At 47.6% G+C, this 258,898-nt stretch overlaps 1 protein-coding gene and 1 pseudogene across 8 annotated transcripts; one reads left to right on the forward strand and one right to left on the reverse strand.

Moving 5' to 3' along the window:
* Positions 1-26,995: 26,995 nt before the first annotated feature.
* Positions 26,996-194,057, reverse strand: ESRRB (estrogen related receptor beta). 8 transcript variants are annotated; one of them, XM_019733676.2, is made up of 7 exons: positions 193,912-194,057; positions 82,579-82,988; positions 66,431-66,547; positions 45,131-45,241; positions 44,460-44,621; positions 35,899-36,168; positions 26,996-30,710 (listed from the first exon to the last, which is right to left on the reverse strand). In XM_019733676.2, coding segments are annotated over exons 1-7 (1,317 nt in total). In that variant the 5' UTR covers positions 193,914-194,057; the 3' UTR covers positions 26,996-30,465. The 8 variants fall into 8 exon arrangements, with proteins under 8 accessions (XP_019589235.1, XP_074183279.1, XP_019589237.1 ...); XM_074327178.1 differs by lacking the exon at positions 193,912-194,057 and adding an exon at positions 193,627-193,760 and having other exon boundaries at positions 30,233-30,710; XM_019733678.2 differs by lacking the exon at positions 193,912-194,057 and adding an exon at positions 136,520-136,777 and having other exon boundaries at positions 30,233-30,710.
* A 51,802-nt stretch (positions 194,058-245,859) lies between these two features.
* On the forward strand, positions 245,860-246,334 carry LOC141570816 (small ribosomal subunit protein eS25 pseudogene; annotated as a pseudogene).
* Positions 246,335-258,898: the final 12,564 nt, after the last annotated feature.

Genomic DNA, 258,898 nt, shown 5'->3' on the forward strand with positions numbered 1-258,898 from the left:
TAATTTTTAAGCACTAAAGCTCTTTCAACCAGCTTTCATTTCATTAGAAGCACCTTTCTGTAGCATGCTTGGAGGGGGGTGTGGCAGACACTAATAGCTGTCCATCTGGCATCTAGTCTTCATTTCTTCCTGACTAATAGAAGCTTGATTTTATTTAGGACCGCGACTTATCCCATTAAAAATACACATTTTCCCAGACTCCTTTGCAGCTAGAGTCATCATGTGACCTGGTTCCAAGTAATGAGAAATAAGCTACAGTATAGGTCTCCAGGAAGACTATTTCTATCCAGGAAGACTTCCAGAGAGAGTCAGCTGGTACAAGCCTTTCTCCCTTGTTTTTCTCTCATTCTTTATGCCTGGCGCATGGTAGACACATCTGGAGGTACAGCAGCTGTCTTACAACCATGCGGATGAAAGTCACATGCTCAGGGAGTGAGAAAGAGCCTGGGGTTTGATGACTTCCTTGAGTAGTTGTGCCAGTCAAGGACTACACTCCTCTGCACGTCTTGTTACAAGAGGGAAATAAAACTCTAGTTGGTTAAGTGACTGCATTTGGGCTTCTATTACATGCAGACAAACATCATACCTAATACACAAAGGGGAGATGCGTCCTTAAAGACTTACCTTAATGGTCAGTTATAACAGTTCACCATCACCAACAGCAGTGTCCTCAAACGGGGCAAGTGTGCGTCACAATCAGCGTGCGCGCTTGTCCAAACATGGTTGTTGGTCCCCACCCTGAGAGTTTCTGATGCTGTAGGACTGGTATGGGGCCTGAGAACTTGTATTTGCCTGTCAATATGCTCCCAGGTGACGCTGATACTGCAGGTGTAGCCACCGCACCGTGAGAACCACTACCCTGCAGAATGGGGCTCCAACTACTACTTTCGGGCCCCAGACATTCTGACCCCAACTGGTCTTCCAGCCCTGTCCCTGGCTCCCCATCCCCCAGTCCCCCAACCACCCAATTCTCCAGCCACACGAAACTAGAGAATTCTCCAAACACCCCACACATGCTGACACCTCCAAGCCTTTTCCCAGGCTGGTCCCTCATCTTGCAATGCCCTTTCTTTTTGTTCTTCTGCAACCAAACTTCCCCTTGTCTTTAAAAGCTCAGCCTTGGGGCAGCCATATGGCTCAGTTGGTTAGAGTGCGAGCTCTGAACAACAGGGTTGCCTGTTCAATTCCCACATGGAACAGTGAGCTGCACCCTCCACAACTAGATTGAAGACAACAAGCTGCCGCTGAGCTTCTGGAGGGGCGGCCAGATGGCTCAGTTGGTTAGAGCGCAAGCTCTCAACAAAGTTGCTGGTTCAATTCCCACATAGGATGGTGGCTGCACCCCCTGCAACTAAAGATTGAAAACAGCAACTGGACTTGGAGCTGAGCTGCGCCCTCCACAACTAGATTGACGGAAAATGACTTAGAGCTGATGGGCCCTGGAGAAACACACTGTTCCCCAACAAAATGAAAAAATAATAATAATTAAAAAAAAAAGCTCAACATTTTTCTCCCTGACCTGTGCTCCATCTCCTCCTGAGAGTGAAAGATTCTTTCCTCTGAGTTCCCCAGAACTTTGCTTTTTATCTGTTCGGGCATTTCTTTCATTCTGCCTGAAATCATAGGCAGCTGCTTGCCTGGTTGTCTCTCATTAGGACAGAGTGCCATGGGGCAAGTACCACATAATAATATTCAGCTCTATAACCATCTCCTCTTCAAACTGGCTCAAAGTTGTAAACATAGAAGGTGTTCAGAGAAGAATGAATTACATGAGGACACTTGGATGGAGAAGTCTCTCCCCAAAAGCACACTTAGTGTTTCCGAAGCACTTGTTATGTGCCGGGCCTAGTCTGCTTGCACTGTCTCGCTGAGTCCCACCATGGGGTTTTAGAGTAGGTTCTATTATCACCCTTCTGTAGATGAGGGAACTAAGGCACAGGGAGATGAAGTAACATCATGCAACTAAAAAGTGGTGGAGGCAGGACTTGAACCGGAGCCAGTGCATTTCCCTAGGCATTTACCTACCTCTTGAGTACAAACTCCAGACCTGTCAGGTCAGGGACAAAGAAATATTAGCAAGAAGGGTGATCCATTCCTGAATGACTAGGAGGTGAATGAAATTAATCAGGGTCCTTAAGTGGCTGAGAAATGAACTACCTATTAAAACCTGTCTTTAATAAGAAAAATAAAGTTAGGAAATGGGTGCAATTAGTAATTCATAATAAAAAACAGGTAAAGGGTCACTTAGAAAATTAAATGCTATGGAGCTACATAAATCAGGGGGTCCCATGGCATGCAAACTGAAAGAGTCTGGCCAGAATTAGCTAATGAACTTAAGGAACTCTTGACATCTACTTTCAAAAAGTGAGGGTGAACCATGGGAGATGGCGTAGAGGGAAAAAAACGTGGGACTGGACTTGAAAAACAGGAAGAAACCGATTCCAGCAATTTTTCCCCAGGGAAGCCATAAGTTCCGTTTGCAGGCAAGCCATAGAACAAATTTTATGATTAAAAATTTACGATAAATTTTATGAGTAGAAAATCCAGTAAGCAGCTGGAGGGTAACAGAGGCCTGAGCCATAAACTGAACTGGCAGGTTTACGCAGAAGTCATGCCGGGAAACCATAACGCTTTTTTATTCTAACTAATTTGTAATATTAGTGGGAAGAGGGTCCACTGAAGATTGAGTGCTTTTTGATTTTTAGAAAAGCCTTTGATTCAGTGTGTCATGAAATCTGACTGGCAAAATTAATTTAAATTGGCATGGACAGGGACTGGCTCAGGGATGGAGCTCAGCTGAAAAGCTATAAACAAAGGTATGATGGATGGGAGTCGCCAACTAGAGGGGTGAAGGGGGCGGGTCCGGGCTGCTGCGCTCAGAGGTGAGTTGAGCAGAAGCAGGTACCTGATCACATCAACTGTCTCCATGGAGGTGAGGTTAACGACTGGTCAATTAAATCTACATGTGTAATTTAGCCAGAGTGACACAAGCGGGGGTTTGGGGAAGTAGCAAACCTGAGAGACATAAAAAGGACAGAATTATTCCCAGGAAACAGTGTGTGCTGTGTAGCAGGTACCTGAGACCGGAAGAACCAAGGTCCACCTGTCAGGAAAAATCTGAGTCCAGTTAAGTGTCTAGCAAGATCCCCAAGGGATGGGGACATATACAGGTGGTCAGAGCGGGAAGGGGATGCAAGTAAGAGAAAAGCTGCCTTAAACACCAAAGAAACATCTCACATGAGGGAATTACATAGGTAGGGCTAACTCCAGACATGCACTGATCAACACTCTGGCTTAGTTCCTTTGCCATGTGTTGGCTCTGCCCTCTCCCACGTGTTAGTGTTGTCTTCAGGCTGGCTTGTCTCAAGATTGCTAGATGGCTGTAGTGGAGTGAATGGTGGCTCCAAAAACAGATATCCATGCCCTGGAACCTATGAACACGACCTTATTTGCACAAAGGGTCTTTTCAGATGTCATTAAGTTAAGGTTCTTGAGATGAGATTATCCTGGATTGGCTGGGTGGTCCTTAACCCTAATGACAAGTGTTCTTATAAGAGACAGAAGAAGAAAAGACATAGGCATAGAGGAGGAGCCCATGTGAAGACAGAGGCAGAGGCCAGAGTGATGCAGCCACAAGCCCACAAGTACCCCGAACCACCAGAAGATGGAAGAGGCAAGGAAGGCTTCTCCCCTGGAGCCTTCGGAGAGAAGGCCTTGATTTCAGACGGTTGGCCTTCAGACTGTAAGAGAATATATTTCTGTTCTTTTAAACCACCAGTTGGTGGTAACTTGTTACAGAAGCCTCAGGAAACGAACACAATGCCTGTTGGGAAGCGGTGTGCGTCCTTGCTGTGGAGCAGACTAGCTTTGTGTGGCTCTCTGGTGAGAATGAAGAAGCTGCTGTCCCATAAGCCCCCAGAGAGCCTCTCTTCACATCCCGTTGGCTAACATTAGCCCAGGCTTCCTGTCCCTGAGCCAGTCATGGAGAGGGGGCTGGGACCATATTGCATGGCTTCCACTCATCACCTGGGTGGAACGGGTGACAACCAAGGCTACCTTCCTGATAGTGGAGCCTTGCAGCCTGTGTCTCCTCTCAGGGGGAGGTAGAGCAGAGACCTCCATGACGGACATGCAGTGTGAGTGAGAAAGGACCCTTTCCTTTGCACCTGAGTGCTACTCGTTACTGAGGCCTACCTGACTAATACAGAGGGCATGATCCTGGAAGCCACCTGGAAGAACTGGCAGGATTTTGACAGGAAGACACGTGAGAGAGTCCAGACAGGCAGAACTGCATGAGCAAGAGACACGGGGACGTTATATTTAGGGAAAGGCGGTGGCTGCTAATAAGGAAACCAATGCTAGACCAGAAGAATGGGGCTCAGCAATGAAGGGACAAAGGCTCCCCTGGACAGAGTTTGGATGTAAGGAGAAGAATACAGGTGACAAGATTGATGTAGGAAGCTATTGCTGAAATCCAAGTAAGAGTGATGAGGACCTGAGCCAAGGAGGAATGGTGGAAATAACGATAGTCGTAGCAGCAATAGTAAGTAGTACTATAGCTACCACTTATTAAAGCCTCATATGTGCCAGGAACTGTGCTGAGAGCTCTGTCTTCAAATCCTAGTGGAAAGGAGGGTGACGGCTAAGGTAGAGGGGACCACGGCAGATGTCCTGAAAAGCCAGGCCCAGTGCCCTGGTTGGAGCACCTCTGCTTGCCTCCGTAGAGCTCCCATGGCAAGCCGAGGCCTGCAGAGGAGAGTTGCCATGAACTCTGGGAGCATGTTCTCTAGGCTGGTGACCCACTGACGGGGAGGTGGGTCCGGGGGCAGCAAGCCCATGGCCACAGGATCACAACCCAGGGAGGTCAGACCCCTGTGTCCTGATAGGAGCTGGACAGCTCAGAGGGGAGGAGGACGAGAGAGCTTCTGGCTCACAGGGCCTGGTGAGCCGCTTGTGGGTTTTGTGTACTAAGCCACCTTGGAAGCAGCAGACCTGGTGAGATAGTACAAGAAGAGCCTGGGTATCCTCCACAGGACTTCCATTGGGGTGGCAATGTATGGTTCCGATGAGAGACACAAAGTTGTAAGCAAACTAAGGGCTTTATCGGTTCATGTTATTAAAAGGTTCATTGGTAGGTGTGGCACAGCTTGAGTCAGGTGCCCACCTCAGGGCTGGAGGTAAGATCAGCTTCACCTACAGTATGTGACCTAAGAATGGTGAGAGGGTGGTATCTTGGCTAAGTTCTCCCAAAGACAGACCCCGAGACAAAGATTTGAGCGCAAGTAGTTTTGGGGAAGGTGATCCCAGAAATCATCATTGGAGACATAGGGAAGTGAGACGGAAGGGAAGAAATAACGAAGCGTGTCTTCACGAGCAGGTTACATTGTGGGCAACTGGGGCTCAAGTCCACCCAGGCCCTCTGGGAGACTGTAGGAGCAGCCTGGGGTGTCCCGCCCGAGACCATGGAAGGGAGACATTACTCCACCAACGCACAATTTATTTTTGGTGGAGGGCTGCTCCTGGGGCCATTGACTCCCCAGCATGTCTTACCTGCTCCACGCATGTGGGCTGAGCATGCTTCTGTGGCCAGAGAGCCCTCCGGCAGGGGATCATAGCGAGAAATCACCAGCGTGTTCAGAAAGTGTGAGTGCTGAGGGAAAATGGGCAGGCCATTGACATTCTGCTATAGACGGTCCCCAAGGGAAAATAAAAAGCTATTAGCAAAAGCAGGAGACGGGAATACAGGGCAGGCATAAATTGCACTTGTCTACTGTAGCCAAGCTCCTGACAGAATGCACCCTGGATAAGACAGGGAAGCTGATTTTTGACACTCACCCCCTCTCTCCCCGCATGTGTGCATGTTTCTGAAAAGAACATCTAGAGATTTCATCAGACTCTCAAACAAGGTCTGATGTTAATTCCAGCGGTATTAAGAATCATTTGTCTAAGGGATGAGCTGATAAAACTGAAGGTGTCATCCCTCCCGACGGATTCATACTAATAAAGGACGATGACAGACCCAAACAAGTAGATCACTAATGGTTGAGTTTCAGGTTCCACAAGAGTTGTTGGCAGGGGAGGGATTCTCGGGAAGAGGGACCGTCACTAGCATTGATAGCCCACAGGGAGTCATCCTCTATGACTGATATACGATGATAAGACTACAGCTAGTAATAATCATTACTCATCTTATTTTATCTTCTCGTAATCTGTGAGGCAGGAAGAGTAAGCATTATCCCACTTTAGAGAAGAGAAAACTAAGGCTCAAAGAGGTCACACAGCAGAGCAAGATTCTATCTAACCTGACTTATCTAACTCCAGTCAGAGTCCCCTGCTACTGTCCCACAGGTGACAAAAGGCACTGGCAGGAAAGTTCTTGCTTGTGGGACATTATCCCTCCAACGAGGAGCACATTCCTTGAAGACGTTCCCTATGGTCCTAAGCCTTCCCCCATATCGAGACCCTACACGTAAGGGGCTGCTGTCAGAACAGCAAGGGGCAGAGTGGGAGGAAAGCCTGAGGCCTCCAGGAGCCGAGTGCAGAAGACTCAAAGAACCCTATATAATAATCATGGCAGCCCAGTCACTAGGGAGGCAGGAGAGCAAATGCCTCACAGAGTCTCTAAACGCGTCCAATTATTGATTTTGTAGTCATTTGCTTGAGTATTTCTGCCCTCTGTGCCCTCTTCTATATGCACAAGATAAAGTTCCCACATGCCCCAGAAAACAGGATCTTTCTTGGTAACAGCTGCACCTCTGGGCATTCATGCCAGCACACCCGATCCCGTACCACCTAAATAGTTCAGTCAATTCTCCAACGTTAGTACTCAGATTTTAGATGCACCTCAGTTAGAGAAAACAGAAAACAAACCCTAACATACTTGTATATGCTCGTAAGGGTTTGCAGTTGTCTTGTGTGTGTTTGAGTGCTGTAGTGGAGAGCCGGTAAACGTGGTTCTGCAGCCGGACTATCTGAGTATGAATTATGACCCTGGCTCTTCCAAGTTATAGAATCTGGGGCACGATTCTTAACCTCCCTATGACGTTGTCTCCTTTTCTGTAAAAAGCAAATAATAACAGTATCTACCTCTTTGATCGTTTTGAGGATTAAATGAATGAGTACATATAAAGTGCTTAAAAGTACACATAGGACATATTCGATAAATGTTAGCCATTTGGATTCGTAATAAGTGAATGAGTATGTGAAAGGTGCCTGTCTCTACAAGAGAGCTGCTCTTTGCAGGAAGCGTGTCTCAGGAGGGTCCCTTAAGACTTCTCAGTTGTTTTCATTCCTGCACCATCTACATGGTGAGCTGGCTGCCGTGAAGCATCATTTCACTGCAGTTTTCCTGCCTGGTTGTGGCTCAGAGACGACAGACTGTGGAGTGTCTTGGGTAGAGTTTAGATCTGTTTAAATTTCACTCCTAAAAGGAAAGAGGGTGGGCAGCCGCCTTTACGCCTTTAGCCTTTAGTAGTGCAGCTGGGATCATTACAAGACAATGGCCAGCTGCTCCTCGTTAAGAGGAAACTGCCCTGGGCTGAGGTCAGGACTTAGGTCAGGAATGTGTTGAGGTCTCCTTCCTGGAGAGTCTTGAAGAGGAGCCTGGAGGCCATGGCTCTGCCCAGGGACATAGGCCGGTATTGCTGGGATCACCGCCCTTCCTAACTCTACACATCCTGTTTTCTTTCAGGGCAGAAGAAGAATTTCACTATTTTATTTGATCTTCACACTAGACCTCAGGAGGTAGGGACGATTTTGTCTCTTTTCTAGAGTTAAAGAAACAGAAGCACAGAGAAGTTAAGTAACTTGCCCAAGGTCACACAGCTATTAAGTAGAAAAGTCAGGCTGCAAACCCGGCTCTGTGCATGTGACTCCAGAACCCCTGCTCTGAACTACTGCTAACCAGTAGCCAAAGAGCAGAATGTTGACAACTCCCTTGGCAGCCTACGGTGACCTGCCCACCAGCAATCAGACCACGAGCAGCCTCATTTAGATACCTAACTCTTGGCTGCTCTGATTCTGCCCTCGCGTGGATTGCTATGCGGTACAACGTCCTGGGAGAGCGGGAGCTCCAAGGTTCCTGAGTTCTGTTAATGAGAGAAGAGATCAAAGGGGTTCCCCAAAGCATTCCCAGTTGGGTGACCCAGAGATGGTGGCGATGCCATGGAGGAGGGAATCAAATGCAGAAAGGCGAAGCCAGGGCAAGAAAAGCAAACTTCCCACAAACTCTCCGCTTGCCAAAGACTGGCTGCGCCTGGCACCGTCCTTCCTTCCCAGACCCCCTTCCCCAGCCACTCCAGCCCCCAGCCTTGATCAGGATGCAGCATCACAATGGGCTGTTTTTAATCCTTGCTGGATCTCTTTTATTTTTTTTCCCCTTTTGCTGGGCTTCCTGGGCTGTAATTTTTCCCTATGTGTCATCCATCACAGACACAACGTCGCTTGTGCAAATTAAAATGCACCTCAGAATAATAAAAAAGGGGCCTTCTTTCCTCCCCTCCCTTTCCTTCCCAGCAGCAACTCCTCAACACAAAACATTTGTCTCTGGGCAGGAACATTAACCCTGCGTGTGCCATCACCAGGGCCATGTGGTCCCTGCAGCCACGTGCAGCCAGTGGGCAGGGCTGAGGGCCGCTGGAGTCCAACAGAGAAATGAGCCTGGAAGGAGCCTGGATCTCTCTGTGTGCTGATTGTGTGCCAGACACTTCCTAGTACGTTGCCTCTTCAGTCATCCCTGCACCCTGACGGGGCAGGAGCTGTTGTCTTCATTTTATAATTGCAGAGCCCGGGAGGGGTTAGATGACGTGCCCAGTTAGTCGGAGCTGGGATTTGAATGCTGTCTCACTCCAGCGTCCGTACCTGATCCTTGCTACTCAAAATGTGGTCCGTGGACCAGGGGCATCACAAGTATCACCTGGGAGCTTGGGAGCTTGTTGGAAATGCAGAGTCTTGGGCTCTCCTCAGAGCTACTGAGTCAGAATCTGCATTAAAAAAATTTTTTTTTTATTGGGTAACAGTGTTTTTTTTCAGGACCCATCAGCTCCAAGTCAAGTCATCGTCCTTCAATCTAGTTGTGGAGGGCGCAGCTCCCTGGCCCATGTGGGAATCGAACCGGCGACCTTGTTGTTAAGAGCACATGCGCTAACCAGTTGAGCTGACCGGCCACCCCCAGAATCTGCGTTTTAACAAGATTCCTAGGGGACTCGTGTGCACATTACAGTTTAAGTATTGTTGCTCTAAACCACCAGTGAGAGCCACTCTCTTCTACTCCTCACTCCTGCCATCTTGATGTCCCTTTCTTGACCTGCCAGAAAAGGGCATTTTCTGGGGGTGGGTTAGGAACTCCAGCAGGCCCAGCTCAAGCATCTCCTGCTCTGTGAAGCCGCACCCCAGTAGGACCTGACCAAGCCTTTTTACCTGGGCCTGTTTCCATCGCAACAAGCATAACACATAAAATAAGTATAATTGCACTTATTTGCCGGTGTGTCGGCTTCACTTCTGCCTGCTGCGCTCCTTAAGGCTGCAGCTGTGCCTTATTTTATTGTGTCCCTGAAGTGCCCGGACAGTGCTTGGCATCGTCCCAAAGACGACAATGAGCCACCATGTGCCCGGATCTTAATGTTCCCAAACACACACACACACACACACACACACACACACACACACTCACACTCACAATTTTTTCTTATTATAAAAGTTATACAGTAGGACTTCTGCTTCTGGGAAAATGGAACAGACATACATTTCCCTGTTCCACTAAGTGTAACTAAGTATAACCACGGTCATCACATATGAAACATAAAAAGACTGGAAAGTGGGGAGAAGAAGGCAGGCCAGCTGGTGATGTCAAGAGCCATAGAATGACATAGTGGTGACTTCAGCATGTTTTCTTTCTGCCTCATATCCCCCAGTCTTGACGCTGAAGCAGCTGGTAACATGGAAACACAAATAAGCACAGATTTTTAAAAGCCCAAACATACACCTAAAATTTATGTAACGTTCTTAACCAATGTTATCTCAATAAATTTATTACAAAATAAAAGTCTGAAAAACTCGCTCTCTCCAGTCAAAGGATCAGGAAAGGGGTAGCAAGGTAGAAAGCTTTTAGACTGGAGTACTCAACTCCTGCCAAATACCACAGAAAACACTGAGCCTACACCCCCAAGCAGCAGAGACCAAGTAGGGAGCCTAGACTTCTATTCTTGCCAGGCTGTGGTGAGGCACCCTAACCCCTCTACCAGGGTGTCAGAGGAGACTCATCCTCATCAGTCGGTAATGAGACCCCCTGACTCCGTAGGGTGGGTGGAGGATAGTGGAGAGCTGTAATGAGGCCCTCATCCCCCTCCCAATCAGGTGGTGTCAGTGGAGGCCAAATGGGATGCCACGCTTCCATTCCCAGTTGGAAGTAGAACAGAGCACGGTCTTCCTCCCACACCTGGCAGTATAAGGCAGCATCCCCTGCTCCCCTGACAGAGAGGCGTCAGAAAAAACTAGCTGAAAGAGAAGGTTAAATAAGATCCAGAGTCTCATAATATAACACCAACAAGGTCCAGGTTTCAGTAAAAAGTTATCATTCCAAAATCCAGGAAGATTTCAAACTGAATGGAAAAAGACAAAAAATAGATGCCAATACCAAAATGACAGAGCTGTTCGAATTAGCTGACACAGATTTTAAAGGAGCCATCATAAAAAAACGCTTCATCAAGCAACTAACACGCTTGGAACAAATGAAAAGGAAAGGGAAGAAGGAAGGAAGGGGAGGAAGGGAGGGAATGAAGGAGGGAGGGAAAAAGGAAAGGTCGGAGAAAAGGAAGTCTAGCAAAGTAATAGGGCTCTGACATATGACTTTGGGGGTGGTGGGACACAAATACTCAGTCCATAGCACCAACTATATGCCATCTACAAGAAATTCACTTTATATATAACAATATAGCTAAGTTAAAAGTAAAAAGATGGAAAAATATGTCTTGCAAATACTAATATGGAGAAAACATATGTGTCTGTATTAATATCAGATAAAGTAATTTCAGAGCAAAGAAAATTACCAGACACAGAGGTACATTATATCATGATACAAGGGTCAGTCCACCAAGAAGACATAGCAATCCTAAACGTATATGTACCAAACAATAAAACTGTAAAATAAAGCAAAAGCTGATAAAACTGAAAGGAGGAATAGGGAAATCCATAATTATGGTTGGAGACTTCAATACCTCTCTCTCAATAATTAATAGAACTCAACAGAAAACCAACAAGGATATAAAAGAACTCAACACCATAAACGAACAGAATCTAATCAGCTTTTATAGAACACTCCAGAAAGCAGAATACACATTCTTTTCAAGTGCCCATGGAATATATACTCAGACAGACCATATTCTGGGCCATAAAATAAATTTCAACAAATTGAAAAGAGTTGGAATCATTCAGAGTGTGTTATCTGACAAAAAAATTGAATCAAACTAGAAATCAATACTAGAAATATAACAGGAAAATCTTCAACTATTTGGAAGCTAAATGACTACTTAATCCATGAGTCAAAGAAGAAAGTCTCAAGGGAAATAAATCAAACTGAATGAAAATGAAAGTACAGCATATTAAAATCTTTGGTTTTGTAGCTAAAGCCATTCTGAGAGGGAAATTTGTAGCATTAAATGCTTTCTCAGAAAAGAGGAAAAGTCTTAAATCAATAATATAAGTTGCCACCTCAAGGATCTTAGAAAAATAAGAATAAATGCAAAACAAGCAGAAAGAAGGAAATAAGAAAGATAAGAACAGAAATCAGTGAAATTAAAAATGAAAAAAAATGTTAAATCAATGGGAAAAACACTGGTTCTTTGAAAATATCAATAAAATACACAAGCCTCTAGCAAGACTGACAAAGTAAAAAAGGGAAAATGCAAATTACCAATATCAGGAATGAAACAAGAGATATCACTATAGATGCTGCAAATATCATAAGAACAATAAGAGAATACTACAAACAATTCTGCACATATAAATTTGACAGCTTAGATGAAATGAACCCATTCCTCAAAAAACATCAACTAGCACAACTCACCCAACAAAAAATGATAATTTGAATAGCCTGTAACTTTTGAAGAAATTAAATTTATTAACTTAAAAACTCCCCAAATAGAAATCTCCATGTCCAGATAGTTTCACTAGGGAATTCTACCAAATGTTTAAAGAAGAATTACCACCAATTCTGCTAATCAAAACTGTGTGAAATTAGCAGATGAATAGACACACAGATCAATAGAACAGAATTAAAAACAAACAAACAAAAAAACAAACAAAAAACAGAAACAGAAACAGACCTCCCATAAACATGCCCAAACTAAATTCCCCATTGTTATGTAACCTAAAACTTTCCAGGCTCCAAGAATTAAGACATGGACTATTATTCTGCCTACCACAAATATATGTAAAGAAATAAGATTTTAAAATAAGAACAAGCGGGCCGGCCGGGTGGCTCAGGCAGTTAGAGCTCCATGCTCCTAACTCCGAAGGCTGCTGGTTCGATTCCCACATGGGCCAGTGGGCTCTCAACCACAAGGTTGTCAGTTCAATTCCTCGACTCCCGCAAGGGATGGTGGGCTCTGCCCCCTGCAACTAAGATTGAACATGGCACCTTGAGCTGAGCTGCCGCTGAGCTCCCAGATGGCTCAGTTGGTTGGAGCGCATCCTCTCAACCACAAGGTTGCCGGTTCAATTCCTCAAGTCCCGCAAGGGATGGTGGGCAGCACCCCCTGCAACTAGCAATGGCAACTGGACTTGGAGCTGAACGGCACCCTCCACAACTAAGATTGAAAGGACAACAACTTGAAGCTGAACGGCACCCTCCACAACTAAGATTGAAAGGACAACAACTTGACTTGGAAAAAAGTCCTGGGAGTACACATTGTTCCCCAATAAAGTCCTGTTCCCCTTCCCTCTCCCCCCCAAAAAATTAGAACAAGGAACATGAGTATAAATAACTTAAAAGATGGAAATAAAACAAATAGAACTTACAGAAATGGGGAACATAATAATTAAAGTTTAAGTCTCAATGGAAGGATTAAATAGAAGATTAGACAGAAGTGAAGAGAAAGATACTAATGTTATATGAAAAATAGAGTTAAACATTTTCCAGAATTTAGCTCAAAGAGACAAAGACATAGAAAATATAAAAGAGATGTTAAAGAGGCATGTAGGATAGAGTGAGAAAGTCTACGAGAAGCCTAATTGGAGTCCCAAAAGGAGAGACAGAGAATGGAGGCGAGCCAATATTTGAAGCGATCATGCCTAAGGATTTCCCAGACATCAGCCTTTACATCCTGGGTGTCCAACTAATTTTAAGTATAATAAACTAAAGGAAGTTCATTTCAAACACATCCATTAAAATTGCAAACCATCAAAGAAAAAGAGATTTTTAAAACAGCCCAAGAGAAAAGACAGATCGCTTAAACAAACAAACAAAAAACAGAAACAGACCTCCCATAAACATGCCCAACCTAAATTCCCCATTGTTACGCAACCCAAAACTTTCCAGGCTCCAAGAATTAAGACATGGACTATTATTATGCCTACCACAAATATACGTAAAGAAATAAGATTTTAAAATAAGAACAAGAGGCCGGCCTGGTGGCTCAGGCAGTTAGAGCTCCATGCTCCTAACTCCGAAGGCTGCTGGTTCGATTCCCACATGGGCCAGTGGGCTCTCAACCATAAGGTTGCCGGTTCAATTCCTCGAGTCCCGCAAGGGATGGTGGGCTGTGCCCCCTGCAACTAGTAATGGCAACTGGACCTGGAGCTGAGCTGCACCCTCCACAACTAAGACTGAAAGGACAACAACTTGAAGCTGAACGGCACCCTCCACAACTAAGATTGAAAGGACAACAACTTGACTTGGAAAAAAGTCCTGGGAGTACACATTGTTCCCCAATAAAGTTCTGTTCCCTTCCATCTCCCCCCCAAAAAAATTAGAACAAGGAACATGAGTATAAATAACATAAAAGATGGAAATAAAACAAATAGAACTTACAGAAATGGGGAACATAATAATTAAAGTTTAAGTCTCAATGGAAGGATTAAATAGAAGATTAGACAGAAGTGAAGAGAAAGATACTAATGTTATATGAAAAATAGAGTTAAACATTTTCCAGAATTTAGCTCAAAGAGACAAAGACATAGAAAATATAAAAGAGATGTTAAAGAGGCATGTAGGATAGAGTGAGAAAGTCTATGAGAAGCCTAATTGGAGTCCCAAAAGGAGGACAGAGAATGGAGGCGAGCCAATGTTTGAAGCGATCATGCCTAAGGATTTCCCAGACATCAGCCTGCACATCCTGGGTGTCCAACAAATTTTAAGTATAATAAACTAAAGGAAGTTCATTTCAAACACATCCAGTAAAATTGCAAACCATCAAAGAAAAAGAGATTTTTAAAACAGCCCAAGAGAAAAGACAGATCGCTTAAACAAACAAACAAACACAAAAAAGGAAAACAAAAAATCAGCATTGGGTGATGGCTCACTTATCAGTAGTGATAAGGGAAACTAGAAGACAGTGATGGTATTATCTTCAATATGTGAACCTAAAATCTATACCCAAAGAAAGTATCTTTTAAGATCTAAAGTTAAGTAAAATACAGTTTCATATGACTAAAGAATGAGTTTATTTCCCACTGATATTTTATTAAGTGGCTACTACCGTGTTTCCCCCAAAAATAAGACCTAGCTGGACAATCAACTCTAATGCGTCTTTTGGAGCAAAAATTAATATAAGACCGGGTCTTATATAATTAATATATAATATAATATAATATAATATAATATAATATAATATAATATAATATAATACCAGGTCTTATATTAATCTTTGCGCCAAAAGATGCATTAGAGCTGATTGTCTGGCTGGGTCTTATTTTCGGGGAAACAGGGTATGTGCTAGGTACTCTATATGAACCATTGCAGTCTGATGAGGTCAGCATGATAATTCCCATTTTATATGTGGAAACTGAGACTCAAAGAGGCTGTGAGACTTGTACAGATCCTTCTGATCCCACAGTCCTTGCTCTTAACCTGCACCTAGGAGGTGCATCTTAGATTGACAGTGGACTTTGCAGGATCCTTCTATTTCAAAACTGGAGTCAGGAAGGGTGTTTTGAAGACAGGAAACTACCTATTTGAGGAGAGGGAGCTTCAAACTCCCAGATCTTAAGCATTTATCACTTCTACCCAGCAATTCTGGGCAAGTCTGTGCAAACAAGTGATCAGGGCTTGGGAGGAAGAACTTTCAACACATGGCGATATCCTGTGTGAAGCCATGATGAGAGGGTTCTGGGAAGAACAGTCCAGTTTCGTTCTTCTTCTCCCTTTTTTCTCCTTTGCTTTGCCCTCTCAAACCCACCTTGCACGTCCGATATTCTCTAGCTTGGACAGTCCTTCCGTGATTGTTATAGTATTATTTACCTTGCATGGTTGTCATGAAAACGGAGTGAGCAAACATCCAGGAGCGCTCCCTACAATGTGTACAAGGGTTATTCTCCTCCTCTTGGTCCTATCCCCATTCCTGTCAGCAACATTTGATACTATGTTCTGTAATTGGCACCGAGAAGCCACAGACAAAAATGTCAGAATGGGACGACCATTGCGGTCATTCCTAACCAACATCCTCCCAGTGCCCGGTGGAAGGAATCAAATAAAAAAGAAGCAAACATGTAGCTATTCTGCAGGAGAAGAGAAAAAGGAGTGGGGGGAGAGAGGGTAAGAGAAGTGGAAATCAGCATTAGTCTTAATCATTACATGGCGCATTAGAATAATATGATTATTCAGTGGCATTCTAATTAGGCTTAATGAAGAGTAATGGGTGTGAGAAGGCCTGGAACATATATAGTTTCCTATAGGGTCTGTAGCCCCTGGCAGGGAAGCGCAGGACCCCACATCAGGACCCTAGGACTTGGAGGCTAGAACAAGATCCGACGTAGGCCCGATGGTGTCCAACCACAACTCCTGCATGGGTGGTTGATACGATTGGTATCTGGGGAACCATGTTTACTCAACGTGTTAAAAACCAGACAGCCCTTGGTGGTGAGGGGTGAGGACAAGCAGAGGGACATTTTTTGAGCTGTGAGTGGTACGGACTCTTGTTGTGGAAAGAAAGCTGGTAAGTGGCACAGGTGTGACGTTGTGTGACTTGTGAGCGCCTCCCACCATGTATACCTGCCTGTGAAAGGTATCCCAGGAAGGATACATAGGAATTAGGAATGGGACAAAGGTCAGATTCATGGGAAATGCTCTGTGAGTTTTAAGGAACCCCCAACAACTAGCTACACAGAAGATGGAGAGGAAAACTACCCAGCTCTCCGTTTGCTCTCTGACCGAGGGCTTGTCTGTCTTCATGGTGGTGAACTCACCATGGACATCACAGTTCTTGAGGCCTTGTCTCCCTAGTGGCTGTTCAGCTGTATTGGGGGTTACCAGTATGATGGCCTTCCTTCCTTCCTTCCTTCCTTCCTTCCTTCCTTCCTTCCTTCCTTCCTTCCTTCCTTCCTTCTCTCCTTCCTTCCTTCTCTCCTTACCTGCTTCCTTCCTTCCTTCCTTCCTTCTTATTTCTGGGTGAGAGAAGCGGGCTGGTCAGGCTGGGGTCGGCATGGGCAATAAACAGGACCAGAGTGAGGATAGAATATAGTTTAGATTAAGTTCTTTAAGCTCTGTGGGTTATGTGGGGGTGTCAATTGGGACAGCTAGGTTATGCTGGATACAAAAAAGAAAATCAGAAGCTTACTATAACAAAGGCTTATTCTCATTTATCCTCCATGTTATTCGCAGGTCAGCTGGGGGCCCTACTTAGTGTTGTCATCACTCCAGGACCCAGACTGCTGGAGAAGCTGCTGTCTGGATTACTGCAGGTTTTAAAGCAGAGGGAACGAGAGCTCTGGCAATGAAATGCTTTAGCTTAAACACGACAGTTGTTAATTCCGCGTATAACTCATGGACCGGACTGATCATATGGTCCCCACCCAAGCACAAGGGGACCCGGGAGTGCAATCCTCCTGTGTGCCAAGAAGGTGAGAAGTTAGAAATACTTGATGAATAGCACTAATGAGTTTAAGAGGCACCATGGTCCCCAGCCCCTGTGTCATGAACTTTCCCAGGCCTGTGGCCATCAGCTACTCAAATGTCAAAGATGTGCCGAGGGCCTGCTTTCCATCCATCATTGGGCTGGATTCTGGGGATACAAAGATGAATAAGCCATGGCCCCTACCTTCAGAGACCTTAAGGACTTATGTGGCAGGCAGACAAGTAAACAAACAGCTGGTACTCATCATTGGAAGTGCTATGATAAATAAATACGGGTACTGTGGGAACATAAGAGCCAGACTGAGAGGTCCAGGTTGGCTTCCTGGAGGAGGCGATGCTTCACTGGATCCTGAGGATTAAAGAGTGAGGCAGAAGGAAAAAGGGAAGGGCATTTCAAGGAGAGGAAATGGTATGTGCAGCTGCTCTCAGGGAAAAATAAAACATGGTGGCATGTCTGGCATGGAGTACAGTTGGTAAGAGATGCTATCGGAGAGGTAGGCAGAGGCCATGTCACAAAAGGCTTACCTTGTTTGCCATTCTAAAGTCTGTGGACCTCATCCTATGAGCAGCAAGTCAAGATGCCATCAGGGGCTTGGGCTACATTTTGGGAACAATCCATTGGCTGTTGTGTGAAAAAAATCGCTTAGATGGGACAAGACCGAAGACAGAGACAGCAGTGAAGAGATGGTGGCAGACAGGATTTCAGGTGAGAGACATTGGTGATCTGGCCCAGGCAGTAGCAATGGGGCTGGATGACAACAGACAGAAGGGGGTGGTTTTAAGCTACTTATCCAGAGGACAGAAGAGGTTGACCAGTTGGACAGGGTAAGCACATTGCAGGAGGAGGACAGAACTTGTGCCATGCTTCGTTTCTGGGCAAGGCTGCTCTGTTGTCTGCTTTAATTATTTTCTAGAACAGGGCAGGGCGTAAAACCATCCTTCAGTCTGTCACTACTTCCTATTTGCTGCCTATACACTAGACACAGAGGATTCAACCTGAATGAAGCCCAGCCCACGCCTGGAGGAGCTCACAGTCTCAAGATAGGTTCTTAAAGGCACAGCTGGAGGGACCGGGCCGGCTGGCGGCGGAGGACACGGGCTCCCGACTTCTCTTACACAACTTCATTTCTTCCGGCTTCACCTTCACAAATGTACCAAGTCCGTATCCTGCTTACATTATTATCTACTCAATACCTTTCTTGAAACCCGCTCACTTGTTCAGCTTTATGTACCTACTCTATCTTCTTCCTAAGCAAAATATCTGTATACCATATATTTGGATATGTTAGTAAGATTTTCTCTAATATACATTAAAATGAACTAAAGCAACACAAAATTTAAAAATAAAATGGAAAAAATGACCAAATGCCATCAGAAAACATCTTGCCACTACACCTTGAGAAACACATTCTACAAGGAGGGATTAGGTAAGTCCAAAATTGTGTTCCTCTTCAGGTCTGCTCCCTAGTTGGCCAGATGACCTGCCTTCGTCATTTTTATACTCAAATCCATTTACCAAAGATGTAGCCCCTGACCTCCGCTTTTGCTCAAGTTCTTTTCTTTCCAGGTACCCAAAGTTTGAGACATTCAACAATACACTTGTTAAGGATTTATTAGGGGCAAGTCTTGCACTATAAGCCCATGGAAGGCATTTCCTTGCCGATTTGTTAAATGCCATTGGACAGTGTCGGGTGAAGGGCATTTGCTGAGGTTACGTGAACTGCTAATTACCTAGGCTCACCTGCTTGGATGGGAAGCGTCATTCAGGTCATAGGTGTACCCATGACCTGGAGGAATTCACTTGGTGTGAAGTGCTAAGAATCACTGACATATATGGCGTGCTCTCAGGGGGCCTCGGAGTTCTCTCAGAATTCTCTAAGGGAGCCCCCGTTGCTGGGCAGGTGCCTTTTTCTCTCAGGAAGCAGGCAGAAGCTCAGCCAAGTCACTCCCTGTTCCTCTATTAAAAGTCCCCCTAGCCAAGAGAGAGCTTCATGGACAAGCTGACCTGTGTCATCTACAATTGCTTTCTGATCCTGGATTCAGGATTCTAACAGGCTACCATCAAGGTCATTGATTGCAAGCACCAGACATCCCCTGGAGAAAAGAGGATTTTATTAGAACAACACTGGAGAGTTTGCAGACCTAAGTAGGAGGTGGACAATCCGACCTCAGAAAGGGCAGGAAACTGGCTGCCGGGTACCTGGAACCACAGCAGGTCCCTTAGGGAGCTGCCCTCATGTGGCCCTGTCCTACAGCCTGATTAACTAAGCTTAGCCCTCGGCCCTACCACTTGTTGGGGAGGGCAGTATAGTTGAAGCTTCTCTAGGACCATGTGGAAAGGGAACAGAGAAGAGGGGTGCTGTTATCATAAAGAGAGAAAGGGACGGTAGACTTGAGAAAACCAGATGTCCACTGCTGAGTTGCACGAGGAATAGCAGGGCAAGAGAAGTAAAAGATAACTTAGAGTTTATTTACTCAACCCAGCAAGTTAGGGATTAGGAAATCAAGACCTAGGGAGTTTAAGTAACTTACTTGGGGGTCCCTGGCTCTTCTGTGGCGAAGCTGGGCCCCCAATTCAGGTAGGGTCCCTGACGCTCAGAATAGGTCTTCTACTTCACACCTATCCATGGACAAAGGAAGAAAATATGTGATAGTTAAATCTGTGGGAGCTTCTCATCACTCCCAGCAGGTTTGTTTCCATTGTCTTATTCTTACAGCACTTTAATATTTTATGGAGCAGGATGAAACTCCATAAAAGAGGGTGGGACAAATGTCCTGCTACACAAATGGAAGCCAACACCATGTAGTTGACCCCAGGCATGGAAGGGACTGTAGGTCACAGGAGACCACGACTGCCCCAGGAAGGGGACAGCGAGGAACACAGCTGGCTCAAGTTGACTTTCCTCCCTCTCACCAACCCCAGGACACGTGTCTCCCCAGTTTCAGAAGACACCCCAAGGAAGACGAATTGGGCTGTTGACTGAGCAGAAGGGGACCGAGAGCCTATGCTTCTTCTGGAAGCAAGGTCCTGCCTGGTGCCCCCCCCCCCCCCCTTGGAATGTGCTGGCTTCACGGGTCTGACAGCATGAAGGATGTTTGGTTTTGTTCCCAGCGCTGTTATCATTTATCATCCTCTTGTAGAAGCTGGCACCCTCCGCCTGTTCCCTCTCCCTTCTCACTCTCTCCCAACCCCCACCTCCAATCCAACTTCCTTCTTCTACCTGTCCCCCCACCCCCACCACTGAGGGGAGCACTTCATCTTTGCCCCAGAGGGAACTCTCCCACATTGGTTCCCCAAAGTGTAAGAGACACCCCAATAGAACCCAACTCATAAACATTTGCTGAACACACCCGCTGGACAAAGTTCTGTGCTTGGGCCTTTGGGTGGTAAACATTAAGGAAGACGAGCCCCTGACTTTAAGGACCTATAAAGTCCCCGGCAGCAAAACAAGCTCACAGACCGAGGGAGAAGAACCACACTTCGGAAAGTGGGACAGGCAGCACCGATGGCCTTTGGAAGAGAGAGCAGAGGCAGTTGGGAGGCGGATGGTGAAAGACAGAAGCCACAGGTAAAGAGAGCGTGGGAAGGTGACAATGAGAGCATGAAATAGCTTCAGAAAAAAAATGGCCAAGTGCACAAAGAGATGAAGTCATGGCTGGAAGAAGAGCTATCATTTTTGAGCTGGTTTAAAGGTGAAAGAACAGCCAGAGGGAGGCGAAGGCTGAAGGTACAAGAAAGAGGAAGTAATTGCTGGAGCAAAGGCCCAAAAGGGGCTGGTGAGGCAGTCAAGGCGGGACAGGGCTGGCTGTGGGAGAAATTCAGAACTCATCTTATTTCAAGAACAAAGGAAAGGAAGAAATGGGTGGGTGACCGTGGGGAGAAACTTGGTGATAAAAAGCTGTGTTGGTTCCATTTTCTTAGTGACTCAGGAGGTGAAGTCACCTGCTAAAGATGGAATTAGCTTGGGACCTTAAGAATACTGGAAGTTGGAATATCCACTGAGGAGAAAATAAAGATATGAATTAAAATATAAAATAAAAATTCTGAGAAATAAAACAGCTGTCTAACCTTAAGACCCCTGCTGAGATTCAACCTCAACCCAGGACCTTTGCACATGCTGTTTCCTCTATCTAGAACATACTGCCACCCGATATTTGCACAGTTAGTATTTTCTCATCCTTCAGATTTGGCTTAAATGTTACTGGCTCTCTCCAGTAATCCGATCTAAAGCAGGTTCTCTTCCCATCACATGATTCTTGTTCTAACCCAGCTAGTAAGCCCCAGGAAACCAGGGACCACACATGTCTTGCTTACAACTGTATCCTATGTCTAGCTATGTGTCAGCCACATAGCAGGAACTCAACAAATACTTGTGAAGTACCGGAATGAATATTAAAGAACATGTATTTATAGTGGAGCCAACAGTCGGGCTGAGCAGTTTCCCCAGGGTTGAGGCTAAGATGGCACTGAGAGTACAAGAAGTAATTATTGGTGGTGGGAGGTAGGGGGTAACCTGTGAAAGATAAAGCGAAGGAAGCAAAATTGTTGCATGTGGCCCAGAAGGCAGACCTAGGATGGGGGTGGGGTGCGTAGAACAGAAAGAAAGATAGAGGTGGGCTCAAACCACAACTGAGTGATTACATACGTGTATGTGCAAAAAAAAAAGGAACGAATTGTCCAGGATGTAGGGTTGCCAGATTTAGCAAATAGAAATACAGGACACCGGATTAAGTTCGACTTTCAGATAACCAACAAATAATCTCATGCAATATTTGGGACATGCTTATACTAAAACATTATTCCTTATTTATCTGAAATTCAAATTTAACTGGGCATCTTGGATTTTATCTGGAAATCCTATCCGGACGATAAGTTTTTGTCAGTGAAGCCAAGTCTGGAACACCACGTGGAGAGCTATGGAACAGTGACTAAGATATCAGGCAACTGGCTGGAGTTTAAGAGCCCCCCCGTACCCCCAATCAGGCATTCAGTTTCCCCAGTTTCCGTGGAGCAGTGTTCAGGCAAGGGGCATCCTGCCTGCTCCCCAGAAGGGCTTAATTCACTGTCCATGAGCACAACAGCGGCAGCTCCTTGTTTAGAGCTGTTCTTAATGGCCTGCAGCAGCAGCCCACACCCTGCAGCCCACGTCCAAGACCAACTAGCCTGGAAAGGGTAGGGAGTGCAGGGGGCTGAGCCCATCCCCACTTCTGGCACAGATGTGGACCCACCAACCCCCTCCCCCCCCTGCCCCAGGGCTGGCTCCCTCCCCCACCGCCCCTGATCAAGCCCCTCTTCTGGGTAGCAAGCTGTCACCACCCCTGCACTGCTCCCTGCCCTGCCATCACCACACACACAGTCGATTAGGGGATCTGAGTGACTTTCAGGGGCTGCTCTTCCCCAGAGTCGGCATTTGCATAGGGTGATGGATGCAGAGATGTCATCTAAACACATCTGCACTTTGCATTTTAAACAAAGCAATTTCCAGAGGAAGCTGGGGGAGCTTTGTCTCCTTCCTGGAACATTTCCTCCGAGTCAAATCCTCTTTCTTTCTGGCCAGCACTTGCTGGGTCATCTGTCCCAGGTCTCTCTTCTCTACCAGCCTCCTGCTACCCCCACCCCTGACCCCACCCTAGTGAGGAGCAGGGCATTCCATGAAGAGGAAGGACACAGGTCCTTGGCCAGGGCTACATAGCCCCTCTTCTGTGCCTGACACGGGTACCCCTCCCTCTCCACCCTGCAGGAGACCTGTGACTAAGACAGGAACCTTATCCAGGACATGGTTTGAGGGACACAAAATACCTGCTGCAGACTTCCTCGTCCCCCTCCCCCTCCCAAGACGCAAGCCAAGGGCTGCCGGAAAGGTCCTCCATGTTTCGTCCGGACATAGGATTCCTTCTGTCTAAGCTAAACCTCTGATATCGTACAGCTGAGACTTTTGCTCTTAATGAGTCTAAGTCTTCCCCCCAGGGACCTTTTGGATGATGATAAAAATGTCACCGTAATATTGGTCCATAATGGTAAGGTGATTTTTTTTTCCTCCAGAGGCAATTGGGAAGGAATAATGTAGGAAGTCCCCGGAATGTTGTCCTCAGTATGTGATCGAAGGCCAGCAGCGTCATCCCAGCTCAGTTACTTACAAGAGGCAGGACTTGGGGTAAAATCACTTAACCACCAAACTGAAATAGCAGTTCTGCCTCCAGAGGCCCACTGATGTAACCTGTTAGCATCTCTACAGGGTGTGATTAGCTTCACTGCACAAACGGGGAGGGATGTGCCTGTATGTGGCCGCATCATAGGTAAGGTCAGAGCAGGGATCCTGAGCTCAGGCCAGTCGGAACCCAAGCTCATGCCTCGCTCTGGTGGTCAGTCCATGGAGAGCAGAAAGCTTGACCCACTGTCTCTAGGTGGGAGAGGCGGGTCCAACCATGTCCCTCTCCTGCTTAAAACTCGGTAAGCGTCCTCAACAAGGCTGACCAAGCCCTGTGCCATCTGGCCCCTCTGACTTCCGGGCTCTTCTCTTCTTCCCCTGTGCCAGCAACCAACCAATCATGATCTTCCAGTTTCTTTCGCAAGCCTGGAGCTCATCAGCCTACCTCTCTGTCTCTTCTCTCTTCCCCAACAGCTCTCTCTCTTCCTGAAACGCCCTCCCCCAGCCTCACCTGGCTTCCTCCACTCCTACAAGTCTCAGCCTCCATCTGCTTCAGGGTGGTTTCCTTGCACAACCCTTTCCTATGTAAAGGCCAGATTGGTTCCCCTGTTACACACTCTCATTTGTTGCTGAAAGTCTCCTGTTTAAGATACCCCCATAAACCACTAGTTTGCTATCTATCTTCTCTGCTAAATCAGGAGCCCCCAGCACACCCCCAAATCTCGCCTCATCCTGGATCAGAAAAGATTTGCTTTTCCGGGTGTTTTCTGAAATAAGACTTGAAACAACTGCCAGCCTTTGACCTGGAGGTAGGTCCCCAGAAAGGCACGTCCTGGTTCTGTGAAACTACAGTCCCTTGGCATGGCAAAGCCTCAGGCCAGGTAAGGGGCAGCTCTCTGGGATTCCAGGTGGTATCTGTTCTTTGGGGGCAAAGAAAATTTACAACACAAGCAAAATAAAATATATGTGTTGGTGAGGTTTCTTCCACTGCCCCGCCCCACTCCCTCTGCTAAAGAAGAGATTTTGCTTACTGGTTCAGCTTCTGGCTCTTTAGTTTGTGCAGAAAAGTAGAAAGAAGCTGAGAGGCTGAGTTGATCGAGATAACGAAGGGCTGAATCCAGGCGAATAAGACTGGGAAAGGGCGCCCAAGGAGGCTGCCTTAGGGAGAGCTGGGGGTGATACGAGATGCCCAGGGAAAGTTTTCAGGAGCAGCTGCTGTGTGGAAAAAAGGGATGATGGAGAAAGAGGTTTCTGATGAAGTGTTGCTGTGCATTCATAATTTAACATGCCCCTGGCGATACTGACAATGCTAAGGGTAAAGACTTGGGTCACTTTTATTTCTTTTGTGGTTTGCGGGACTCTTTGTTGTTTCTTTGGAAGTGACTGGCTGGGCATTGAATGTGGCATTGGGGCTTCATCCAGGACGTGTATGTAATGAGGGGCCTTGAGAATGGGCCCAGGTGGAAGTAGTCATGTAGCCCGTGGGTCATTCTTGAGTCTTCCTGGGCCAGCTGAGGAGCCTGGCTGGCCCCCCTTGTTTATTTGAGCCCCTGTCTTCGCCTTGAGGCAAGCTTGCTCGTGGGGGGTTGTCACGACAGGAGGCTCTGGTTGTCCCTCTTCTCCACAAGGGAAGTGAGAGAGACTCTTCAGGACCCAAGTGAGAGCCCCAGTGTCCTAGCTCTGCCTTGTGACAGCTGCCAAAGGGACCTTTGCACAGATGGGCTGCGCGTTTGGGCTGGCAAGAGCAGACTGTCTGCAGAAGTGAGACCAATTTTCTGGAAAAGTAAGTAAGAAAAACAGTCTCTAAAGACTCAACCTGCCACCCCCTCCGCCATGTCCTACACAGAAGAAGGCAGGTTTCTAACCATCAGACACTGGGGTTTGAAGGGCTAAGCCCAGGTTCCCTTGCTTATCCCAGGCTAGGGAGGGAAGTAATGAGGGAAAACCCACAGAGCAGAAATCATGTGAGTTACCTTTGCTCTTAGCTCCCTTAAACAAGGAGCACATAGGTCTGCTGAGGTGTCCCTAATTCCTCCAGACAGGAAGCCACCGGTGCTGTCTTCCTTCTTCAAACCAAAAGTTTACATGTGAAAGACCAGGTTTTGGCCTGACCACAGGGGGCGGCAGGCCTGAGCACTTTCTCCTCAATGGCAAGGTTGAGTCTGAACAGGAACCAACTGTGCAGAGAATGGGGTGTTTGCCCTGGATGATTGGTCAGGGTCACAGCTAGACCAGGGGAGGTAGAGGTAGCACCTAGTAGTGGGAAGGGCTTGGTAATATGAGTTTCACACCCCTAAGTGTGGTTCCCTGGAACTCTGAGTGTTTTTTTCGTGCTAACGCCCAGAGTATGTGTAAATCAGGGTTTCTCACCTTCAGCACTGTTGACATTTTTGGTCTTTTGTTGTAGGGACTGTCCTATGAACTGTCTTATATGCTAGTAGCACTCCCAGTATGACAAAACATATGCCAGACAGTACCAAATGCGCCCTTGGGGCCACACCACCCCCATTGGAGAACTACTAGTTTAAATCAGGTCAGGCAGCTGTGCACTTCCCAGACCAACATCCCACACTGTTTCTGAGATTCAAGGGTGAGCTTATAGATTAGGCTCATTTCTCTATTCAATAATGACATAAAAAGGTGATTGCTAAGCCCCTTCTGCTCCCAAAACTGTGTTTCTAAGATGCATTTTACTTCACTGCCTTCGAGGCCAGCTAGAGAGCAATGGAAGGTGTTGGCTGTGTGGGAGCCGGAATGGGAGAGCTCACAGCTGGTGAGGATGGTCGCTGCCGACATCTATTGTGGAGGGAAGCTCATTCCCGTTCCTTATTTAGCTGACCCTCTGGCCTGCTGCCTTCTGGGCGTCCCCCGCCTGGACATTCAATGCCATCCCTATGCTTCTATTTGCTGGGGCCAAAACCAGGCTTCAGGAAACGTACAAACAGCTCATGAAAAGTTGACCTGGCCTTGAGCCCTCCAGGTGTGTTGATTTTGTGGGCATTGTGGTTGGCCGGTTGTCTCCCAGCCTTCCAACCTAACCCTTTTTGTGTAGCAGCTCGACTGTTGAGTGGCGCTGGTCCCTTCTCCAAGCTGGTCACAGTGATTCGTGAAGGGATAGACACAAAACCACTGGGGTTCAGAATGAAGCACAGATGTTTTCCATGCTTGTAGGAAGAGATTTCCACTCTCTCCCCGTGAGGTGAAACAAAAAGGTGGCAGCCTGCTTGCTACCGTGAAAGAATCTAGCTTGAGGACAAAGCAAACAGGCAGAAGAGGGCACAACTGAGAGAATCAGAGTAGAGCCTTAGCCCTGTTGCCTTTGTGAGCTTCTGGATCAAACCCTGCCTGATGTCTGTACCACATCTGGATTTCACATCTATCCCAGGCAATAAATCCAGTAAGGCAGTATAAGCTGGGGTGTTGTTTACTTGCAACAAAAGACAACCTGCATTTCAGTGTCCTATGGCAAGGAAGTTCTTAGTTCACATACATCCGATTCCATTTCTCTCACATCAATGAAAATAAGCGTGTCTCACCATTAATATCAGAAGCATAAAAAGCAGTAGAAGGGTTCCTCAGAACTGTATCATACTTCTCAAGCTGCATTTCTGTGTTGCTGCTGAACGCACTTTAATGCCCATTTGAATGCCCAGAGAACTCTGAGGCTGAGCTGGTTCTCCTGACGGCCTCTCCAAGCATCAGCCTGAGACCTAAGGGCAGTGCTGTCCAGCAGACAGCCAGCCTGAAAGCAGCTCGTCATGTGTGAAGAAACTCTCCAATAGGCTGTTCCTTATTTATTAGATTCCAGATACATGGGACCAGGACGGGAGAATCCTAGGGTGTTTAATTTACATGGGGGGGGGGGTTGTCTTTGGGAGAACACATACAGAGGTGGAAATATGTACAGGTGGGTGATGCGATGAGGACTGCCATTTTAAAAAATATATACATCTTAAGAAGCCGTTCCAGCCACATTATTATTAGAAAATAAAACAATCTTTCCATAGTGCTTTTCTTTGGTGCTCTTCCGTGGGTAAGGGCCCTTCTGTCTTGTTACAAGTTTGTCACTTCCCCAGGCACCTTCCTCCAGCCCCCCCGCCCCCATCTGTGGGGGGGTGGGCAGAGCAGAGCCTGGTGGGAAGGGTGGCTGCTGACAAGGGAGCACGCAGATTCTGGCTCCTCTAAAGCCTTCTCATGCCTCCCAACCCACACCCCACTCTGGTTTTGAGAGCTTCCTATTTGGTTCTTAAATTGTGCCCTAGGAAATAACTGGTTTCCTGTATGTAAGAACCAGGGGCCACTATCAAGGTTCATATGTGACAAAACCAAGATGGAAGCTTCAGAAAGTGGGAACACAGGGACCAAACAAAACCCAGCCAATACCACCTTCTCCATGGTTGGATTTTTACATTTTATTTCTTGGTTCATTTCAATGACCTGTACCATGAGAATACAACTGAGAAGGGCTATTTCCTCTTTACAGATTTTCCAGGAACAGCAGATTTGGGGGTAAACTTGAGTTGTGTCCTGTTTGGGGGGCAGGGTGTCCTAAATTCTCCTCACTTCACCATCCCCCACTAAGCCAGGGCCACCCTCTTCCCAGGAAGGTCCCCAAGCTGGCGAGACTTCCAGCTAAGAAGTTGGCCCCTAAACTTGTCCTGTGAAGGTCAACAGACCCGACAAGTACACACCAGGGTCTCTCCCATTGAAAGGAGTTCCCACTGTGACCGATACATTTCCTGTCACTCTAAGAGTTAAGTGTAAAAGCAGCAGCGGTGCCCACCACACTGTCACCAAGCCATCAGCACCACCGCCCCCTCCCTCTCTGCTAGACAGGGGCTCTAATGCCAGGACATTGCAGAAGCGCTCAGCCCAGCGAGGCAAGGCTGCCTTGTGTACAGAACACCCACCCGTCCCAAACCAGTTGTTGCCCGGTTAGCCCCAGATGCTTTTCCTAGAAAAGATGGGCTGCCGGCACCCGTTGTGCACAAGCCGTGCTGGATAGCCCGGGTCCTCATGCTTGAGCAGGAGGTGGCACTACATAGAACGGGGCGCCCAGGTGACAAGATGCCACCCTCTGACCCACCTCCCAAGCACACAGCACAGTGAGAGGCTAGAGGAGGCCCCCACGGAGCAGACCCCAAGTTCTCTTGCTGGGAGGTCTCTCCAGTTCAGACCTCAGGACACAGCCCCTGGTGGTTAAGCTAGACTTGGGCTTTGGCCCTCGTTCCTTGATGAGGCGCCTACGCATACCCCCAGTCAGGGACATCGGGGATGGAGCATCTTGAATTGTAATTCCAATGCTACCTGTCAAGTGACTGTGGCCTTGGATTCCCCACAGCCAGAGAGGTGGGGAGGGGAGCACATGTCACTGGTCTGTGCCGTCTCTTAGAACCCTGGGCATTTCCTACGTGAGGACATCAGCCACTCTGCAGCCACTGGGTTTTAGGAGCCCTCGTGCATGGAGGAGTGATGTCTGGGAGTGGAGAGACAGGAAAGTGGAACCAGCAATAGCTGCTTCCTTTAGAAAAACCATGAGGCTGTGGAAAAGGATATCTGGCCTCCTCGTGTCCTAATGAGGAGCAGGTGGGATCCGCCTGCCTCTCCAGGTGATGGGAGATTGGGTTAGAATGAGTGTGGATTCTCCAGAAAAAAGTCCCAGGTGAAATTGGCTCTGATGCCTGCTTTAGAAGGCAGCTGCTTGGGAGGACATCTCCCATCAAGCCTCGTGCCCTTCCTTCCTTGGAGACCCACTCAGTGGCCCTCAGCAACCTGTGTGCACCAGACAGGGTGTTCAGGGCTGCACCCCAACCCTCAGATGGGCTATAACGGGCTTTCACAGCCACTCACAGAAATCAGGGGACCAACTCCCCATTCGCCCAGACTGAGGGGTTTCCTGGAACACAGGACTTTCAGTGCTAAAACCAGGAACATCCTGGGCAAACTGGGGTAGTTGGTCACCCCACACAGCAGCGAGGAGGACTGAGGTGGTTCCACCAGAAAGCTGGGGCCCCTCAGTGTACCCAAGGAGTATGCCACACCTCCTTAGTCAAAGGGTGGCAGGAACACCCCTCCTGTGGCACTGATTCACCCAGCCCTTGACATTGCAGGGAGGGGGTGTGCTGGTGTCCCCTGCTTTGGTAACCAGGAAGGATCAGGGAGGCTGGTGACCTCCCCTGAGCTCCCTGTCTTCAGGGTTCCCCCACCTGCTTATCTCTTCTTCTGGGCCTTTCTGTGCTCAGTGAAGGTTGGTTTGGGCCTCTCCGCATTCTGCCTCCATCCTCCAGTTTAGAATTGGAGTGCCCAGGGTGCCCTCAGGGGGGCTAGGCCACAGTACATCACCCACTTCCCAAAGACCACCTGCTCTGGACCTACCTTGAAGGTTGACAGAGATAGGGGGCAAAGCAAGGAGGAAGTGGGGTCTGAGGAGCTCGCTATGAGCCAGCACTTTTCCAGCTACGGGCCCTGAAGTCACGTTGGCCGGCTGAAGCATTTCTGAGCGAGCTCTGAGGTAGGGGCAGAAAGAAGCAGGGAGGACTCCTGGGGGAGGAGAGGAGGGTGGGAACAGGGAGGCGGGAGGGCACCTAGGGCTGGGGTGCCCCGGAACATGTGTGACGTCTCACAGCTACTCCCCTGATGCTGAGTCCCCGCTGGGAGCTGGGTGTGTGCCCCGCTGACAGGCAGGATGGAGGGAGGGAGCCCTCTGGCCTGTGGAAGGGGTGGGGGCTCTTGAGGGGCCCCAGAGAACCTCAGAGTAGGCAGGGCCTCTGGAAGAAAGTGCCGGCCCTCTGGGAAAGGAACACCTCTGGGTGGTACACAGCCTGTGTGTCCTGAGGCCTAGCACTGCCAACCCGAGCCAGGGGTTGGGGAGCACGGGGTGGGGGTGGGGCCAGGAAATGTCCGAGCTGCCTCTTGGTGGTTTGGTGGGGAGAGGGGGCCCTTCCTCGGTGGTCTCCAGTCTCAGGGGAGTCAGCCCTGGCCCAGGCCTCAGCACTGCCCATGGAGAAGGAAAAACATACCAAAGAAAAAGCCAGTTACAGATGAGCCCCACACCCTGCCCTCCCATCCCTGTTCCCCCGCCCCACGGCACCCAGGACTCTGCACACAGCCGGGAGGCAAGAAGCCTCTTCCTCTGGGACTGCTCATGGCCATGACACAGGGCTTGAAGGTCGAGGCTAGTGGCTGTGGAGGTCTCTGCATCGGGCCGTCCGTTTGTCTATCCACAGGCGGGAGTCAGTGTGTGCCGGGCCATCAGACCTTGGCCTCCAGCATCTCCAGGAAGAGTTTGTGCATGGGCACCTTGCCCTGCAGTTTGACGCTGTAGAAGTGCTGCACCGCCTTGGCGGCCGTCTGCCGCAGCAGGGGCAGCGTGAGCAGCAGCTTGCCCGTCCTCCGAGGCTCTTCGTGGCGCTGGCTCAGCTCGTAGTCCTGCAGCGCCTCATGCAGCAGGTCCTGCAGCTTCTGGACGGCCTCCAGATCCTCGATGTACATGGAATCTGTGGGCACAAAGGTGAACGTCAGGGGGCCTCAGTGGAGAGCGCCGCCCTGAGGGGTGGGGGCCACCACAGGGCCCTCATTGCAGAGAGAGGGAAAGCAAGGCTCAGAGAGGTTAAGCTGCCAGTCTGAGGTCTCAGAGACCAATGGCAGAGCTGGGGCTTGGACCCAGGGAGAGATCTCTGTCTATGGAGGATGTTTCTTGAGAAACCACCAAGTGATGGAAGCAGAGGCCCTGAGGGGCTTGAACGTGAGCATATCTGTCATTGCACTGCAGGTGTCAGTGGCCTCTGGAGCCAGACTGATGGAAGTGGAATCCTGCATCCCTCAATTGCTAGCTGTGTGGCTTTGGGCCAGTTATTTCACTTCTCTGTGACTCATTTTCCTCATTTGTGAAATGAGATAATAGTCATACTTACCTCAAGAGGTTAATACAGGTCAAGGGCTTAAAACAGTACAAACTACCCAGCTGGTGGTATCATGACCATCACCATCATTGTTGTCATCACCACCACCATCACCACCATCACCACTATCACCACTATCACCACCATCACCACCATCACCACCATCACCACCATCACCACTATCACCACCATCACCACCATCACCACCATCACCACCATCACCACCATCACCATCGTCACCACCGTCACCACCATCATCATCATTACTACTAATATTGTGGCTGCAGCTGCCAGGTACCAGCTCAAGTCTTCAGTGCAATCAACACCTTACAAAATGCTGGTTACAGAATACAGACACAGATAAAGGGCTGAGCTCTGTGTCTGGGTGCCCTGTGGTGGGGGGGGGGAAGAGGGGGAACTGAGATAGCATGGCTGGACGCATGGGGAACGGTGATGGAGGAAGCTGGTGGGAGGGGCCCTTGCAATCTAAAATTCTGGGGAGGGTTTTGGATTCATGCCATGAATTGGGGGTTCAAATGAAATTTCCCTAAATCCTAGCAAGGCAGGGAGGTGTCCGCTGACAGCTGGGTTACAGTTGGGTCTGAGCTGAAGCAATAAGAATTTCCTGGAACCCATTCCCTGGCCTCTGGGAAAATAACCAGTCTTCTTCTGCCATTCCTTAAAGATCCTGGACCATTACCCTGAACTGCAGTGCCCAATGCCTGCCAAACGTGGGAGGGCGAAGCTCTGGGTAGGTCTCCAAGGAAGACTGGGCAAGCTATTGGAGTTCCTCAAAAGAGCTGGATGACTCTTGCATGTTGTGTTGGTTTAGATACCAGACTGCCAAGGGCAGCTGCACCAACAGGCTGACAGCAGTGACCACCCCGTGACCCTCTGGGTCCACAATCAGCTGTGTCTTCAAGGGTCCTGCCTCTTTCTCTTGGGAAGACAGCAGTAGAATGAGGTGGATAAGACTCCGGAGTCTTAAATGCTGTGTGACTTTGGCGAAGTTCCTTAGGCTCTCTGAGATCATTTCCTTGTCTGTCAAATGGAGCAAAGAAGAGTCCATACCTCACAGGGTGGTGGTGAGGGGTTAAATGAAATAGCACATTACCAGGCACTTAGTAAGCACCTGAGTGTTATTATTAATATTATTGTGAGGACTCAGGCCGGGGAGAGTGCCCTTGCAGGGCTGGGGCGTTACTGGCCCCATACCCAAGATGCCTCCACATTTTTCTGCTCCTTGTTACCAAGGTAATGAGGACTCCTTCTCTGCCAGTTGGTGAGGAGGATTGCTTCATTCCCAGTCTCCCAGCTGTTTACAGAGCATGCACTTAAGATATGCTGGTCCCTGCAAGGCTGGGACCTGGCCATCCAGACTCCCTGCCTCCTGCCAGCTTCTTCTCCCCATCCCCCCACCCTCCCCAAGGAGGCCAAAATTGGCAGCTGCCTTCGACCAAAAATGAAATAAAATAACATTGCAAGATTAATTTCTTTGCAATCCATCAGCGCGTCTATATCGATGGCATTGATAAACTGTTAATTACAAAATCAATGTCTATGATTTTTTCTGCTGTCAGGGAGCCTTGGAGAGGGCCAGGAAGCAGGGAGAAAGACGGCCAGCAAGCTCCTGAGGGGCCATGGTTTGGGGCCACAGCCTGTCCCTGATGTGCTTCACTATTCTGCCCAGCATCAGGCCCCTGTCTGGTCCACACAACCTCAGCAGTGGCACAGACAGTGGTCCTTGGGGCTGCCACCAGGACCACTGCAGTGATCTCCTGGCCTCTGTCTCTCCTCTAGCTAACACACTCTGGCTGCCTGGGTTACTTTCCTGCCTTGCAGCTGGGGACAGGCCACTCCCTGCTACCTTGCCGGGCTCCCTATACTGACTGACCGATTGCAACCCAATCCCTTCATAGCCTGAGGTCTGACCTCAGACTGCTTTTCTAGTCGAATCCCCAAATCGGCCATTCTTTCCTTCCTGCCTGCTCTATTTTTTGATTGCTCTATTATGCAGGCAGGGTTCTGAGTGTCAGAATCCTTCTCTCCACCCTGAGTTTCTTGTAACTGCACATAAGCTACAGGATGGCGTGGTAGATGCCACTGGGGCAAGGAGTCCAGGTTCCTGGAACTTCATTCCACACGACAAACTGTGTATTTAGGCAAAGTTTGATGCTAGCTGAAGCTCCTATGGGATCACAAGTGTGTGTGTATTTGTGTGTATGCATGTGTGAATATCGGTATGTGTGCATGCTGTCTGCATGTGTCTGTATGTGTTGAGCTCAAGGCAAGAGCAGTGAGCTGGGCTGAAGAGCCTTCTGGGAGCCCTTGCAGCATGGTATTGAGGCGCGGGATGGAGGCGACCGTTCAGTGGCCTCCCACCTCTTCACTCTCCCCTCGCGGCCTGGGTAAGCTTGAGCTCTAAGTCTGGTGTGACATGATCAGTAGGGTCCAAAATTGAGGACGTGCTTTCCAAGGCCTGCCAGCCTTCCTGTGTCTTGCTGTGGTCACCCTATGTCCTTTGCTTTCACTGTGTCCCCTCTCCTCCCGTGCCCATCCAAACTCCCAGCCTCTCTGCAAGGCTGCTAAAGATGCTGCCCTCGGAAAAGGCGAGCACAGGGGACTGTGAGGGTGGTGAAACTACTCTGATGTGTATTGATGGAGATCTGTCAGAACCTATGGAACCATATAACACCAAGAGTAAACCCTGATGGCAACTATGGTTAATAAAAATGTATCAATATTGGCTCATTAACTATAACAAGTTACCACATTAATCCAAGATGTTAATAATAGGGAAACTGTATACAGGGGGTGGGATGGTAGATGGAAATCTGTATACCATCCACTTCATTATTCTGTCAATCTCAAGCTATACTAAAAAACCCCAACAGCATTAGCATTCTCCAACAAAATATACATTACAGTTCTGGAATATTAAGGTATAAATGGTCTCTATAGAAGCATGGAAAATTTTAATTCTTAGTTTATTAATAAAAGGAATTTGAACTAAAAAACAAACAAGCATGCTTTCCTCTCTGTATTAGGTCAGGTTCCCCAGAAGCAGAGCCTGAGATGGGTTTGGGCGCATGGGATGTATGGAGGATGTGCTTTTAGGACACAGAGAGGGGGACAGGACAGGGTGGGGCCTACAAGGTAAGGACACGTGGCCTCAGCTCCTGCCTGATCCCACCTTGCCAGGAGTCCAGCCCTTTGTTCCCTGTATGGGTTCCCCCATTGGCTGAGGGTGCCAGGGGGTGGGTGGTGGGTGGTATAGATAACCATCCTGGCAAAGCAGGTGAAGGTAAGTCTCTGTGAAGGGGGCGGCTGTGAGCTGTTAGCAGTCAAACTCAGCAGACCCAGGAAAGGAGGTCTGACGGGCCATCAGCAGCGTCCCCTGTCTTCTCTATGAAGCCATTCGTTAGGGGCACCAACTGACCCAGTTAGCCAAGCACTGAGGTTTCCTGGGATGTGGGACTTTCAGGAAAAGTGCGACAGTATCAAGCAAACCAGTTGGTTGCCCTATTTGTACTCTCTCAGTCTGGGACCCAGCTCTCCCTTTTCTGCATGCTGATACTTTGTTTCCTCTAATATAAATAATAATGGTAATTAATATTTATCGAACATATCCTCCAGGCCAGGCACTGGGCTAAGTACTTTATCTTCAGTTGATCATTTCCTACAAAAGTACTTAGAGGAGGTGCAGGGATATCCCCATTTTACATACAAGGACAGAGCTAAGGAAGGCTGCCAACTTGTCCAAGGTCACACTGCCACCAAGCATCAGAGCTAGAATTTGAACTTGGGTCCTCCTGACACAGACTTGAGCAGTTAACTCTACCACACACCACCTTGCAGCAGAATTACATGTGTGTGGGCTGACACACTCTCTCTTTAGGACGGGCCATGCCTTCTCTTCCTTCTGCCCCCCAGCACTGGCATGGTACCCTGTGTAGGGTGGACACCAAGTGTGGACACAGATTACATGTGAGCTCCCTCACAGGCACTCCCCTAAGCCAGCCCCTAAGGTCCAGCAGAAGCTGGTAGGAGCTAAAGAGATGGAGTGAGGCCTCTTTTTTAATACCAGACTAAACACCTCAGTTGGGAAGTCTTTCTGTCTTGTGCCTGAGCATTTGATGGCGAGATTCAAGGAACGGGCATAAGCTCAGGTTGATTGTGGACTCAGAGGACCTGGGTTTGACTCCCAGCTGTGTGTGACCCTGGGCGATTTCCTTCACCTTTCTAAGCTCCAGTTTCCACATCTGTTGTAAAATGGGGTTAAAATAATGCTCATAGGGTTTGTAAGAACGAAGTAAGTCCATAGCTAATTTATTTAACAGGTGGGGCACCTATGAGCCAGATATATTGTAAGCGTAACATAATTATGTACAAACAAATCCCTTCCACAATCTTCTGGGGTAGGGACTGCTTATTGTTCCCATTTTACTGATGGAGAAACTGAAACACAGAGTGAAGCGACCTGCCCAAGTGGCAGAAGCAGGATGTGACTTACTAATCTGGCTCCAGAATCTGTGTCCTTAACCAGGGTGCTGGCTTGGAGCTCAAGGACCCAGCACAGTGCCCTGCAAACCAAGGGCTGAGGAAATCCTCGACCAATGCCTTCATCACCATCCTTTGAACCCCAGGCCACCCCTTGCACCATCTTTTGGAACAAAGAGCTCCGGCATCTTCACGCCATCCCTGCCGCTTGCAGCAGAGCGGTGCTTCCCAGGCCTGAGAAGACCTCTGCCAGCTGCCCCGTGGGCCCCACCACTGCCCTTACCTGAGTTGGCCAGGGCCAGGGCTTTGAGCGTCACAAACTCCTCCTTTTCCACCTTGAGCTTCTTGTACCTGCGCACCAGCTGCAGGATGGCCCGGTACAGCTCCAGCAGCCCCGCGAGGCGGGACTGCTCCTCGTCCATGATGTAGTCCTCCGCGTACACGAGCTTGTCGTCGTAGGGCAGCGAGCGGTACACGATTCCCAGGATGAGGATCTCCATCCAGGCGCTCTGCAGCAGGCTCATCTGGTCCCCCAGGGAGAGGTTCGAGAAGCCTGCGGGAAGAGGGGGCAAGGAGGGCAGCACGTGGTCACGTGGGCGGCTGGGGCCTCCCGGGGCTGGCTGGACAGAGGGAAGGCGCAGGGGTCCAGGCACCCCCAGATCCTGCCCTGCCCTCTGTACCAGTGGGACTCACTGTCCCTCCCTTGGTGAATGAGTCAGACATGGAATTCCTGGAAAAGACTTACATAACAAGAGCTCAGTCAATGTTGACACTTGTTATTACCATTATTATTGCTATTCTTGGGTATTTTTCATACATCTGGAGAGGCTCTTTGATTCACTGAATGCATTTGTAATTTAAGGAGATAGCGAATTCATGGTGGAATCGGGACATGGCAGCGCAGGGTCCCCTCCAGTCTGGGGAGTCTTCAGGCCCTCCTCTCTGCTCAAACCCGGTAGGTTTGGGTGTTTTAAAGTGACATCTTTGGTGCAGTCTCAGCTGTGCAGAGACCCAGGGGCCTAACCAGGAAAGGACTCAGCTGTTCCCGGCCAGTGACCTCCAGTGACCGCAGCCTGGGGCTGCAAAGAGTTCAGGAGCCTTCAGGGTCAGGGAGCATTTTGTCACAAGGCAGCCTGTCCTGCTAGGGGTCAGACCCCTGCTGCCCCGGCCATCACGCTCCACCTAAGGATGGTCCAGCAGTTCTATATCCTCTTTCTGAGCCTGGAATCATGGGAGTTCCCCCTCCCTCGTAGCACTGAGGCTGACTGCAGAGTAAAAGAAGGCTGGGGGTGGGGATGGCTCCAGAATTGTGACACTGTCTTGTCCTGTCCCATGTGTTCTGGAGATTGCCTGGGCTTGAGTCCTGACTCCCCATTACTAGCTGTAGGCTGACTTTGGGAAAGCCATGCAACTTCTCCAAACCTCAGCTTTCTCATCTGTGAAATGGATACAATAAGTGCCTGCTTCAGAGAGTCACTGTGAGGTCTAAATGAGACAACAGTTATAGAATATACAACATAGTTACAGAGCTCTTACCATTATTATTAATGAGGAGATAAAAGTCTTTGCAAAATGGGAATAATATACTGGAATTGCATTATATGTGCTGAACTTGTGCAAAGTCAATTAACATCTTGATTTATAAGAAAGAGAGAGAGAGGGAGGGAAAGAAGGAGGGAAGAAATTCATTTTCAAACAGCTGGCCACTAAACACAGGCAGTAACTTCAACTAGAAATTCAGTGATTGGTTCCAACACTGACCAAGCCAGATTTATTGAAAGAAGGAAAAGTATCCATAAAGCCATTTGTACCATTTGTCATGGTAACTGAAATTCAGGGATTTCCAGGGGTAATTTTGCTTATGTAGGACTTGTCACTTCATTTGCTGACCTAGAAGCTAACCCCGCCTGGATGCATCGGGTGCTGTGAGGATGAAAAAGACGGTGCATGGAAAGCACTGAGCATCACTCCCCACACCCAGTCAGTGCTCGGCAAACCTGAGCACGATGGTGATGGTTGTAGCTGTTGCTACTATTACTGTTGTTCTTGCTGTTGTTAACATTCTATTGGCACGAGTCTCTTCTCCCCTTTGGACTGGAGGCCTGGGGTGGTCCCGAGCTTTGCACTGGCCCATTGCTGTGGGTTTCCATGGAGTCTATTTCACCCTCATCTGCTGTCCTCTGTCTCTAAATACTATCCCTCCCGTTTTCCAACCAGTGCATGCATGTACATCTGTAGGTGGCACTCCTGGGGCAGGGGCCCCCTTCGCGTGGCAGGCCACCCTCTTAGTCCAATCACTGAGGCTCCCTAGCCAGATGTGCACAGCCCGGGCACTGGATCACCACCTGGCTGCTGGCATCCGTGAGTGGCCGACAAAAGAGCCAGAGCAATTACACTGACGACGCGGGGTGAGCCTGGATTGATGGGCCTTCTCAGGGGAGAGGCTGTGGCATAGAGGGGTCAGGACCGTGTGTGTTGTTGGGATCCCAGCGTGGGAGATGGTGTGTGGCTGCCTGTGTTGGCAGGGAGAGCCAGGAGGTAATAAAAGATAGATAGAAATGGACATCCAATTTCTCTTATCAGACTTCTGAGCAAAAGAGGCCTTGGGCGACATTAATTAACAGATACCAATCAGCCAGCCCATGAGGGTGTGTGTATGCAGGGAAGTGTGGGACTGCACTGCGGGGGAGGGGGGCCTGAAAGCAGACAGAAGGGGAGGAAAGATGTAGAAAGTAAATGGGGTGAAATTAACAGACAATTGAATTGGAAGGTGGCAGAGAGGGAGGGTGAGGTAAGAGCTAGGCTTCTGGAAAGGAAGGAGGAAAGACCCCTGTGAGGCTAATCACGTAGGTACAATCACTAGAAGAATGCTTCTGCCCCTTCATTCATTCAACAAATATTTATTGAGCACCTACTAAGTGCCAGGCCCTGTGCAAGGCACTGGGGACAGAATGGAGAGCTCAAACCAAAATTGGTCCCTGCCTTCAGGAGCTCGCAGTCAAGAGGGAAAGATACACCTCAAGTACCACATGTCACCACAAAGTTATGACTTCAGAAGAGCTATGGCAAGATGGAGGGTTCTGAGAACACACAACTGAGGAATTTGGCCCAAATGAGAGATTCCGGGGAGGCTCTGCAGAAGAGGAGACTTGGGGGCTGAGCTCTGAAGGGTGAGGTAGAGCTCTGAAGGGGTGGCGAGGTCACCTCTGACACGCCTGCTGTAGTGTCTGCATGAGCTGCTGCCATGCTCTGTGCCAAGCTCCCGGGGGCACCAGTGCCAGGCTGCTCATCTTCCCACTTTCACTTCAGGCTCCTGTCCTGGTACAAAGAAGTTGCCTGACAAACGTTCAAGGTACGGAGGAGAGAATGGGCAAATGCCACTGGGCCTTGACTCCTAGGTGGCAATGTGCAAAAGAACTTGGTTAGCCCTTAGTCCTTCAGACAGAGCGTGGATTTCACTGCCTTTTAAGTCAAAGACAGGCCTGCCCTCTGGGAAGAGGGGCAGGGCAGGTGGCGGGAGGGAGGCAGGGAGACAGAGCCTTGGAGAGTTTTGTGCCCCCCTTGGAGGTTATATCTGTGAGGCCTGTGTCCAAATCTCCCTGCTAGGCTGTTCTCAGCACCCTGTTTCCCCGAAAATAAGACCTAGCCAGACAATCAGCTCTAATGAGTCTTTTGGAGCAAAAAATATAAGACCTGGTCTTTTATATTACGTTACATTACATTATATTATAAAGACCTGGTCTTATATTATAGTAAAATAAGACCAGGTCTTATATTAATTTTTGCTCCAAAAGACGCATGAGAGCTGATGGTCCAGCTTGGTCTTATTTTCGGGGAAACACAGTAGTTGACTTGGCCCCTAATTGCTCTCTTCTCCTTCAGCATCTTCAAAAGGAGCTGAAAATAGCTTTGGAAATCCAAAGTGCTGGAGAGCATATATGTGCCGCTCCATTTTGTGCAAGGAAGTGGGGAAACATTTAATCTTTTCTAATATTTGAGAAAGTTCAAATATCTTCTAATATTTGAAAAAAAGAAACACTAAAAGGAAAAAATGAGAAATAAAAACCTCTGGGAGGAAGGAGGGGGAGGGGACAGAGATGGCGATGAGATTTTCATGCATCCATTTTTTTGTTTTGTTTTGGCTTTTGAATCTGTCCATGTTTAAGATGTCCAAAAATAAACTTAAAATTAAATCACAAAATAAAAGGCATGCTCCCTTTAACCCAGTAATTTCACAGCTAGGAATTTCTCCTAAAAAGAAAACCATGCTTAAATATACAAAGATAAATGTGAAAAGAGAGTTTGTTAGATCAGTTTGAAATGACCCAAAGTAGGAAACAACTTAAATGTAACTAATGTAATACATACAATTATTATATAAATGTAATTATTAGTTAAATGAATGACACATTAGAAGCCACTAGAACGAGGTAGAATGTGTGTGTGGATGTGGAAAGATACCCAAGAGTGTAAGGAGGGCGTAAGTGTAAAGTGTGCAGACACCAGAGCCAGACTGTCTGTTAGAATATTAGAATATAGGTTTACTGACCATGGCTGTGACCCTGGGCAAGTCCACTCCTTTGTGTCTCAGTTTCCTCTTTTGTGAAGTGGGAATAACAATAGTATTAACCTTATGGAGTTGTTTGAATTAAATGAGCTAACATGTGAAACACTTAGAACTCTGCTTAGCACATGGCAATTGCTACTATTGTATACAATTAAATTAAAGATGCATTGTCATAGTATGATCCATGGAGTGGAGGGACACACACACACACACACACACACACACACACACACAGACAGAGCTCTCTGTACAGGAAATTCCCAGAGGGATACATAAGAAAGATGAGGGATTTAGAGCTCATAATTTCTACCCCTCTGTCACATCCAACAACTTTACTAGAAGCGCATATTCTTTCTTTTATTTAAACTCAAACAAAGGGGCTGAGCCATTCTTCCCTGCCCTTCAGCAAAGCACCTTTCACTTCTGCTTTTCTGGGCTGGGCTGGGTCTCCTCCTCCATCAGCCATCCTGGGCTGGGGCTGCTGGGAGAAGCTGGGTGTGGCCCGTGCCCGGGGAGTGCAGCGCTCTCTGCCGGGAGACGCCCACAGCACCGGCTCCTTGACCCTTGAGGTTCGGCCCTGCCCAAGCTGGCTGCCCACTGGCCCTCTCTCCCCAGGTTTTGCATGCTTCAGCTCTGCTGCCCCCAGAAAGTTGCTTTATCTGCACCAACTGATCTAATGACATTCGGGCTCTTCCCAAGCCCCCCATCCCCCAGTGATTTGACAGCACGAGCTCCTAGAATTTAAAAAAAAAAGAAAAAAAAAAAAAGAGCACATAATTTGTGGCAAGTGGAGTTCATAATCTGTTAATTTATTATCGTTTCTGTCGACCTGGAGGGCCATTAGTAGAGGTAATAAAGGGAGATGTAATTATAGGATCTGAGGCCACTCCAGACACAGCTGCTGTCACTCGGCGGCCCATATTTCATCGGCCGCTGGCATTCTTCTCTCCCCAGCGTGAGCCAGACTGTGGAGAGCTGGGAACAGGGCTGCTGAGGGACCCTCCATGAGGAGGCCTCTGGGGTCCCCTGCAGAGGCCATGCACATGTCAGCTGGGGCTGGGCAGGGCTGGTGGGGACTCCCACGGCTGGCAGAAGGTTCTCCTGGCTCTGCCTGGGCTGGGAGGAAAACCAGCTAATAACATGTGGAGGCTGCAATTCATCAAGTGATACCCCTGCCTATGCACGGCTGCTGGCTCTTCTTCTAATGTCTCACTCACGGGGAACGAGAGGTGGGCACTGTCAAGACTTGGGCTTGTCCTCTGGCCAACCCAGTACTTGGGGGAGGGCAACTTCAGACTGACTCAAGCAAAAGAGTGGCTGCTATTCTAAGCAAATCCCAATCGGCCCAAGTTCCCCACAGGACTCACCCACCGGCTCTGTCCATCCTCCCTGAAGGCCTAACTTAGGTTCTGCTCTCTCCCCTCACAGGCTATGGTGTCCCTTCTGCCTTCAAACTCCATCCTGGCATTCCTCTAACTACCTGCCTTATCAGGTATGAGGTGGGAAGTGGGTGAGTAGAGATGAAACGAGGCTGGCGGGGGTGATAACTGTTGAAGCAGGGTAATGACACATAGAAATTCATTATATTTGACCTACCATTGTTTGAAAATTTCCATGAAAACGATTTATTTGAATTATCCATCTTATTCCCAACTGGGATCCTCGGGACAGAAATTAGTCTCATCCTTTGTATCAGCCACAACTCCTATCAAGTGACCTTACATATAGTTAATGCTCAATAAATGCATGCAAATGCAACTGTGAAGCACCGTCTGTTTGCCAGGCTCTGGACTAGAGGCTAGACACCTGAGGCATGAGTTATGGTTTCCTATGCTTACAAACAGAGCTATTCCCGAGGAGTCTTAAGGAGCCAGTCCTTCTGTCTGTCCAGGAACCAAGAGGGACAGGAGCAGACACATGTCCTAGGGTGGAAGCCAGGCTTGCATCCTCCCTACTCAACCTGCTCTCTCTTTCTCTAGTGAGCAGGTCTTCCAATGAGTATTCCATCTAATCTGAGATAGGATTAAGTAGATTAGTTTAAATATATCAGGCAATCTATGTGTCATCCCCCTTAATATGAGGTTTACATGCAGTGGCAGGAGACTCTATTAATTAATTTTACCTTAAACACTAGAAGGTCAGGCCCAAATAATTCAGCATGCAGATGTATGCAAAGTAGGCAAATTAGCGTTTGAGACAGACGAAGGAGCCCCTATGTTTATTTTATTTTGAATCAAAAAGCATTCAGTTTGGGACAAGGAGAAATGATGATAGGAAAGGAAGCTTTTAACAGTCTCAGCAACAATGATGTCACAGCCTCTGCCGTTTATCCAGCACAGCACCCACTGCGTGCTGGGGCTGGGCTAAGTGCCATATCCTCCCAGCAACCCACTGAGGGGCTCTAGTATGAGTCCCATTTCACAGGTGAGGACGCAGAAGCTCAGGGAAATGAAATACCTTGCACAAGGCCACTAAGGACAGAGCTGGGATCAGAGCTCAGGTCTGCCCGAAACCAGGATCTGTGCCCTTAGGAACCATTCTGCCTTGCCCACTGCCCTCTTCCTTGGGCAGACAGGAGATGGAGCTGGGAGGTGGGAAGACACGGGGGTGGGGGGGAATGGGTACTACAGGGGAGACAGTGCCTCCTGGTTCTATTCTACCTGCTGGGAGGTGTTACAAGGGTGGGGTGGCAAGAGAGGTAAGCAGTGACCTGGGGATACCACCAGGAGCCACACCTGAGCCATTGCCAGGATGCAGTATCAGCTCAACTGGGGAGAGAGAGTGTGTGGGTGGAGAGGGGGGTGCCAGGGAGCTGTGCCCGATTTGGCCCTGGGTTAGTGGAGCAATCCAGGCTGAGGTGTCGTAAGCAGTGGCCTGACCCCACACCTGTGCTGAACCAGCACGGGGCAGATTCAGAAACTACTGAGTGTGTAATCCCAGAGGCTGAGCTCCTTAGGAAGGGCCCACATCCCCAAGGAGCCCACCCCTGAGTCAAAATGCCCAGAGGCCACCGAGGAGCCCCCGAAGACGGAACTCTAAGCTTCCCTCCAGCTAAGTGACACCAGTACCACCTCTGAGCCATGTGGGCTCTCTGCAAGCCCCGTCTGCAGGAAGGCTTCTCCCTGTAAGCTGCACAGGGACTTTCTCACGCATCCCAATCAACTGTGGGCCTTTCTCACGCATCCCAATCAACTGTGGGCCTGGCATCCAAAGCCTAGGACCCCTTTGCTACATAACCATGTATGCTGCATTCATCTTTCAGGGCCTGCAACAAACAAACAAACAAAAGGGATCTACAGACAAGAAGATAAAGTGTCCCATGTCACACAGCTAGTAAGAATCTGGGTCCATGGTGAGTCACTGCCAGAGGATAACTGGCTGTTGCCACCGAACTATGGAGCCAAGTTTGCTAGAACCTCAAAGGAATAAACTGTACAGACTTTAGAAATTCCCCCAAATATGTGTAATGTTACAATATGTGGGTACTGATGTCTACAAAAAATGAAATAAAAAATCAACTCACACTGTTTAAGAAGAAAAACTGAAAGAGCGCTTTAGGGCCACACGCAAAGAAGAAGAGTCTGTATTGTCTGAGACACATTCATTATACCTACTTTCCATGCCAGAAATGATCATAAAATCACAGAATCCACAGAAGGAGACAGGCCTCCCTTAGAGATCAGGCAAGTGGAAATAGTGAGCTCGCAACTAATGTCAGCACATGACAAATGCCCACATTTCATCCTTACGGAGCAGCCCATGAAGGAGGTTACTCCCACAGAGAGGTGGATGGACCTGGACAGGGTGACACAGCGAGTAAGTGGCAGGCCCAGAATTTGAATCCCAGTCTGATTCCCAAGACGTGTTCTTCACTGTTTACTCCCCGCCACCCGCCTCTAATCATTGGAAGCAAAGGAGCCAATCCCTCTTCTGCCATGTTTCCCAGCAGACTTCCAATCAGGTCTACAAGAAAACCCTACTTTTGGGCCTGTAAGGATTCAAGTAACTTGCTCTTTGAATACCACCTATTATAGATGCAAGCACAGCCCCATTAGAATAACTGCGTCAGCCCCCAGCAGTTCAGGACCATGATGGGACCTGCCAATCATCCCCTCCCCTCCAATCCCACAAGGAGAGAAAAGGAAAGCAGAGAAAAACGGACTTCCAAGATGCCCCAGGTTCCTGAGTGCCAGGCTCCCAGGCGTCCAAAGCACAGCCCTGGGGAGAGTGGCTGAGAGCCTCTGGCGACATGCTCTCCTTGGCCCTGTGGGACTCACCTGGGATGTGCTTGGCCCAGCCAATGATGACCACGAGCTCCCTGTCCGCCAGGTCACAGAGAGTGGTCAGGGCCTTGATGTCGCCCTCAGGCATGCCAGGGGGAGGCATGGCGTACAGCTTGTCCGGCTCCGCCACCAGCAGGTAAGAGACAATCTTGGTCACTGCAATGACCAAAGGGGAAAATAAGTGCCTGGGAAAGACAAAAGGGGCGGGGAGCCTGGGATGGGTCAGGAAGGAGAGTCAGCTCTGAGGGGCCCAGGAAGGTCTAATGTGGCTGTAACCTCCCCTCTCTTTCTGTCCACAAAGTAGCAGGCAGTGGTGACTCAGGCTACTGAGAAAGATCCCTCCAAGGGAAGCTGCCTGGTGAATTCTCCCAAGAGGAACCTGCTTCGGGTGGATGGTGAGAGAGGGGTACGTTCTGTGAGGGGGGCCCATGCCTTCTCAGGACCGTGCTTCATTTGGAACCACATTCTGTGACACCCCATGTGGGAAGGTCTTCTGGATGAAGTGTCATTCTGAAGTACCCAACACCACCAGGCCCTGATGCCACCTCCCCAAGATCCACATGGTCCTATAACCCAGCGGTGGGAAGATGGCATTGTCCCCAAGGGATGCCAGATGTCCCAGTACAGATGCTGGCAAAGGGGGCCTACACTGCCCTGGCACTCACATGGCTTTTTAGCAGGTGGGGAAATCTGCAAGCTCAGGTAGGGGCTGCTCTCCGAGTCCAGCCGCCGCTTGTATTTCTGGCGGCCTCCACGTACTCGATCAAGGCGCACACCTGTGGGGAGGAAAGGGAGAAAGTCTCAGGAGTCATTCAGCGTCACCAGGGTGTTAGCACGACTTGGGATTTCAACGCTGGCTGAGGTCTTCAGGGCCACGCTCGGATGGCCTCTTACAGCTGGCCCACGGCCAGCCTCAGGCCAGATGGTTGCACAATCCTAAAACAACTGTCGAACAGTAATGGCCCATCCCAGTTGGCCAGGGCCTGGTCCTGCCTCTCCAAATTCAGCATCCTCCTGAAACCCATCCCAAGCAACCTTCAGCTCTTGAGTCTTTCTGAAAAAGAAAGAGCAATGAAAGCACTGCTCTGAGTGTTAGGGAAAGAAGACATGTTACTTCAGACGTGCTACGGAAGTGGGCAGGGTTGAGTCAGCTTGCCAAGAGGGGAGAGGGATCCTTGCTATTGGCAGGCACCGCGAAAGAGTCACAACAAAGGTTTTCAAACTTTTCACTTAAGAAGCATCTGGGTAGGCGCTCATGGTAAATGACAGTTTCGGGATCCCACCCTCAGAGATTCTAGGGTAGGGTCCTAGACAAAGTCATCTGTACAAAGTCCCCACAGCATGGGGATGTAGGTAGCCCTGGTCACATCTGTAAAATCAGTGCCTGGAAGTATCTCAACAGCAGGTGCCACGCCACACTGACACCCATTTCCAAAAGTGAGGCCCAATCCTAGAGATCTGTATTGTCACTGGGTCCCTACTGACTTCAAGAGACTGCCCCACCCCCAACACCTGCTGTCTAGACAGACATGTGGCCACCATTTGACACCCCCACCAGCAGAGTGGACAAGACCCGGAGTGTGCTCCTCATCTAAGGGCACACAGCTCAGTCAGACTGGCCACCAACCTATCAAATTAGGTCCAAAGTATGAACTGACACAGGAAACACAACAGCTTTCCTTGTCTTGCCATGAAATGGGCTTTGACCAAAAGATGTAAGTCTGGAGACAGAGCCAGAGTCCGGAGAGGAAGAGAGGTCAGTGGTCTCCTCGGCATGGCGAGCTAAGGGCAACGTCTCTTCCTTTCCCCAAAGGGAGACACAGAGCCCCGGTCAGTTGATCTTCAGGGCCGTCTCTGCCCCCTACCCCACTTCTTCCTTCCAGCCCTGTGCTTCTTCCATCCTAGAGACAGGAGTAGTGGAAGCCAGTCCTATCAGTTGACGTCTTTCTTGGGGAGAGGGGAGAGGAAGGCAGGAATAATTGTAACTTAACAGAATGAGAATTTAGATCCTATTCAGGTCAGGGGTGATTTTCTGGCTGTTTTTAAGGATGTACAGCTACTAAATTCCCCAGGGATAGTAGAGGAAGTTTCCTAGAGTGATGAGAACAAACAGAAGTAAAATTATGGTTTACTGACTGGGCAGGGACCACCCGTTGGAATGCTCATGGCCCTAAAGGAACTTCTAATGCCAGTGCCCTGACACCATCCCCACATGCTTCCAGGCAAGGGCTCAGACAACATCCTCAGCCTGGATGGCAAGCAGGATGCTGAGCGTACCAAGCCCAGAAGACTGCCCTAGGGGACTGTCTTCTGGGGGCCAGTCACTGCTTAGCCTTTTTACCTCACAACAGGAAACAGCACAACAGCAGGACCCTTTTTACCTCACAACCTGGAAACTCCGCATCACAGCCTGCTTCCTACTCAAAGGTAAATCCCCCCATGTGGTCATCTTGTTGGGGCCAGTGCCCATCTCCCACTATGGATACCTAAGGGATCCAGGACCTCTTTTCTCCACCCTCTTGAGGTCAAAGATGGACTGGTGACATAGGCAGCGCCAAATGACTTTGAATCAGGATCAAATGGCACAAAGATGGAGGGTGAGGATTGGTGAGGGCAGCAGTGCCCTTTGCAGCAGGGGTTTGGGCAGCCCTGGGCTAGACTCCCCTGGTCACTGCATCTCCTGCACTTGAGCTCTCCCCGGCTTCCCCTGGTCCTTGTCTGGCTTCTGAATGGGTTTCTTAGGCCTCCTGAGAGGCTTCCAGTGAATTCCCCTTCTGCTTTAAGGGTCAGAGTAGGTTGCAACTGACCACACCTATAGTTAGGTTATCCGGAAGCAGACCCTGAGACCAGGAAGTGCATGCAGGCGGATTATCTGAAAGGTGATCTCAGAATGAGTGTGTTCCCGAGTAGACTACTGCTGTGGGCAACGGAGGACCCTGGGAGACAGTGTAGAACATGCTTCAGCTAACCCCCTGCAGATGAGGGCCTGGGGCATTTAGCAACCTCTCCCACGGTCACTGGCACTTCATAGGTCCAGGCTGAGCAGGTTCTAGTGGCCAGAGAAAGCCCTGGGCAGAGTTGCAGTCACAAGGTGGCAGGTCAGCGCAGCGGCACATGACCGAGTGCTGAAGAGATGTGGGCGGGGCGCCAAAGGCTGCCTTTCTTCTCAAAGTGTGGTCCAGGGCCAGCAGCATCAGCATCATCTGGGCGCTTGTTACAAATGCAGAAGTCTCAGGCCTGGCCCCCAAGGCATCAGAGTCAGCAGTTTAACAAGGTGATTCCTGCGCACACGAGAGTTTGAGAAGTGCATCCAGCATCCTAGCAGATGCGGCTGTCTAATCAACTTCATCAGTCCCTGGGACCTTGAGGGGACAGCTGAATCCCATCTGGCACCAAACCTAAGTGCATGTGCTGGTAGGACTTTGGCCCCCTCCCAGCCCCTTTAGTGAGGGCAGAAGGAGCAGGCATACAAATGCAGGGAGGACAGTTCCTCCCTCGAAGGTTTCTTGGGAGAAAGTTCCTTGTTTGGCAGAGTTTTCCTGACCCCCTCCTGTGACACAACCACAAAACACCTCCCCCTGCCCCTTACACCAGAGGGGAGCCAACCCTCCACCAAGCTCTGCTACCCTTTGGAGAGCTGGCAAGACCAAGAATGAAAATGCCAAGCTTCCTTCATGAAGGACGGTGAGGACTCCCATTTCCTGAGCACCTACTATGCACCAGGGTCTAATGTGGAGTCCAGGATAAGCTCCTTCACTGACTGTCTCTCCCAGAAGCCAATCTGCCTGAGCCCAGGCAGTTGTCAACAGGAATGGGAACCGCTCAACAAAAAATAAAAAGAGGTGCCCATCCCTTAGCAAGGCAAGAAGATGGGCCATGCCACCTGTTTCTGCCTCATCCGTTATGTTCTCTGTCCTCCAGAGAACAGCATCTAGCCCTCAGAGGATGTTCAAAAGAGTCTTGATGAATACAGCAATGGATGTGCCTCCTTCCTCCCCACCCGCATCCAGGCTGGGTACCTCCTCCAGGGCTCCAATAACACACTGGCCTTGCCCACCTGACTAAGCGCCTATCATGCTCAGGGCTGCTCAGTCCTACTCCAGGTTCTGTCATGGCACCCGACGCGCAGATGGATGCTTAGGAAACATTTCTCTTCCCCAGCCAGCACTGTGTACAACTGTCTGGGAAAATCCCATTAATAATGATAATGTGAACAGCCTAATTTACAAAGGACTTTCTGTATATATTGCCCTATTTAATCCATAGCATATAAAGCAGGTGCTATTATCCCTACTTTTTTTCAGGGAAATTTAGTCATTTTCCCAATAAGAGAACCAGCATCCGAACGCTGCCATTCCAGGGTATGACCTCCTAGGGCACAGCAAGTAGAAACTCTCCTCTAAATTTCGTCCTCCAGATCTTTACAGCACAGTGGTCAATGGCTGCAATCAATAAATGTATCAATTATCAGGGTATTCTGTTTTTTAAAAACGTAGCCTGTTGGGTTTGATTCTGCACAAATGGATGCCTGGTGTGAGACGTGTCTGCTTCCTTGCTTCCTGTCCGCTGTTCCAAGTCCTACCCTACACGCAAGCCCATAATCACTCCAGCCCGTGGGATCCAATGATCAAGGTCCCCAGCCCGTCTTGGCCCCTTGTGGGTTATGCGGCCTTGGTTTCATCGTCAGGTACAGGGGCGGAGGCAATGGTAATACAAGTCTGCTCACCGCATATGGCTTTTGTGACATTCGAACGACATCATAATGGGAACATGCTCGGTAAACTGGAAAATGGTTCCAGTAGGCTGGCTGTCACTCCCATGGCTCTGTGCTTTGGCATTCACCTGGCTCCTCCCACTTGTGACACTTCAGGTCACCTCCCTCATGTGACACTTCCTGCTTATTTCCCTCTATTCCCATCAGCTCTTCAATTCAGTGGGCCCTTACAGGACAGAGCCCAGGTATGTCCCATTGGCGGCGCTCCCCCCACCCCCACACTAGGCCAGGCAGGGTTTGCTTGTGGTCAGTTAGGGTGGAAAGGGCCTGTGGCAAACATATGCTTCCCCACCCAGCGACCCCCTTTCCATGGGCTGCGGTTGGGGCAGATGGGTCCTGACCTAAGGGACGTGGCCTTATCCTTCCTTCTCACACCACTTCCAAAGGCAATTTATGTCCTGGGTGTATATTTGAAGGCCCAGTAGAAGTCTTACTGTATCTCTACTGAGAAGGCTTTCCAGACTCCTGGCAGAGCTGGCCGTACCTTTCCTGGGCTCCCTTTGCTCATCCTGCTCCAGTAACTGCAGTCAAAGCAGCAGCTCTTCACAATACACCGTATACCCATCTCACTGGTGGACTATAGGCACCTCCTGGGCAAGGGCTTTCATCCATCTTTGTAGCCCAATCAAGTGTCTGAGTAAAATGATGTGCCCGGATAAAATGAAGCCCTTTGGACTTAGGAAACAGAGGAACGTCCAGGTCTGGTCCTTTCCCCAGCTCCTACTTATCCCTCTAGACTCCAGAAATTACTCCTTCAAGGCAGCCCATTCCCCATGGAAGTTTCCCCTTGGATTGAGCGGAATTCTGTCTCCACATCACTTCCTCTTCACCCCATCCAACAAGACCACACCCTTCCAGAAGACAACCCTTTATGGGCTTGAACGTCCTTTGGCACCCTCCTTCCATGGCCACGCACCCTTTCTTTTCTATATTTGTATAGTGGTTTCAGGCCAATCACCTCCCTACCTAGAAGGCATTGGACTTTATTGATGTGATCTTCTCTGAACTGAGAAGGGTCAGCTCCTCAACAGCAGAGACAGCAAACAGAGGTCTGAATTCCTCTGCATTCTGCCTAAACGGACATTGGTGAACTATGTTTATACGTATTATCAGCCAACGTGTCTTTATATTTTCTTGAGTATGTTGCTCACAATTTTAGTAAACAAGAAGCCCCGCCCCAAGAAGTAATGGTACAGATTGGGTTCTCATCCTGAGATCTACAGCAAGATGTTGGATAATGAATCCTTTAGAAGTGGATCCCCAAATTCTAACAGTTGGGTCTGGCAGGCATTATTAGTTGTCATTCCACTCTCCCTCTTCCATGCTAACAGAACCTGGCCTTTGTGGAGACAACGTGAGGTAGCCAGTCCCAGCAATCCTGTTCTCTACTTTCCCAGTTTCCCTGGTAACTAGGGCTGGTCATATGATCTGGTTCTGGCCAATGAGATATAAGGGGAACTCCATGGTGGGGGCTTCTGGAAATGGTTTGCTTCTCTGATAAAAGAGACAAACATGTTGATGGAATTATTTTTTGCTTTTCTCCTGCCCTGACCTGGAAGGTGAGGCCTAGAGCTGTGGCAACCACCTTGCAACCATGAGGCAGCCATGTGAGGACACCAAGGGACACCCAAGAAGAAAAAGCCTGAGCCCTTGATGCTATGGCTGAGGCCTGTGCAATGCTAGCAATTGCCCATCGCCAGACTTCTCGTTAGTGGGGAAATCAATCTCACTCACCCGTGCTTTGGCCACTACCATGTTTCCCCGAAAATGAGACCTAACTGGAAGATAAGCCATGATTTTTCAGGAGGGCATCTCCTGAACATAAGCCCTAATGCATCTTTTGAAGCAAAAATTAATGTCAGACCCAGTCTTATTTTGGGGGAAACACGGTAGCAGTCAAGGTCTCTGCAACTTGCAGCAGAAAGCAAAGTTCACTGGTGCAATGGGCAATTACTTTTACATTAGGATGCTTAAATCTTACAAACACCAAACTGAAAAAAAAAAGAAAGAGGAGATGAACTGAAAATGAGAGTTGCCTTATTATTTGTGTTCTTATATTAGCAAAATATCTAAAAACTTGACTCAGGGATCATATCAAAATACTAATTAACTTACAATCACTGTCAAGGAGCATTAGATTGTATCATCTTATTGATACTTCCTGAATTTAAACAAGCATTACTAAGACTCACGTATGACCTGTACCCGATCTCCAAATATTGTAATAAATACATATCCTTTGTGTTAACCATTGTTCAACACTGTTTAATCTCTTAACATGTGCAGGCCAAAATTTAAGTATGTATAATAAGCATGCCATGAATACAAAGAAGATTGATAATCACTGGATACATGTACCTCTGTAGACAGAGTCCTTTAGTTGAGCCCAGGACTGCATAAGGGGCTGGCCCCTTCTTGGCCAACATGATAACCCCCGAAATTTTGTAGATACAAGTATAAGCAGGACTTCACGTCTACTGACCAGCTGTTACCTGATCCTGGCTTGTGCCCTGAGCATTACATGGATATTATTTCACTGAAGGATGACAACAACCCTATGAGGGAGCTCCTATTATTATCCTATTTTACAGATGGAGAAAGTGAGGCTAAGAGAGGCTGAGTAACTTGCCAAGGCCACACAGGCAGAAATGGAGTCTGACTCCAGAGCCCAGGCTCTCCAGCACTCTGGCAGCCTCCATTTGTCAAAGTGTGCAGAGTATCCATGGTAGAAGAAAGGCTGCGGAGAGACCCTGGGCCAGGGCCGCAAAGCACACCTCCCAGAGCGCCACTCACCTAGAGTTCGGTCTGAATGGTGCTCGGGGAGATGCACCTGACAGTACACAGCAGCCTGTGTGGCCTCAGCTGAGAACAGCGTCCCTCACGGCTGGTGGGAAGATCCTGCCCAGCAGCCATTTGAGAACCACGTGTGTCTAATGCGCAGAAGACCCCTCCCGTGGGGTCCACGCTGTCAGAGCTGGTGCCAGCTCCTGGTGGCGGCCTGCCTGTGCTTCTTGGTCCCTCCTGTCCCACAGTCGGCTCTTGTCTGTTCTGCTCTGTCGTCCGAGATCCCTTATCCTCCAGCCTCCTACTAGGTGTACGCAGCAGAAGATGAGGGGGCAGGGAACTTGGGGTATTTATTCCTGACTCCCATCACTTCCATCCCTTCCTGCTGGGTGGCACTGTGGCCGAGACTTTGCCACAGTTCTCCCTGGCTTCCTGGAGCAATCCCCACCCCAATCTCTTCAGGTTGGGGGTGTTAAAGGCTCCCCACTGTTGCTAGCCCCAGGGCATGGGGTACGGGGTACGTCACCACCTCTGGCTGGCATTGCCTTGACTCCACCCCTCCCCTCTGTAAATAGTTCCTCTGTTAAATCCTCTTCGGTGACTCCGTGAGGGGACATGCGTTCCTGCTCAGCCCTGACCAAGACAGCAGGGACGTCGGATGGGTATAGGAACCCTCCTAAGGGATGGGGAAAGACAAGTAAACGGGTGGAACCACGTCCCTGCTGAGATGCTCCATCGTAATGTCTGGATGCAAACGCCCAGGGAACCTCTTGGCTATGGCTTCCCAGCTTGCCTGGTGACTCTCTTTATTTTAAGAGCAGAAACTGTGTAGAGGCCCGGAGAGGTCTGTGCCTCTAAAGCAGAACAAAAAAGCACTAGGCTCAGGGTCAGACCTGGCTACCTTTTGCTACCTGGGTGACCTGGAGCAAGTTTCTTCACTTCTCTCTGCCTCGATTTCTGCTCCTGTAAATGGGGATAATAACAGTACTTACCTTGTAGGATTGTTGTGAGGATGAAATGAGTTACCACATGTAAGCACTTAAAATTATGTAGACGGCATGAAGTAAGCGCTCAATACATGTTAGCTAATATCATTAGGACAGCTTCAGCCTTTATACAGTCCCATATCTTGACTGATATTCTGGCTGTGATATTGTACTATAGTTTGCAAGATGTCACCATTGGGAGAAACTGGCTAAAGGCCACATGGGATCTCTCTGTCTTATTTCTTACAACTACGTGTGACTCTACAATTATCTCAAAATAGAAAGGCTAATTAAAAAAATGTTTTAACTACTTGTGGAAATGTAAAACGGTGCAGCTGTTGTGGAAAACAACTTGGTGATTCCACAAAAAGCTAAACAGAATTATCATATGACCTAGCAATTCCACTTCTCGGTATATACCCCAACAGAATCGAAACCAGGATCTCAAACAGATACTTGTACGTCAATGGTCACAGCAGCATTATTGACAAATAGCCAAAAGGTGGAGGCAACCCAAGTATCTATTGACAGGTGAATGGATAAACAAAATGTGGTCCACACATACAATGGAATATTACTCAGTCATAAAAGGGAATAAAGTTCTGACACATGCTACCACAACGATGAACCTTGAAACCATTATACTAAGTGAAATAAGCTGGACACAAAAGGAAAGATATTGTATGATTTCACTTGTAAGAAACATCTAGAATAGACAAAAAGTAGATTGAAGGTTACCAAGAAGTGCGGGAAAGGGAGAATGGGGAGTTATTATTTAATGAGTAAAGAGTTTCTGTTTGGCATGATAAAAAAAAAGTTTTGGAAATAGATAGTAGTGATGGTCGCAAAACATTGTGAATGTACTTAATATCACTGAATTACACACTTAAAAATGGTTTTTAAAATGGGAATTTTGTTATATACCAGGGGTGCCCCCCAAATATATACAATGACTTGTAGTCATCTTGTTATCGGTATATACTGAGTACTACAATTTTAATACAGTTTTTCCTGTCTTAAAATGTGTATGTATTTTTTTGGCACCCTCTGTTTACTCTGCCACAATTAAAAACATTAATAATGTAATACAGTTAAACCATTGAATTGTACACTTTAAATGGGTGGATTTTATTTCAATAAAGCCATTAAAAGATTTAAAAAAAATACTTCACCTTTCTCAGGTTAGTAGAATAACATAAAATGGTGTGAACCAGCAAAATGCTTGGTACACAGTAGGCATTTAGCAGTGATTTCTTTCCTTTCATCTGCCTGTTGAAGATAGTAGGATATGACTTGAACTGCCAGCTTCCTTTTGGGGAAGAGAAACACACCCTCTTAGTTATAACTACTATGGAATCGGATGTGTTGAACAAAAATCCCCAAGAAACTAAGGTTCAGGGAGTTAAATATTGTGCCCAGGGGCACACAGCTCCAACACTCGCACTGTCCTGAACATGCCCACAGGGCCGAATGGTCGCCTGTCTCCAACACTATGACAGAGACTCTGCCCTTGGCTGTAGTCACACGGCCTCCAACCCCCACCAGTCTTATCACTGGGCTGTTGTCCCCATGTCTGTAGTGTCCAATCCTACTTCCAGTTTAGGGCACAGGAAATAGCAAAGAAGCTGCAGGACCCCTCTGGGGCAGAAACTCCTTGAGAGGAGGGGAGTGGAGCTCCCCAAACCTTTTGGGAACCCATGCCCCATCTGCTGACCTCTCCAACCTACTGCAGGCACATCAGAGCACCCAGAGCTGGCTGCTGCCCCGTCTTGGATCAAATGTCCGCTTGCTGACTTGATAAGATTGGGCTTCTGACTTTTTTCTTAATGGAAGTAAAATAATTCCCACTTCCCTCCACCCCACTCCTTTCTTCTTGGTTTCCTTCCTTAAGCTGGATGAGAGCCCAGTCTTTCGGAAGTAAAAATAGCCGAGTGTGCAGGGACAGCAGCAGCGGGGGGCAGCTTAAATTTCTCTCATTTATACCCAGGCACTAAAAATAACCAGTGAGAGCTCTGAAAAGCGCGGCCCTGCACCTGGCCCAGAGCCTGTCCCAGGCACTGCCCCTGTCACATTTCTCTTCCCACAGGAAAGGCTCAGCCGAGGCCGGAGAGGGAAAGGCCTCTGAGCCGTGTCCTTTTCCTGCCTCCTCTGCAGAGCTGCTGTCCACGTGTAAGGGCAGGGGCTCTCCTGACATTGCCAAGTTTTCATAGTCAAGAAGGCCCTTCTCTTCCCCTTATCGGGAAATCCCTCTCCCCTCCCTCAAATTCAATGTCCTTGGTTTATTAATGATGGAAGCACGTTCACATGTGTGCAAAGCTTCACAGTTTACAAAGCTATTTCCATACCTCCTCTAATCTGCATAACAATGCTGAGGGAGGCAGAATACATGATGATTATTTTCCATGTGAAAACTGACGCTCAGAAAGGCCGGGTGACGTGCTCATGGAAACACAGCCAGGAAACGTCAGAGGGAGGCTTGCAATCTTGACCTCCCAGCCCTATCTCCACTGCGCTGGACTTGAGAGCACCTGTCCTGTATGATCATAGAATATTCTGGAAAGCCTTTGAACTACACAGACGTTGAGGACTTGCCCTGTGTCAGTAGCTCTGGGGTGATGTCCAGGAATGGATGATTTTTCAAAGGTCCTCTAATGATTCTGATTCTCAGTCAGGTCTGTGCAGCACTGCACCAAACCTACTTTGTTTATTCAATACTTTCATCTGACCTGTGTTCTTCCCAAGGGCCTGGGGGGTTGACTCTTTGCCTCTAAGTTCTACCAAACTATAGCGGACCCATCTCCAGGAAGAAGAGGAAAACACCCAGGGGTGGTGTAGGTACCCAGAGTTCCCGAGGGCCACGAGGCTGTGGGTCCCGTGGGCAATCTGATGGGTGGCACAGCCCAGCAGAATGCCCACACAACTTGTCCACATCCTCGGCATATGTGGGACTGTCTTCAGCCACCTGTCCTGTGAGGATTTCTGGGGGGCAGGTGAGCTCACCTTGCTGCCTCAGAAAGGATGGTTATTTCAGTCTGCTTTTTACCCAGGTGCCATATCATCACGGTAGAGTGCTTCATGCTGGACACAATGAAAGCCAAGAGAGAGATTCCTGTGGGACGTGCCACCCAATATTCTGGGGCTTGCGGCAACTGGTGCAGGGTAGGTAAGATGGTACTGAGGGGTGAGCCCCCAGCCTCCTGCCTATTAGAGAAGCACCCATCTCATGCTGCTCTCTCCTGGGATCCTTCTCACTCAGTGTACCATATCCCCAAGAACATTTCCACAAGCCTGTGCTATGGCTGCATTCCCAGCTACCAAGAAGTCCCCAAAACTGTACACCCAGAGAGGAAAAATTTTCAGCCCAGCCTCCCTTCCTTTCCCTCCCTCTTTTTTCTCCTTGGAGGAAGGGCTATGGCCTTTGCTACTGGCCAAGCCATCTACATTGAGTTGAAACAGGCTTCTTAGAAGGAATTTTTGCATAACCAAGGAGACTAGATTCCACCCAGCTTTGTTGTTTACTAACTCTGTGGCCTTAGGCAAATTATTTAAACTCAAATGCACCAACCAGATCAGGCATGGCAAATAACTATTGGCAGTGCTACAGCCCTCATTTCCCAGTCTGTGGCTGACATTGCTAATCACTCATGACACTCTGGCCTACTGATCCCAGGCACCGCCTAAAAAGCCTTTCAATCATGCATTCTAGGCGGCCACTTCCCACCCTAGAGCTGACAGTTCAACTAAAGGCAATTTGCCATCCTGGAACCTGGATGGTTCCTCAGGTTTTTCTACCTCTAAACGTCTGATTCTGCAACAACAGGCCTTACTCTGGCTTCAGGAATCTCTTAGGTGGGCTTCACAGGTTCTGTGAAACTCCTAAGTAGTCTGCAAAATTTTATGTGTCGGTACTTGTGCATATTTTACGGTAGAGTTTAACTGGATTTTCAAAAGGATTTGTGAATCCCTAAATCAAGAATAATTGTGTTATAGGCTGTCAGAGTGAACAAGTACGCAAATAAACAAATGAATAAATAAAATAAGACTGGGAGAAACTCGAAGAGAAAGTAAACAAGGGGCTACGGTAGAAAGTAATGAAGTAAGAAGAGAGGCCTTTCTGAGATGACACTGAAGTTGAATCTGGAGGCTATGGAGCCAGTCATGGGAGGGCATCCCAGGCAGAGGAAACAGCCTGAGGAGCTTAAGGTGGGAAAGAGCCTGTCGTGCTTCAAAATCCAAAGTAAACGGTGAGGCTGGAACAGAGTGAATAGGAGTGAGGGGGTAGGAGAGGAATGGCGTGAGATGGCAGTGAATAGGCTGGGAGGGGCTACACCATGCAGGGTCTTGAAACCCAGAGCAACGTGTTTAGATTTTATTCTACGTGCAATGGAAAGTAAGAAATGACCCACGTGACTGTTTCTTTCTTTTTTTTTTTTTTTCAAGAAAATGTGAAGTGAGGTCATCAGCCAAGGAGTGGGGAGAGAGGCTATGGGAGATTCAAAACTGCCTTCTAGCTCACAGAAGACAACCAATTTTATAATATGATGAAGAGTATCGATCCCAAATCAATGACCAACATTCTGCTTTGTGGTACAGCTCTAGGGCTTTTCCCTGTAAAGTGGGAGCCAGATGAAAATGGCCACTATTATTATTCCCATTTTACAGAGGAGGAAAGGGAGGCTTAAAGAGACTTAAGTAAATTGCCCAAGGAGCTGGTAAGTGGTGACGCTGGGGTCTTACTGGGTCTGTATGACCACTGAACCCGTTATCCAATGCTTGAATCACCAGAAGCCCTGAATGAACAGTAATAAGGACTCAGCACAGATAAGATCATCTCCCATGACTTCATTCAAGCAACACTTGCCCAGTCAGAGGTCATCATGCCTCAGTGGCCCAGACGCTTCAGGCCACATGGAATGATCTTGTGAGCCATCAGATATATGTGTGTGTGTGTCTCTGTGTGCATGTAGGATAGAAAGTGGTTCAGGGGATACAAACATACATCAGAGTTCTTGGGCTCTAGTTCAAAGCTGTTCACTGAAGTGCAGGAGAGGTGGTCTGTTGCAGAACACTAATGTATTTTGGAAAAGAAAAAGAATTTTTAAAGGTAAGCCATCTCTCATCTTCTTTCTTCATTCACAGGGCCAGAAAAGTGGTATTCCTGGCATTGGATAGAGGCAGAATACTCTATAAATACAAAGCCATTAAACCCCATGCAGCGGGAACCTGATCAGGGCCTCCTTTTAATTTCCTGACATGAGCTGGCCACTAACCCAATTACCCAGAATCCCTGGAGGAGCTCTCCGCCTTCCCAACAAGCACAAAGAGAGTGAGAGCATATTGCATGGATGTCAGCCCAGCTTTCACTGAAATCAAATATCTTTCAGAAAACACTTGGGGAAAGACAGGCAGGGGCTAAGGGGAGGAGGAAATGGAGTGGGATCAGGAGACTGGTGGCTTGAGAGAGGTGAAGTGAGGTGAGGAGAAGGTGAAGTTTGCAGGGACAAGCTGTCTAGGGAGAGTTGTAGAAACCCTAGAGCTGTACTAAAGACATGGGGCGGGGGGGCCTCTGTGAAATGCAGCAAATGGTTTTCCACATTCTTCTGGCCTAGAGGCTGTCAGGCCACACCCTAGTCAGGCTGCGATTTCGAAGCTGGCCTATTAGGGGAAAGCTTCCTCCTGTCTTCCTAGGAGAACCTCTCATCCTGATTTTAAACCCCAGACCGGGGGCCAACCCAGGACTTTTGTCACCTCTAAGATCCCTACCAGCAAATCTACACAATGGGCAGGCTGCTGAAAAGTTGAGTGCAAAGGAGACTGTCTTTGAATCAAATACCATTATAACACGCCCAGAAAGCTGACATCTTAAAGCAGTCCCACAGTGGATTCCACCAGAGTTGACCCATCTGGTCCCTTCCTTGACCTGCTGATGGAGAGTTGGTTTCAACACCCCTGCTCTACAGGTGAAGAAATGGAGGCCAGAAGCATGAGAATAATATAGACAGCAAAAATACCTCAGTGCCAGGAGGTGGACATGGGCACCAACTCCTAACCCAGTGCAGAGTTTGTATTCAATTCTTTATAAAAAGAATTATCACTTTTTTCCCCCTTGAAAATACAGATGTTCATATACTGGGTTTGCTTAAAGCGAGACAGACCCTTGGACATCCCTACATTCCATAGCTGATTCCAGAACCAGCAGCAGCTTCAAGGTAGAGGCTGAGCCAAAGGAAGCCATAGGTCTGACCTCTTCCCCAGCCGTTGCTGGGCCCGTCAAATCACACAGCAGTCTCTCGGGTTATTTTACTTAAGAAAGGAAAAACTGTAAAAGACGTCCCACGCTGCTGGATAGGACAGGGGAAATAGCGTTCTGATCAGTAGGTGACATGCGGAGGAGGGGCAGGCTGGTATCCACATTCTCCCCTCCTCCAGCCTCCTGTCCCCACCAAGATCCAGGACACCAGCCCCGGGCTACCCCATGCCTGAGGCCCACTGTGGAAACTTAAAGAGGGGAGCAGCCCTGGGAAAGCTGGAGTTTGCCTTTCAGAGTCAGGTCAGAGCCAGAGGAAAGACAGAGGGAGGCAGGGAGCCCACGCTGGTCCCGGGGGCCCGGCTCCTACACATGAGGGGGGTGGACACCCAAACAAAAGCAGGAGTCAGGGCAGCTGCCAAGAGCCCCTGCCTGGCAGGGACCCAGGCTCCTCAATGAGGCACACACCTCCTAAGGGGGCTGGTCCCCATGGAGCTTCAGATCCCAGGATCTCGCCAAGGCTCCGTACTGCAGGGACGGAAACTAAATGGAGGCACTCTGCTTTGTCCACACTCGGAGCTTTTGTGTCATCCTTCCCCCTTTGGATTTAGAACTGCCAGTGCTGGGATGGGGGTCGGGGAGGGGAGTGTTATGGTGGCTGCCTCTTCCTCCTTCAGGCAGAGCTCCAGCAAGGGCCTCTCCAGGCTGGACCCCAGGAAGATTACCTCAGCACATCTGCCCACTCCTGTGGGCAGCCTCAGATGCCCCAGGCTGCTACCCTAGTTAGTGGCCTGTCCTGCATCCTACCTCCTGGGCCAACCACAGGGCTATTTACAAGAGGGGTTGGTCAAAGCTGGCGACCACCCTGCACTGCCTCTCCACCTGAGGCCGCATTTCTGTCTGGCCTGCATCCCTGCATCCCCACACCATCATCCTGGGACACACATCATCCATCTCACTTCTCTTAACTGGTTGGCCAGGTACCTGGCTGCTGCTGTCAATCAATTGTGCACTTGGCCACCTGCTTCTCTGCCATTGGTGGCTCCCCGTCTCATTCCCTTTCTGGGGGGCCACTAGGAAGTACCCCCACTGGGCAGTACCTAAAGAGATTCTTCAATGTTGCAAGATCCAGGAATTTCAAGTGGTGGTCCCCACTTTTTTCTCATCTCTCCTTCTACCTCCTCCTGCTCGTTAGCTCACAATCCTGGGGGGTGGGGCCAGGTGGCCTGGGGTTGGAAGCCTCCTTCATCCCTGATCTATGGCACAGGGAGCAGGCACAGCATGGCACATGGGGAAGCTCCTGGCTCTGGCTCCAGCTCCCCTCAAACTGGTGCATGACTAAGGGGAGAGTCATTTCACCCCAATCTCTGCAGGACTCAATTCTGTCACCCTTAAAATTCAGGGGTAGGAATCTAGTCAAGATGGTGGAGTAGGTAGATGCTGTGCTTACCTCTTCTCATGACCATTTCAAAATTACAATGTAACTACATAACAACCACTGATGAGAATCCCCTGAAGTCTAGCTGCACTGAAGCCCTACAACTAAAGACAAACAGAAGAAGCCACCTCGAGACTGGTAGGAGGGGTGAAGACACAAAACAGCATGTGACCATTAAAAATCAAAAGGGATATCTCGGCTGAAGAGGTCCCCCCTGGAGGAGAGAGGGGTCCCAGCCCTAAACCAGGCTCCCCAGCCCAGGGCTTCAGTGCTGGGGAGAGAAGTCCTCGTAACTTCTGGCTGTGAAAACCAGCAGAGATTGTGGCTGGGCAAGACAAGAGCGGCTGCAGTCCCAGGCGATCCACTTAAAGGGCCCCCGCACAAACTTATTCACTGACAGACTCACTTGCTCTGAGCTCCAGTGCTGGGGCAGCAGCTTGAAAGTCACGAGAGACATATGGGGAGGGACTGAATTGTCTGGCTTCAGCACAAGGGCTAGAGAGGAAGCTTTTCCTTGACCAAGGAGCTGGCAGAAGCCGTTGTTTCTTTGTTGAGTTTTCCCCTTCTCTGCATGGAGACACAGGTGGCTGCTATATCTCCACCAACCTGGCTAACACCGTTCATTAACCCTGATTCCCTGAGACCCCGCCCCACCTAAATTTTGGGCCCAACCAAGCTGCTTCCAGTGGCTTTTCCATATAAACAGCCTGTCTTGGCTTTGCTACGGACTTTCCTAAAATCTCTCAAAAGTTCACAAGACCCAAACAAGCAGCATCTGGCTTTGGTGAGTCCTTTACCTCTGGGTGAGCAGCCCTAAGCCCAGCACTAAGAACAGCCAGCCTTGGCTCCCTGCTTGGCCTCTCGAGGCACCTCTAAGCCCAGCATGGGTAGCGGCCATCTGCAGATTGCTTTGTAGTTCATTCTAGGTGGCCCCAGGCAGTGTGTAGGCTACAGTTGAACTTGGTCAGCTGGGAGGCTCCTCCTAGGAGACCCCAGGGCTGGTATAGATAGTGGGCAGTTTCGGACCCAGCTGGAGCATCATCCGGCTGCCTACAAGGATGACACACTCACAGGGCCAACTGGGCAGGCACCAGAGCCCCACCAAAGTGAATCCTGCTCTGTAGGGTCAGCCCCTGTACAACAGCTCCTCCACTATAGTTACAGGTAGTCCTCACAGCCAGTGAGCCCATGGGGCAGTCACATTGATATACAATTGATGTGCACATTGATGTGCAATTATCAGCCAAGTCTCAACTACAAGAGGAGGGCACACACAACCTACGCAAGGGACACACCCAGAGCAGCTAGGTCAGGTGACCAGGGAGACAGTGCCACTGACCCCACAGCACACCTACTACATAAGGCCACCCTACTAAGATAGGGAGACATAGCAGCCCTACCTAATACATAGAAAAAACACAGGGAGGCAGCCAAAATTGGGAGACAAAGAAACATGATCCAAATAAAGGAACAGAACAAAGCTGCAGAAAAAGAATTAAACAAAATGGAGATAAACAATCTACCAGATGCAGAGCTCAAAACACTGGTTTTAAGGATGCTCAGTGAACTCAGGGAGAACTTCAACAAAGAGAAAACATGAAAATGAAGGTAGAAAACATAAAAAAGAACCAGTCAGAAATAAAGAAGATAATAACTGAAATGAAGAATACATTAGAGGAAATCAACAATACAAGAGCTGAAGCAGAGGATTGAATGAGTGATTTAGAAGATAAGGTAACAGAAAACACCCAAACAGAACAGCAAAAAGAAAAAAGGAATCCAAAGAGATGAGGACAGTTTAAGGGACCTGGCACAACATCAAGCATAACAACATTTACGTCATAGGACTAGAAGGAACTAGAAACCTATTTGAAGAAATAATGATCAAAAATTTTCCTAACCTGATGAAGAAAATAAATATACAAGCCCAGGAAGCACAGAGTGCCAAATAACATGAACCCAAAGAGGTCCACACCAAGACACATCATAATTAAAATGCCAAAGGTTAAAGACAAAAAAAAAAAAAGAATCTTAAAAGCAGAAGACAAAAGCAGTTAGTTACCCACAAGGGAGGTCCCATAAAACTATCAGCTGATTTCTCAACAGAAATTTTGCAGGCCAGAAGGGACTGGCAAGAAATATTCAAAGTGATGAAAAGTGAGGACCTACAACCAAGATTACTCTACCCAGCAAAGATATCATTTAGAATTGAAGGACAGATAAAAAGCTTCCTAGACAAGAAAGAGCTAAAGAAGTTCATCACCACCAAACCAGAATTACAAGGAATCTTAGAGGGACTTCTTTAAGACAACAACAACAACAGCAGCAGCAATAATAATAATAATAATAAATATCAATAATAAAATGGCAATAACTACATATCTATCAACAATGACTTTCAATGTAAATGGATTAAGTGCTCCCATCAAAAGATAGAGTGGCTGAATGGATAAGAAAACAAGACCCTTACATATGATGCCTATAAGAGACTCACTTCAGATTGAAAGACACACACAGACTGAAAGTAAACGGATGGGAAAAGATATTTCATGAAAATGGGGGAAAAAAAAAAAAAAGCTGGGGTAGCAATACTTATACCAGACAAAATAGACTTTAAAGCAAAGTCTTTATAACAAGAAACAGAAAAGGACCCAGTAATCCCACTACAAGTTATTTATCCAAAGAAACCCAAAATGCTACTTTGAGGGGACATATGTATCCATATGTTTGTTGCAGCATTTTTACAATGACCAAGATGTGGAGGCAGCCTGGGTGTCCATCGATGGAAGAATGGATAAAAAGTAGTGTTATATACAAGTACATACAATGGAATATTGCTCGGCCAGGGAAGGGAACGTGTTCTTACCATCTGTGGCAGCATAGATGGACCTGGAGGATATTGTGCTGAGTGGAATGTCAGACAGAGAAAGACAAATGCAGTAAGATTTTTTTTATATGTGGAATCTAAAGAACAAAATAAACAAACTAACAAAACAGAAACAAACAAAACAGGAACAAACTCATAGATACAGAGAATATTTGATGGTTACCAGATGGGAAGGGGGTTGGGGATGGGTGCAAAGAGCAAAGGGATTAAGAAGCACAATTTGGTTGTTAGAAACTAGTCATGGGGATGTAGGGTATAGCATGAGGAATATAGTCAATAATACTGTGGTAACGATATATGGTGTCAGATGGGTACTAGATTTATCAAGGTGATAGATAGGACGGGGTTGGAGGACAGGGTGAAAAAGGTGAAGGGATTAAGAAATACAAATTGGTAGTTACAAATAGGGGATGTAAAGTAAAATAGGGAATATACTCAATAATATGGTAATAACTACGTATAGTGCCAGGTGTGTACTATACTAGTCAGGGGAAATCATTCTTAAATTGTAATGTCTAAGCACTATTGCTATACACCTGAAGTTAATATAAAAAAATATTGAATGCCAACTGTAATTGAAAATTTAAAAAGGGGAGGGGGAGGTGAAGGGGAATAAGAGGTTCAAATTTCCAGGCATAAAACAAGTCATGGGAATGTAATATACAGCATGGGGAATAGTGTACGGTGTCAGATGGTTGCTGGACTTATCATGGTGATCACTTCTTTAGGTACATAAATGGTAAATAAATAACTATTGTGTACACCTGAAACTAATATAATATTATATGTTGATTACATTTTAATAAAAATCTTTTTCTAAAATTCAGGAGTACATTAATAGCAACTCAGCTTCCTTCTGCTGCTCTGAGTTCCTCAGATGCTGTAAAGTAAGCAGAGAGGCCACGAGCTTCAAACAGGAAAGGCTGTTGTACAGGTGGCCCCAGCTTGACCCAGTGTCCTCACAGCCAGCTTCCCAGAACAAGGTGGCAGCCTCCATCCTCACAGGCTCAAGAGCAAATAACCTCGCTGAGGCTTAGACACCCTCAGGTTGGTTCCCAATGGCACGCAGAGGGGAAAGTCAAGAGACCAGCACTGAAGCATACTAATGAGGGCCTGTGTGCCTCAGTTTCCTCATCTGTGAGCCCCATGAAGCTCCGGAGGAGCAGACAGAGCCTGGTGTGGGAGCCAGGGGACCCAGTTCAGACACTAGCTTGGGTCACGCCCTACACAGGGGTAAGACCAAAATTGTGGAGAGTCAAAACAAACCAACACATAGTCTTTCAGCAGGTCCAAGACAGCCCATTTTTAATCTAGAAAGAAGGCTGTTTCTTCATTTGATCCCCCAAGGAAGCAGCCGGCTGGCCTTCTCCATCTCAAAAGGGTTAAAAGAAGTGACTGAGAAATGCAGTGAAAGGCCAATGTGCTAGACACTGGGGTAGTTGAGGAACTGCTTGAAGAGCTTCTGTTTTACAGCTGTAGACACTGGGCTGAGCTGAGGTGAACAGGGGGGACCTGGAATGGAAAATGGAGGGAGGGAGCCTCCAATTTCCAGGACACAAGAAGGTCCAAGTCACCTACTGACAAGGCATCTTAAATTTGGATCCGCTTCCCCAGAGGGTGCCAGGAGAGGAGGATGGGAGGGGTCCCCTCCCCTCCCTGGGCTCTTTAAGGCTGGGCTGGGCTTCCAGAAATCCCCTCCCAGAGAGGGACTGCATTCCAGTCCTGCCACTTCCTTTTCTCTCCCAGCCCCTCCCATGATCCCATCAGCAGCACACACCTCTCTTCCCGCCTCTGGAAGGATCCCAGGTCCCAGAATCACAAAGGCTGACCTGTAAGAATTTCCACCGGCTCCCCTTGAAAGTTGGAGAAGGGGAGGAACACACACGAACACACACACAATACCCATCCCCCAAAATGGTACTCATGACGCTCATCACCCTGAGAGGAGGGAGATCCAGAACTGTGCTGCTCAGCTACTGAGAACCACATGCCATGTTCAATTTCCTAGCAGCCACACTAAAGAAGGTAAAGGAAGCATGAGATATGTCATATGTTTAACCCAATACATCCGGAATACTATTATCTCAACATGCAATCATTTTTTAAAAATTATTACTACACTATTTTATACTCCTTTTAGCATCCTAGTAAGTCTTCCAAATCTGGCGTGTTTTTTACACTCAGAACCTGTGGCTCGTGCTGCCATGTTGGACGGCGCAGCTCTAGAGGAGAGAGAAAGGCAAAGGGAAGAGAAAGGAAAATGAAGTGAGAGGACGGGGAGGCGGGGAACAGGGAAGGGGGAAAACATCCTCAAGGTGACAGTGATATCCTGTCGGGAAGCAGAGGCTGGCCCTCGCAGGTGAGGAGTGCATTACGTGTCATCGGGGCCTGTCTCCGATGTTTGCACCCCCAAACTCCATGGGCTCCTGAGAGGTAAAAGAGCATTTCAAGCCTGCCCCTCCCAGGGTGGAGGGGGTTTGCCTCCAAAGGAGGGCCTTCGGCGGAGTGCGAAGCCAGCTTTCTAGGGCTCACGTGGGGTCCTTAATGGAGAACTTCCAACTCCTGCCTTCCTGACACCTCCCATCTCCTTTAGGAGTGGAGAGCTAGGCAGGAGCTGAAGGCTTCAAACCTGCTTTCAGGGTATGTGAGAGAGGAAAGATGGACACCCCAGGGGGAAGGGTCCTCATCTGGGATGCGTGGAGGGACATCTAGGGTCTGCGGACCACATGGAACCACGTGCATGTGCGCTAGTCTGTATTCTGCCCGGGGTCTGAGACTCCCAGCGAGAAGGGCCTCATCCAGGGCCCTGGCCTGGATGAAGCCAGGGCGTGGGTTGCAGGGCCTCTTACCTTCCTTCAGCATCCCCACTTTGAGGCATTTCATGAAGCGGCAGGCCTGGCAGGACTTGCGCCTCCGTTTCGTGATCTCACACTCGTTGGTGGCTGGGCAGCTGTACTCAATGTTCCCTGTAACCAGACACAGACAGTGTTGCCAAGTGCTGTCCAGGCCCCCCCCGCCCCATACAATCCAAAGGCTGGATGGGGATTCACTGGCCACCCCCAAGGTTCCCACAGGGCAGTGATTCTCAAAGTTGGTGCTCCAAGGTACTTGTCCAAATATGTCCAACTCTTAAATACAGACATCTCAGCTCTGGAGGTCTCAGGGGGCCAGGCAGCCACAGCTTTGAAGAGTGGTCACCCACTGGGCTGGAACACCAAAACTCACTGAGGGGCTGTCCTCCGGCTTCAGTGTATCTCAGTCTCCCTATGTGGCATATGGAAACCATTTACCCTGGGATGTTCTGAGAACAAGCATGGACCAGGTTCCACCACTGACAAAGTGCTTCGAAGTAACGAAAGGATTGAGTCCCAGTGACAAGGTGCCTAGTTGTATAGTGAGTACTCACAATGGCTCAGTGAGTACCCACAATGGCTCAGTGAGTACTCTTCTCCCCATTTTGTCCTGGTGAGGAAATTGAGGCTCAGAGGTTGATTTGCCCAAGGTTCCTCAGAGATGTCTCCCCCCCTTCTCTCTTTCTCTGAAGTCCAGCCAGCCTGCACATTTTCCCATCCCATTTCCTGTCAACCTCTCTGCTGAAGAATTGGAGGGGACAGGAAGGGAAGAGATAAAGATTCTGTGCGCCTCTATTACCTAACCCTAACCGTTTCTTGGGTCGCACTGGCTTATGTGGCTTCTTGGGAAAGAATGTCAATATACATAAGCACGGTAAGATGAAAAAGACAAACAGAAAGGAGGTACACTCACACACAAACTGATTCACCCAGGTCCACGCTGGCTTAGAAGGCCCTATAGGACCTGCCTCCTGCCCGACCCCTCCCGCCCCTCCGTCTCCAGCCTCAACATCCCTGTTGCTCTGCATAATTATCAGTTCCTGGACCCCCATGATCTAGGCTTCCAGGCCTTTGCTCCAGCTGCTTAGAACAAGCCCACTCTGCTCCCTGCACTTCCTCGCCTGGCCTGGCTGCATCTCCAGGTCCCCTGAGGTAGGTGTTCCTTCCCCTCCCCATCGCCTGTGGTGCCTCCTAGGCCAGCTCCTCTCTGTAGTTCAAGAGCCAGGCACAAAGTAGGTGCTCAATGCACACTGAGTGCTGACACTGACCAGTGCTTATTATGAAGCAGCTTTAGTTCTGCTTTTCATATATTGAAGCTTTCATTTTCCCAACAACCCTGGAGGTAAACATCTTTCTCTTCACTGTACATATGAGAAAGGTGAGCAGAGTCCAGGATGAGGCAGAGCAAGAACTTGAGCCCAGGTGGTCCGGCTCCTGTCTCCGCTCTGAACCCCTGCAGTGAGCTCGCAGGGTCCGCCGTGGCCCTGCATCAGCCAGCATGGTAACTCGTGCTGCCATCTGCACACTACTAACTTGTCACATGCCCTGGGCTCAGCATGGCTAGCCTGTCATCCCTTGAAGGAAGATGGGTCCCAGGTTTGTCAGGGTTGTTGCTCCAGCAGGGGGTCAATAAGTGTCTGCTGGTTGGGCACTGGGTCTTCATCAGAACAAGAGGACTGAGCGGTAATAACTCAAGCCATGATCTTGACCGTGTGTGCGTGTGCGTGTGTATGCATGTGCATGCGTAGGTGTGGGGGTTGGGGGAGGAAAGAGAGAGTTTTCTAATGTTATTTATTTATTTTTGTTCCTTTCAATTTGTTTTATGGCCCCAGCGGCTGGCTGCCAGCAAAGCCAGGCTGGTGGCCTTGTAATTTCTGTAAGTGCCTCCTTGATAAAGTGATGAGATTAATTCATCAGAATTCCTGTGGTCTCTTAAGGACAGTCTAGAGCTCAGGAGCAGGGAGAGGCATCTGTCTCACACACACACACACACACACACACACACACACACACACACACACCACTACCACCACCACCACCACCACCACCACCACCAGCACCACCACCACCACCACCACCACCACCAGCAGAGGTGTAGCAGGTTTGAGGGTGGGCTTTCATAGGAGGGGGACATGGTCAGTGAATGGCTAGCATAAATTCAGGGCTCTAACCTGGAAGTACCCAGTATAGACATATGCAGACTCCACTTCAGGCAAGTCACCTAACCTCTCTGGGCCCCAGTTTCCTCATCTGTTTAATGGGCACAGTATGTTCCCATCTCATAAAGTTGTGCATATTCGGTGACAGATGCACTGGCAAGCATGCAATCAAGGTTACTATGCTTATTTTGACATCCAGGCAGAGCTGCCAGGGTAGATGCAGCCGGAAGACTCCTAGGTAAGTCTTTCCTAGGTGTCAGACCTGAAGCTAGTCACTCATTCTGACACTCCACTTAAGAACATGAAAATGGGCCTTCCATAACTAGACCTTAGAGTTGATTGCCTGTGCACCCGTGGGAGGGAGGCAGGAATGCCAGGACTTGACATGGATTTCTGTGTAACCTTGAGGCAGAGGGGAAATCCCCATCACCAACTCTCTTTGATCCTGTGCCCCAGGAGAAGAAAAGCCCAGGGGCATCCCCATCAGCTATCTTTGAACAGTTGCAGGGACCGGGAGTCCTCTCTGGGGACTCGGGCATGAGAGCTGCTGAGCTGAGAGAAATGGCTCCCGGGGACCCAGAGGCTGCTGGCTAACATCAGAGTCTGCACAGCCGCCATTTTAAGTTGTAGGTGTGAAAGGGCTGGGCTGGTAGTCACTGGTTCCACTCCCTTATTTATCTCACTCCTGGAGGACGCAGACTACCCCTTTCATCTCTGTGTGGTCCACTGCCCTCAGCTCCCCTCCCTCCTCTCCTCCTTACCCCCCAGCTGGATGACCTCATTCCTGCCATGGGCTTCAGCAGCTATCACGGAATTGGCCAGGATGGGCGCCAGACACATTGCCTGTGCTTCACACCCTTGAATCCACCTACCAACTGGATACTCCCTTCTTGAAGTCCCCAGGGTTCCTCACACTTCCTCAGACTGCACCCGTCCTCACCCAACCTGCTTCTCTCACTGTGTCCCTGGTCTCAGCAAAGGGCCACTAAGCGACCTGCTGCCTAGATCAAAAACGGAGGTGGCATCCTGGATTCTTCCTTCTCTTTTACTCCTAAGATCCTTTTCACCGTACTTCTCTGATATTTCCTCCCTGTCACAGCTTGTTCTGACACCCATCATCTCTTGCCTCACCTGAGGGACTAGCCTCCTCCATCTCCATTTCCCCTTCAAGTCAATCTACCGTCCACCCTGCCCCTGGGGGACGTGAATAAGTTTCCTGTGCAGAATCCCTCGGTGGACCCCTAGCTCCTCATGGCACACTGAGCACATATGTCGCAGGCCTTCCCAAAAGCCCTCTAAAGGGCAGCATAGGAGAAAGAAGTGTCACAGAAGAATGGAGCAAGTAGAAACCAAAGGAGCCGAAGTGAGGGACCCAATAAGAACTAGCCCTTTGTCCTTCAGCACCTTGGAAAGCCTCAGACATTGAAGATTCCAGACTCAGCAGAAAATGGAGTTATGGAACTGGAAACGAGAATTGGCTGATAGTCTGTATTTAAGAGCATTTAGCGGCCACTCCATGTGGCCACCAAGTATCCTCCCGCAACGTGCATAAGAGAAGCCAACTTAATCTCTGGAGAATATAGGCAAATGAAGTCTGGACTCAGGAACCCCGGCTGAGGGCAAAAGGGAAGTTAAAGTTAAAAAGAGGATGACTGAATATTGCATATTGAGCAGTGCGACTGCCCATCCCAGCCCCCAAGCCCACGCCCAGAATTCTAGCGGCGAGATGTGCACTCCACACCTCCCCCCATCTGAAGATAGAAATCTGTAGGCTTCTTCTCTGAAAGAACAAACCGCATCAGAGAAAAGACCAGCAGGTAAAGATAAGCGAAGGGAAAGCTCCTTCTATGCTTTTTATCCCTGTTTGCATTTAAGATGGCCAAGGATTATCAATACATTTATGAAAAGCCTTCAATATGAAAGACTAACCAAAACAAATGGGGGAAAACATGTGGGAGGAAACCAGGACAAAGCAGGAAGCAGAAATAAGCCTCCAAAAGCAATAATCAGTATACTGTTAACCTGAGAAGAAAAAAAGATTGCATTCATGAAACAAGAACAGCATGCAATAAAAAGAAAGTATAGAATGGAGCTCATAAAAAATTTAAAATATAAAAGCCACAAAAGTGTCAAAAGAATTGCCTACGGAGCTACTCTAGAATAGAACAAAAATCAAAGAGATGGACAACAGGCTAGAAATGACATGAGACTTAGAAGATTGATCCTGGAAGCTCCATATCCAACCATTAGGAATTTTTGAAAGAGAAAACAGTGCAGAGGAAGTTATCACAAAGGGAGAAAGGAAGGGACAGAAGGAGGAGGGATGAAAATTTCTGAGACCTCAAGAATATGAATTTCTAGACCAAAAGGCTGCAAGTGCTGAGAGGCCAGAAGAATGAATGAAAGACCTGGACAAAATTACAGAGGTGGAGAACAAATTAGTGAATGCCAGAGGTTGGGGAGGGGGAAGAGAGGAAGGTGGTATTGTTATAAAACGGTAGTGCCCGGAGTCCTATGTGATGGAACTGTTCTGTATCTTGACTGTAGTGGTGGGCAGGGGAATCTACAGAGTGATAAAACTGCACAGAACTAAACATACACACACGTGTGCACAACTGGTGAAATCTGAATTAGGTGGGTGGGGTCTATCTGCCAATTTCCTGGTTGTGATATTGTGCTATGGTTATATAAGATGGGGAGACCGGGTGAAAAGCACCTCCGTACGTGGGACCTCTCTGTATTATTTCTCGTAACTACATGGGAATCTTCAATCATATCAAAACAAAAACATAAAATAATAAAAAAATATAAAGACTTGCAACACACAACACATTTTTTATCATAAAATGTCAATCAAGGGGAACAAAAAACAAAAAAGATCCTAACAACTTTCAGGGAGAGAGTAAAAAACGAGTCAAATACAAAGGACCAAGAATAAGATTGGCCACCATATCTCAAACCATGAGGGAAAACCCTTTCTGTGAACACACACACACACTCATGGACATACTCCCCTCTCTTTTTTTCTACTTAGCACTCATCAGTTGACTTCCTTTGCTTATTTTCTTTATTGTCTGCTTTGTTCAATGCAGTTTCCCAGCACCTAGAACCATGTGTGGAAAGGAGAGGCCTCAATGTATGTTTCCTAAGTGAATTAATCAAACTTCTTGATGGCAGCACGGGAAGCTAGAAGACAAAGCAGCAACAGTGTCCAAATTGTGGGGGGAAATTATTTTCAACTAGAATTTTATACCAAGCCAAAGTATGACTCTAATGTGTGAGTTGAAGGATTGAGTAAAGACCTTTCCACTCATCCAAGGTGTCAACAACTGTTACCTCTCCTGCGCCTTTCCAACATATGCCTCCCCTAAAAAGGGATGGACCAAAAAGAGGAAGAGGCAGGATCCAGAGAACAGAGGATCCAGCCCAGGAGGAAAGTCAAGGACACATCAAGGAGGAAATGGCAGTAGGCAAATAGATTTAACCAAAAATTATGAAACAACCAAATGTGGACAATGGGAAGATGAGAAATGTGTGTGTGTGTTGGGATGGGTTGTGCAATTGGCGCTAACCCTTCATCTTCCATTACAGGAAGTCAAAAACTAACTTCAAAATTGCTAAGTCGGTAAATATAGCTATAAAATAATATTAAGAACAAAGAAGATAAATGTTAGAAGATTTTTTTAAAAAATGGCTACCTCTGGATCATGGGAAAAGGGGACAGAAAGGGTAGGGCTAGGGTTATTTTTCATTATAAGATTTACATTTCCATTTACTTTTTAAAACCTCTGTGCACACAATTATTTCAATAAAAGTTAAAAATTAATTTCAAAGTTTAAGAAATTGTCCAACTGCTCCTCATTGTGTAAAGGCTGAAATCTAACCTCCAGAGCAAAGCCTACCAGACCCTTTGTGATCTGGCCACCTCTTACCAATCCGTCCTGATCTCCCCCCACCTGGGACCCCACATGTGAAGCTCCAGCTATCTCATCCCTCCCTCTACCTGAAACTCCTCCTGGCAAACTGTCACCTCCTCGGAGCCTCAGCTCTCACATGACCTTGGTGACCCCTCTTCCCGTCTGTCCCAGGTGGGCTTACTTGCTCCTTCCTGTTTTTCCCTACAGGCCTCATCCACCCCACCCACACAACCCCCCACCCCATTCCCGGCACTTAAAACAACTGGTTTTGTGCTTTATAATCAGGATTTTCTTGTTGTCCTCCCTTCTGAACTGGGTGCTTAGTGGGGATACAGGTCTTTCCTTTTTTTTACCTCGAGTGCCTGGCTCCTAAAAATACCTGTTGATCAAAGCAAATGAACTGGAAACCAGAAACCTCACCCAGAGAATCCTAGAATTCAACAGCGACCTCCCAGTTGACCAGTGCAATCCCCTCCCAGTCCTGGTCCTTCCTGAAGCCACAGACACCCCCTCACACTGCTTCATACCCCTCCTCTGTTAGATTTCATCTTCCTTCTCTCTGCAGGGACTCTTGCAACAGCTCTGACCACCTCTATATTTACTGCATCGATTCCAAGGTGCTTTCAATGGTAAGACTGCACCATTATTTTACATACCACCAAGAAAGAAAGGAGAAAAAGCTGCCAATCAAACTAGGACTGCTTCCTTGCCACTGCATTTTCATTTTTTTCTTATTAAAAGAGCTCTTTGAGATTTATTGAGATACACATTTTATCATATAGCATTCTTGTACATACACAAAAGAGAAAGTGTACGCAAAACAAATCAAAGAGATTGCTAACTCTTTTCTGAATGTGACTCTTCTGAATTATTTTTCATCAAAGTCATTGTTTTCATGCTTTTCTGCAGAATCGTCCTCTCTGCTAACAAGGGAGCTATGCTTCTTAAGAGTATCCATTGTTGTCTCAGGGGGTTCCTTCCAGATCACGGGCCCCTTTCTGCAAGCTTTACCGTGGGTGAGGGCACCCGCGTACTGCGGTCACCTAGCAGACAGTAACTAGCACACAGCCTGATGCGGAGCTGTTAACATGGGGAAAATGAGCATCTTAGAATTGATGAACATGGTACTTTTCAGTCTCCTTCAGGGCTCTCCCTCCCCTTCCTTTCACCAGGGTCCCTCCTCCTGCCCTAGCCCCACTCCTCTCCCCTCTTCTTCTGAAGAGCTTTGCCTGAAACAAGCTCTCCTGGAGGACATATTAAATCAGATCGCTGGGCCCTACCCCCCCCAGAGTGTCAGATTCAGCAGGTCTGGGGTGAGGCTGGAAATCTGCATTTCTAACAAGGTCCCAAGGGAAGGCTGTACGGTGGGTCTGGGGACCCCTGGCCTGGAAGGTTTCATTAGACCCCCAAGCCCCACTCAGAGTCCACTTGGGCTCTAGGCCCAGATCTCCAACTCTCCTGTGACCTGATCATGCTCAACATGCGCCAGACTATATCCATTATCCCAACCCCTTCCTCCCTGCCCACCCGCCTTCCACCAGCAAAATTCTTCTTGCCAGGTTTCTCCCCTGACCCATGGCCTCACCATCTCCCTAGAAGCCTAAGTTAGAAATCCAAGAGTCAGTCCCACACCCAGTCACTATTCTCTTTATACTGAATCCTCTTTCCCAAGTTTCTCGAGCTTAGCCTCCCCCTTTTGACCTTCTGCCACTGTCCTGGTTTGGATGCCTCTAAATTAACTGGATCTTGCCTTCTAACTGGTTTGCCTGGCCCTCAGCTCCCCCAGGGCGAGACCATCTTCCCCACCTCTGCCAGAATTATCTTGCTAAAAGGCGATTTGATTCATTCTCTACTCAAAAACCTTCCATGGCTTCCGTTGCCAAAGAGAATGACTATTTATTTCATGGTTATCATATATGCCAGGCACTAAGTTAAACATGCATGTCTCATTTAATTTCTGTAATCACGACGACATTGTAAAGTTGGGATTCTAAAGCAGGGGAAGCAGCCCTCAAACGGAAACGTTGCTCTGGACTCTTCCCTGCCGCAGCCTAGGGAGCCCTTTGACATCTAGTCCCACGCTGCCATGCCAGCTCATCACCTACCACCGTGTCCCCACTGTCCTTAGCATAGCACATCCATCTCCTCTGGACCCTGCTCTTGCCATTCTTTCTGCCACACATGATCACCTTTCACTCCGGCTTAAATGGCCCTTCCTCTAGGAAGCCCTCCCTGCCCCGTCTGACCTTGGTATCTCATCTGCCTTGCACCCTGGCTGTATCTCTGAAAAGAGGAACTGTGATTTGTTCATCTCCTCATACCCCCAGTGCCCTACAGACAGCAAATGGCTTGTGGGTTTGATTGACTCTGATAGATGAGGAAACTGAGGCCAGAGGACCCAAATCCCTGCCCAAGGTCAACGGGCTGGTGGGTGGCAGGTCTGGGACAGCACCCCACTCCTGACTTTCACCTATTCCTGGCTTTGTCTCTGCACCCTGCTGTCTTATGTCCCCTGGGCTCCGCCAGTCTCATTCTCCAGGACATAAGGCATGGAGGTGGTCCAAGGCAGGATAACCCATCAATCATCCCCCTGCCCCTCTCCTCGGGGAGTTTCCTTCCAAGCCTGCATCTGGGCCCCATTTGGACAGAGAAAGCACTGTGCCAGGGCCTTTCTCACTTGCTCTTATTCATCTTAAGACACAGACCCAGGAGCTGCTCGAGGAGCCTCCCAGTAACCTGCAAATTTGGTCACATGCCCTGGGAACTTAAGGAGGAGTACAGGGCAGCTTTACCCTCTGCAGAGCCCCTTGTGGCCAGGCATCGTGTGTTCACTTATTCAACAGCTTCCATTCCACCTAGAAGAAAATCCATGTGTGGCACCCACCATGGTTCCACAACTTCACCAGTCTCTCTGGCCCCATCTCCTTCCACTTTGCCCTCATTCGCTCATGCCAGCCACACTGGCTTCCCTTCTGGTCCTGAAACACACCTGCTGTTTCCTCTGCCTGAAACGCTGGTCCCACGATTCTTTTATGGGCTTCACTTACCTCGAAAGTCGCCTTCTTAGCATGTAAATTAGGCCCCCTCTCTCAGTCACCTTTGGTCTCTGGTTTTTCTCCTTCATGGCACTTCCTTCAGTTTGTCATTTTGCGTTCCTTGTTATCATATCTACTGTCTGCCACCCCCTCCCCCTCCCGGAAGACAAACCCACAAAGGGAGGGGCCAGCGCGCCATCCTCAGTTCCCAGCACAATGATTGGGACTCCATAATCGGCAAAGAACTAACAACTGCTTCCTAAGCTCTAATGTATGGCAGGAGTTTTCCCTAAACATTGTCCTCTAGAAAAAGAAGTTGCTTCACATTTGAGTCTTTATGAGATCTCGCATTAGAGGCGCTAGTCAATCACTTTATATTGACAACTACCGTTTGAGAAGACCTCAATTAATGCCAACCACCCAACTGAATCAGTAACGAAGGGCGTAAAGAAATTTTACACAAATGTCGTTATTCCTGAGAAAACGACCTCACAATTACAAATGTTGAGTGTCAAAAGCAGTATAGTACCTGACATGTTATGGAAATCATGATTGTAAACCAACACAAATAAAAACAAAACTGTTCTGATGGTCTAGAAACTGTATTTGCGGTTCAAAATACAATTTTTAGGGATAGCATCACAAACATGCTCAGAAAATCTCAAGTAACTGAAATGGAAATGATGAGACTGCTCTGCAATACTGTGTTCAATGACTCAAAAAGTGGCCCTAGGGAGGGCAAAGATTCAAGTGAAAAGTTTGATAAACCTGGCTTCACAAAACAGGAGTAGAAAAAGTTTTTCAAAAAATAATATATTGTTTTATAATACATAATGTGACTTACAATATGCAATATAACAAAAATTAACATATTGTTGTAAGTAGACATTTGACTTTTTTATCTAGATCCCTAAATATACAAACTCGCCAAACTTCTTAGATTTGTCTTCACTGGGAAAATGGGGGACCACTTTGGGGATCACCTTCTATTCAGGTACATTGAGAAGTTCCTACATGTCAGGTACTGTGGGAGGATGTGGGGCTCTGAAAAATCAAGGTATATGTAATGCTGTTCCTTAGGAGCTGACAATCTTCTTGGGGAACCAGACAAGTCATGGCAATCACGAGACGGTGTGCTGTGTTGTTGGTGTGCTGGGAGATTTACAGGAGCATCGAGGAAGGGCGCTACGTATGCCAAACGAGAGCAGGAGATTAGAGAAGGCTTACTGGAGGACGGGCCAGCTAACTTGAGACCTAATGGACAAAAGTAGGGACTGCCAGTTGGGAGGGGGAGCAGAGAGAAGACGATGTGCAAACTCTGGAAATTGAAAGTATGGTTGACAAGTTCTGGGGACTAGAAAATAGAGCAGTCAGGCTGACCTACAGCGTGCAATGGAGAATGGCACAAGATGAAGCCCCAGGGTCAGCGTGCACCAATCCCAAAGGGCACCCTCAGTTGTGTTCTGGAGCTTTGATTTTGCCCACAAGCAAAATGGGAGAGTGACTGGCCGGCCCAGTGGCTCAGGTGGTTAGAGCTCCATGCTCCTAACTCCAAAGGCTGCGGGTTCGATTCCCAAATGGGCCAGTGGGCTCTCAACCACAAGGTTGCCAGTTCAATTCCTCGAGTCCCGCAAGGGATGGTGGGCTCTGCCCCCTGCAACTAGCAACAGCAACTGGACCTGGAGCTGAGCTGTGCCCTCCACAACTAAGACTGAAAGGACAACTTGAAGCTGAACGGTACCCTCCACAACTAAGATTGAAAGGACAATAACTTGACTTGGAAAAAAAGTCCTGGAAGTACACACTGTTCCCCAATAAAGTCCTGTTCCCCTTCCCCAATAAAATCTTTAAAAAAATAAAATGGGAGAGTGACATGTTCAGTGTGGGTTCGGAAGTGTCTCTCTGGCAAGCACTGAAGTAAACAGACTGGGAAGGGGTGAGCCTGGCAGCTGGGAGACCAGTTCGGAAACTACTGCAGTCAGTGGTGGCCTGCATGAAAGCGGGGGGAACGGAGAGAAGATGTTGGGTTGGAATGGGGTGGGGGCGGGGAGGGGGGTACAGGAAGCAAAGTAAAGGCAAAGGCCCATTTCTGGCCTAAACACTAGGGGAGTGATACAGACACTGAACCGGAAATACAAGGAGAAACATTTGATGGCAGAGACATAGCTTATGCTTAGGACTTGTTGCATTTGGGGTGCTTCTGGGACATCCACGTGGCAATGCTCGTTAGATGTTACAGAGTTGGAACTCGGCGAGAAGTTGAGGGCAAGAGCTGTGGAACTGGGATTCATCCCGATTCCAGAGGCAACTGAAGCCAGGGGCAGGAGATGTTAGGTACAAAAGGTGGGTCAAGAACAGAGGAGAAAGAGAGGGGACATACTGGTAGCTGAAGTTCGAAGGAAAACTGGAGATACTAGAGGTATTTAACTGCTGATGGAAAGGACACTGTAGAGAGTGAGAAGATATAAAGACCTGAGATAATGGGTAGGAAGGTCTCTGGGAAGTAGGGAGGAGATAAATTCAAAGCCTGAGAGGGGTGAGCCTGGTGGAGGAGACATCGTCCTGCAGTGAATGGGCAGCTATCAATGACTGAAAGATACGCAGGTAACGGGAGAGAGTGAGAAGGTCTGGTGGCAACCAGCTGATGGAGTTCCCGTCTGAAGCTTCTAGTTTCTCAGTGGAATAGGAGGCAGGGTCATTGCTGAGATAAGAGTGACTGGTCAAGGAGTAGGGCTTGGAAAAGGCTCCAGTGTGGTTCCCCCAAAAATCCCTCATTACTTCAGTTCACACTGCAAAGGTTTTCACCATGTGAGGTCAGTATCACAGTCCAGAACCTGGCATCAGCCCTGTGATCCAGAAGCTCGACTCCAGCCACAGAAAGCGCCTCCATGTCTCAGCGGCAGACTCACATCGCTCACATTCAGGAACCTGATGTATAAGCCCAGAGATGCCAGCGCATTCAAGTACACGGAGAACCTGGTCAGCCTAACCAGCAAGTTCACTCCAAGCAGAAGACGTACAGGGGAACTCGCTCGTACTCAGAAAGAGGCTAATCAGATCAACCGAAGGTTTAATCCTGTCAGGCTGACTCCTAGAAGTGCCTCTGCTACAAAAGTCGGCCTTTCATTCTGTGCCTCCGGGGCTGATCAATCCTTTTGATGGGTACATTTTTTTCTTTAGATATGCTAGGAAATTCAATCAGGTTGAGGATTATCTCCTTTGGCTGATAGCCATTTAGACCCTCTTTATCTCTGAGCTCATCTACTCTGGGTGTCACAACAACCCCTGACAGCAAATTCCCTTTTATAGCATAGAATCGGGAAGGCAAAGTTGTAATAAACATTTAACATTCACTACTAGGGGTTGATTTTAAGCCCCTTGAGGGCAGGGAGACCCGCATCTACCTAGTTCTGTGCTATAGTGCAGGGTAGGGCACATTTTTTTCTGTAAAGGGCCAGATAGTAAATGTTTTAGGCTTTGTGGCTGGATAGCCACCACTCAATGCTGCTATAGGTGTGGCTGTGTCCCAATACAGCTTGATTTACCTAAGCAGGTGGCCAGCCTGCAGGCCATACTTTGCCCGCCTCTCCCATCTCCTCCCCCATTCTCCACAGGCGCTAGCACCTGGCCCAGCCAAGCACACAGTCAGTGCTCAATAAACATTTGAAGCGACCGAGGCCTATCTCCCCCAATCTATCGTGACATCCTTGTTTCTGCTATATTTCTTCCCATATTGTCAGTAGTCTTCAGTGTCACCACTGAACGGAGCAGACTGAAGCAACCCACTATCATGCGGGGTGTCATGCGAGGTCTTTAGTCCCGCTCCCCGCACAAGAACGCAGGACATGGTGTGGCCAAAAAGGAACACCCACGGAGCCATAGATAGGGGAGTCAGAGCACTATAGTCTCGCTGGAGGCTGGGTTGGAGACACAGGAAGCGGGGGCCACATAATCTGCAACCTGCCATCCGCTTCTCTGCCAACCAACCTCACCTTGCTAGCTGCAATCCGCCTTCCTAACAGCAATCCGTGCTTGCTAGCTCAGCCACCATCTTCTTGCTAGCCCCCTTTTTGCTGCTAGCATAGCCACAGCAGTTATATTAGTGGCCAATGGCTCACTGGTTATAACTGACAGTCAATTAGCCACAGCTGATGGCCATTTACTACCTGAGCCAGCACCTTTCCACATGAGGCTGAGAGCCTGGAAACTGCACTCCTGGCTCTGTCCCCACACCCACAGTAAGGAGGGAGGTGGGTGTGAGCTAGTATGATTTTTCAGAGCCTTCCAAGTGGTAACATACATTTGTGAATGGGTCATTCTATGACTAAAGGCTCTATGTCCAAGCTATCGGACTTTTAAAAATGGCCTGACTAGCCTTTGCTGTTCAATCGATGCTTAGGAAACTGCCCTGGTTTGGAGCCTAGGGCTGTGCCTGCAGATTCCCACGCTCTCCGTGTCTTCACTGCAGGCCCCACTCCTCATGCTCCCCCTGCAGCTCGTTGCTCATCTCTATGGTTATCCAATTAGAGGTCATTTTTTTCTCCCTCTTTATACTTTTCGGTTTTTTTCCCCCCAAGTTTTCTACAACTATTATGTTCAGAAACAACATTAAAATCTTTGTTAAAGTAAAACCAAAGTGTTAATAAAATAACCAGAGCAATCCATCCACCAGCCTAGAATTTACTCTTCCCTGTTTTAGATAGAAACTTGTGTCTGGTTATAAACGTGAAACTTGTCTTGTGAGAAAGAGACAGAGCAACTGATTTCACTAAAATGCTTTTGTTTGTCTTTTGACTTCTAGGAAGAGATAATTATCCTATTCGTGGTAGCAAATAATTAAAGACTATTTACAAATTCTTCATGTGGAATCCTGAGTGGCTAAGGACATTCTCAGCACCTGGACCTCTGTTGCGAGTAAAGTAGGGTTTCTGAGTTACACCAGCCTCTGCCTTCAGAACATTTGATCCAGAACCCTCCAGCTCATGTAAGGATATGGAGAGAAGAAAATGTAATTGTCTCCTAAAGAGCCATTTTTCAAAAACTGACCTCAAAGAGTCAATCTTACCAAGACCGCTTCCTAATTTGGAAAGAAAAATGCTACTTCAGTAACTTAAATTAGCTTAAACATCTCACGTTTGTTAAATAGCCTATGATATTAATTAGATATCGGACTAGAGGTTCCCAACCCTGTCTGAGGTAGGAGACTTGGAACCACCATGCAGTGCTTTTGAAATCTGGAGATCCCAAGGCCCTCTCCCTGATCCAGCAGTTCAAAGCAGGCAGGGACCAGGCTGCATTCATTCACTGCTGGAGGCTAGCACACGGCCTGATAGGAAAGTGCTCAATAAATATTTGCTGTAAGAAGATGGTATCGTGGCTCCTTCTGGGGAAGGTTCAGAGAACCCGAGTCTGGAGTTTTCAGAAAACTTCCTTTTTACTGTTTTACTCTTTTGCACTGTTTGAATTTTTGCCAGGTTTATTCTTTTCGAAGAGTTCCTTTAAAAAATAAATATTATCTCTAACTAAAGTAGCTAAAATAATTTAAATCCTGTTAAGTCACAAGAATTACTGTTTTATTTGTATGTAAGTCTCAAAGCTTGCTCTGTAAGGTAAAATTCCATGGTCTTAGTTAATAATATGTCTTAAGTGATACTGCAAAAGTGAAAATAATACTTGTAAACATTTATTTTGCACTCACTAGGTGCCAGTGAATAGTCTAAGTGTTTGATACATACGAACTCACTTAATCTTCTTTTATCAGCTCTATGTGACGTGAGGTAGGAATGATATCCTCCCTGAAGGTGAGAGAGAAACAGGCCCAGGGCACTCCGCTGTAAGGTAATGGGATGGAGCTGTCTGCCCCAGGAATCTGGGTCTAGTCACCACACCACATCGTCTCAACTACTATGCAGAATTAGAAACATGGCCAATCCTAACGCCCTCCATTGGTTTCATAAATAAACTGTCATCTGAAGAGACGTCAACAAATAAATATGTGTTGAATGAATACACTGAGAATCATCCCAGGGAATTTCAGGCTGCTTCTTTCCAAAGGGAAAGAGACCCTTGGGAGAGCCAGGCAGGCCCCGGCCGAGGGATCTGGGTCAGAGACAGGACAAGTGCCCGAGGTTTTTTCCAGTCTGGTTTGCAGCGTCTGCTCCCGTGGCATCACCTCGCCTCAGTTACCTGCATGAGCAGGACTTTGGGTCTCTCCTGTTGCCAGCACCTAGAACAGTGGCCGGCACTTCAGAAGGGCTCCGTGGATACTTGGCTGAATGCATGACGCAAGTGCTCTAGCCCTGGCTGCTGCAGTAAGAATCTCAGCTACCGGATGCCCAGCCATCTCTCCGTGGAGGTGGCTGCCTCTTTCAATGGGGACTCGAGTGAATCCTTCTGAGGAAGGTATGCAAAGCCCTGGTAGTTGCCCTCTGTAAAGTCACCTCTAGATAAATTGGGGATAATGATGGGCTGTTTTCAAGTTCAAGGCACAGGCCCAGCTGATACGCAGATGTATTGGAAAAGCCCTAGAACACAGGCCACACTGGGATCCAAAAGGGGGTGAGGGCTCAGGGAAACAGTCCTTTGCTCTGTCAACCTGAGTCTTTCACAGTGAGGAAAACAGTGTGTTTCACTTGTGTAATTAAAACAGATAAAAACAAAGTGAGACACCCTTTGTATTTTACAAGGTTTGGAATTGCGGGACCAACAATGCTATTTCCCCCCCAAAATCATCTTTTTGAGGAGCACACCTCCGACAGTGTTCCCCATCCCAGTGAGAGGCACACCCATGGTGAGGCACTTGTGTGGATTTTCTTCGGGTTTTCTGGGGCGCCATATGGGGGTACGTGCCATTTCAACAACAGTCCTTCCTGGAGTTAGAGTCCTTGGCCAGACTCCCAGCGTGAGAAACCCTGAGAGACAGAAAAGGGGGCCTACAGAAGCGCCACTGCTTGGATCATGTGGTTTCCTGTTGGCCCGCCGGCCGCGCGCCCCCACCCGCACCCCGTCCCGGGCCCTGAATGACCGCCACGCACCTTGGATGGTCCTCTTGAAGAAGGCCTTGCAGGCCTCGCAGGAAGCCACACCGTAGTGGTAGCCAGAGGCAATGTCCCCACACACGAGGCACAGGCGCTTGGGGATGGCGTTGAGCATGTACTCGCACTTAATGGCCGCGTCCTCCATGATGCCCCCGGCACAGTCCTCATAGCTCTTGCGACACGGGGTGCCTCCCAGCCCAGCGCCGGCAAACATGGGCGGCGAGTCCAGACCATTGGCGTGGGCACCCAGGGCCAGGCCAAAGCCGCCGCTGGCGTCGGACGAGCCACTGGGGCTGTGGTGGCTGAGGGCATCGATGCCCGAGGACGGGCTGGACGGCTCCGTCTTGATGAAGGAGCCACAGCTGGAGCTCAGGTGCCGATCGTCTGCGGACATTCTGTTCAGTAGCCTGTGAACACAGAGTGTGGGAGGTCAGATCTGCGGAGGCTGAGGTGTGACACCGTCCCCAGGAATTAGCTCTGGGCTCTGGGCACCAGTGGGCGGGGTGGCTGGGAGGGGCTCTATGCTAAGGCCTGGGTGAGATAAAATACTGGTCCCGAAGGTCAACTGGTCATGAAACGGCACAGTCCAGAGCAAGTTTCCGGCATTAAACCCCTCCACCTCCCAGAACCTTCTGAGTCCTCAAAGAAAAAAGCTATGAGCAATAAGCTTCAGATTAGGGACCCAGCCTTTTGCAAATTGCCGGCTTGAGGGTGACAAAAAGTGGTAACAATTCAGCCAAAATACTTGGCTGAACTTCCCACACAAGAATAAAACATGGTAGCTCCGACATCAAGTCCAGATGTGCCAGACCCTGGAACAGACACCCTTAGGGTAATGATCTGATAACCCGATTCGTTCGGTTCTGTTGGGGTTTTGGGGACGTCCAAGCTCAGACCTTCCCCCACGTGCCACCATCACTGAGATGGGGAGCAGAAATGCCAAGGCACCTGGCCAGGGCAAGAGGCCGGGCTTGGGGCAAAGGCCTCAGCCAAATTCGCTGCTTCTGGGCTTTGCCTCTGGCCCAGGGCACACCCGGAGGGTGGTTCCAGGCCCCCTCTCTCATTTCCCTCCCCTGAGCAGGCTGGCTTCCACCCAGCCCCTCATCCCCAAGAGTCTGTGCCTCCATTAGGCAGCAGGAGGGAGCCTCCCAATCCCAACTCTGTACATCCCCCAGCTGTTTCTTAAACTTAAGTTTCAACCTTTAAGCGCCCCAGCCTCACTGATAGTGTCAGAGAGGATTATTCAGGAGGCAGAATCACTAGGAAGGGTCCAGTTCCTGTAAGGAAAGCCCCTCCTCCCAGAACCTGGGCGGTGAGAAGGCAGCTGGCTGTGACCCTCCTACATCACAGCTCCCAGGTGAGGGGAGGGGCCTCTCTCCACAGGGAACAAGAAATGCAGGGAGATGAAGGTCTGTGTTTAGGGAAACCCAGCTGCAGCCCATGCTCCAGACTTCTGGAGGCCCTGTCCTGGCCCAGCCACGTGCGGTAAAGAGGAGGCCAAGGCTTATGCCTGAGGAGCAGGTCAAAGAAAAGGGGAAGATTCTGGAGATCTTCTGTCTCCAGAAAAGGGCTGGAGAGGTTGGCTGTATAGCCCCCTGGGTGGAAAGATGGCTCTGGGCTGGAGGGTCCATTGGGGGAGCAGCCACAGCCCTACCTCCAAGAAAGAGGGGCAGGAAGGGAAAGCAAGGCTCAGGGGACTGCTCACCTTGGGTGCATGAGCCGTGAGGCTGGGGGAAGAGAGTTGGGACAATTGTGGCCTGCTGTCCACTGGGAATGTTGCCCAGAGGGACCCCCTGTTTTCTGAGCAGCACACTGGGCAAAGGATTGATCACCACCTGGGGAAGGGGTTGCCTTCTGGGCGCTGGAGGTTCCAAGATAAGAGATACATATAAGGCTCCTGCTCTCAAGAAGTTTATTATTTACTGGAACGTAGTGTTTGAAGATAGAGGCTCCCCGGTCTCTTCTGTTCCAAATTGAATGTTCTGAGTCCTCCAGTCCGTGGAAGCACCTCTCCTGCAAGCCCCAAGTTTCCCTTACATTGATAGTAGGTGCCCCAGTTGAGGGTTTCCTCTGGGTCCTTTTATATCCCAAGGGCTGGTGCCCTGTCATTTCCCTGGGCTCCCCACGGCCACCTGCCTCCCCTCCACCCACCAATGGGTCCCGGTGTGTCCTCAGGAAAAGCCACTAGCAGGTAGGGCATAATCCAGGTAGAGAATCTGCCTGAGCAGGCACACACGCACCTTTGGAAGGGTTCCTTCCCACAACCCCTTGCACAGGGCAGGCAGGGAGAGCTCACCAGGTGCTCTTTCATTTCTAATCCCCTCCTGCCCGCTGCTGTAGGCTCTGCAGTTCACAGGGCCATCCCAGGCCCACTGTGACAAACACTGCTGGGCAAGGCAGCCCCCAGACCCAGCCCTCCATCCTCCCCCCGCCCCTTCAGCTTCAGAGATTACGGGAGATACACTTGACATAAACAGTCATTGTAGCAACTACTATTTAGGGAGCATGTATTATGTGCCGCCGGCTTCAGATCTGTCCCTTGGATGTACACGGAGCATGTGCCCTGAGGGAAGAAGATGGAGAGCCCTGGAGCCATTCCCAGTGCACAGCAGGCCACAGTTTTCCCAACTCTCTTCCCCCAGCCTCACGGCTCAGACACCCAGGGCGAGCCATCCCCTGAGCCTTGGTTTCCCCTCCTGCCCCTCTCTTTCTTGGTACAGAAGGACACAAAGCGTCCTGCAGTGGGCTGTGCAGCCAAGACCCGCCCTACCGAGACCCTGCCCGCAGGCCCAGGTCAAGGACGCTAGGGCTGAGAAGGAAGCAAACTTGACCAGCCAGAGTTGCCACAGAAAGCCCTGCCAATTTGGTGCATCAGTCCCAGCTGAGGTGGGAGGGGGGTAGAGGTGTGGGGTGGGGGTGGGATGTCTAATGATTTCATTCCTACAGCTTTCTCATTTCCGTGGTCATTATTTTGGCCCCACTTGCACATCTTTTCCAGGGACAGCCAACCTGTATTTTGGGCACCGCTATGTGCTAAGTGCTGGCCAGATAACAGGAACATGACAGGCACAGCCCACCATCTCAGCAGCTCTCACAGGAAAAACAGACACTAAACAAGCACAAGTGTGCAGAGCTCCAGAAAGGGTCAGGTGAATACAACACGGTGGGGGGGGGGCGGCGGCTCCCTGCTGTGCCTAGCTGGTCTTGCTTCATTCATTCAGCTATGACAACCAACACCTTCTCCAGACCTTGTCAAGTGTTCTGCAGTGGGGTGGGGGTGGGGCCAGAGAAAGAGAGAGAGAGGGAGAGGATGTATGAGGGAAGAGGGTGGGCCAGGGGCACAAGAGCTGAGGTTTGGGCAACTGAATGATGCAGTTTTGGCACAGAGGAGAGTGATGTCAGAAGAGGTGGAATTGGGAGAAAATAGAGGGGTCGAGAATATGGTGGTTTTCAGGGGCTGGAGGCTGAGGTATAGGCAGGAGGAAGGAGCGAGAAAACGGGAAGGATGGGAGATGGGGTCAGAGGTGGAGCCTTGATACCAGGTCCAGGAGAGTGTGGCCACAGGATGAGGGAGAGGCGGCTGACACTTGTGCACTGGGGAGGAGGGAGTCACATCGAGTCCATCATCTGTGGTGGCTGAGACCCAGGTCCCAACTGGGTCGATGACTATTGACTTTATGGGGAGGGGACAGATGCCACATCTAAGCAGCCTTTGAAAGAGCCGTAGTCAGGGGTCGAAGCCCCTCGAGGCATCATTTTCCCTATGATTCTTCTGGGAACGGGAGTGTAGGCAGAGCTGCCCTGGCCGCAATTTCACCACTGTCTGATGAGGCATGGCCTCCCTCCTGCCCCCACTCAGCCCTGCCCCTGGCCCTCCTGGTGTCCAGTGTGAGGCACTGCACCCCAGAGTGGCCTGAGCCCAGGGGAGCCTAGGCTGACCGGAGGGCTCTCTGCTGACATCGCTCTGCCGGACAACGGAGTGCGTTGAAGATTTTCCTGATGCAGAGACCAACAGAATCTTGGAAGTTCTGAATGAAACCCAAACTGTTGGGTTTCACGGACCTCTAGAGAAAGAGAGATTCCAGGCTGTCACCATCAATTTTTAAACTGGAATCCCAGGATCTCTGTCCCTCAAGGTGACCTGCTGGTGGGAGGCAGCAGGAGAGAAGCTTCTGGAGGAACAGAAGCTCCTGGAGGTAAGAGGGATGGACTGGCCTGATTAGCTGGGACCTGGCTGGTTTTCCTCTACAGGGTGGAGCCCACCCCACCCCATGCAGAAATCTGGGTCACACGCAGAGGGGCTGTGCTCAGAGCGCTCTTTTGGCTGTGTGCTGGAGTCACCCCTGTAAGAGCAGAAACCAGCAGCTGAGTCGCTTACTGGTTACGAGCCTGCACTCTGGCCTCAGACGAGCCAGTTCTACCACATAGTAGCTGGTGACTGTGAGTAAACAAGTTACCCTCTCTGGGCCTCAGGGTCCTCATCTGTAAAATGGGCTCAATCACAGCATCCCCTTCAAAGGATTGTTCTGGGTGAGCATGAGCTAATGCAGGCAAAACATTTAGAGCATCCTGGTGCCCAGCAAACATTCAGAGGACGTTGGCTGCTGGTGTGATTCTCCCAGAAAATCCAGCAGCTGGCAGCTTGTGGTTAAACCCAGCAAAACTCTTCCCTCAACCAAGTCCGCAGATCTAGAATTAAGGATAATTCCATAGGAACTTGTCATTTACCAGGAGGGAAAGTGGATGGTTAGGCAAATTAAGAGGATAAGCCTGAACCGGGAATCTACTCTACAGAAGAAAAAATGGTTTCTGAACACTTGAGTACACTCTTCTGTACATTTCTGTAATTAATTTGCTAAGCAGGGGCCACCTGAGCTATTCATTGAAGCCGACTCTCAGACCCTCCAACAAGGCTTTATTTGTTAGGAACCAGCCCTCAGTCACCTGAAAGTAACACAGTTAAACCTCCTTTAAAAATTATTATTAAAGAACGCAGGCGGAGACTTTAATATGGGGGGGAGGACGGGGAGGACCACGTGGCTAAATGTGAATCATTGTCAAGGTCCCAGTATTTCTGTCAGGTGATGGATACAGGGGTTCTTATTACATGGAAGGGAGGGAGGGAGGGAGGGAGAAAGGAAAGGAGGATAAGGAGGCCAATGATGAGAAGTATTGTGAACCAAGGATTATAATTAATCAAATCTGTGCATCTGAGGTCCGGTATTTACATATTTTTTTTCTTAAACTGATACTTCTTTAAATCAAATTGGCCTTCCGCCTGAGTAGCCTGAATCACCTATTTTAACAACTGGTGTTTTATCGTTACTATGTGATTGAAATCTTGCATAGTGTAGCTTTCAACAGTAGATCCATTTTTCTGGACAAACACAACCTACACAGCTGGAGTCAGTGAATTGTAAGTTCTCAGAGATTCTCCTGCCTCCTCTGGTGACTTTCAGATGAGGAACTGACGCCCCAAGTTGTGAGTGGCTCAAAGTTACTAACTAGAAAGCCAGGCTGGTTGGGGTCTGGTTGGGGGTTTAGAGACACAGTGAGCTGATGACCTACCTGGGAGAATGAGCTGACTCAAGCAGTGGCCCACCTGCCACTCTCCATGGCCACATCGTTACCACAGCGCCATTCTTTCAGTGGTTCGACATTACCTGGTCTCCTCAGTAATACCTTCCTAATACTCTCTTGTTCTTTCTCCCCTTGGGGGCCCCTTTGGGAGCCAGGACTGCAAAATGACCCAATAGCGAGCTGGCTTCAGTGAGAACCTGCCTCCCGCTGTGCAGTGGAGCTCAGGCAAAAATCTGTAATTAAGCATCTTGTCGTTAGAAGGATTAGTCAAAACCAGGCTGATCCCGGACAACTGATTGAAATCTCGTTCCACACAAATTACTGCATGGAAAATAATGATGGGTAATTAGTGCCTTTCAATCGGGGCTTTTTATCCATGATTTTCCAGGCTGCATCCATCATAATGAGAAGAGAGAGGCTGTGTCAAGGGAGTGGCTGGACAGAGAGTGGCTGCCCGAGGACAGCTGGGCTGGCCCACAGTGGACGGCCACTGCTGGCTCACACCACGGCTTGTGCAAATTAACAAAAGGGGCACCCTTCTGGGGAGACCAATTCGAAACTTCAGCCCTCACCTTGGTCCTGACAGTGGAATGCCCTTATGCGGGACCCAAAGGTACCTGGTGGGTCTTCCTTTAGCCCAATGGGCCAGCTGTGGGCTCTGGCCCCCACAAAGGGGGGTTTGGAGGAAGAACAACAGCGCACATTCAGAATATGCCCCAAACACACCTCTAGTGTTCTTCCTTTCAATAGCCAGTGGAAAGCTGACATCTGTGAATTCATCTTAACTCTTCTTGACTCTGTTTTTATTTTCACCCCATACCAAGTACTGATATGGCATAAACATCCCACCTATTGTCATTGAACATAGTCAGCAGTTTCCAGATGGCATTTAATCCTCACAGTAACCTTAAAGCTTAGTGGTTGGAGCTGGACTGCCTGAGTTTGAATTCCAGGTCTTTCCCTTACAAATTAACTTTTCTGTGCCTCAGTTTCCTCACCTGAAAACGGGGATGATAATCATCATATTCATGTCAAAGGGTGGTCTTCAGAATTACTGAATTAATACAGAAAAGAGCTTGGAATAGTGCCTGATATACAATAAGTGCTCAATAAATAAATGTTAGCAGATGTTCCTAGCACCCCTTTTTGGTAATGAAGAGATGGCTTCCATTCTCAGCCTCTGAAAAGTTCAATCCCACAGCACGCAAGACTGTCTTATTCTCTCTCTGCTTCCATCATTCATCCATCCACGCGTCTACCTCTCCACCTATTTAATCATGCATCTGCGTGCATCTCCGTGTGCTGGGACTTCCACGGAGAAAGTCCCTTTTCAGGCAAAGAGGCTCCTCATGCAGAGGAGTGCATAGAACCAATTATTAGAACGAACCTCTCTCCTGGGAGCTGACATCTAATTGCAACATTTTCTCTCTCTCTCTCTCTCTCTCTCTCTCTCTCTCACACACACACACACACACACACACACACACACACACACACACACACACGTCTCTGCAGCATTTGCCACATTCTTACAGACCTCCACCCCACTGGTCCAGCTGATTGACCCAGGGGTGTACACCGGATCCAAGCTGAGCTAAAGAGTGTCTCCCATGAGATCTGTGGTGTCAGGGCCGCCTCTCCAGGGACAGAAGCAGTAAGACAGACAGCTCAAGTGTGGGCAAGGTCAGACTTCACACCAGTGTGCAGCGAGGGAGAGGATGTGAAAGCTGGCAGCAGAGAAGGGTGCCTGCTGGGGGCAGACGCCTGGGAGTGAGCCTCAGCTGCTGTTGACAGCTGCCCACAGGCCCAGCAGCACCTCTGCTCAGGTGACTGAGCAGAGCCTGATTCCCTGACTCCATGTCGCACACAACGGGGGCTCTGACACTTAACCAAAAGGACAACTCACACACCATCTCCCTCATTCATTCCCAGTTCTCAAGTATCTACTCTGTGGCACTCGCTATTCCAGCCCTGACGATGGACTGGTACACAAAGTAGACAGGTTCCTGCCCTCAAGCAGTGACAACACCATATTTCATTGACTCTAAGCTACACAATTTTTTCACATATTAACATCTTGGCTATCAGAATGCATCTTGAATCAATGGCATGCCATGGTTTAATTTAGTTAGTGGTTCCAAAAATAATCGTGTCTTTAACAATAGATGATATCATAGATTCAATGAAATATGATAAATAAGTATAGCTGAGACTGCTATGAGTTCACCAAAAACAATTTCATTTTCTTCCTAGGCATCAGAAATACTACATCTCCCAGTCTCCCTTTCAGTTAGTTGTGGCCATTGACCAGGTCCTGGCCCATGGAATGTGAGCAAAGTGATGTAAGCCACACCCCCTCTCTGGCTCATAAAATATCTCCCATGGCACTCCCGCCTCCCATTCTCTCTCTCTCTCTCTCTCTCTCTCTCTCTCTCTCTCTCTCTCTCTTCCTTCCTCTGTCTGCAGGCCACACAGGATCTGAGCAAAAGCTCCAGAGGGTCCAGGCAGAGGACCCAGGAGATGGCCCCAAGGCCCTGGGCGATGGCAGAGCCACAAATTGGAAGGAACCTGGGCCCCTGAAAAATCTCTTGAAAGGCTGCCTGTTGAACACCCTCACCACAATGTTATGTGGGCAAGATGTAAATTTCTGTTGTTAGGTCACTGAAACACTGGGGTTGTATATAATAATAGCTAGTATAGCCCACCCTGACAACAGTAAGTAAACAACCAAATACTATAAATTCGGTTAGAGATGAGTGCTATGAAGAAAGAGCAAGGAAGGGGACAGATGGCAGATGGATCACTGTCCAGATACAGTGGCCAGAGAAGGCTTCTCTGAGAGGTGGACATTTAAGCTGAGGCCTAAAGAAAGCGAGGGAGGGAGGCATGCAGGGAAAGTGCTAGAGGAACAGCCAAGAGGCAGGCAGGGCCCTCTTCCAGCTAGTGGCACTCAAACCAGTCCAGGACCTCAAAAGGCCTCTGGTTTATCCCTGTTGCCAAGTGGCCACCTGTCTTTGTTGAAGACCCCAAAGATAGGGAGGTCATCAGTTCAGGAGGCAGTTGTTTCCATCTTTAGACCACTCCGATTATTTTAAAAAAAAAAATCTTGTCAAGAGCCAAAATATGTTTTCCCTCTGGAGCTTCTAATATAGTTTATACAACTCTCTCCCTCGGGACCTACAGAACAAGTCTAAGCCTTCCATAGACAGCAATCTAGATTGCTGAAGGCAGCTTCCTCTTCTCTAGTGAGGCCTCTACTCACCGGGATCAACATTTGCCCTCCTTTGAGAATAATCCATCTGCTCTGTCTATTCCTCCTAAAGAAGAACACGGGAACTGAGCACAGCCCTTCAGGTAAGTCCTGACCAGTTCAGAACAGGACAATACTGACACCTCCTTCATCCTAGACACTATACTCCTGTTGATGCAACCCAAGATGGAATCAGCATTTAAGGCACTTGGCTTACACTACCAACTTTCACTCTGCTCCTTATGTGATCACACAGCTGAGTCTCTTTTGTGCTGTTGGTGGGCCTCACTGCCACTTCCCCATGTGTGTCCCCGCAGGGCAGTGAGGGGGACAACACTTTCATCCACTGCCTGATAGTGACAGTGGCCCTTTCTATGTGGCCTTCTGCACACCAGGAATGACAAAGGGAGGTTGGGGATCCCAGCATCCATTTCTCTGCCTGACTCAGTTTTTCAGTCTTTATGCTAATGGACAGCCTGGGCAGATGACAAAAAGACATCTTAACTCAGGTGGATAGGTGGGACCTGGCAAAGCAGCCAACTGGGAACCCACTTCTGACCTCTATTAGGATGATGGTAGAAGGCTTACTCTATGCTGGGCATGGAACTATATGTATTAAGTCATTGATTCCTTGAGACAACCTATTGAGGTAGGTACTATCATTTCCCCCATTTTGCAGATGACAAAACTGAGGCTCAGTGGGGCTAAATATCTTGGCAGGGGTCACACGGCCAGAAAGCGCTGGAGTGAGTGACAAAGCAAAGGGGAGTAAGTCACAACACTCCTCCAAACGGCTCAAAACAGCTAGGAGCTTCCCATTGCACTCCCGGAAAGCAGGCATCCTTATTGCAGCTGGGAAGGCCCCCGAGGCCTGGCCCCACCACCTGCCTGCTCTCCCCTGTGGTCCCTTCATGCCAGTCACACAGGCCTCCAGACTATTTCTGGACTACACCGTCATGCTCCCACCTCGGGGCCTCCGTACATGAGGCCAGGGCTGTGTCTGCGTTCTTATCTGCTGGAACCGTCTAGAACACTTCCAGGCACATGATAAGTACTCAACAAATACCTGCACACGTGAACGAGGCGGTCTGAGAGTTGGGTGGGTTATGAGTCCCCAAAGCCGGCACCCCCTCAGGATGTGACATTCACGGGCCTGAGCCACAGGACAAGGCCAGAGTCAGAGCAAAGGGGACAGCCACTGCTGCTGGAGCAGAGCCCAGGGGCCCGAGGCCAACAGTCCCCAGGAAGGACCCGAAGGATCAACCTCACCACCAGTTCCCACTGAATGCCACTAATCCTGGTTTAAAGACTTTACAAATGGTGCATGGATTTTTCTCTCTGTTTTGCTTTTTGTTTTTTAAGCACCCAAAACCACGTGATATGTTTGGAAGCAACTGAGAGAGGCTCGAGTCTGAGACCCACTTATCAACGAATCTGGTTTCAAAATGTTCAAACACGTACTTTAACACAAGGATCAATGCAATGTATGAAAATCTGTGGGAAGTGGGGCTGGAAATAGCTGGCCTTGACTTCGAGCCAGAATGTTGTCTCTGTGTAAGTGAAAAGGGTCCACCACTTCTCCCTGCCCTCTAGAGAGAGGGCAGAACAGGGCCCAGGCACAAGGGTTCTAGAGCCAGGTCACCTGGGTTCGAATCCTGGCTTTGTCACTTACTGGCTGTGCAACCAGTTGCTTTACCTCCCCACAACTCAGTTTCTTCATCTGCAAAATTCATAATATCAAGTCACCAAACCTCGTAGAATTTTTCTGAGGATTAAACAACACAATAAATATAAAGCACCCACAGCACCACCTGTACATAGTGAGTGCTCCAAAAACAGGAGCTGTTAACTATTATTCCTCAGCTCTTTCGGGTATAGGGCCTTCCAGCCACAGCCAAGGAGGGTCTGAAATTTGGGGTCTCAGTCGTCTCCTCTACAAAGTGGCTATCAGAAGAAAGTAAGAAAAGGTGGGGAAGCAGAGGTGGGGTTCACTTCCAGGCTCCTTGGTCCTTCCCTGGGCTGTTGGGGGTGGGCTGCTGGATTCACCAAGCTTGTCCTTGGAAATGCTGTCACTTATCACGCTGACTTCTCCAGATGGGGCATTTTGACTATTGATCTGATAAATAAACAGCCTGCTGGCTCGATCAAAATGTTATTTTGCATTTCAATTACTGCTCACTAATGCAACCTTCATCTGGCCAAGATGCTGCTGGCAATGACACCAGCCCTGCCACTGGCTTGAGAGCTGGATCTAGCCCCCTGCCAGCACCAAACAGGATTAGGGCCCTCCCAGCCTGGGAATTCGGAGCAGGGCTTGGGGAGATAGCTGTTCTGGGGAGGTGAGAGGATGAGTTCAGAACTGGAGGGGCAGGGGCTGCTGTCATGCCTGCCAGGAAGGGCCCTGGTGGCTGCAGGTATGTCAGATTGGACACACCCAACCCAGCCAAGCGGCCCCTGGGACTTCAGAGTCTTGCCTCAGCATCCACCCTGCTTTGTTGGGTGCCCTTGGGCATACCACTACACTTCCCTGTGCCTCAGTTGCTGCATCGGCAAACTGGATCCGAGAGCTATGCTACTTCTCTGGGTTGTTTTAAGAATACAATGAGAAAGCAGACGTGAGAGCCCTTTGGAGGAAAAACATATTGATGCTGTTATATTATTTAATGGAATAACAATAACACAAAATTTCCTTTCTTGTTAAGTACTTACCATGTGCAAAGTGCTGTACACATATCAGCTTTCTAAGCCTCACAATGCCTCTGGAATTTTAGCCCTATTTTACAGATGGGAAAATCAACTGAGGCACAAAGCCGTAGCATGGACCACACAGCATCTCATCTCCAGTATGTTGAAGGGTTAAGTCTTGAACGCTAATCCATCCTGACACCCACGGGCCTGGGAGCTCTGGGGGTTTAGCCAATCTGGGGTGTTTCCCTCCACCCCAAAGAACAAGGACCATCTCTGGAGAAGCATGGTGATGCCAAACATGGTTACTTCTTCCCTCTCCAGGCCCGACTCGCCTTTCAAGGTGACAGAAGAGAAAAATAGCTTCTGTTCTCCTCCTGGGGGGTCCAGGCTGGGGGGAGGGGCAGAGGCTGCTGACAGCCAGAAAGAGGATGGCAGGTGTCTTAGACCAAATGTGTGTCCCCCCAGAATTCATATGCTGAAACCTAGGCCCCACTGTGATGGTATTAGGAGGTGGGGACTTTGGGAGGTGCTTATGTCATGAGGGTGAAGCCCTCATGAATGGGACCTATATATAAGGACCTAGATAAGGTCCTTATATATAGGGCCTTATAAGGAGAGCCCCCAGAGCTCCCTGAGCCTTCCTGCCATCTGAGGACACAGCCAGCTATGAATCTGCTTGAGCCTTAATATTGAAATTGCCCGCCTCCTGAACTGCGAGGAATAAATTGCTGTTGCTTGTAAGCCACCCAGGCTGTGGTATTTGGTGCTGGCATCCTGAAAGGACTAAGACAGCAGGCCTGAGCAGAAACTCTTCTCTGGACCACCTGGGACTGGGACCAGTGTCCCAAGGCCAGCCACCAGGACCGAAAAGACAAGGGGCGAGCGAGACTCATCCTGCTCCGTGAGACACTAGGCTCTTCAGAGATCTGAAAACATGGGTACATCTCGGTGACAGGTACAGGCAGAAGAGATGTCACCTAGCACCAGAATTGCCAGGGCCACGTCATCTGTGTGCAGGCATATGATGGGCAGAGGTAACCTGTGAGCCCCGAATGTAGAAAATTCAAAGTGGAGAAATTGGAACTCCCAATATCGAGGGCCCCTTTTGGAAAGGACTGCCTACCCCTCCAACTTCTGTGTGCCTTGGTGGGATTGAGGGTAAATTTTGGCCGTTTGCCCAAATCACTTTGTCCTTTGTCCTCATTAGGTGCGCTCACCTAATGTGCTTCTCTCTGTCTCTCTCTCTCTGTCTCTCTCTCTCACACACACACACACGTGCACTCCCAGCTCCCCTTTCAAGGGTGGAATTGAAATTTTGTAGTTTACATTGCAGGTTTAAAAAATAATAATAGACAGCACAAGGGTCTTCTGAGATCTTATTATGCCTGGTATTATAGAAAGAGCCCAGTAACTAACTGACACAGCTTCTGTCTCAGCTCCAAGGCTGTGTGTCTTTGAGACAGTCACTTGCCCTGTCTGGTCTCATTCTACTTCCCTTTCTGGAAAATGTAGACAGCCCTCAGCCATCTGCCAGAGAGGCCTAAAGACACATGACACAGGAGGTAAAACAGTAGGCCTTCTGGAACGAAGCCGCACCGTTTATCCAGAGATTTACCTGGGAAACTGGACACCAGTCACAAGCTTTTTGCTCATGCAGCTTTCACAGGTAACTCAAGGGTTAAAAATGAAATCACAGAAAGAAAAAAATCCACGTTACAAAATGAAAACACTCGCTGTAATACAATGACCTGAGATCAATACGACATGTAAAGCCTGGGAATCCATACCATCCCAGTCTCCCACCCTGATGCATCTGCCTAGCCAAACGCCAGTCGCCTGCCCCACACGACAGACTCCCCAGGGGAGCAGGGCTTCTCCACACACATCCACCCCAGAGCTGCCAGCCCCATCCACCAGCCAGCTCAGGCCGAGCTACTCTGGGGGGAGGAACCACCCAAATCTCTCCCAGTCCAGATTCAAGCCTTGGTAGGCTTCTGCCCCTTCCTTCCCCCATGACCTTCAGCAGGTTCTCGACCTTCTCTGAGCCTGTTTCTTTATCTCTAAAACAGTGATAACCCATCTTGCTACCTCATTACTGGAGTTAATGTGAGGATCAAATTAGGATATTATTTTTCAAAAGCTTTGTAAAGTGTCAGCCTCCTGCCATGTTGTCACATGCGCCCTGCCACGCTCACTTTGACATTTCACAACCCTGACTCCTGGAGAGAAAGGGAACACGGTCTTCAGGGCAATCAGTCCTACGAGGTGCCTACCCAGAAATGGAACTGAACATGAACCCCGAGTTCATCAGCACTTACACGTCCGTCCAATTAACCCTCGCTAGGCCCCGAGATAAGTGGTTTCACCCACACTGTGAAGGTGGAGCAACTGAGGGTAGAGTTTCCTTGTTCAATGTCCCTTTGCGGGTCGAGGGCAGAGTCAGGATTTGAACCCAGCCCCCTCCCCGCCACTCCTGAGTTCTGAGCTTGACCTCAATATTTCACAACCTTTCAATATCACAATTGTAAATGGAAATAGTTTAAACTGTAAAAGCAAACTACCTGGCCGGCATGCCTCAGAGCCGTCAAGGTCATGAACTAAGGAAAGTCTGAGCAACTGTCACAGACCAGAGATGAAAGAGACAGGACAACAAAATGCAGTCTGGAATTGAGCATCCTGAAAGAGAAAAAGGACATCAGTGGAACATGAATGAAATCTGAATAAAGTGCAGGGCTTAGCTAACAGAGAGACGTACCGACATGCGTTTCTGCATTGCGCCCCGGTATCGCGCTAATGTAAGAAGTTGGAGAGAGGAAAACATGGGCAGGCGTATACGGAACTGCCTGCACCATCCTGGCAACTTTTCTGTAAATCCAAAACTCTTCTAATTAAAAAATGTTTTTAAACTGGAAAAAATGAAAAAGCTCCAACTTTGCCTCATGAAGAGAACGTGAGGAGCCTCGTGACCCACATGCCGACCTGTCCTCAGGAGGCTCTGCTGTCTGACCAGCGGCTCCTCCTTCTCCTCCGGACAAGCCTTGCTCTGCCTCAGCTCTGCCTCAGCTCTGCTCATTTGCACACAAGGTGTGCTGCCTAGAATGCCCTTTCCTCTCTCCACCGGCAGTCACCGTGTGGCATGGCTGGCTAGAGCCTTACAGATGACCCAGCACTTTGAACCAGATATACTAGCAGTTTAGCCTGAGAAAGTTCATCAGAAGCAAAAAGCCATATGCTTGAAACGCGACCTGTAGAATTTACTTCAAACACACATGCATCCACACACACATGCACAAAAACTGCTCAAAACCACCGCAGTGTTGATGGATTATGCCATATCCACTGGGTCGGACTGTGGAATTGCTGAAACAGTGGGAATTAGAAGAAAATGGAGAAACATGTTGGAAATAAAATCCAGTCCCTATCGTGGTCTGCAAAGCCCTCTGTAAACAGCCCTGGCTACCTTTCCAACTTCACCTTCCTCCCTTCGCCCTATGTTCCAGCCACAACAGCCTCCCTCCTTGCTCTGTCCCAAATATGCCAAGGGCATTACTACCTCAGGGTTTTTGCAGTGGCTACATACATGTGCAATACAAAAAGAGATGTGTAGAAGATAGTGTGCAAGCCTGGAAAGAGAAGTGATATTTGGGGAATTAGCTGAACTTTCAAAAAAATCTTTCTCAAAATATTTAACATTGTAACATGGTTGGAAACTGTACAAAGAGGACATCCTTTGCTATTGTTCAGACCTCATTTTAATGTTGCTCTCTCTCCCACTCACTGGCTGTGTCACCTTAGGCAAGCCGCTTAGCCTCTCCTGAGCCGCAAGTGTTTCGTCTGTAAAATTGGTATCACATTCCCTTATTCAGAGAGTTGCTGTGAGAATTAGAAGATGAAAAGAAAATGCTTAGCACAGTACTTGGCATGTAGGGATGACCTCTGTAAAGGTCATTTCCCCACCCAGTCTGTTCAGTTTTGTTTGTATTGTTTGTTTTTATTTTGGACGAAACCCAAATGTCACTCCTTCCACAATTTTCCAAAGTCAAGGACGCCCCTTTGAAACCCTGTGGAACTTAGAACACACGTAAGTTAGAAACACCAGACTTTGCTGCTTGTCAGCCTCCTCTTGCTAGCTTCTAGAAGGCAGGGCCCTTGTCTCCCTCACATCTGGAGCCTACAAAACCTGGCTCAGTGCTGGGTGAACACAGAGTGGGCTCTGAGTGATGCTGAAAGAATGAATGATGCACAGACCAGGGCAGGGCAAGGAGAGCTTAGATAGAGAATTTGCAAAGAAGTTTGGGCGGAAAGGGATCAGAAAGCTCATTTGGTTCAATCCCCTTTTTACAGATGAAGAACCTTAGGCTCAGGGAGGATAAGACTTGCCTCAGGTCGCCAGCCAGTCAGAGCCGGACACCTGGCTCACGCACTGCACCTCTGGGGCAGAGCCCTGAGGAGGGCTGAGCCCTGGACTGGCAGTCAGCCCCAGGTGTCTCTGGGGAAGTTATGTGCTGGGGGAGGAGAGGGTTACAGAATGTCTCCTTCCAATCAGCGATTGTGCTAATCAATCAACTCAATTAAATCTAGAATGCTTAAAAAAGTAATAAACAAAAACAGCAGCAGAAAATAATGACTAATAATCAAGTAAAATTGGATTATTTCTGTGCTGACTGGTTGGGGGGGTAGGGAAGTGAGAAAGTTCACTGGAGCGAGGAAAGAGAGAAAAATAGCTGGCTCAGCAACCTGGGGACACTGGGGGCCTGGGAGGACCCACAGGGGCAGAATTCCAGGGCCCTTGAAAACAAAAATCCACCAACCAACACGGGACTATGTCCAGGCACTATTCTAAGTGCAGGATGCATATGAACTCACTTTGTCTTCACAGCAACCCTAAGAGGGCAGAACTATTATGATCCCATTTTACAGATGGGGAAACTGAGGGGCAAAGACATTTGGTCCCATAGCTGGGGTACAGCCAGTATTTATTGGATGCCTATGGTCTAACACCAGCGTTTTGCCCTAAGGAACTGCTGGATGCAGGTGGAGAGCTCTATGTGCCTGGGGAGGAAGCACATTCACCACATAGAAAAAGTGGTTACTACTTACCGTGTTTCCCCAAAAAGAAGACCTACCCCAAAAATAAACCCCAGTTAAGATCGTCAGCCAGATGGACACATGTAGTACATTATGACGATGTTCCAGAAGAAGATGACATGACTGTATTTGAATACATGTAGATTGTTGTACATGAAAAAAATAAGACATCCCCTGAAAATACGCCCTAATGTGTCTTTTGGAGCAAACATTAATATAAGACCTGGTCTTATTTTCAGGGAAATATGATATTTATTTATCTAACTTCATCAACCATACATTTACTGAGTCCAACACAACAGGGACCTTGCCCCTAAGCCCAGCAGCTCATGACAGATGCAAATAACTGAACAACGACAATGAAATGTCCAAACGTGTGGTGATAGAGCCACACATGCATATTGACCCAACTCCTAAAGCAGACAGAAGAGGGGGTCAGGAAAGGCTTTCTGGAGAAGGAGTCATGTGAACTGCCTTGAAGGACAAGTAAGGTGCTAGCCAGGCCACTAAGGCGAGGGGATGTGGAATGGCTTTCTAGGCAATGGGACCAGCACGCACCAATCACAGAGGTGGGACCAGAGTACACATCCAGGGAAGTGGCAGTACCTTGGGACTTCTGGGACAGGGGTGTGCATCAGGGGGAGGGGCCAGGTGTGAAGGCCTGGCTGGCGATAGGGATGGAGAGGTGAGTAGACGCCAGTTCCGGGAAATCCCTGGGTGCTAAATTTAGGGATTTGGAACTGGAATCTCTGCGAGGCTGTCTGCGGAGATCCTGGAGCTGTGCTGGGCTGGAAGCATCACACCGCACAGCCCACCTGATGCGTAAGGGTCCAGTAGTTAGAGCTACCACCACCTTAGATCTGTGGGGCAGCGGGTCATACCCTACGTTCACAGTGCAGTGCAGTGCAGTGCAGTGCAGTGCAGTGCAGTGCGGGGAACGCTGGGGCTGGGCAAGGCAGCCACTGCTCACTGTCATCATTAAGGAAACTGAGCCTCCAAGAGGTGAAATGACCCTCACACAGCTGGCTTATAACTTGGGCCGTCAGTTTCACAATTCTGTCCCCCAATTTTTTCCTATCCACCTTTTCTCTACAATACAAATGCATTAGCAAAGCCAGCTATTTAAAGAAACCCTGCAGCTAATCCTTGTGTAAATGGAAAATCTTTAAGCAAAGCTAATAACCTTCCTGTAATCCAGCTGTTACGTAATTCTGGGTTTTACAGTAGAGCACTGGGGCTGAGGGATTCTGGTCCCTACAAAACCTACCTTGTGGGGAGACGATGGGATTGGGATAAAGAACTGGTGAAAAAGGTGTAGCTTGTACCCAGAGGGGCAGTAGGACAGGCTACAGTCCTGGGTAGGAGGACGGAGAGGAGAAGGAAGGATGGAGGTCCCCAGATCCACAGCCTGCGTGGTCCAGCAGCCCTGTGAATGAGCCAAGCCCCAGGCCTCCAGCAGTGGTGGCAATGGGGTACAGGGTACTTGCGGGTAGAGAGAGGCCTTATTTTGCAGTACGCACAGCCACTGGCACCTCCCCAACCCTCCACCCCCCACAAGTGCCTGGTCGGGAAGTGGGCAGCAGGAAGTCACCTGCAAGATCCTGATAAAGCAGACAAGGGCTTAACTCACTCTCAAGAAGGGCTGTGGAACTGAAGGAGGCTCTAAACAAAGATGCCCCTGGAAGTTTCCATTCTGTTTTGACAATGGTTGGGTATAAGTGGACAAAATGATAGCACCTGAATGGACCCAAGAAAAGAGCTACAGAAGTAAACATTCCAAGTGTCTCTTGTTTAGCTTTGAGTGGCCCCCTCTCTTTTCAGGAAGGGCACATGATTCTGTGGAAAGACCACAGGATTTAAAGCCAGACCATTGACAATTCGGGTCCTGGCCCTGCTACCCACCAACTGGCACTTAGCAAGCTAAGCCTCAATTTCTCCATCTGTAAAATGGGACACTCAGGCTTCCCTTGGAGGTTTCTTGGAGAGATTAAGAAAGCTGTGTATGAACACACATGGAAAATCTGTGCAAAAACACAAGTCACAGAAAACTTGGGAACAGTGGTTACTTTGGGTGTCTGCCTAGGGGACTAAGGATTAGAAGAGAAAGAAACGATAATGTACCATCATTTCCTATACTTTGGTACTGTTTGACTTTTTTATTATACATGTGAATATTACTTATCTTAAAACACAAAAATGAAAAAATATATATAGGCACTCAATAAATGGCAGGCAATACAGTAGTAAATCCCCTTAAAAGTCTGCTTCATTCTCATGGACTGGGTAAAACCATCAGAAGTGTGCACCGGTGGTGATCTCAGACACAGCTTACACCCAGGACCTGCACAGAAAGCACCCCCTTCTTCACTTCCTCAGCCTTCCCACCATCTCTGGGCCCCATCCCCTGAAAACTCTCTCCTCAGAGGAGCCCCCTCAGCTTGTTTGGCTAATGTATTCGCAAACCAAATTAGGGGCCCTGGTTCCCAGGGAGGTCCCCAAGCCAGTTTCTAGATGCAGGAGATGAGATACCATCTAGTGCTCAAATCCGATTAGGTCCCACCCCCACCCCTCACCCCACATGCAAAAGCCCACTTTCTAATCAATTTTACAAAGGGCCCTCTGCAGATATACACTAATGGTATTGAGCTGAGATCTTTAAACTAAGTCTGCAAGAAGTCTGCAAAGATAAAATGCACGTACTGTATTAGGAGGACGCTTGTCGCCAGTGTCCTTCCCCTCAAAGGGAGAGGGGTGGGGGTGGAGACAAAGTGTCCGCCACAGACAAATGCCGTCTCCACCCCAGGAACACCAGCTTCCACTTCTCCTTTCAAACGGACCCCCCACCCAACTCCTTCCCCTTCAGTTTCCTTGTACTTTAACTTTTTCTGCACTAGACGCCCAACAAGTTATCCAGTGACTGGTACAGTCTTCTTTCTCCTCTAATCCTTGGTCCCCTAATCCTTGCCTCCCCAAAGGCAACCGCTGTTACCAAGTTTTCTGGGAATCGTGTAATCTTTTCACCGATTTTCCATGTGCATTCATGCATAGCTTTCTTAGAAAGCTGCCAGGGAAGCCTGAGTGTCCCATTTTACAGATGGAGCGATTGAGGCTCAGATTGGTTAACTGCCAATTGGGGTTTGAACACCTGGCTCTGCCACCTACGATCTCCATGGCCTGGAACATGAACAGAACCTCTCTGGGCCTCAGGCAAAGCAACTGTAAGACCCGGAGTGATGACAATGAGGACCCATCTCAAAGGGGTAAAGAGATGCTGTGTGGACTGTGTTCACAGCATTGCCTGGTTAGAACCAAGTGCTCTTGCCTCTCTCCAGTGCCACTCGCACCAATTATTTGTCATTCTCCAAATATTTGCTGACTTCACACCTTTTATCTGGAATGCCTTTTCCCCTTGCTTGCACTAAGAAGCCCTCCCTGGCCAGGTTTCACTCTCTCCTCCATGCTCCCCCAGCACCTTGCTCACTCGACAGAGATTAACTGAGTGTCTGCTATGTGCCAGCACCGTGCGTGGGGGGTGCTCATTGCTCTACATCCTCCTAGTGCTTTGGGGCATCATTAATCTGTTAGGTCCCTGGAGGACAGGGACCGTCTTATTCATCTTTGTGTCCTCAGAGAAGGTGCCTAATACATTTTTGTGGAATGAACAAAAGAATGAACCCATGAGTGCGGACAGTTGACCTGTAGCAACTGCAAGCCTGGTTTTTTGTACTTTTGGGACCAAGGCCTCATGGCCCCTCAAAACTGCCCGGTGCCTCAGAGTCCCGAGTCTGCTCTGAGATGTAAGACACTGCAGCCGGATCCCCTGTCCTTGCAGACTGCTGGTGCACATGTGCCCTGTACACTGGGTGCTGCTTGGTCTCTGGCAGAGGGCTGGGCAGCCAGGACCCACATTACGGCATCAACAGTCACCTCCTCAGGGGCCACACCTGAGGAATTCAGAGGTCGCTTGACATAAGTAGAGCAGGCTTGGAGGATCTGTCCCAGTTTGGGGAAATAGCAAACTAGCTGCCTCCATCCACTCGGGGCTCACTGGCTTCGGGCTGCTCAGCCTCCAATGCCAGCATCTCTGTGCCCCGTTCCAAGGTCATCAGGCAGCAATGTGGTTCCTCTGTCCTCTTGGAGGCACCCAGACCTATTCCTGCCCCCATCAATGCTCAGAAGAGGGCTTCAGGCTGAGTGTGAATCGGGCTGCATCCCTGCAGGACCCGACCTATGCACTGAGCAGACCATGTGGCCCAAAGCTCCTAAATCCTCTGGTCTAAAAGGAAGAAATGGGAAAACTAGAACTCCAGCACCAAGGGCTGCCAAAACCAGAGTCACAATGGTGGCTCTGCTCAGTGCAGGCTCCTGGGCCCTCAAACACGGAGAGGGGCAGCCCCGGGCCCCCACCCCTCCACCAACCTTAGAAACGTGGGCTCCTGGGTCACACTGCATTCCAGCTTGAGACAGCCCGTGAGCTCTAGATTGATGTCCTATCTGTAAAAGGAAGGGAAAGTTACTGGTCCTCAGTGAGGTTTATCCCAGCACAGTCTGAGGACCCGTGGCATCTGTACCACCCAGAGGGTTCATTAACTTCAGGTGCCCGGGCTCTGCCCCAGGCCCACTGAATTGGAATCTCTGGGCTTCCACCTGCACTTTAATATGCTCTCCAAGTAACTATTACTCGGATGGAAGTGTGAGAACCACAGTTCTGTGAGCCGTGTAATAAACATCTAGAAAGCCTTCTGCACGTTGATGTGTGCTGACTCCTGGGCTACTGACACCTTGCCACTTGAAGAGTGCATCTCTTCTCACCTGATTCTCCCAACAGCCACTGGAGGCAGGAGGGCAAAGATGCATTCATTCGCTCATTCATGGAGCACCAGTGCTTCCCTGTGTGGAGTTCCTCGCTGCCAGGCACTGCTGCAGGGGCTGGAGACTTTGCAATGAACAAAACCCAATCCCGGCCCTCAGGGAGCGGGTCCAGACAGAGCACATGCAAGTAAACTAACTAATATATGACAGGACACTCCCTATGCCCTTACCCTGCTTTATGTGTCTTTGTAACATGAGTGGCTTCTTGACACTACATCACACATTAGAGCAGGATGGGGCACTATTTTAGCTGAGGGGACAGTTGAGTCTTGAATGAAGAGAGGGAGGGAGCTAAATGGGTACCTGGAGAGTTAGGGGAGAACAAGGTTCAAAAGCCCTTGGACAGATTAAGTTAACTAAACATCACAGAAGAGTCCAGAACCTAGCCCAGACTGCTAGCCCAGCCCTACCTACCACTCCAGCTGGCTTCTCTCCACCTCTCCGTCTTGCTTCTCCCCCACCCTGTAACTCCCAAGGCTGGCACAAGGTTGGTTTGTCTGCTCAGCTCTCAATACACAGAGCCTCTGGCCTATGAATTTTTCCAAAGACCTTTACACGTTTGAAATATGAAAGAAAAAAAATTTAATTTCCAAACATGGAAAGGAAAAATGCAAAATCAAACAAATTTAATGTTTAATTAAATGTCCACAAAGTATAACATGATGTCAACATGTTTTGTTTATAGTGTGTTCATAAACATTTCATCACATATGAAAACAATGGGTAGGTTCGATTTTCTTAGTGAGAATTTCTGAGTTGGCTTGATGATTTCCAAGAAATCAGAGCCCATTTTCAATTCAGAGAGTTAACGCATCCAAAACAATTCCAAATAATTTTAATCCTTCCAAATAATTTTTACAATAAAAGTTATATTAATGAGGCATATACTATGTATGTTATAACATGGATCTGTGAAGCTCTTAAAACAGCCTTGGCCGGGAGCACGGATGCCTCTACGCTAAGCTAAGAGAGCAGAAGCCCCGGCAGCAGGGCCCAGTGCCCCAGGATCAGGGCTCCTGGAGCTTGAGCTGGAAGTGGCACTGCAGCCCAAGGGTCCACGCTGTGGACGGAATGAGGAGCCTGCCCAGCAAGAGGTAATCTGTGCGGCAGGGCCCAGCCATTCTGTCCCACTCCACCTATACGCCCAGGAGCAAGGCCAGCCCCTGAAGAGGCCAGTCCATCAACCAAAGGGAAGGGCCCTGCTTGCTGCTCCCCCAGGCAGGTAAGGAGCACAGGATGGATGGAATATGATGCCAACCAAGGGGCAGGGCTGAGCTTGAGCACAGAAGAGAAGAAACCAGAGCGGGGTTCCCTGCCCAGGTCCCCCAGTGACACAGTGACGTGTAGGGAAGGCTTGGCAGATGAGAATCCTAAAGGTGGTTCAGCAACCCGACCACAGCAAGCACTGGAAGATTCCAGGCTTTGTTCGTTTCCCTCTCTGATTTGTTTGCAGACATTCACCGAAGCCTCGCCCCCAGGTTCACTAGGAAAAATTGCCAGGCACACTCTACCCTCTTCTGATTGTGCCCATGAACTCAGAGACCAAGGAGAAGCTGCAAAACTACCTCACAAGGAAACCGAGAAGGTGGTTCATCCCCCCTCTGGACACTGGGCCCTCTTAAAAAGATATTAACATTATTAATATTCAAAGAAATTTGTGTGATTACTACACCTCATTTATCATCTCTGGGTTAGTGACCAACTTGGCCAACCAATCAGCTCACATGTTTGGTTCCAAACGACTTTTATCTCTTAGGGGAAAAAAGTCAAAATCATCATTAAGGATATTCAAGAGGCTGGGCTGGAGCCAGAGATAACTCCGAGCACCAGGGGTGTGGAGGGACTAGGAGTGAGCAAGGAGGGAGAGGAGGGGAGGGAGGCGGAGAGGTGGGAGGGAGACGGGAAAGAGAGCAGTGAAAGCGGGAGGGGTGGGGGGAGAGAGAGGGGAGAGGAAGAGGGCTGGAAGGAGGAGGACATGGGAGAGGGGTGGGGGGGGAGGCTGGGACAGCTAGCAGCAGTCTCCTGGGGGCTCTGCTGAAGGGGTGCAGGTCACACGAAAGTGTACATTTCAGGACATTTACTAAAAGATTATACCTAGCAGTCTGTCCATTCGTTCCTTCATTCATAATATTCGTTAAGTTCTTCCTTGTGCTGGACCCTGTCTGGCAGCGAAAATAATGTCCTTGACCTCAGGCGACTTTTATTCCAGTGGGAGAGACAGATGACTAACAAGGACATCCTATCACATCCTATCGAATTATATTGTAAGATAAATAGTTTAAAAGTACTCTGTGATGTAGGAATACACTTGCTAGTGTGGTATGCTTGTACACAAACACATACGCAGACACCTTGCTCAAGGGCGTCCCCATCTCCCTGCGCACTGGCTGCACACACACACACACACACACACACACACACACACACACACACACTCCTCTTCTCTATGGAACACCTCATGCAAAATAGGATGCAGCAACCTCGCTCACTTAGCAGGTAGGCAGACAGCACAGCAGCTATTTGAGAGCACCCAGACTTGTTCAAGTAACGCCGATTATTGGATCAGAAGTCCTGCTCCCAATTAGCAGGGTCTTGCTGCCTGTGACCACATCTGTCGGTCTGGTGCTTTCAGGGATCACCTTTGAGGGCACTGGGCCATTCGGGCACCAAGCGAAACACAGAGCTGGACAGGGTCTCTCTGTCACCGGCAAAGATGATGGCCCAGGACATGCTAAACCAGTGTTCTTCTGCCTTCCTCTCTGGAAGATGAGCAGATTTTACAAACATACAGTCTCCCTTCCCTAACTGGCATTATGCGTCCTTCCTCCATTTCCTACTCTCTCCAATTTTCCCTTTGCCATCTAAAGGCATCTTGTCAGTTAAGGACTTTCAGATAAACTGTTCGATTTCAAACTACACACCTGGTGAGGCCTCTGCTTCCTTTGCTCCTAAGGGTTTCCCGGCCACACAGTGGGAATTAGTACAGTAAAGGGCATGGTTTCGGAGCACATAGGCCTGGGTTCAAATCCTGACTTCCCACTTGCTAGAGAGTCATGGAAACTCCTTGTTCTTATTTCTGTAGAATGAGGTACCCGTTCCTAACTCAACAGATTGCTGGAAAGATGAAACGAGATCATACATATACAATGCTTAGTACTGAGCCAGCACTGAGTAAGCACCTGATAAATGCAGCCTAATCAAGAGCTCTCAGAAAGTTCCTCTCAAGTCCTTTTACTTGTGGATGCATTTTGACCATGACCGTGCATGGAAGCTTCCAGGTGCACAGTAGCCCCCATCAGGGACAGGCCACCTTCTTGCAGCTGGCAGGGCACAGCAGCGAGCAGGGAGGAGAGGCCCAGGAAGCCAAAATCAAGTATTTTCAGGGATGGAGGTTATGGCAGAGGAAGTTCTGAGGACCAGTGAGGTCTTACTTGCTGTGTCCAGGGCAGTGTTTTCCAATGTGTGCGCCACAGAACCCAGATCCATGGGATTTTAATAGGTAACTTGCCCTTTCCTAATACCCCCTCTGCAGAAAGGAAGGAAGGAAGGAAGGAAGGAAGGAAGGAAGGAAGGAAGGAAGGAAGGAAGGAAGGAAGGAAGGAAGAAAAATTGTCATTGTCAAAAACTAAGGAAAACACTTGAGTGAACAAGTCAAATAGGTTTCTTTACTGCAAAACTTTGCAGAACCTTTAATACGCTAACATGTACCTGAAAGGTTAAAGACGGGGCTATAGTATACAGAGTCCCCAAATTCATTTGACTACTGGTTAATTTTATGTGTCACTAGACTGGGCCACCAGGTGCCCAAATATTTGGTCAAACATTGTTCTGGTTGTTTCTGTGAGGGTGTTTTTGGATGAGATTAACATTTAAATTAAAAGACCTAATAAAGCCGATTGCTCTCCCTAATGTGCGTGGGCCTCGTCCAATCAGTTAAAGGTCTACATAAAACCAAAAGCTTGACCCTCTCCCCAGTAACAGAGGAGTCCTTCTGTCTGACTGCTTTCCAATTGAGACATACGTTTTTTCCCCGGCCTCTGGACTCTCGGAAACATCAGCTCTACCTGGGTCTCAAGCCTGCCGGCCTCTGGAGCAGAATTACACTACACGACTGGCCTTTCTGGTTCTCAGGCCTTTGGACTTGGGAACTTCCCCATGTAGATCTTAGGACTTGTCCACACTCCTAATTACATGAGCCAATTCCTTAAAATCTCTTTGTGCATGTTTGTGTGTACACGTACACACTCACACACCCTTTATCCACTCTGTTTCTGTGGAGAATCCGACTAATACAACCACAGAAACAGTCCCCCTCCCCCAAGAGCATCTTGCAGCCCTGAAATTCCACGAAGGCTTCAAGGAATGCTACCGTTGAGGGTCAGTGTAAGGGGTCCATGGGCTCTGGGGATACCTGCCTCCTAAACCCAGGGGTGTTCTAGGAAGGCATGTATCACTATGGTTCCCATTCATCATGGTATCTTCAATCTGAAGTCTTCCAGACTGAAAAGACGTGGGGTGGGAATTAAGAAGCCATGCACTTTCAGGAATGACAGCTCCCATTCTGTTTCCAATTTCCCTTTTTTGTTCCCTTCTTTGACACAAGGAGTTCAGTGCTTTTCTCCTGACAATCCTCCCACGTGACTATGTGGGGCTGTGCTGGTCTCCAAGGTGGCCTGGCCCTGAACTGCATTCACACAAAGGGTGACAGGAACCTTTCTTCTCAGACCCCGCAACTCCCTACAGGAGGCCAGACCTCAGAGCAGACTCCAGGGAGGGTGAGGGTGAAGGCTCTCTGAGGTTCTCACCAAAACGGACAAGAAATCTACTGTCTCTGGGACTTGGAACCAGCTGCCCTCTGAAGAGCACGGAAGAACAGAGCTGCACGGAGGAGGAGACAGAGCCCCTCTCACAGGAGTCTCCCCCTGAAGGACAGCATGTGGAAACACTTATTTGCCGCGGCTGCACTTTCTGGCCTCAGGTTGCCCACAGAGCCGCTGGTTGAGCTTGAAGGATACCTGGTTTCTGGGTTCTAGGCCGGGGGTTCCCCATCCTTCAATCTCCCAAAATAAACCCCCTCTACCCTACTACCACCAAGTCTGGGAACCAATACAAGGTTCACCATTTTGTCAAGCGAGGACACTAAAGAAAAAAAAAAAACTAGTATAGCCATTATTTCATAAAAGAAAAGCCATTTTCACACCCCAAATGAGGAAGGTCACACTCAGAAAAAAGGGCAACCTTCCGCTTGAAGCGTTTCTAGAAGGCTCACGGTACTGCTCTTACTTTTCTTGTTCTAATCTCCAACAGTCTTCAGACTGCCATGTGAGGTCCATTTGCCCCAATTCACAGTTCTCCCCAAGTGCTCTGGCTTTCTCCCCAAATTATGTTCCTGACTTGCTATTTTCTTATTCAAAACTTATTCTAAATCTCTACCATTTCCCAGAACGATTTCTCCAGAAGTGCTCCCAGAAGCAAAGTGCCAGGGGATGGCAGTGCAAGAAAGGGGGCTTATATGCTCACTTTTAGGGCTCCCACTGCCAGGTTAATTCTTAAGAGCAATTGCTGTATCAGGGATCAGGAGGGTGGGGTCATCCGTCTTCCCTTTTGCTTCCAGCGAGACTCGGGGAAGCTCCAGCTCCTTGTGCCCTCCTGGCCAAAGCAGCGTGGGTTCTGCTGGGTAATTTGCAGCTTTGGCTGGTCCAGACGAGAAAGTTATAGGCATCTTGCTGGGCCATTACTTATTCTGCACGGAGCAGGAACTGAGCCTGACCCACGGCTGCCACAGTTACCCCATCCCCCTGGATACCTGCATGAGCCCCTACTGAGTTTGCTCCACGAAGTGGTGGCAGCTGGTCAGGAGCAGCGGGGTGTGACTGTGAAGTCAGGAGACCAACTGTGACCAAATGATATTTATACACCCCGGTGAGTTCTGTCCCCTTCAGCGTGGTCACCTTGGCCATTGCTTCCCAGTTCCCGGCGATGCTGTCTTCGGTCAAAGCATTTTTTGGAGCTCCTTTTGGGAACTGCCTTTGCAGCCAGATTATCTGAGAAACAGAGTTACATCCTCACTTTTCTTTGTAATCAAAAATCGTTTGCTCAGCTTTGTCACCCAGCTAATTCCCTACATTTGCCTCCAAACGACCTTGACTGCATTAAAAATTAAATCGACCCCAAAGGAAGAAGATTTGCCACCAGTGAGCATGTGCAGAGAATGGATACGGGCTCTGACGGCCTCCCCAGGAGGAGTGATGGCACTGCTAAAACACGCCTCGCAGGAGGCCAGGTGTCACGGCTGCTGGAGACGACCGTCACATGCACCAATGAGCTGGGTGCTCTCATCCCCATTATGCAGATGAGGAAATGGAGGCTCAGAGGCTAAGTGACTCGTCTAAGATCACAGATCTACTCACGGGGCCACTGTAGGGCCTGCCTCAGACTCCTCCCCATGGAGCTTCCTATAGGATCGGTCAAAGTACTCCATCTGTTTAAATAAAAAGGTGGGCTCTGATTTAGAAAAAACATCAGCCGGCGGATGAATCATCCAGTGTCCTCCCCTCCTCCCCTTGCACCATTTCCTCCCAAATGATCAACATCTCCTCTTTGCACCCATCTGCATGTAAAGAAGGCAGACGAGCCCGGGGATACAGAGGGTCTGGTGGTGGTAACTTCCGTCTCCAACTTCTGACTTCACTCTGGGGCCTCAGGTCTCCATCAGGAAAATGAGATTAAAATAATCTCTAACCCACCTATGCAACTGCATCCTGTCTGTTCCCCCTATGTGCCCTCAATAAAAGAGCAGAGGTCGAACTGTACACAATGCCGGATGGCGGTGCTGAGATTGAGTTTCGGAGTCAGGTGGACCCTGGTTTGAATCGGACCCCACTGTCCACTAGCTGAACGACCATGCAGCCTCGCGGGGCCTCGGTTTCAGCATTTGTACCACGAGGCACAGGAGAGCTTCTGCCTCAGAGGGCCGCTGTGAGGATTCCCTATGTGCCTCTGGTGCCTGGAAAGGCTGACTATGAATGACATGGCGGACACTCGCAGTCCCTTCCCCAGATGAATGCCCGCTACTGCCCCGGGTGGTGCCTCCGGTCCCTCCCCCGCAGCCCTGCCCTCCTCCCACCCACTGGACCTGCCAAGGCAGGAAGCAGCCAAACAGAGACCACCCAGTTTCTTGACTGCCTTTGAACCCAGGTGACATAAACAGGGACAAAAAGGAGAACCAAACAATTTCCAATGAAGAGAGGACAGAATACAGGGGGAGCCATTTGTCATCCACAGGGGTGTCCAGCCTAGTGGACTCTGGAGGAGGATTTAAGTTCAAATCTCAGTTTGGCCTTTTATTAGCTCTGTGGCTTTGGCGATGCTGCTCAACCTCTCTGAGCCCCCATCTTCTCATCTGTAAAAATGAGGAAAATGTATGCGCCTACTTTGTAGTACAGTTGAGAATCAAAGAAAAAAAATAAACAAAAGCCTGCAGTGCTGTGTCTGGCACAGAGTAAACACATAGGTATGTGTTAGCTGTTAGGGTTATTGAACCAATTTTCCAACAAGGACAAGCTGACTCAGGAGTTACTGCTCCACGTTGGAAAGATCAGAAGTGAAAAAGTGAGATGTCCAGTGTGGCCCCACACAGGCCCACCAGCTGCTCCCCACTGATGTGAGAAGAGGGGATTTATTTTAAAGGGCAACATGTACAATAGAGAGCTCAGTCTCCCGCCAGATGATACATCCTCTATAACATTCCCCACAGGGGCCCTGTCCACTTCCAGCCCGCTAGCGATGCGGGACTCACTGCTAAGAAGGAAGTCAGTCCACCTGAGTACCACATGTCCAGGTTAGTCAAAGACCCTCTACTTTGCACAAAATGACTTTACCCCAAAAAATTCTATCTTGGAATTACTCTAAAACCAGGACCTCACCTTCTTAAAGAAAATATGAATCTGTGACTAAAACGGAGATTCCCAGGGCCAGCTCAAACCGTGCACATTGGCTGACACCCCAGATCAGGTACCTGGCACGTTGGTGATTTTGCGTGGGAAGAGTCAGACTGCAGGGAAGGAAACACAGAGCTGTACCACCAGGATGTTCTGCTGCCTGGCCTGGCCCTGCAGGTGGAGGGAAGAGGGTCTTGCCCTCTCCATGGTCCTGGGTTACTCTCTGCAAGCCCCGTCCCAAGGCATCTGTAGGACAGGAGGCCTCAGGCCCCACAGCAGCCTCTGGAGGCGTGAGTCTACCTGTGACCTTGAATCCAAAGGCCCTGCCAGAGAAGTAACAATGAGAAATGTCACCAGACACAGCTCTCTTTGATGTGTCCCGACCTGGGGAATGGGTGTCAGAAGACACACAAAAAAGCCAGATGGTATTTTCCAGGGTCACGGTCCACCCTGGAGAAAAGCCCAAGGCCCCTTTTCATGTCCTTCTCTGAGTCAGTCCGTGCCAGGGCGTGTGGGGTGGGAGGACAAGAAGCCGCAAGACACAAGATTAATGGCTTCCCAGGCAGGGGGGCAGCCACCCACTCGTCCAGTCACGATCCTCCAGTGACTCCCTCAGCCTGGCTCTGTGAGGCGTGAAGTGTAAAAAGAAGCTGGTGAGAGGCCAACCCTTGCCCAGCTGGGCTGCCTCATCCACTGTCAGCACTGCCACTGGAGCCCAGCCTTTGGGCTCAGCCCCGTCCAGGGCTGACTTTGTCACTGCTGCTAGCAGAGGTATGGCTGAGCTTGTTGAGAACCGCACTGCAGGGAACTGGAGGGGGGGGGGGGAGCCGGGGCAAGGACAGAACCCCGTTTCCAGAAGTGTGTCTGAAAAACTGGCTTCCAAGTTTGTAGGAGGACCCTCCTTTATTTTGATGCTTTTTTAAAGGAGAGTTTGTTAGTTCGCTTGCATGCTTTGGCTTCCTTAACTTTTAAATTAAAATTGTTTTGATGATAGAATACATACTCATACAATCAAAAGGGTAAAGTCAAAAGTAACCATCTCTCCCAATTCCTAGATTCTCAAGCAGATGCCCTAGAGGTGACTCAAATGACAGCTTTTTGTGTCTCCTTCCAGGAGTTTCCAAAGCTTTTTGCCCAGCATTTGAAACTTAAAAACCATCAGTGTGATTTTACTATATATTCTGTTCAGCCACCTGCGTTTTTCCACTTAACTCTATGTTGCTTATATTTCGGTATCGGTCCAGAGAGACCGACGAAAACCTCTTTTTAATGCCAAAATATTCTTGATTCCCCGTATCATAATCTTGGTACCTTTATTCTCCATCAGTTGAGAAAAACAAAACAAAACATAATAAACTTACCCTACAGTAATACTTAAAAATGAATTTGCAAATGACCCCAGCAATGCTTACAGAGAATGCGTGGGCACAGCTGACTCTGGAGTCCTGACAACACCCCGTGTGAGCATTTTACAAGCATTATTTTATTGAAACTTCCTATAACCTTATAAAGGAAGGACTATTATTCCCATTTTTCAGATGAGGCCAGCGTGGCACAGGGAGGTTAGGTGACTTGCCCGAGGCTACACAGCAAGGGTTGCCAGGTGAATTCGGACCTGACTGACATCAGAGATCCCACCCTCTCCACACACCACACAGGGGTTGCCTGTTCCTCCACGTCCATCTAAGTGTGAGTTATGAGTCAGGAAAGGACCCCTCTCCTTCCTCCAAGGAACCCTCCTCTAGCCTCACCAGCTGGGCCAGCTGTGTTTATATACACAGGATCATTGCCAGACCCCGCCACTGACCTCAGATCAGTTAGGTACTGACCTTGGACATGGGCTGCGATAACCAGGATGTTGCCTGGAAATACCCACAGGGCTGGCAGCAGGGCAATGCGTTCCTATTTTCGTGCCAGCCATGGGGCGAGGCAGCAGGAAGGCCAACGTGAGTCAGCGCACGTGGTCTTGGTTGTCACGCAGCTCATATCTCCCATCGTCCCCTCCACACACTCACTGGGAGAGGAGCTCCTTACTGTGTCTTCACTTTAGGCACCAGGAGCAGAGAGCAAGCTAAAGAGATGGCCCAGGGAGAGCAGCGTGAAGAGAGTCACAGGCCTGCGTCGGAGGACGATGGCAGAGGAACCATGCCGAGGAGGAGGCCACCTTGCCAAGAAGATCAGCTCATCTTTCAGCCTACCAGTTTCCATCTATTGAAACTCTTTCAATTCTTTGATTTTTTTTTTTTTTTTTTAATTGGAATTGTTTGCGTCAGTCTGTCCCGCCCTCCTCTGGTTCTGTCTGGCTCCCGCAGTCTTGTCGCCTGGCTTGGCCTGGGGCCAATGCGACAGTGGAACATGGGGTTGGGGATCTGCACTACTGAGCCTCGAGGCTCACAGTTCAAGCCCTCACAACCACAAGGCCATGTGGCCCTCACTGAAGCTGAGGGGAAACAGAATTTACATCCAGTAAGACAGGCAGTGTGCGACAAAGAGGCTGGGGCCTGGGTTTCAGTTTGCACTTGAGCTGCAGGACTGTGCAGACCAGGTCCTCAGCCACTCAGGGCCTCAGTTTTTCCATCTGTAGAATGGGGGCTCAGACGCTCATAAGCCTCGGGTCTTCCCCAGGCCCCCACATCCTGCCTTTTCCCTCTGGGAAGTAGGAACTCCACCATACCAGCCATGGAGAGTGCTTGGGGTCCCCAGGCGTGCATCTTTAGAACAGAAGGTGCAGACAGAGAGGAGGCAAAAGGTGTGAGTAGCCACAAGAAGCACTTTGCACAGTTCCTGGCTCATAGTAGGCATTCAGCAGATGTTAGCAAAGATTACTGTCAGCAGGAAGAGAAAAATACAGTGACGTAGGCCTCGGGTGACAGAGGCAGAAATATAGGGCTAGGAAACAAGTATGATGGAGAAAAAGCAAAGCGCTACAGAATCAGAGAGAAACTGATTCAGCTGGCAGTGGCCAGGTTGACCTGTCATGGCTACAATCTCTGGCCTCACCTGTGTTACCGGGAGCTGAGGCATAAACTGGCATCTCAGTGTTTCCCCTGAGAAGATGGTAGCTATGGAGACCCTGGCCTGAGCCCTTTGGACACCCCAGGTCCCCCTGCTGTCTGTGGAGAGGCCCTGATTCAGATCCTCCTGGTATCTGCTGGACGCGGACACCTGCTGCTGGCCCAGCCCTGCAGACTCACCCAGGGTAACTGCCCACACCCAGCCACACCCTTGGCATGGGCAGGGCCCAGGAGACCCACCCCCTGGCCTGACCTCCACTCTCTCTGTGGGTATGGTTTGGCTGCCAAGGGTCCCCGTTTTCCTGGACTGCCCTGATCTCATGTAACCTTTTTCTTTGCAATAAAGATACTTCATGCAACGTCGAGATGTCATAAAATGTAAAATTTTCTAGAAAAGTACATTTACAGACCTCGAAAATGATCCATTGCCAGACCACGTGTAACTGTTTTCTTATTACTATTACCATAGGAAAGTGCCTGGCAGTAAAGACTGGGGAGGTTGTGAGGGGTGGAGGGGGTGAGTAAGGCTGATGGCCACGACACATGGGGGCGTCTAGTGGAGCCACATTGGGAACACTTCCCAGGGCAAAGAGAGCCTTTTGTGCTGAGGGGTGCCTGCCCCTAGTGAGGGGAGGTCAGATCCCCTACTGTCGCCCCAAGTCAAGCCTACAGGGTCTCCTCCTGGGACTGCTCTGCTGGTCATGGGTGGAGCTGGGGGTCTCTGGGGACACAAGCGAGAGAAAACCTCAAACCCCACCCAGGCGTGCTCGATATGCGCCCAGCGGTACACAGACCAGAGCAGGCCTCTGTCGCTACTGCCTCCCGAAGGCCATGAGCACAAAGTTGACCTCCAGCACTTCCCTGCCCCACAGACCGGCACAGCGGCCCTCTGAGGAGGTGACCACAGGCACGGAGCTCCAGCTCAAACATGCCGACATCTCTCAAGCAGCTCCTGTCCACAAAGGCCAGCGCCATCCAGGGCAGCTGACCCAGGGAGCTGGGGGTCAGGGAGGGCTGTACTTCACTCCTCTTTCCTGTTTGGCAAGTGGAGGCACACCCCTCAGCCCAGCGCCGACAGGCGCTGACACCCACATTTCCAGATGCCCTGACCTTCTGCACAGCTGTCCCGGGATGAGGACCTGGTGGCAGCCTCATGAGCCACATGCCCTTCTCAGGGGCTCTGTTCCTCCTTCCTGAGCCCAGGGTCGGCTCCGGACCACATTAATGTGCCGGGAAAAGTGTCAGGAGGGTTGGTCTGGAACCACAGGATCCGTGAGAGAAATGAGGGGTTCTCCGGGCCTCTTGGTGTTCTGAGCTATTTCAGGCAGGCTTGGATTTGCATCCTGGCTCTTTAAGTGGATCCACTGTGTCATCTCAGGCAAGTCACTCAAGGCCTCTGGACCTCAGGTTCCTCGGCCGTAAAGTGGGGACAGGACCTTCTGCTTAGAAGTGTTACTGTAAAGATGAAGAGACCACGCCTGCGAACACCCAAACTCGCAGAGCTTCCCTTTCCGTCCAGCTCCCCCACTAGTTGCTAAGCTCCAGCACTCCCCAAAATCTACTCACAGAGGCCCTTAGAGCCCAGGGACCATGTGAAACTCTCCCTCCAACGTACCCCTGCCAGCCAGGGCCCCCAGCTTGCCCACACCCACACCCCGCCAGGACCTTGAGTCTGGGCACGCAGGGTCCAAGCATGGCTCTCTTCCACAGGCATCCTCAATTAGCAGCAGCAGGACCGGGTGCCCCTGCTGCTGTGCCTACTAAGAGCTCTGGGGGACCCGCTAAGAACTGCAGCAAGACAGAAGAGCAAGTCTGAAGAGTCATCAAGCTCTTCAGGCTGTAGGGATGGGGCTGGGTAGACAGAAACCCAGCAGCCTTTAGAGAACCAGGGCACATGTTAGTTGGGGGGCTGCTCCCAGTGTATGAGTCAGGGCCTCGGACCCCTCAGATCCCTCTAGGCCCTCAGCCCCTTGGATACTCACCCTCTCTCCCCACTGCCAGGTGTGCCTTAGTGTGAATTAGAAAAACTAAGTTCAGATCTCACCCACCCCATCCACCGTGCACTCTTGGTTAGTGAACAACATGGACAACGGTATAGGTGGCCCACCAGCAGTTTAGCCCAATGCACACATTTTCTCAAAATGCATCCAAGCTTTCACCTCCTATTTGCTGAAGGCTCCTCCATGGCCAGCCAGCCCTGTGCTGTATAGACTCACCATGATTCAGACCCAAGCCCTTCAGGGTAAAGGGGCGACTCTCATGGAGAGGTGGGAGGGACGGTTTAATTCTCAAGGCTGCCTCCTCCTTGGCAAGGCCATTTCCAAGAACATTTCTCTACAAGCAGGGATTCAAAGAATGAAATAAGACCCCAGCACTGAGCTGCACCTTCTGACCTGTAAAACTGGGCAGACCTAGCCATGACCCGGTGTATCTGCAAGCTTGCAGTTCGCTTACCACAGAAAGTGGGCTGGGCTGGCCAGGAGCTGAGAGTCACTGGGCTGGGACTCCTGATGCCAAAGGTCTGAGCCTGAAGCAATTTCCAGGTCGCTGCCAGTGCAAAGACCTCCTCCAGGAGCCAGAGTTAGCTGGTGCCAGAGGGACCCACGAGGAGCAGTCTAGGAGACCTCTAGCCCACTCAGGTCCTCTGTTGTCCTAGGAGCCACAGACCAGATGCTGTCAACTTCCCACTTCCCTGTGGCATCCACAGCAACTGCAGCTCAGCTTATGCAATTCCAACTCAAGCTATGTACAGCGTGTGCGCTAACTTGGGAACTGTCTGGAATATTCCCTCACCTCCCAAAGCCAGAGGGGCCCTTGCCTTCATGGACATGGCTGCACCTCACCCCGCTCCCCACCCAGTATTTTCAGGGAGAGGAGCTGCCCCCTCCCATGGTCTTAGGGACCCGCCACAGCCACCTGCAGAGCCTCCCTTCACCCTGAAGCTTGGCTGTTCTCAGCATCTGCTGTGACCTCCCCTGTGCCGGTCTCACCGGTTCTGCCCTGGAGGCAGCTGCTGTGGTCCCAGTTCCTCTCCTGGCCTGGAGGCTTGAGCATACCTCCCCACCAGGGCCTTTCCCTTTGGAAAACTAGTGCTTTCTGCTTTCTGCTTTTAGCTACTACGGTTAAACACCCCAGGCAAGAATCCAGCAGGGAAAAGTAGTAAGTTTACACTCTAGGCATAAAACTCACATTCCACTCTGGGAAGGTCATCTGTTTCGATAGAATTTGGATAGGGAGCTGCCTGGAGCCCTGAGGGAGAAATACTAAAAAGAGCCAACATTTATTGAGCACTTACTGTGTAGCAGTCTCTGCGTTAAGTGCTTTATGGTGATCAGTTTTTTAATCTTTACAGTAATGCGGGGATCACTGCTGATGAGGAATCTGAGGCACAGAGAGATGAAGTCACTTATCCAGGACCGCAGAGCTGGGCAATGGTGTGGTGCAGCCAGGCAGTACTTATTTAACAACTGACTGGAAGAGGGGTGCTGATTGGAAGAATCTGCCAATTTCCGTGGTGTAAAGACTTCTGTCTTTACACGGCCGGTTTCAAGCTACCAATGTGACATCACTGACATTGTGCTATTGAGAAGAGATGGGCAGTAATAAACCGTCATATCGTGTTTCCACCACACAGGGGTATAAGATGCAAATTGACTTCAAGAAGATAAAGCTAAAGGCAGTAAAATGTTAAGAGGTAATGAGATTTGAGTACTTACTACCTTTGTTTTTAATGCAATGTATTTAATTGTAGGTACATATCATTTCATTTTTAATAATGGTTCTGTTTAATCATCAGCTGCCCAAATTCTTGAAAACAACAATTGGCTCTCCCCAGCAAGTTTGAGCTGGTTCCAGCACACCACTGGGGCCAGGATTTAGACACAGTCAGTCTGGAGCCAGAGGTTTTGTCCTAACCACTACACTGCACTGCCCTGGAGAAGGACACGGATACTCTCTAGCCAACCAGCTCTGCCCCTGTTGATCAACAAAGCAACAGACACTGCAGAAGCAGGCCCCGCCTGAGCACTTTTTCCATGGCCTGCTACCTCCCTCTATGCGCCTGGCATTCCCCCGGACCCACTGCCCACTCCCTAGGTTAGCTCCACTAACCTACAGCCAGGACCTACTCTGTGCCAGGTAGTATGCTAGGCCTTGGAGACACAGAAATGAGCTGACACTCTCGGAGCTCATGATCTAGTGGGAAGAGATAAGCATATATTCAAATCTAACAGATTACAACCCAGTCAAGGCCAGATTGCGGCTGTAAAGAGAGAGATTAATTCCCCCTGGGATGGATCAGGGAGGGCTTCATCCAGAGGCGCACACGTGAGCAAGGTTTGAAAGGATCGATAGAAGCTCGCCAGGCTAACTGGGGACTAGGGGTTAAGCAATAGTACGAATAGGAAAGAGTAGATCTGAGGTATATACTTAGAAAAAAGTTGTCCAGACTGAGAAGGGGATTAGACAACAAAGAGAGAGAGGGAAGAACTGAAGATAGACTCCATGTCTTGGCTGGGGGCCCTGCATCAGGGGAGGAAGAGATAAGGAAGACACGGGGAGAAGCAGGCTTGGAGTCCCAGGCTCCAACTCTGTTTTGTATATGCCGGTGTGAGGTACCCTGGGGAATCTGAACCAGTCACCAGGAGGGCACTGAGATTCAGACAGAGGGGTCACTGGGGAGTGGGCAGTGAGAGAACAAAGGGAGGGCATAAGATGGGAAAAAATACAGGCTGAGAAGAGAGCGACTCGGCTTCAAAATACATTTAGGACAGACTCAGAGGGAGGCACGAAGGGCTTGGACCATCAGGAGAATTCTGGAGTTTGGAGAATGATGTCAGGAAGACCAAAAGTTTCTTTCTCCACCTTCCTCTGTGCCAATGACACAGGCTGAGGGAAGAGGAGAGGCCTAACTCACTGTGGCAATTCTTCCATCTGCCATTTCAGAAACAAGACGTAGGACCCAATTTTCCCCTCCCGCCTCCACCCCAAACTTTACCTATGTGTCTGACTCACACAGCTATAAAGGGGTGCTCTTTATACGAGAAAGCTGAAATCCCAGACACAGTGAGTGACATATACCACGGTGGTTAGGAGAGCAGACTCACAGCCAGACTTCCCCTGAGCATATCCCAGCTTTACCAGCTATGTGACCTTGGACAAGTGACTTAATGTCTCTGTACTTCAATTTCCTTACCTGCCAAATAGGTATGGTAATAGGACCTACTTTGTGGGGTTGTTGTGAGGAAGAAATGAGTTAATAGATAGAATGTTCTTAGACAAAGTCTGGTACATAGTAAGTGTTCAATAAATGTCAATGATTGCTACTATTATTATTGTTACAATTGCCCACCTCTGACACTACAGTTTATTTTTAGTTCTCTCATCTCCCCCAAAGTTTTTTTCCAGCAAACCCTAAAAATATCCCCAGGGACGTAGGTGTCTTGGAGAAGAGAATCTAAACATAAGTACTGGACTCTGAAAATGGTGCTGGCTGTGTTGCTTCTGCATATCCAGCAGCTGGAGGGCCTTCCTCAGATGGAACGAGGCCTAAGTACTTTCCAGACTGTCTGAAGGTCAGGCAAGCCACGAAGGCAGTGAGTGTGTGGTGTGCTGTGTGTGTGCGCGTGTGCGCCAAAGTGAATGGAGCCTGGCTCCGAAAGCCAGTTCCCAAACCAGACCGGCTTTCTGAAGCAGGAGTCGTGTACTCATTCCTCCAGGATCCTGCATTTGTGCAGGCTCACTCACTGGGATCCTCCACACTGCTTCCCACCCCCGGAAAGGCTCCGTGTTGGCCCATGAGGTGCAATGCCATCGAGGGCCTGTAGGGGGCTCTAGAGCTCTTCCATTTCCCATACTCTGGACTGGGAAGGTACCAGCTTAAAACAGTGGTGTTGTTTACCTCTGCTGTGCGACTTGACTGCATATAGAGGTGAGTGAAGTGAAGCTGGGGTTCTCTAGTTCCCCTTTAGTGAGCCCCAGTTCATCCATGCTCCGAACTGGCTGTTTCAGGTTTAGCCCCTTGTCCGCCTTACTCCACCACCTAACACTGATTGAGGTGGTTTCCCCACAGCCACCTAAGGGACGCCTTCCAAGGTCAGCCAGCCTCCCGTCCTTGTGCGGGAAGGCAGGGAGAGGCCACTGCTTTGGCTTCCAACGTGCAGCAAGGGCAGCTTCCAATTGCCAGAGTCTCAGGTTCTAGCAGTCCAGCCCTCAGCCAGCTTGTCAGGGAAACATCTGGCAGAGACAGCTTCCTGAAAAGACTCAGCTTACCCTGTTCCTCCCTAAGGCAAAATTCAATAGCTCTGGGTGCTATATTAGCAGACATCCTTCCACAGATTTACTTACCTAATTGCAACCCTATCAATATTCCTGGAGGACGGAAATCACTTGTACCCACTAACTTCTAAAGACATGGCCAACCTTAAAAGTTAATATTGGCAAAAAGTTAAAGATAGTCATTTAAAAAATAATTTGAAAACACTAAACACATAATCGTTCTTTTGGGCTTTGTCAAAAGCAGAAAAAATACGGGAAATATGTTTCTTAATCAGAACAACTTAAGAAAAACAACCATGGGTAGGGTTGCCAGATTTAGCAAATATCGCATGGGACATACTTATACTAAAAAAATGATTTGTTGTTTATCTAAAATTCAAATTTAACTGGGTGGCCTATATTTTATTGGGTAACTCTACTCACGGGCCTGAGGATATAGGGATTCATTCGGAGGAAAGTTCCTATTCATCAGCCCCACCCCAAATCATAATTCCTTCTCTAATCCCTTTATGTCACGTACGGAAACCCAAGTTACACTGATCGCATGAAACAATCAGTTCAAGCACCCCAATCTCACTTTTGAGGACTCTCATTGTGAGGTTATGTCAGGAAATGGAAAGTAACTTCCAAAAGATAACATCAAGAAATTAATAACATCGAACATTTAATGTACACCCACTGTGTGCCTGGCATTTGTGAATCACCTCTGTTTAATCTTCATTACAACCATGGGATATAGATACTATTAGCAGAAACTAAAAAGAATATCTACAAGTCTAATTTCTGTAGTTCTTGCAAAGGCATGTAAATTTCTAGTCAATTACTTCCGAGAGAAGGAAAGGGGAGGGAAATCAAGGGCTCCATCCCATCAACAGACTTATTCCTAGCACAAGGCCAGGTCTGTTGCTACTTCATTATGTGCCACTTACACAGGAAACTGTCTTAATTTCAATGAATCTTCACTGGTTTGGGATATGGGATTGTGGAAGAGAAGTGTGTGGGAAACCCATAACAATCTTCAGTAAGTTGTCCGAACAACTGAGGGAGATGTGTTACACCTCAGGATAATAAACAGCTCATTTGCTGGGAATAAAGGCACACTCAAACCATCCCAACACTCGGTGACAATGACACACAGATTCCAAATGTTCTCTGTAAGAAAAAACACCCTTTCTCCTAATCCTTCTTAAACTCAACAAGACTGATTGGTTTTTATTATTCATGAATTAATTTTTTACTCAGGGTCCAACAAGGGAATTGAAGCTATAACGTTTTTCACCGATTAAGGGGGGGAAAGCAGATCTCGGCCTGAGCAGGGTGGCTAGACTCTTGCTGAGATCCTTGGGGGCTGGATGTTTTGTTTGTTAAATCAGTTAGTAATCAATTAATAACCTAAAGCTTTGGGGGTTTTTTAGAGAAAAAATGAGTAAGAATACAAGTAAGAATATTAAAGTAGAAAAAAATACAGACAGTTGAGGGACCCTGGTATATTAGGTGCTTCCTATTACATTAGGCTGGTGTATTAGGCTGCCTCCTATTTCCAAGGCATGTGTATGTGTGTGTGTGTGTGTGTGTGTGTATATATATATATATATATATATATATATATATATATATATATATACCTTGGAAATAGGAGGCAGCATAATATATATATACATATATACACACATATATATACACATATATATATATTTGGCACAGAGGGTGCCAAAAAAATGTATACACATTTTAAGAAAGGAAAAAACTGTAGTAAAATTGTAATAGTCAATATATACTGATAACAAAAAATGAATACAAGTTATGTGTATACATTTTTTGGCACCCCCACTATATATATATATATATATATATATATATATATATATATATATACACACACACACACACATATAATATCTATATATCTAAAAGAGGAATGAGAAAGGAAGTAACAAAGGCAGCACCGATTTCAAAAGTAATGCGCAGATGAGCAGTCTGCAGATGAGCAGGTCCGGTCGGGGAGTCAGCATAAAGAGTCACAAGAGGGGTCACAGGGATCCAGAGGGTCAGCTCCCTGGTGCCCTCCCTCTAATGTCTGCGTCCAGAGGGCAGGTTGATGTACCCAGGAGCAGGGGACCACAGCCTCAGAGAAGCTGAATGGCCAAGAAGGCGATCAAGGGTGGCGAGGTGACTTTGCTTCTCCACACAGCTCTTTTCCCAGCTATTCACATGCGCCAAGTCATAACCACCCCCTCCCCCCTTGTCCTCTGTGTGCCTTTGGTCTGCAAATCGCTCCTGAGATCGCGGCCAGAGAAACCAAGGAACTTGAGGGGATCGAGAGGCAGAGCATGCATGGGCCTCAGAAGCTAGTGTCAGTAGGGTGAGACCTGACATAGCATCCTTTAAAAGACATATTTCTCCCTTCCTAGTTCAAAGGCAGCACACCCAGCATTTCTCAGAGGTGGGGGCATAGGGCTAATACCATATTCTCCTCTACCCTTCAGAGACCAGGCAATTCTAGCTCTCGGATTAATTTAGACATGCAAACCTGAAACCTTTGCATGTGTATGTTTGCAGAAAAACATTTATGTTCGGGGTCAAGACACAACAACCCTCATCCAGTTACTATGAGAAAACTGGTTATGAGAATTCCTTTGCGCTTGTGGGGAAGAAAAATCTGCAAGCTGTTATTAGCGTTATCGTAATGATTATAACCATCGCATGATTGCTATTATTTCTGTAAAACCGGTGTTCTTTCTGACAAAGCTTGTTAGCTTGACTGCTTAGGTAGACAATGTCAACACACCCAAGAGACAAATGACAAAGAGTGAGGTTAAAAGGAAAAGGAGAAATACTGCATTCTGCTTGTGTACTGAAGAGAGGCTTCACCATCAAAAGGGAATGTTTTCTGCTGATCGATTAGGAAGGCAAAAACAAAAGGATACATCAGCTCATTTACTTTGCATCACTAAGAGCCCAAACTAGAACTCAAAGTGCCAGGAAGTGAGATGAGAGGAGAGATTTAAAAATTGGTTTTTAATAAAGTTTAGTCCTTTCTGATACCCTCACCCACACCTCCAGTCCCTATTGCCTTCCTCCTCAGGACACAGACATAACCCACCTGGAATTTGCCTGTAAACAGGAAGCCTTTACCTTCCTTGTTCGCACCAACACATGTGAGCAGGCCACTGACAATGGATCAAGGTACTGATGGCTGAATCAGGACAGGGTGGCCAATAACAGGCATTCTGCTTGGGGACTTCCCCCGACTAATTGTGCTCAGTGCCTCACAACAGCTCGAACAAACCCACACACTCATACACGGACATGCAGACTCACACACGCTCAGGTAGACCCGTGCACAGACCCACTTCCTCCAAAAACATGTAAAATCAAAGAGGGCTAAAAGGACAAGGGCAAACTAGAGCAAGTTGGAATGAAAATAGAGGGAAAAAATAAGTGAAGACAAAGGAAAATGTTCAATTGTGAGACGAGAGAAATCGCATCTAAAACACCACCCTCCACATTCCCCCTCCCCATAGCATTTCCTTACGAATGGATTTCCTTGTTCTTTGCCCTTCGGAAATCAAGAACACACAAAAGGCCAGTGATGCTCAAAAACCATTTTCCAGGGATCTTTAAAAAAATACAAACCAGGTGAAAATACCAAAACCATAAATCCAAGTAAATATAATAAAAATTTTAAAATTCACAAGAAGAATAAAACAAAAAAAAAAGCTCATTTTTTAGCTTTTTATAAAATTAAGTGAATTCAAGCATTTTCTTGTACAGAGCCAAGTTAAAATAATATTTAGTATTTGGGGTTTTGAAACTGACGGTTTCCTAGATGGAAAAGCTTGACTCTAATTGACACCTCACATTCCTACAGTTTTAAATGTAGTCTTTCAGTAAACACCGATGGTCCGGTGTGAGGCTGACTGCTGCTATAATTGGCAGGAGAGGATCTTGATACAGTTTTAAATGAAAATTGATCACATTTGAAATCAGAAGATAAAAACAAAACCTTGTCGGAGTTTGCTTAACTGCCTTTTGACCTCTGGATGAAATGACATTGAGAAATAAAATAACATTATCCAGAAAACCATTCCCAGAAAGGGCTCAATCCCGGAGACGCTGAATGACAATATTAAATAGAATATTTTAGAGAGACGGTAAAACAAACTTCCTTGGGATTAAAATGTGTATAGGTTTAAAAGCACAGCAACATGAAGATGGGAAAAAAATGATGTCTCTAATCCCCAGGAAAACTTTGGTTTTCAGTTCATTTTAACCCACATTCAGCCAATAGTTTTGTGTTTTTTCCCCCCACTTTGTCCAATTCCGTACTGACAGTCCATCCCATGGTTAGATTAACCAGTGTGATTTTCCTTGATTTAAGAAAACGTTTGACCCTTTCAGCTATAGACAGTCGGTGGCTCTATCCAGGGAGAGAAGGGGAACACCCCCCCCCCCCCAGTTGGGAACCTAGAACAGAACTAGCCCAATGCTCCTTTGAGCGTGGCCATCTGTTATCCCAGAGAAGGGCAGGACTGTCTTCTCACCCTCTCGGGTCTGCCCAGCCCCACCCAGGCTAGAAAACTAGGGAGACTACGAAGAAAAACTGAACTCCTGTGGCTGCACGGACAGGCTGCCCTCCAGTCCCTCTGTGTTCCTTTCACACCATGGAAAAACCCCAAGTCTCCGCAGCCCCCACTGGAATGTGGCTACAGTCTGACCTCAGCCAGGCAAGGGTGCACAGGCAGCCGGGGCTGTTTAAATCGCAGAGCCGCTTGTCCTCTCCTCCCATCCTAAAGGGACTAGTCCCGTAACACACGCTCACACATGGGCCCACACGCGCACACAGACCCTCCAGGGGGAAACTCTCCTAGGAACGGAAGCGGCTTTTGATGTTTTCGGGTTCAGAGATATCCTCTGCAACAGGGGTGTTAACAGCAACAAGAAAGGGCCTGACGCTCCATGAAGCCACTGCTTACAAATAAAGGTGCTGTAAGATCCTTCCAATTCTAATCCTGATCCGTATGGAAAGGTGTTCTAGATAGCCGGATACAGGTGCACTCACAGGAGGGGGGGAAAGACTCCATGGCTCCACGGTTTCCCACTTGTCTCGGTTTTCGGGCTCATTTGTTAGATGGCTGGTTGGGGGTCTCTGCTCCCAGAGACAAATTGAACCCATGCTCACCTGTGGCCGACCTCTCCACACATCCCGAGTGGGACCCCCGTGGCTGTCCAGCTCCGTGGAACCTGGAGCAGGCAGTCTCTTGCCCCTGCCCAATGAGCCCCAGGAGTACTCTCTGGAAGTCATGTGTCCCCTTCAGAGCCCACCTTTCCCCAACAAGGCCCCTGGAGCCACAGGCCAGCATGTATCTGTCACATCTATCCAGTGTGACGGGGAAGTAAGGGAGGAAATGCCCCAGAGCAGCCTGCCACCCAGGGTCACACTGTCACAAGAGACAAGAGTCACTTGTCCAGTGGCCTTGGGAAGAAATAACCCCCTAACTACTTACCTCTCCCAGACACTACCCTGATATCCCCTCCGAGAAAGAAGTCTGGCCCCACCACCCGTTACCCAGGGCAGCTCTGCCATTATCCGTGAAAGGTCAGTGGCCTCACCACTGAAGGCCAGGGAGGGGGCAGACTGGCCCAGTGAGAGTTAATCTGCCTGGCCAGCTATCACGGGGTCACTGTGATGTGCAGAGAAGTTGAACACCCCAGTCCCTCTGTGCTGGTCTGCTAATTACATTTGCAATTACAAACACCACCACCTCCCTGCGCAGGGACCAGACCACACCAGCTGATGGGGCGACCAGGATGTAATCCCTCCCCAGGCCACTGCAGCCACGCCAGGGGACACAGGGACCAAAGAAACCTATGGGCTCCATCTCCGAGGAATGACCAAGTACATATGATGGTTCCCGAAGTGCGAGGCTGCCAGGACTGGGAAAGGGAAAACTCACCAGAGATGAAGCCCGGTCAGGGGTCAGCAGTACTTACAAAGATCTGTGATTTATCCCTAGAAATCCGTGACTGGCCTCAAGGGCAAATCGGCAGGATGTGGGCTCAGATTTGTCTGGTTCCAGCCCATCCCCAAGTTATGCCCTACATGGCTGCCTGGCATGGTCTGTGGGCCCTCTACTCCAAGCCCCCTTGTGTGCCCACATGCCCACAGCAGGAACTGCAGCACCGGCAGAGGTCATTGGAAGTTAAACACTAAGCTGTACTGGGGTCCTCATGGGAATATTCAGTCAAGGGCCGCCGGACTCCAAGACAGAAGCTCCCAGCAGAGCTGTGGGGAGTGTTGGCTAATTCCGGATAGACATCCTGGTCCAGCTGGATGAACTTGGAGAGCCACACCTTCCGGGAGGGACAGACAGAGCCCCACTACGGCCGGTAGGTGTGGGAATGTGTCACCATGGGCTGTTCAGGGTATTGGTTGGACTTCACTTTGGAGGAGTAGATTGTGGTCTAAATATCTGCTATTCCTCCCCCTTAAATTAGAACCACAAATAACTAATCATGTTGAGGAAGCCACTAAAGCATTTGGGAAGACAAGTTCTAGAGCAGGGTTCTGCAGAACTGTGGCAAAAGCATCCTGTCTCTTGTCTGTCTTCCAAACTCTCTCTCCTTCTGAGTCCTGCTCATGCACACAGCCAACTCCATGGCCCATCCCCAATGCACACACTTCTCAATATCTCTCTCTCTCTCTCTCTCTCTCTCTCTCTCTCTCTGTCTCTGTCTCTGTCTCTCGCTCGCTCGCTCGCTCGCTCTCCCTTGCACACACACACACCCTTCCTTTGGTCTCCTAGACTTGTACGGATCTTTCCAGTTCTAAGCACTCAAAAGAAACAAGGTATTTGCAGAGGACCGAGACAAACTTTTTTAGCGAGTTTAGATTATCTTTAAAAACCATTTGGCAAAATGTCCAAAAATCAGGAACACAAATCAAGCAAGCAGGACAAAGTTACAAGGGCTGGGGGCATTCTGAGAAGGCAGGGTTGTGACATGAAATCTCTATCACAGCCACTTCTTTCACAGCGCTTTCCCCGAAAGTCCCCTCCGTCCCACCTTCTTGGACTAAATGGACTATTTATTGATTACTCCAAATCAATAGAATGAAAAGGTTCCTGTTTGATGGGCCAGGTTGTTTCTTCATATATATATATATATATACACATATATATGTGTGTGTGTGTGTGTGCATATATATATATATATATATATATATATATATATATATATATATATATAATTTTTTTAAAGAAATATCTTCTCATATGTCCCAATTACTGGTAAAATAGAAGACTGTTTCTAAAATGAAGCGAGTTGTGGGAAATAATAAGCGCTGAGAGGAAATTTCCAGTTGCTTTCAGGATGTCACTGAGCTGGAAAGGCCCTTGCCAGGGACTGGGGCCCTCCTCATTGACTTACTGTTTCCTCCTAGTTTATCGCCCTCGCGCCTGAACAAGTCCAGCCTCCTCTTCCACAGCAGCCCACATCTCCAGAAAGGTGGCAGGCACATAAAGGTTTATTTCCTAGAGCCCCTCCCTCGGAAAACCAAGACTAATTCCTCACTCTGATTTATTTTTAAATGTACCATTAAAAATTAATTTCCCCCTTTGTTTTTCTCTGGGTCACTGATTCTGAATTACCATGTGGCATTTTTCCTACGTGTGAACCCACATATTTTACCTTCGGGACAATTTGTTCTTTGTTTCTTTAACAGCGGCAAAGTGGTCACTAGCAGCCCCCCTCACCCCCTGGGTTTTATGCGGAGGGTCTCCAGCTGGTCCGGTCACGGACGCATTTGTACACAGGCAAATGCAGGCCAGCACACACACACTCCCACTCCAGCTGATTATATATGTACATAAAATATTGATTAGAAATGGTAATGGAGTCACCTACAGGATTGGATACAGGAAAATGAAAATGAAGGAGAGAAAGGTTTGAAGGTGTGAGAGAGAGAGAGAGAAAGAGAGAATTTCTCACCTGGGAAAATGAGAATAACCCTAACGCATTAAAATATGCTCTCTGTATGTTAGCAGGTGAGGAGGCTGAACTGACGTCCCTGTGCCCTTGGGTTTTCTCAAGTCCGGGAATGTTGACTAAGCCACATGGGTAAAAACTATGTACGGAGCACACGAACCCACTCATGTATGTGTTCCCCAAGAAACATCAGCACTGAAATGAATGGATTAATCCATTCATTTGGTTGTTCTTCCAACAAACCAAAAACTGCAGTCCTGTTTTGCTACTTTGCTACCCGTGGCTCTAAAGTCACTTGTGATGAAACACTGGGGTTGAGGTCAGAAAGATGCGTCCCCCGATACCAGCCTTTGACCTCCACAAGTTCATCCTTGGAGATTTTGTACCCCTGCATCACAGCAGATATTAAAGCTCACCAGAAGGCACACATCTGTGCATGGGGCCAGCTCACCAATGCCCAGGGCTGCTGCCCAGCGCGTCCTGGGCTTTGAGAAATGGCATGTCACAGGGATGCTTAGTTCCTCAGTGGAAACAGTGGGTATATTTCTGGCTTTCCCTGTGCCCATAGAGTGAGAAGTTAATTCTTTGCAAAGAAACCAGGAAGGGTAGGGAATCCAAACCTCAGGTTTACTTTATAAGTGATTTCCACTTGAAACCCTTCCCAGACACTCTCAGGACCTCCTCTTCCACATTCCCTTCTGTTGCTTCCCTGACATTCCCTCTTTGCCCATATTTCTCCTCAAACTCAAGCCAGGGTTGCCATCAACTCAATGAATTACCCAGCTGCTAAATCCTCCATCCCTCCTTGCTTTCCTGGTTAACATAATCAAAGGACGTACTTCCCCCATTTGAATTTTCATATTTATTGTCTCTGACTTGAACGAGGGACAAACACATAGATATCTCAACCTCAACTAAAGAAGTCACCTCTGGAGAGAGGAAGCCTAAATAATTTAAATATCCAATATTTGCCACACTTGGTAGTTTTATGTGAGGAACTGCCCCACAAACATCAAACACTGTTCACAGCCTCGCTTACCCACGCTGAGGTTTCTGTGGTGGTTCCCACTCGCGGGTTAGGAGGGAGCGTCTTATGGCACTACCCCCCCCCCACCAGCCGTGCAAGCTGGGATCAGTGTAACCTTTAAAGAGAATGAAAAGCCACTTTTCAAGCTGATGGGAATCTGACTCCATTATAATTAAGGATGGCCTTCATCTCCCAACCCATTTGCTGCCACTGACACGGTCTAAATTCTGCACCTGAAAGACCCAGGGAACTCCTAAAACTAGAACCAAAACGGTCGGCGTGGAGGCTGGGACAGTCCCGGCACTGACGCGAGATGCTTCTGTGAGGTTGCCTCCCCTCTCCTGCGTGGTCCACCCGGGGTGGACGTAGTCTGTGCAGCGAGAGGGGGACGGTTATGAACACTTCCTGGAACCCCATATTACCCACAATATTTTAGGGGTGCTGGTGGCTCTTTGTGGGGGAGTAAAAAAATGAAAGGATGGCGGAGCGAGTACTGACTTTGGTAGTTTAGTTTGCTTCAGAAAAAAAGGGGGGAAAAGGTGGGGGGCGGAGGAAGACGAGCACGAAGTTGAGCCTGTCCTCCAGAACCTAGAGTTTTCATTTTATTATTATTTTTTAAGCGTTCCGAGGGACCACTCCGCGCATACACCCAGACGCGGTTCCACCTGCCCGGAACGGCGGGACTAGAATCCCCAGAGGGGAGACCCCAGCAGGTACCTAGGCAGGTGGGGAGTGGACAGCGGAGGGCCCTGGGAGGGAAACCGCGGGTGGCAAAAGCAGGACCCTGGAGAGCCCGGGCTGGACGTGCAAGGCAGCCCCCGCCGTTCGAGGGGATCGGTTCTCCACTTTCCCACTCTGCGCGCCCGGAGCTCTGTCCAAGCCCGGGAACCCGCGCTTCCTGCGAGTCCACTTCCGCAGCCCCGGCCGCCGCCCACGCCCACGCTTCTCCACGCCCACGCTTCTCGGACCACCCCAGGTTCCAGATAGCCGAGCGAAAAGCCGTCTGGAGCATGGAAATCGCGCTGGTCTGTTCCGCTGGGCGCAGCATCCCACAAAGCAACGGACCAACTTTTCCTGCTCTGCAGCGCCGGGCGGGTGTCCCCACTCACGGCGGGATGCGGGCTCCCTTCGCAGGGCATGCGGGACGCAGTGCGCCCTGGGCCACGCCGCCCGCACCCCTGGGGTGCCTTGGCCTCACTGTGCCGCGCGCGCCCTCGGGGCTCCCCACCGGGACCTCCGGGTTAGGCAGCGCGGGCCGCCTGCAGTTTCCAAAACCCTGCGCGGCACCTAAGATTTCACCCCCTTGCCGATCATTTTTGGTCCCCAGTATGGAAATAAATATTAAAGTCAAAGGGCTCCGTGGGGAGGCTTTATCGGACAGGACATCCTTGCGACTTTGCCGCACCTGTTCTGGGCTCGTTCCTCCTCATTCCACAGAAAGTCAAATATTTTCTCAACGCGAGAGGAAGAAAGAGTGAATGAGAAAGCACTGCTCTTACCCAAAAGTCTGGGTTTGTAAAGGGGGGCTGAGGGGAAAAGTTAAAGGCGGGTTACCCCCAGAAGGAAACCCAAGAAGTGTGTGGCTTTTCCCCTCCGACATCCCCCAAGTGCCCCGGGGTCCGGTCCGGGCCACTTGAATGCCTAGAAGAACTGCGACATCCAGGACAGAGACAGCTGGACAGGCAGAAGGACAGACCGAGAAGCAGAGCACCTACTGGTTGTGGTAGCCGAGGGGGTCCGGGATGCAGAGTTCTGACACGTCCATCAGGCCCGTTTTAGCATTCCCAGTTGGTAGAGAGAGACGACGGGAAAATCACGCGGACGAGCAAGTGAAGGGCACAGGCGAGGTGTGAGTCCCGGCCGGGGCACAGTGAGCGGGAGAAGGCAGACTGGGAGGAAGCGCCGTGACGGGGCGAGAGGGAGGCAGAGTCGTGCGCGCACAGCGCGGGGTTCCCACTCCTGCACACACTCTGAGCGGGCAGAGGGGATGGGAAGCCGTAGAGGAGGCTTGGGCACCAGAGACTTGGAGCCTACTAACCCTACTGTAGCTTTAAGACTGGGAGACTGATGTATGGTTTGGCTCCTATTGGCTATCTCTCAGGGGCTGGACTTAAAGTGACAGAATCGAGCAGGGGTGGGGGGAGGCGGGTGAGCCAGAGAGACTTCAATGGAAATCAGACGCTCAGGCGAGGTCCCCATCTCCTGAGGAGCAGGACGGCTGGGCTGTACAGCCACCAGGGCTGCCCTCTGGCCATTAAAGAAAAAAAAGAAAAAGTCCAACTGGCTGACACGACTGGGGGGTAGAAAGATTTGCTGCTTAACCTATACCCCCTGTGCCCCATCCTATCGGTTTAACTGGCAGGCCTAGCAAACTCACCTCTCAGCCTTTTGGAATGGGTCTGTTTTCCATATTAAAAATGACTCACATTTGTCCACTCACATACCAAGGAGAAGAGGCCAGCGCCTCAGAAATCCATAGCCCCAAACCCTGTGTTCAGTACACAAAAGTGCAAAGGGTCAGGCCAGCAGGTGAGGTACAGAGAGCGAGAGAGCAGGAGAGAAACAGATTCCCTGCTCTCCTCACCTGGGCCGGTTGGTTCTGAACCGCTTTCATATGGCTAGATGCATGCAGGGTGTGCATCTATAAAATGCTCTCTAGGTGTCTGAAATGACGCTCTCTTCATTGGCAACTCTCAGAAATGCACCCAGGACACAGACACGGGCAAATAAATTCCTGTCTGCTTAGGAAAACACAATGGTGGTTGAAACAACCAATGTACCTGCCACATCCACTTGGAGGCACACAAGTAGACACTTCAACATACACACCTGAATCCCCAGCTATGAACACACCTGTAGGCCTGTCTGCTGTTCCCTCCATGAACCCTAATATTATGGGCTGCCACTGTACCAAAACAAACTATAAGTCATGCCCCAATTCTTCTTCTGGGGCTTGTCATCTTTTGAGATGTGCCAGCCACAAGGATAATAATCAATTTGATGATTCAGATGAGTGTGGGGACAGAGGCAGGTGTATAATTATTTAAAGGGGGGGGAATCCTCAGGAGAGACCACCACCCTATTTTCCTATACTCTACAGAAGACAATGAGCAGTAGGGGGGGAAGACATAATTTTACCATCAAAATAATGTCTAAATGGAGTGTCACTGCAGGCGGTGTTCAAGTACTTCAGGAGTGAAAAGCAGAGAGGGTTGTGAGAAACCCCAAGAGAGACCAGCCGCTCAGGAGGGGCTGGGGACTGGGCAGCAAGACCGCAGGTGATGCTTGACTTGGATAAATGGAAGCGCGTGCAGTCTGGGAAGCAGCTGAGATTTTTCATAAGTGCTGAAGTGGAGGAAGGCGGGATTCTCTGCGTGGGGCTCAGGCAGGTATCTCGCAGAGAGATGGATGAAGATGTCTGCTCTGTCAGCAGAACCCCCAGCAGCCCGGGTTGTTTTTAATCACATAGGTACTTGGTCACATTAGAAACAGAAAGAGGGTGTAGAGACACTTTCCTTGAGCTTCTACGCAATCACCGTCTCTTGCCAAGACCTTAGTACTAGAGTCTCTGCGTCCTTTCAGGCGCCAGAAATCCCTTCTCTAAGCACACAGCAGCCCGGGGAGCGCTTTATAAAATGCACACTCGATGTACCCTTATTGCAGTTCAGAAGGAGGCCCCAGTCCTCCCGTGGCCCCATAAGGAAGGCCCCACATAACAGGCTCCTGTGTGTCTCTCTGCACCCCTCTTCAGCCCTTGTCACGCTCCCCTCAGTCTCTGCATCTGCCAGCTAGGATACCCCACCTTCCAGACCACACCAGAACCTTTTGCTGTTCAGTTTGCTTCAGGTAATTTCTCAATTATGTACACATTTATTGGTATGAATAATACCCCCCACCCGTCCCTACACACACACACACACACACACACACACACACACACACACACACACGATTGTAAGCTCCGCGAAGGCAGGGAGCATGTCTGTTCTGTTTACTGGAGAATCCCTACTGCTTAATGGTGCCTGGAACATAGCAGTTGCTTGATAAAGATTTTGCTGAATGAATTGGTAAACTGTAGCAGGTTGGGGTGGGGTGACAGAGCTTGCTGAGGAACAGGCCAACTGCCCCGGAAGGGGGTTAGGCCCTGGTAGACTGTACGGGATCAACTGGCTCCTTGCGTTGTGTGCGTGCACCATTTTTAACTGGAGACAGCACACACTCAGTGGCCCATGAAAAGAAAGACAACTTCACAGCCGGGAGCAGTGGATGCAAAGCCACTGGGGGCAAATGAGGGGAGCTAGGAGGTCTGTGTTGGTTAAAAATCTAGGCTAATGCCTGCATACAATCACTGTCTGCATCCAAGGCACAGAGATGATGGGAGCTGAGGGCCTCGCTTCTGGACACTAGCTGATTGTCCCCCAGGGCCAGAGTGAGGTCCTAGGGACCCTGTCCTCCTCAGATCGTTCTCCTCTGCTGTGTCTGTTCAGCCTCCTCACACATAGTCCTGGAACAGAGTTCTTCTCTCCACTCCTGCACCCCCAGCAAGCATGAGCCTGCAGACTCTGCTACAGGGGAGACGAGGCCCCCCCCCAGCAGGAACCCCTGGGGGTCCAGATCCAGCCTGGCAGGCCCAGGCAAACAAAGCCAGATCACATACTCTTCATGGGACCCGGCTTTCTCCTGCTCTGACCTTAGCCAGCTCACAGGAGAAAGGATTCCTTCCCAAAGCCAGGGTCAGGTTCCACGTCTCTAGCTGGAGAGACGGCAGTGTGGGAGAGGGCAGAGGACTCCTGGTTCCGGTCCTGACTACTCCGTGTGACCTTGCCAAAGTCATCTCTGTGAAAAGCAAGGTGGTGGGGGGTAGAGTGGGATGGGCAGGATGCTTGAGTTCCTTCAAACGTGAATTTCATTCAACCGTCATCACTTCATCCCTGCACTGCTCGCCTAGAGCAGGTGCTATCTGTGATCCACCTCTAGCGAGAAGCTCTAAGCCACCCTTTCACCGACTATGTCCCAATGCTGGCACACCCAAGCGGACAAGCCAGCCAAAAGGGAATGGGACAAAAGGCACTAGACACAGTAATTGTGGAGAGTATCAGGGAACAGCTCACTTTGTTTTTGTGACAAACTCCCTTAAATAGACATTTATTGCAGTCACAGAACCTTATGGGTAAGAGGGCTCAGGGAATCAGTTAGAATCATCATCAGACTTTACAATTAAGGAAATCTGTAAACTGCACTGTGTGGTGAAGTGACCTATCCAAGGTCACACAGTGAGTAACTAGCAAAGCACACCATCTGTGGATTTCTACTTATCCAGCTCTGAGGTTTTTGTACACAAGTCTCTTTACTTTCCCTCCTTGCCCAAGTTCAAGCTCTTTCCTAAGGAAGTCAGACCAGAACAGTGCCACTGGCAATGCCCTCCACAAAAGTCACCTGGGACATGGGGGGCACCCAGGCTTCTGTGTCCACTCCCTCCTCCGGATGGTTTCCTGGGTGGTGGTTTTCAGGAGGCAGATAAGTAGGTAAACATACCCAGACACATTCCTGCCCATTCTGTTCCCCAAACCTGTATTTCTCTGGGTACAAAAAGCTCTGTGTGGTAGACAGCCAGACACAGGCCCACACTAACCACCCCTCTTCCCCATCCCAGCCTGGCTAAGTCCTTAGGATGGGCTGTACTACCCCCTGCACCTGGATCTCAAGGGTTACCTGAGCGGTCCTGATCTCCGCAGCTGACCCCAGCACAGCACCCCTTGCCACAGGGCTGCTGAAAATCTCCTTAACAGCACCTCGTCTTGGTGTGTAGCTTTCCTGACTTGAGGCAGCCCCTGCCCCCCGACATCAGTCATCTCTGCACACATGAGGCAGCAGCAAGCAGAGTCTGGGGTTCTTGAATCCCCTCCCTGCGGTGTGCTGCTCACAGCCCAACCAGTGAGAGGCGGCTTTGCTCATCATTCAAGCCAGGCAGCTTAGTAAGCGCTGCTGGAGTCCGTGTGGGCCCCAGGAGGGCCGAGGACTTCATGGCTTCATCACAAAAAGACGCAACAGGAATATTTGGAGCCTGCCACATGCTCCCGAAGTCCAGTGAATGGGGGACACTAATCGTTGGGTTATGCCATCCCTGTCCCTTACCTTCACCCACGTTTCCCGAACCCAAATTTCCAGATGAGAATGACGCCTTGGGAAACACACAAGGTGAGCGGCCACTTCTTACCACCAGCCCAGGAAGGAGGGGATGCGTCCGTGACACTGTCTGAATCACACTCCAGGCTCATTTCTCTTCCACCCCAGGGCCAGCGCTGGGGGAGGCAAGTCTGGGAAGGGCATCCATTGACAATCCACGATGACTAAGGAGGGCCTGGCCTAGATGGTGAGCCTAACCTGTGCCTCTCTGGGGACACTGCCAATCCGGCTGGGGCTCCATGGCCTCCAGGCCAGGGGAAATGTCCCTGACCACACACCTCTGTGGGCCCACTCCCTTCTCACATGCTTGAATTTGGGGTGTGGAGTTATATCCCTGAGTGGTGGTCAGCAGACTGGCAGCCCATTGGCTGGCACATATCCCAAGGATCATAATTAACTGATAACACTAATACAATGTGAGTTTGTACTCCCATAATAGTCTCCTGCTGACAGATAAATGCTGCGGAAACATGATGGCTTTTCCTGAAGCTGTAATGGGCCATTATTGGGGCAAGGAGGCTCATGTCCTATTAGCGCTGCCACCACGACACCAAAGATAAAATATGAAGGGGACATCTTGAGTGGATAAATGCTTAGGTTCCCTCCCACCACCACCATCATCCATTTCATTCTCTGAAATCCCTACCAGTAGTCTTGGAAGAACTTCCGAATATTTCAAAGATCCATTATTATTATTTTTTTCTTCTGAGCCTCAAGATGCTATGCTCACCAACACAGCTGAATAGTATATTAAAGTTCTCTGTTTGCCAAAAAGACTCCTTCTTTCCCCTGCAGGTGCTATGCAAGATGGCAGCTGCCGTGAGCAGGCAGGCGTGGGGGGCAGTAAGGTGAGCTACGTCTCTCCATAGAAACAAAGGTCTCTCTTCCCTCTAATCACCAGGAGAACAGGGACACGTTATGACAGTGATAACCTTGTCTCCTGCCAAATTTCAGAGTGAGAGGGTGTGGGGGTGCGGGGTGGGGGAAGGAGGAAGAGGAGACGGAAGTTGGAGCAGGAGCGGGAGAGGAAGACTGACTATGCCCTGATAGTACCTGGTACCGCAGAGGCTTTGCACAACTGGCTATTGACTGAATGAGTGATCTGTCTAATTAAATATTTTCCATTACAGTGGATTGTGGGGTTTTCTTTCCTTACAACAAAAACTATTTGACCTTATTTTTATCTATGTCACATAGTACTGTAGCATCCAATTTCTTGTGACGTCTGCATCAATTTAAGCATAAAACATAGATGGCACATAAAACATAGTTTCAAGTAGCAGTACAATTTGTTTCTAGGACTTCACGGTTGGTAAAAAAGAAAACTTCTCTTTGTTTGAGGATGAGACAACTGTAGACATCTCATGGCCAACATGGACCACAAAGAGAAGGAAGCATTTGCTTTGCAAACTCACAGATTATACTTCCATGCACATTGCTATTCTCCAGGATAATTATCTTAGAGACACCATGAGGTACATGAAACTTTTGGAAAATTAATTCTGAAGTACCCCATTCAGGTAAAGTGGTGTTAAGAGGGAACAAAGAAACATGTCGGCCTAGACTGTCTCCCTGGCATTAATGACATAAAATTTAAAACGTGGGAACATTTGAACGTGTTTTCATTTCTTAATGGCTCAAGTAAGGTAGAACTTATTTCAATGTATTTCATTATTTTTCTTTCAGAATAAAATGCATTTTATTTTTGCTCTAATACAACATTTTAGGAAAACATTAGGAGAGGAAAAAAAAACAGCAAATGCTTTTAGGTTTTAGACAAAAATCAGATGTGTTTCATAAACTGTAAAGTGCTGTGCCTATATAAAACATGATTAAGACGATAGTTTTGGACGATGTTCTTACACGAGCAACGTGCTAGCCAACTGCTACCTTCACAAATGTATATCGTAATGAAACCTGTCACAATGGTGAACTCTGCACTACTCAGAACGATGTAATTAGGAATGGGTCGGTACCAGTTCCAGATGGAGTCTCGAGCTTTGTAGCAGGGCTATCTCTAACTTCTTTATTCTTCACAAACAATGGGGAACATGAAGCTTCAGAAGGATTCCTGACTTAAAAGGGTTTGCCTTTCCTGGAAAAACAAGACAAGGCACAAAGGGAAACGGCAGAACCAAAGACAGTTTAGAAAAATGGGTAAAAGGCAGCCAATGATACAAGATTTAATATGGATAAACACTGGTAATACACTTGTCAGCAATGGCCCTAGAAGGAGCTGGATGGTCAGAGAGCGGGTGGGAAAGCGGCGATGCAGGGAGACATCGGGGGTCAGAACAGACAGCACATTAAGCGTGGGCCTCCAGCTCAATGGCATGATAAACACTGCTTTGGGGTAATTCTACAAAACCCAGCCGAGCAAGGAGCAGCAATAATTCCTCTTTGCTCTCCCTTACTAAAGGCACAGATGGAATTTTATGCTCAGCCCTGAGGAACTTGCTTGGAAAGCAAGCTGGAAGGGTGACAGAGAAAGGATTTGAAGAGAGGTGGAGGTCTCAAAGGCTTCCTGCAGGGTGTCTGAGACCCTCTGGAGAGGGACAGAAGTGGGACAAAATGGGATGGGTCGGCCCTGTGCACAGAGGGACAAATACTTGCATCCCGACACCACGTCACACACACACTGTAGGTATCGTCTCAGGGGGCTTGACTGCCACCTTTTTCCTCCCTTTTGGTCAGCTCCCCACTCAGGCCAAGTCTCACCTCTACTTCTAGGGCATGAGATCGGGCTTATTGAGAGGCCTGGTGGTGCACCAGGAGGTGCAGGAAGGTAGCTCCCCAAATTCCTCCTTTTTTCTGCCATCTATGCACGGTTTCATGGTGATTTTTAAAAATAAATGTGCAGAAAAGACATGCATGGAGCAACCAGCTAAGTCTCTTTGGGGCTGGGTAGGACATGGTGACCAGCACAGGGGGACATGGCAGATTGCTTGGCATCTGTCCTCAGCTCAATTCCCCTCTTTTAGCACCCTGAATTCCCTCACCTTACACCTCCCAAACGAAGCATCAGCATTCTAATGCTTGCCTTAGGCTCTGTTTTCTAGAGGACCAGGGCTCATATCCAGACTGAATCAGCAAATGGCTGAGGGCCAGTGACTTACTCTCAATTTACATGATTTTATTACTCACTACCCCCATTCGTGGGTATGGGAGGGGAACACATTGAGGAGGAGGATGGATGGGTCACTGTGAGTCACTACCTGAGCTACAGACTCACTGGGTTACAAAGCCCCAGGGACCCTGTCCCACTCACCCCCTCACCCATCCACTTAGACGCTCTGCTTCTGTTGCAGTTGCCAAGAAGCTCAGGCCAATGGTGTCACCTGAGGTCAACTGACAGGACCACCTGGCCCAACATCCCTTCTCCACTCTCCTTCCTTCCGTCTCCCTCCATACCTGGGAGCTCAAGTGCATGCAGTTGACTCTTGAACAAGGGTTTGAACTTCATGGATCCACTTATACACAGAATTTTTTCCCCAATAAATACTGTAAACATATTTTCTCTTTCTTATGATTTTCTTAATATTTTCTCCAACTCACTTTATTGTAAGAATATAATATATAATACATGTAACATACAAAATATATGCTAACATTTTCTTTATGTTATATCTAAGGCTTCTGGTCAACAATAGACTATTAATAGCTAAATTTGGGGGGAGTCAAAAGTTCTACGTGGATTTTCGCCTGTGGAGGGGGACTGGCACCCCTAACCCCTGTGTTGTTCAAGGGTCAACTGTACGCCCTCTCCCTTTTCCCTGGTGTTTTCCCCACATGCACACCCACCCAACGGTAACTCTAAATTGCTGTTGGCTTCAAGCTCCAGGAAAGCACCGCAGCTTTGGAAGTCGGAGCCTATGATCTCACACAGCAGACATTCCAGTGGCAGGTAGTTCCATCTTTCTGGTCTGCCTCCTAGCATATTGGCTATCACCTTCAACTTGTCCCCCTGCGACTGAAGGATGAGGCATCACTGCCTCACCCAGCTGTGCCCAGTCCAGGAAGGGGGTGTATGTAGATATGTGTTTATATTGGGAGACATGTCACTTCTTAGGTCTCTAGTTTGTTTTTCATTTGTTCATTTTGATTTGATTTTAGTCCAGAGGAAAATCTTTCCCAGAAGTTCCCCATCCCCACCCCGGCAGGCTTATCCTCCTATCTTCTTGGCCAGAATCCAGTCTCATACTCACCCCAAACCAATCACTGCCAGAGGAGAAATGGATCGCCACGATTGGTTGGAAACATGTTTACTCTCTGAAGCTAGGGGAGAGGCCCACTGTTCCTGAGTATATTAATGTTCAATGACAAGCAAATCCACTTCTGTTAGAGGAAGAAGTGGAAATAACTGTTGGGTTAGCAACCAACAGTGTCTGCGACACCTGGTGGGGGACCACTGGCAGGGTGGTGACACCAAGGGTGCAAGCAATAAGAAGGATGTCGTCTGTGTAGACAAAAACCAATAACAAAACTAAAATGTCACCTTGCTCCAGCAAGTCAAAACAATGTCAATGATAAAATATCTTCCCTAAGAAAATCTCTTGTTGCTGTAAGTTCTACACAATTGTTGCAGTTCACTGTTGAATAATATATGGAAGCTTCAAAGTGGCATGTTCTTATTACCTATTCTTTAATACAAATTGCATTCCATGTGGAAGTTATAAAGTTAGACACACACACAAACACAAACTTAGCTACATGGTGTTTCAAGAGTAAATTCACAGCGGCGCAGAAGCATTCAAGTTCATTTAAGGCAGCTTGTGTCTCCGTAGCATGTATATTTCTGTGCTCAAATGGTAGGTTCAAAATAAACAATGAGTGCGCAGTGATTCTAAAGACAGAGAGAATTTGAGGTGCTTCAATTTTGTTCTTCTCTGTGACCACTGGGAGTTTTTATATGCATTTAAAATTTAAAACCGTGAAACAGAGCAGAACTGTGAGATGTGATATTTGTTAAGTTCAAATATTAGTTCCTACATGACAAGTTTTACTGAATTTGAATAATGTTTTAGCATAGAAATTGACGACTCATTTTGAATTGTTTATGGTTTGGTTTTAAATTAATCAACAAATCAGGAAAATAATTTTAATAATGATTTAATTTTAATAATAATTTAAAAATGATTATTAGTAATTACGACACGACTATTACTAAGGACAATTTTATATAGAGGAGGGCAGGTCCAGGTATCAAAAATTCAAAGCCTGCCCACCCCCCTTCCTGTTGCCCAGGTGTTTTCTCTTCCCACCCTGAGCTGAGCTAATGGTCCTGAGAAACACAGAAAGGGACTGTCCACGTTTCCCTAAGATATTTTCAAGGGAACTCATCTCCAAACAGGTCAATAGTAACCACCTTGAGCCCCGAAAATTTCCAGAAATGCCCGCATCATGTCTCCATCTATTCCATCTTCCTCTAACTGAGTAAGACTGCCTTTTATCAAATGCCAGCAAATACAGACAGAAACTCTGTATCTTATAACGATATGGTTCTCTGTTTTGGTCCATCACTAATATTGTAGCATTTTCATTTTCTCCTTTTTTTCATTGTCCATTGGAGAACGCCAACGCTAATATGCCTCTTCAGACTCAATGGCAGGGGATGGAGAGGGGTGGTGGGGAAGTACCCTGTGCTGAGCACCCACTCTGTGCTGGGTACCCACACTGTTCTGCCAGGTCGTCCTAACACAGGCTCATCAAGCCCACTTTCCACCTGAGGTGGCTGTCATCCTTCTCATGTTATCTATTGAGGAAAATATTGAAGCTCTGAGGGTAAGTGGCTCAAAGCCAGAAGACAATTTGAGATTTGAACCCAGTTCTAGCTCACCCCCAACCCTGTGCTCTCTGTCCATCCCACCATGACATTTTAACAGAGCCCACACCAGTGCTGTATCCTATGACTAAGGGGCTTTTGTGGACCAGCCTGGGGGCCTGTGCATAACGGAGAACTGGGAAAGCGTGTGTTGGGTCCAGTCAACTGCTCTGTAAGAGGACACTGGGAAGTCAGTGTGGACCAGACCTAGCTTCACTCTACACGTATTTAACGAGACATGTTCATTCCTAATAGAGAAGTTCTTTCATATCAGAATGAGGTGTGCTCTTACCACTGAAGGGAGAAAAGGAGTGTAACGCTGGGGAAGAAACCAACTGATTTTATGAAATAATGCCAAAGGGTAAAATTTAACTTTCTGTGACTCGGAGAAGGTGAAGGGCAACCGGAAGGAGGAGAAGGTGATGAAAAGGAAGATGATCTACTGCCAAGCAAAATTTCCCCATTAGGGCCAACTGGCTTGGTTGGAGCACATCCAAATGGGCAGCAATTATGAAAGCAGCTGGATGCGCTTGAATGATTTCTGCAAACACACCCAAGAAACGAGGAGGTCCCCTCTGGAGGTAGAATAAATTCCCTAATAAAATAAGGAGGGCTTGTTACTTCAGATTCCTTCCCCTTCCAGTTTGAAAGGCCACCAAGGGACCAAATAGGTGATTTCATTTTCCTCCTCCTTCCAGCATCAACCAATGCACAATTTCTTTTGTTCTTTGGATCCTAGCTTACCTACCCCTTCAACTAAGGAGATCCACCTCCTACCCCAGCATCAGAGGAAGGGCTAGGCAATGGGTCTACAGAGACTTAGTTCCTTAACAACTTCAATGACAGCCAATCAGTGGATCCACAGGAAAGAGACTCTCCCACAAGCAGGAATTATTTTATTTATTTATTTTTTTGCCTGTGGGATTGCAAAAGCATTACTTTAAAGCAATGGTTTTAAAATGAAAAACAAACAAACAAACAAACAAAACACCCAGAAGCGCCTTTGTTCATACATAGAATTTGTTATAGGAACAAGTAGCTATTGTGGTTTAGGCAAGTGGGTTCCACATTCATTTGTTTACCTCCATCCTTAGGCAATAACCCTAGGCCTCCCTGGAGCATGCTTTGAAAATCAAAACGGCATCTCTAAAACCACTGTTCTCTAAACAGATCAAATCAATCCATCAATCAATAAAAAGCATCGCTACTACCATGTTTCCCCAAAAATAAGACCTAGCCAGACAATCAGCTCTAATACGTCTTTTGGAGAAAAAATTAATATAATGCCTGGTCTTATATTATGTTACATTTTATTATATCATACTATATAAGACCGGGTCTTATAGTAAAATAAGGCCGGGTATATATTATATTATATTATATTATATTATATTATATTATATTATATTATATTATATTATATTATATTATAAGACCCAGTCTTATATTACAGTAAAATAAGATCGGGTCTTACATTAATTTTTGTTCCAAAAGATGCATTAGAGCTGATTGTCCAGCTAGGTCTTATTTTCGGGGAAACACGTACAAACCAGACCCATGCCTAGAACGACATCCCCTTTGGAGGCCCCCAGGCCACGTTAGAAGAGTCCACAGTTTAAAGGTCACAACCTTCCCAGACACCTTTGCTTTTTGTATCAATGCCCTTTGCCGTCCAGAATGAGGCCAACCCCATTTAGGTGGCTGGACTTGCAGCGCACTTGTAAGCAAGGACCAAAGCCATCATCGTGTGTAGTCATTGGTGATTCTCAACGAGTGGCGCTAGGTACAGGTGGATTTCAAGTCAGGTATGAAGTCAGTTACTAGGAATGTTAATATTGGTCAAGTACCAAAATTTGTGAGCACAATACTCTTTTCTCCTATGTAATTTTACTAACAATTGTCACCCCAATAAATTAAAAAAAAAAAGAGCACAGCATACACTCTCAGAAAAAACACACAATACTCTTTTCTCATTTAGTACTTACTTTATGTCACTTTCATTCACTTGCATGGGATGTGCTTTTTAAATGAGAGCATAAGAGGTGAATCAAGATACAACTAATGCTTCGTGAATTACAAGGAACACTCCGTGCACTGATGGGACAGTGTCTCCAGGTAAATGTCTCCTGTCGTATATATCTGGGGAAAGCAGTTGAGAAGTACCAGCAGAGTCAAGAAATGCATTGGTTTTGGAGTCTGGCAAACTTGAGCTCAAATCCTCACTCTGCCCTTCATTAGCTATATGACTCTGGGATGGTATGTAACCTCCCTGTCCATGTTTCTTCAATCTTTAAAATGGTCTGTTACAGGGTAGTGTGCATAAAGCACTTTGCATAGTGCCTGGCACATAGTAGGTGGTCAACAGACACTGGTTCTATTCCATCCTTCCCTAAATGGAGGTCCTGACCTCAACTCTGAGAAGGAGAGCTTGCCCCTCTCTCACAGTGATCTTCTTTCCTATAACATATCCATCGTCCATGTTACACTCAGCCCCCCAGAGTAGAATACAACGGAAACATTAGCCAGCGGCTGACTTTATTCACTGTGACACCCATATAAGTCCCAGTCACATGCTCCCCTCTCTGATCCATCTCATCTCCAGACCCCTGAGAATCTGGAGCAGCAGCTCCTCAGCTCTAACTGGAGCCTGGTTCCTCAGAGCCCAGCCACCCTCTGCCCACCTCACCATGAGTTCCCCAACCACAAAACCCAAGTAAGTGTTGAATGGCTGGCCCATCATGGTGAGCTACAGACTCTCAATCAATGTCAGGGTCAAGGCCACACAGTCTGGACCACTCATTAGAGATGAACTTGGTCCTGCTTTGAGTATTTGCTGTGATTCAAACATGGAAACTCATGCCGACCTAACACCTCACTGGGATCTGAGTCCTTCAACGGGGGTTAAATGAACTGCCGTTTCTGCAGCCTCTGAGGCTTATTCCACCCTTGGAAAACCACCTGTTAATAATACCAGGTGTTGCCCAGACAACCCTCAGAAGTGTGTATATTACTCCCATCTCTTAATCTTAGAGGAAGCAATCAATATGTAAAAGCCCAAACACTGGCCATTTCTTTTCCAAAGGATGTTTTGGAGGTGCCGTGTTTCCCTGCAAATAAGACCTAGCCGGACCATCAGCTCTAATGCATCTTTTGGAGCAAAAATTAATATAAGCCCCTATATTATATTATATTATATTATATTATATTATATTATATTATATTATATTATATTATACCCAGTCTTATATTAAAATAAGACCGGGTCTTATATTAATTTTTGCTCCAAAAGACGCATTACAGCTGATGGTCTGGCTAGGTCTTATTTTCGGGGAAACACGGTAATAGAGAGACAGGGTTATTTGATTTCCCACAGCTGAACTCACCTCACTGCTGAGGCAGAGAAGGAGCTGACTACCTTGAGGTCCCCCTCACACCTCAGACTCCCATTTGCATGGCATCAGCCCACCTTGCATGGCATCAGCCCACCTTGAATGGCATCAGCCCACCTTGAATGGCATCAGCCCACCTTGAGTGGCATCAGCCCACCTTGAATGGTATCAGACACAGCCCAGTCAGAGAGGCATGCCCCTGACCCCACCTGTCTGGCAGCCAAGTCATGTGGGATGTGTTGGGACCATCTCTAATGAAGGATGGTCTTGGCGTAATGAAAACACAGGATGGCTTCTCCAATGTGTCCTTTCATGAGTCTACGACCAACAGTGTAAGAGCCCCCTGTCCAATGTCTGCAGGAGGAGCCAGCGGCAGCGCCTCCAAGCAGGGTCCCATGTCAGAGCCCTTCCTGGGTGTTGTCTCCTGGGTCTTGTTAGCTCACAATCAGAGGCAGAGGAGTACCTCCCATCGGGCAAGGGAGAAATACAGTCAGTCCACCCCATGTGTGACGCTCCTGGGTCCCTTCTTGGTGGTGGTCGGGGGGTGGGGGATGGGTGGGAGGCTTGTGCAAAGAAAATATATTGAAGATTAATAGCACGTCCTTAGGGTTCAAGATGGAACAACCCAGAAAGGTAGGCAGGTGGTTACAGATCTGAGTGAGACCAGGAGGACAGAGCAATAGTGCATCTTTATCACCTGTTCAGTCTTGTTATGCTCCATGCTGCTACTGCAACAGAGCTACGTGATAAGGCAGCTGACTTGGTGAGGCACCCTCACGATGTGCGCCAAAGAGAAAGGGAGACTTTCAGCCCCCTCCCCACATTGCCACCTCTGCTCACAGGAAAGGAAGGAAGAGTTGTTCATCTGATTGATTAGTGCCCAGGACATTTTCTGGGCCATGTTCTCCTAGTGGCAGCACCACTTCATGTTCAAGGTTTGCACACCTGCCCAGGACTCTCTCTTGCCCACTTGACCTTCAGGGCTTGCAGCCTCTTACAGGCAAGGTGAGCTTGTCCCTCCTCTACCTCTCTCTGCTTCCAGTTCCTCTGTGCAACTGAGCAGGTGAGGGTCTGCTCCAGAGACACATGTGTCCTGAAGCCGTGAGGAGGGAGGAGGGAGCAGGAGCGGAAAGCAAGCACCTACAGGAGGAAATCCGAGGGGACTAGAAGGAGTCCTACCAACATACATGACCGTCGGGATGTACCACACAGGATGGGACTGCTACCCTCACACACCAGGCTGGACACAGAACAGAGCAAAAAGAGGTGCACCCGGGCTGCAGGCTGTGAGCAGGGCACTCACGGGCTGCCATGCCTGCCCAGGGAAGGGGGCAAGAGCAGTCCCACCGGAGGTCTCATAGCACTTCAGCAGCACCCTCAGGTGACTAAAACTAGGCCCCTGGCCACCTGACGCTAGCCACTTTTTTCTTCTTTTTCTATTATGTCCCTTGTAGAAAAGTCAGACAAAGCAATGGAGTCCTGATGGTCTGGATCCAGCCACACCTGAGGACGGGATCTGCAGGTAAGTGAGGCTCGGGGGCTTCAGCTTCTGTGAGCTGCATTTCTTTCCCTCCTAAGGGTCCTTGCAAACACAGCCCAGTTCCTTGCTTCCTGGATCTTTCTCACACACTGTTTCCCTCCTTTCTTCTCACACCTCCCTTGCCTAAGCCTATCTCCCCACCATCGCTCCCCATGAAACCCAGCCTTTCTCTGGTCTGTCCAAGCCTTAGCGTCCCTCCTCCCCTGGCCGCTTCTGCAGGTGGTTCCAAGAGGGGGTAAATGTGTGCCCATCGTCACTGCCTGGGCAGGGCCACAGGCTCTGGACCTGGTCTCCATCCTGACTCCTCTCTGTGTAAGCCGTGGGGGCTGGGCGGGCTACTCAATTCTCTGGGCCGTGGGGACGATCGTCCTGACCTCAGAAGGTGATTCCGAACTGTGACTGACAAGGGTATAAAGCTCTAGGCATAGCGCCTGGCGCAGAGCAATTGCTCAATAAATGTTTGCTGGCTTTCCCCCCAAAAAAAGGCATTCCCTTACGTTTTCACCCCTAAAAAGGCATTCCCTTCACTTGCATATTCCCCATCCGTGAATGATTGTGTCTCTGTGTCCCTCTCATACCCGGCAATGCCAGTACCCACTTTGGCTAGAGTATTGTAAAGGCATCAATAGGGCCAGTGAAAATCAATTCATTCCGCACAGAGTGTAGATCAGTAAAGGCACTTAACAACTTGAATGACAGAATTATCATCATCCAGACCTAACACCTCTTTTGGGTTTGCAGCAGGAAGACTATGCCTCAATATTCACTAGCAATGGTCCTCCCCTACCATCAGGCTTGGGATCCCAGAGGGTTATTTTAGGGCAGTGGTTCTCAAAGTGGGTTCCACAGGCTAACAGCATGGGCGTCACCTGGGAACTTGTTAGGAACGCTAGGTCTCGTCCCACCCCACCCCCACCCCCAGGCCAGGGTGGGGACCAGCAATCTGTATTCTAACAAGTGGTCAAGTCATCCAGAAGATGTGGGTACATGCTCAGGTTTGGAGGCCACTAAGTTATAGGTTTCACAAATATGATGTAAGTTCTTAAATCTATCTTCTCACAACCTATGTCTTCAGCTTCAAACAGTCCCAGAGAGAAGGACTTTTAAAAACAGCCATTATTGATTTTTAATAAGAGGACACTGTAGGGGAAAATAAACCTTACTGGTTGTGCCGTCTGTAGTTCATTGTGTGGCTCATTCAACACGAGGTGATCACCCTTTCTGTTTTCAACATCTCAGTTTTTTCTTTTCTTTTTCAACTTCTCATGGGAGTAACATAGCATGTTTCCCAGAAAACAAGACCTAGCCGGACAATCAGCTCTAATGTGTCTTTTGGAGGAAAAATTAATATAGGACTTGGTCTTATTTTACTATAAGACCAAGTCTTTCATATGATATGATAATATAATATAATATAATATAATATAATATAATATAATATAATATAATATAATATAATATAATATAATATAATATAATATAATATAATATAATATAATATAATAATATAATATAATATAATATGAAATATAATATAATACCAGGTCTTATATTATGTTATATAAGAGCAGGTCTTATATTAATTTTTGCTCAAAAGGTGCATTAGAGCTGATTGCCCAGCTAGGTCTTATTTTCGGGGAAACACGGTACATACAGATAAGTTCACATAGCTAAGTGGATGGTTCACTGAATTTTCACGAACTGAACACATTTGTGTTCCCAGCACCAGATCCAGACATCGCACACTGCCAGCACCCAAAGTCCCCCTTTCAATCACTTTCCCTGTTCCCATTCATTTTTTTAAATCGTGGGACTATTTTAAACAAGGAAAATTATTTTAAAGAAGGAAAGATATCACCCTAGTCACCTCACACTCGAATTATTTCCGTTTTGCTCGTTGCCCTCTGCACATCTCTTTTGTGTAGTTTTGTACCTTCTGTAGTTATAATGTCTGCATGTCCCCTGATATTATATCCTCCTCATAAGTATCATTTAAAAGGATCCCACATTATACCATCACATCAGAGTCTGTTTATTTCACTACGCCCCATTCTTAAGCTGTTTCTAACTTTTCGTTTCTGCAGTGAACCTCTTCGCATCTCATGCTTCCTTCTCTGGGATGATTTCCTTAGAATCAGTTCTCAGAAGTGAAATGATTTAGTGAAAGGCCCTGACATTTTATTAGGGCTCTCTTATTATTTGCACTGTTTTTTAAAATGTAAACCCTCTCTCATTTTGGTAATCCCTTGTGCATTTCTGAGCTCCTCCCAGCATCTTAAAATTCTGGATATACACTTTTCTCTCCCATCCTCCTGTGAACTAGGAAAACACTTTTGGTAGCACTGGGTGGGAGTGGGGAATGCTAGTGAATCACTCCCCACGCAGTGCATTAGATGGGCTGCAGTTTGGCTGGACAGGCCTCTCCCTGGGGTCGGGGGTGGTTCAAGGAAAGCATAAACCTTCCTGGAGCTCCCCACAGGAAACTCCTAGTGGCCACTCAAGGCCCAGCAAAGCCCTTTTGTCTCTTTAAGGGAGAGGGAAATCATGGCGGAGGTGTTGCAGTGAGAGCATAAAGTTGGACAAGAGAGTAAGATTGGGTTAAAACCCACAGAAAGAGTCCAGCCACCCAGAGCAATCACAGGGTCATGCGCTGAAGGGGCTGGACAGGAGTGGGTATTGATTCACGTGCTGCTTGTTCCCCATTCCTAGGGGACTTTGCTCTTCCCCTTGAAAGGTGGGTAGCGCTAAGAGGGTCAGATGAGTCTGGAGGGAGCTCAGAACTGGGAGGGCTGAGGAGAGAGCTCTCCCGTGGACCATGTGAGATGGGTAGGCCTGCGTGGCCATGGGCTGGAAACGCAGGCTGGGACTAGAAGAAATGAGGCTGCGGGTATTGAATTAACATGTCCGCTCTGTCGTCCTGGAGACAACATAACAGTGGTAGACAGCACAGGTTCCAGAGCTAGATTCTCTTTGTGTCCTTAATGTGTATACTGTGGGAAATATAGTATTTAGCTCATAGGGTTATTTGTGAGGATTAAATGAGTGAATATGACAAAACACTTAGGCACATCCAATTGACTTAGCCCTGCACACACGGGGTGGGGGTGGGGAGCCAATGCCTTGACTGGAAGACACAGCCAGGGGAGGAATGGTAAGAAGTCTTGCTCATGACCTTCACACCATCACTCATGAACACAAGTGCCCAGCAAGAAATCCTAGTGCTGTCCGCGACCTCTCCACCCATTCATTCATCCATCCACTTACGGTGCAGGTGGGAAGGGGCTCTGGAGCAGGTGAAGTCAAGGACACCCATGCCTGCAACTTCTACCTCGAGCTCCTCAGGGCTCCAGCTGGAGCACTGAGGAAACAGCCAAGACCCAGCCTCTGCTTTGGAACCCAGTGGGTCCCCTGCTCTTCCCCCCTAGGCCCCTGAGGTGGCTGCAGGGGGAGAGACTGCAGAGGAGAGGGGATCTGAACCTCTGAACACATCACCTGGGCCCATGGTGGAGGGAGAGAGAACTTGTGCTACTCGCCAGGGGTCATTCCGGAGCAGAACAGGACTCAGGCAGAGTGGCCTGCGTCGACGAGGAAGATGCAGAGCGAACACTGAGTGATTGCGTCCGGCTGCTGAGCCCCGTGCTAGGCAAGTGCTCTGACGTCCGGTCTCCCATGTGTGGATCTATTACCCCCGTTTCCCAAAGGCTCAGGTAAGTTCAGCAACTTGCCTCCTCTTGAGCATCTGGTAGTGCCCAGTATCATGCTGGCCACTGAGGGGGAGGCCAACAGGAGAGAAGACCAGAACCTTCTCCCTAAGAAGTGGCCACGACATAAAATGGAATATTATGCAGCCTTAAGAAAGAAGGAAATCCCATCACATCTACGATATGGATGAACCTCAAGGACATCATCCAAATGAAATAAGCAGTCAAGGACTTCTACGAGAGGACAAATACTTATGGTTCCACTCATATGAAGTGTCTAACTTAGTCAAAATCAGAGAAACAGAAAAACATTTTTCTTTTTTTTTCTATCTGTATCTGGTGATAGATGTTCACTAAACTTACTGTGGAAATCATTTCACAACATCTGTAAGTCAAATCATCAGGCTGTACACCCTAAACTTACACAGTGCTGTACGTCAATTACAACTCAATAAAACTATAAAGAAAAAGTACATAGAGAGAAGCGTCCACTACCACGGGAGAAACAGGACTGGCCAGGGAAATCCTTGCTTTGATTCACACTGACACAAACTCGAACACTCAGTGACGAGGTTCAATGGGGTGCAGTTGGGGTGCAGTGAGGGTGAGCATAGGAAACAAGTCACGAGGGCCAGAGGAGGAGCGGCCAGGCTTACACTGGGCTCGGAAGGTGGGAACAACCTGGGTGAGGAGTGGGAGCGAGGCAAGCACTGCGGTCACTACAGGGAGAAGGGGGTTAGTGAGAGCGCGCCAGGACCTTAACAGGCACACACTCTGATGTACAGGCGCCCAGCTGCCCCTGGAGAGCAGTTCTCAACAACTCCAGCTCCTACGAGGGTCTCCACTACCTCTGGCCACCTAGCCCCTGCTTCAGACTGCAAAGAAGGCTGCCTGGTAAGAAGACACAATCAGGGAGGAAGATGTACCCAAAGGATCTTTCAAGGGGACACCATGGAAAATGAACCTTTATTTCAAATTCTCCCCTCCCTGGCCTATGCAGATAAAACCCAGGACCTCCCTGCACAAACACCCCTACTCTTCCACCCCCAAGACCCCCCCACAGGTTCTTGTGGGTCAGGCGCTCACCTTATTCTTGCTCCTCGCAGGTCTCGCAAGCCCACGGAGCAAGAGTGGCTGAGCACAGACCAAAGGAACGTGGTGAGAATATCTGTTTGGTGCATTCTATGGAGTTGGCTGGATCTCTTATCCCTGTGACCTCAGCATTTCCATCTCTAAAATGGGACCAATGTACTTTTCCTCCCCCTTTCAGAGATGCGTCATTGCGCAAAGGCTGCTGTTATTTGAGCCAGCTTCATCCAGTGAGTACCTGCTGTGTGCCTGGCGCTGTGCTAGGCAGTGGGAGAGCAAGACTCTACAGCTCAGCAGCAGAAGCAAACAAGTAACTCAGGTGACAGGCACATGGAGAGATGGCAGTGGGGGTGGGGGTCGGTGCCCCAGGGGCCACAGGGAGGCAGAGAAGGACTCACAGAAGAGTTTGCCAAGCAGATGCCCTGGGGGTGAGGAACGGCATTCTAGATGGAGAGGAGGGTACACATATACAAGGGCAGGGGAGCAGGACCAACTACACAGAATTCAATAGGGGGCAGTCACACACAGTGGCCGTGACATTAGCTTGGGGCCAGATACCAGGATCTAAATCCCCGCTCTGTGTGATCTTCCACAGGTCACTAATCTTTCTGAGCCTCAATTTCCTCATAGGTGCTACTGTACCGCTAGGTCCTCCTGTTGTGTGGATAAAATGAGTTATACCCACAAAGCCTTTCGAACCCCGCCTGGCACAGGCTTGGTGCTACATAAAAGTTAGAGATGCTGCTGCTGAAATCCTGAGGTCGCAGTACCAAAATAGACTGGGTAGGAACTCAAGTGCCTTAGTCCTGGGGGTTGGAAATGGCTGGCGAGTCCAAGATATACAGGGGGAACCTTCAAACAAGCAACTTTGCAGATATTAGACCCTTTTAGCTTGTCAATAGGGTTCATCCTCGTACTAAGGAAAAAACGTCATGGGGTTGGGGGCTGTAAAGGAGCCGCTCCGCTCCTCAGCTCTGCTACCTCCGTTTGTCCAGAACCTGGAGGCCAGACCTGACGCATCCCGGATACGGAGGATGCCCTCCACCTTCCCTCTCCCCGTTCTCTCCAGGTTGGTGGGGCTCCGGGACTCTCCAGAATAGCAGCATGCGCTCGAGGGAAACCTCAGAGCAAAACAGCTTTTCCTAGAGACCCCACGCAGGGTGGAAAGCCACAGTCAAGGGTACCTTAGAATGGGAAGTGTCAGAGCCCAGAGATGTGCCCAGTAGGTGACCCTCTCCGCAGCCGGCGGGCGGGGAGCCGTAGGGGCCTCGCGCAGCCGATTTCAGCCCGAGCACCACCAGAGGGCGCGCTAGATCTCAGAGTGCGCGGAGCTGGCCCGCCGTGGGTGGGCGCGGGCACGGGTGGGCTGGTGCACACTGGTGTGTGCACTGGGAACCACGGAAAGGAGGGAGAGCCTGCGTTCCCGGAAGTCAGCCTAGAACTCAAGGGTTAGGTTTTCCAGTGATGTAGCTCGGAGTAATCAGGGCAGAGGACTTACAAACATGAGACTGATAATACTAAATTTACGTATTTCTCACTATGTGCCAGACACTGTAATACGATCCTCACTACGACCCCACAAATTAGATGCTATTATTGCCTCACCTTACAGTTGGAGAAACTGAGCCTCAGTGTGCCAGAGGCTGCACAGCTGGCGAGGGCCACAGCTGGGATCTGAGCCTCCAGGGACCAGCCCCACTGCCTGTGCTCTTAGATCACTGGTTACAGCAGCCCAACCCCTCCCTGCAGAAAAGAAGGTGTGTAGCTCCATTTCCACTCAGCAGCTTAGCATCACTCCAGCTGCCAAACTCAAAGGCCACACCAAGGCCTCCAACAGATGCTGATTTAATTAACGTTTACTGAACACTTACTATGTTCCAGGAACTGAGTTAATGCGTTTACAAAGGTTCTCACACAATACTCCTGATAATATGTGAATGATGTGTGCTCATTCTTATTTCTATTTTACATATGAGTTAATAGAGTCAGAGAGGTAAGTGATTCTAAGTCACACAGTTAAAACCTGACAGCCTCTGGAACTCCCATCACCATATTCATTCATTCATTCATTCATTCATTCATTCATTCATTCATTCATTCATTCAGCAAACTGTTATTGAGCACCTCCTCTGAGCTAGGCACTCCTGAGATGCTGGGGACCCAACACTCACCACGACAAATAAACCCCCTTGCTTTCCCGGAACTTGCATTCTTCATCAGCTATCGGGAGTCCTCCAGTGACGTTAACTGTTCTTGTTTCTAGATGGCTTATGAGAAGAGGCTGTGTGTACTGAACAGAAAGGAAAACAAGTTTTTGCACATGGTGCCATATGAGATAATATTCCTGACCTTCACCCGGAAGGTTGGGTATTGATGGTTGTTATGGGTAGAGCTGTGCCAAACGATAAGTGAAATCCTAGTCTTGGTCCCTGTGAATATGACCTCATTTGGAAATATGGTCTTTGCAGATGTAATCAAGTTAAGATGAGGTCATATTGAAGTAGAGTGGGCCCTAATCCAATGTGACTGGTGTCCTTATAAGAAGAAGAGACACACACTCACACACAAGGGAGAACGCCATCTGACAACAGCGCAGAGATTGAAGTGCTGCACCGGGAAGCCAAGCAACTCCAAGGGCTGCCAGCCAGCACCAGACGGCAGGAAGAGGCAAGCGAGGGCTCCGCTACAGGTTTCAGAGAGAGCACAGTCCACTGACACCTTGATTTCAGACTGGCAGGCTCCAGAACTGTGCGACATTTCTGTTGTTTTAAGCCAGTGTGTGGTACTGTTATGGCTGCCCTAGGAAACTACCCTACTGGTACTGGTATGAAGTTTAGCTTTGTTCTCATGAGTGGGGATGAACCTGGCTTATCTATCCAGTTTTTCTCATCCCACCCCCATGGTCGGGGGCATTTCCATGGCCTTGTACTGGTACAAAGCTCCCAAACCATGGTCTCAGCCTCGCTGTCCGCCACCTGTCCCAGCCAGCGCATGGCTCCCAGTCAGGATGACAAAGGTGTATCCAGTTGGCAGAGGCAGGGCATACAGCAGGCAGCTGTGCCTCGGCCCCCACACCTGACCTGCCAGCCTCCCTGGCGTTGCCAAAGCCCCATGTCGCTGATGTACTGCTTGTTGATTCCTGGCAAGGGGAGGGGCAAAGGGAGAGGCCAAGTCATACTCGTCCAACCAGCTGTGTCCAGGTGGCCCAGAACAGTGGCAGACAGAGGCCATCAAGGTCGTGGAGAGTCATGCATGACCCCGTCCCTCTGACTCAACAGTCACCCCACAAAGTGAATTGATACAGCTGTCATCATGCCTGTTTCATCTGAGGGCTCCAGGTTCCAGGAGGCAGAATATTGATTCACTTGACTAACTATATTCTTGGTTTGGAAATAGTCATAGTACCAAATCTAAAAAACTGTGGACTGTGGACTTCCGTTACTATGAAGCTGCAGATACCTAGGGACCTGGTGGCTTCTACTCTCCTGGAAGGTTGGGGCCCCTGCAATGCTCACTTAGACTCTCCTGGGCAGCCTCAAAGCCTCCCTTTAACCCCTTCAGCTCGCTGAATTCTGGGCATGTGGGCTTTCCTGCGCAGATGCCCTGTCTTTCTAGAAGACAGCAACGTTGGTGAGGGCAGGGGCTGTTCTGAATTGTCTGTGTCCAGCATAGTACCTGCCACGATTGAAGGAAGCTGGGCACGTGGCCCACCCTGCCCACAGCCTCGGCTAGCTCAATGGGAGACATGCTTTAGGAGATGTTCCTTCTGGCTTGTCTGGTCCAGCTTAGGAGGGAGGGGAAAAGAGCAGAGATTCCATTTAGATGTCCTGCCTCAGACTGGAGACAGCTCTCAGCTGGAAGCTCCCTTGGGGTGGATATTTCAGAAGTCCTAGCAGGGGGGTGGGCGGCAGCAAGGATGGGGAGGAGAAAAGAAACCTCTGATTCATTCACTAAGAGAGTATTTGTCTTCCCCGTGAACAAGTGCCTGAGAAACGGGGTGACAAGGAAAGAATGGTATAGAGACTAGTACTGCTCTCACCAAGCTGGCCTGGCTTTCATCAGACCCACCCCAGGTACATGGGTCCTCCCTCCTTCCCTCTTTTCCTTCTGTCCCTCCGTCTCTATGCACGTACCATTTAACATGCCTTTAACACCTTTAATGAACGTTTCTTTGAGCCAGGTATTGTTCTGGGTGCTGGGGATGGACCCAGCAGTGAGACAACAGACAAAAAGTCCTACCCGTGTGGAATTTACACTTTAGTGGATGTGTCTCTCTCTTTCCCTTGGAACAACTCATTTCTTTCCTTACCACCAAGCCGCTCTCGGTAGCTAAGATAACCTCCAGTCCAACTGAAGAGTCTAAATCTCATGCATTCATTCAGCACTGCCAGTGCAGTGCCCACAGGGGGCTGGACATCATGCTAGGCTCTGGACAGTCTGGGCATCTGTCATGAGGCTACACTTCCTGGGTGAACAGTAATCTAAGAGCATTAACCCCCACTCCCCACCCCGCCAGACCAGCCCATCCCCCTCAGCACAGAGAAGTCACAGGAAACGCTTGAGTATTTGGATATTGTGTACAGAGTCCAAAGGAAAGTGCAACAACCAATATTAAGCCAAGGTGTTTCGCTAGTTGGAGACTCACGGAGGCTTACACCTTCCCTCTTGTTTCCACCTCCCTGCCCAGACCCAGACCACCCTTTTGTGCCCATGGCCCCCTTTGCACCTTTTGGAGCCCAGCAGACCACAGCAGGAAGCCACGGCCCACGCTGGGCCCCTTTCTGAGGGGTGTCATCTCCCCTGCAGCTGCCACACGCTCCAGACTCCAGCTGCCCCTGCAGCCCTCACCGCTTTGACTCAGCCCAGATGCACTGACTCACTCGTGGGCTCTGTGACCGGCCTGGTCGCAGAGGACACCTCCTCAGACACAATTACATTTGAGGATGAAGCATTTTCTCTGGGCAGGAACAAGCCAGTGAAAGCTTTTCGTGGGGAGGGGGGAGTGGGAGAGGGGGCCTGTTTGGAGATGACTCATGGAACAGGCCTTGAGGTTAGTGGTTCCCCCCAAAGGGCTGTGTGTCACGCTCAAGCATTATCTGCCTGGCAGGCCTTATTCCTCTGTGGAAGTTCCTCTTCTTGGGGGAAGAACATGTCTACCTTCCCAGACAAAAGGGGCCTAATACACACATCCATATGGGGCATTGTCATGTCCCGGCAAAAGCACCTACGTTTAGATTTCTTGAAGCTCCAGCTGGCAACCAAAAGGGCTGCAATCCATTACCCGTATTTATTTAACACACTCTATGTGCCTGTCAAAACACAGAGGAAATGAAATATGATCCCTCATCCTAGACTTGGAGGAAGAATCAAAGCCTCCAAGCTCCATTACATCCCCGTGAGACAGGCTTTCTTGGTCCCATTTTATGGATGAGCAAATCAAGGCTCAGAGAGTAAGTGACCTGCTTTCGCGGGAACTACACTCCCTTCAAGAATAAAATTAGTCAAAAATGATTCTGAGTTCTAGCACAGGTGACTGGGGAAAACCCAGAAAACAACTGAAGCCACAGTCTCCTGTCCTGACTTGCATCTTGAAGACTCAAGGAGAGAAAAGAAATCAGCCTGCTGTGGCTGTGATGAAACAGTATTCAGATGGGAAAAGTCCTGTCATCTTCTAAGTCCAGCCCCTTGCAAGCCTCTGGGGCCAGCAGCATCAAGCCCCAGACACCTACCTGCTCCTGGGGGACAAGGTCATTGGTGGGAGCCAGCATCTCTGCTTACATTGAAGCAGAAGAATTTGCATTTTAATGATTTCCCCAGGTGTGTGCCACCTTGAAGGGGCTGTTATTGAGGTTAATGGACAAGAGAGATTCCATGGGAAATATGGCCCATATTTAGTTTAAAATGCACTCAGACACTTTTATGAAGCGGGTAGGGACACATCTGTCCATCCATCTGTCTGTCCATCCATCCATCCATTCAACCATTCAGATACGTCCTGTCCATTATCAGGTGTCGGGAGAACAGTGAACTAGATACACGTGGAGCATACCTTCAGAGGCTCACAGTCTGACGTACATCCATATGTAATAAAGACACTCTATGCCACAAGGCAGAAACCTAACAAGCTCCCCCTACCCACACCACCAGCCCTGAGCAACAGGATCAGGGTTTCAGCTCCACAAGGAGGATAAACGTCCGTCCTCACTGTCCCTGCATGGGCAGGAAAAACGAATGAAGAGGCTGCTGCCTTGGCCATGGGTGGCTCAGAGGGGTGAAGAGGCTCCTTCCTAACTGTTTGTTTGGAGTCCTTGACCTCAAAGTGGGCCTAAAGGAGATACCCTCGAACGTAGGGCTAGACAGAGCTGGATTTGAGTCCTGGCTCCATCACTTGATAGCTGTGCAAATGCAGACACACACAAACCTAAGAGCTGGGAGTACATTAACCCCTCTGACCTTTGGGTTTTTTATATGCAAAATGGAGCCATACCCACCTGGAAGAGTTGCTGGGCAGATTAGTGAGTTGTCTCAGTATCTATGACACACCCTGCCCAGGCAGTGGCATTTCGCATCCGTTATAATAGCTAATGGTATCTAGGCTTCCATACTGTGCCCAGTGCTTTACGTGAATTCTCATTCTCCTCTCTCTCTCTCTCTCTCTCTCTCTCTCTCTCTCTCTCTCTCTCTCTCTCTCTCTCTCTCTCACACACACACACACACACACACACGAATGAATGCTGTTATTACTTCATTTTACAGACGAGGAAACTAGGACTCAGGGGCCCTGGAACCAGCCCAGGGTTACATGGCTGACAAGAGGCCTTGCTGGGATTTGAGCTGCATCTCTGGTCGCAGAGCCCATGCACGATGTCACCTTTTCTCCCAGCCTACATGCATAGGCACAGACTGACGGCCGGCTAGACTGAGGTCTGTCTCCTCCTTAAGCCCACAGACTGTAACCCCAAGTTGGATGAGGAAAAATAAAGTCTGAATGAAGCAACCTCCCCACAGAGAGAAGCGGCTGCCAGGCAACCAGACCCCTTGCTGATTCCCAAGAGGCCCTGGCCAGGAGGAGACAGGGGCCTGCCTCACTCTCTGCCAGCTCCCAGCGGTGGTACCGGTGGTACCGGGAGATCCAGCACAGGCCCCGCTCTGCGGCCTGGTTTGCACAAGCACGTGCCTGGGAGCGTGTGTGTCGGGGGCGATTTATTCACAGCCACTGGCCAACAGTAAATAAGACAGTGGGGCTTGATTCATGAGGTCTGACAGGAAATCTATAGCATGTGGTGTCTATAACCTGCACGCTACGATGTGGCAAAATGAAAGAACAACAGAACAATTACGGAATCCTGGTTGATTCTGGGCACACTCCTCAGACCAGGCAGGCCCTGGCTGAGCCTGGCAACCTGTTGGGAGCAGTCAGGCAGACCCCCCCAGGGCCTGGCCGTGCAGACATCAGGCCCCGGTGGAGGTGCATGGACAGAGCCGCGCTGCCTAGAGCTAGGAGGGAGTGGAGTGGTGTCTGGCCTTCCCAGCCAGCTCTGCCAGGCTCAGGCCAGCTCACCCAGCACCTAGTGCCTGGGGATCTTGAGGCCTAGCCCAGAAGGGTTCCCCCTGCACACAAAAGCAGCTTATACACTCCCAGCCTGTGCCTCCTGGTCTAGAACTCAGGGAACCAAGTGTGTTGCCCAGGCTGGGTGGGGTCATTTCAGGTCCTGGCCTTTGAGGCATTTAGAGAAAGTCCCGATCCAGGCAGCTAGGTGGGTTAGGGGTGTTAACATCCCCGTTGGGACACAGAGCGGTTCCCTAGCAGGTATTACGGGAATCAGCGTAGCAGCTTTCCTTCACCTAAAGGGCAGGTCTGTTACCTCTTAGCCCTGGTGACAGCCCTGACGGTGTACAGGATTGAACACTGTACTGCCCAAATTCATGTCCACCTATAAATGTGACCTTATTCACAAACATGTTCTTTGCAGGCGTAATCAATTTAAGATGAGTTCATACTGGGTTAGGGTGGGCCCTAATGTCCTTATAAGAAGAGGAAACTTTGGACACAGAGACACAGACACATAGAAAAGACCAAACGAAGACAGAGGCAGAGACTGGAATGATGCATCTGTAAGCTAAAGAATTCTGGAAACCCCCAGAAGCTAGGAGAGGGGCATGGGACAGAGTCTTCCTTAGAGATTTCAAGGGAGAACAGCCCTGCCAGACATCTTGGTTTTGGGCTTCTAGCCTCCAGAATTGTGAGAGAATAAATTTCTATTGTTTTAAGCATCTAGTTTGTGGCGATTTGTTACAGCAGCCCAAGGAAACTAGCACAGACAGTATCTTGCACACAGTAAATACCTAATAATTGTGTGCAGAGTACCTGAAAGGTCCGAATTCAAGTCATGATTCTATCACTTACTTGGGTCTCCCTGATCCTACTCAAGTTGCCCTACAATGCCTTCTCTACATGGCAGCCGGAGCAAGTGTTTTAAAAGCACAAATCTAAGAGCTGGGAGTACATAATATGTGCCAGGCACTGTTCTATTCCTTTATAAAAATTAAATTGATTTAATTCTAACAACCCTCTGAGATAGATACTGTTATTAATCCCATTTTACAGATGAGGAAACTGAGCCCAGAGAAGTTAGGAAACCCATCTGAAGTCACATAGCTAATAAGTACACAGGCACCATTGAAATCCAGGCAGTCTAATTCCAGGATCCATGCTATCACCCACTATATTTGCCATCATCCTCTATTTAAAATCACCAAATGACTTCACATTGCACTGGGAAAAACAAACAAAACAAAAAAATAAAACAAAAACTCCTTACGATGACCACTGAATTTTTGCCTGATCTGCCTCTGACCTAACCTACCTGTCCAAACTCCTTAGAACACGGCTGTGAATTCTTTACTCTTCCTCTTATTATGAAATGGAATCTAATTCCTGCCCCCTTGAATTTGGGCTGGCCCTGGGTTAATCCATAGAATGAGGCAGAAGTGATGAGGCATGATTTCCAAGGCTAGATCAGAAGAAGCCGTGCAGCTTGGAACACTGGCTTTTAGAACACACCCTCCGTGCTGTGGGGAAGCCCGTGCAGCCGTGTGCGGCGGGCGGAGGCCCCTGGCTGACAGTCCCCTCCCAGCCAACAGCCAGCAGCACCCTGCCAGGTATGTGAGTGAGCCACGCACTCCAGCTCCACCTCAGCTTGACGCTACGCAGAGCAGCGACAAACCATCCTCCCCAAGCCCTGTCCACATTTCAGATTTATGAGCAAAATTAATGATTTTTGTTTTTAAGACATTAAGCTTTGGGAGGGGTTGGTTACACAGGACTGCAATCCAGGCAGCCTGGCTTCAGATTCCATGCCTTTGAGCCCTGCATCACGTCATCGCTCCACTACTTAAAACCACTCAGTGACTTTGCGCTGCGCTTAGAATAAACCACTAACTACTTACTATGACTTACAAGGCCTGGTCTGCCTGACCCACTGCTTCTTGGACCAGCCTCCCCCTCACTGGGCTCCAGCCATTTCTGTTCCTCTGACATCTAAAGACTCCAGGCCTTTGCACTTGCTGGTCCCTTCACTGGGGCTGCTGTTGGCATGACCGAGTCGTTCTCACGCTTTAGACCTGAGGTCAAAATGTTCTGAGAGCTCTTCCCTGAACACCGGCTAAAAAAATCCTTCCATCTCCCCCAGCCACTATCTCTCCAGCACCCTGTTTATCGCCTTCGTCGCAGCATATTCCACTTTGGAACAAGAGCATTCTTTGTTTACTGCCCATCTCCCCACTAGTACGTGAGTGCCTCCACAGGAGGAACTTGGCTGCCTAGTTCACTGCTGTGATCCTGGGACCAGGCAGCATGCCTGGCACAAGTGTTTTCTTGATGGATGGATGGATGAATGAATGAATGACTGATCCAGGAAGTTACTATTGATTGAGTTCTTACTCTGTGCCACGCAATATGCTAAGTGATGGCCATCCAACAACTCCGTGGCATGAACATTACTGTTCCCATTCTACAGGTGAGAAAATCAAAGCTCAACGGACCAAATCCAAACCAGAACTCGGGCTCCATAGCCCATGTTCTTAACTACCCATTGGCCCTGTACGAGTCTCTTCACTTGCCTTAGTTTCCTCATTAGATTAATGGGGATGATGTATTCACCTGGCTGTCGGGGGGCCGGTGACTAGGGAAGGATGCAAGTGGAAGTGTTTGGAAAGTGTCATGTGTCAGGTGAAGGACTACCTTGACTGGTCAGCAGTATTTCCCAGGCCTAGGAAAGGTCCGGGAGCTCGGTGGGCTTCACCTGCACGCTTGCTTAGGGCTCTCACCAAGTTCCCTGCTGACACCCACTCCTTTGCTCATGGTGTTCCTTGCTCCCTGCTAGAATGTCACCTCTTGTGAAAGGTGTGTGATCGAGAGAGGCAGAGGGGAGAAGACAGCTCCCAGCAGGGGAGGGAGGCCTCCTGGACACCCCGGCCCATGGTGCCGCCTCTTCCTGTGAGCCCCTCCTTATTCTCCAGCGGGGTCTTGTGTGTTAGCTCCATTTCCTCACGTACATCCTGATGTCTCGAAGGTTGAACCGTGCCTCATCTGTCTGCACGCTGCCACTGTCACCTCTACCACCTGTCCTCTCATGCCCCCCAGCCTGGCATTCTGAAACTCTCCCCTGGGGTGCCCATCAGCCCAAGTCCAGGGTCAAACAGGCCGAGGGCCTCATGGCGTGCTCTCAGTAACACATTGACCCCACTCCCAGAGTATCACCCTCCCACACCATCTCTGAAAGACTGTTTGCTGTCAGTTTGAAGGTGAGGTTGGATTAGTCAAAGCGCCTCACAGAATTCTCATCCAAGGACATTCACAGATATCCCCACGGCTGTGGTATCCTGTCTCATTCAGTTTTAAATGTTCGTACTTGCCTGAGTAAAGAATACCAATTTGAACTAGGTTCAAATTCTGGCTCCAGGAGACTGTGGGTGGGTTTATTTACCTGTTTGAGCAGAAATTAAGATCTCTGTCTAGCAAGGCTATTTTAATAAATCAAATTATTCATAAAGTACAAACACTTAGCCCTTTCCCCCCACTCTACCTCCGGGAACCCCAGGGCCCATTCCTTCCTGGGACGTGGCCTGATGCTGGAGGCCAGAAGCATTTAAAGCTTCCAAGCCAGCTTTCTCTTAAGAGAAATGCTGGCCCCTCGGGCCTGCAAACAAGGGCTCTGATGGTGTCAGGAGATCCAGATGGGACCAGATAGGACTTGGGGGACAGCAGGCCATAGGGAGTGATCACAGGAACAGGTATCCGAGGCCTGGCCAAAGGGGTGTGAATTTAGAGGTATTTCTGAAAGAGGTCAGCATGTGCTGGCTGGGGAGGAGCCAGCAGGACACAAGGCGCCCAGGCAGAGAACCAGTCAACACAGAGTTGGGATGGTGTCTGACGAGTGAACGCCATGTAGGCTTTTCCTCTGAGAAGCACCAGGTCTCAGGATGGAGGAGAGCAGGCGCCAGAGAGAGCAGGCGCCAGAGGCAGGATGCCCTGAATGGACAGAGAAGATGGGGAATCGCACAGGCAGAGGTGGGCCACTGGGCTTAGAGTGGATCCGGGGCTACCCTGTCTCAATGAACTCACTGAGCAGCCACCTGGGTGCAGGCTGGGCCAAGTCAGGGTATGGCACATGCCCCCCTCCAGCCCTGACAGGGAGGGATGATAGCACCCATCCTGCTGGTGAGGAAACTGAGGCTCAGAGAGAATGAACGATGAAACTCAGTTCACAGCAGAGCACAAACATTCTAACTCAGGTCCGGTGCCCCCACGCGCATGTTACTTCCATCACCTCCAGCCAGTAGACCTCACCCAAGACAGTTTGCCAGCCTGCTGCTCTGTGCCTCATTCGCCACCCCCTCCCCAACCCCACCCCTCTTCCTGGTCCCTGAGGATCTGTCAACACTGCTGAGCGGAAAATTCACCCCAGAAAGACAGGAACCTTTGTCTTCAGCCTCTGATTAGCTAAACCGTCCCCACTCCCTAAATAAAGCTGTTCACCAGATGGACAGGCAGGGCGGAAAGGCAGGGAAGGAGGACAACACACACATGCCTGCTCACACCTTGTTTCAATTCATGGCCACAGCAATTTTACCAGGAGGTGTGACTCTCTCCATTGAGCAGTGAAGGCAACTGATGCCAGAAAGGTTAAGCCACACGTCCAAGCTCTCATAAACTTGTTGACATGGAGCCAAGGACCTGAGCCATAAGATTCAAACCTAGAACTTGCTGGCTCTTTCTACTATGTCATTGAAGCAATGAGCAAAAGTGAAATTCAGAGCTAAAGAGAAGAAAGACGTGTGTGTCAGGAGCACAGGCTGTGGCGGGGACGGGGAATCCTTCCATCTGTCTATCTACTCACCCAGCCATTCCCCAGACCTCCTGCCAGCAATCCCTCTGAGGGCTGTTTTCTGAGGCCAAGTCCCCTGCCCCTGGGTAGCACAGCCAGAGCGATTTCTTCCAGGTTGTCCAGGAAGGACGCTCTCTTTGGGTGAATGGCTACTCTCTGGGCCCTGCTGTCCTTTCTCTGCCTCCTGGGCTCCCCACCCTGCCCCCCAATTGTTATCTGTCAGTACACAGTAATTAGAGATGTGGCATGCTTGATAAAGATTGCCGCCTGCCCCAAGATGGAACTGCCCTCTCGGACGTGTCTAATTAAAGTCCTGATTGATAAGATGAAGAAATCCCACCCAGATGGATGTGTGCCGGCCTCTCCCCTCCTCTGAGCACTCAGCCTCTTCATTATGGTTGAGAGGAAGAGAGATATAAAGGACCCCAGGAAATGCTCCTACAAACCAATCAATATGTCCTTTTGTGCGACGTGATGCGGCACACAGCACAGCCTTTGAACTGTTGCTGGGGCCATGGGGGCCGCTGTGCAGCTAGAAGAGCCCCTTGCCTCAGGCTGGCCAGGCTGGGGAGCCGCTCCTCTGCTCCCGCCGGGATCTTCTGGGGATGCTGGGCCCAGGAGCCAGACAGGCCAGATTTCCCACCCAGTCTGCGTTCTCCATACAGTAAATTGCAGGATTCTAAGACTCCTTGCAGAATATACACATGTCCACACACCTGGGCCTGTCTGGACACTGTGTACAAGCACACATCCTTACGCAGCCTGAAGTGGGGTGGGCATGAGCGCGTACATTTGAGGTGGAGCCCGGAGGCCACATGGGCCCCCCACGAGGTGCAGGAGGAAGGGGGAGGGAGGATAGCAATCATGATATCCAGCATTAGTGAGCACTTATCATGTGCCAGGAGCTTCACTAAGTACTCTCTCTAGTTATCTCATTTCATCCTCAGAAGTCCTGTAAGGGAGGTGCTGTAGTTACCCCTATTTTAGAGGGGGGGTCAGTGAGGCGTAGGGATGTCAGGTTACTTGCACAAGGTCATGGGGCTGCAACTTGATGCCAAAGGCCACGCTGACCAAGACCCGTGAAGCTACAGAGGGCAGGTGAGCACCTGTACCCAACAGACTATACCATCCTTGGCGACACATATGTTAATTTAAAGAATTTTTAAGGGCCTAGAAAGACACGTAATAAATTCATGATACTTGTCCCTGAGGAGTGGGGGGTATATAACTGGGGTGTGGGTACAAAGAAGCCTTAACTTACCCAAAATGTTCACTCTGTTATTAAGACATGAAACACACATCAGAACATATTATAAATTATCAATTTGGGGTGGTAGATACATATTATTTTCTGTACTATTTCCTTTAAAAATACAATTTTCTTTAAAAACAAAAACAAAAAAACTATTCTTCAAAGGAAAATGAAATAGCCTATATTTTTCTGTTCCAAAGTAGGGAGAATATGTGTTCTTATAAATACACTGCAATACCCTGCCCAGCTCTGCTAAGGACAGCAGTCTAGGGCTGAGATGCGCCCTCTGGCTATGGGAACACAGTACCTGTAAGGAGTAACACGTGACTACGGCTGAGGTGTACCAATGCCTCATGCTGGCTCACCTGGTACAGAGGTGCCAGCTGGGGACAGAGAGGCTGGGCTGTGGGCCAGCCGGCCAGCACTGCCCTCCTCCAGCAGCCAGGGTGCCACGGTGTTCTGCCCATGTCCACCCCAGGCTGCAGCCAGGACCAGGGCTTGATGGAATGACACACTGCTGTACTAGCTCATAAATAGAAGTAATTTGATTAGCTTTCTCTAACTGGTGATAAGATCCTGACAAATGCTTTTTAATGCGTTTCTGGAGCAGGATGAAATTGTTTCATTCGGAGAGTAGGGCCCCCCGGGAGTCGCCTTGAAGCTCCTTTAGTGAGAGGTAAAAATATGCCAATCATTAATGAGGGGAGACTTTAATACAATCAGAAAGAGGAGCCCTGAGGCAACTCGGGAATAAAACCTGCCCTTAAATCAGAGAGGGGCAGCTTGAGGCAGGAAGGAGGAGACAACATAAGCACAGAAAGCAGAAGCCTCGGGCTCCACGGGGCAAAATGGCCTTAGCCCTGTGGCTCATGTCCCCACGGAGACCCCATGTCACATCGGGGACTCCTACCCAAGGCGGCACAGAAGATGCAGGGATGGGGTCAAAATGAGGCTGTGTTCACGGACGCGTGCTCTTGGTATGGTCCCCCTCAGAACAATGACCAGGATCTCACAAGTTCCTAGAAAAGTCAGTGATCGACTGAGGCCTCCTTCCTAGGGCAGCTGTGGGAACAAGAGCTTTGACAAGTCCTTTTCTGAAGCAAAGAGAAAGACCGTTTCCACTGGAAAGAATTCCACGTGACAGAGCTTCAGCCAGATGAAAGATCAGGTAAGTACCTGTCCCCACCTCTTCCCAACACACACCTCCATCACCCAGCAATAGAAAGTTCTATAGATTCCTTCCACTGTACATGGAAGGTGAGAGGAGGACAGGGGGTGTAAGTGAACCAGTCTTTTTTCTGGAACTCCCTTGGTCAAGATGCAGGGGTTGAAAAGAACAGAACCGTCTACTACTGTGTGTTCTCTCTACCTGCCAGGGCTTTCCACAAACCCTCTCGTATTCTTGAGAAAACCAGGACCGCTCAGGGAGCCTGACTCCACGGTGAAAGTCCTCTGCCCCCACGTAGTTAGATGCCAGACCAGCCTTCCTCTCACTGGGACAGGCAGCCTGAGCCCCAGTGGCGTGTGTGCCACCGGAAGTCATTTCTGTCTCACACTGACTGACACCCGGTCAGTGGCCTCAGAGGGCGACCATCTTTAGAAGTTCACTCTCTCGCCACACCTCTGTCACACTTGTCCTCGTTCACTCCACACCAGCTGCTGGCCTTCTTGCTGTGCCTTGAACACACCAGGCCCATTTCTACCTCAGGATCTTGGCTGTGTGCTCCCTACGCCTCAAATGCTTTACCCCAGGCGTTTGCAGGGCTCTCCCTCACCTCCTTTACAGATAGTGAAGTGTCGTGAGGGTCTCTGTGGCTCCCTTGCTTCACTATTTCTCCATGGCACTTACCTGTTTAATATACTCAATGCGCTTATTATCCTGGGTTGTTGTTTGTTTGTTTGTTTTTGTCTGCCTCCCTTACTCCCCATTGCCCCCCCCCCGACACACACACACAAATGTAAGATCCATGAGGGCAGGAAGTTTGGCTGCCTTGGTCACGACTGCATCCCTTGTACCCAGAGCAGGCCAGCACATAAGTTGGAATGAATGAAGAGTGACGAGAGCCCCTGGGACAGGCTGGTCCTGCTGACGAGCTGAGCTAAGGCAGCTGCAGTTACAGCCAAGCCATCAGGCTATCCTCTCCCCACTCCCACTCTTGTCCTGGGCAACCTGGACTGAGACACAGGCCGCTGGTGTCTGTCCCCCAGGGGAAAGACAGTGGAAAGGAGGAGGGAGGTGCCAACTCTGGAGAGGGTGGCATAGCTGGAGGGGGGCAGGGAGCAGGGGGCCCAAGAGCCCAGGAATAATGGTAGGCAGAGTTTCAAGGACTGCGGAGAGGCAGGCACAGCCTCAAGGGGTCAGGAGGTACTCATTGGCCCTTCTACCCCTTTCATTAAAGACCAGCTAAGCTGTCTGCTGCCCAGTCTCTACTAACCCATGTACAACAAGGCTCAAGAAGTCAGCCCGGGGCTGTGGATAGCCTGGGCCAGGAGAGCTGCTCAGCCAAGGCTTGGTCTCCAGTCCTTGGGCCAGGCCCTTCCCATCCCTGGGCCTCCGTTCCTTCAGCTGAAACATGAGAGGAGTGCAGGAGACGACCTGTGAGGGCCCCCCAGCACTGCTATCCCATGATTCCTGCAGGGTGTGATGCACAGCCTAGATATCCCCAGCTCCCTGTCAACTAAAAGGCAACACGTTTCCGCAAAATTCGACATGCTAGGAGGCAGCCACAGGATGACACAGTGTGGTATACAGCACAGACTCGGGGGCCAGACTGCCTGGGTTTACATCCCAGCTCTGCACATTACTTGCTGTTCAACCCCAGACGAGTGGGTTAACCTCTCTGTGCCTGATTTGCCTCTTTGGTAAAATGGGTTGAGTAACAGTACCTATTCCACGGGATTGTTGTGAAGATTAAATAAGATTGCATTACCTGTATCAGCAAAGTGTTTAGCACCTGACACATAACGAGCACCTAATAAATGTTGGTAGTTGCTATTATTAATTTATTACACCGAAGATCTGAGCTAGCAGAATCAGGACAAGGAATTCCTGGTGGGCAGTATGTAAAGACCCTACCTAGGAACCAGCCATGCAAACATAAAGCAAGGGGGAAGACAGTGGCCCAGTCAGAGAATTAGCTAACTCTGAACCAACTAGGCAGCAAGCATGTATTGAGTACCTGCTGTGTACAAGACCAAGGGGGGACATAAAAAGAAGTCATGGGCACCTGTTGGTGTGTTTAATCTTCTCCACCTAACTGGAAACTCGGTGAAGACGGAGACTGTGTCTTCTTCACCACTGTAGCTGCAGTACCCAGCACAGTGCTTGGCACATAGTAGGTCCTTCAGAAATGTTGATAGAATCAATAAAAAGTTGTACCCCTACAGCGTTTTTTATACCCCCTAGTACAGCACTTTCCATATCGCCATATGACCGTGGCCTCCCCCACTAGACCGAGCGAGCAGGCAGAACACCTGGCACTGCTGGGTGCCCAGAGCTTTGGTGGATGGACAGAAAGATGGTCAGGGGGCAGCAGGATTGCCAAGGGAGTGGGGGCAGAAAGGACACAGGGAGATTGGTTGACAGGGATCATCGTTGTGGCTGGGTCATCAGGAAAGGCTCAGAGGAGATGGGATTCAAGCTGGGCCCTCAAGGATATCAGAACGAGTGAAGAAAAGCCATCCAGATGGACTCAGTGCAAAGCTATTGCCGAACAGAATGTGCCAGGACCCAGCAGCCTGCAGAAAGTGATGTAATAGGGAACTAAGGTGCCATCACCATCAGAGTGGGGCCTGCCAATCACTAGGTCCCACCAAGGGGAGACCAGCCCAGAAGGCCTTGGTCGGCTCCAACCCCAAGCCTGAGAACGGTTCGGAGAAGGAAGAATGACTGCAGGCCTTTGAGGATGGGCAGGGAGATTCTTCTGCAGCCTCCATACCCACATGGTCCCTCGTCCCCCATGGTTCTTTGTCCCAGCTGTGGATCAGCTGGAACCCTTATGGAGGTCAAGTACCTGCTACCCCAGCTTCTCCCAGACCTAGCCTACGGGTGCCCAAGTGTTTCTGGTTCCCCTAACCCAGCAGCCCCCTTCTGTAAGGGAGTCACAGCCCAGAGAGAATGATTTGCCTGGCATGGCACGGCCAGAGTCTGGGCCCATAACTAGACCCTCTCTGAAGTTGGGGAGCAATGGTGGCACCAGAATGGGGAATGTACTGTGGGCTGGGAAGCTGCCTGCCCTCCCCCTCAAGCAGATCCTGGGGGGGGGGGGGATGGGGGCAGCCAGCAGGGGCTGCCTTGCTGCAAATGACTCCCTTTGTCATTCTGTTTTGTTATGATTAAAAATGCATGTCGCAGGCGAGGCCCTGGAGTGGAACCCGGTTGAAAATTGAATCATTAATATTCCCCCTCCAGCCGATGCCAGGGCGCTTCCCAGGTGGCTGCGAGGGGGAGGAACCCAACAGTTTTGGAGTCAGAGCAAGATAGGGAAGACGGAGGGGTACACCAGGCACCCCACTCGGAGCTCATATCCCATCCCTTGAGGTGGGAACAGGTGCCAGGCAAAGTCTCAGGCTCTAGAATTTTCTCTGGCTTCTGAGGCTGTTTATGGAACTGAAAAGGAAACCAAGCTCTCTAAGGCAGGACGTGATGGTCGTTGCCCCGCGGGCCTCCTCTGCTCCCTCTCATCACCCCTGCCCCAGCCCTGGCCGCCCCACTCTTCCTTCTGCTCTGTTTTCTGCCTTGACTATTGTTCCTTCAGAGATTTATTATTCTCATTTTTTTAGTTCTTCTTATTAATAGCTAATATTTAGATAGCACTTTCTGCCTCAGGCACTATTTTATTTAGCTTTTTATGTTTATGAGCTTATTTAATGCTCGTAATAACTCCAGGGGGTAAGTTCTACTACTACCCCATTTTACAGATAAAGAAACCAAGGCACAGAGTGGTTCAGCAACTTGCCCAAGGTCACACAGCTAGTAAGTGGCTCCAGCGTTTGCGCTCTTAACCTTGACACTTGTACTGTCGGCCCAATACTAGCCACATGTAGCTAGAGAGCACTTGAATTGCAGCTGGTCTGAACTGAGAAGTGCCAGAAGTACAGAACGGACACCAGCGGTCAAAGGTTTAGGACAAGAAACAGAATGTAAAATATCTCACTATTACTTTTTATATTGACTACATGGTGAGATGATATTTTGATATATACTGGGTTAAATAAAATATATTATTAAAATTGGTTTTACCTGTTTCTTTTGACTTTTATAAAAAAAAAAATGTGGCTACAAGAAAATTTAAAATTACCCAACTGGCTCCCATTTGTGGCTTGCATTATATTTCCACTGGATAGCACTGCTCTAGCCCCCACAGACCCTTACTGAGCTCTCTCCCCGTCCCTCAGGCTAAAGCTTAAATGTCACCTCCTCTGAGAGGCCTTCTTATCCCCACAGAGAGGCCACCCCAATCATCCTCTCATTACTTGTGTGCCATCAGATTCTCCTACTGGGCACATAATAGGTGCTTCATAAATATTTATTGAAAGCCTGTTGTAGAATGATCTGTAGATTGGCGGGGGTGGGGTGGGAGAAGGCTGGGTTTTTGGTTTTCCTGACTCTTAAGCTGAGGTGCGAGGCAGAGACCAAAGCCACAATGCCCCAAAGAAATAACCTTTGAGAGGGCTGGGGACTGGGGACTGGGCTTCTCAAACTCTGTTCTATGGGACAGACCCAGTCCGGGGGACCCTCAGTCAGCACAGCCAGGGATGTGTCCCCTCCATGGGTGCAGGGGTCCAGGAACCTGAACCACACACACAGGAGCAGCGCTGAGAGGGAACAGGGCTGGGCCTCGGCCTCCAGGTCAATGGAGACCCCCGGGCGGGAGGACAGGCTGCCGCAGAGCACAATGCACCCCCATTCATGGCACCCCCGCCCAGATCCTTCAACAAGACAAACTTAGAGGGTCCAAGTTCAACCTCCATATGCACTTCACAGATGAGGAAAATGCAGGTGAAAGGACAGTGAAGCTCCTTTACCCCTCCCGGCCCCTCACACAGCCCCCTCCCCATGTCTCGAAGAGCAGGGCCCTCACTACCAGTCAGCACCGCGCTATGCGCCTCATGAGTGTGAGCTCAGGTGAGGTAGCGACTCATCATCCCCACTTAACAGATGAAGAAACCAAGGCACAAAGTGGTAAACTAACTGATGGGGCCAGAATTTGATCCCAGGTCTTCTGATTCGAGAGCTCCTGATCCTGACCACTGGTGGTCCCTACCATGCACTCAGGCCCAGGGGAAATGTCCAGAGCTCAGAGACAGACTGTGAGGAGTCAGGCAAGGGCTGGTCAGGAACCCATTTCTAAAGTCCCGCGGCAAGTACTCCATGGTGGGGATTTGACTGTAGCTGTGGGGACAGGGAGGAGTCTGGGGAAACGTCCCTTTCCCTTTGGCCCCCTGGAAGGTTCCTATTCTGGTCCAGGCCATTTCTCTTGAGGTCCAGTCTGGGCAAGGGCTGCTGACATGGGAAGCCACGTTTACCCTCATGCATTCCCTCCAGGGCAGGGCAAGGCCATCCACAGGCTATCTAGCAGGGCTACTGCTATTGATTTAGGGGCTCAAGAGGTGAAGACTGAGCCCGTTAGTCAGGCCAGCCACGGGCCGCCTCACCCCCACTCCCAGAATCTCCCATGAGTCCTCAGCGCATCCTCCTACCCTTCCCCCATCCCACAAGACCCTTTCATCCCCATCCCAGGATTCATCCTGTGCCTTTACCCATGCTGTTTCCCCGCTGGGGACACCCTCCCTTCCTGCTTTTATACCTGTATTTTACTTTAGCCGGCAGCTCAGCTGCAGTAGCAAACCCTTCACAAAGCCACCTGATGACCCAGCCCACAGCTGCCAGGACGGGGTTCTCTAACCTCTTACTCACAAGGCCTTGCTCACTGTGGGAGAAATGGTTCAGGGCAAAGCAAGGGGGCAACCCTGGCCAGCAACCAACTCAGCCTCATTTTAGGGACACGCTCAGCCACCTCTGCAGTCCCTGCAGACTTGGAGGGGTCTTGGAGTTGTCACCGGTAATCGTTCTGCCAACAACAATGTAAGGTAACTCTTTGGGTGATTCTAATTGGCAACTGTCTGCTACCGCATCCAGGATGGATGACAGTCAAGGTCCAGGAGTTCATGGATGGAGCCCTTGGGAAGACAGACCTGGCTCCAGAGACCCTCACCACATGGCTCTGACCTTAAGACTTCTTTTGGGCATCAGCCCCTCAGGCCCTGGAGGGTAACGGAACACAGGGAGCTCCCAGAGCCCAGGGCCTCCTTTAGAACCCAGGGATGCTCCTTGTACCATGGAAAGTCTGGACTTGCAACTCAGGTGGCAGCTGCAGAACACTGGCTAGCATGCGTGTCACTCACCCAAGGTGGGAAGTGGGTGCAGAGCCAGTCGGTGTAAGAGGAGTGAGTTTTGTGTCATTCATTGGCTCTTCTGTTTTCCCACCCCTTTGCCCCAGACCCTCACCCTGCCGGCCCCCCCCCCCCCAGTCCCCTCCTCACTTCCCCTCCTCCCCTCCCCCACCCCACCTCCCCAAGGACAAGCAAAGTTATTACAATAATGAATTAGCCAGCCCGCTTACTGCCGCCACTGGCGAAGACAATTATCCCCCTGCACCTCCCTAGCCGCTGCTGGCTCCCTCATAAAGACAGGCTTTTGGGGCCGCTTTGTGCTTTGATTGGAAATGAAGAGATTGCTAATTAGGGAACACCTGCTGGGACCCGGGCTGGCAGGAACAACGGCAGGACAGACTAAGCGGCCATTTCAGGCGGGGCTGTGTGTGCAAGCCAGTGGCCCCGTCTGTGTGACCACAAGGGAGGGGGGAGGTGAGAGGAAGGAAAGAGCGCCAGCGCCACGTGGCCACCCCAGTGATTTAATCCAACTCCCTGTCACCCCCATCTCCAGGCCATAAACAAAACCCAGACATTTTATGGAGCTTTTCACCTTTTAAAGGATGCTAATTTGTTTATGGGTGGCTGTAATTCTGCTTGTGTTTGCCTAGGTCAGTGCCTGGCTTGTGATGTGCAGTGTCTGTGCTGTGCACCGCTGTCTCCAGCTGGGCCAGCGGTGCTGGGGTGCACAAAGCCTCCAGCTCCCCACAGAGGGACAGGGATGGGGATTGGCACACACAGGTGACCTGCTGGCACCGGGACTGCCTAGTGGCAGTGACAGTCAGGGACATGAGCGCAAAGGGGAATTAAACCTGAGACTGACTTGATGATTTATTCTTGGGCCCAGAACCACCCCCTTTTCTTCCCTCCTTCCTGGATCCTGGGAAAACAAGCTCATGGGTGGCCCATTTGCCAGAATAAAAATCCAATTTTACGCTGGAATTGGTGGGGTGTGGTGGATAAACAGATACCCAATTGCTTTTTCCTAAATACTGCCAAAAAAATACAGGCCAAGGAGCCCCCTTCCTCACTTTCCCCTCCACAGCCTATGCTGGGTGTTCAGCTCCCCTTAAGGTTGATGTTTTCATCATTGCTCCTCTCTGAACTGGATTCACAAAAGTGTATTGAGCAACCCTTGTGTGCACACAAGATGATACATACACACACACATGCACGCACGCAGGCACGCACACATTCTTGAACATCTGCAACACAGTTCCTAGCCCAAGAGATCTCAGCCCTGGTGGGAAGACAGATATGTAATTGTAACTCTGGGGCGGCTACAGAAGGGGGAACAGAGGACATGTATGGACGGAGGCTGGAGAGATGACTTCTATAAGAGGAGGTATGAAAGAGGGCTTTCTGAGAAGCGGATAATCTAGAGTTGTAAGGTGTCTGTGTGAGCCAGGACACAGGAGTGCGACCCAGCCTGGCCCTTGTTCAGGAAAATAGAGTGTCTCAGTACAGCTAGAGCAGGGGACTCAAGGGCAGGGAAGGGCAGGAGAGAGGTGGAGGTAGGTATGGTGCGTAGGAGATGTGCTAAGAGCCAAGTGGGGCCCTGGCCATGGAGGAAGGGTAGCATTTGCACGTGCATGCACGCGTGCGCACACACACACGCACACACACTTTTTAAGGCCCCTGCTGCACTTGGGCACGAATTCAGGGGTACTGCACAGAGTTGGCCAGAAGACAGTGGTCCTGGATCCTGACTCAGGGAGTTTGAGTGGCCTCCCATCTAGCACACCTTACTCCTGGGCCAACTCTAGATGCTTCCCATCTCCCTCCATCATCTACACATTAGGTTTCTAGAACGAATGACTGCATTTGCCCACAAAATGGCATATTTGCTAAAATGCACAAAAAGTATCCCAGCAACCCTTTAGTTCACTCCAGGAAGTGAAGACCCTCACAGAGTTCTATACCTGCATGAGCACTGGACTGAGAGTGCTCTGACCACTTGCCTCAGTGTTCCCACCTGTAGAATGGGGAAGTACTCCTTCCTTGTTCGGGGTCTCCTGCCACTTTGATACTCTGTAATTCCACTAAGCATTGCATAGTGTCAAGGTACAGTGTAAGAAGCGGTTAAAAGTACAGGTAAAAGTACAGGTGTTTCCAGCAATAATCCCTCACATATATATGGTCAAATGATTTTCAACAAGAGTGCCAAGACCATTCAATAGGGAAAGAATAGTCTTTTCAACAAATGGTACTGGGAAAATTGTATATATCGACATGAAAAGAATGAAGTTGGACCCTTACCTAACATTGTATACAAATATTGACTCAAAATGGATCAAAGAGCTAAATGTAAGACTTAAAATTATAAAACTCTTAGAAGAAAACATAGGGCAAAGCTTCATGACATTAGATTTGGCAATGATGTCTTGAGTGTGACACGAAAGGCACACAACAAGAGAAAAAAAAACAAATTGGACTTCACATAAACTAAAACCTTCTGTGCATCGTAGGATACATTAACAGAGGGAAAAGACAACCCATGGAACGGGAGAAACTATTGGCAAATTATATGTCTGATAAGGGGTTAATATCAAAAATATACGGAGAACTCCTACAGCTCAACAAAACAACCCGATTTAAAAATGGGCAAAACAGTTGAATAGATATTTCTCCAAAGAAGATATCTGAATGGCCAATAAGCATGTGAGAAAGATGCTCAACATCACTAATCATTAGGGGAACGCAAATCAAAACCACAATGAGATACCACCTCTTATCCTTTAGGATGGCTAGTATTAAAAAAAAAAAAAAAAAAAAAAAACAGAAAAAAAATGTTGGTGAGGAGGTGAAAAATTGGAACCTTTGTGCTGTTTGGTGGGAATGTACAATGGCATAGCCACTGTGGAAAACATTAGGTTCCTCAAAATATTAATAATAGAATTACCATATGATCCAGCAATTTCACTGCTGGGTATATACCCGAAATAATCGAAAGCTGATCTCAAAGAGACATTTGTGCACCCTTGTTGATAGCAGTATTATTCATAATAGCTAAAATGTAGAAGTAACCCAAGTGTCCATTGGCAGATTAATAGATAAGTAAAATGTGGCATATACATGCAATGCAATATTATTCAGCCTTAAAAAGAAGGAAATTTTCCCCCCCGTTTTCCGCCTCCCCTCCCCACTCCGGTTCAAGCCATTGTTTCTCAGTCTAGTTGTGTAGGACACAGCTCCCTGGCCCATGCTGGTATTATGAGCCTTGTGCTCCCCCCAGCTGAGGCAGTTGGTCACCGGTCATTGGTCAGCAGCTCACAGCATCTCTCGCCGGCTGCTGGCCACTCATGGCAGTGCGCAGCTCACTGGCCCATGTGGGAATTGAACCCGCGACCTCAGCATTAGGAGCACAGCGCTCCAATCACCTGAGCTACCGGGCCTGCCCAAGAAGGAAATTTTGACACATGCAACAACATGGATAAAACTTGGGGATATTACGCTAAGTGAAATAAGCCAATAATAAAAAGACAAACACTATATGATTCTACTTATATGAGGTACTTAGAGCAGCCATATTCAAAGAGATAGAAAGAAGAACCATTACTGCCAGGGGCTGAGGGGAAGGGGGAAAAGGGGAGAGGGATTTATTGTTTAATGGCTACAAAGTTTCAGTTTTACAAGATAAGAAGAGTTCTGGAAATAGGTGGAGGTGATGGTTATGCAATAATATGAATGAACTTAATATCACTGAACTGTATACTTAAAAATGGTGAAGACGGTACATTTTATGTTATGTGTATTTTACCACAATAAAAAAAAACCTGAGAAACAAAACAAAAAACTGTCACACAAATTGTCAATCACTTAATTTAAAAAAATTCTTTAAGTTTTTGAATATATAATATATACTTGTCATTCAAATGCTAAAAATATATATATAAAAGTATACTGAGAAAAGCACAAATGGTAGAGAGAGACCTGGGTCAAATCCTAGTCAGCAGCTGTGTGGCCTAGGGAAAATCACTGAATTCCTCTGGGCCTCAACTTTTTCATCTGTAAAATGGGGGAAATAATCTCCCCCAACCTACATCCTAGGGTTGCTGAGGGTGTTTGTAGGATGTGCTCAGTACTGGGGCTGCCTCCTCCCCTCCTCCTCCTTTTCCTCCTGCCACCATCACCATCACCATCACCATCACCATCACCATCACCATCACCATCACCATCACCATCACCATCACCATCACCATCACCATCACCATCACCATCACCATCACACTACCCGCTATACACTTTTCCATGGAGCCAGGTGAGAAAGCTCATACCTCGCTTAGTGTCAGTCTCCCTTCACTACAATATAATAAGTGTCTCTGTTTCCAGAGTCACCTGTACGATTTCCTCCTTTGACTCATGTGAGAATAGAACTCTTCCAAGGAGTTTCCAGACCTGTCAGAGAGATGGAAAAGCTGGCAAAGCTTCACCCCCGCTCAGAGCCCATGCCCCTGATGGGACAAGCGGGCAGCCACAGATGCCAGAGACACAGGGCCTCTTGATTGAGAAGCCTTTGCCAAGTGCTGGCACAGACCAGGCAACGTGAGCCTCTGGTTCTAAAGGACAGTGGGCCCTCTGCCCGGCAGCCGGGATGGGCCCCTGAGAGAGACAGAAACACAGGCCCCCAAGCGGCTGAAGGCACAGCTGCAAGGTCATCCTGTCCCCGCCTGGGCCAGCCCAGCCCAGGCAGCTGCCAAAAGCTGGGGATGGGGTCCTGGAACCTGGTGCTGGGCCCTGGTGTGGAGGCTCCAGCAGATGGTAGCCTGTGTACCCCAGAGCCCTCCCCACACCGAGGGAAACAAACGTGCCAGGCACTGGAAAAGTTGCTGGCAGGAAGGTGCTTTCTTCCCTACTCTGTGCACGGCACAGCCAGAGAATAAAGCTTCATGGCCTTTTAAAAGTGTCATGGGCTGTGCTCGCTGCGGCAGCACATATACTAAAAAAAGTGTCATGGGGTCCCGAAGGTAAAGGAGGAGCAGGACATTGTGTGGCACCAAATGTCTTCCAAAGCAAACCTCATCCCAACCTTCTTACCAGGTCAATAATCAAATGCTTGAGTCAGCTAAGTTTTAGATTAGACTACTATTGCTACCGTCGGAACACCCCCACCCCCAACCCGGGCTGTCTATGTCCATGAAAACCCTACGGCCCTTGTTGTCCTTCAGCTTTGGCCATCGAGGCACAGGCACGCGGAGAGAGAGCAGAGCTCCTGAGCGTGGCTTCCTCCTGCCTCATCTCTTTTAATCCTCACAACAACCCCAGGAGACTGCATTGGATCATTCCCTTTGCACTTGTGAGAAAACTGAGCACAAAGAGGCAGATGAACTTGCCTGAGACCATAAAGTGAAGAAGCCACAGAGCCGGAATTAGAGCCCAGGTTTGCCCTCGTCCATAGCTGGGACTTTGGCCATTCCCTACGCTGGCACTGGGCCACAGCGAGCATGTGTAGGTTCCTGTGGCAAGGGCACATCTCTGGGGCTTGAAGTTTCCTTTTAGTTTTGACGGGCAGAGCACAGAGTGGGTGCTGAGCACAGACTTGTGAGGGGCATTCAGCGTGGGTACGTAAGGAAGTGCTGAGCCAGTGGCACTCAGAGCATGAACGTGGGTATCCGCGAGCACAGACATGAATAGGTGTGTGCTCTGCGTACGTAAAGACCTCATGGGAACCTGTGATGGAGGCCAGACATGCAGAGTGGGGCACTTCACATCACTAGGGCAACTTCGGTGGGGGGGCATCTTAAAATAACATAGAGAAGATGTGGTTGGGTATAGGGCCGGGGGCGGCATGATGGATGTGCATTCCACATGGATGGAAGAGAAGGCATTGAATATGACAGAGGAACTCATGCAGGGAGAAGCATCAAGGCCTCTGGGACTGGGATGAGCTGGGAAAGCTGGACTCACTGGGCCAGCATGGCTTCAGGGACCTGACCCCAGTGTTCCCAGAATTGGGTACCCAAACCCTATTCCTTTAGTTTTGAGACAGCATGGGCTATAGAGGCAACCAGGCTTGAGTTCGAATGGCATCTTTACCACCTCATAGGTCTACAAGGCCCTCAGGGAGGCTGATGTGGGAGCCTGTGCTCCTTCAGCTGTAAATTGGAGATACCACGTCCTGCAGGGTTTGCTGTGGCTGTCAGATGCAGTAATACACAGCCTGGCTCTGTGCTCTAAGCACGGCCCTTCAGCACACGTTTCCATCTGCTAGGTACTTGCTATTGTTACACATATCCCCTGTCCCTTTCCTCAAAGCACTTCCCCCAGACAGGCTACAACCAAGTACAAGCATGCAGGGACCACCCCCCCCCCCCTCCTCACTTCCCTCCAACTAAGTTCAAACTCCGAAAAACAAATCACAACTGATCTTCCTGTAGATTCTCCACGCAGAGCCAGGCACCTGGCCATTTATAATACATGCTGCTTGATAACAGGTAATGCCTCAATACCCTACCCTGGCTTTTGGCAGGAAGCAAATCAAAGGTCAAAAGTCTCTCCCCATAAGGAGGCTCTTAATGCCATCAAAGGGACCTAGAAGGAAGCCACTCTCTGCAAAAAAGGAAGAGGCTATTTCTTATTCTGTTTCCAGCTCCTGCAGAGTGAAGCATAAGGTGGGGAGTGATTCTGCCTTTGGTGAGCCTAAACCAGCAGAGAGGGGTGTATCGCAAGCTCTGGGCATTGGCATCTTCAGGGTCCGTGTTTTTGTAACCTGCCACTTTCAACACTCAGAGTCCTGGTGCTTTGTATCGGCTCTTTCCTGGGCTCATCGTAAAGCATGATGGAAACTCACTGCCACATTGCAGAGTGACCCACATGGAGATGGACAGGCAGAGGCTCACACCAGGACCCCGCCGCGTTACCTCTGTAGATGCTGTTGGTGCTCGGCTCAGATCCCTTTGCCCACTGTGCACCCCCCACACACCCCCATCCCAGCTGCTACAGGCTGCAGCCTTCTCCTGAGAATCACTCCTGACTGTGGGAGCCCCCGTGGTCCAGAAGGGCCTGGAAGTTTACTCCGTCACCTCAGGGCCGTTCTCAGCCAATGGCTGATTGATACGGGGGTACAACTGGCCAGTATTCTTGCCTCGAGGTGGGACAATTCTGGGGTATCATTTATGCTTCAGAGCACCCATGGGATCAGGCTGAAGCTAGACCTCAGCCGACTCCACATCTTTACTTAGCTCCGCATTATTTCTCCCTCCTCACTCCCCTACAGGCTTCTCCAGACAGCACTCCCTCAATACATCTCTTGCCCTGAATCCCACTTCAGGATCTGCTTCTAGGGACACTGACAGAAGACACCCTCGTCCTCCACATCTCAGGCGTCTCCCCAAACAGCCAGGATGACAGTGGAACACACGGACAACGGAAACGTCAAAACCACCTAGCAGAGACACTTGCACGCCCATCAGATGAAGAGGCAGCAACGAAGCACCAGAGCTATACAATCTGGGGGAAGTGCCAGCGTCTGACCTGCAAAGGTCGCACGAAGAAGGAGGGCACTACGGTTCTCCTCCCGGTCACTCCAATCTGGACAACTAGAGTCTGGGTCAAGGCCACGACTCGGGATATCAGCAGATCCTGTAGTTCACCCTAACACCCTGTCCCATGCAACTGGGGACCCCGTGGCCTCCCCCAAGCACAACCATAGTTACGTGGAACAAGCTCCTCTCCCCCAACAGGAGAACTTCCGTGTTCTCCCTACAAAAAAGCCACAGAGGACTGCATACTGCAAGAACCTCAGAGCAGGCCGGAGACAAAGTCCCCAAGGAAAACGAGCACTTAAGAGACAGAAAAGTTCCCCACTGAATCGTCAAAGTAACTTCAATGCTCTAACAGATTTTAGGGAAAAGGGAAACTGCTCAACATTGGGAATCCTATCCGTGACTATCAAACAGCCACCAGAATGTCACTGCCCACCCACTGTATTCAGGAGGGAGACTGCAGGCTGTGCGGGCCCCTTAGGAGAGAGGGAAGCCTGACGAACCTGTACCCACAGAAGGTCACGGACAGGAAAGGACAAACTCTTTGTCCCAAACAGTGAGCACATGCTGGACTCCATCCCAGGTGGGGAGATGTGATCACGCTCCTCAGGAATGTGATTAGCACCCCGAGAGCCAAAGTGGGTGGGTCAAGACAAGATAAGGCCACGGGAGGTGAGGCAAGGAGTCCAGCCACTCAAGGCTGTGGCATTGGTGAGAGGTTCCTCCTCCCACACCTCACTCCTCCAATAGGAGAGCTTGGCGCCACCCACAGAGGATGGAAGGACACGCAACATCCCACAGGAAGCTGGGATGCCATTGGTGGCCGGTCGGGTGATGGGGCACCAGTGTCAAGTTTATAAAGTAGATGGAGCTCTCAGAAGACAACGTCAAGAAAGATGACATGTGGCAAGAGGACGGTGGGGAAAATGGGAAACATAAAGGGAATGAAAACATTGTCTGTGGGTTGACTGGAGGGAGGACGTAAAGCCAGAAATAAGGAAGGTGATGGAGCAGGGAGGAGGCAGTCATAACAAAGCAGGAGAACACAGGAATGTGCTTCCTGAAAGAGGACCCCGCATCACCGGCGCTTTTAAAGCCTACCCATTTTAGTCACAGATTAGGGCTACGTTTGACCAGCAAGGTTTCCAGCGCCTCTGGAAAGATTTAAAAACCTAATTTAGGGGAAACCAAGACTGTTAGTAGTTGCAAACAAGAGCTAAGGGTGGTTAACAGAGGACTCACGTGAAGGAAGCATCTGTGTTGTAATATTTACAAGGATGCAGAGGCTTGGGGAATAAAAGCCAGAGTTATAGGATCTCTCTGTTCAAGGGGACACCCAACCCTTTTCAAAGATTAATAAAGACACTAAAATTTTGAAAATGTTGGACTACGTTCAATGTTTATAAAATTATGCAAAGGAGTATGGGTGTGGTTTTTATCGGTTGCCTGCTTGCAGTTAGTCCTGCAGTACACTGCAGGAGGTGATGGGAGATCACCATGCTTGCTGCCTGGGCAGCCTCAGGCAAGACCCTTATCCTCGGCACCTCTGTCTCCTCTTCTATAACATGGGAATAATAATAATACTTACATGTTCCAGTCATTACAAGGACCAGTGAAGATAAACTGCAAAGTTTCCAAACATAACAGGCCCTCGATAAATGCCTCTTTCCTTCCCCCACCCTCAGAAGAATAGTTGCAGAGGTGGGACACACGAAAAAGTCAAGAAACCAGACAACCACTAAACAACAATGTAAGGAAACAATAAAGACATGGTTTGAGGAAGTGTCACGATTATGTACCATAATACCAGGTACAGTTATCATGTGGTGAGATGATCGTCAGGGGAAAAAAAGTGGAATCCTTCACAATATGGCGTGAAAGAGAGATACTGAAGAATTTTTAGGGCTTTAAAAATCGTAATGTAGTTTTGTCTGCAATGTGAAAACTGCTGGTTAAAGGAAATGTGAGGTTTTAGGGGAGACAGAACAAAGCATGTCCCCAGGCCCAATATGGAAATGACAGAGACCCAAGACTCCCTGAACTGTGAACGTCCAATTGAAAGAACTGTTCTTCTGGGAGATTTTGGTGGAGACTAGGAAAGGCCCGGGATCAAGGGTCCAACATATAAAGGAATCACTTTATAAGTTTTATGAAATGGCAAAGACAGAAGTGAAAGGGGGCACGGGGGATCAGTAGAAGCAGAGTTAAGGACTTGTGGGAGAATAATTTAGAAATAAGTCGGGCATGGTAAAAAGAATTGCCACATAGCGATTAATGATAAAATCAGGACATTTTGGTAAAAAATAAGAAAAAAATCTTTATAAGGAAGCACATAGGGACCCAGAAAATGGGTAAGGGATACTTTGTGCTCTGAGGTCTCTTTATTTAGCAAGTCTCCAAATGTAATATTTTTAAATTAATAGAGCATGATGGAGAGAGGGGGAAAGAGAACAGAAACAGACAGTAGAACAGTCATGTAGAGAAGTAGGCATGGCGACTGGGAAATGATACCATTCCTAAGAGGTGTTTTCAGTGAGTTTGGCTTAGGCAGCTGCACTTGCATATTATTGCCAAAAGGTTTTCCACATCACACCACAGAGGCATGAACCACCATCCCTGATCAATGAGGGAGGACAGAGAGCATTAAAACTCAAGCCCTAAAAACGCTCAGCCAGGCCTGTGGCATTTCTGGAAACAGCAAAGCCGATTCTGAGTTGGGGAGGTTGGCATTTACCTGTGTCATTTCTTTCATGAGTACATTCCACTGTTGGCATGTTGGGTGCCTGTCATGTCCAGCTGCTGTGCTGGCTAAAGGAGCCCCCAGCCTCAGTTCACGGAGCCTTAATTCTGGAGGGGAAACCATCGTACAAACAGTTGTGATACAGGTTGATCACTGCCTGGGTGGGGCCCAAAGGAAGTTCTGGGCTGGACCCACAAGAGCACTTGGGGTCACCTAGCCCACCATTTCTTTCACAGGTAAAGAAACAGAGGCAGGGAGAAATGAAGTGGGTTAGATAAAGCCATTGGGTAGTGCAGAGCTAGGACTAGAACTGCGGGCTGCAGGAAGCTAACTAAGAGGTTTGCTCAATGTACTGCTATAAAAATCAGTTTTATTTTTGTAAGCAGTTTGGTAGCCTCCACAACGGTATCCAACTATATCAGTAGAGGGTCATACTTCAAAGTAACATTTCTGGTATTTTGTAGCAAATAGAGTCCACAGATTTCATTATAGTGCGTCCACTTGCGTTCCCTCTCCCCCGATTCCCCACCTTCAATGATAAGGCAAATTCATCCCCAAAAATAAATGGGGAAAGAAAGTCAGGGAGAAGCCTGAGGAGGTCAAAGCAAACATGTGTACTTGGCAGATGGGTACACGGGTGCTTTAATAAGTACATAGCCCTCCTCTCCTGAAGTGGTAGTTCTCATTCCCGTCCCTGGGTGATGAATGGCACCTTTTGCATGTTTTAGGTCCTGTCTCTAGAATGTTTCTAAATGCCCTTCCCTTATCAAGGCTGCTGACAGTCCAAATCCACCAAGACTGCTCATTACATTACGTGAGCTTTGCTTCAAAAGTTCTGTCACTAAGGGCAGAGATCTGGGTGAAGATTCTGTATGAGAAAGATGCCACCATTATATTTCTATGAACTTGTAGGGATGAATATCCATCGTGTGATCTTTTCCCTTGGGCTACAAGTGGTGCTTGGTTCCCACTGGTTTCCAAGGAAGCAACAGCAGATAAATGGGCATCTGAAGGCGGAATTAACTCAAGAGTCATTACATGAGGGTGTTCTCAACTGAGTGCCCTAGAGTAAATAGTAATTACACGTTCTTTCAAGATGCCTCTCAGCCCGAGACAGGGAAAGAGGAGAGTCATGGATGGCTGACCGTATTACACTTAGCGTGTGCTTGTGAGAACACACACACACAGTCTGGTCACAGGTCTGGATTCGGAATTTTCCCTGAAGAGCCTGATGTCTGCGCTACAAAGTCCCTTGAAATACAAATCGCCCGCAGGCATGAGAAATTGCCCTTACCTATTCCCATTCTTCTTTCCTTGCCTAGCACTCCCTTAAGATGTACCATCCAGTATGTGAAAACAAGCAATCCCCACTTAGTTCTGCTGCACCGGAGGAATTGGCCCTTTGCAGAAAACACACTCCAGTGACGCCACAACTCAAGGACACACAAGACCCATTTAAACCATTTCCAATCTTCACACCTGGACTCCTGGACTTTAGCAGCCATCCATGCTAGGCTGTGGAGAGCAGATTTCCATGAGCGGTAAAAGGCTTGGCCAGATTACTCCACACCCCAGAAAGGTACTGGGAAGAAGCTCACGTGGCTATGGAATATGGAAATGCAAGGAAGGAACTGTGGAGGACCAGGGTGTGTCTTTAAACCACCTCTAGAGTAGCTAGCACCTTCTGCTGTATTTGTAAACTGCCCCGGGGGCCTTTGAGCGGAATGTAGGGACTTTGAAAGTCTCCTCCCTCTTGGCCTTTTTGGCATGGGGCCCTAGAAAATTATTACAACAGCTAATCTGATGACATCATCATCATCATCATCATCGTCGTCGTTGTCGTCGTCGTCGTCAGCAGCAACGGCGTTGAGAGTTTATTTCCTAGCAGGGGTTGATCAACAGCCTGCACATGCGTCTCCTTTCATCTTCGCCACAACTGCACATGAAGAAGGTGTTCTTGAAACACCCATTATACAGATGGGGAAACTGAGTGTGGAATGGAGAGGCTGGGAAACTAACAGAAGGTCACAGCTAGTAGAAGGTGGATGTGGCCTCGGCAGCATGGCCCTAACGCCTGCTTAGTCACCACCCGGGCCACTTCATGGAGATGATTGTGCAGGGGAATAAGTTAGTCTAAAATTGGTAAGTACTTCCATTTTTAAAGGAATGTTTATGCTCTGGTTCTTATTTTAGCTTCACGCCCATCTTGTGCGATACTCACAGCCGGTTGCAGCCCCCTTGTGTGGGTGAAGAGAAGGCACGGGGAGGTTAAGGACTTGCTGAGGTTGACCTGTTTGGCAATTCTCTTCCCAAATCCCAACTGTGCTACTCTCTTTAGCAGTGGGCAGCGGACTTTGTGCAAACCCTGAGGAGCGGGTGCCCTGGCACTGGGGCTTCTCCAGACACGTGGAGCCCACTGTGACTTCTGGGACGGCAGATTGTGAGGGGAGGAGTATTAGGACCACAGAGGTATGAAACAAAGTTAAAAGTGCAGAGTTTATAGATTTGGTTTTGAACCAGTAGTTCTGATCAGTTTTCCACCAACCACCCAGTTGTATTTATCGACGGGTGGGGGGTGGGGGAGGGAAAACACAAGCTGAGGAGGATGATGGATAATAGGGGCTGATTAAGGTAAGGGCATGAAGCCCAAGAAAAGCCACGTCTGGGCCCAGCGTCTTGGATGAAAGGGACACAGGCTGGCTGACCTGTGGTCACTGATTATATTAAGAAGACAAGGTACCAGGCCCATCTTGAACAAGTTCTAAAATGTAAACTTTTAGCTAAAATGTAAACTTTTAGAACTGGAGGGCCTACGAGAGCTCGTACAAGCTCTCAGGTTATGATCAAAGGAACTGAGACACCGAGAGCACCTGTGTCTTAACTGCCACTGACCTGGAGGTGGAGCTGGGCTGGGCCCACCTGGTACCTGCCTCCGCCTGTGGCACCCACGGCCCTTCCGTCCACCAGATCTGCCAAGGAGGAGAGCAGCCCTCAACATTGAGCCTCCCTTCAGTGGACGTTGTCTTTTAACTTTTTATTTCAAAATAATTCTGGATTTACAGGGAGTCGCAAAGAAAATGTACAAGGAGACCCTGTGCACCCTTCATCCTGTCCCCCCACCCCCACCCCGCTGACTTGTCCACACCCAGAGTTCCAATACAACTGCAGATACATGTGGGGTGATAGGTCTCTTCCTGAGACTGACTTAGGCTCAAACAATCCATGACATTTCTTTCTCAGATCTTATCCTGTCCACCTCACTGCCATGAACACACACACACACACACACACACACACACACACAGCCTAATCAGCAATAATTTCACTCCTGAATATTGCTAGAAAGATCACTAAGCCCAGCTAATCAATTGTCTCAGCCAGCCAGCAGTCCCCAAGAGATGCCTAGACTTTTCATTGCTATCATTTAACCCTTCGCAGCCTGAGTTTTTAGCCCATCTTCCAAAAGAGAGCAGAAATACTGTTCTGGGAAGAATCCAGAGCCTAAGATGACGGTTCTATCCTGACACCGTTCAAAAGCCTCGTCTGTGCTAAGGGACGCAGACGCCACGGAACACTTCAGAAGGAAGGTCTCTCTCTTATGTGCTCCACCCGGGATCAGCATGGGTAAAACAAGAGGACACGGGCCCTACAGAGTGAACAGCCTGAGGAGGCAGATACAGCCAGACAGGGCAGAGGAGAGACCGTGACAAATGAGGGAAATAGTCACCGGAGAAATACCTGTTTAGCAATTAAATTTGACATCAACGTAGACAAAGCTTATTACTGAATGGAATACAATTCCTGGGAAGGTTGGTGCACACCTCATCTTTTTTTTTTTTTCCTGGACAGAGGAACATGAAAGTAGGAGGGGCGGAGAGGGGGGAAGGGCTAGGGTAAGAACCCCCATCCTGGGTCAGGAGCTGATGTAGTTGAGGCAGCCAGACATTCATAACTTCAAATCACTCCTCCTAGGAGGAAGGGATTGGAGGTGCCCCCTGGAGAGAAGAGACTGGGCAATTCCCTTTGCACACATTTCTGGCGCACATACTACATGCCAGACACCGGAATTCAAAGGGGAATACTAAGGAGGCAATGACAGTTCGAGGGTTTAGTCGTGGTACCGCCAACTCCATGAGGGAGAGCAGAGAGGAGGGAGGGAGAAGAGCATGGGGCACTTTGTAAGTGTGGGGGCACTGGGATCACACTGCAATCCCTGGCTTCAGTCAGGAAGTAAGTGGCTTATCAGTGGGGAAAGAAAAGGAGGAGGGTTCATTGCCTTGTAGCACGGTGTCCCCACACAGAGACACACAAGGAGTGTCGCGGACCCTGGGACGGAGGGCAGCCCACGAGAAGAGACACCGTTTCAGGAGCTTCTGGGAGGCCCACTTGGTTCTTGGATTAATTCGCCAAGCGATTGTGTTGAGAGAGGAGAGGACAGCGCTGTTCCCTGCTGCCCTGAACACACAGCCTGCTGGCTTCACAGCCAGGACTGGCTGGCCTGCTCTGTGGGTAGAGCCCAAACTGCCCCCTGAGAATGCAGGGTGGAGAGGGGTACGGGAGAGAGTTGGAGACCCAAGAACAACACTGCTCATTGGAACGTGTGGGAGCGGGGGCCAGGAAATTTGGCAAAACTGTCTACAGAGCAGAAATAAGTCAGATTGGGCCAGCTGGTGGCTCAGGCGGTTGGAGCTCTGTGCTCCTAACTCCGAAGGCTGCCGGTTCGATTCCCACATGGGCCAGTAGGCTCTCAACCACAAGGCTGCCGGTTCGACTCCCGCAAGGGATGGTGGGCTGCACCCCCTGTAGCTAAAATTGAACATGGCACCTTGAACTGAGCTGCCGCTGAGCTCCCGGATGGTTCAGTTGGTTGGAGCGCATCCTCTCAACCACAAGGTTGCTGGTTCGACTCCCGCAAGGGATGGTGGGCTGCGCCCCCTGCAACTAGCAATGGCAACTGGACCTGGAGCTGAGCTGCGCCCTCCACAACTAAGATTGAAGGGACAGCAGCTTGACTTGGAAAGACGTCCTGGAAGTACACACTGTTCCTCAACAAAGTCCTTCTCCCCTTCCCCAATAAAATCTTGAAAGAAAGAAAGAAAGAAAGAAAGAAAGAAAGAAAGAAAGAAAGAAAGAAAGAAAGAAAGAAAGAAAGAAAGAAAGAAAGAAAGAAAAAGAAAAAGAAAAAGAAAGAAGTCAGGTCTTCAGGACTGCTGTCCAAAGCCTGGATCACATCCTCTTTTCAACAGTGGTTTGAAAGCCCCAAGTTCTTTCCAGGTTGGGGGGCTTCCTGATGTGCCCCGGTGTCTGGTTTCTGAACGAAATAGTCCGTGGGAGGATAAAGCTGAAGGCGTACTCACACAGAACTCTGCGTGGCAGCAGTTAGGAAAAACACCCTGTGATGGGCTGTGTCCTCCCCAAATTCATATGCCGAAACCCTAACCCCAGTGTGACGCTGGCGGGGCCTTTGGGACGGGGTTAGGGTTACATGAGGTCATGAGGGTCGAGCCCCCATGATGGGACCAGTGTGCTCCTAAGAGGGAGAAACCAGAGCTCTCCTGTCCTCCGTGTGAGGACACAGTGAGAAGGCGGCCATCCGCATACCAGGACGGGCCACCAGAACCTGGCCATGCTGGACCGGGATCTTGGACTTCCCAGCCTCCAGAACCGGGAGAAAGTCAATTTCTGTGGTTTAAGCCACCCAGTCTATGGTATTTTGTCACAGCCACCTGAGCTGACTAAGATATAGCCCTTAGTGGGAGGCACAGGGACCTGTTTCTAGTGGTGTGACATGATGTGTGCAGAAGTGACTGCTCTGTGCTGAGCATATACAAGTGCCAACGCTTATTGGGTAAAGAGCTAACACTCTGCATGTGTTTCATCTTCCCAATAACCCTATACGAAAGGTTTTAGAATTATCCTTTAGAATTATTGTATTTTTATTAATTCTATTTTTTAGAATTATCCAGTTAGCAGATGGGAAAATCAACACCTTTAGGGGTGAAGGAGCTCAAGTGTCACAGCTGAGCAAAGGTGGTGCTGGGATTTGAACCCCGGCTGTATGACTCAGTACACTTAACCACAGCTCTACACGGTCCACAAGAGACACTCACGAGGGCAAGAGGGCAGGAAAGAGCAACGATGAGCTGCGCTTACAAAGGGGAGTGAAAGCGCCTTGCTCTTGAGCAGCTCCTGGTGCTATGAGCCTGAGCCACAGAAGCCATCACACCCAGGGGTTGATGCGATGATGGAGACCAGCCAGGGCCTCCATGAAGAGGGAGATGCCAACCACGGGAGGAAGACTTCACAGAAAAGCTGAGAGACGGCTTATAAATGCCACCTAGACCCGAGAAAGGGCAAATGTAAGAGGACGCAGGCCACTGAGCACGAAGCGCTAAGACGAAGAACAGTGCCTGGAAACAGAGAAAGCCAAAAGCCAGAGGACCCACAGATAAAATGCCAGCTGTCTAGTGCCTCTGCTGACCTCATGGAGTAGGAAAAAAGGCCCAAGTGAAAGGGCTAGAAACTGCTCGTTTGGTTGGTGGCTGAGAAAAGGGCACGTGTCCACAGAGCATTCAGAATCCTCCTGTATCAGGGATTCCTGCCTTTCCTTTCCAAGCTGGAGAAGGAAACCGCACTCCGGGAGAGCCAGGGCACGTTTTGGGCGGCCATCTGGCTCTGACTTCCCCCTCTCCTCTACTGTACCCCAGAGAATGAGGGGAGAGAGCGGCCAGAGCACGTGGACAGAACTTAGAATCCTGACCTCAGCTTTGCCTTGACTTTGCTCCACCTTGGGCAGGTCGCTCCTTGCCTTCTCTGGCAGGAGACCAGGGCGTGCTCGACCTGCTTTCTCCTGGGGACAGTGAACCAGATGGGCTTTGAGGTCTTCCTGTGCACGGAGCTGAACAGAGGGACCCAGGGACCAGGATGGATCACAGAGCGAAGGGGAAGAGAGAGGCTTGTGGAGATGTGAATTTGAAGGGAAAGACAGCCCTCAGCATTTCACAGGCAGAAGAGAAGTGGGGGGAATCCTCCCCACCATCCCCACCAGGCAGCAGGGGGATCTCTCCAACTGCTGGTAAATTGAGCCATACTCCTGCCTCCATGTTCTCACCTCCAGACTGAGGAGAAGAACTGATTTGGGGAGTAGAAGGCACACAGCCTCTCCAGGCCCTTGGTGACCGAGGACCTGAGGCTGCTACAGGGGACTTTTATCTGAACACATCAGCTGACTCTGGCTTCACAGTTTCTGCCACAGTTTCCATTTTCGCTTTGTGAAATGATTCCCCTCTCACCCCACCTTCCACTTTGCCCAAGTTGTACAGCAGCCTGAAAATGCTGATGGCTTAACTGGTTTAATTTTTTTCCCCAGCAGCCCTGAGGGGTTTTAACTCTTTCCTCCTGCAGAAACCCTGCTTTTGGAGTTGAATGTTTAAACTCTCACTGGGAGACTCATAAATATTCGGAGTCACTCTCTCCCTCTCTGTTTGATTAGGAAATGAGGCTTTAACTCAATGTAATCCCCAAGCCATTAACAAAAAAGCCCTCAACAGCTCCACTATTAGAATTTCACTCTTAACCCGCTGAGGATTGAATTAGATTAACATAACTACTCACAATCTGAGTTTATTTTCTGTGCCAGATAGAAATGTGTTTTTCAGGGAAGGCGAGAAGGGGGAGGGTGGGAGGAGGAAGAGAGGGGGGGAAGAGGGAAGGAGGGAGGGGGGAGGGAGGAGGGGGAGGGAGGGGGGAGGGAGGGAGAGAGAGAGAGAGAATAATGAAATGTAAAAATAGAGATAAGAAGAAGATGGACAGAGACACCGCACAAGTGAAGTGATGGGGAGCACGAGCTGTGCATGGTCTTTGGTTTAAACACCCTGCCAGCTGCCATTTTATATTTATGGGGTATTTGGAGAGACGTCAGCTATGTAAAATCGTTTGAATGAGGGGACTGCTTTCCAGGTATTTGTGACTCCTTCCTCCTGGAGATTGATGGTCCTGCACCTGAGCCTGCTGGATTCCAGAGCACCTGCTCATTGGCCCCCCACCCCCAATTTGGGAGGAGGTGGGGCTGGATTTCCACATGCTCAAGGGAGGGGGTCACAGAAAACAGTGCATGCCCACAGGCAACTGCGCTGACATTCAGAGAAATAAACAACAACAAGGATGGGAATGGGTTAGATTTTGCGGACATGAAGTCACAGACAATCCCATGACCAATTGCATTTAAGAAATCAGTTTGGGGGAAAAAAATGAGTTTGACGGGAGCTAGTCCACATGAAATTAATCGTTATTGAAGCAGAAACTAAATAATCAGAGGCTGCCTTATGCAAATGTATTGAAGTTTCCCCGCCCCCGCCCCATTGCCTCTCTATCACTAAGCCCAAGTGGGAAAATCCCCATCCTGAACTTGAGGATGAAAGCTAGGCCCTGCACCCCACTGTCAAACAAGCCCCCATCCCACCGATAGCATCCACAGGTAGCCAACGGAAGAAGCAGTTCTTGCCTAAATGTTCCAACAAATACTCCTCTCTCAACTGCTGATGCTCATGAGAAACAGGACTTGTTCAGAAATGCAGGCGTCTCTCCTGCTACATTTCATTCAGGGCCAGGTGGCTCCAGTTTACATGTTGGGAAGGGGAGGGAATGGTTTGCTCTTGTATTGAAAGGTTAAAACGTGTCACTCTTTTTCTAAAACACCATTGAAACCTGAAAGTCCTAGAAGTTCAATTTTGCAAATAGCTGACTGCTGTGATTTCTGAATGCAACGTCTCAATCACTTGATTCACTTGAGCTTTAATTAACAATCACCCTCCAAATCCCACTTCAGTGTTATTGTGGGGGAACCGTAGCAGGATGTTTAGCAAAACAGAGTCCTTGCAATAGAGAAAATAAGAATGCTGCCTGTATAATATGCTCAACTCTGGTTTATTTTTTCTTCATTTCTTGGATTTTACTTTCCATATTAGGTTTTAAATAGTGACATTACCCCCACCCCCACTTTACAACAAATTCCTTATTCTGACTTTCTCCACCAAGGAATGTGAAATTACTACCTGAACATGCAAAGGTTACCTTCTAATCTCTTATTCTTTCCTGATCCCTATTCTCCCTTCCAAGATAATAAATGAAGGAATTAAAGACATTAGTAGCCCTAAATAAAATACAAGTGGAAATAAAGAACCAGGAGAAAGAAAGTGAAAGTTTCATACAGGTCAAAATGAAATCAAATTGCTTTTCTAAACTGGTGTGTGTCCATGATTTAACTTTCTTCAAGTTAGATTTACTGCTAAAACTATTTTGTTTCCAATCAAAAATAGTCCAGACATATCTGTTTTGTTTAATGCTTCTAAATTGTTGGAAACATTCCTCTGTTAGAATATTGTTTTCCCATAGTCCTTAGCAATACAGTATATGGTAAGCCTGTGTTAGTATACAGAAACCCAGGCATTGTTAGGCTTGCAAAAAGAGATATATTTTTAAAGTTGTATATAATATACATGAAGCATCATCACATTTTTTTTCAAAATTTAAGGCTACGATTCCTTTGTAAATAATATATAGCAAATCTCCCCAAATGTAGGATTTAGTTAATACCATGCATTTTCCAGAAACTAAAGTCCCAAATGTTCCACCGGACGCTTGTAGCGTGTTAGCTGTGTGGACCACCGGACAATGTCTGGGGACTGCCATCTCTGGGAGCCACCAATGTATTCGCAAAGTCTGCCCTCTGTCTGAAACCACCATGGCTGTGACAAGAATTGTGATATTAAGTTTCTTCCTTTGGGAAGGATACAGAGCAATACATCAACAACACTCCACACCTGACTTCAACCTTTCAGAGACCCCAGCCCCCACCCAAGTTCCCCTTTCAGGGTGAAGAAAATACACCAAATGAATGAGCCAATGAAAGCCTGTAAGGCAAGACAAATCGTCAGCTCTCACCTCGACTTCTCAAAGCAAACTCGCTCCGTGGAGGAAAAAGAAAAAAAAAAAGCCATTTCCCTTTGAGGCATTACAGAAAAGCTGGTCAAGGGGATTGTCATGACTCCTCCTGAACCTAGAAGCTCCCAGGTTGAGCCCCCATCTGCCAGGAGCCCTCCATCATCACCTGTCCTGTGTGCACTGAGTCTTCCCTCGGTAACCTTCCCAGCTCACCCAAAGCCTGAGCTGCCAGCAGATAAAAGTTTTCACGCTGGGAGACATAACCACCCCACTGAGCCGCATGTAAACTTTCCCTTGCCCTTTTGATTTACTTACTTTTTTCTCAGCGAAAACAAATGCAAATAAAAGGGAACCTACTGATTCCAAATGAGTTTGTGTAACCGTCCTGGCTAGCCATTCCTGGTCCCTCTGACCTTCCCATGACAGTCCACAAAAGGCAACGTTTCCTCTCGGCCACCCAGAGATGCTTCACAGTGCCGAAAAGCAGGATGAAAGAGCAGGCATGGGGAGATATTTTTATCCATTTCAAAAAAAAAAAAAAAAAAAGAGAGCGAAAGAGAGAAGGGGGGGTGTGTGTAGGAAAAAGGCCAGGAAGGTACAGGGCAGATTCTGGGCGGAGAAGGGAGAAGTTGCGGTACTTACATGCTTGAGGCCGGAGAGGACTGGCTGGCGTGGAATGTCTGCCCCTCAGGTGTTGCCAGTTGCTGATGACTCGTTGCTCAGCTCCTCCGGCACCAGCTGACAGTCCCCTGTCTGTGTCTCTTTGTGACTAAGGACACAGTACTCCCAACCTATAAATAGATCCGGACTCCGTGATTGATATAACAGGCAGCTGACAAAAAAAAAAAAAAAATTTCCCACAACCATAACCAGGTCTTAAACAAACCAGCAAAAAGCTGTAGACTTTCAACTCCACTGAGCCCCAAGCAGACTCCACAGTCACTGCTGATGGGCCCTGGAAAGAGGGGAAGAAAAATATACAATAAAAGGGAGGAGGAACTGATGGGAGGATAAAACAAGGGGGAAAGTGTGAAAGACAGTTACTTCTCTGGGGGTGGAGCAGTCACTTGGGGTCACAGGAGAGCCAGTGACTGATGGCCTGCAGACAGAGCAAGGGGAGGAGCCAGGCCAGGAGGTCCTGACCCCCGTGAAGAAGAGGCCCCAGATCCTGAGCCCCGTGGCTCTGTCAGGACTGGAGTCCAAGTCCTGACTTGGGAGCATTCGTCAGTGCAAGTGCTTTCCACGAAAGTTTCCATTCCTCCTGCCAGATCAGGGGAATGGAGGGAACAGACAGAGCTTCTCTAACTCAGGGGCCAGGCAGGCTTTTCAGGGGACCCGCAGAAGGCTCCTGGAGGGTCAGGGCTTGGGATGGAGTCAGCAGTCACAGTGCCTGGTGAGGCAGGGTCCAGTGGGCACGGGAGCAGGGGATGGCATTCCCAACGAAAGAATTGCCCAAGGTTGAAAGGCTTTGGGGGTCTCTACTTTCTCCAGAAATATTTCCTAGGAGACTAAATTGTCTGGAAAAGTTTCTTCTTGGGGAAAGTAGCCCCAGTCTTTGGGCTACTGAAGGGTCTCTAAGAAACACTGCCTGCCCCAGTTTCTGCAAAGGTGGGACAGCCTCCTTGGGGCAGGCCAGCCCAACTCTGAAAGCTGAGCCATGAAGCAGTTTCCAGAAGATGAAAGAGTCGTGGAGAAATGACAGAAGTACGGGCTGTCCAACAACTAACGAGATGAGCTCCTGAACACCTGGGGAAACCTAGCCTACCACCTGGAGACACACCTGCTTTGGTCATACGGGGCCATCTGCCTGGATGATCTGGTTACTTGGGCACACTGCTAGGGTGGAATTTCAGGTCACATTCCCCCTTCTACAAGGGTCATGGGACCAGACCCCTGCTGGCGTGGTGAGGGATAGGTACTTTATAATCCTTAAAACTTTCTGATCCCCAATTTTGAAAACTAAAGTTGCATTTCCTCTTCATGTTAGACCTAATCCTAACTGTCCAGGTTAACAGAAACTGTGAGGATGGGGCGGTACCCAAGCTGTTGAAGTGAAAGCCTAATTAATACGCAGAAGCTCAAACATTCCATGAGTAGCCTGCCACTGGAATATAAACTCCGAGAGAGACCACGTGACTGTCTTATCCACCATTGAGTCCCTTGTGTTACTGTGATACCTGACACATAGTAAGACTTTCTTGAGTATGGATTGACTGACTGATTGAATGAATGAATGAATGAGTGAGTGAATGAATGAGTGATGCCTAAGATACCTACCATTTGAGTCACTCCTTTAGACTAACACATTCTCTCTAGAATTGTCTGTATTATGAGCATGCCCCATAGAAAGGGAAAGAATTGGGAATGGGACTTCAGGCAGCTATAGACTAAGTAACCCATCATTTATCCATAGTTTCATCTGAGAACCACTGTGCTCTCAGTACCAGGCCAGTGTGGCCAGCAATCAGGCTTGAGCTCACACTGGTTGTCTGTGAGTTTGGTTGCTAGGAAGGCGGATAACACTGCCAAGAGGGCTCGATTTCCCATACCGATGACAGGGGTGCGATCACTTTCGTACTGGTTCCCCGTTTGCCACCAGGCTCCTTTTTAGGGGAATATCTTTCTCTGCTGCTGCACACTGAGGATTCCCCTTCATTATTTGCTTTCTCGTAAAATTCTCCAGGGGCGCCCATTCGGATTCTCCCTGACCCCTCCCTGGTTCCTGCCAGAGATTATGCAAGAGTCTTTCTGTGGCTTCAGCCTCTCCTCGAGCTTCCCCAGCCACTAACACGGTGTCTGGTCTATAGGAAGAGTTCTTGGTGAACAGGTTGAAACAAGCCACCCCTCCTAGAAGGCACCGCCCTTAGAAAGCCCTTGTGGAACCTTGATTTGGGCATTTTACCTCTGGGCCGATCTGCCCGCCCTGAGTATCCTGGTATCCCGGAAGACTTGAGTATCCCACCTTGAGCCTACCATTCAGCAGCTGCCCAGAACATGGCTTTTAAAAAGTGACTAAAGTTAGTCACAAAACAGTCACCGGGGTGTGAAATACCATATGGGGAATATAATCAATAATGTTGAAAAGACTATGCAGGGTGTCAGATGGGTACTAGACTTATCGGGGGGATCACTTCATAGATTATATAAATGCCTAACCAGTGCGCTGTACACCTGAAACTAGTATAAAGTAATACTGAATGTCAACTATAATTATATGATTATATATAGAGAGAATATATATATGTATATATGTGTGTATATATATATTCACAGATTGTAAAGTACAGCATAGGGAATAGAGTCGATGGTATTGCAACAGCTTTATACAATGTCAGATGGGTAGTAGACTTGGGGGGTTATCACTTTGCGAGGGGTGTAAATGTCTCATCATTATGTTGTTTTGTCCACCTGAAACTAATAATAAAATAAAATATTTTAAGAAGTGACCCAAGTATCACTGCATCCTCAATTATTTAACCTATTATTCTCTGAAATTAGGAGCACTACCTCCTCCTTCAGGGGTGACTTCAACTCTGGGACTTCTTGAGTTTTCTGTGCTAACGTTGTTTTTTAAGCATGCAACGTATACTTTTCTAAATCATTGTAAAATACACATACCACATAGGTCCTCATTTTAACCATTTTACAGTGTGCAATTCGGTGGCATTTAATACACTCACAATGATATGCAACCATCCCCACTATCTAGTTCTAGAACATGTTCATCGGCTCAAAAGGAGAAACTGGACCCGTGAAGTGGCCACTTCCTATTTCCCCTTCTCCCCAGCGCCTAGCAATCACTAATCTGCTTTCTGTCTCTATGGATTTGCCTAGCCTGGACATTTCATATCAATGGACTCAGACAATACGTGTCCTCCTCCTGACCTTTTAACCCCAGGTGTCTGCGCTGTAGAAACAAGGAGCCTGACCATTTTGCGGCACTTCTTGTTTTCTGTGGTCCACTGGCCCTCATCTGTGTGCTTCCACCCCCATTCTCGCCCACGTGTCTTGGGGTGAGCCCCCGGCCTAAAGATTTGATGACTATTTGTGAGCACCCCCTCCATGCCAGCTGCTTTGCATGGGTTTCCTTGTGACGCCCTCACTGCCAACTCATGGGGAGTATTATTACTTCTCTGTAGTAGTTTGCTAGGGCAGCCATAACAAACCACCACAACTGGGGGGCTTATCACGACAGACATGTATTGTCTCACAGTTCTGGAAGCTAGAAGTCCAAGATCAAGCTGTCGGCAGGGTTGGTTTCCCTGAGGGCTTTGAGGGAGAATCCTTTCCAGGCCTTTCTCGTTGCTTCTGGTGCTTTGCAGGCAATCTTTGGCATGCTGTGGATTGCAGAAGCATCATCCCAACCTCTGTCTTCATGCTCCGCTGGCGTTCTCCCTGTGTGTGTGTCTATCTCTGTGCCCCAATTCCCCCTTTGGTAAGGCCGCAGTCATCCTGGATTAGGACCCACCTTAATGACCTCTTCTTAAATTGATCATCTGAAAAGACCCTCTTTCCAAATAAGGTCACATTCACAGGTGCTGGGAATTAGCACTTCAACCTCATTTTGGGGGGATACAATTCAACCACAACATCCCCTTTTTATAGAAGCAGCAGCGAAAAGTTCAGGAAGTTTTACACTCCGTATGAGACAGAGCTGAGTGAGTGTCACCATGAAAAAGACACAGGCAGAGGAAGGTGAGGTCCTGGCAGCCTCTCTGTGCTGTGGGGACACTGGCTCCTGCACTGGCTCGGTGCCACTGGACTCCATTTGGCTTATTCCAGTGTCATTAGTGCCGGCACATCAAGGTGACTTTCTACTGTTTACAAGGGCCACTGAAGGAACAGTCATTCCTGCCCCCACCGGCTTATCAACTCATTTACCTTTCTGAGTTCCCTAACAGACTGCAGCTGGGAGGGGTGGGCAGGGACCCGCAGCCCAGGGAGGGCCTGCATTCATTTTATCTGGAAAGAAAAATCTATCTGCTTGGGAATAGACCTAAATACAACACATCGGTGCAGCTAGGCCATTAATCATCTTCCACCGGGACACCGGGAGCAGCCATTGTGGGCACTGGCTTTACACACAGGGCCAGGTGGAGCCAGGCACACTGCTGGCTCTTACCTCCTGAGGGCATTCCACAGGGATTGGGGTGGGGGTAAAGTAACACAGCTGGAGGCCGGAGACATCTTGCATGGGAGGAGGAAGAGGGAGGGGCAGGGAGTCCCACCCATCCTAAGTGGTTGGGCCTGAAAGGAAGGTGCTCCCACTGAAGCAAATACCACCCCACTCCCACTCGATGCAAAACATCTCTTGACCAGGAACCCACTTAGCCAGGAAACCGCCAGGCCCAGCAGTCTGACACATGCCCGCAGGCCCCTCAGGGGGATCCTACACTCTTCTTGCAGGAAGGGGAGGTGCCGGGGTAGAGGAATAGCAGGAGACCTAAGGCAGAGCCAAGTCAACAACTCAAAGGCTCTCAGACCCCCAGGTCCAATTTCTTACACATTCTTTTACCCCGAGACTGACTCTGTCCTGCTGCCCTACCCGCCTATATGGTGTCCCATAAACAAGCTGTCCCTGCTGGGTGTATCCCGAGCTCTCCTGTCTTCCCTCTCTCTTACCTAATTTCTACTCATTCTTCGCAGTCCAGCTCACGTATGACGTCTTACCTGTCCGCTCCCTGCCCGCCAGGGTCCGACTGCAGCTCTCCCCACCAAGACATCTCACATGTACTGTGACCCTACCATCTCCCACTTTGCCTTGAGTTGTGTGCTGTCTTCTCAGGTGTATTTGCCTCATGCTACAACAAAGCAGTCATAATGGAAATAAGTCCCCGCGTAATGAGCACCTACTGTGTGCCAGCGTCTTGGTAAAGCAGCTGATCTCCATTGCCTTATTTAATCCTTACAACTGCCCTAATGGGCAGCGATTATTTTTCCCCATTCGTCATCCAGGAAACACAGTCAGAGGGGAAGCAACTTGCCCGAGGTTACAGTGGGTAAGTGGTAGAGTCGCGATTTGGACCCACATCTGTCGGACGTGAAAGCTGTGATCCCAGCTACCGTTTAACCATCTCTCTATGGCCCCCACCTGCGTGGCTCTCTATGGTCCAGGGGATAAAATCCAAGTCCTTGGCCTCGCTCTCACCTATATTTAATCAGTCTAGTCAGCAATCCTGGTCAGCTCATCGGGCCCTGTGTGGTGGAGCTGCTTCTCTACTACACTGCATTCTCTTTCACACCTCCCCCCAGAACACACCATTTGGCCTTCAAAACCCAGCTCCAACGTCACCTCCTTTGGAAGCCTTTCCCTAGGTCAGCCCCACCTTTCTCTGTACTCCTATAGGATTGTGTGACACGCTCTGACATAGCCCTTATCATATAGTATTCTATATATTTGTTCCCATATTGGACTCCATCCCTGGGGTGTAGCTCCTGGAGGATGAGGACTTGCTTTTGTCGTGTTTATACCAGCCTCTGCCCACTGTACACCAGTGCCTACCCCAGGTCCTGACATTGACACTGTTACCAATAAATGTGTATTGAATGGACAAATGAAAGCTAACCAATTAGGGAACATACAGTAAGTGGGTGAAGAGGGAAGTAAGAAGTCAATATAGGATGAGTGGGAAATGGTCCCCAGGGCTGCTGGTTGAGCAGACTGTGCACTGCACAATTCCAGGAGGCACCATTCATGTGTTGGTCCTAGGACCACACAGGTCACCACCTGGGTGGCAGCCCCATAAAAACAACAGACCTAGGAAGGCTTAGACCCTTTTCCAGGGAAAGAAAGAAAGAAAGAGAGAGAGAGAGAGAGAGAGAGAGAGAGAGAGAGAGAGAGAGGAAGGAAGGAAGGAAGGAAGGAAGGAAGGAAGGAAGGAAGGAAGGAAGGAAGGGCGAGCCACTTCATATGAGTTGGAAGGGACTGTGGGAAAAGGGAGCACAGAAGAGAATTACAGATGAGAAGCCTGAGCAGGTTGGCAGACAGGATTGGTTGCCTTCCCTACAGTCTTCTCCCACTGCTGGGCCTGCCACGTACTGCAGAGGCTGAAAATGCCACTGGTTTTCCCAGCCTCCCTTACAGTTAGAGGTTGTCATGTGTCCCAGTTAGATGAGACTTAAGGGGGAATGGGGGAGAATGGACATTTGGGTGCTATTTTTCTCCCATGATCAAGAGAGAGGGAGACCGGGGAGAAATGCTGCAGAAGTCACCTTGGAACCATGAAGAAAGAAGCTTGGAGAAGAAAAGCCAGAATGCAGAGGGTGGCAGAGCACAAGGAGGGAAAAGGCATGAGGGCCTTGATGGTATCGGTGACCCGCTGAACCAAAGCCAACCCTGGAGTACGCAGTCCTTCTTGTTATAGAAAATGCAGTCTTAATGGTTTCAATCACTATGCGTTATTTTTCTGTTACTTATATCCCAAAGCATTCTAACTGATGTACTGGGGTGGGGGGGATACTGGGGGCGGGGAATGCAAGTTGGGAGCCAGCCAATTAATGTCAACTGGATGTGAACGAGTCGAAAAGTCTTGAGACCTCACCAGTTAAGAAGCCCTAAATGAAAACACCGGCAGAATAATGTTAACGGTGTGAATTCGATTTCATATTTTTGGTTATTTCATTTCTCTCTGACTTAAGTATGCTAAATTGGCACTATCCCCCCGTAACTTTAATCCAAACCCTTCCCCACCCAAATGATTAGTCTTTAGACCAGAAAAACAAACGAGAAAAAAAAAAAAAAAACCCCTCCGTATCTTGGTAGCACTTTACAGAATGATTTTCCATTAGTTAAGTCACAATAGCCCTCAGGTAGATGGGACCAGGGGGAGGAAACGTCACAGCCAAGGGCCAAGTGACGACAATGAGGGTGACCCCAGTTCTCTAAATCAGTCGAGCCATGTGAGTGAGTTTCTCGGAGAGCAACTTTTGCAGCTGAGCACTTAGTACGCACGGGCACTGTGCTAAGCACGTCGCATACGTATGTTAATTCATTTGATCTTCTCAGCAACCCTATGAAGTGGAGATGCCGTTCTCATCCCCATTTTACAGATGAGGAAACCGAGGAAGAGGGCGGTCCCGTAACAGTTCTGCCTTGAAAGAGGCAGAGCTGGAAGATGAACCACGTCAGCCCCACTCCAGACCTACACCTCCTCCACAGCCTGCTCAAGGGCAGTGGCAAAGCCTTCCTGAAAAGAAAAGAAAGCGCCTCTGTGTGTATGAATCCGAGTCCCTCCAGAGAAAACCCTACAGCCTGGGAAGGAGCTAAGCAGCCATCCATCTCGGTGGTTTTTTAATAAGGGTTCTGCTGCCCGTCCTTCTGCTGGCTAACCCCAAGACCCAAACTTTCCTAATTGGGCTTCCCTCCCAGCGCGGACACCAGGGGTGGGGGGGAGGGGTGGAATCACCATCACCTCCACAAGAACTACATGAGGCTTACTTAATAAATAACCTGGAACTCCACAATCTTTCCCCGTAGATTGCTTGGTATTTGCCTTCAGTAAATTCAGAAGTAATTAAATTACCGTGCAACCAGCCTGCAAATCTCAGGAAAAGACCTGAACTAAAGTAAGGCCTTACTAATTCAGACAAATGAGTGGAGGTATGGGGGAAAACCAAAAGGAACTGTGGCTTTCCTTTGAAAAGAAACACATTTTTCACATTTCGAGTATGTACACTAAATCACACTAAACATTAATAGCGGCGGAATGGAGTTCTTGCTGAGCTTGTGTGAATGAATAAATAAAACTAATTTTAATTAGCATATTCCTTGTATACAAATATCTTCTATTAATACTCTTTTGAGAGCTTGTTGTTTGAAGGTTAAACATTTATTCATTCATCTAACGGGCATCATGGAGAATCATTATTGAGAATCTATAATGTGTTACTATGTGCTCTGTGCCAGAAGCTGAGGATAAAGAGATGAACAAACTTCAGAGGATGCCTTGGGAACATCTCTATATGCAAGCCCATGAACTGTGATATAATATGCTAAGATTTATTAGAAATATATAAGCAATGTACTGAGTGACCATCATCTATGGAACTGAATCTCCCTAAGAGGATGTAGAAGAAGAAGGCTTCACAGGGAAGGTGATATTTGAGCTGGGTTTTGAAGGATGAATAAGAGTCTGCCAGAAGAGAAAAGGTGAGAGACAAGGGTGGACCAGGGGCCCAGAGATGACGCTCCCAGGGGCTACTCATCATTCATTCAAATGAGTGATGGCTCATGTGTCACACATTGTGAATTCTTGGAGTAGAAGTTTTCAAATAGATGATTTGAAGCAGAACACATTTTAAATACAGAAATGCTTTTAATACAGAAAAGTGCAAAAGGTAATAAATACCCATGTACTTGCCACGAAAATGAACAAATGTTAACCTTATGTCATTAGCTACAAGTGTGATTTTTTTTTTTTTTAAGAAACAAAATTTTACATCAAGACATTGACACCACTCGTCAGGGGTTCTGTCCCCTCCTCTGATGGCCCCTTTCACAACCACCCTCTCTAGAGCAGGCGAGGCCCTCTCCTTTCCTCTCTGTTGGCGGCCTCTGCTGATTTCCCTTCTAGTATCTCCCACAACTTGAGGTCACCTTATTGATTTGTTGATCTGGCCCCCACTGTAAGGTCATCTCTGTAAAAGAGATATTGGGAATGTCTTATTTACCATGGGACCTCCGTGCCTGACATATATTAGGTGCTCAACAAACATTTGTAGAAGATAGGAAAGGGGGAAGGGAGGAAAAGAAGTAAGGAGAGAAAGCTTAGAGGTTGGTATGAACTTCTCTAGGAGACAGAAACATTGTCTCCAACTGAAGGAAATATAGCAGAAGAAGGAGCAGCGATTCCATTTAATTCTACAAATATTTCTGGAGCACCTCCAATCTACAAGGCTCAGTGGGAGGCCCAGGACAGGCCTTGCCCCCAAAGAATACCAAATGCTCCTAGAAGCCGGCCCGAGGGTGGGGTGGGTTTGGGATGCATCTGGTGGATTTGTGAAGTCTAGTAGAGGTCAGGCCCCTGAGTCTGGAGACAAGTGTGTCAAAGCCTTTGTCAGTCAGCTCGGAGCAGAGGTGGCTGGGCTTGTGGCAGGTCTGCCGCGGGACTAGAACTGCACCTTGTAACCAAGGAGACTGAGCAAGGTGAAAGGGTTACAGGCAAATAAAAGAAATTGACATTCAGGCAAGGTGACAAGTTACACATTAAACCATGGAATGGGAGAGGGCCAGACCTCCCCCACGGCAGATCCCCAGAGACTTGACTTTGTGTTCACATAGAAGAAAGTCTCTCCCTTTCAGACATTATTAACATTTCCCTTCCTGGTACTTCTGAGGATGAGGCTTTGGGCAGGGTGTGTGAGGACTTGGTGGAGAAGAGAGGCCAACCCTGGCCCGTTATCCTGACTAACTGCCCTTCTCTGCCCAGCCACTGATACCATTCATTAAATGGGTATTTATTGAGCACCGACCAGAGCTAAGGACCAGGGATACAGAGATGAACAAGTTTTCTTAAGAAGGTAAACATAAAAAGACAAGATATAAAACAACAGAAAAAACACTAAGGCAGAAATAGAACCAAGTCTTTGGAGGCTCAGAGGATTTGAGTAAAGTTGTTGAAAGAGAGTTTATCAGGAGGTGGATTATTTGAGCTGGGTTTTGAAGCCTGAAGAGGAGCTTGCCAGGAATTAAAGGCAGGCAAGAGTAGTTTTCCAGGCAGACAAACAAAAAGCATAAAGGACCCCTGTATCCCTGGAGAAGAAGGAGGCGGGAGGCGGAGGTCCCTGTGCCTAAAACGCTCAGCCTTGTCTGACAGGCCCTTTCTTGTCATTCAGATCTCAGCTTCATGGTCACCTCCTCCTGGCCACCCACCTGTTAGAGTGTCTGTAATTTAACTTAAAAGACCCCAGCATGTAAGTGTAATATTATGTATGTACAACCTAGGTTAAGCTATAACCCACGGGCTGCAAGCATTTTAATCAAGAATGCACAGTGTAGGGTGAGGGTTGGTAATTAGCCAGGAGGCCCATGGTCAGAACGTCTGGTATTTGTGTCTAGATCAACAGGCAACACTTGGCTAAGTAGCACCGTGAATGTCAGAAATGGATTTTTATTGGTAAATTAGAAATGAGTTTTTCGGTAAAATCTTCAAGATCTGTGTGAGAGGTCACTATGGGTGCCCCCCCCCACCACCCATATCCCCTCTGATCATCTGGGTTCACTTGCATCTGGGGTGGCCAGTGTCCTGGCTGCCTCCCTCAAGCATCTGTGTCTTTTCTCTTTTCTGCCTCACTGTTTTCTCCACTACCATTGAAGTTTGCTCTGCTAAAAGCAGGTTCAACCAGGAGAGTTAATGCCTCCAGGGGCAATGCTCAACCAATAGGAGACGAGAGTCATCAGATAAATACCCCACTCTCCCAGGCCTTTGGTGCAAAGATTCTGACATTTATTCTACATGGTCCCTTAGGTGGTCCTCAGGGGGCTTAAGGTCTGACTATTCACAGCAGTCACTCTCTCCTTAGCAATCCCTTTGCTATCTTTTCTCTCTTCCGTTTCACTTTTCCAACTTTCTCACTTGTGCGTCCTGAAATCATCTTCCAAATAAAATAGCTGTATCCAAGGTTTTGTGTCAGACTATGCTTCTGGAGAACCCACACTAAGATAATAGCTGGGCTAGCTAAAATGTTCTGGAAACATTCTCTCTCCCTTGTATGCATGGAGTGTAAGAAGTCAGTGGAATCTACAGGTTTTACCCATTGGGGTGATGCTCTCAGTCAAATCCCAAGTGGTTCTATCATCAACCAGCTGTGGGTTCTGGAAGATTCTGGTTGCTCGTGAGCTATCAGGATAGTAAGAATCCTGCCTCTTGGTGTTTGCTGGAGCACTTAAAAGAGAGCTGGGATTTCCTTGAGCCTATATAACAGGTGTAAGAGCTGGTTTGGTGCTTACCTTCTGGTAGAAGTTTAGGTCGTGAGTGTCTCGATGAGGGTGAAATTTGTTCTACAATTTCTTCTCTTACGACATGGCTGTGAAATTGCTAATAGTCATCCTCTTCAAACTACTTTAGCTACTCCTATTAACACCGAGAAGAACCTAGGAGTTGTCATTGACCAAATCGGCTAGTTCAGTTTACAATACCACTTGGTAGTCACCCACTAGCATTCACATAATTAAAGTAAAACTTTAATTCCCCTAATGACACTTATTGTGTTTTTAAATATTATTCTTTTTATTTATCTGTTGTTTGTTTTCTGTCTCCAAATCCTCTCCATTCCCAGCCTTGATGAAAGGTAAGCTCAGTGTCTTCTTTGTCTGTCTCCCCAGCACACACAACAATGCCTGGCACTTAAGAGATGCTCAACAAATGTTCTGTTAAATGTTGAAGAGGGACAGTAGGTACAGCGGAGGCCAAATTGGAGGGCCTTGTATTCTAAAAAAGGCAGATAGAGTATTAACTTTCAAGCCTGTGATTCTTAGGCTGTGGGGGTCATGGACACCTCTGAGAATCTGAAAAAAGCTTTGAGCCACTGCCTTTCCCATAAAAAAGCACACATAATGATACAGCTAAAATTGTACCTGTGATTTCAGGGAACATATAGACCCCCAGGTTCAAAATTCCTGCTTCTAGCCATGTACAAGCTAGAAAGGCTTTAAAAGAGACACATGAAAAATCCAGCTTTGTTTTTTAAGATGAGGACTCTAGTGGTCACATAATGGTGGGAAAAAAGAGAGAGTAGGAGGCAGCGAGACCAGCAGAAAACCCTAAGATAGTCCAAGAGGAAGAGGATGTGGGTATAGATTTAGGCAGCACTAAGGAATGGGAAGGAATGGGGACTTGGAGGACACATTTCTGAACTAGAATGTATAAGATTTGATCATTGACTACTTGATGGAGGTGAGGGAGAAAGAGGTGAGGCCGTTGTGAGAGTCTGGCCTGGGACCCTGCTGGCCGATGATAACCTGAACCAAGGCAGAGATGTGTGTGTCCCTCCCTGCAGTGAGGGGAAGTGAAAGCGGGACCTTCAGGGCTGAGTCATAACTGCAGACTTTGGTCTCCCCTCAGGCTGCCCTGCAATTCCTGAGAAATAGCCTAAACCAAAGGTTCAGAGAGGCAGGGAGAAGGAACCCGCTTCCTCTGTTTCTTAAGGGGCCACCTTCCCTTGCACTAGTTCCTCCCACCCCTTTCTCTGAAACTTTGTTGGAGGAGATAACTCTTTGGTATTGAAATGCAAGTAAAACATAGAAGTCAGGATAACTAGATCAGAAGCCTTAGCTCTTCCTGGACACCTGTGGCCTCAGGCAGTCTGGCTCACACCACATAGTTATCGTTGAACTGTCTGTGCTCTTTACGGAGGCAGCAAACCCCACGTGTGCACTGGACCCCAGTCCGTTTCACCCATTCAGGGACATTATTCCTGCAATCCTCCCCTCTTTCTCTTGCATCATCAATTTTCAACCTCCATTGGGCTATTTCCACCATCACAGCAAACGTGTTATTGTTTCTCCAGTTTCAAACAACTCTCTCTGACCCCTCTTCCCAATGCAGCTTCTGCCCCCTTCTTCGTCAGTTTCATTGCAAAGTTTCTTGAAAGAGTTGTCCATAATTACTGTCTATAATTTCCCTTCTGCTATTCTCTCTTGAATCCATATATAACAGGCTCTCCTTCCTACCACGGCACCAAAAGGCCCTTATCAGAATCACCGATTGCCTCCACATCATGAAATCCAGCGACCAGTTACCCATCGTTACCTAAGGGCTTCTCTGCAACACACTTGACACAGCTGGTCACTCCTGGACATCCCACTCTTCTCATTTTCCTGATCTGTCTCTGGACGTTCCCCCTAGTCTCCTTTGCTGGGTTTTCTTCATCTCCTGGACCTTTAAATGTTGGAGGAGACTGGGTATCAGTCTTGATCCTCACCTCTTCTCTACCTCCATCTCTCTCTTGGGGATATCTTCAGGTCTCATAGCTTTAAATATTAGCTGTACACTGATGCCTCCTAAATTTATATGTCCAGCCCAGGCCTCTCCCTTGAATTTCATAGTTTTTGTCCAACCATCCAATTCCGCTTGAATGTTGGTAGACATTTCTAGCTATCATGTCAAAAGTAGAGCTTCTGCAATCCCCCTTCCTGCCTGTACAAAGCCATTGTTCTCATCTTAATAAATGAGTTTTCCATTCTGCCAATTGCTCAGACCAAAATCCTTGGAGTATCTTGACCCTGTTTCTCACCCTGTATCTGATCCTTTTGGTGCCATCTTGCACTTTCTCTTACACCCCAGTCCAAGACCTTTCCTCTCTAGATTATTGCCTTCTAACAAGTCTTCTTGCTTCTTCCATTGCTCTTCTTCTATTTATTCACACTATAGCAACCAGAGTGAACCTGTTAAATTATAAGCCAGTCATGTCACTCTTATGCTTAAAACCGTCCTATGGCTTCCCATCTTACAGTAAAAGCTAAAGTCCTTACGATGATCTTCAAGGCCCTTCATAAATGTCCCCCCACTTTCTTTCGGACCTCATCTTCTACTTCTCTCCCATCACTCATCTGCTACAGCCGCACTAGCCTCCTGCTCTTTCTTAAACATACTGGGTGTGCCCCTGCCTCATGGTTTTGCATGTGCTGTTCCATCTGCCTGGAATGCTCTTCCCCCAGATACAGCATGTATCTTGTTTTCTCACCTCCTTCGGGTCTTCATGTCACCTTCCCAGTGAGACTTTTAGCTGGCTATCCACTGTGAAATTATAACTTGCTCCCATAAACATTTTTTATTCCCCTTTCTTCATATATTTTCCCTAACACTTTTCATTATTTAACACGCTACATATTTTACTTAGTTTGCCAATTATCTATCTTCCCCACTAAAATACAAGTACCACATGTACAGTGACTTTTGCTCTTTGTTTATTGCTGTATCTCCAGCACTGAAACAATGCCTGAAATTACAAGTAGAAACTCAATAAATGTTGTTCAGAAAATACATGAATTCTAGTCCTGGATCAGAGCCTAAATGGCAGTTCTAGAGACTGTAAAAAGAAAAGTTCCTACATTCTACTTCTCACTATGATGGAGTAGCTTGTGTGATACCAATTCTCCCACCAATAACAAATAGAAAAGCTGGATAAAATACAAAATTCTGTTTGAGGACATAAAAGTGTTTCCAAACAGCTGGACATTGAAGAGAGGCCTTGAAAACATCTTGAGCTCCCAGCTAGAACATTTGGAGAGCTATATACTAAGAGTAAGGGACATCAGGGGTAGAGTAAGACTTAAAATGTCTAAACCCAGCTTTGGGTCATCAGTCCCTGTTTGGATTGAGGTGAACTTGCTGGAAGCCAACTAGCTGCACGGCCCTAGCTGCCTTCCAGAACATGGAGTACAATCTTTCTGTAGGACATTATTTGTCCAGAGCCTCGGCTATTGTTCTTATATAAATCTGGTATGGAATAAAATTTCCTGGCACACAAAGAAGAAGACAAAGACAATAGAAACAGAGCTTCTGATGAGCCAGATGTTAGCATTATTAGATATGGACTTTAAAATAAATGTGATGAGAATGTTCAAAACATAATTGACAAGGTGGAGAATTTCATCTAAGAATTGGAATGTATTAAAAACATTGGAGATTCTACCACTGAAAAACACAACATCAAATTAGGAACTCAATATACAAATAATAGCATAATGGACAAAGATGTAGAAAGGATTATTTTACTGGAAGATGGGTCAGTAGAAAAAAATCAGAATGAAACACAAGGAAAAGATGTGTGTGGGGGGGAGGGAAATAAAAGGGCAAACAGGCATGAGATAGGGTGAAAAGTTCTAATTCCCAGAAGTTGTAAAGAGAGAATTAGTGAAAGCAATATCTGCAGAAATGAAAGCCTAACATTTTCAGAATTGATTAATGATATCAAGCCAAATATTCAGTAAGTACTACAAATCTCAAGCAGAATAAATACAAAGGAAATCACACCCAAAGCATCCTAGTCAAATTTCTGAAATTTAAAGACAAAGAGAAAAGTCATAAAAGCAACCATAGTAAAAAGATATATCACACTCAAAGAGGCAACAGTCACTCTGACAGCTGACTTAACATAAATAATGGAAGCCAGAAGACAAGGGGTGACATAAAGTGCTTAGAGAATGAAACAGCCAACCTAGGATACTCAGTGAAAATGCTTCAAAAGTGAAGACAAAATAAAGACATTTATTTTCAGGCAAATAAAAATAAGTATTTTGTTGCAATCAGACCCATAGTCAAATACTAAAGGCAGCTCTTCTCAGGAAGAAAGCAAATGATCCCATATGTAAACATGGAAATGAAAGAACTGTGAAAAATGGAAAGGGTATATATGAGTATGTAGATAATTCTTAAAAAATTATTAAATACAAAAACAACAGTTGAAATAGAACAAGTAGACCAAAAAAAATCAGTAAGAATACAGGAGCTTTGCCAGTATAATTAACAAACTTGAATTAATCGATACATATTGGACGCTTCATCCAACAACTTCAGAATAAACATTTTTTAAACGTGCACAAGAAATGTCTAACAAAATTGACCTTATGCTAAGCTATAAAAGCAACTCTCAGCAAATTCTAAAAGACTAAAATAAATCAGAATAGTTCTGATCACAGTGTAATTAAGCCAGAAATCATTAACACAAAGATAACTAGATAATCCCCACATGTTTAGGAATTAAGTAAAACACTATTAAACAACCAATAAGTAAAGAAGAAATTGCATGACAAAGAAAATGGGGTATATCAAAAATTATGAGGTGAATTTAAAACTGTGTTTAGAGGACAATTTATATCCGTAATTATATATATTATAAAACAAGAAAGGCTGAAAGCTAATGACCTAAGAATTCATCTCAAGAATTTAAAAATCAACAGTGAATTAAGTCCTAAGAAAGCAGAAGGAAGAAAATAATAGGGATTAGAGCAGAAATTATTTCAATAGAAAATAAATGTAAGAGAAAAATCAACAAAGCCAAAAATTGGTTCTTAGAAAAGACTAATAGACTATTAAACTTTTAGCAAGATTCACACACACACAAAAAGGAATAAAAAGGGGAACACCATTACAGATACCAGACTTTTAAAAGATAAGAGAATATTATAACGACTTTGTACTGATATAGTAGAAATTTAAATGAAATGGACAAATTCCTTTAAAAATAAAACTTAATAAGATAAAATAAAATACTAAAATACTAAAATAAAACTGATAAGAAAAAATTGAGAATCTGAACAGTTTTCTTTATATATTAAAGAATTTAAATCTGTAATTTCTATAGGCCCAAATGGCTTCTTTGGTAAAGAATGACCAGAAAATACCCAAATGGCCAGTAAGCATTTACAAAGGTGCTCAATCTCAGTTATTATCAGGAAATACAAATTAACCACAATCAGATACTATTCCACACTTACCAGAATGGCTGAAATTGAAATTCATCAAGCTCTATACATACAATTTGTGCATTTTCTGTACGTAGATTTAAAAACAACTTCAAAAACAGCTACACATTATTCTTGATCTGTTATTTTTAGCAAGGATATTGAGATAAAATTTATATATAATAAGATGCAACGATCCTAAGATTATAGTTTAATGAGTCCTGATGAGGGGTCAGCAGATAGAGCCCTTGAGCCAAATGCAGCCACACCCATTGTTTTACATATTATTTCTGTCTGGTTTCATGCTACAGTGACAAAGCTGAGTAGTTGTAACAGAGACCATATGCTCCTCACAGCTTAAAATTATTATCTGGCTCTCTATAGAAAAAAGTCTGCTGACCTCTAGCCACCACCACCATCAAGACATAAAATATTTCCATCATCCCCAAAAGGTTCTCCTTATCTCTTTGCCTACCCCGTCCCTGGCCCGACAACTACTGATCTGCATTCTGATACTTTTGATTCATTTTGCCTTTCCTGGAAGTTCATATAAATGGAATCACAGAGTATGTACTTTCCTGTGTCTGACTTGATTCCTTTATTACCATGTTTTTGAGATTCATCCACGTTCTTGTGTTTATCTGTCGTCTTTTTTATTGCCGAGTGGTATTCCACTATGTGAGTAATATTATACCATAATTTACACCTGGTTGGTGGGTATTTGGGGTTGTTTCTAGTTTTTAGCTATTACAAATAAAGATGCTGTGAACATTTATGGTGAAGTCTTTGCATGAGTATATGTTTTCATTTATCTTGGGTAAACAACAAAAAGTTGAATCCTGGGTTGAACAGGAAATGTATGTCTACCTTTATAAGAAATCAGCAAACGGTGTTCCAAGGTGATTGACCATTTTGCATCCCCACTAGCAGTGTACGAGAGGCCACATCTTCACCAGTCTTCAGCTTGAGCTATTCTCGTGGGCAGGACATAGTATCTTGTTGTGGTTTTCATTTGCGTTTTCCTGATCATTAATGACATGCATCTTTTCATGTACTTATTGGCCATTTGCGTATCTTCTTTTATCTGTTCAAATCTTTCTCAAGTTTTTAAACTGGGTGGTTTGTCTTATTATTGTGCTATAAGACTTCTTTATGTATTTTTGGTGTAAGTCGGTGTGTGTGTGTGTGTGTGTGTGTGTGTGTGTGTGTGTGTGTGTTTGCTTAACAATGTCTGCATTAGTTTCCTGTTGATTCCCTAACTAATGATCACAAACTTAGTGGCTCAAAACAATACACATTTATTATTTTATATTTCTGGAGTTCAGAAGTCAATTTCACTGGGCTAAAATCAAGGTGTTGGCAGGGCAGCATTTTTTCTGTAGACTGTAGAGGACAATTTATTTCCTTGTCTTTTCTAGTTTCTAGAGGCAGCCTGCATTTTTTGGCCACTGGCCCTGCATATCATTTCAACTTCTGCTTCCATCATCACATCTCCTCTTACTCTGACCCTCCTGACTCTCTCAAAAAAAGACACTTGTGATTACATTAGGCCCACTGGATAATCCAAGAAATTATCCCGAGCTCAAGATCCTTCAACTAATTACATCTGCACAGCCTCTGTTACTATGTAAGGTAACATATGCACAGGTCCCAGGATTAGGACATGGAAATCTCAGGGAAGCCATCATTCAATCTACCACAGTGAGCAAAAATTTATGTTTGCGTTTGTCAAGAAAGAGAACCAATAGAAAGTAGATAGACAGGTAGATAGGTAGGTAGGTAGATAGATAGATAGATAGATAGATAGATAGATAGATAGATAGATCTAGATCTGGATAGAAAGAGATTTATTATAAGGAATTGGCTGACATGATTATGGAAGCTGACAAGTCCCAAGATATGCAGGGTGAGTTGGCAAGCTGGACATCCAGAAGAGTCAATGGCATAGTTCCTGCCTGGAAGCTGGCAGGTTTGAGACGCAGGAAGAGCTGATGTTTCAGTTCAAGTCCAAAAGCAAGAAAAAGCTCAAAGCAGTCAGGCAGGAGGAATCCTCTCGTATTCAACGGAAGGTCAGCCTTTCTGTTCTAGTCAGGCCTTCAACTGCTCAGATGCAGCCCACCCACATTAGGGAGGGCACTGTGCTTTACTCAGTCTACTGATGTAAATGTTAATCTCATCCAAACACATCCTCATAGAAACAGGCAGAATCGTGTTTGACCAAATATCTGGGGATCCAAATGTTTGGGTCCACATTTGAACTCTCTATTCTGTTCCATTCCTCAATATGCCTCTCCTTGTGCTAATACTTCATTGCTGTAGCTTTAGAGCAAGTCTTGAAATCTGGTAGCATAAATTTTCCAACTTTGTTCTTTTTCAAAGTTGTTTTTGGTTTATTATGAGGCTGTTGCATTTCCATGTAAATTTTACAATATGTTTTTGGTCAATTTCTATTTTTAAAAAGCCTGCTGCTATTTTGACTGGAATTGCATGAAATCCATGCATCAATTTGGGGAAAGTTGGCATCTTTAATTTGAGTTATTTTTTTAAAGTAATATTCTAACTGTTAATAATATAAGAATCCTCATTGTTGATGATATTCATAACAAAGGATAATAAAAAGAAAAGTATAGTTCATTGAACTCAGCCTTGCATAGGCACTCTCTATCCATTATAACACTCACTAATCCCAGAAATCCTGTGACATACGTATTATTACCCCCATTTCTAAAATTGATAGATGAGGACTCTGAGATTCTGAGAGGTAAAGTAAATTACCTGAAGTTACAGTGTTAAAATGCCTTCCCCAGGGTTAGGATTCGAACCCATGGCTTCCTGACTCCCAAATCCGTCCCTTTTCTTCAAAACACTCTGGCTGTCTTACATTATATTCCTCGCTCCCTGCCTCCTTCTGCCCTGACTTCATATTCCCACCTAACTGCTAGTTACATTTATGAAGCACCAACTATATGTGCCCAGTGCTGGGCTAGATGATTTACACACAGTATCTCATCTCTTCCCTTCGAGAGACACACCTTCATGCGCTGGTACGGGGAGGCATGTGCCTTTTCTGCAGACGTGCCCCATGATGGGTTGGAGTCTGGCCCACATCAACTGCGCCAGGAAGGCAGGTGCCTGCTGAGCCAGTGCTCCGAAGCGTGTCTCCCTCCCCCACAGCCAGCCCTGGCCTCCGGGATTTCAGGAGGTCCTCACTCAGCTCACCTGTCTGGTTGTTCATTGTAGAAGGGGTTGCAGATTTCCACCTTCAGGTGAATGATTGGATCTTTTTCTCTGACTCTCAATAAATAAGCAAACTTGCACAAACCAGCCAAGACACGTCACAGGAGACCCATCTCTAAACGTGGGAAAGCAGCACTGCTATTTTTAGGTAACCCACTTGCTCTGCTGTCTCACCCCTGTGTGGATAGATTCCTTCTGCTCACATAGGACTAGCTCCGAGCAGGCAGGTTTTCCGGACACTCTTTCACTCCCAGCCACCCTGGTGTGTCTCCCCGTGCCATCCCTGGCATGCCCATGCCCAGCCCCTCAGGTCTCTGTCCAGCTTTCAAAGGCCTGAGCTCCACAGCAGCCGTATCTGAACTCCAATCTCTGTCTGTAGCAGTAGCAAAGTTTCCACTCATTTAATGTTAAGAGAGAACTTGGATACATGCAGGGTAAAATGGCATCGTGAGGACACTGTCATCTTTCCACCATACTTAGCAGGAAATACTTAGACACCCCAATAACTACACTGGGGTGTCTGGAGCAGCATACAAATCAGAGGCAGGCTGGATGTGAGCCAAACAGAGCCGTTCAGCCATTTGCTCCTTCGTTCAGCAAATGTTCACAGCACACTCATCACTAGGTCTCAGGTACAATGTTAAGTGCACAAAAGTGAAAAAGACATAGTCCTCGGCCTCAAGAAACTCGCAAGCTTGTGCACAGGCTACAAATAGCTACTTGAACAGCAGGAGAAATGAGAACAGAAGAGCTTGGAAAGAAGAAAGAAAAGAAACAACAGTGAAGAACAGGACTCACCGGGCAGGAGACTCACCCAGAGAGCAGTGGGGCACCGTGTGATCCAACTCTGCTGACAAGGATGGAAGGAGGAGGGTGGACCAGCCCAGCAGAAGGAATGGACAACGGCCACTTCGCACAGCAGCTGATTCACTGCCTGTGTCCAGTGAAGACAGAATGTAAGGAAGTAGGTGAACTCCACATGGGCACTGAAGATGGCCTGCTGGTGTCACCAGTGGAACGCATGGTCCGACCTTCCCTTGTGGGGCGGCTCTAAAACGGAGCTAGGTGATGGCCCCAAAGTCTCAGAGCTCGGGAAAAATGACGATGCCTCTCCTACAGTACAGGAAAGGTCCCGGCATGTGACATTCTGAAGAATATGCCTTGAGAATTTGGGGCATAATTAGGGAACCGAGGCAAAGAACACAAAAGAAAAGAATATACATTGCCAAAGGTGCATTGTCCACTGAATACTGGTTAAGGGCAGGCAGGGCTGGAGTCAGGTCAACCTTGGGTTCAAACCTCAGCTTCCTCCCTTCTTACTTGCTGTGTGACTGTGGGTAAGATATTAAACCTCTCTGAGCCCCAATTTCCTTAGCTATAAAAACAATTAAAATACCTTCCCACAGTTGTGAAAATCCATGAGGCAAATATGAATCTCCTAGCCCCTCTTCCCCTTCACTTGTTGAGTGAAAGAACCAATGAAGTGACTGCACCTGACAGGCAGTAAATACTCCATAAGCACCGTCCTGGTTGTTACCATCCCAGTTCCTACCCCATGGACACCCATCCCACCCAGGACTTGGACTTACCCGTGAATAGCCTTCCTGTGCATGTTCTCAGAGCATTTGTAGAAAGCCGTGCAATACTAGCCTGAGTTCAGGTCTTGGCCCTCAGCTGTCCCTCCTCATCAGCAGGTCGCTTCTCCTGTCATTTCCTCTTTGGGCTTTGGACCCGGTTCTCCTTCCTAATCCCAGCCAATAATTTTCTAAAACGAGCAGAGAGGATTCTGGCCTACACCTCTATCTCTGTCTCTGTGCCTCTCCCCTGCATCCCCTCCCCCCCCCTTTATTTTGGCCCAGGAACGTGTCCCCAGCATGTCAACAGCAGTGGGAAGTAACCTAATTAGTAGTTATTTGATAGACTGCCCACCCTCGTGTCCCACTGGCAATCCAGCAGCCTTTTTCTGCAGACAGGAAAATATTTCCTTGCTAATTAATCTGAGCACAGGGATTTGAGTTTGGACCAAGGCAGGGAAATCCATCTCCATGAGTCTCGTTCAATTGCATCTGTTTCTCCTGCAATCATTTCCTCCCCCCCGACTCCCCCTGCTCCAGCCCACCTCTCTCGCATCTCATCTTCTACCTTTATTAAGGCTGGTTACCCTGATGGCTTTCCTGCATGCCCCCAGCGGCCCCACTCCTGAAGACGCTGCTCTCTGAGGACTTGCTCTGGGTTGATTTTCCTCCAGCACCAGGCGCTGCCCAAGGATAGGCGAGTTCACGTCCCTCGGCTTGGGGTAGATAAGACACCAATGCCCCTGTCTGTTCCGCTCCCAGGCCCCATCAGAATAGCACACACCTCACTGTGGTGCCCCCTGCCCCCACAATCCACACTCCCAAATAAATACAGACATCTCTGTCGTTTTTAAATAAGGTTCAGCTTCGGTCCCTGGTCCCTGCCCTGGTCCTCTGTAGAATCGTCTATTTGCATCCAAAGAGGTTCCTAAGAAAGGGGCAACTGTACACATCACTGCACACGCTTTTCGTAGCTTCTACCCGGGCTTGCTCATGTCTCTAACCCACACTGTGGACGTGAGCAGTGGGGAGGAGAACTTGGGTGTTGATGGGAGTCCATGAAGGGAAGCAGGGCTGTCCACAGGAAGGTGGTGATGCTCTCATCTCCGTTGCGTGAGCTTAGGATCGATGGAAAGAAAGCTGTCTTTGCCTGATATTAACTTATTAGACAAACATGAAGATTTCACGTGTGTGTGGTGTGTGTGCGTGTGTGTGATTAATTGTAAAGTAGTAGATAATCTTGTTTTTGTTTTCCCAGCACACAGTTTTTCTGACAACTTCAATCCGATTTTGCTTTGGGGAGCTGTCCCACACCCATTTCTTGCAGCCTACGTGGTGCTGTCAATCACACGACTCAAGCTAGGCCAATCAGACGCTGTCTGTGGGTGATGAGTCTTGAACCAGGTACCCCAAAGGCTGAAAATGGCCAAGCATATCAGCTCTTCAGCTGTCCTGGCCCTTGCCTCTCTGAGGCTTGGCCCTATCCGTGAGCTCTTCCATCTTCCCAGCACATTCCAGTTTTTTTAAGTGAGCTTGGTCAGGTTCTATGCTTAGAACTAGAGAACTATGGAGCTGCTGATGAGAGCCCTGGACAGTCTCATCCTTCCCTTGCCAGCCTCCCCCTCTTATCTCCTAGGACCAGGTTTGTAGGAATTTTCTTTACTCAGATGCTGGATGCTTTTAGAATGAAATGACAATATAGGAGGCTGAAGGTTAATGTTCTTTCCTTACGTCCCTGAGTCGCTTCCTTCTCAGATTATTTCTCAGAAACTTTCTCCACCTCCCTTGAGAACCAGTGCTAACAGGAGGGGCTGTCTGTGGTTCCATCTTTCCTGTCCCCATGCAGTGCCCCCAGTCTGAGCCTATTGTTCTGGATAGACCCAGGCCTTGACCTGACGGTCAGAATGGACTTGAACCCACCCAAGTGGGATCTACCCAGGCTGGGGGGTAAAAGGAACTTGGGGCCCTGTGGTGGGCATGGGTCCTTCCCGTTGGAGCTGCTCTTCAGTAGCTAAATCGGTGTGACCTGAAGGGAGGTCAGTTGCTTCATCTACTGGCCCATTAAACTAGGCACATGTAGAGCTCCCTGTAATTTGGGGAGATAACACAGTCTAAACCCAACTTGAAACGGTAATGTTTTCTCAGTTATCATGGCACCTTTCCCTCAGACGGTACTTTCTTAGATGATTTGTACGTAGCATTTGTTTGCTCCATCTGGGTCCCACCTAGAAAATAAATACACTACACTGTCCTTTAGCACTGGTTTCCTTTGTTGCTCAAGGAGAGTTCTGGACTCTGCTCAATTCTAAAGTTTCCACAGTCACCCTCTGAGCGACTTTGCCAATTCTTCCAGAGCTGAAGGAAGTCATTCATTAAAAAAGAGGAAGAATGTCTCGATGACAAGTTTGTGTGGTCCCTACTTCCAGGAGACAAATGGCAGAATTTCACTATTCAAAGAGCATACTAATAAATCCAGATTGGTTCCATTTATTTCCAATGTTAGTGAGGTAAACTCCGATTATTTTCCAGTTGTAGACAAAGCTTTTCCAGCCCTTGAGCAGGTCCTTGTTATAAACCACACGAGGCTTCTTTGACTTAGAATCGTTTCTTGAGGACACTATCAGGGATTATTCTCACCCATTCCGGGTCCCAAACCCCCCAGATATCACCACCTTTCTTACAAAAGGAGGGCTCTTTCCTTGCTACCAGCTACCTAAAGAATAAAGCTTCTCTAGACTTGAAGAACATATATTTCTCATCTTTCTCTTGGACAGGGCTCAAGTAATCCGAAGGGAGCATCTGAAAATCTCTTTTCACCAGGACACTACTTTAATCTCAATGTGGATCTATGCCTAAGGTGACAACCTGAGAAAGACATCTAAGCTCACTTGCCCATCTCAGATATGACTAAAGCATCTGAGTGGCTCAGTCATCGGGTGCCATGTAGCCAAGTGGTCGAGTGGGGGCTCTAGAGTCCAAATGCCTAGGCCCCAATCCTGGCTCAGCTATGACCTGTTGTAGGGGTTATCTATGGCTGCATAATAAAGTATCCCCAAACTCAGCAGCTGAAAACACACTTGTTACCTCATAGATCCTGTGGGTCTAGGAACTGCCTAGCTGGGCCCTCTGGCTCACACGTGCTTGTCGGCAGGTTTCAGTTCCTCACAGACTGTTGACCAGAGGCCGTCCTCAGTTCACAGAGGCTTCTCCTTAGGGCAGCTCACAACATGGCAGCTTGCTTCATCAGAGCAAGTGACCTGAGGAGAGGCAGGAAGAGAGAGTGTGAGCAAGACAAAGGTTGTGACAGTCTTCTGTAATCTAATCTCTTAGCAGGCAGCCCATCAGTTTGGTCATATTCTGTTGGTAAGAAACAGGTCACTAGGTCCAGCCCACACCCCTGGGGCACATGGTGTGAACACCAGAGGTAGAGATCGGTGAGGGCATCTTAGAGGTTGCCTACCACACTGGTCATTTGAGTTTGGCAACGTATCCCGTCTCTCAGTAGCTAAGTTTCCTCATCTGTCAAACAGAGATGTTAATAATTAATGGCACTTAATCTCTGAAGATACTGTGTGAATTAAATATGTGAGTGAAGGCAGGGAAAGAACTTAGAACACTGCCTGCAAAGAGCATGTGTTCAGTGTTGGCAGTTATAAGTATTAGAGGACACAAGAAATAACAGAGGATAGTTTAGAGCTCCGTGCATGCACCCATCAAACTAGGTTCCTGCCTGCTTTGCTGCTGCTGCAGATGACATTCCAGTAGCACAAAACGAGAGGGGAGAAGGAAGCTGTAGGCGAACAGGCCATCAGGATGAGCTCTGCCACGGGTGAGAAAGGAAACTGGCAAGCCAGGCTATTCCTGGAGCCCACGTCTTTGTCTCCTAAAGGGCCCACAGCTCAGGTTTATCTCATCTATGGCATCTACACATACTGAGCCTTTTCTTCTAGGAACTGTGCCAAGTGCCCTACGTGTGTTATCTCATTGCATCTTCACAACATCCCTGTAAAGTAGGTACTATTATGACACTTAATTTACAGACTATCCATACTCCTACGGGAAGAATTGTAAATTGGGGATTTAGCAATTGAAAATTGAAGCTCAGAGAGGTTAAGAAATTTGCCTGAGGTCACACAGCTCTAATATGGCAAAGTGAGGAGTAAAATCGAGACAGTGTCTCCATTCTCTCACACGTTGAATCCCACTCGCCAGTGTGACAAGCATGTTCTCTGACCTCTCCAGATCTGCATACACTCTCACCCAGCCTCCTCTCACTCACCCCGCAACCCAAATTCGGCCCTTGATAGGGCCCACCCTGGACCACCTGACTCAGCCTCCTCGGCCCCTCACACCACTCTGTCTTAACAGCAAACTCACATCATAATCAGAACCCTATTCTGATTTCCTGTCGTTGGCACGGTTTCCACCCTCCTATTAAACCTCTTTCTTCTGATTATTTAATAATTAGGGGTCTGGCCTTGCTGACCCCTAATTCTTCTAAAATCACTGAGACCCTCCCTGCTACCAACCACTACATGTAGACCCCGTATCACACCCCCCTGTGCCCCAGCAAAGAGATGCCCACTGCCCTGACCAGCGGCCTTCCTGGAGCAGAGGAGAATTTTCTCTGCCCCGTCACCAAGATGGAAGAGGAGGCTGCAGGCCCAGAGGAGGGACAAGAGAATGATGGAGACCGAGGTGTAGACGCGAGGGGAGACAGCGTGCTCCAGGGGGGCTATAAATTCCCTTCTAATTCCAAATAATTCCGATTACACGGATGAGTAGTTTTCAATCAGGAAGATAATCTCGGAGATAGATGGCAGGATAATTGTTCGTAGCGCCGACGTAAATATTGTGTCGTTTCTATTAATCTCTGCGAATCGACTGTCAGAGGTGTCACTCATTCATCACAACAAATTAAAAATAAAATTTTTAGAGAGAAAGTCACGCCTGGGGGTGGGGTGGAAGAGGCTGGAGTTGCTGTGGGAACCGTGAACAAGCGGGGGAGGTGTCGCCGGCAAGCTGTTGCCAGGAATAAATTTGGCTTACCTGTTTAATACATTTATTTATGAAAGCAAATGGTAACGAGGGCTGTAGATCTCTATTAACCTCCCGTAGGGTGTGCATACTTGTGAGCAGGCGCATGCACGCACATGCCAACACGGCCCAGCCGTGGCACAGAACTTCGGCCCATCTGGACAGGAGCATGTCTATCCCAGAGGCAGGTCACCTGTGTTTTGCACACCCCGGCCTCACCCAGCCAACAAGGGCAGACGTCAGGGGGATCTGGGCAGTGAGACAACCCCGCCCGTTCACAGCAAAGATCTGCCCTGGAGAGAAGCAGTAACTGGACCCGAGCTGACGTTCCTGAAACTGGCTGGCGATTTTCGGCCATACTGTGGTCTTGCAGGGTTTCTCAGGCACCCAGGGGCATACAATCAGAGCAAAGATTCTTTCGAGAGATACCTATGAGGTAAAAATAAGAACTCATCCCTTTGTCTCTCTCTTATTTAGATTCCTTGGGCTATGCGGCCCCTCCAGAAGAAGGCACACATTTCCAGAAACCTCCTTTCCCATCGAGCTCCCTCCACGTCTAACGACCCATGGCCGCAGACACACTAGAAAACTATTGGACTGGAAATGCGTCATTGAATCTTGCTCACGTGTTTTTTCCCCCCAACGCTTTTGTCCTCAAGAATGAAAGAAGTTGGAGACAGGTGGGGAGCCAGGTGGAAGCCACCTGTGTGCCTGAGTCTCTTTTGAAGGAAGACCACCTGACCCACACCAGTCTGTGAGGGGAACACAAAGTCAACCTTTATCATGTTAAACCCCTGAGAATTCATGGCTTATTTGTTGTTGCGTCACGGCCTAGAGTATCCTCGCAACAGGTTTTTATAGCAGACTTCAGTAAAAGCCAAGGATATGTATTCCCAAGAGATAGTTGCACAGAGGGCCAAAGCCACACACAGCTCTCCAGTGGTTCTGATTGACTCCGGGGTGCAGTCTGAACTAACTGGAGAAGCTACCAGACTGTAAACACTCCAGACAGTCCTCCATGCAAATGAGTTTTTGAAATAAACATTTTTATAACAGTTGGCCAGTTAAATCTTTGAGGTTATATTTCTTATCAAGAATGTGTAATACAGATATTGTATTTCCAGTTAAGTGTTGAAACATATGCTTTGAAAATGAGCCAGATGGAAGATGAGATTAACATCCTCTTACGGAAATCAGGTTGCTAACCAGTACTCACGCATGCATAGAGGGAGAGCTTTGAGGCCTCAGGGAAACAGCAGACTAAGGGAATCTGTCAAACAGGGCCAAGGTGTTCCTCCAACAACAGTTCCAGAACTCCTTCAAGACCTGCCCAAGGACAGTGGAGGCCCCAAGATGGATGGCCACAGTGGACATCTGTGTTTTATCTGCCCGTTCATTATTCCCTCTGCCTCTGGTAAGGAGTGGATTTTCCTTGGAGGGACCTCTCCTCCTCTTTCTATCCAGGTGGGTTAGATGGGGCTAGCCTCACCCACCCATGAACATGTGACCCAAGTCTGGCCAATCAGCACGCTGTGTTCTCTAGGGCATAGTGATTGGTTCAGGATGAGCATGAGATCTAGGTATACAGGGAGTCAACCAGAAGATTTCGCTGAAACTATTGGGAAAGAAGTGTTGTTAAACTGAATGAACATGAGCTTGGGATTGCTGAAAACCCTGTTGTTTCCACGAGGGGATCAGTTTCCTGGGAATAAAACCAACCTAGAGGAAAGCAGAGACAAGAGATGGAGGGACCACAATCAACCTCATTCGAGCCCCTAGACTCCGACACACCTATGGCCCATTTTATCTCTAGATCTGGGGCTATATTTACTTTTTTGCCCTGGCCAGTCTGGCTTGTGTTTCTGCACTTGCAATGAGAAAGGTCTTGAGTCGTAGAAAGATTTTTCAGCCCACCTGTGACTCATACTAAACGCCAAAGAAATTCCTGGATTCATAAACTAAAATGAAGATCTGGAGCAGGAAGGGGGGAACCAGGCTCACTAGACGGTGCTTGGACCCCAAAGATTGCCCGCACTTTCCCTCAGCACAATTCATTCCTCTTGCTACCAGTAGTTACACAAGACCTGCACCCATGATGCTTCTGCCTGGTTTGAGTTGTTTTTTCTTTTCCTTTTTTAACTGGAATCCTTGGCATTCAGAGAAACATTCAGGAATACATAGAGACTGACTGTGAAAAACAATCTCCCTGGTACAGGGAGAGGAAGAGACATCTCAAAAGCCCTCAAACCCCATCATTTCACTGCTACACATGATTCTGACATTTTTGTAAAAAAATTTAATCATTTCTATAAAAAAAAAAAAAGCAAACAGGAGTAGCAGTAACTGCTACCATTTATTGAGCGCTCACTACAAACCAGGACCCCGAAGTTCTCATTAAGCCTGTGCAGTAGGGACCATTCTCCCCGTTTTATTGATGGGGATACTCAGTAGTCAGGTAACTTGCCCAAGGTCTGTTGGCTGGTCTGTGGCATCATTAGCAATTTAAAAACAGCTATATCAAAGCACAATTTACATACCATAAACGTTTCCCATTTTAAGCGTACATCAATCCAGTGATTTTGGGACAGAGTTGTGCAACCTGGTGTTACCACATTGCCATCCCCTTAAAAAGATCACCACTGTGCCCAGTTGCAGTCACTGCCTGTCCAACCCCCTTCTCCTGGCCCCAGCCCAGGCAACATCTCATCTACTTTCTGTATCTAGAAATTTGCCTTTTCTGGATTTTTGATACAAATGGAATCATACATCATGTGAGCTTTTGCATTGGGCTTCTCTCACTCAGCATCACGCTTTCAGGGTTCATGCATGTTGTAGCACGGGTCCACACTGCATTCCTGTTTATGGTTGAATCACAAGCCACTGTATAGATAGATCAGATTTCATTTCTCCATTCATCAGTTGATGGACATGGGGTTGTTTCCACTTTTTGCCTAAAATGCTGCTGTGGACATTGGCATACATGTCTGTGTGTGGGGAGATGTTTTCATGGGTAGACACCTAGGAGAGGAATCGCTGGACCATAGTTTGGATTTTATTCCAGGTCTGTCTGACCCCAAAACTTGAACTCTCTACCCCACGCTCACTCTGTTCCTCTTCCCTTAAAACCAGTCTCCGACACCTCAAACCCTTAACCAGGAAATTCCCTCCACTTATCACCCTACCCCCAACTAAAAGAATACGGTCTCCACTGGGTAAGATACTAGAAGATGTACTCTGATGATGGGTCCCCGGGGGAAAGTCACCCTCTTCACAGGCCCAGGCCTGTGTCACACTCCTGGGAGGTTTCAGCTGCATTTGTCCTCATCTGACCTCCATCCCTGGTCAACGGGCAGAGTGGTGACTGGTTCCTCTCTCCACCTCACCTCCTCCATGCCTTCCAAATGGAAGTGACACTCCAAGGCCGTGGTAGGGACGGGGGACGGTGGAGGGAGGAAAGGAGGGCTGACAGATACCTGCTGTCAAGGGCTGTCACAACAACACTGACAAGAAGCTGTGCTCCCTCGGGTCAGGCTCAGGACTCACCCTGCTGCTTCCCGCATGCGATGACCAGCTCTCAATGGAGGTTTTGATGAGCAGCCAAATGCTGCTCTGTCATCGTGGCGTCTGGTCTGCCGGGAGGACCAGGGGCTGGAAGCACTGGAGTCTGTGAGAGAGAACAGCATGGCTATTGGAGGGTGAAGGGGAAGCTACAGAGGAGGATGGGTTGTCTTCCCCACCAGACTGGAAGCTTCCAGAGGACAGGAGCTGCTTGCCACACCCACGGGGCCACACAGTACCTGGCATATAGGGGGTGCTGAGTAAATGTTTGTGGGATGAAGGAAGGGGCGAGGGAATGATTACTTGGATAGCTTCAGCAGAGGCAAGTTCCAGGGAGTTTAACAGAGGAAGTGGTTACTAACCAAATAATTATGGCCACTCTCCAGTTAGTTGGGGATATCCTAGTTTCAGGTTAGGGTGTCTCTTCAGAACACACAAAACACAGGAAGCATGCTGTGGAAGGATCAGCCACTTCTGCTCACAGCCCCTAAGACAAAGATAGGAGTCAGCCTGGGGCACCCCTGAAATCCAGGTCTCTCTGCAGCTCTGCTGGGCTGTTGGCTTACAGAAAGGGGACTCCGTGGTTTGAGGACCTATCAGCTCTCCCCTTTGCTCCCTCCTCCCTCATCTGTTTCTCCTTGACAAGCAGCGACTCCTGGACCATCGGTGTAGGAGCAGCCATCAGTGTGGTGGGAGGAGGCTGTGCCCTCTCCGACCACCAGGGAAGATCTGCCTGGAGAACCTAATGCTGAGAACCGCCAGGATGCTTAAGGACCAGGAAGTCATCGAAACACAGAGGTGATGGGGCTCTCTTTTGGCTGATATGGCAGTTAGGATAGCTTTCCTTCCCGCAGACCTAAAGCATATGGCACTATTCTAAGACTTCCTTTAGAACTTCTAGCCATACACCACTCCATCTGAATAAGACCATACTGCAATTTCCATGGCCTCTCGGAGTCTCAGTTTCTTCATACATATAATGGGAATAAGAATGCCACTGCACCCAGTTTTGTGAGGGTTAAAATCAGTCGACATAGAATAAGTCCCAGGCACAACAATGCCCAACTAGTATTACGACCATCCCCTCCCCTGCTCCACGAGGCTGACCTTCCTTCTCTAGGAACGGAGAGCATGATGTGCACCCTACACTTATCTGCCCCCCAGCCCCCACCACATCATCATCCGCCAGAGAACATACAATGTGTTCTCTTTGGCATCTGTGCCCCTCCGAAAACTTAGCATCTTGCGTCCTTCTGGAACGCCATCTCGTCCCCGTGGGTATTATCAGGGGCCTGGTGGCTCACAACAGTGATGCCTGCGACTCCATGACACTCTGGCTGTAAATCGAAACTTCAACTCTCCCCCAGAGCGTCCTCCAATCAGCCTTGATCACCACCATGATTATTATTCTCACAGTTGCTCAGGCGCATTTCACTCTGCTATGCTAACAGTCTCTAATGTGAAGGATAAATCTTCTGGAAGTCAGCAGGCAGCTCTGCCAGAACTCAAATAGTATCTTTCAGGTGATTCTGCATTTTTGTAACAATGAATGAGTATTTTTTCCAAATACCAAGGTGGAAAAGTCTGAGGCACGGTGCCCTGCTCTGTCTGAGGGTCTTTGTTCCTCCATCAACTCAAGAGAAGACTTGGCTTAACGGGCCCCTGCATTTTTATGGGCTTGGCTTACCAAGTGATGAGAACTCCTGGCAATACATGAGAACATCTTCCATTCCTCAAAACGGACCTAAGTAGGGGATTTGTCACTTTGTTGGCTGTCCAGCATGTCATCCCCCTTCTGTTACCATCCCAACACGGGAAATCCCCATTGGATGCCTTTGTGGGGGTAGGAAGTGCCTGACCATCATTATGGGAATCCTCCATGGGGTGACGTCTTCGGGGTGGGAGGGTCCTGCCCATCATTAAGGAATCTGGATTTCAATCCTGACTCTTCTGGCCCGTACCCAACAGTGAGCAAGAACATGAGTCTGAACCGGCCAATCAGACACTCTCTCCCTGGGGCAAGTGAGACAAGGACGTGGGATGGTTGGAGGCCATATTTATCTCAGCCGCCGCTGCAGGGCATAGACCCTCCAGTTCTTGCTGAAGATGCTTTGGCTGAGGTTCCTGTTGCTCAGTCCTCAACACAGCCCCCTGCCCTTGGTTCCTGACATATCCAGGTCTGGCTTTCCTGCCTCCTAACAAGGTTGTGAGCTCTTGCTATCTCATTAGCCAACTCCCTTTAATCCACAAGAGAGCCAGAGCTAATTTCTGTTGCTTGCAATCAAGATACCTGCCTGATACAATTTTCATGACAGTAACTACCATATATTGAATACTTTCTGAATGTGGGATATTGTACATCTCATGGTATAACTATAGCTGCCTTAGTACAAATTATAAAAAGACAATCCTGGGTGAAAAAATTTGCAAAAGGTTCCTGCTCTGGCAGACAAATTACAAAAGATGCCCCTTCCTCCATGCTGACATAGCCCCACATGGAAACACAGGGCTTGGCAGCAGAGCAACCTGCATGGTCTACCTGGCAACCTTGATGTAATTCTTATAACTACCCTTCAAGATAGTTGTTTTCAACAGTTCATAGGAAACCAAGGCTCAGATACATTAAGCAACTTGCTCGTTTCATTCAGCTGGTGAGTGGCAGAGCCAGGAGACAGATCACATCCTCCTGACTCCAAAGCTTGCCAATTATACTACCCAACACCACCTTGCCACAGCAAGAAGAGTAGACACATGGAGATGGGCTTAACTGTTGGAGTGAGAGAACTAAGAACAGACAGGGAATGAAGCCAAGGGAAGATGATTTTAGGGTGAGAGCCAGCCCTTCTCATCACTGGCACCCTGCTGACCAATGCCCACAGGCATTTGTTCAGGGCTGTCTGATCAGCACCATAGTTTGGGGCTGGTGGGGAGGGTTGGATATAAGTACTGTATACTACTAAAGTTTATCATATAAGACAGCAAGCCATGAGCAAATGAGACCCCATCTCCCTGCTGCTTCTCCTTCCAATATAAGCTAGAGTACAGGTAAATAAAATACAACCTCCCTATGACCCAGCAATTCCACTCCCAGATATTTACCCAAGAGAAATAAAAACACATCTATAAAAAGATTTTGACATAAATGTTTATAGCAGTGCTATTCATAATAGCCAAAAATCGTAAATAACCCAATGTCCACCAAGTAGAACTACATAAACAAATTGTGGTATATCCATTCAATGGAATTCTACTGGCAAAGAAAAGGAACAGGCTACCAATACACACCCCAAATTGGATAAATCTCATAACATTAGGTGAGTGATAGCAGCCAGACACAAAAGGCTACATAGTGTATGATTCCAGTATATGAAATCCAAGACCTAACAAAAACTAACCTACAGGGATAGAAGTCAGAACACTGTTTATCTATGGTGGAGTCAGGGTGTGGGATCGTCTGGAAAGGGGAAAAAGAGAACTTTCTGGAACCATGGAAATGTTCTATATCTTGTCTGGGGAGTTTCATAGGTGTATACATTGTCATAATCCATGGAACCGAACTTAAATTAAGGTCTGTGCATTTTATTACATACCAATTAAACCTGAATTATTATTTTTTCAAATGTTAATGAAAAAGAAAAGAAGAATAAAGGCCAGAAGCTGCTCTTCCCTGGGACTTAGAACACCACATGTTAGCCCTCCCCCACAGCTGTGGCCATCCTACAGGTGGCACCTGGCCCTCCCCAGACCTGCTCTCCAGCCTCACACGAGTCCATTTATCCTCAGCCTCCACTTTATCACCCCTTCCTTGGGCTGGTGATGGAATGACCTACGCAGGCTTCTCCCTGGGGAGAAAGGGACTAAAGACACCTCTCCACATCCAAAGAACTCCTCGGCTTTAGTTACAATTGTTCTGTTTCAGCCTCCCATCAAGTGCTGACAGGACCAAGTGCCGACAGACAGACGGGCCTCAGAGGGAGAGGCCGGTAGCTGGGGTCTTTTGGTACATGGGGTTCCCCTGGGAAAGAGAAACACCCATTTGTCTTAACCTAAACTGAAGCAGGCAGCTGAAATTCCAACTGCCTTCAGAGAAACACTTGATGAAGTATTCGGAATGTAAGGGGGAGAGGGAAGAAAGCTCCTCTTTCCTGAGAGGCCTTGTAGTATGAGAGAAAGAACAGACACTGAGGCAGGCACCTGGGTTCAAATCCCAGCTTTGCCATGTATTAGTTGTGTGTGGCTGGAAGCAGGTGACAGGCTATGTGAGCCGGGAACAATGCACACTTGGAGTTCCTATGCACACTCACCCTGAGCCAACCACAGGGTGTGCTAAGGAGCCTCGCAAACTTCCTGCTGTTTCCACAGATATGGAGTAATACACGTGTGCAGAGGAGACCCATAAAGGGATGAACAGAAAGGTCCTCACCTTTCTTTGTATCTCAGGCTGTGTCACTTCCTCAGAGAGACTTGCCCAGACCCCTCACAAACAATTAAATGCCTCCCTCCGTATTGGCTCTCAAGCACACTTATCCCAAATTATCATTATATATTTATTTGGGTCAGTTAGTGCATGTCTCCCTTGCCCCCGGGGCGATTTGTCCCATGGAGGCAGAAACCATGTCTGCTCTCTTTCCCCACTATTTTCAGTAAACACATAACACAGTGCAGGGCACACAGTAAATGTTCAATAAGTATCTGTAAGTGAACAAATTCATATCCGTAGTAAAAATGGTTTGAAGCTTAACCTCCCCAGAAGCTGGAATGGGACGAAACCTGGTATTCAGCTCCGTATTGCCACAGATATGAAATGTTTCTGCACAAAGACAAGTGTTCATAGAGATTATCATTAAAGTGACACCCACAGAACTTCATTCCTGGTTGGGATACAGCAATAAGCTAGCATCTGGCAAAAGCAGTATTTTTCATTCAAACAACTTCCATCTGTAAGCAACACGTACCCTTAGCAGAGCACATGCCTTTTTACCTTTAAAAGCTCAGCAAGTCATTTGTGATATCGTTAATGGAGAAGAAATTATATTAATACTATCAGCTTTTATTTTTTATGCAATTCACATTTTCAACATTTATTTTATAGTTCAAGGTCTATAATATCCAGTGCTTTAAAGGGTGTGGGATTTCAGGGTTAATTTCCATTATTAATTTAAGCTATAAACATGATTAGGAAGTAAATCTACTGCCAAAAATATATATAAATACATTCTGAAACCAAAGGTGTATTTTGGGATTATCAGTGGATATACAGATGTCCATGGCAAAAGAGCCCTCAATTAATATTGGGGGATGGAAAATTGCTCGATATTTACTAAATTTCTATGACGATCAGCTTTTGAAGTATCATGCCGCCTTATTAACCAGCAGCTTCCGTTTCATAAGCATTTTCCTGTGACTCCCTTCTTCTGAGAAGCCTATTCTAAACCCTCTTTAAGGAAAGCAAACTCAGATATAATCCTGACTGCCTCCCCCCAAAGGAGACTAACTCTGTGTTGAGAATGCAGGAATGTTCTAAGCAAGGAGCCATCTCCGCTCTGCTCACCAGGGTCTTTGCTCTGGACTGGGCAGCGCTATGCAGCCCAGCTTCTTAGCCTTGACTCAGCCGTGCCTGACGTTTGTAATTCTGAGGGTGAATGGGGCACTGTCCTGAGAATTTGGGGTAGATTATCTCAGCTCTCTAATCTATCCAGTTCTATATAATCTACATAGCCTATCGGCTCGATCATTTCTCCCCATCTTACACAGAAAGAAACTGCAGCCCACAGAGGTGACATAACTTGTCCAAGGTCACACAGCAACTAAGTGGCAGAGCCACCGCCTCCGGCTGCTCTTAGTCACTCCCCTCTACTGCACTGAGCTGAGCAATCTCTGAATTTAATGTTCGTGTTTGGAAGTCTGAAAAGGCGTTCACAAAGAAGGGGAACAAAGAGAAGCCTATGAAGGAGCCAGGCAGACCTGCTCTCACTTACACGGCAAAACTCAAGTCTTGGAGCAGAGAAATGGCAGACAGCAGGACAATCCCCGGAGAGAGGCACATGTGCCCAGGCCAAGCTGTAGGAGGTAACTGCACCTGCTCCATCCACCAACTTGTTCTCTGTACATCCTTCCCAGTTCTCTCTCCCCCATTCCCATCATTGGGTCACCCCAGAATTCCTTGTTGACACACCCTCTGTTCCCAGCCCTCTGAGACTTACTGGCCCCTACCTGAGCACCTGAGGCATGTCCAACATGCAACCAACTACAATCAACCTCTGGCTTCTATCATCTATTGAGCGTCTATGATTTCTTACAGCTGTGCCAGTTGTGGAGGCAGCTGGAAGCTAAATCCTTGCCCAGAAGAAGTGGAGGGAAGTAGTATAGTGGAGGAAGGGATCTAGGTCTTGGAGTCCGATTGCTCTAGCTCTCAGTTTACCAGTTACTTGACTTGACTTACCCTCCTTGAGCCTCCATTTCTTTATGGTGAAAACGAGAATCATAAAACCTACCTCTGGGAATTAATGTGTGGATCAAAATAAGATGAATAGAAAAGCAGTTGGAATGGATATTTCTTGTTTCCCTTCCTCTGCATCCTGTCCCCCTCCTTCTACAATACTTGGGTTTTCTATAAGGAACTGTGGCCCCCACTCTGAGCCTATGTGGTTTGATTGGGCTGACTCTACCTTTTGTTTGGAGTGGGGCGGGCCAAGGTCAGCCAAGTTAGAATCTCTGATTAGTGACTGGTTCAGTGATGGGCACGTGACTTGAGCCTGGATCAATGAGAATTGGCCCGTGGACTTTTCCAGGTATTATTGAGATAGAAGCTTTCTTTTTCCTGGAGTTGCTGAGTTGGTAGAACATAAGCCAAGCGCTATGGCAGCCATCTTGCCCCAGTGAAAGGGAAGCCTACTTGAGAGTGATTTCAACCGTGAAGAAAATGGAGATGAGGGAGAAAAAGCACAAGGTTCTAGATAACTTGGGGTGCTCGGATCCAGTTGTAACAATTTGACCAACCTCAACTTTTCAGATCCGGGAGGTAACAAATTCCCTTTGGCTTTATCCACTGTGAGTTGGCTACTGTTATGGGCTGAAATATGTCCCCACAACATTCATGTGTTGAAGCCCTAACCCCCAATACCTCAGTATGTGACTGAATTTGGAGATAAGGACTTTTAAAGAGGTAAAAAAGTTAAAACGGGGCTTTGAGGATGGGCCCTAATCCAACTGGACGGTGTTCTTATGAGAAGAAAAAAATTGGACAGAGAGCTACCATGTACATGCACGAGCAAAAGAAAGGCCTGTGGACACAGAGTGAAGGCGGCCATCTGCAAGCCAAAGAGAGAGGCCGCAGAGGAAACCAAACCTGCTGATACATACCTTGATCTTACACTGCTAGTCTCTAGAACTAAGAAAATAAATTTCTGTAGTTCAAGACACCACTCTGTCGTATTTTGTGTAATGATTAATTTTTTGTGTCAGCTTGTAATGGTTAATTTTTTGTGTCAGCTTGACTGACCTAAGGGATGGCTAGGTAGCTGGTAAAACATTGTTTTGGGCTATTTCTATGAATGTGTTTCTGAAAGAGATTAACATTTGATTCAGCAGACTGAGTTAAGAGGTCTGCCCTCACCAGTGTAGGTGGGCATCGCCCACCTTTCGGGAACCCCTGAAGAGAACAAAAAGGCAGAGGAAGGGAAAATTCTCTCTTTTTGAGCTGGAACATCCACCTTCGCCTGCTCTCAGACATTGGAGTTCCTGGTTCTTGGGCCTTCCGAATCCGTACTTATACCAGCAGCCCCCTAGTTCTCACGTCTTTGACCTTGGGCTAGAAGTTACACCATCAGTTCTCCCGGGATCTCAAATCTTTGTACTTGAACTGAGTTATACCACTGGCACTCCTGGTTCTCCAGTTTGCAGATGGCAGACTGTGGGACTTCTTGGCCTCCTTTATAGCATGAGTCAATTCCTAAAATAAATGTCCTCTTATCTATATCTATAGCTCCTATTGGTTCTGTTTATCTGGAAAATTATGACTACTACAGCAGCCCTAGCAAACTAATACAGCTACCCAAGGAATCTTGACTAATAATATAGCTTTCCTTTCTTACAATCTATGGGGAGAACCACAAATGACAACTTCTCAATACTGGATATGCATCTACCGAGAGTTTCAGAGATGGAAGAGAACAGGGTGCTGAAGTCATCAGAAAGAGATTGGGTGGTGGCGGGGGAGGGGAAATGAAACCTGGTTTCTTTGGACTTTAAAGAACCCGTAAACTAGGTTAGAGGAGAAGATGAAGGCATCTAAGTAGAAGGAACAACTCAGCTGGGAACAGCATGATATGTATAGGAGATAAGGTAATTAAGTACATTAACCAGAGAGTAGTTGGGGGAGAAAAGGAAGACTGTGTATTTAGAGGCCAGATTATGGAAGGTCTTAAAATCCAAACTGAGGAGTTGGGAACATAATTATAAATGACAAGAGTTCAGCTTTGGTCTTGGGGTAGAGGTCTTGGTGACAGCTTGAAGGTGGTGTTTGAGTAAGCTTAGCTGCCTACAGGAACAGGGAGAGACCAGAGTGAGAGGCCATCTCTGAAATTCGGATCTCTGCCGGAATCCCACTGGGAAATGGAGAGAGGAGGCAGCAACCCACCAGTTTGCTTGAGACGAGGTCCAATTCCAGGCAAAAGAGCAGTCGCTGTGGGTGGCGAGGAGGCTGATGGAAGGCTTTGGGGTTAGATGTGGTGAGAGCTTCAGTTTGCTAATGCTCCCTATACTTCCTACATAAGCCTCTGCCTCCCCTGGGGGCACAGCTGGTTGTCATTTCCATTGCCAAGGGCATCCAGCTAACCTACCCCACCAGTGCTGCCCCACTCCTAATGCCAATCTCTGTCAGAGCTTCTGGGCTCCAACAACCCCCATGGCCTTTTTGAATAAGCCTAATGCACACATCGAGGTCTTGTTACCCCAATAAAACACCCATCGGTCCAAAGCACCCTCCAAACCAAGACTCTATCCTGGGCAAGGAGTGAGCCATCCTCCTTCCACAGCCTTTCACAGCCTTCCTCAATGGCAACTCCATAGAAACCAGCACCAGAGGCCCTTTCATCCAACAAATATTTATTGAGCATCTATTAGATCCCAAGCACGGTCATAGGCACTAGAGATACAAAGATAAAATTCAGGGAAGATCTATGTGGGAGTGATTCGGCTGAACGTAAGACATTATAAAGCTACAGTAATTAAAATGGTATGGTGTTAGCACAAGGACAGGTAAATGGGCCAATGGAACAAAACAGAGTCCAGAAATAGACCCTCATATATAGATAGGGTCATCTAACTTACAACAAAAGTGACACTTCGGAGTAGAGGGGAAAGGATGGTCTTTTGAATAAATGGTGCTGGGTTAATTCAGTATCAGTAAGAAAAACAAAAAGAAAGACGACCCCTACTTCATATCACACATAAAAATTAAGTCCAAGTAAACTATAGATCTATGAAGAAAACAATAATAAAGCTTTTAGAGGATAAGAAGTGAGACTAAAAGCACTACCCATAAAGGAGGAGGTCGATAAATTTAACTTCATTAAAATTAAGAACTTCAATCTATCAAAAGACACGATCAAGAGAATGATAAACAAGCAACAGAGTAAGAGAAAATGATTCACCAAATAGACAACCAGTGTAGGACGTGTGTTCAGAATATATAACGCCCAACTATCAGTTATTTTTCTAAAAAGGCAAAGAAAAATGGGCAAGAGATGTAAGTAGGCAACTCAAAATGAAGATTCCAAAGAGCCAATAAACATATGACAATGTTTGCCTCATTCCAACTCAGGGAGACGTAAGTCAAGGTCAGAATGAGTTAGCACTCTCTCCCTAAGGAACCTCCATTCCCTAGTGTTGGTGAGGGGCTATGCAGCAGGGACGCTCATACACTCCTGAGGGGAGGGAGATTTGTGAAGCCAAAGTGACCATAGGGATACACTTTGACCCAGGAAACCCACTCTTAGTCTACATCCAAGAGCAATATGTGTACCAGAACTCCAAGAGACATGGACAAAAATGTTTATAGTACATAGGACTTTTCATAATATCCAAAAGCTAGAAACTACCCTGATGTCCGTCAACAATAGAGTAGATGAATAACTTTAGGTTATGTTCCTACCAGAGAGGACTACACTCCAGTGAAAATACATGAACTACAGCTACATGTAACAACATAAAGATGCGTAAAACAAGCCAGACACAAAAGAAAACTTACATTGCGACCCCACGTAGTTCTAGTTCAGAAACAGACAAAACTAACCAGTGCTAGAGGTCAGGGGAATTGTTACTTGGGCGGAAGAGGAGGGGTAAGCATTGAGAGGGGAGCTGGGGGAATTTTCTGGGGTGCTGCTAATGTCTGGCAGTGAATACACAGACGTTTGTTTTAGAGTAACTTATAGCACTTTATACTTAATGTTTTATGCAATTTTCTGTATATGTGCTCTACTTCACAATACAATTAAAAAACACACACATTCATGTTCATATCACCAACGAACTCACAGTCAAGTTGGAGAAGCAGACATGTAAGCAGGTGTTTATGACACAGTGAGATAAATGGGGTGACAAGCCAGACTGTCCCTCCCGGCTCTGCCACAGCAGAGTCATGTGACGACAATGACTGCAACTCTCGGCCTTTCCTCTTGTAGAAAATGGGAATCATAACCACACCCAACTCATTGGGTGATTGAGAGAATTAAGTGAATAAACAGAGGTAATAAAGATAAAGCTAGATTATTCCTTGTATCTGGCATTGATCAGTATTTTTGTTAGCTATTATTATCATCACGACTAATACCGCCTCCACTATTACACCACTACCAGTACACAAGAGCTCAAGGAGGGACACAACCCATCCAGGAGGCAGTAGACTTTTCGGCATCTCTTTTGCCTGTTCTTCTCCACTCTCCAGCCAGCTCGTGTTCCCAAGAAGTGGAAGAAGAGGCATTAGGTTACATTGCCTGCTTCTCCCCCAGCGTCCTGGAATTAGCCATAGCAATCAATTCTCGACTTCATTTTGCTCAGAATCAGGAAAGGGGATACTAGAGCCACTACTAATGCCCAAGTTATTAAGCCAGTGCCCTGCACACAGTAGGTGCTTAATGTTTATTTTAAAAAGAATGAGAATAAATGAGAAAGTGGGTGAGTGAGTAAGCAGAGCAAACTGAAAAGCAGGCAGGAAACCCATGTGCACCAATGACTGTGAATAGAAACTGAGGTCCCAGTTGTCCTTTGGCCATCTCCTTTTCTCTCCTCCTGGCCAGAATCTTTGTTCTTCCCTGTTCCTCATCCTGCTCACCCAGGCGAGAGGTCACATCGTGATCTGCTGAGCCACCTACTACTCAGATGGCCAAGCAAGGGAGTTGCTATTTATCTTTGTTACTGCTGCAAGTGTCCAAAAAAAAAAAAAAAGAAGAAGAAGAAAGAAAAAAAAAACAGTTTCAAAGATCACGTCTGTTGGGATAACCTATTGATTTGTGTCACGTTTCTCCCAATCCCCATTTTATTGTTGTTCAAGACGGGGTCAGGATAGGTCAAAAATAACTCTTTCCAATGGAGGCAACAGACTGAGGAATTCTAACAGGAATTCTAAATTCTCTAAAAGGCATGGGCCCAGGGAAGTGATGAAGGACCGAGGTAGCCCAACACCAACTTGGAGACAGTGGGGAAGGGGAGTCAGAATGAGGTCTGCGACTTACAAGCTTAGGGAGAAAAGAAAAAATTAACTAGGAAGATAGAATGGATTACAACTTAGGATCGATACCCAGAACAAGCTTTGAGAAGATTTTTAAAAATTAGTTTTTCATACTTGCCAACCCCATTTGCTGAATATAATCTGAGTGTTAGTCAACTATTCTGTGATCAATGAAAGGGAAGGCACGTCCTATTTATGAATACCTCGTCATCTGCCAAATATGTCACCTATGGCAGGATCATCAAACTACTACTAAATCCAACCAATGACTTTTTTTGTAAATAAAGCTTTATTGGAACAGTCATGCCCACTCATGTTTGTATTGTCTATGGCTGTTTTGCGACAACGGTAGCGTTGAGTAGCGGCCTCAGTGACCATATGTCCTGCAAAGCCTTAACTATTTATTCACTATGTGGCCTGCTGCAGAAAAAGTCTATGGGGTCTTAGTTAACTGTCACATCTCCATTTTTATATAAGGAAAATTCAACTCATCAGGGTTAAATAACTTGCTCAGGGTCAGATTCAAGGATGGTGCTGGGATTTGAATACAGGTCTGCTTGATACAAAAATTTCCCCCTGGACATGTCCTACTTTCCAAAGGAGAAGATTTTATGTTCACTATTAATAATGCTTAGTATAAGTCAAATATCTATACAAATCATATCTATGCAAGTCAAATTTGGCCCAAGGACTATTCAAACCCCACTGTTTCACTAGAATGTCATTCAGCTGAGTGGTTATGAGGTTAATGAAGGTATCATCTTAGGTTTAGGAATCTTTTAGTTATACTGAGATTTCTGGGTAATGCCATTTGTCACTGAGGTAAGCTAAGATACATTTCATCTTGATAGTTCCAACTTCCTCCTTAGTCTTGACCAACATAGACAAGTTGGATGGGGGACAAATACGAACCCCCTCTTTTAGAAGGCTAAGTAGAGGCATGAAAAACCAATACCAAGGCACAATCAGTAGAGATTTAGGGATAAAACCCAAGTTTTCTATGTGTTTGCCTTTCATCTTCACTCCCTTCTCTGGCAGTAGAGTCGTTCCCTCAGACATTGGGCACAGATGAGACAATATTTAGGATGAGGAAGGTAGGAAATCATAGAAATACCCAGAATGTAGTGCTTTCCAAAGAGTCTCTGACTCTCTGCATAACTCAGAGAGAGAAAAAAAATACTCCTTGTGGTCAGAATGGAACAAGGAAATATGGTACCGTTTGATTTCAGGAGGAAATGGTCACTAAGAGGGAGTGGGGTAGGCAAATACAGAGGGATTCACAAAGGACATGACATTAGACCAGTGTCTTGAGAGACACCATTTCAGGAGAACTAGAGAAGGAACAATTCATAGAACGGGATTTTTGAATAGCTACTAGTTCCAAAGGACTTCATTGTAAGCCCCCGCTCCCAGGTGCTCTGTGGCTCTGTTATTTTGGAGCGATTTGCACAATCCTGTAAGTTGCCTGACAGCAAATGGCCAGGAACTTGCAAAGAATGGTGCCTGGGAATTACAGAAGGACCCAAAGGCAAGGAAAGAACAACCAAGGGGGTGTTTCATTGGATGATGTGGGATAAAATCCACCAATGAAAATGATGGCAGCTCCTCATCACCACCAACTTGAATTCTGAAGCAAAATAGCTTCAGGAATGTGACTTTGTTCAGAGTCAACCTGGGAGCCCCAAGAGACACCAACCTTACCTACGCTTGGAGTGAGGGTGCCCCAGGCTAAGCCAACCCTCCTTCAGCTCTCCCAGGCTTCCTGGCTCTCTTCTCACAATGTGATCCTTTCCTCGGATGATCCTGGCTTCTCTTCATCATCTCGCTACATTGAGGCCATGGACCATGTGACCTTGGGCATGCCCTGTTCTTGCCACATAGCTTCCCTACACAGGACTGCTTGCTGGACAGCAACCCTGGCACCCCCGCCCTATTGAAGCACTGGAGACAGTTTAGTTACAGTGATGGAAAAATGAGGAAGGCAAAGCCCACGAAACTGGCAAACATACAAGGAAAGACACACGGATAGGACAGTAAAACCACCACTGAAAAACTTAAGTTTACTTTGTTTCTTCAAACTTTCCACCTGAACACTAAAAGGGAAATGAGAAAAAAACAAATGAAATACATACTTAAAATGAAAAAATGATGTGTCTTTAACGTCCAACCTAACTCTGTTTCCCTCCCCCCCACCCCAGGACAAAGCTTTCCAACCGAAGAAATTAACCCCTGTTCATCTTTAAATGCTGCTAGATGTGCACACGCGGGTCAGAGGCAGCTCTGGTCCCCGGCAGAGGCACCGCAGGAGTTAACCAGGGGTATTTATTTACAGGTTAAAGAGGCCAGCTCCTGAGTGAACACTGTGCTGAGCGGACGCTGAGTGCGAGCTAACAAGACCCGCTCTCCAGCGGCCTTCTGGGCGATTACTCCCGAGCACCCAGCCATACCAAAATCAATAAACAATTTCAGCGCAGCCCAGGGAACTTTGCCATACTTAATAAAAGTCTCTAGCTGCAGTTACGGCTTCATTTCACCTTAACGTCTTCTTTAACTGTCCCTTCTTTTCAAGATCAATTAGAGGGACATGCAAAGAGAATAAAGAAATACACACATGCAGTTACACACACACTAACACATACACCGCAAGCAAACAAGGTCAAAACTAGTTATGGGTACAGGTGGGCTCTCCCCTCCCCACTCATAATTTACACCATAAAATGAACAGCAGTGAATAAGTCTGGGGATGGGGTTGGGGGAGGGGAATTGGGTTTAGGGGGAAAGGAGAGTGAGGGAGGTAAGGGATTGGCCCCATGTTTCCTAAGCACAAAAACAAATCCCAACAGAAAGGCATTCTGTTTATAGATTTCCAAGGATCTCTTCCTCTCTGAAAATCACCCATGGTATCTTGCTTTTGACTGTTTCCTTATTCCCCAGAATATCCATTTAAGAATAGAGAGAAAATGAAGACAAACTGTGTTAATGTTATTGTTAGTTCTTTGAATGAAAGAGTTGAGAGGCGTTGCCTGGGGTAGGGAGGTTGGAGGGAGAAGAGAAACGCTTCAATCTATTAGCTAAAATGGTGTGTGTTGTAGGATCGTTTGTGTATTTGTCTCCTATGCATGAGAATTCCACCACAACACTGGCTCTAGAACTGGGACTATTGCTTGCTTCCCTCACCAGTCTCATCAGCCATTTTCCAGGCCTGATGGGATATGTGACAAAACTAAATGAGGATCTGTTTAATTTTTTAAGAATGGTCCCAGTGTGTGTTACATTCTATATGTTTGAAAGTTCATTACATATGCACATCTCTATCTGCACAAACCCTTTCCTCTCACTTTAGAAAATTACTGGACTCTATGAGATGAACTGCTCACCCTTTTAGGAAGTCAATAACACTAATTAATTCATCATCTTTCTTGGATCCTTTGCCACTAAAGTGTAGTTAGAAACAAGTAGAAAGCTCTATCTGCAAAAAGCACGAGATAAAGACCTTCCGTGAAACAAACACTTTACAAAAACAAAAGGAGTCACTCAGATGACGGGAATAGTATTAGGAAATTTGGAATAAAGAATTAGTGACTCTCTTTCCTCTCCTTGCTCTTTCTCCAATGGTAACCAACTTCAAGCAGTGAGCTCCAAGCACAAATCCAGTGGGCCAGATTTTTGCACATAGCAAAGTCCTTTTGGAGCAGGAAACAGTGGCTCTTATTGCTTAACTGATGAGCTCTTCATTCCCTCGACTGCAAAGTGACTCTTGTCATTAGGTATGTGAAATGTGCACACACAAGAAAGGGGAAGGTTTTTACCAAAGTCTCTTAGTCCCAGAATCCTCTTTGCCTCAAGTTGTGTCAGTACATCAGTGCTGGTTCTCTGAGCTACAGTCTTTCTCCAGTTCTCTGAGGACTTGACTCCATCAAGACAACTCCAACCTTCACTCAATTCCCTGTCTTCCTTCTACAACTCCAGACATTCTCATTGCCGCCTGCCATTCCCTATAGGCTCTCACCCCTCACCAAGTGTATCAAGCTTTGGGAGACCCCAAATCTTTTGGAGGGTAGGAGACATTAGAGTAAAATAATTATCGTGAAGTTCACATTTCTTCCTTACAGTATAGAAAGGGGCTCTACTTAAAAGTTCCATTTGTATGGGGTAGAAAGAATAAGTGTGAGGTATTTGGCAACTTCTCAGGCTGTTACAACAGATTGGAATGCTGAAAATTGGAGCTTGATAGAACAATTCCTTAGGAGTTTAAAGAATAAAGATATGCTAACCACAGAAATAAAGCAGACTTTCTAAATTTGTCTATTTTTGTTCCAAGACCAAACTAGGTATGTCGACAACTCAATCACAGAGCCATCCGTGCACTGTTTCCTCAGGTTCCCGTGGCCTTCTGCTGCTTACAAGGTGTGACACGTTCATGACACCTAGTTAACACGTTCATGACACCTAGTTAAACCTACTGGTAGCTGGCATAGGATAAACCACAGGTACACCTACCTTTCTAAAACTCAGTCAATAAACACATTTGTAAAAATATTCCACAGAATGAAGATAAAAACCACAGGTTCCGGGGGTAAAACACAACTACAAAGGTATGTGTTCCTGTGCCTTTCTCATGCCTCTATCCTATTTAATATTTTCATGGTGAGCACAGAGTGGGGAGCTTATGTCTAATGCTGTCTTTTGATGTCCTGCAGCAGCTCAGGATGTGCACCTCTCTTTATAAGCCACCTTCACAAACACACTGGCTTAAAAAATAATCAACTGGGACTCTGGTTAGAGTAATGCTTAGCTACCGAGGACTAAGAGAGGCAAAGGAGAGATTAAGATAAAATATACTAGGGAGCTAAAATGGAGAGGCAGTTGGACACCTGGGTATTTGAAGACCTTTGTTTTGAGAAATACGTAACACTTATAGGACAACAGACCTTCAAGTGGTGATTCAAATGGTATAATTCACCAAATTCCAAATGACAAGATCTAATCTTTGTATGTTTTCTGATCTCTGTATGGTTCTGTGTATCATGCAGAGCTTGGAAATATATATTTGGAACCAAGCAACATATATAGAAACTGACTTCAGCTACAAATCAACTCCTGGCTTACTGATTGCTTTTGAAGGAAATTATCTGTCAATTAAGTGCACATATAAGCCATAAGAGGAAATTGAAAATCTTTCTGTAGTACAAGAGACTAGAAATAATCAGAAAATGTGCTAACCTGGCTTTTCCCAGCCTAAGCCACCTCCAACACCCATACTCACTGCTCACCATAACATACATGGTAACTGATAGTCTCACACCCAAATCTCAACCAAATTCACTTGACTGCTAATCCCCAGGTTCTGCATAGCCAGGGCTCATGCTGCGTATGGCTGCTCCTTTGGGCGTGCCTTTTACTCATCCTGCATCACCCAAGTCCTGCAGGAAGATTTAAACATCTGCACAAAGAGGATCAGGGCCTCCATTCCTATTAACTCTAGTACGTAGGACTCTGATTCTCAGTCAGTGTCCCACTGTTGGCCTATGTGGGGACCCCTGTCGGGCCCAGAACTAGCGCGAGTTCTTGGTTTTCAGGGCAACTGATGAGCAACTAGAAAGACATTTTTTTATATGACTAAGGGGTTCTTACTAGTAACATCCTAAAAAGGTTATTAAAGATTATTGAGGGGCCGGCCTAGTGGCTCAGGTGGTTGGAGCGCCGTGCTCCTAACACTGGAGTCACCAGTTTGATTCCCACATGGGCCAGTGAGCTGTGCCGGCTGCCGTGGGCTGCCATGGGCTACCATGTGCCACCATGAACGGCTGGCAGCCAGCATGAGTGGCCGGCAACCGGCGAGAGCTGCCGTGAGCTGCTGTGAGAGGCCAAGGTCCACCGACTGCCTCAGTCGAGGGGAGCGCAAAGCTCATAACACCAACATGGGCCAGGGAGCTGTGTCCTACACAACTAGACTGAGAAACAACGGCTTGAACCAGAGTGTTGGGGGGGAGGCGGGAGAAAGGGGGAAACAAAATGTGAAAGATTATTGAAACTGCCTACTCATAAGCTTACATGAGCACATTCCCAGGGTTCACCAAGGACCTCAGTCCTGGCTCCACTGAGCCACTTGGCATTTGTGCAGTCCTTGACCAAACTGTAGGCAACTGGACATGCTCGCAGAGAGTCAGGATTCTCACAGCATCTGAGAAAGACCGTTTATTATCAGTGTGCCATCGGTCATCAGTGAGGTCTTGAGTCAGTCAGGGTTTTCAATACTTGTCATTCTTTCCTTGAAATTATTAATTACTGTTGGTTTGGTTCTGAAATATCAGCTTGATTTGTTGTGAATCCTGTAATATTATCTGATATACTGTATAAGTGCAGGTCTACTTATAGTCAGTAGTTTTTCCAATCAGTTGAATTAAAGACCTGTATTTTTGCCATTTAAATGTGAATCATCCATACCCCTTATGATAAAAGATATTGATAACCCTCCCCTACCCCTTCACATACGTAATTTCGTTGTACAGAGAACCCGCGTTGCAAACATTTTTTTTCCATTAGAAACTGGGAACAGGTAGGTGGTTAGCCAAAGTCATGGATTCTGGCCCTTTCCATGAGCACACAGAGTTTCTGGATATTAACAGTTTAATATAGAGATTTAACGTCTGTGGGAAATTATATACTTCTTAGCGGCATTAAAATTTTTCCTGAGACCACTCATTATTGAAGCAAATTGTAATACATATTTTAGAATTCTCCTGTGATAAAAAACAAACCAACCAACAAACAAACAAAAAACACACAAAATGCTCCAATACTGCAAAGTTTTCATTTATAGAAATTCTGAAAGTTGTTCCTAGTTTTAGGAGACAAGTTCACACAAAAGCTGTCTTAATATCACTTTGCAAACCAAGTCCTTCCAACAAGTTGAATGAGAAAAAGCATCAGGAAAAGGTTGTTTGTTGAAAACTAAAATAATTCTAAGAAAATCAATACTGCATCTAAAAGCCTTGGCCTGGCAGCATTTTACTGAGCTGTTTTCACATCAAAGATCTTGTTTCTCTTCTCCAAGCATCCTTATATGGCTATTCTCCCCCCATTCCAGCACTCCTTTCTTCATCAACGCCCCTTCCTTACAAAGGCCTGCTTCCATCTTGTCAATTACCCGTGAGAAAGAAGTTAAGTTGGTAAACTTCCAGAATTCAGACCAAGGGCAACTGAAATACACCTACTGATGAATCCATTGCTGACTGGAATTTCTGATGGGAATAGGGGCCCCAGCCACCTCTCACTGACCAACACATAGATCCCCACATAGAATGTTTACTGTTAACTTGCCGCGTTTGTTGCTACATTTAATTCTATTATACACAACTAGGTGACACACTCTTATATGTACACACACGTGTATCTATACACATATAATTATATAATGAATATTTGTTAAGTACTCATTATGTACAAAGTGGGTTCCTTGAAAGGAGAAAGACAAAAGGGTAAAGAATGTGAGTATGTGAGTGGCGATACAAAGATGAATTAAAAAAATAACACCTAAAACACCATTTGGAGACATATATATGTATGTATGATATACATATAACACATACCTATTCTATGACCCGTCTATCTAGCTCCTAGGTATGTGCACATATATTCACTAAAAGAAGGTACAAGAATGTTCATAACAACACTATTTGTAATAGCCCCAAACTATAAACAAAACCTAGAAGTCCATCGGCAGTAGAATCAATACATAAATCGTGGTATATCTATGCTATGTCACAATGAGAATGAACAACTACTGATACATATCTATTGAGATGACCATGTGGTTTTTACCTTTCATTCTGTTACTGTGGTATCTCACATTGTTTGATTTGCATATGTTAAACCTTTATATGCGTATGTTAAATCCCACTTGGTCACGGTGTGTAATCTTTTTGATGTGTTGTTGAATTTAGTTTGCTAGTATTTTACTGAGGACTTTTGCATCTATGTTCACCAGAGATACTGGTCTGTAGTTTTCTTGTGGTGTTTTTGTCTGGCTTTGGTATCAGGGTGATGCTGGCCTCATGAAATGAGTTTGAAAGTATTAGCTCTACTCCTATTTTTGGAAGCGCTTAAGAAGGATTGGTATGAATTCTTCTTTAAATGTGTGGTAGATTTCAGCAGTGAAGCCACCTGGTCCTGAGCTTTTCTTTGTTGGAAGGCTTTTGATTACTTACTACTTTAATTTTCTTATTTGTTATTGGTCTGTCAGGCTTTCTATTTCTTCTTGATTCAGTCTTGGTAGGTTGTTTTTTTCCAGGAATTTATCTATTTCTTCTAGGTGATCCAATTTGTTGGCATATACTTGTTTATAATAGTCCTTTATGATCCTTTTTTTTATTTCTGAGGAATCCATTGTAAAGTCGCCTCTTCTATTTTTAATTTTATTTATTTGAGCATTCTCTCTTTTTTCTTAGTTAGTCTAGCTAAGGGTTTGCTCATTTTGTTAATTTTTTAAAAAAAAACACAAACAACCCTCAGTTTTGTTGACATTTGTCTATTTTCTATTTGATTTATTTCTGCTCTGATCCTTTATTATTTCCTTCCTTCTGCTTACTTTGGATTTAGTTTTGTTCTTTTTCTGGTTCCTTGAGGTGTAACTTGGTTATTTATTTGAACTCTTCTTTTTTTAATGTAGGTGTTTATCACTCTGAACTTCCTTCTTAGGGCTGCTTTTGCTACATCCATAAGATTTGTTAAGTCGTGTTTTTATTTTGTTTGTCTTGAGATATTTTTTAAATTCCCTTTTGATTGCCTCTTTAACCCAGTGGTTGTCTAAGAGTGTGTAATTTAGTTTCCATGTATTTGTGAATTTCCTATTTTCTTGCTCTTATTGATTTCTAGTTTCATCCCATTGTGGTCAGAAAAGATACTTGGTATAATTTCAATCTTCTTAAATTTGTTCAGACTTGTTTTGTGACATATGTGATCTATCCTGGAGACTGTTCCATGTGCATTTCAGAAGAATGTGTACTCTGCTGTTGTGTGAAAAGTTCTGTATATGTTGGTTAGGTCCATTTGGTCTATAATGTTGTTCAAGTCCATTGTTTCTTTTTTTGACTTTCTGTCTGGATATTCTATCCATTATTGAAAGTGGGGTATTAACGTGTCCTGCTATTATTGATTGCATTGCTGTCAATTTCTTCTTTCAGATCTGTCAATACTTAGGTGCTCTGATGTTGACATATATATGTGTGTGTGTGTGTGTGTGTGTGTGTGTGTGTGTGTGTGTGTGTGTATGATCATCCTGTCAAATTGATCCTTTTATCATTATGTAATGACCTTCTTTGTCTCTAGAGACAGGTTTTTACTTAAAGCCCACATTGTCTGATATAAGTATAGCCACTCCTGCTTTCTTTTGGTTACCATTTACATGGAATATCTTTTTCTACCCCTTCATTTTCAGCCTATGTGGGTCTTTGAATCTAAAGTGAGTTTCTTGTAGACAGCATAAAGTTGGATCTTGGTTTGTTTATCCATTCAGCCACTCTACCTTTTTATTGGAGAGTTGAGGCCATTTACACTTAAAGTAATTATAGATAGGGAAGGATTTACTATAGCCACTTTCAAAACAACTTTCTATTTGTCTTGTAATTCTTTTGTCCCTCTTTTTCTCTCTTGCTAGCTTCCTTTTAAAATAAGAACATTTGTTTTGTATGATAGGTTTTGATTCCTTTTCCTTTTGTGTAACTTTTATAGGTATTTTCTTTGCGGTTAGGGTTTTTCATGTATTTTTATGTATGTCTTACTTTGAGAAAAATATAATCCCTGCATTCCAGACTATAACAGAATACAAGAGGAAAATTAATACAGGGATTTTAATATTAGTCTTAAAAAGTGTCGCCAGGTTTTTGCATTAATTAGGACATTTTCAACGGCAAGTAACAACAAAACCAACTTAACTGTCTTAATATAGAATAACTTTAAAAAAAAAAAAAAAAGGATTTCGCATTTCATGAAGTCCAGAGGTAGGGCAATAACAAGATTGGCTAATTCGGTCCGACATCTTAGCGAAGCTGCAGTCATACCGTGTGCTGTCCGCACTTTGCCATGCCGCCCAAAGACAACAAGAAGAAGAAAGATGCTGGAAAGTCGGCCAAGAAAGACAAAGACCCAGTGAACAAATCTGGAGGCAAGGCCAAAAAGAAGAAGTGGTCCAAAGGCAAAGTTCGGGACAAGCTCAATAACTTAGTCGTGTTTGACAAAGCGACATATGACAAATTCTGTAAGGAAGTTCCCAACTATAAGCTTATAACCCCAGCTGTTGTCTCTGAGAGACTGAAGATCCGTGGTTCCTTGGCCAGGGCAGCCCTTCAGGAGCTCCTTAGTAAAGGACTTATTAAATTAGTTTCAAAGCACCGCGCTCAAGTAATTTACACTAGAAACACCAAGGGTGGGGATGCCCCAGCTGCTGGTGAAGATGCATGAAAAACAGGTCCTACCAACTGTACGTTTTGAAAAATAAAACTTTATTAAATCTAAAAAAAAAAAAAAAAAAAAAGATTGGCTAATTCACGATCTGACAAAAATCATAAAGGACCTTGGTTCTTCCCATCTTCTGCTCATCCATCCTTGGCCTACCTTCCCTTGCATTTATAAGATGGCTACTATGGTTGTAGAAATCATACCCACACAGATAATGTTCATCAAAACTGTTCCTTTTAAAAAGAAAAAAAAAAGCCTTTCCCAGAATGTAGACATTTCCTCATAATTCAATGGCTAAAACTATATAGCACATGACCTCTCTTGAATCAATCACTACCAATGAGATCGGAAACACTATGGGTGACTTCAACTAATCAGGATTTGCCCGAGTCAAAATGAGGAATGACCACCCAAACCTAACCTGAGCTCTGCCAGCAGGAGCAAAGAGGAAAAGGCTACTGGTAGGCAACAAACAGTAACAAAAACCACAATGGGGGTTTGGATGAAGAAGGGAACAGCTGGTTGAGAGATTCAAAACAGTTTCATGAAGAAGGTGACTTTGGGGATAGGACCTGAAGGATGCAAGACTTTTTATAGGTAGAGATGAGCTGTGGAATAATTTCAGGCTGGTGGGCAAAGGTGTGAAAATTTGAGGGGTGTTTGGGGCACAGCAAATAGTTCAATTGGGTCTATTTAGAGAAATTGTGGGAGATGATGCAGGAGGGTCTTGATCACCTACCCGAACAAAGAGCACTTAATTTGAGGTAATAAAGAGTCACTGAAATTTTCATAGGAATGTGACAGAATCAGTCTCAGCAGTGGTAGTATAAAGGTGTGTCATTTTGTAATGTATTAGTTTTCTATTACTGTGTAACAAATTATCCTAAAACTTAGTGCTTTAAAAGAACAAACTTTAGTAATCTCACAGTTTCCGTGGGTTAAGAATTTTAGAGGCTTACCTGGGTGTGTTTGTTTCATGGTCTCTCACAAGGTTGCAGTCAAAATGTTTTCCAGGGTTGCAGTCATGTGAAGGTTTGAGGCTGGAGAACCCGCATCCAGGCTGGCTCACTCACAGGCTGTTGGCAGGAGGCCTCAGTTCCTTGCCACCTGGGCCTCTCCACAGAGCTGCTTGAGAATCATCACAACGTGGCAGCTGGCTTCCCCTTGAATGAGTCATCTCAAAGAAGCAGGGACGGAGGAAGGAAGCTGCAATTCCTTCTATGACTTACCAACAGAAGTTATCAAGTTTCAGGTAAAATACGACTTCTGTCATATTCTAGTCATTACAAAAGAGTCACTAAGTAGCGGCTACACTCAAGGAATGGGAAACTAAGTTCCACCTCCTGAAGGGAAGAGTATCATAGAATTTTTGGACATTGTAAAATCATCACTTGTGGTACTGATTCCACGCTCTCGACTTAACTGGCACCAGTGGCAGAACCACAGAAGATGTGCCAGCTAAGGTGGCCAACCAGTCCCAGAAATGCAAGCTGTTGTATGGCTAAGAAATCTTATCCCTATTTGCTCCTTGTCTTCCCCAAACCTTCTTTGGTTGGTGACAGTGGCCAGACTCTGGTCAAAATGGATTCTGACTAGAAAGTGCTTTTAGTTTCAAATGACAGTGTTGGGAAAGGAGTCTGAATCGTTACCCAGCAAATTAGATCTTTTAGCCTGTTGCCTGTATTGACATACTTATATTTGCACCACACAGGGATAATGCTTATTTCTCTAATATTCAGAACATTCCCAAACACCTGCGCAGCACCACATGGTATTTTGCCCAAATGAAAACTGTGGAAAAACCCAATAGTATAGTATAGAACAGCAGAGGCCCGTAGAGATTAGTAAGGTAGAGTATAGAATATTCATGATTACAAAGTTTACTTTTTTGTTTCCTGTGACTCCAGCGTGAGCTGCTCTAAACCTTGCCCAGCCAGACTTCTAGTTTGGGTTCAGAATAAAGCCAAAAGAAAAAGGCTATTTTTGTCTAGCTCAGGATGAAAACAATGAGATGGGAACTCCCAGATGGACCACAACTGGTTGTCTAACTTAGGATGGTCTAGGGGAAAGGAAAGGAAATTTCTTTAGAATAGTGGTTCTCAAAATGTGATCCCTAGACAAAAAACAACGCCACCACTTAGAAACCTGTTCATTATGCAAATTCTCATACCCACCTTCGACCTACTGAGTCAGAAACTCTGGAGGTGGGGCCCAGCAATCTGTATTTTAACAAGCCTTTTAGGAGATTCTGATACATGCTCAACTTTGAGAATCACTGCTTTAGAAAAATCCTACCCCAACTCACTGCATTTAATATAAGAATAGGTTGGTAAGGTCGCTGGGCTGGATACTTTCATTTATTCTTGTTTGTGCACAAACATGCACAGAGAGATCAGATCACACGCAGTGCAGTGATACAGATAACGGCGCACAAAGTGGAAAATGTCTAGTGTTCTTTCAAGAAGAAGAGTAAGGAAGAGGTGTGAGAGAAGGCCGAGAAAAAATCATGTCTTTCCAAACTTGATTCCATAGGACACCAATTCTTCCTAAAGACAATCACAGAATTCAAACACCCGTGATCTTCCCAGCAGCCTTAATAAGACAGTTACACATTTTAAATAATTTTATACCTCATAAAACTCAGCATTTTTGTGGGCATTGTTCACATCTTAAAAGAACACACATCCTGCCAGACATGTGTCTGGTACCTCGGAACTTTCTCCCAAATAACTAGCTTGCTTTTCTCTCATAGACACTGTGAAGGAATCGTTGATTATGTTTCCTTCTTACAGAAAAGTCAGAACCAAATTAGTAAGTGAACATCCCTCGGCCTTTGGTATAAGAGCCTCATGGGGCTGCCTTATTTCTCCTGCCTTTATTTCCCCAGCTTGACGTTCCTCCCTTATCATTTACCTTGCCGCACTACTTGTATTTTTGTCAGACATTACAAATCCTTTTAGGAATGAAGCTGGCAATAAGAAAACAAATGTAAAGGCGGTGGGGCGGGGGTTCTTTCCCCAAACAAACTGAAAACCTGGGAGGAGAGGCAGAGCGCGACAGCCATTGGTCCAATGGGACCTTCCCCGATTCTCCCCAGCGCCGTGTGGTGGCTGTGGGCGCTGCAATCAGGGTCAGCTTCTGAAAAGCAGGAGCGAAGAGAGAGAACAGCTGTTAGTGGGAGAAAATTTTGCTCTTTGCACAAGTTGTTTCATGGCATTAGAAAAAGGGGGTCAGGAGAGGAAATTGAGGTCTAGCTTCTCTGTCTTGAGATGGACCCATTTCTGTCCTTAGTCTTTTCATTTGAAGACTAAATCAGCATCCACACAGGATTGGTAAACGTGACACAGGCCCCCCAGACCCCAAGCCTTTGGGAATAACGCACCAGCTGCAGATGTACACCACCCTGGTTCCACTCTGCTCAGAGTGCCCGGGAAGACGGGTCAGCGGCTTCAGGACCGGGCAGTACAATTAGGGGCATCTGGTTCAGGCTTATTGCAAAACTGAGAGAATACTTACTGTGTTGATTTCCTATCTATCTAGTTTGGAACAGGCCAAGGGTCTTTTCCTTGAGTAGCTACCTTGGAGGGACTTATTTCAGCTTCAAGGTAGGCGGACTGGAAAGGAATCGGGACCCAGCCACAGAACAGGGGCTGTTTGGAGCTACCCACTCTAGCAGCCAGCAGTGCCTCCCAGGAAAATTTCCATAAACAGTTCCGTTAGGACTGCAGTGTCAACCTTGACCAGTTACTTCTGAGCCCAGTGACATCCATAATGACACTCCTCCACCTTTCCCTTCCCCTGGAGCATGACAGATGAGGGGCTTCATGGAACAAGTCCCCGAGCTGTGATGGGAATCCGTCTCGCTCCACTGCAGGAAAAATATATATCCCTGAACAGCTGGGAAGAATTCTTTCATTATTCATCTGCAATCTTACCGCTAGTCCTAGCTTCTCCTTTTATAATAAAAAATGAAAACAGATTAAATGGCATATTCCAACAATGATTTTAAACATCCGGGCTGGATGGAATATGGGAGGTGGGAGAGAGAACAATAAGAGAACTGAGGGTTTGTGAAGCCTGGGGCCGTGGAGACAAAGAGGAGACCTGTCCCTGGAAGGTGAAAGGGAGAGGACATTTCCTAAGGTGGCCTGTCTGCGCAGTGACCACAGAGGGTCAGCTCAAGGCTGCATGCTTATGTCTCACTGAAAAGCTTTTTGTTGGAAGCAATTTATAACCATCCAGAAATCAGATTGGGGGAGCTCTGTAGAGAGGAGAAGATAAATTATATCAAAGGCAGAAATATCCACAGGGTGAAGAAAGTATAGGCAGACACCCCAAGACCATATGCTCAGTGCGGTCCACATTAGAGAAGAAAGCACCAGGTGTACTGAGAAGGTACAAACCCTTTAGGAGGGTTCTTAGGAGGGTGCTTACCTCTCCAGAAATGCATTCTAAGGTCAGTGTAAGCCGGCAGAGAGGACATCACGGGAGAAGGGGTGCGTGAGGGGTGGAGGGGGGTGAGGCAAAGTTGCTGGAGTAGGCCATAGTCGGCCTGGCCAGAGGGAGGGTCTGACCAACTCAGCCAACACTGATATGGCTCACAAGACCACCTCTGTGAAACGGCCTCCCCACACTGCAACCCAAGTGTTGACTGGGGCTGTGGTCTCATCAGAGGCTCAACAGAGACAAAAATCTGCTTCCGAGCGTCCTCAGATTGTTGCCACAATTCATTTCCTTATAGGTGCCTGACTGAACGTTTCAGTATTTTGCTGGACTCTACCCTTGGCTCCTGGAGACTAACCACATTTCCTAGCCCCACAAGCTACTTCATGGCAGCTTGCTTCTTCAAAGCTGGCAATTTTGAGAGTAAGAGTGAGGGGGTAGGGAGCTTGTAAATTAAAGAACATATGTTAGATTAAAAGATAGATCTACAAATCTCAATAGCTGTACTACATTTAGAACCTGATTTTTTTTAATGTAAATGATAATTAGAAACAATCAGAAGGTTGAATATTAACTGGACATTTGATATTAAGAAATTACTAATTTCTAAAGTATGATAACTATATTTGTGGACTTCTAATAAAGAATCTTTAGCTTTTAGAACTTCATACTGAAATATTAAAGATAAAATGGTATGTCTAGGAGATTTTCTTCAAAACACTATGAAAATGAGAGAAGCAGGTGAAGCTATGAATGAAGCAGAATTCTCAGGGGTTGATGGCTGTGGGGCTAGTATGAGGGGCGCATGGGAGTTCATTAAGCTATTCTCTCAACTTTTGTGGGTACTCAAAATCCTGCACAATAAAAGCTTTAAAAATGAACATAAGGGTCTATACCCTTATTAGTAATCATAGAAACAGAAATGAAAACCAGGTGATTCTATTATGTGTCCTTCAAATTGCCAGCAGTCTTTTAAAATGGCAATACCCATTGAAAGTGAGGGTGTGATAAAACAGATACCCTGACACATTGCTGGGTAGGGGCTGGGGAGGGGTGGAGTATAAATTGGTACACTCTTTGATCCAGTCATTCCACTTCTGGGAAATTAACCTAAAGAAATAGCCCTCAAAACAGACAAAGCTTATGCATAATGACATTCATTACAAGACGTGTAGTAGAGAATTCACCTTACCCAACCAGCAGTCCCAGCCTTTGCCCTCAACTATTGGGAGGTGACTAGGCCTTCGGCATGCCCTGCCTGATAAGAGTGTCTTCGTTTATCTGGGGGCCTTGGTCACTGGGCAGTCTAACACTGTGATTTATGATGGGGGCTTTGACCCATGTGGCATCCACTCTATGTCTGGAGGGGCTGGAGACTAAAGATCAGTCACACAGAGAGTGAACCACGGAGCCCCAATAAAATCTCTGGACACCATGGCCCAGGTGAGCTTCCCTGGTTGGCAATACCTGGTATGTTGTCTCACATTGTTGCTAGAAAAGGAACACTGCCCGATCGACTCCATGAAAAGAGGACAACTGAAAGCTCCATGTCTGGCATTTTCCTGAACTCCGCCCCATGTATCTCTTCCCTTGGCTGATTTTCATCTGTATCCTTTAGCTGTAATAAACCATAACCATGAGTACAATAGCGACCAGTGAATTCTGTGAGTCCTTCTAGTGAAGTATTGAAACTCAAAGTGGTCTTGGGAACCCCCAAACTTACAATCAATGCCACAAGTAAGAGTGGTCTTGTGAACTGTTCCCTAACTGCACAGTTGGTGTCAGAAATGACAGCCGTCTTGGGGGTTGTGACCCCTCACCTCACATGGGGTTATTTATGAAAGAAAAGAAATCCCTGGGAACAACTTCAGTGTTCAACTATGTGTTTCACGTATACAATATTCTACAGGCATTAAATATAGCACTTCTATAACGAGTTTATATTGATGGGGGAGGCTATGTAACATGTCCAATACAAAATGTTTGATGTATGGTATTTTTACACTATGCATGTAAGTTTCAAAACACTTGTAGAATAATGTCTAGATGAATTATACCAAAATGTCAATGAGTACCTCTTTGAGGGTGGTAGGATTATGTGATATTAAAAAACAACAACAACAAAAAAAAAACTGTTTTCTACTTCTCTAAACTTTTTTAAAGGTCTACAGTATGTCAATATGTATAACTTATTTTTACAATCAGAAGTGTGCGTATGTGTGTTTAGTTTCTAAATTTCAGCCACATAAAAGATGATTAGCATACGGAAGGTGGTTCATGATTGGAAAATCTCAAAAGCTCAAATCTGACTATATAACTAAAAATGTCACCGAAAGAGAGCTGGAATGTAAAGAAATCTAGACAGCTACAGGAGAAACTCTGACAAGCACAAATATAAAGGGTGCAAAGAAGAAACACAAACCAAGGGCCTACATAGCAAGTAGCATGAAGCTCTGAGAACAGTGACAGGCTGTGCTACAGAAAAGAAGTTCATGATGACAGGGTGATGTGAGTCTGCAATGGGGTCTGCAGCCTGGTACACCCTTAGGATCTCTTCCGGGTTAATACTATCAGCAGGGGCTTTAGTCCTTGAGTGAGGCAAAGGGTCTTGAATTAATATAGTGCTCAAAACACTTTCCCACATAACAGTTCTATTCTCATGGGCTTCTATTCTTCAAGATCTTGGCAGAGTGGAATATGCATAAATACTTTAATACACGAGATGGGTTTTGGTTAAAGAGTATCAGAAGGCTAAAGCCAGCAGAGAGTTGAGACTTGCAAAAAGAGCCAAGGGCATGCATGAAAAAATGGCTTCTACTTTTTAATGTTAAGTTTAAGGCAAGTAAAAAAAAAACAGACACAAGCCACTGTTTAGACACGATAGCGATTTTTATCACAAAGAAGGCAGAACTTCTACACCCCTAATTTGCTTCCATCTTTTCTGTCAAATAAAATCTTTTACCAAGAAATGAATAGCACAAATGTTGATAAGAGAATTAAAGCCCCGAGTGAAGAGATTATAAAAAGTGCACCTGTTGTCTACCTACTCTAATGAATTAAAGTCGCTTACCTCGATGAATTACTTTCCAGAATGCTGATAACCATTGCAAATGGGATTGCTAAATTATTGTCAGGAATCTTGGAGGCAACCAGGATAACAGAAGATTCTAGAAGGGAGCTTTTGTAACGAACTGCAGCCTAGATATAATGAATTACATTTCACTAAGCATTTTTATGCATATTCTTATTTGGGTTTTTTTTCCAACAAACAAGTATGGTTGGAGTCAATAAGAGAATAAGTACTAAATGGTAAAGCCTCATGCTTCAAACCAGAGCTTTTGATGAATAAACCAAATATAAGGGTTAAATCTAAAAAGATTTAGCAGGATTGTGAATGGGAAAGAACCAGGAGTTGGGAGTTGGGAACCAAGTGAGAACTGGATCTAAGGGAAAGGTGGGAGCATATGCAGGGGATACTCTTAAGTGAACAGATTTTGGTTAGTGTAAGAGTAATACTGGGAGGCAGCCGTGTCCAGGCAACCATTGGGTTTTCCAGGAAAATTGTAGCAAATTCACACATCAGGTGTGGAATAGGGTTGGACCACAGATTTAAGTCCCTTTCAATTCTGACTTTCTGTGATTCTATCATGAAACACTGGATCTATAGCCTTGTTTTGACTGCAAGCACAGCATCCATCATATTACGGAACATCAATCCATTATGTAACCCAGAAATTAAACTTCAGTAAAGCCCCTCTTAAGCTGCCATGTTTAATAGTTAGCCAAGCTCCGGACACAAGAGTTCAAAGAAATTGAAGTCTTGTTTTTCTTGCTGCCCATGGTGAGTTTGCAATCACCTGGCTGTGGGCTGCAGCCCTCGGGTGGAAAGCATGTCTGAGTGAGTGCCTGTGTCAGGAGACAGATGGAAGTTGGCCACGTGACCTCTGGTCCTACATCCATTCCACCAAATGGAGAGACATGACAAGCCTTTTATTTTCAGGACAGAGCACCATTGATTATTCCCTGTTAATGCCTCCCTGTCGATGGCTGGCAGGGACTAGAGGGAAATGGAAGGATGTGATATCCGGGCCCCCCAAAGGGAAAATCAATGTGATGTGGTTTGTATTTCATCCTAGGATAACCTCTTTCTCTGAGCCCCAACCCACAGGCCACTGGTTCTCTGTCCATCAACTCCTCCAGACACTGTCACGTCCTTTCACATTCACCAAAGGACAGGGAGGGAGGGGAGAGGAGAGAAGGAATAGGCACCAGGAATTAGTAAATCTGCTTTCATTTTCTTCTAGGAAGTTACAGACACTAAACAGGTTACAGGACGCACACAGACTTCCTCAGCAAGTTCAGATCAGAGGGGCAGAGCCTACTAAGTCAGCCAAAGAAACCCTCGTCTGACTTATTACAGATGCATCCAGCAGTCAGTCAGCTAATCTCAAAGGATGACCTTGGGAAACTGACAACCTAGAAACTGCATGCCCCCTGGCACAATGCTGAAAGTTACAAGTTCAAAGAAAGAGACAAAGACTTGTAACGCAGGGAGGTGAGAGGGAAGCAGCAACCCTTCTTTGTGTGTACACACACACACACACACACACACACACACACACACACACATCAAATACCAAACGTGTTTATGTTCCTCCCTCCCCAAAAGGAACCCAACATTTGAACAAAATGCTTGAGACTCTTGGATCTAACAGAAAGGGGAGTTTTTGTTCCCTGTTGGATTTCAGGGTGAGGTGAAAGCAACACTACTTTATTGTGTTGTAAGTGGGGATGCAAACCAGTCACATCCTGATACCTCCAGCTATACTATCCTTTTGGTTCCAGACACAGCTTTTCGTTAGTACATAACCTCCCCAGTGTTAACAGCCACTTGGACCCATAAAGTAGTGTTGCTTCTGGAAAGCTCTAAGATTGTCTGTCATCTACTGCTATCTTTCCCCTTCTTACAGGTGTTGCCCAGGAGAAACGAGAAGATATTTTTCTATGCTTACCGTGCTCCCTGGGGCCAGGAATCGTGGACCAAACCCTCTGTCGGAGAGAAGCTGTACCAGATGACCGCCAATGGGCTTTCCAACTCTCAGACTCTTTGTAGGGTCCCTTGGTGCAGACTGGAGTGGCCAAGTACAGGGGTCTGTTTTCTGCTTGTAGGTGGAATTTAGCAACTCATGTTTTACATACCTACACAAAGTGGATATGAATTCCACGAGACTTATAAGCAGTACTTTTTCTAGATGTATAGGATTGTATCTGTTAAAACATGAGCTACTTTAATATCTTAGAAGAAAAAGATGTATCCTAGCAGGAACCTCATTTGTTTTGTTAATTCACGAATGACCTGCAGGGGATGCGACCAGTGAGGCTGTGGGACGTGAGCACCTGCGAATGGTCCTGAGGCTGCCTCTCCATAGCTCCCTGGATTCACCTCCCCACAGAGGATCAGCTTCATGCCTTGGGCTCTACCCGCATCAGCTGATCAGTCACATCTGCCCCTGAGTCCTTCTCCCCCCAAATTGTGGGGCTCTATCCGGCTCACTTCCCTGCCTCCTAGGCTCAGGCCAGACAGATGCTCAGGCCGTTTGAGGGTGGGGGGAGGGGTGCTAAAGGCATCCATGGGTCGGTCACCACTTAGTCTCACACCCGGGCATCCCTCAGGGAGAGCGATTCTCCTAATCAGAACAGGTGCTGCACAGAAAACCAAGGGGCAGAGTCCCAGCATGGCCTTTGCCCTGGAAGTTCCTTTTCACAATGTGGAGAATCATATCTGGCCCCATGGCCTATTCTGAAGGGAAATGCCAGGAGCCCTCAAGAATCCGCAAACCACAGGGTGAGAGGAACCTTCTGGCAGTCCAGGAGGGAGGGCCTCTGTGCAGTATTTCCTGCCCATGTCCTGAGCTTGAGGGAGAGGTGGGATCCACACACGCCCTTCCCCAGGCTTTCAGACCTCTCTACTCTGCCATCGGTCCATTGGTCTATCAGTGTACCAATACCACAACAGTATCAAAGCTTTATAAGAAGACTTGCTACCTGGCAGTGTAAGTCTTCCAGCTTTGTTGCAACACTCTCTTCTCTGTTCTTAGTCTTTATCATTTTCATATGTTAATAAATGTTAGAATTAGCTGATTTCCGAAAAAACATCTGCTGCGATTTTGAATGGGATTGCATTCCCTCAATGGACTAATTTGGAAAGAACTGACATTTGAGCCTTTCAATTCATGAATACAGCAAAACTTTCCATTTATTTTAGATCTTATTTTCTCTCAATAATGTCTTCTCTGTAAAGGTCTTGCACATTTTTCATTAGATTTATTCCCAGGTATATTATGTCTTTGATGCTACTGTAAATGGCATTTAAAACTTTAATTTTCTATTTATTGTAGATATACAGAAATACCATATATATGTGTGTATGTGTGTGTGTGTGTGTGTATACACACACACACATATATATGTAGGTATGTATGTATATTTATATGTATATATGGGAGGTGCCAAAAAATGTATATATGAGTTGTATTAATCTTTTATTACCAGTATATATTATTACAATTTGAATACAGTTTTTTCCTTTCTTAAAATGTGTATACTTTTTTTGGCACCCTATGTATGTATATATATCCCAGATAGTTACTATTTACATACTTGAATCCAGTAATCTTGCTTTATTTATTTCTAATAACTTCTAATAATTCTAACAAATGGCACATTTTTAAAGGTTTTCTACATAAAGCATCATATCATCTGTGAGTAAGGACAGTTTTTCTTTCTCTCCAGACGTTATAACTTTATTTTATTTCACCTTATTGCAATGGTTAAGATCTCTAGTACAATGTTGAATAGACATAGTATTAGGAGGCATTCCTAATATCAGGGGGAAAGCTTTCGATATTTTACTATTAACTATATAATATTTTCTGTGAGATTCTTATAGATGATAGAGTGGTACCTCAGTTTTTGAACACAATCTGTTCTGGAAGACCATTTGAGTTCTGAAACGTTCGTTCGAAAACTGAGGCACAGTTTCCCCATAGAAAGTAATGCAAAATGGATTAATCTGCTCCAGACCTTTAAAATCAACCCCTAAAACTGCAGATTTAGCAGTTTTTGAATTTTACTATTTTACTATTTAGCAGTTTTATGAATTTTACTATCTAATGATACCATAGATCATAACATTTACGGCATTCATAAACTGAAATGTTCGTCAACGGAGACGTTCGAAAACCGAGGTACTACTGTATTTGCTAGTATAAGGAAGTTTCCTTCTACTCTTTTATTTTTATGAAATGTCCTTCTGTATCTTTAGTAATACTTTTCAACTTATATTTTCTTTGACTGATATGTGTATAGCTACATCAGCCTCCTTTTGGTTAGTCTTTGCTTGGTGTATCTTTTTCCATCTTTTACTTTCAATCTTTCTTTGTCTACGCATGAAAAATGTGCCTCCTGAAAGCAATGTGTAGTTGGGTTTTTAAAATATTGTTCCATGTGGTAAGCAGCCTCTTTTAAGATGATTCCAAATGATCCCCACCTCCTGATACTCAAGGCCTTGTAGAATCTCTTCCCCGTGAGTGTGCCCTGAACCTGATTCTCTAGTGAATTCTAATGATCAGCTCTGATCATACTGTGTTTCCCCGAAAATAAGACCAAGCCGGACAGTCAACTCTAATGCGTCTTTTGGAGCAAAAATTAATATAAGACCCGGTCTTATTTTAATATAATGTAAGACCAGGTATAATATAATATAATATAATATAATATAATATAATATAATATAATATAATATAATATAATATATATTGGGTCTTTATAATATAATATTAATATTAATATTAGTATAATACCGGGTCTTATAGTAAAATAAGACCCGGTATTATATTATATTATATTATATTATATTATATTATATTATATTATTATATAAGATCCGGTCTTATAGTAAAATAAGACCAGTTCTTATATTAATTTTTGCTCCAAAAGACACATTAGAGCTGACTGTCCGGCTAGGTCTTATTTTCAGGGAAACACGGTAGGCACTTCACACATATACACATGTATCTACAGGAAAAATTCCTATGATCGTTGGGCTAAAAGATGTAATTTACCTCTGTAATTTTGATAGATATTGTCAACTTCCATAGTTCATACTAATTTATACACTGTGTGAAAGTG

This window comes from Rhinolophus sinicus, linkage group LG03, assembly GCF_036562045.2.
Source record: "Rhinolophus sinicus isolate RSC01 linkage group LG03, ASM3656204v1, whole genome shotgun sequence".
Taxonomy (NCBI): domain Eukaryota; kingdom Metazoa; phylum Chordata; class Mammalia; order Chiroptera; family Rhinolophidae; genus Rhinolophus; species Rhinolophus sinicus.

Excerpts from the sequence above, each read along its gene's own strand:
- ESRRB (XM_019733675.2), bottom strand. The coding sequence starts at position 132,067 with ATGGACGTGTCAGAACTCTGCATCCCGGACCCCCTCGGCTACCACAAC. Across the intron at positions 45,242-66,430 it reads AGTGGGGATGCTGAAGGAAG|GTGTGCGCCTTGATCGAGTA; the intron begins GTAAGAGGCCCT and ends TCCTCCCCACAG. Across the intron at positions 44,622-45,130 it reads CCCACCTGCTAAAAAGCCAT|TGACCAAGATTGTCTCTTAC; the intron begins GTGAGTGCCAGG and ends TGGTCATTGCAG.